Source organism: Spermophilus citellus (genome assembly GCF_964194105.1).
Source record: "Spermophilus citellus genome assembly, chromosome: 8".
Classification (NCBI taxonomy): Eukaryota; Metazoa; Chordata; class Mammalia; order Rodentia; family Sciuridae; genus Spermophilus; species Spermophilus citellus.
In genome coordinates, this window is record NC_138189.1 from 57,579,671 (window position 1) to 57,868,028 (window position 288,358).

The 288,358-nt window shown below is 34.7% G+C and overlaps 2 protein-coding genes and 1 pseudogene across 9 annotated transcripts; all 3 read right to left on the reverse strand.

Annotated features, from left to right (window-relative positions):
- Positions 1-47,830: 47,830 nt before the first annotated feature.
- Positions 47,831-49,471, reverse strand: LOC308654122 (prostaglandin E synthase 3-like; annotated as a pseudogene). Its single transcript has one exon. The product of its transcript is annotated as a prostaglandin E synthase 3-like (transcript).
- Positions 49,472-51,704: 2,233 nt separating this feature from the next.
- On the reverse strand, positions 51,705-62,020 carry COX18 (cytochrome c oxidase assembly factor COX18). Of its 2 annotated transcripts, none has more exons than XM_081304456.1 (6): positions 61,515-62,020; positions 60,164-60,264; positions 57,597-57,760; positions 57,112-57,236; positions 54,976-55,083; positions 51,705-52,204 (listed from the first exon to the last, which is right to left on the reverse strand). In XM_081304456.1, the coding sequence occupies exons 1-6, from the start codon at positions 61,854-61,856 to the stop codon at positions 52,031-52,033; spliced, it is 1,014 nt and encodes a 337-aa protein (XP_081160582.1). In that variant the 5' UTR covers positions 61,857-62,020; the 3' UTR covers positions 51,705-52,030. The 2 variants fall into 2 exon arrangements, with proteins under 2 accessions (XP_081160582.1, XP_081160583.1); XM_081304457.1 differs by having other exon boundaries at positions 57,112-57,233; positions 61,515-62,016.
- A 3,284-nt stretch (positions 62,021-65,304) lies between these two features.
- ANKRD17 (ankyrin repeat domain 17) lies at positions 65,305-216,064 on the reverse strand. Of its 6 annotated transcripts, none has more exons than XM_081304252.1 (34): positions 184,211-184,327; positions 150,175-150,328; positions 143,578-143,734; positions 138,734-138,881; positions 138,268-138,415; positions 136,923-137,156; positions 134,732-134,826; positions 132,759-132,996; positions 131,227-131,418; positions 130,636-130,745; positions 128,128-128,215; positions 126,020-126,147; positions 125,640-125,783; positions 125,040-125,142; positions 122,768-123,520; positions 118,503-118,651; positions 109,531-109,642; positions 109,223-109,368; positions 105,333-105,475; positions 104,491-104,704; positions 103,430-103,605; positions 102,227-102,389; positions 99,368-99,463; positions 97,606-97,722; positions 87,994-88,165; positions 85,560-86,007; positions 84,961-85,116; positions 83,482-83,631; positions 79,953-81,586; positions 75,224-75,421; positions 69,797-70,045; positions 69,112-69,290; positions 68,545-68,709; positions 65,305-67,570 (listed from the first exon to the last, which is right to left on the reverse strand). In XM_081304252.1, exons 1-34 carry the CDS (start codon positions 184,262-184,264, stop codon positions 67,511-67,513), a joined length of 7,473 nt encoding a protein of 2,490 aa, XP_081160378.1. In that variant the 5' UTR covers positions 184,265-184,327; the 3' UTR covers positions 65,305-67,510. The 6 variants fall into 6 exon arrangements, with proteins under 6 accessions (XP_081160378.1, XP_081160381.1, XP_081160377.1 ...); XM_081304251.1 differs by lacking the exon at positions 184,211-184,327 and adding an exon at positions 215,524-216,064 and having other exon boundaries at positions 65,335-67,570; positions 118,503-118,648; XM_081304250.1 differs by lacking the exon at positions 184,211-184,327 and adding an exon at positions 215,524-216,064 and having other exon boundaries at positions 65,338-67,570.
- Positions 216,065-288,358: the final 72,294 nt, after the last annotated feature.

The following is a 288,358-nucleotide window of genomic DNA, read 5'->3' on the forward strand; positions in this document are numbered from 1 at the left end:
ATACAATAGCCTACCATCCTGTGTGTGTGTGTGTGTGTGTGTGTGTGTCTGTGTGTGTACAATACACACTCATGCATATACAGTTCTAAAAAATATTTTTAAAAAGTTCTGCATATCACAGAGGATATTTAGGATTGTGAAACTATTAAATAGAACACTATTATGGCACATACATACATGGTCAAAATCCATGCCATATAAAATACCAAGTGTGAACACTAATGTAAACTCGGGACTTTGGGTGTGCTGTAGACTAAATGCTTGAGCCCTATTCTAAATCCATCTGCTGAAACCCTTATCCCCAAGTGATGGTATTAGGAAGTGGTGCCTTTGGTAGTTGACTAGGTCATGAAGGTGGACCCCTCATGATTGAGGTTAGTGCCTTTTGAAAGAAAACCCCAGAGTTTTCCCCCTTTGCCTCTTTCTCTGTAGGAGATCACAGCATCTGTAAACCAGAAAGCCAGCCCTCACCAGACACTAAATCAGCCCACACCTTGATCATGGACTGCCAAGTCTCCAGAACTGTGAGATATAAACTTCTATTGTTTATAAGCTCTTGTCTATAGTATTTTGTTACAGCAGATGCAAATAAATAGACGGGGTGATAATAATGTTTTAATGTCAAAATAAGGCTCTGCCTTCGGTGCATTCTCTTGCTTTTCTCCAGTTGGCTAAGTGCCTGCTTCCCAAATCCTTACAATCTAGGACAAACCATTATTTCTGAAAGTCTCATTTTTCACCTTTTATTTTTACAAATTACACTCTGATCAAATTCTGACAAAAATTACTCATGAAAAATAGCTCCTTTTAACATTTGATAAATTAATCAAGTGCCTATCACAATAGAATTGTTGTTGTTGTTATTGTGTAAGCAGGGAATTTTTGTGATTTTAGTAATACCCAACTTTAAGCTGAGATCACAATTAGAAATAACTTGAGAAACTGGCATTTGCAAAAGACTGAAAGTGAGTGGTTGAAAACAACCCATACTGTAGGAAATCAGATGTTCTTTAGTGCAGCCAAACTTAAAACAAGCCCTCCAAACAAGCTGAAGGCATTCTGGACAACTATAGCAATTCCAGGGTTATGATGGATTTTTCTTTAGCATAACCTCCAAAGACAGTACATCAGTGCAATCAGAGATCCAAAGACCAACATGAAGCCTGTGAATAGCCAAATGCCAGTCCTGTTTGACCCAGACAACCTTCACTGTAACTGTCACCCAGGCTTGTACAATCATCTGTTACTACATTAATGGTCAGATGCCATAACACTGTAGGCAGGTTATGAGTGATTGAACTCACCCACAGTGGGATAAATAATTGCTGCATCCATGATAACCAACCAAACTATACAAAAAAAAAAAAAAAAGTAGAACATCAGCAATGGAAGCAGCAGTCATGTCCTATTCCCCAAGCAATGCCTTCATAGCATCTCAAGCCTTCTAGAAACCTAAACATCCTTTTAGGTCAGCTCACTTCAATAGGTGCCGTCAATTGGAAGCCTAATGTCACACCAGGCCCAAGACTCCTCACATTCCCCTGGTTTCAGACAAGAAACCTATTAATCTTATTTTATTTTTTTTTATTTTGGGGGCACCAGGGATTGAACTCAGGGGCACTCAACCACTGAGTCACATCCCCAGCCCTATTTTGTATTTTATTTACTGAGTTGCTTAATACCTCGCTTTTGCTGAGGCTGGCTTTGAACTCATGATCCTCCTGCTTCAGCCTCCTGAGCCACTGGGATTACAGGTGTGTGCCACCAAACCCAGCATGATTCTTATTTTAAAGAGCCTTTTCTTATTTTCTCACACAACATCTGCACCTACACCTCTCCTTCTCATTGCATGCAATTATATTTTCTCTTTATTTATTGTCATCTTATCTATCAAGACTTTCCTAAAGTCTGCCTTTATTTTTAGCTGATTTTATGTTTTTTTGCATTTGTATAAAAAACAGGTATTATAGAATTATATGACCCTGGTTTCCTTTTCCCCATTTTTCTCACAATACCCATCACGCAATCAATCCTACAAGCCCCTGTCAGAGACATCATTTCAAAAAGCCCATATTTGATCTCGTGGCTGGCACCAGCACGCACACTAGCATGCAGATACCCTTGACCTTTCTCCTTGCCATTTTCCAATAGATCATTGTACATTCCCACTTCTACTTCCGGTCCTTGCTTCACCTCCCTCCATGACTTTTCCTCCCTTTTCCCTGGGGGAAAATATATATATATATACCATCACCTTTCAACTTGTATTCTCAGTGAAACCCTCCTTAACTCCCTTTCCCAAAATAATAAAAATTAACACAGTGCTTCTTCCAGTGTACACCACTTGCAAATGCTCATTACATTTATTATGTACTGGTTAATTATTCATTTCTTTCCACTGGACTGTAAGACACTTGGGGACACAGCTGTACTTGGTCAACTTTGCCTTTCCAATTTCCTCTTGAGGGCTGACACTGAGTAGAAGGCCAGGATTATTTGGTGAATGCATTCACATAATGAACACCCATGAGTAGTTCATCTGACCAAAAAGAGGAGCCAGATTTCTCTAATCTCACCCAGGAGAGCAGTAAAGATGACTCCTTCTTTCTGTCTGGTTTGATATACTATGTACATTTTACTTGTATTTTAATCTTTTGAGGGATATAATATTACCTTTTCTCTCCTCGTCAATTTATTTTAGAATTGCAAATTTTCCCCTTATCTATGAAGGTGTGAAGACTTGAACGTGACTTTAGAGTTACAGACTGGACTCCTCTGAAAATGGCACTATTAATCTGAGTGATGATTATTCATTACTATCTATCCATTCACTCACTCAAGTACATTTTATGTCTTCCATATGGAACCAATCAGTTCTTTATATCCATTAATTTTATATGAGAGATAGAGAACAGAATTATTTAGAGCAAGCTCACATGGAGAGTAAGAAAGGTCTCGGAAAATTCAAAGTCTTGTGAAAATATTGACATCAGCCAAATCTGACTTTCATGAGTTCCACAAGAATCAGCCCCTGCCACATTCACTAAGTAATGCTTCCCTCCAGCAGCCCAAAGCCTAAAGCAGACTAATGGCTTTCAGAAATGGGTTTCAGAAAATGGGAAAATATGATGATCCACTGTTGAAGGCTACCTACCACTGCTGCCACCACCGTCACTCACCCCTTCCCCATACCCATCCTCATGTCCCCTTCTGAGCAAGACTGCTGCCAGAGGCACTGTAGATAGATGTCACACTCATGGCAGTTTTCCAACTTTACTTGTATACTACAGACCAGGTTAAACGGGATCAGTCAGGTTCCAAAGATTTACCTTCCAAACTCTCATCTCCAAGAACTCATGTGGAAAAGATATCAAGTTGAAACTGTGTCAAAGTTCGATGGGAAACCCAGGAGGCTGCAAGTCATCAGACCTGAATTTGCATGCTGCTTCTGCATGGCTGTCTTGAGAAAATCTCTTTATAGTTCTAGACCTCAGTTCACTCAACTACCATAGAACATAATTGCTCAGATAGTGGGGGGTATTTTTTGCAGGGATGGGGCTATACCACTCTCTCAAGATATATGGATATGCACTTGGTGCTCCATAAAGGTGAATTATATACAGGGACTATCGTGCTCCATGATAAGTGATATTAAACATTACTTTTGTTAGAAAATAAGTAATGATGTAATCTGGAACTTTTAAAATTTGCACCATTTTAAAGATAAAATGGTAAACTTCAAAGCCATTATGCACATTCTGGGTGGAACTTTCTCTATGCTCCCAGACATCTGGTGAATAGTCTCTTTTTCCTCTGCTATTGGAAATCCTTCCATCAAAATCATGGCAAAATACTGATAAATGCTCCCCAGAGTCCCTCCTATATCTTTTCATCCTATGATTCTATGTGTTAAATGGCCAACAGCCATTTTTCCAATTTGGTTTAAACCCTAGTTATAGCTCATTATTTTAAAATAATGCACTGCATAGAGAGAAATTAAAATTCCAGATTAAGGTATATCACAATTCAAAGTCAAATGTCTATTTTTAATGGTAGAGGAAGGAAAAACCTAAGTTATAATAGGAGAAGACTCTTGCAAGTGTGCACATCATTCTGCACAGGGGAAGCATGAAGCAAGAGTGAAAAGGAAAAATAATATCTAGATGTAATCTGGAAATGTGGCTGGGACAAATGAAGCAGAGAAGGAGGCACCTGTCTTCCAACAGGAAAGCTCAGAAAACAGAGGATTCTATATACAGTCTAGGCAGTTCCACTAGTTTGGTTCTGGAAGTATAGTCTTTAAAGGATTAAATAAATGCTTCATGGGGAGCTTCTCCAAATTCTACCACTCTGTCCACGTTTCATGTGCACAGATTAATCACCACAAATCTTGATGTAGCCTCCCAATCTTCATTTCATTATTTCATGATGAATATGATGATTTTAGAATACTAGGTCTCATTACAACACATCCAACTGACTCTAAAGTGACCCTCAAAACCAAGAATCCCCACAGACAAATGCAGCATGTTCAGATCCTTCATGATGACATCTCCATTAGCCAAAAAGAATATGTTCCATTGTCATTAGTCAGGATATTGTGTCTTTTATAAAGTGGGAATTTGTCAGAAGGAATACGTCTAAGTCAAGATCCACCAAAAACATGTACTCTTGGGAAAGACACATCCGTGGAAAATATTTTCTACCACTTTAATTTCTACTGATATTGCAATAATGGAGTTTGTGTCATAAATACTAAAAAAGGAATCAGTTTAAAGACAATACCTGTATGAGGGGACACTACTGTAGGTCAAAACTTTAAAGGCAGGAGTGAAGTGAAATTTACCTGAATTATACTTGGCAACATAGTCATTTGTATACATTAATAAAAGTATGTGAAAAATGGTACCCTGAACAGATTACCCATGATCTATGAAAAGGAACCATTATTTGTGGCCAAGTTTACAAGCTCAGTATATTCCGTAAGCCTTGTTTCTTCACCTTTTTATTAAAACAAAGATGAGAAAGAGGAAAATGAAAGGGGACAACTTTCTTTGTGGCAGAGGTGAATTTTTTAAAGGGGCTGGTAAAATAATTAGAACAGATAAATTCACAATAAACTACAAACTTCTACTTTGTGCCCATAGTTCTTTGTGCCCATAGTGCACCTGGAGAAGAAAGCATTCCAAAACCTTGACTGTACTGTTTTCTGTGGAGTACAATAAAGTTCTAAAACCTTCACTGGGCTCTCCAAACAATTCAGAACATTGCCTTTGATCTCAAAGCCCCAATAGCATTTGGATTCAGGTTTCCATAGAAACTGCCTTTATGTACCACCATGCCTGTTGTAGCTGGCCAAAGAACACTTGCCAACAGGCCTTAGGTGTGAATACCAAGGCTGTAAGCAGCACATTTTTCCATGGAGAAATTCCATCTTTGGAATTCACTTTTTCAGTTGGTTTCACCAAGTGTAGGCTATTGGCCTTCAGGCTATAGAATAAAGCCCAATTACTTGGTACGTATGGGAATATTCTCTGGTAAAATAAACATCAAGTCACAACCTTATTAAGATGGAATAAGTAGTTTGGCTTAAATTCTCAAAATTCTCGGACTTCCTTCTGAATTGCTCTAAGGATGCCAATGTGTGTTGAAACTGTAATTAAGTCCTCCCACTTCTCCATGAAAATATTCAAGTCTGCCTAAATACAACATAACTTTGCAGATGTTGGGGAGGGTGAAACAATTTGAAATGAGTTAAAAATTAAATAAATAAAGTCTTCTGAAATAGAACATCTATTTGTGTTACACATCTGGAGAGCTCAGGTAGGGCTACAGAAATCCCATTGAATATTCTGGTTTATGAAGATCCTCAAGGAATGATGAATCCCTTTCTACAACCCATGACTCCAAGCAAAATCTACAATTCTGAGAATGTCCAACCATCTTTAGCAAACATATTTCACCATGACCAAGAAAAATATTTAGAATCTAACTTTCTAGAAGTAAGTTCTGGTGTTCTATTGCACATAGGGTGACTATAGATAATGATAATGACTATAGTTAAGTATTATATATTTCAAAAAAAGCTGGAAGAAAGAATTTTGAATGCTTTCTCCACAAAGAAATGATAAATGTTTGAGGGCCTAGATATGCTCACTCTGATTTGAACATTATACAATGTATGTGTGTGTGTGTATATATATATATGTGTGTGTGTGTGTGTGTGTGTATGTATGTATATATGTGTGTGTGTGTGTGTATTTCAAACATCTCATCATCTCCCATAAATATGTAGTGTGGGTGTGTCAATTTAAAAACGTAAGTATTTTTACATTCTGCTGTCATGTATGACTAAAAAAATAAATAAATAAAAATTTAAAAAATAAATAAAAAATAAAAACATAAGTATTTTTAAAAATCTCTTAACCAAAGTGAAAACCTCATTCTTTCTCAACAATAAGGCTTTAAAAATGTTCTGTGGTTACAACTTTGCACCTACACACATATAAGAAAATACAACCTCTTGGAAAAAAATGCAATTAAAAAAATTCATTTCTCATTGCTCAAACAGGAATATATTTAGATGTTCCTTTAGGCAGCACAATGAAATGATAAGAGAGACTGCCAGCTATTCAATTCAGCAAAAATTGGCTTAGAACCAATAAGTACTGGAGGAAAAAAATGAAATATTAATTTTACATTTCTTCAAACAATATTATTTATTCTTACCTCTCTCTGCCTAATTTTCTCTACTACTTCTACCCAAAACCTTCCTCATCTCAGGAAATAGCTCTGACATCCCTCCTGTCTCTTAGATCTAAATCCTAGGAATCATCTGATACCTTTTTAGCCTGCATCCAGTCTATCAGTAAATCCTGTCAACTCTACCTCCAAATTGTATTCTCAAACTGATAGTTTCACACCATCTCCACTCTATGACCCTGTCCAAGTGACCATCATCTGTGGTCCAAAGTACTATACAGCATCCTTCTCAGTCGTCTCCCGGTCTCAAATCTTATTCCTTGATGACCCACTTGCCGCAGTCTGGCTGGGCACAGAATCACGAGCCACTCAAGCAGGAACAAAAATTTATTTTTGAAAATGCCGCCAATACCCCATACACGTCCGGGAAGAAGCCGGTCCACCCACGTAGTTGTGTTCTACTGGAACCCCAGAACAACTTCCTTCCCTGGAATTCCCTCCTACTGTACTTCCCCAACCAATGGGAACTCTCCAGGAGTCCCGTAGCAGGCTGAGGTGAACAGCAGGAGTCCAATATCCATATGAATGCAGATCTTAACATAATCATATCATCTCAATGGCTAGCTGGCGTCACCTTACAACCAAAAGTGCCATGCATCATATCACTTGGCTGTGGCTCTTAGCACCCACTAATCTCCAATCACATTTATTTTTCTTTCAAGCCTAAACCAGATCCCAACATGTCCTACTCAAAACTCTCCATTATCTTTCCTCTACAACTGGAAAAAAAAATCCAAAACTATGTGTCATGTTTCAGGGCCCTAGGTGATCTGGACCCCTCTCTACCCTCACACCTCTAAATGCCCTTCCTGTTTCTTGAGAAAAATTGGGCACGGTCATATTCTTTTCCATAAATATACACAAATCTGTCTCAACTCAAATGTCACCTCCAGAGAAGCCTTCCATATTCACCCTTACTAAAATGTAGTACCCATCCCAAATTCCTCTCTACCACTTCTTCAGAGCAGAACAGGCAGAAGAAAGAACCAAAAACTCAAAGATAGTCTAATTGAGATTATGCAGACCAAGAAGTAGAGAGAAATACTAATAAAGAAGATGACCAGAGCTTCAGACACCTTCAGGAAACCATAAAGCTACCAGCATATACTCAATGAAAGTTCCAGAGGAGAGAAGAAAGGGAAGAGAAAATGTGAATAAAAAATGACCAGTAACAATTCAAGTTTGATTTTAAGAAAAAAAATTAATCTATACATTCAAGAAGCTGAAAGCATACCACGTAGAATAAACTCAAAGATCAGGTACTCTGTTCACAGCTGCATTTGCAGACTCTGGCCTGGTACATAGGAGCCCCTCAACAACTATTTGTTGAATCAAAAAATAACTGAATATTCATTTCACAATTGAGGAACATGAAGCCCAGAGAATAAAAATAATTTGCCTAATTCAAAGAGCTATTTAGTAATAAAGTCTGTTTTAAAACCAGGAAACTGGAGATTCCAACATGGCGGCGGGCGCAGAGAGATCAAGTCTCTGACCTCTTCAGCTGTGCAGGCATAGGGAGTCGTAAACAACCTAAATCTGTTTGCTCAGGATCACTAGGCAATGCTGAGCTGACGTGGATCTGGGGCGAACAGTCTGGGCCTCTCAGAACACACACTGAGCCCGGATCGGATGAATTCAAGCTCCCGTTCGCCTGCTTCCCGCAGACAAACAGCTTTGACTCAGCACTAATCCATCCGGCTGAAATAACTGGTCAGCCCTTCTGATCCTACGGAGGTAAATGCCTACCGAGCCTTCATAGGTAGTGGCCACAGGTTTGAAACGGGGCTTGGAAGAGACAGTAAGGACCCACCCGTTGCATTGGTCGCCCGGCAAAGGAAAACGAACTGTCGCCATTTGCAAGAGATACCACCATGGCAGAGAACTGACGTCATCACACTGCGGCAGAGGAGATAACTTCATTGAAACCTGCGGTTACAGGTGTGTAATTCCCTAGCCTTCCCTCTCCACACATCGGGGAAACCTTAAGGGACCCTCCCAGCTCTCCCGTAAGGGCCCCTCCCAGCTCTCCCGTGAGCACCATAGCCAGACAGAGGGAATCAGAGGTGGCGTGGACCTGCAGCGCAGAACTACCGCTCCCACCAGTGCTGACAGCTGAGGTCTCTTGCACCAGCTACCGGAGGCGTGGCTACCGGACGGCAAGTAAAATTCGCTGAGGATTCTCACCCCAAGTTCTACAAACTTAGGGTCTGAGGGAATGGCAAACAGGGAGAGTGTGCCCAGTCGTTCATGAAAACAGGGTTCCTGGGAGCAACAGACCTGGCGTGTAGCCAGTATTGTGGTGAGCGGCACCCGTGAGAGGGGCCTGGCTAGAGGAAAAGTGGGAAGTGACTAGACACAAGAGGAGGCCCTAGGCACTCAGGATTGGAGACTCACCCAGTCTGGGAGGAGCTGCTGCACAGAGATTGGTTCCCGCTTATTGACAGGAGAAACTTGGCCTGGTGGGCACAGCGCCACCTACTGGAAGAGAAGTTAATCAAACTCTAAGACTGCATTTATTACTTTTTTTTTCTTTTTTCTTTTTTTCTTTTCTCTTTTTTTTTGGTTTGGGTTTTTCTTTCATTTTCATTTTTCTTTCTTGTTGTTTTTTTAAAATTTTTTTTACAATTTTTTTAAATTTTTTTCTTCTAATTTTAATTTTAATTTTTTTTATTATTTCTTTTAAATTTTTTTTCATTTTTTATTTCCTATTTTTTTTCTTCTTTTGTCTTTTCATTTCTCTTCAATTATCTTATCCCCCTTCCTTGAATTCTACCTGCTTACTCTCATTCTCTTTAGTGACTTCTTCCCTTCCCTTCTAATACCTTTCCTCCCAAGCATCAAATAAATTTATAGGAGTAAACAGTAATTCATCAGTCAAACAGAACAAGAAGTAACATGAGCAGCTTCAAAAAGCAAGGAAGAAAAGGAGTACAAACAATGCAGGACAGCCTAAATATTCAGGAGGACCTAGAGTCATCAGAAAAATGGTCATATAAAGAACTCAAGGAACACCTTAGACAGATGGAATGGAACCTTAAAGAGGATACAAGACAGCAAATTCAAGCAGCGAAAGAACACATTGAGAATGAATTACATAAACAGATAAAAGAAGAAGTTAAGCATCTCTATCAGGAGATAGAGATTATAAAAATAATCAAACAATAATTCTAGAAATGAAGGAAACGATAAACCAAATTAAAAACTCAATTGAGAGTATCACTAACAGAGTGGAGCAAGTAGAAGCCAGAACATCAGATAATGAAGACAAAATACATCATCTTGAAAAGAGTCTAGCCAACTCAGAAAGGCTGGTAAAAAATCACGAGAAAAACATCCAGGAGTTATGGGATAACATAAAAAAACCAAACTTACGAGTCATCAGGATAGAAGAAGGTACAGAGATTCAAACCAAGGGAATGAGTAACCTGCTGAATGAAATAATTACAGAAAACTTTCCAGAAATAAAAAAGGAAACAGATATACAAATTGAAGATGCATACAGGACACCGAGCACACAAAATCACAGTAGACCAACGCCAAGACACATTGTTATGAAGATATCCAATATACAGAACAAACAGAAAATATTAAAAGCTACAAGAGAAAGGAGACAGATTACATTCAGGGGTAAACCAATAAGGTTAACAATGGATTTTTTATCACAGACACTGAAAGCAAGAAGGTCCTGGAACAATGTATTTCAAACACTGCAAGACAATGGATGCCAACCAAGAATTCTGTATCCAGCAAAATTAAGCTTCAGATACGACAACGAAATAAAAATCTTTCATGATAAACAAAAGTTAAAAGAATTTGCAGCTAGAAAACCAGCATTGCAAAGCATTTTGAGCAAAACACAATGAAAAACAATAACCAAAACCATCAATAGGAAGAGCCTTGGTAAAGACAGAGGGTGAGGGGAAAGATAATCATGGAGAAACAAACTAAATTTTTTAAAAAAAGGATAAATAATCAAACATGGATGGAAGTAAAAACCATATATCAATAGTAACTCTGAATGTTAATGGCTTCAACTCTCCAATGAAGCGACATAGGCTGGTATCATGGATTAAAAAAACAAATCCAACAATATGCTGCCTCCAGGAGACACATCTGATTGGAAAAGACATACACAGGCTGAAGGTGAAAGGATGGGAAAAAATATACCACGCACACGGTCCTCGTAAGCAAGCAGGGGTGGCCATCCTCATATCGAATAAAATTAACTTCAAGACTAAGTTAATCAAAAGGGATAAAGAAGGACATTATATACTGTTAACCAACAAGACATAACAATTATCAATATTTATGCACCAAATAATGGTGCTGCGACATTCATAAAACAAATTCTCCTCAAGTTCAAGAATCAAATAGACCACAACACAATAATTATGGGTGACTTCAACACACCTCTCTCACCATTGGACAGATCCTCCAAACAAAAGTTGAATAAAGAAACTATAGAACTCAATATCACAATCAATAGCCTAGACTTAACTGACATATATAGAATATATCAACCATCATCAAATGGATATACTTTTTTCTCAGCAGCACATGGATCCTTCTCAAAAATAGACCATATATTATGCCATAGGGCAACCCTCAGTAAATATAAAGGGGTGGAGATAATACCTTGCATTTTATCTGATCATAATGGAATGAAACTGGAAATCAATGATAAAAGAAGGAAGGAAAAATCCTACATCACATGGAAAATGAACAATATGTTACTGAATGATCAATGGGTTACAGAAGACATAAAGGAGGAAATCAAAAAATTCTTAGAGATAAATGAAAATACAGACACAACATATCGGAATCTATGGGACACAATGAAAGCAGTTTTAAGAGGAAAATTCATCGCCTGGTGGTCATTCCTCAAAAAAAGAAAAAACCAACAAATAAATGAGCTCACACTTCATCTCAAAGCCCTAGAAAAGGAAGAGCAAAACAACAGCAAATGTAGCAGAAGGCAAGAAATAATTAAAATCAGAGCGGAAATCAATGAAATTGAAACAAAAGAAACTATTGAAAAAATTAACAAAACTAAAAGTTGGTTCTTCGAAAAAATAAATAAGATCAACAGACCTTTAGCCATGCTAACGAAGAGAAAAAGAGAGAGAACTCAAATTACTAACATATGGGATGAAAAAGGCAATATCACAACAGATGCTACAGAAATACAGAAGACAATTAGAAATTATTTTGAAAACCTATATTCCAATAAAATAGAAGATAGTGAAGACATCGATAAATTTCTTAAGTCATATGATTTGCCCAGACTGAGTCAGGAGGATACACACAATTTGAACAGACCAATATCAATGGATGAAATTGAAGAAGCCATCAAAAGACTACCAACCAAGAAAAGCCCAGGACCGGATGGGTATACAGCGGAGTTTTACAAAACCTTCAAAGAAGAATTAATACCAATACTTTTCAAGTTATTTCAGGAAACAGAAAAAGAGGGAGCTCTTCCAAATTCATTCTATGAGGCCAACATCACCCTGATGCCTAAACCAGAAAAAGACACCTCAAAGAAAGAAAACTACAGATCAATATCTCTAATGAACCTAGATGCAAAAATCCTCAATAAAATTCTGGCGAATCGGATACAAAAACACATCAAAAAAATTGTGCACCATGATCAAGTAGGATTCATCCCTGGGATGCAAGGATGGTTCAATATACGGAAATCAATAAATGTTATTCACCACATCAATAGACTTAAAGATAAGAACCATATGATCATCTCGATAGACGCAGAGAAAGCATTCGACAAAGTACAGCATCCCTTTATGTTCAAAACATTAGAAAAACTAGGAATAACAGGAACTTACCTCAACATTGTAAAAGCTATCTATGCTAAGCCTCAGGCTAGCATCATTCTGAATGGAGAAAAATTGAAGGCATTCCCTCTAAAATCTGGAACAAGACAGGGATGCCCTCTATCACCACTTCTATTCAATATAGTTCTCGAAACACTGGCCAGAGCAATTAGACAGACGAAAGAAATTAAAGGCATAAAAATAGGAAAAGAAGAACTTAAATTATCACTATTTGCGGATGACATGATTCTATACCTAGAAGACCCAAAAGGGTCTAAAAAAAACCTATTAGAACTTACAAATGAATTCAGCAAAGTGGCAGGATATAAAATCAACACGCATAAATTAAAGGCATTTCTGTATATCAGCGACAAAACTTCTGAAACGGAAATGAGGAAAAATACCCCATTCACAATATCCTCAAAAAAATAAAAAATAAAATAAAATACTTGGGAATCAACCTAACAAAAGAGGTAAAAGATTTATACAATGAAAACTACAGAACCCTAAAGAGAGAAGTAGAAGAAGATCTTAGAAGATGGAAAAATATACCCTGTTCATGGATAGGCAGAACTAACATCATCAAAATGGCGATATTACCAAAAGTTCTCTATAGGTTTAATGCGATGCCAATCAAAATCCCAACGGCATTTCTTGTAGAAATAGATAAAGCAATCATGAAATTCATATGGAAAAATAAAAGACCCAGAATAGCAAAAGCAATTCTAAGCAGGAAGTGTGAATCAGGCGGTATAGCGATACCAGATTTCAAACTATATTACAGAGCAATAGTGACAAAAACAGCATGGTACTGGTACCAAAACAGGCGGGTGGACCAATGGTATAGAATAGAGGACACAGAGACTAATCCACAAAGTTACAACTATCTTATATTTGATAAAGGGGCTAAAAGCATGCAATGGAGGAAGGATAGCATCTTCAACAAATGGTGTTGGGAAAACTGGAAATCCATATGCAACAAAATGAAACTGAATCCCTTTCTCTCGCCATGCACAAAAGTTAACTCAAAATGGATCAAGGAGCTTGATATCAAATCAGAGACTCTGCATCTGATAGAAGAAAAAGTTGGCTCCGATCTACATATTGTGGGGTCGGGCTCCAAATTCCTTAATAGGACACCCATAGCACAAGAGTTAATAACAAGAATCAACTAATGGGACTTAATTAAACTTAAAAGTTTTTTCTCAGCAAGAGAAACAATAAGAGAGGTAAATAGGGAGCCTACATCCTGGGAACAAATTTTTACTCCTCACACTTCAGATAGAGCCCTAATATCCAGAGTATACAAAGAACTCAAAAAATTAGACAATAAGATAACAAATAACCCAATCAACAAATGGGCCAAGGACCTGAACAGACACTTCTCAGAGGAGGACATACAATCAATCAACAAGTACATGAAAAAATGCTTACCGTCTCTAGCAGTCAGAGAAATGCAAATCAAAACCACCCTAAGATACCATCTCACTCCAGTAAGATTGGCAGCCATTATGAAGTCAACCAACAACAAGTGCTGGCGAGGATGTGGGGGAAAAGGGTACTCTTGTACATTGCTGGTGGGACTGCAAATTGGTGCGGCCAATTTGGAAAGCAGTATGGAGATTCCTGGGAAAGCTGGGAATGGAACCACCATTTGACCCAGCTATTGCCCTTCTCAGACTATTCCCTGAAGACCTTAAAAGAGCATGCTATAGGGATACTGCCACATCGGTGTTCATAGCAGCACAATTCACAACAGCTAGACTGTGGAACCAACCCAGATGCCCTTCAATAGATGAATGGATAAAAAAAAATGTGGCATCTATACACAATGGAGTACTATGCAGCAATAAAAAATGACAAAATCATAGAATTTGCAGGGAAATGGATGGCACTAGAGCAGATTATGCTTAGTGAAGCTAGCCAATCCCTAAAAAACAAATACCAAATGTCTTCTTTGGTATAATGAGAGCAACTATGAACAGAGCAGGGAGGAAGAGTAGGAAGAAAAGATTAACATTAAACAGAGACATGAGATGGGAGGGAAAGGGAGAGAAAATGGAAATTGCATGGAAATGAAGGGAGACCCTCATTGCTATACAAAATTACATATAAGAGGTTGTGAGGGGAATGGGAAAATAAACAAGGAGAGAAATGAATTACAGTAGATGGGGTAGAGAGAGAAGATGGGAGGGGAGGGGAGGGGGGATAGTAGGGGATAGGAAAGGTAGCAGAATACAACAATTACTAATAGGGCATTATGTAAAATTGTGGATGTGTAACCTACGTGATTCTGCAATCTGCATTTGGGGTAAAATTGGGGGTTCATAACCCACTTCAATCTAATGTATGAAATATGATATGTCAAGAGCTTTGTAATGTTGTGAACAACCAATTAAAAAAAAATAAAACCAGGAAACTGGCTAGCAGGCAGTGGAACCCTCAATGTTAACCACAAACTAATTCACATCATGTACCAGCTCTGTGCTATTAAAGTATTCAGGTTCTACACCTTCTGTGAAAAATCCATGTTCCACAATTAAACCCCTCCTGCTGCTTCCCTCCACTTCCAACTGAAGGACTTGATGTTTCTGAAGCATCCCTCCTCAGATCTTCAAAGACAATGAGCCATAGTGGAAAGAAAATGGGCTTGGTTTAGATGCCTAATTGGGCTCTGTGTGAGACCTAAAATCCTGAATGGGAAATTTAATGTGCTTTGCTATTTCCACATCTTGGTAGGCATAAAGAACTGTATTTTTGCAGCACACATGACCAAAGTAGCATTTCGTCAAAGGTGACTAGCCTGGGAATTCAGCTGCTTCATCTGTTTCTAGGGCTGAGATCATATCTGAACATTCCCATAAGCTATTTACATCTACAACCCTTGGGAAACTCTGCTGTATCCAATTTTCTTATCATTTAAAATAGAGCACCCATTTATGAAATGGGGCAAATGATGCCTATTTCACAGACCACTGTGAAATGCTTATGAAGACCCTGTCACAACGTAGGTGCTTAGTTGACAATAGTCACCATCATGCCTAACAACTAGTGTTAATACCAGTGGTAGCATTTATTTGTTTAGTTTCTCTGGGTTTTCTATGCCTGGGTCAGATTCACCACATATGTCCATTTTTCTGCTTTTATAACATTGAAGTATTCTTGCAGATTATTTTTAATTTATCACTTTTGACTTTGTATATCAGTGAACTGTGGGAGACTCAAAGATATAATCATAGACTGTCATAATAAGAGACCACGAGCCTGTTGAATTGACTCTCTTATATAACATTTACTAAGTAAAAACGCAATCAATTTTCATATACCTTCATTTGATAGGTGGCAGGTTTTACCACTCAAAACAGCCCATTCCAGTTTGAGACAAGATTATTAAAAATTTCTCCTTCTATAGAGTCCAAATATAGCTTCCTTTAGCTTCTTCTCACTGTCCTTTTATAATTTGGAATTATATTAATGAGATCCAATTCACGTAAGGAAGATCTACTTGAAATATCACACTCTTAAGACTCAAATCCATCTCAGATTGTCAGGAGAATAGGAGACTGGAACGACCAATCAGGGTATAGGAGGGACAGAGGAGATTCCTAGTAAAATAGCTGTTCATTCTAAGGAACTAGCTATGTTACAATTAGAAGATAGGAGACAAAGTCTACCAACAAGCAAACAGCAATCAATCTACAACAAGAAAAGAAGAACAAATGAGTGGATGTCAGTCTCCCAGTCCTACCTCTATGGCCTTAAACTGAAGTCCCAGGGACAGGAAGGATTTTAGGGTGAAAAATAAGAGACAGGTGTTTTTCTGAAATTAGATAATTACTATGTACAAGTCTGGGCTGATAAATTCCAATATCTCAATGAAATAGAATATTGACAAGGAAAATATGATAAAAACTGATTTGAGAAAAATATTAAGTATGAAAAGATCAATGACCTTGAAAGTCATCAATTCATAATTTCTAATAAAAGAGATTAGGACCAGAAAGTTTTACTGGTCAACAATTCAGTTAATTTTATGAAATTAGCATAAACAAAAAATAGCAAAGGTGACCAAAAAGTCCAAAGTACAAAAACTATGAGACATGTATTTCCTCAATTCCTTCACAAATTAACTTTTAAATTTTTATATAGTCTTAATCAAAATACCTGGCTAACATCCAGTGTTTTCCAGTGCCTTCAGAGCTCAGTATCATCTGGCTCCTAATTACATCTCTGTCCTCATGGCTAATTTGTTCCCCACTCTCCAAACACACAGAAGTCCTCAATTTGTTCCTCCATGACAGGCAACCTACCACCTCAATGTCTTTGTACCTGTCTTCCCCTTCAGGTTGCTCCTCCTCCCCCCACCTTTATTTAAATATCATCTCCTCAAAGAAACAGTCAAGGGCATAACTAATACCACCCCCATCGTTCTCTGCCTTTACGTGATGGTTTTTGTTACTCGCATCACTAACTGACATTTCCTTGTACATCCATTCATGGATTTGTCTACTGTGTCTCTTCCCAAGAGAATGTGGGATTGGCTGTGGTGGTGCACATCTGTAACCCTGGCTAGTGTTAACTGCCTGGAACGATGTCTGTAAATCACCCCATAATAAGGGGAGAAAAAAAAATTCACAATGGTGCAAGCTGTAATCCCAGTGGTTTGGGAGGCTTGGGAGGAACATAAATTCAAGGCCAGCCAGGGCAACTTAACAAGACCTGTCTCAAAATAAAAAATAAAAAAATAAAAAGACCTGGGAATATTACTCATTGGTAGAATTCCCTGGGGTTCAATCCCCAATATTGGGGGAAAAAAAAAATATATATATATATATATATATATATAAATGCATATATATTTTTTGAGAAAAAAAAATATACTGAGAGAGAGAATGAATGTGAGTTTAACAAGGGCAATGACTGTCTGGTACATCATTCCATTCCCCAGCACCTAGATGGATACCTGACACAGAGAAAGACTCCACAATTACTAGCTGAGTGGGATAAAAAAAATCCAAAATGGATAAAACTATTCTCAGTTTAACCTGGAATTACAAATAGAAAAGATTATGCAATGATTTTTAATGTCATAATAAAGGAATCTCATTTTAACAAATATTAAAATTTATTATAAAATCATAGAAATTAAGTAGATTTTGTACTGACAAAGGGATAAGTAGGCTTAAAAAATTACCTCTGTGTGTGTGTGTGTGTGTGTGTGTGTGTGTGTGTGTAAAGACAATGTTCTAAAACAATGGGGAAAATATATTATTATACAACAATGTTAGACTGATAAATGTAAATTGATAAACCCATGAAGAAAAAAAAAAGGAGGCTATTGTCTATTTGTCTTTAAATGTCTTAAAGCAATCAGATAAAAAACACAAATATTTTTCTGGTATTTGAATATGAATGATACTTTTTAGGCAATCACAAAGAAAAACATGAAAAGATCTGAATACATAAAATTTTAAGCTTGTACATATCAACAGTACTATAACTAAAATTTAAAAACAATGAAAAGGGGAAAAATCTTGGCACAATCATAATAAAGGGCCATTATATTGATCATACAAAGGAAATTTATAAATCAATATGAAATGCATTAAAACTAATAGGAATACAAAATCCAACAAGTGTATAAAAATGTCTATTCTGAGTGATAATCAAAAATATATAGTAAAACAATGCAGCTATCAAAATACCAACACTGTAAATGGTAGCCAATGTTAACAATGATACCATGGGACAGCATTATGCAATGCTGGCAGAAGGGAAGTTTGGTGAATAATTTTGGAAAATTTTTTGCTGTTTAATAAAAGCCAGTAATTCTACTTCTAGAAATCTCTCATAAAGAAATAATTAATTATGGGCTGATATTTATATCTGCAATTTCTCATCGTAGCATTTTATATAACAGCAAAAATGTATAAAGCCAAACTAGCCAATAACATAATGAAATCATTTATAATATGTTCACATAATGGATAATTATGCTTTTAAGGAATATTTAATAATATCTGCTAAGATTTATCATATGTAAAGCTGGGATAGAGAAGGAACAGGAAAAAGAAGAGGAAAAAGAACTCCAAGTTACATGCATAGTGATTGCATGATATTACAGCTGAAGCAGGGCTCTGGTTTTGTAGGTTAAAGAATTACATCACCTCTCTCAACACAGCAGTTGAATTTAGAACTTAGATCTGTTTGGTGAGTTGAGTAGAGCCATTTGCTTTTAGTAAATGTATATACAGTAAATGGTGCTTCCTGGTAAAAGAAAAAAGGGGCCCCAGAGTCATACTCCTGATAATCAGAGATAGAAAAATACATTTGATGAACCAGAGTAAGAGAGGGTAGCTGTATGCAAACTAAAGGAGATGTCAACAAAGGAAGTCCTGGCCTCCAAAAAATTCCATATAAAGAAAGGTTAGGTCACTAGTGACCAGAAGTGAGACCCAGGGTCAAGTCATGGAAGGAAATGTGGGTTTGAGGATCCACATGCAGCTAGTACTGGAACCTGATCCAACATAGCAGCTTACCCACAGGCCCTGTGAAGACACCATGAAAGAAATGTCTGTCCAGTTCTTAGCATTGAGGCTGACATGAAGCTAGTACTTAATGAACATTTTTCTTGAATGAGTGAGTCAGTGAATCAATAAATGAATCAAAAATTGTCCACATGGGACCAGGCATTTTTGTTGTGGACACTCCACGTAAGCATGGTACTGAGAAGTATCTCCTTCAAACCTTCAATGCAGGTCCAAAGATGTTTGCACCAACAGCAAGGACAAAAGCAAGTTGGGTGTCAAGAATCCCTTGGCATGGTGACTGCACAGTAAGGAAAATGCCTGGTGGTAACTCAGTCCATAGGTAGGACTAACTCTGCTGGGGGTGAGAAGACACTGCCTAGGGCTCTCAGGGACAGACAGGTAAATGTCAGAAGGCAGAAAAACAAGTAATTCAAGTAGGAATGCCGGTGACCTTGGGAAGTTTCAGGGTACTTGGAACAAAGAGCCCAGGGACAGACAAGCCTAGACTGTCTGTCACTCTGTCAGGTTAGTGTCATAGCCATTATTATGTAAATTTTAACAGAAAGAGAGTTGTATTTTGTGAACAGCCTTTGTCAAAATAAATTTCTTAACACAGTAACAGCCCATTTGGTAAAAGCATAAAGTCTTAAAAATAGACATATAAACATACACAAGTACATAAATCCTCGCATCTCAATGGGAATATAGGATTCCAATTCTATGTTGCAAAATTTATTGTTAAGGATTTGGATTTAGTTTTTAAATCAGAAAAAAATAAAGATAGCTTCTCAGAAAATAAAAAGGTAAATAAAGGGTGCTAAACACTAAAATCCCTATTTCTTTAAGATTCCCAAAGGTATTATACTGCATGGAGTGATCCTTTAGAACAACACACATGAGGATGAAATTCTCCCCTTCTGGTCACCTTTGCAGGATGGAAGCCTGAGGAGTGAAGCCCAGGAGGTCACATCTCCAGGGAGGACCTCAGCTCTGATGAACAGCCCTGGGGGTTCTGGCCAAGCTGGTACAAGCCACCTGTACAGCAGGACCCAGGTGCCTCAGGCAGTTGTAGCAGCAACATCTTGCAAAAGGGTAGAAGGGCACAAATTTCTCCTGACAGCCACCAAAACTTGCTGGCTAGCAAGGGAAGGAAACTCAGAATCATAGAACTGGCTTGAAGGGATCTGGGGAAACTGGTGTTCTCACAAAACGAGTGAGGATAGACACTGCAAATATGTTTCACCATTGTCCTTGAAAACCCTGTTTCACCCAGACTATTGTGGCCTGGGGAGAAAGTTTCCCATCCATTCTCCTCCAGGAGCTGTTAGCTGTGGAGGAAATAAATCAACACTTGATAAGCTGAATTGCATTAACATTGAGGCTGACATGAAGCTAGTACTCAACCAAATGATATAAGAGTTTAAAAGAGTTCATAACCCACTTCAATCTAATGTATGAAATATGATATGTCAAGAGCTTTGTAATGTTGTGAACAACCAATAAAAAAAGAGTTTAAAAGAAAGTTATCAGGAAACCAAGAAGCCAGAGAATATCTTATTAAATGAAAAGGAATTTAATTTTGGCTGTAAAAGATGGGATAGAACTGAATATTGGAGGTGGGAGGCAGGGGGCGTTTCTCTGGCATGTGCATCTTAACAGCATCATCTTGGAGAAAAGCTCTAAGAAATCTATCCTAAAAGGCAATGGTCAAGGCAGCTAGTAAGTTTGATACTTCATTTGTAGTACATAGGCAGTCCAATCTCATAAAAGGACTATTTACTTTCCATGTTATCATATTAAAGTGTTGGGAGTCAAGACACATTAAAGAAAAAATATATGCCTAGTGGACCCATTCTAAAGAAGAAAGGAGGGACAGAAGGAAAAAACACAATTACCAGAAAAGTGGCAGCTCTATAATTTGGCAGGAGGCAGAATGACCATAATCTGACCACGTCTGCCCCCTGGTGGTCATTTTTTGTGAAGACTGGTATTTTTTGTGAAGACTCGGGGATTTCCATCCACTTTCACCAACCACCTGAGAGGAGTTGTCTGTCCTTGCTGTAGTGAACCATGTAGAGTTTTAGATAAAATTAAGTTACTAAGCAAAAATTATAAAAAATTAAGCTAAGTTACTAAATTAAAGTAGTGCCCTATAGTTTAAACCTTTCTTATCTATACGGTGTTAAAATATCTATATAAAATATCTATATAAAATATCTTTCTTATCTATACGGTGTTAAAGTACTGGTGACATGATTGATGATTTGGATTTTCAGGGTGTCTTGGATGTCTTACTCTATAAAACATTACCAGCCCTACTCTGACCCTCACACTTTTGTGTAGGAAATGACTAAAAATTCACTGAGACCTGCTGAAAGAGTAGGTAATGGTAGCAGCTGGAGTCTGGAGACCCGTTGACTTCACTTAACAGGCTCCATTCATTACAGACCTTGTGTGCTTTTCTTAGTCACTCCAAAACCAGGATGGAATGACATGCTCAGTGATAAAAAGATTACTGAACACAGAAACCAAGTGTCTGAAACTCCTGTCCTTGTTGACCTCCTGGCCCTCTCAGCTCTGCCTGCTAGCCTAATACATGTACGTGCGAGTTAGTGCACTGTGGCACTAACAGAACCTACAACCACACATGAGGTCAGTTTGGAAAATTGAGTGACCAAATTAGCTTTGACAAGACACTAGAGCATCTTAATACTCCAGAGCCAAAACATGAGGGAGAGGGACAACAGGAACAGGTGAGATAAAAGCATGCAGAGAAAGCTAACATGATTCTAATAAAATGACTTGTAAGCATGCTTAATATACAAATATCATATGCTTGTACACACATGAAACTTTCATTTCAGCACCCCTAAAAACATAAACTTCTAGTCATGAGTTTCTAAAATTCCAAATTTCTCCCTACCGTTTCATCCTCTAATTTGGGTCAACTTTATAAAATCTCTACCCAGGGAGGAGAAAACAAAAGAAACTGAAAGCATGAAAAATGAATAACTGCTAGGCCCCCTGAGCTGACTCTTTGGTCTTTAACTCTGCCTCCCCTACAGTCTGGGAAATGAAAACGCAAAAACCCAAGGTGTTCCCCACATTGTCCTGCCTTGCTTATGTGAAGCTGCTGAGGAGCTGCTGAAGCCATTCGCAGGTCACAGGCACCACCTAGAGGCATCACTGCAGAAGCTGTCAGTGAACTCTGATATGAGTTAGTTCCAAATTCACTTGTTCTTCCCCTAGTCACAGACTTCACAGTTAATCCAGTAAAGTATTCCCATCTCTAAATGCTCTCAGGGTGCCTCAGTAAGCCCAAATGAAGAGGGGACATGCAAACACACATGCCCTGTCAACTCCTTATCCTTCTCCCATTCATTCATTAACACCTTTATGGTTTCACTCATGCAGCAAGGAAGATATACAACATAAGGACCACAATGTTTTGGGCTGTCAATAGAAGATGAAAGGGGAACCACAATAGTTTCAGGCAAGGCTTAACTAAAATAAGACCTAATAATACTGTGTCTGCAGTAAGTTATATCAGATTCAGCTGGTGACTATTGCTATTGGTAGGAGACCGCAGTGCATTTCCAGAAAGTTCTGCCCTTATTTTCCAGTTTTTATCAGCAATACCAAATATCTGCATGATGTTTTAAATTAATTACATGCATATCTCATCCATGGAGCACTGACTGAAGTCAATAGCGCACTGAGTTTCAAAGACCTGTCTGTGTATACTCAAGATATTATCAATCATTATAGAAAATTAAGGGAGAGTTGAAAATAAGAAGTTAGGAGCTTCCTCTGTATAATTGAGTCTACAGCTCAGGACTATGCAGGAGAAATACCTTGTTCATTTAGGCTATGAATTACCTAGTTGGAAGGCTACTCAGCTCTGCAGAGATCATGTTGGCTAAAGACACTGGAATCCCAGGTTCTACCTCCATCTTTATCACAATTCAGGTATGGGATCTAGGGCAACATGTTTAAACTCTCATATTTTTCATCTATAAAATAATGAGGCTGTTGCATAAGAATGATAAATCCCTATAAGCATAAAAATTATAATTTAAAAGTCCAAGGTGTAATAAAAACTATAAGAAATAGCTGTTGTGATCTGGGGATGCATATTAGTGGAAGAGCATCTCCCTAGCTTGTGCGAAGCGCTGGGTTTCATCCCCAGCATCAGAAAAAAAAATGAGAGAAGGAAGGAAGAGAGGGAGGAAGAAGCAAACGGTCCTTTATTAACACCGAGACTATGTTTCTACAAACCACTAGTGGGCAGTGTCGGGCTATTTGCCTGAGACAATCTGCAGGTGAACAAAGAGATCCCCAAAGCACTAAAGAACAACCATAGCATTATTATAATTTTCTGCCATTCACTTACCATTTTCTAGAATCATTATCTCATGTGTACTATAAGTTACTTCAGCCAAGGATATCTATAGAAGTTTAAAGAATTAGAGACTCAGCATTAGATTTCTACTATCAGTTGTCCCTAGGTTCTACTCTTAGTGATCTATTTTAGTTTGACTTTTAATTAATGACTTAAATTATCATGTAAGGGGATGAAGGTGTAGCTCAGTAGTAGAAAGCTGGTCTAGCATACTCAAGGTTCTGGGTTCTATCCCAGGCCAACCAAAAATAAATAAAAAATAAAAATAAGATTCAAAATTATTCTATAAATTCTGTTAAAACTATAGTTGTTCAAGAAAAACTTAAGATTTGTGTGTGTGTGTGTTTGGTTTGGAAGATTAAATTCAAGGCCCTGTGCAAGCTAAGCAGGTGTTCAACCACTGAGCTATACCCCTAGCATGAGATTCTTTTTTAATGAAAACAATTATATAGGTATTTGTTTTATCTAAGTAGATGTGCTTTTCAAAAATATGTACAGTGACACTTTTTATAATGACAAAACAATATATTTAGCTAATCTTTTAAATTCAGAAAAATCACAAAAAGACTATAGAAATCTCCAAAATTTTAACATTTTAAAAATATCACTGGCTTATCCTTTGTGTAGGCATTTAACAGTTGCTTTTGTAGAATCGTTGCATTTTTTTGATAACCTGCTTTTCCCCACTGATTGTGTTATGAACATTTCCATGTCATTAATTCTGTTCTCCATCACGTTCACTAATATCTGCACATTATTATATTCTAGGTACAGGGAAAGTTAGGCAGTTGATGTTTTGGAAGCCTTATGTTGTTTCTAATTTCAGAACAGTGAAACAAATATTTTTTTTCCTGGGGGTCAGGAGTCCCAGGGATAGAACTCAGGAGCATTCAACCACTGAGCCACATCCCCAGCCCTATTCTGTATTTTATTTAGAGACAGGGTCTCACTGAGTTGCTTAACACCTCACCATTGCTGAGGCTGGCTTTGAATTAATGATCCTCATGTCTCAGGCTGAAACAAATATTCTTATTGCTAAGTATTTGTTCACATCTTTGATGCCCAGGTATAACCCAAGGTTTAAAAATCTGGGCAATAATTTCTATTATAAAAACCGGACTCTTTCCATAATTCTTCTATCTTTTAAATTTGGATTTGCCTGAACCTAGTCTCTTCAAGCAGAGGAACCTGAAGTTTAATCTCTATACTTTGCTCTTAGTCTTTCTTGAGTTGTGTGTGTACAATACCCAGGGCCTTACTCATGCTAGTCAAGCGCTCTACAATAAGCTACATCCCTAGTGTCCTCTCTCCCTCCCTCCCTCTCTCTCTCTCTCTCTCTCTCTCTCTCTCTCTCTCTCTCTCTCTCTCTCTCTCTTTCAGACAGGATCTCACTAAATTGTTCAAGATGATCTCAAACTTGCAATTCTTCTGCCTCAGCCTTGAAATAGCTGAGTAAAAATATGAGCCACCAAGCCTGGCTGCTCCTAGTCATTTGAAGGAATGTCCTGAAAGAGTCTGTATGTTTCAAAGTTCAGATATTTCCCCCAACATTAATAGCAGAGGCCTTTTTTCCCAGTGTGTGTGGGGGGGTGCTGGGGAACTGTATGTTGGAACAAATACCCAACTTTATTCAATGATTTTTCTTATTTCTTTCCAATGATCATCACAACCTTCCACCTCAAAGAGGAGAGTGACCAAGTTATATTTGGGGACTTCCACTTGGGATATAACCAGGGGCATCCAGTAACATCCAGTTGCACCTGAATAAAATAATAACAAAGAACTAAACTAGGATACACACCACTATGGCAGTCAAACTATTTTTTTTTAAAAAATGATACCAAGAAAAGAATCTCTAGGAGAAAGTGGTTTGGGGATTTAAAATATCCAGATAAAGGGAGAAAGAAACAGTATAGGTTATTTTGTGATCTTGTCACAAGAACCAGTGGGGGTGATATACAAATTGAGAAGACTGAAATTACACTTTCTGCAAACCCAGTAGGTCATTTCCTTTATTGAGCTTTCCTGAAATATATGGATAGGGGCATGTAGATCCACACTATCAGAAAAAGCATTTGTTTGTTTGTTTGTTTGTTTTTAAATCTGATCACATCTATGAAGGGAGGATCCAGTCACAGGTGATATGACAGAACTTGACCAGGAGCTAGAAACAAGCTATTGTATCACTGTGCGACTGCCTGTGACAATTGGGGAAAATGCCCTGTGGCCTAGGCAGGATAAAAGTAAATCAATCTGTGAAATATGGTATATTAAGAACTATGTAATGTTTTGAACAACCAACAATAAAATAATTTTTTAAAAAAAGAAATATCATACATCAAAAAAAAAAAAAGTAGATACAGAAAACAGAAGGTGGATTTCAGGAGTGCAAACCAGTTCACTGGTTAGAAGAGTTTGAACAACAGATTTTGCAAAGTAAGAGTATGGAGCAAGTATAAAATGAATCTGAAACCATAAAACAGAAGAGGGTTCTGGAGAACAGCAGCCTCTGCCTTCAAAGTGAATATGTGGGTTCAATGCCAGCCACACATTTGCTGGAGCACAAAGGACTGATGGCTTTAAAACAAGACAAGAGAATATTGAGAAATTTCAGTCCAAGTGTTGGATCACTCAGCAAGAAAAGCCAAAGAGACTTCTAATTAGTTCATGAAACTATATAAATATCCTATAAGGTGGTGGCAAAGGGAAGCATGCAAGAAGACACAAGATACCACACATTACTCACCAAGTGTTGCAAAAGCACAGATCACCCAGGGGACATCAACCAGCCTTGGGCTCCATAATGCACTGATGCAGAGTGGGTGGGAAAGAAGATAGCAGAGGCACTTTATTTATTATTTTTTTTTACATTTGTCAAGTTTTAATAAGGGGCACATTAATGTCTTCATCTATAGAACTTCTCTAAAATAAATGATAGCTAAAAACCAAAACTCAGCAATGGTAATTTCACTAAATCTCTTCAATTTTTTTTATTGGTTCTTTTTAGTTATACTTGACAAAAGGATTCATTTTGACATAATTATAAAAGCATGGAATATAATTTGGACTAATTCAATCCCCAGTACTTCCCCTTTCCCTATTCTCCCTCCCCTACTTCCCTTACCTCTACTATATTGATCTTTCCACTATTTACTGGTAGTTTTTTTTTAAATTAGTGTCTTGTGGATGTACATGATGGTGAGATTCACAGAGATTCACATATGTACATAGGAAAGTTAGGTTAGATTCATTCCACTGTCTTTCCCTATCCCATCCCTCCTCTCTTCCCTTCATTCCCCTTTGTCTTCTCCACTGATCTTTCTTCTTCTATCCTTTTTTCTTTCTTTTTATCACCCACCCCTTATTTTGGATTAGCTTCTACATATCAGGGAAGACACTATACCTTTGACTTTTGAGGACTGGCTTACTTCACTTAACATGACAGTCTCCTGTTCCATTAATTTACCAGCAAATGCCATAATGTCATTCTTCTTTATGGTTGAGTAATACTCCTTTGTGTATATATGCCACATTTTCTTTATCCACTCATCTGTTGAAGGCAACTATGTTGGCTCCATACCTTGGCTCTCATGAATTGTGCTTCAATAAACATTAATGTGGCTGCATCACTGTAATATGCTGATTTAAAATCCTTTGGATATACACTGAGAAGTGGTATAGTTGGGTCAAATGGTGGTTCCATTCCTAATTTTTTGAGGAATCTCCATACTACTTTCCAGAGGGGTTGCACTGACTGGCAGTCCCACTAGCAATGTATGAGGGTACCCTTTTTCCCACACCCTCGCCAACATTTATTACTACTTGTATTCTTGATGAATACCACTCTACCTGGAGTGAGATGAAATCTCAGTGTAGTTTTAATTTGTATTTCTCTAATTGCTAGAGATAGTGAACATTCTTTATATATTTGTTGACCATTTGTATTTCTTATTTTGAAAAGTGTCTATTAATTTCTTTGTCCATTTATTGATTATCTAGGGTTTTGGTGTTTTTTGTTTGTTTGCTTGTTTTGGTGTTAAGTGATTTGAGTTCTTTGAATATCCTAGATATTAATGCCCTGATGAATAGGTGGCAAAGATTTTCTTCCATTCTGTAGACTCTCTCTTCATCCTCTTGTTTCCTTTGCTGTGAAGAAGCTTTTCAATGGGAGGGAAAAGGAGCGAGAAGGGGATTAGCAAGGATGGTGGAATGTGATGGCCATTATTATACAAAATACATGTATGAAGATTTGAATTTGGGGCCAATATACCTTATATACAAACAGAGATATGAAAAATTGTGGCATATATGTGTATTAAGAATTGTAATGCAAAAAAAAAGAGTACATGTATAATGGCATAAGTTGGCGTGAACATACTTTATATACAGAGATACGAAAAATTGTGCTCTGTATATGTAATAAGGATTGTAATGCATTCCACTGTTGTCGTGTATTAAATAAATAAATAAATAAATAGAAGCTTTTTAATTTGATGCCATCCCACTTAGTGATTTTTTTTATTTTACTTATTACATTTTAGGAATCTTGTTTAGGAAGTCAGTTCCTGAGCTGACATGTTGGAGTGTTGGGCCTACATTTTCTTCTAGCACTTACAGGGTTTCTGGTATAATTACTTTGGTCAACTTGAGTTGATTTTTGTGTAGGGTGGAGAGATAGGGGTTAAGTTTCATTCTACTACATATGGATTCCCATTTTCCTAGCACCATTTGTTTAAAAGAGTACCTATTCTTCAACATATGCTTTTGGCACCTTTGTCTAGTATGAGATAACTGTATTTATGTGGGTCTGTCTCTGTGTCTTCTATTCTATTCCATTGGTCTTCATGCCTGTTTTGGTGCTAGTACCATGCTGTTTTTGTTACTATAGCTCTGGAGTATAATTTAAGGTCTGGTATTGTGATGCCTTCTGCTTCACTTTTCTCACAAAGAATTGCTTAGGCTATTCTGGGTCTCTTTTTTTTCCAAATAAATTTCATAACTGCTTTTTCTAGTTCTGTGAAGAACATCATTGGAATTTTGATGGCAATTATATTGAATCTGTATAGTGCTTTTGGTGTATGGCCATTTTGCCACTATTAATTCCATCCAAGAATGTGGGACTTCTTTCTATCTTCTAAGGCCTTCTTCAATTTCTTTCTTTAGTGTTCTATAGTTTTCATTGTAGTGGTCTTTCACCACTAGATTAATTCCCAAGTGGTTTTGTTTGTTGTTTGTTTGTTTTTGAGGCTACTGTGAATGGGACAGTTTTCCTAATTTTTTTTTCAGCAGATTCATCATTGGAGTATAGGAACACTCATATGACTGTTGAACTTCTATCCTGCTACTTTGCTGAATTGATTTATGATCTCTAGAAGTCTTTTGGTGGAGATTCTTGGGCCTTTTAAATACAATGAAGTTCTTTTTAAATTATCAGCATCAAGAAAAAAGCAGACAAGACTATATCCCCAACTTCAACTTAAGCCATGATGTCTGAAACACAACTAATTACCTTGAGAGAGGCTGAAGTTTTTGCAGCTGCACCAGTGTCACCCTTTCAGGGCCAGAGGCTCCTAGAGGAGTTCAGGGCTATTTTCCTCAAGATGCCACATTTTTCTGCCTCAGATATGTAAGATAGGCCTGCGATGGCAAACTCTTGGGGAATTCTTTCTGAGTGTTGGAAAATAGTCAAGAAGGCTGAAACTGATGGGGATATGGTTCAGAATTATACCTCAGATCCCTATCACCCCCAAGGGACAGTGTTGCTTGCTGATATAGCCTGGCTAACCCAGATTCCTTTCCCTGCACTGGGAGATAGAAGGCAAGTAAAAATCAAAGAAGCTTGCTAAGTAAAGTTGGAAGTGTCTGTTGTTCCCCTGTCACTATATAAGAAGTGTAGCACACTGTCACCTACAGTACCTTACATGCATGTCCTAAAGAGCTGTTTCTGCCTATGAAAGATAGCAGGACACCACCTCCAAACTATGGCACTTTAGCAGGAGGCCCAACTTGAGTTAAAGGCATTTGAAAAACAACAGGTGCAGGAAGGAGCACTCTGAGCTCCCTTTTTCTTCCTGAAAGCAGGAGATAAGCTCTCACAGCAAGAGGACCTCCCGCTATCAAGAGGAAAGAGGTGCTCCTGTCTCCACACACAGGGAGTCAAGGCCAAGAGAGCTCTGTACAAAAAGACTTTGTTAAAAATGACTCATATTTTCCTTTTGTCTCTCTATGTTTTCATTATTTTTCCACAATTACCTTTCTTTGTTCAACCGAGGATATAAGCACTTAGGTTTTGTAACTTCTTTGGACCTTCAATTTCCTGTGGGGGTTCCTATTTTACATGTAAAAACCTATATGCTTTTCTCCTGTTAACCTGATTCATTTCAATTCAATTCCCTTCCTAAGAGAGTAAAGTTTTGCCTCCCCCACACTAATAATGATAATATTGGCTCCCTTCTGGAAAACCACCTACTGCTAGGTAACCAGCCTGGCAATAAGGGGTAGATTGACTGCAGAACAGTCGCAATCCCTTGTTCCTGATGAAGAGGACCACAGGGAGGAGGTAGTAGAGAATGGGAAGATGTGCAGTGCAACAAGGCCTGTTGCTGAAGGGACAGATTTGGGACTCGCAGACATACATCAGCAAGTCCCTGGTGTTGCTTGCCAGACCACAGAATTGTGAGAAAATGAGTCTAGGAGAAGACTAGTAAGGTTTCAAAGTAAATGCATTGCCAGAGAAGCCCTCAGCCTGACTTAAAAAGGCCCGTGACTGCTTAACTCCTGAGGTACCTGCCAGGAGAGAGAACAGGTGCCAAACAATACCTGTTGGGGTAGCTACAGAAGGGAAACCCTGGCCCAGTACCCACTCATGTCCATCATCCCAACAAACTGAAAACTCATTTAAAGCTGGGTAAGAGCACCCCAGGATGTGTGTGCTAACGACCTGCAACCACAGTATGCTCTCTCCTTTTTCCTGGTCCTGGGTGATGGGAACCTTTATCGTAATTTTTCCCTCCTACTATTTATTATTAGATTCTTATATAGATTTCTTGCCAAAGATTAATTTCATCAAACTGACTCAGGAATACAGATCAAAAACCCTGAATTTATTCAATTTTACCACAATAAAACTGGGGGTGGGGACAAAAGAGAGTGCTTTTTAAAGTTTTTGATAATAATTTATTAAACAAGTATTATTATAACAATATTAATAGAAATCAAACACATTTCAAAATAATCAAATTACCTAAGAAAACCTCTCCCCAGAATTCACTCTACAAACCAATCTGTACATTTCAATTTTTCCTTAAGTTTTTGTATGTACACAACTGAGCATATTATGAGGGTGTGTATATATGCATATATAAAATAGGAGGTATGGGAGTAGGAAGGATAGTAGAATGAATCAGACATTATTTCCCTATGTACCTATATAACTATATGACCAGTGGTATTCTACATCATGTATAACCAGAAGAATGGGAAACTATACTCCATTACACATGATGCATCAAAGTTCATTCTACTGTCATGTATAAGTAATTAAAACAAATTTAACCAGGACCGCCCTGCCAACCAGCAGACCCACGCCAGAGCCAAGGCCTAGGCCCAGGACTGCCCCTGTCAATGCATGCAGGAGCCTAGGCCTAGGTTAGGCCCAGGACCACCCCACCTACTGTCAGACCCACAGCAGAGCTCAGGCCTAGCTCGCTTCCATCTTGGGACACTGCAGCCATCATCATAGCCCTCCCCACGCAACAGCAGCCTCCACTTTGGAACAATAGCACAGCCTGGAGGCAGTTGCATCTCTCCAAAAGGCAGCCATTGTAAAGCATGTCCTTTCAGCCCCATCTATGAAAGTGGTTGCATCCATCTTGGGACACCCCCACTCCTATCTTGAGTTAACTCTACCATTGCCACCACCACCTTTACTTGCAGTAGCATCCATCATGGGACACTGGCAGGGACTAGAAGCCCAACACCAATGTGAGATACAGGTAATCTGCAGGAACACTACAAGATTATAGGGTAGAAACTATAATACCTCAGAGCCGCACTGCAAGAAAGGAAGACAAATAAACAATATGAAAAAACAAGGGAAGAAAGTGCCCCAAACAAACCAAGATATACAATAATAGAATCTATGGACAGCACAGTTGATGAAATGTCAGAGAAGGAGTTCAAGTGTACATAATTAAAATGATCTGTAAATTAAAGAATAACATGAGAGCAAATACAGGCAAAAATTGCTCACTCCAACAAAGAGATAAGAGAGGAATTACAGGCAACCACTGATCACACCAACAAAGAGATAAGGGAGCAAAAAAAATCAGAAATTCTTGAAACTAAGGAAACAATAAATCAAATTTTAAAAACTCAATAGAAAGCATCACCAACAAAGTAGATCACTTGGAAGATGGAACGTCAGAAAATGAAGACGAAATATACAGTCTTGAAAATAAAGTTGACCACACAGTGAAGAATCATGGACAGAACATCCAAGAATTATGGGATAGCATAAAAAACCAAATCTAAGATTTATTGAAGCACAGAGTTTCAAAACAAAGGAATGCACAATCTCTTCAATGAAATAGTATCAGAAAAATTCCCAAACATAAAGAATGAATTGGAAAATCAAATATAAGAAGCTTACAGGACACTAAATGTACAAAATTACAACAGATATATAACAAGGCACATTATAATGAAAATGCCTACAATAGAATAAGGAGAGAATCTTAAAGGCTGCCAGATAGAGGAATCAGATCACATATAGGGGGGAGACCAATTCAGATCTCAGCAGAGTTTTCAACCCACACCTCAAAGCCAGGAGATCCTGGAACAACATATACCAAGCTCTGGAAGAAAATGAATGCCAACCAAGAATCTTATATCCAGCAAAATTAAGCTTCAGATTTGATGATGAAATAAAAATAAACAAAAATTTCAAAAATTTACAAGAAATCCTGCACTACAGAACATTCTAAGCAAAATATTCCAGGAGGAAGAAATGAAAAACAACAATGAAAATCAGCAAAGGGAGTAACTATACTAAGGGAAAGGCAAATAAAAGGAGAAACCAAGTCAAGTTAAAAACCAACAATAAACCAAAATGTCTGGGAATACAAATCATGTTTCAATAATAACCCTGAATATGAATTACCTAAATTCATCAATTAAGAGACATAGATTGACAGATTGAATTAAAAAAAAAAAGACCCAACAATATGCTGCCTTTAAGAGACTCATCTCACAGGAAAAGACATCCACAGACTGAAGGTAAAAGGGTCGGGGAAAACAAACCCCTCACATGGATCACATAAACAAGCAGGGGTTTCCATGCTCATATCAGATAAAGTGGACTTCAAACTAAAACTAGTGAAAGGGATAAAGAAGGACATTTCATACTGCTTAAGAGATTCATGCACAACAAGACATAACCATCATAAATATCTATGCCCCAAACAATGGGGTATCTATGTATATCAAACAAACCCTTCTCAACTACAGGAACAAAATAGACCACAACACAATAATACTGGGTGACTTTAATACACCTGTCTCACCACTGGATAGATCTTCCAAACAAAAACTAAACAAAGAAAATATAGAACTCAATAATACAATCAATAATTTAAACTTAACAGATACATATATATATATATATATATATATATATATATATATATATATAATATTCCATCCATCAACAAGCAAATACACTTTCTTCTCAGTAGCACATGGATACTTCTCCAAAACAGACCATATGTTATGACACAAAGCAAGTCTTAGCAAATACAAAAATACAGAGATACTACTCTGCATTTTATCTGATCACAATGGAATGAAATTAGAAATCAATGATAAAATAAAAAATAGAAGCTACTCCAATACCTGGAGACTAAACAATACACTATTGAATGATACATGGATAACAGAAGATATCAGGGAGGAGATAAAAAAGTCTTAGAGATAAATGAGAACTCCAATACAACTTATCAAAATCTATGGGACATTATGAAAGCAGTGCTAAGAGGAAAGTTCATGACATTAAGCTCATTCATTAAAAGAAAAAATGTCAAAAAAATAAATGATCTACATTATGTCTCAAAGACTTAGAAAAAGAAGAAACACCAAAAGTAGTAGAATACAGGAAATAATTAAAATCAGGGCAGAAATCAATAAAATTGAAACAAAAGAAACAATTCAAAAAATTGACAAAACAAAAAACTTGTTCTTTAAAAAAATAAATAAAATTGACAAACTCTTAGCCATGCTAATGAAAAGAAGAGAGAAAACTCAATTTACTAAAATTCATGATGAGAAAGGAAATATCATGACAGACACTGTTGAAATACAGAAGACAGTTATAATCTATTTTGAAAATTTATACTCCAGTAAAATAGAAAACCATGAAGACACTGACAAATTTCTAGAGGCATATGATCAACCCAAACTGAGTCAAACGAACATACACAATTTAAACAGATCCATTTCAAGCAAGGAAATGGAAAACACCATCAAAAGCCTACCAACCAAGAAAAGCTCCGGACCAGATGAATTCACAGATGAGTTTTACAAGACCTACAAAGAAGAATTAATACCAATACTCTTCAAATTATTCCATGAAATAGAAAAGGGGAGAACTCTCCCAAACTCATTCTATGAAGCGAGTATCATCCTGATATCAAAACCATGCAGAGAAACATAAAGAAAATTTTAGACCAATATCCCTGATGAACATTGATGCAAAAATTGTCAATAAAATTCTGGCATACAATTGCATACAAATACATATTTAAACAATAGTGCACCATGATCTAATGGGGTTTATTCAAAGGATGCAAGGTTTGTTCAACATACAGAAATTAATAAATATAATTCATGACATCAATACACTTAAATATAAGAATTATATGATTATATCAGTTGAAGTAGATAAAGCTTTTGACAAAATACAGCACCCTTTCATGTTCAAAACACTAGAAAAACTAGGAAGAGTAGGAACATACCTCAACATTGAAAAAGCTATCTGTGCTAACCCAAGCCAACATCATTCTAAATGGAGAAAAATTGGAAGCATTCCCTCTAAAAACTGGAACAATACAGGGATGCCCTTTTTCACCACTTCTATTCAACACAGTCCTTAAAACTCTAGCCAGAACAATTAGATGAAAGAAATTAAAGGGATATGAATAGGAAAAGAAGAACTCAAACTACCATTATTTGCTGACCACATGATTCTATACTTAGAGGATCCAAAAGACTCCACCAGAAACCTTCCAGAATTAATAAATGAATTCAGCAAAATAGTAGGATATAAAATCAATACCCATAAAGGAAATGCATTGCTATACATCAGTGATGAATCCTCTGAAAGAGAAATTAGGAAAACTACCTCATTCACAATAGCCTCAAAAATAAAGTACTTGGGAATCAACAAAAGAGGTAAAAGATCTCTACAATGAAAACTACAGAGCACTAAAGAAAGAAACTGAACAAGACCTTAAAAGATGAAGATCTTCCATACTCTTGGATAAACAAAATTAATATGGTCAAAATGGCCATACTACTCAAAGCGCTGTAAGATTCAATGTAATTCCAATTAAAATCCCAATGTCATTCCTTATAGAAATAAAGCAATCATGAAATTCATTTGGAAAAATAAGAGACCCAGAATAGCCAAAGCAATCCTTAGCAAGAAGAGTAGAGCAGGAGGCATCACAACAGCAGACATTAAACTACACTATAAAGCTATAGTAACAAAAATGGCATGGTAGCACCAAAATAGACATGTAGACCAATGGTACAGAATAAAAGACAGAGAGGGACAAACCCCCATTAACACAGTTATCTCGTACTAGACAAAGGCACCAAAAACATACATTGGAGAAAAGATAGATAACTTCTTCAACAAATGGTGCTGGGAGAACTGGAAATCCATATTCAGCAAAATGAAACTAAACCCCTATCTCTCACCATGCACAAAACTAACTCAAAGAGGATCAAGGACCTAGAAATTAGACCAGAGACTCTGTGCCTAATAGAGGAAAAAGTAGGCCCAAATCTTCATCATGTCAGATTAGGCCTCTACTTCCTTAACAAGACTCCTAAAGAGCAAGAAATGAAATCAAGAGTTAATAAATGGAATGAATTCAAACTAAAAAGCTTCTTCTCAGCAAAAGAAACAATCAATGAGGTGAAGAGAGAGCCTGCTTTTTGGGAGCAAATTTTTGCCACACGAATGTCAGAGCATTAATTTCCAGGATATATAAATAAATCCAAAAACTTAACACCAAAAAAAAAAAAACAATCCAATCAATAAATGGGCTAAGGAGTTGAATAGACACTTCTCAGAAGAAGATATACAATTGATCAACAAATATATAAAAAAATGTTCAATATCTCTAGTAATTAGAGAAATGCAAATCAAAACTACTCTAAGATTTCATCTCACACCAGTCAGAATGGCAGCTATCAAGAATACAAACAATTAGTGTTGGCAAGAATATGGAGGAAATATGACTGCACATATGGTGCAACACTACATATATCTTATACAACCAGGGAAATGAACTAGGCATACTCATACACTGCTGGTGGGACTGCAAATGGGTGCAACCAATCTAGAAAGCAGTTCAGATATTCCTTAGAAAACTTGGAATGGAATCACCATTTGACCCACTTATCCCACTCCTTGGTCTGTATCCAAAGGACTTAAAATCAGCAATGTAGTAATGTAGCCATATCAATGTTCATAGCAGCTCAATTCACATAGCTAAACTGTGGAACCAAACTAGATGCCCTTCAGCAGATAAATGGATAAAGAAACTGTGGTATATATACACAATGGACTATTGCTCAGCATTAAAAGAAAATAAAATTATGAAATTTGCAGGTAAATGGATGGAGTTGGAGAACATCAAGTTAAGCGAAGTAAATCTATTCCAAAACACCAAAAGCCGAATGGTCTCTCTGATAAGTGGATGCTAAACCATAATGGAGGGGGGCATGGAAAAAATGGAGGAACTTAGATTGGGCAAAAGGGTGGGAGTATGGGGGTAGGAAAGATGGTGGAATGAGGTGGACATCATCACCCTAGGTACCTGTATGACTGCACATATGGTGCAACGCTACATACATCTTGTACAACCAGGGAAATGAAAAGTTATGCTGCAATTGTGTTCAATGAAACAAAATGCATTCTGCTGTCATAAATGTCTAATTAAAATAAATAAATTAATTAAATAAAAATTTAAAGTTAAAAATATCTTGGAAGTTCAATTATTAATTCATAGAAATAAAAACCATAGAATTTACTTTAAAAAAAGAAAAAAGTCTCTATATCTAAAAGTAATGCAAACGAAAAATTTAAAAAAGAAAAAAGACTCTAAGTCTAAAATTAATTCAAAACTCTTTTAAAGGAGAATGTAGTCTATCTCCTGTTGGAGAATAGTTATATTATGTTTTAAATTTCAAATGTATATGTGTACATATGCGCGCTCGCACACACACACACACACACACACACACACACACACAGGGTGAGGGGTGTTATTGAGCAGCTAAGTGAGCCTGGTGTGGTGGCACATACCTATAATCCCAGCAATTTAGGATGCTAAGGCAGGAGGATTTAAAGTCTGAGGACAGCCTGGGAAATTTAGCAAGACCCTGTCTTAAAACAGAAAGTACAAAGGCCTGGGGATGTAGCTTAGTGGTAAAGTGCTCCTAGGTTCAATCCCCAATATCACCCAAAAATAGAAAAAAGAGTACAATGGAGAAGTCATGCATCCTTTGAACATTTCTTCTCAACACTCCATTCATGTAGTTTAGATTGGAATTACCCCAGCCCAGTCCTGAGAGTGGCACACATAACCCATATCTGGAAGTATACTGCTCCCCCCACCTCTCACCAACGTTAGAACAGTTGGTTTAGGGATGGGCAATCATCACTGGCTGTATTAATTTCCTTTTGCTGATGTAACAAATACAAACTTGGTGATTTAAAACCAATTTATCACTTCATAGTTTGGTTGTTTTAAAAGAGTCAGAAACGGCTCCTCAGGGCTGTGTTCCTCCTGGAGACTCTAGGACAGAATGTGCTTCCTGGCCTTGTTCAGCTTCTAGAGTCATAGTCCCCTTCTTCTACCCTCAAGATTACAGCACTGTGTCCTCCCTTTTCTCTGATCTCTTGCCTCTTTTTTGTGATTCTTTGGGCTCACCTGGATAATCCAGTCAAATCCCCGTATCTCAAGGTCATCATCTTAATCATATCTTCGAAGTTCCTTTTGCCATGTAAGGGGACACACTCACAGGTTCTGGGGTCTGAGACATAGACACCTTTGGTGTGTGTGTGTGTGTGTGTCCCTCAGAAGTGACATAACAGATCCTTGGCAGTTTGTTGAAGAACAAGGTAGTATTTACAATGTACTAACAATCGATTTCATAAGAAGGAAGAACTGTTACGTGGAAATATCAGAGAAGCCCCTTCTTCTCTGCCATGTTGTGATGCAGTCAGGGAGAATCTTTCCAGATAACAGTGCCAGGCTGTCTGAACATACCGAGAGTCATGAGCTAAACACACCTCTTTTCTTTATAAGTTACCCAGCCTCAGATATTTTGTTACAACAGCACAAAACAGAGGAACACACCAATGAATAGCAATTTGGGGGAAGGGGGTAACCGTAACCAGGGCCAGGGCTCCCATAACAACAGGGCTAGTCTTCCAGGAAAATTCTTATGTTTGAAAAGTCACCACCACCAGCCACCACCAATGCCAGTTCTACCATCCTCACAGTCACCACCACATGTATCACAGGTGTGGCTCAGCAGTTGAAGCACTTTGCATTCTCAATGTATAACACTGATCTATTTGAGATCACTTCCCCAATGCCATATTTTAAATATAACTTAATTTTGCTGGACTCTAAAATCCAAGTATTACAACATTAATCATTAGTATGATCTAATTAAGTCAGTAATTTTTCTCTAAGAAAACAGTTTTTCTAGAATTCTTCTTTAAAACGCTAAGCCTTTGGGGCTGGGGCTGTAGCTCAGTGGCATGTTTCTACATGATTTCAACCAATCCCAGAGCCTTCATACAACTAACCTGACTGATGAGAACCTATTTCAAATATCAATTGTGCTGAATTAAAAGCCACTAATTCTATTATTTAAAATTCATTCTATGAAGAGATTATCATTTTAAGTAATCTAATTTTTCTTACTATAGCTTTCCTGTGAGTTGGGAATATTGTGATATCTGATAATGTCATCATATATTATCTTCTTTTAGCCAAGCAATTATAATAAACAAAATGTTTCGCCATTGGATTCAGTAACAAAGTAATCCTCACTCTACTATGCCTTAAAAGCACATTTAATTCCACTTTTCTTGTTTTGATTGGACATAAACTGAATAAAGGCAAATGTCACAGTAGGGCAGTACACATAGCAATCAAATTGTGATTATTACTGCATCTGTGCAATCTGCAGTATGCTGAGCAGAATGTTAAGTGCTCTGATATTAGGTCTTTGGCACAAACACTCATTTCTGGCAGCACAGAGAACCTCCAATTTACAACAGTTTGACCACAGATAAAAGGGATTACTATATATATATATATATATATACACACAAACACACACACACACACACACACACACACATAACAGTGTCTTTAAACAGTAACACAGAGAACAAGATTCTATATTGACTCATTAACATGGAACTCGTGTCCAATAGCACTATAACCTCATACCTAAGCAGTTAATCTAACATAGGTAATTTACCTTTTCTTTTGGCACTGGAGATTGAACTCAGGGGTGTTATACCACTGAGCCATATCCCCAGAATTTTGTATTTCTTATTTTGAGACAGGCTCTTGCTAAGTTGCTGAGGCTGGTTTCCAACTTGCCATTCTACTGCCTTAGCCTCCTGCATTGCTGGGATTACAGGGCCATGCCACTGCATCTGGCAAACGTAAGTATTTTCTCTGTAAGGCACATCACTGTGTTCCTTGTGCTTAAGGTCACTAGACAGCATTTCAGCACTATGCTTAGGGGTCATTTTAGATAGCAACATCATCAACAAAAAGTTCACAAAGAGAAAAACATTTTCCTACATTGACCAGAAGGATGTTTGTTTACCACATGAGAGCTGAAAAAAGAAAGTTACAGCAAAACATCAACCCATCAGCACAGGGTGATCTTAAGTTTTTGTTGTTGTCTGGACATGGGTTTATCTGCTCATGATAACAAAACTGATACTAAGGGCTGGGGATGTGGCTCAAGCGGTAGCGCGCTCGCCTGGCATGCGTGCGGGCCGGGGTTCGATCCTCAGCACCACATACAAACAAAGATGTTGTGTCCGCCAAGAACTAAAATAAATGAATATTTAAAAAAAATTAAAAAAAAAAAAAACTGATACTAATATTGATTTGGGGGGGGGTCACAAATAAGTTTTGGTGAGTAGGTGAATTTGCAACTATGGAATTTGTGAATGATAATAAGCTGTATTTTAAGTGAAATAACACATTATCACATAGACATACAAGAATAAACCATAATAATTCATCTAAAAAGTTTAGTTCATTGGAGGAGGAGTGGTGAGAAAGATGAGGCAGAAAATATTTCATTTTGAAATCACATTTGCTTATGAGTATAATTTTAAATGGGAACACTATTTTTTATTTGGAATCCAAAATGGGACATGTATATTTGAAAATTAATATTTGTAGGCTAAACTAGAGCTTCTATAAAGCTTAACAAAAATTTCTCGCCTGTATCAACCCACGAAATAAATTTCAAACAGAGTGGAATAAGAAGCTGAAATCTCATAATACAGATTTTATATTTTTAATTCTCCCACCCTCAGAAGCATTCATCATTCACAAACATTCTAGAAGCTTGAGGTTATAATTAGAATAAATTTCTCAAATTATTAATTGTATGCAAGTTGGAAACACACAAATGCAACTGGAGACATGAACATAGGTATATTTCACATTCCATTTTCAAGTTGTCTTGCAGAGCTATGATTTTCCCATAATAAAGTGATAAAAATCAAAGCTAAATCAAATACAGTACAATCTTTCCAATTCTCAAATAGGGCAAAATAAATGTAATTGCCTTGTTAGGAATATAAAGGGAAAGAAGCACGCCTGTGAAATTTCAAAATATTTAAAAAACACAAATTGGGCATTTCCATAGCAACTTGTAACAGAGTTCTTAGACCTCTGAAGTCTGGTGAAGACCTTCAAGGATATGTCTTTTTTTTTGTTGTTGTTGCCTCATGTAGAATAATTCAATAAGAGTGACTGCTCTGTCGGAGCATTTATTTTTATTTCCAGGTCTTTCCATCAAAAATTTTAACTAAAATACCCAGAAGTCCTCATTTAACACCGCCTCCCCCCCAAAAAAAATCAGCAGTATAAGACTAGGCAATAAAAGGCAAAGATATCTTGTCAAACTTACCTAAGAAGGCAGTCAGTGGTACAACCTGAGGAAACAAGATTCTCTTTAGGACTTACTCTTTCAGTATAACTACATTAATAAGTCTTTTTGTTCAATTTACAGCAAAGCAAAAGTTAAGTGTTCTGAGAATTAGGCAAGGTCTGTGGAGGAAAGTATTCTTTAATTTAAATCTCATTGATAACACTTGGGCATTTTGCAGACATTCCTTTTGTTTTTATTTTTTATATCAGTCAGGCCTTGTGGTTCCTATGGATTTCAATCAATTACTATCAAAATACTTTCATACATCCTTCTTAATTGGGATTGTGAAAAGACAGGTAAAACAGACATGAAAGTCAGGCATTCTGAGCATGGGGGATGAAGGATCATCTTTTGTGGAAGTAATCCTTTTTTTCCAGGGGTGATCCCTATGACCAGACTGTGAGCAACTTTGGGTTGACCCTAAATTCTACAATCTTAAAAGTGTATTTTGAAAACATGAATCTTATAACATTTCCAATAAATATATTCAATAATATCTTCTTGGTGGTATGAGCAGCATAATAGAATTTGTCTTGGTAGCATAAACTAATACACCTAATGAACACAACTATTTTTCATCTGACAACAAAAATGTTCAAAACATAATAATGCAATATCAAGGAGAGAATTTTAATTATTGCATGAAGTTCACAATTTCCTAGTAATTCCTTTTGCTTTTAGACTGTATCACACTAAGGCTTTGCAATCATGGTAATTTGTTCCAGTCACCCAATGACATTGTCTCTGTGGCTGTTAGTCCTCAGCTGACATCAGTTTGGTTCAGTTGTTTTCATTTTGCTTTGTTTGCTGGCGTTCTAGCCACTAACAGTTCTAAGCTCTTAGAATGTTATGGCTTTCAGCTGCTCATGGAGACAAGGGTCTACTTGGTGATTATGGAATAATCACTTGAATAGCTCAGTCTCTGAACTGCACAACTTCACTTGCAATTATGTGACCTGTAATCCCAGTGGATCAGGAAGCTGACACAGGAAGATGGCGAGTTCAAAGCCAGCCTCAGCAATGGTGAGGCGCTAAGCACTCATTAAGACCCTGTCTCTAAATAAAATATGGGGATATGGCTCATTAGTCAAGTGACCATGAGTTCAATCCCAAGTACCCACCCCTACCAAAAAAAAAAAAAAAAAGATGGTATGACAAGGTTTCTTAGAATCAGGTCCAAATATTATCTCAAGGAAAATTTATAATCTTCTCAAATTTATCTGCCAAACTTATTCCTAAATATTCAACCATAATTAATTTTATCATGGTTCCAAATTAAGCAAAAAATTAGAGTCATAACTTCTGTTACCTGTCAAGTTTTCCTATGTTAAGTCTCTTTCACAAGCCCACTAGAATACTTTATCCTTCCAAATAAATGTTTAAAATCACCTTCATAATATGTAACAGCCCTTCTAGTTTTCTATCTTTGGCTAAATAAACTTAATGCCTAAAAATTTCTACTTTAGGCTCTAGCAGTAAATAGTGTCATATTCTGTATTCCAGAGTTCTTAAATAGAAAATGGAATGCACAGGTGTTTTTTTTTTTCCCTTTGGTGGTACATGGGATTAAACCCAGGCAGAGCCTAGCACATACAAGACAAGCAAAGTGCTCTACCACTTCCAGTTCATTCATTCGTTCATTTGTTCATTCATTCATTTATTTATTTATTCTTAATTTTTTTATTGATTGTTCAAAACATTACAGAGCTCATGATATATCATCTTTCATACATTAGACTCAATTGGGTTTTGAACTCCCATTTTTACCCCAAATACAGATTGCAGAATCACAACTGTTACATACTCACATTATTACATAATGGCATATTAGTGACTGTTCTATTCTGCTACCTTTCCTATCCCCTACTATCCCCCCTCCCTTCCCCTCCCCTCCCATCTTCCCTCTCTATCTCCTCTGCTGTTGTTCAATTCTCTCCCCTTTTTCCCCCTTCCCCCTTGCCCCTCATAACCTCTTATAATTTTGTGTATCATTGAAGGTCTCCTACCATTTCCATATGCTTTCCCTTCTCTCTCCCTTTCTCTCCCCCCATTAGTCTTTGTTTACGTTTAGTCTTTTCCTCATGCTCTTCCTTCCTGTTCTGTTCTTATTTGCTCTCTTTATATCAAAGAAGACATTTGGCATTTGTTTTTTAGGGCTTGGCTAGCTTCACTTAGCACAATCTGCTCTAATGCCATCCACTTCCCTGCAAATTCTATGATTTTGTCATTTCTTAGTGCTGCATAATATTCCATTGTGTATAGATGCCACATTTTTTTTATCCATTCATCTATTGAAGGGCATCTAGGTTGGTTCCACAGTCTAGCTATTGTGAATTGTGTCGCTATAATCATTGATGTGGCCGTATCCCTATAGGTCCTCAGGGAATAGTCCGAGAAGGGTGATAGCTGGGTCAAATGGTGGATCCATTCCCCGCTTTCCCAGGAATCTCCATACTGCTTTCCAAATTGGCCTCACCATTTTGAAGTCCCACCAGCAGTGTACAAGTGTACCCTTTTCCCCACATCCCCGCCAACACTTATTGTTGTTTGACTTCATAATGGCTGCCAATTTTACTGGAGTGAGATGGTATCTTAGGGTGGTTTTGATTTGCATTTCTCTGATTGCTAGAGATGGTGAGCATTTTTTCATGTACTTGTTGATTGATTATATGTCCTCCTCTGAGAAGTGTCTGTTCAGGTCCTTGGCCCATTTGTTGATTGGGTTATTTGCTATCTTATTGTTTAATTTTTTGAGTTCTTTGTACATTCTGGATATTAGGGCTCTATCTGAGGTGTGAGGGGTAAAAATTTGTTCCCAGGATGTAGGCTCTCTATTTACCTCTTTTATTGTTTCCCTTGCTGAGAAAAAACTTTTTAGTTTAAGTAAGTCCCATTTGTTTATTCTTGTTATTAACTCTTGGGATACGGGCGTCCTATTAAGGAATTTGGAGCCCGACCCCACAATATGTAGATCGGAGCCAATTTTTTCTTCTATCAGATGCAGCGTCTCTGATTTGATATCTAGCTCCTTGATCCATTTTGAGTTAACTTTTATGGATGGCGAGAGAAAGGGATTCAATTTCATTTTGTTGCATATGGATTTCCAATTTTCCCAGCACCATTTGTTGAAGATGCTATCCTTCCTCCATTGCATGTTTTTAGCCCCTTTATCAAATATAAGATAGTTGTAACTTTGTGGATTAGTCTCTGTGTCTTCTATTCTGTACCATTGGTCCACCTGCCTGTTTTGGTACCAGTACCATGATGTTTTTGTTACTATTGCTTTGTAGTACAGTTTGAACTCTGGTATCGCTATACCTCCAGATTCACATTTCCTTCTTAGAATTGCTTTTGCTATTCTGGTTCTTTTGTTTTTCCATATGAATTTCATGATTGCTTTATCTATTTCTACAAGAAATGCCATTGGGATTTTGATTGGCATCGCATTAAACCTGTAGAGAACTTTGGGTAATATCGCCATTTTGATGATGTTAGTTCTGCCTATCCATGAACAGGGTACATTTTTCCATCTTCTGAGATCTTCTTCTATCTCTCTCTTTAGCGTTCTGTAGTTTTCATTGTATAAATCTTTCACCTCTTTTGTTAGGTTGATTCCCAAGTATCTTATTTTCTTTGAGGATATTGTGAATGGAGTGGTTTTCCTTATTTCCATTTCAGAAGTTTTGTTGCTGATATACAGGAATGCCTTTGATTTATGCGTGTTGATTTTATAACCTGCCACTTTGCTGAATTCATTTATTAACTCTAGCAGCTTCTTTGTAGACCCTTTTGGGTCTGTTAAGTATATTATCATGTCATCCGCAAATAGCGATAATTTAATTTCTTCTTTTCCTATTTTTATGCCTTTAATTTCTTTTGTCTGTCTAATTGCTCTGGCTAGTACTTCGAGAACTAAATTGAATAGAAGTGGTGATAGAGGGCATCCCTGTCTTGTTCCAGATTTTAGAGGGAATGCCTTCAGTTTTTCTCCGTTTAGGATGATGCTAGCCTGAGGTTTAGCATATATAGCTTTTACAATGTTGAGGTAAGTTCCTGTTATCCCTAGTTTTTCTAGTGTTTTGAACATAAAGGGATGCTGTACTTTGTCAAATGCTTTTTCTGCATCTATCGAGATGATCATATGGTTCTTGTCTTTAAGTCTATTGATGTGGTGAATAGCATTTATTGATTTCCATATATTGAACCAGCCTTGCATCCCAGGGATGAATCCTACTTGATCACGGTGCACAAGTTTTTTGATATGTTTTTGTATTCGATTTGCCAGAATTTTATTGAGAATTTTTGCATCCAAGTTCATTAGAGATATTGGTCTGTAGTTTTCTTTCTTTGAAGTGTCTTTGTCTGGTTTTGGGATCAGAGTGATGTTGGCCTCATAGAATGAATTTGGGAAGAGCTCCTTCTTTTTCTATTTCTTGAAATAGCTTGAAAAGTATTGGTATTAATTCTTCTTTGAAGGTTTTGTAGAACTCCGCTGTATACCCATCCGGTCCAGGGCTTTTCTTGGTTGGTAGTCTTTTGATAGCTTCTTTTATTTCTTCCTTTGTTATTGGTCTGTTTAAATTGTGTATGTCTTCCTTTCTCAATCTAGGCAGATCATATGCCTTAAGAAATTTATCGATATCTTCATTATCTTCTATTTTATTGGAATATAGGGTTTCGAAATACTTTCTAATTATCTTCTGTATTTCTGTAGTATCTGTTGTGATATTGCCTTTTTCATCCCGTATGTTGGTAATTTGAGTTCGCGCTCTTCTTCTTTTCATTAGCATGGCTAAGGGCCTATCTTATTTATTTTTTCAAAGAACCAACTTTTAGTTTTATCAATTTTTTCAATGTTTTTTTTCGTTTCAATTTCGTTGATTTCTGCTCTAATTTTAATAATTTCTTGTCTTCTACTACATTTGCTGTTGTTTTGCTCTTCCTTTTCTAGGTTTTTGAGGTGTAGTGTGAGTTCATTTATTTGTTGTTTTTTTCTTTTTTTGAGGAAAGAACTCCAAGAAATGAATTTCCCTCTTAAAACTGCTTTCATTGTGTCCCATAGATTCCGGTATGTTGTGTCTGTATTATCATTTGTCTCTAAGAATTTTTTCATCTCCTCCTTTATGTCTTCTGTAACCCATTGATCATTCAGTAACATATTGTTCATTTTCCATGTGATGTAGGATTTTTCCTTCCTTCTTTTATCATTGATTTTCAATTTCATTCCATTGTGATCAGATATGGTGCATGGTATTATCTCCATGCCTTTATATTTACTAAGAGTTGCCTTGTGGCATAATATATGGTCTATCTTTGAGTAGGATCCATGTGCTGCTGAGAAGAATGTGTATCCTCTTGATGATGGTTGATATATTCTATATATGTCGGTTAAGTCTAGGTTATTGATTGTGCTGTTGAGTTCTATAGTTTCTTTATTCAGTTTTTGTCTAGAGGATCTGTCTAATGGCGAGAGTGGTGTGTTGAAGTCACCCATAATTATTGTGTTGTGGTCTATTTGACTCTTTTTTTTTTTTTTTTTTAGAGAGAGAGAGAGAGAGAGAGAGAGAGAGAGAAGTTTTTTTTTAATATTTATTTTTTAGTATCGGCAGACACAACATCTTTGTTTGTATGTGGTGCTGAGGATCGAACCCGGGCCGCACGCATGCCAGGCGAGCGTGCTACCGCTTGAGCCACATCTCCAGCCCCTCTATTTGACTCTTGAACTTGAGGAGAGTTTGTTTTATGAATGTTGCAGCTCCATTGTTTGGTGCATACAAATTGATAATTGTTATGTCTTGTTGGTGGATGGTTCCTTTTAACAGTATATAGTGTCCTTCTTTATCCTTCTTGATTAACTTAGGTTTAAAGTTGATTTTATTCGATATGAGTATGGCCACTCCTGCTTGCTTCCGAGGGCCATGTGAGTGGTATGATTTTTCCCAACCTTTTACCTTCAGCCTGTGTATGTCTTTTCCTATCATATGAGTCTCTTGAAGGCAGCATATTGTTGGATTTATTTTTTTGATCCAGGTTAATAGCCTATGTCTCTTGATTGGTGAGTTTAGGCCATTAACATTTAAGGTTACAATTGAGATATGATTTGTACTTCCAGTCATGTTTCTTTATTTATTTATTTTAGTTTGGCTGGTTTTACTTTTTGGTTATTTTCCTCCCCCTTTACTGAGATACCTCCTGCTGTTAGTTTTGGGCACTATTTTTCAATTCCTCTTCTTGTAGTCTTTGCTCAAAATGCTTTGCAGTGCTGGTTTTCTTGCTGCGAATTCTTTTAGCTTTTGTTTATCGTGAAAGATTTTAATTTCATTGTCAAATCTGAAGCTTAATTTTGCTGGATACAGTATTCTTGGTTGGACTCCATTATTTTTCAGCATTTGAAATACATTGTTCCAGGATCTTCTCGCTTTCAAAATCTGTGATGAGAAATCAGTCGTTAACCTAATTGGTTTACCCCTGAATGTAATCTGCCTCCTTTCTCTAGTAGCTTTTAATATTCTCTCCTTGTTCTGTACATTGGCTATCTTCATAATTATATGTCTTGGAGTTGGTCTATTATGGTTTTGAATGTTTGGGGTCCTGTAGGCTTCCAGGATTTGGCAATCCATTTCATCTTTCATCTCTGGGAAGTTTTCTAGAATTATTTCATTTAATATGCTGTCCATTCCTTTGGTTTGAATCTCTGTGCCTTCTTCTATCCCGATGACCCTCAAATTTGGTTTTTTTATGACATCCCATATCTCTTGAATAGATTGCTCGTGGGATTTAAGCATCTTTTCTGTGTTGAATATATTCTTTTTTTTTTTTAAAGGAGGACAACAGATTTAGTTTTATTTCAATCAAATCACAACACTTTCTTTTCCAGCCACTGCAAAGTTCAGCTACAATTTTGTATTACAGATTAACTTTTAAAAGGTTTCCTGTGACATTACAGCAAGCCTCTTTTTTTTTTTCCCCAAACAGAAAAACAGCCCCAAATTCTTCCTCAGAAATAAAAACTCAAATTCCAGTAAATGGTAAATACATGAACTTACAGTAAACCAGACACTTAAAAGGACAGCCAAGAAGTCTTCCAACAGTTTATTAGAAAGAATGTAGACATTTAAAAAAATCCCCACTGTCATGAACATAAATTGAGGTTTTCAGCCAGATAAGCTGAATTAAAAAAAAAAAAAAGAAATAAAAAAAATCCAATAGTGTATTAACATTTTTTCACTCATTTGCCATACTGACAGTGCAAATACAAATCTGGTCTAAATGTACAGACTCTCAAGCAACAATGTACAGCTTTCTTCGTCCTCCATGCTAAGAGATGTAAAAGCTTAAGGGCCAAACAATACCAAATGTATAGGCTTCAAAAACCATCTAAGTTAAGGGCATTCACTAGTTTTAGCTAAGATACATCTGGAACACTGACAAGTAATCACTTACATACAATCATATGCAGTAAATTTTCTGAAAAATAAACTTTAGTGTAACAATCCTGTAGGGTACACCAGAGGAAAGGCAGGTTATCAGTTTAAGATGTCAGCCAATTTGTTTCAGCCACTCTTGAGTCCATATCCTAAAACCTAAAATTTAGTTATCTTTCCCTAAGCTGAGAGCTTCCTATCATGTCAGTAATTATATTATAAAGTAAAGGAGACAGGTGAAATATTTTTACTTATCACAACTGCTGTTATCAATTGCCTAGGACCTCAACAGCTTCATGGAAGTCTGGGAAATGTTCATGCATAAGGATAGTGCCTTAGCTGACTTAAATTTGCCCCATACAATGGTACATTATCAACCCTTAGTGAAGCCTTTTAAAAAGGGGGGAAAAACAGGTTGAAAAATGGGTTAAAGGAGGCAAATACAGCATCTGCCTTTAGAGCTATAACTCAGGAATTTTCTCAATTATGAAATCTTGTGAAGAAGTAATTTTCTTTCTCAAATCCAGGCGACGACAATATTCCTTACTCCAGATCTGGCATTTTTTCATCATCACGGTCTTGTGAATCATCATCTGCTCCATCTACTTCTGGTAAATCTACATCCTCATCACCACCCATGTTGTTCATCATCTCAGAGAAACGATCAAAATTAGACATGTCTTCATCTGAATCATCTTCCCAATCTTTCCAATTATTGAAGTCCACGCTAAACCAATTAAGCTTTGCCCTTTCTTTTGTTAACCTAGGCCATGATTGGCCAGACTCTCCTTTTCGTAAACAACATAAAATTGATCTGTCCGTTCTTTTATGCTTGGAATCATTTGGATCAATACAGTGAAAAAGATCAATTTCATTTAAATGTTTAAAATTATCACTTCCTCCAAGACAACTGAAAGTAAGTTTGGATTTTTCAAAATTTACATTAACATCTTTACTGTCTTCAACACAAAATTAAATGAAGACATAGTCCCTTCGATCGTACCACTTTGCAGAAGCAGGCTGCATTGTGAACGGGGCAGGGGGACAGGCGAATGGGTGGGCGGGCCTCTCTGGCGGCGGAGGCTGGGGAATCAGCTCCTCTCCGATGGCGACTCCGGCGTTTTCTCCCCAATCGCGGCCTCTAGTCGCTCTCCTTAGGTGACGGCGGCAGCGGACTCGACCTAGATCCCCAGAATGCACCGCTCGAAGAGAGCGGCTCTTCGACCGGGGAGAAGAGGAAAGTGTAGGAAAAGGGGCGCGAGGACGGAGAATGAACGTGTGTGCGTGCGAGCGAGGGGTGGACTATATTCTTTTCAAGTTGATAAACCTTGTCTTCATTATCTGATGTTCTGACTTCTACTTGATCAAGTCTGTTTGTAATATTCTCGTTTGAGTTTTTAATTTGGTTTATATTTTCCTGCAATTCTAGGATTATTGTTTGATTTTTTTTTAAAGATCTCTATCTCCTGGTAGAGCTCGTTCTTTGCCATTTGAATTTGTTTGTTTAATTCATTTTCAAAATATACTTTTATTTCTTGGACTTGCTGTCTCATGTCTTCCCTAATATTCCTTTCCTTTCGAGTTAGGTATGCCTTGAGTTCTTTCCCTATCCCTGCTTCTGATGTTTCTATGTCCTCCTGTAGAATTAAGTTGTCCTGCATTGTTTGTACTCCTTTTTTCCCTTGTTTTCTCATGTTGTCCACATTACTTTCTAGCTCTATTTGATTGCCGTGTTTCTGCTCTCTTCTATAGATTTGTTTTGGTTCTGTATTACTCTGTTGTTTCTTCTTTGTGTTGTTAAACTGTGCCTGCTAACGTGGATTCTGCTGGGAAGGAATTCCGACGGCCGAGCTCCAGTGACGTCACTACTCTGCTATGACGGGCCCCAGGCTCCTTGCTGGGGTGTCCTAATGGGGATGTGTGACTGGACTGTCTCTGTTTGGTTTCAGCTCCCCGTCGAGGCAGGCGGGCAGTCTCCAGCCGCCCAGTATCTCAGGCAGCGGGCGGGTGATCGGTCGCGGCGGGGGAGTGGACTCTGGCCGCCCAGTCGCGCGGGCAGTGGGCCAGCTGTCGCCGGTGGGCGGGCGATCTCTAGGCACCCAGTCCAGCGGTCGGTAGTTGGCGGGCAGGCGTTCTCCTACTGCCAGTTACGCGGGCAGTGGGCTGTCGCCGGCGGGCCTGCGGTTTCCAGCCACCCAGTCACGAGGGCCTGGCCTCTAGTCCCCTAGTTTCTCCTGCTAGACCAGATTTCCCCTGAGTGATGGCTCTCGGCAGTTCAAACTGTACTCTGGACCTGCCGTTTGTTGGGTGTGGAGGTTGTCTACTGGGGACCCCGGCACTCTATTGTTTTGTTTCCGTTGTGGGGGATAGAACTGTACCGCTTCCTTCCCCCTCTGAAATCCTGCACTCAGCCCGGGGGTCAGTGCGGGCTCATCCGGCAGGATTCCACAGAATTGCAGCCACTTTTCTCCCTGCTTGCTAATTAATCACTTCTCTGCGGCGCCCCGCCTTCTGTAGCCGTGGGGCAGGCCGCGCGAATCAGTCAGCCTGGATCTCCTGGGTCGCACAATTGCCTATTGAGATCCCCGGCACTCTGTCATTTTGTTTTTTTCTGCTTGCCCCTCCCCCAGCGCTGGCTAGACAGGTTTCGTTTTGGCTGCTGATGGGAGGGGGAGTTGAAGGTCAGGTGTCTCTAGTTTTCCCCTAGTATTTATGCGGGCTCACTCTGATACTCCCTCCCCCGGAAAGCCTAGGAGAGGTTTTATGCGGATTCTCCGATGTATGGGGGATGGGCTGAGTGACACAGACCTGTTTTATTGTTGCAGTCTGTCGGAGAGTGGCGGTGGATACTTCAGCTCTCCAAGATGGTGGCCGCTGATTGCCTTGGTGGAGTTTCCGTTGTGGGGGACGGGACTGTATCGCTTCCTTCCCCGTCTGATATCCCGTACTCAGCCCGGGGGTTAGTGCGGGCTTGGCCGGCGGGGTTCCACCGAATGGCAGCCACTTTCCTCCCTGCTTGCTAATTAATCGCTTCTCTGCGGCGTCCCGCCTTCTGTAGCCTTATTCTTAATTTTGAGACAGGATCTTGCTAAGTTGCCCAGGCTGGCTACAAACTTTTGATCCTCCTGCCTCATCCTCCTGAGTAACTGGAATTACAGGTATGTGATACTGTACCCAGTAGAATGTACACTTAAACTTAAGTCTGTAATTCTGCCCCTATGCAAAATACTAAGAATCATCTCACTATATCCTTTTATTTTACAAAACTTTAATGTGTGGGACTTTTTTTTACAATTTGACATCATTCGTTATTGGATCCCATTCTCTAAACACCTCTAACAAGTTGTAATTTTATGAACTGGGACAGATTTCATTCTCATACTCTTTCACAATTAAGCATACTACATTTCTAGTACTTCAAAGATTTTAATTATTGTCAAATATATCTGGATTATAGCTTAACCCATACATTTTCAGAGAGTTCATGATTTTTATATAAAGGCAAATTAAATAATACCTAAATATTTAAACTTAATACATTAAAGTCATAATGATACAATCATTTCAAAATTATTGGAAAATATGTCATTTTCTTGAAATGAACTTGGCATAGAAGGCAGCAAAGAGGTCTTTATAAGGAGTATCTGAATTGGACTTGGTCAACGGTATTCGGCAAAATTGGCGAAATCTAGGAGAACGCAGCAGCAAGTTCTGTGAAAGGCCCATGAAGCTGGAGCACAGCCAGTAGAGAACAATTGACTAAAAAGAGAGAACATGGATATTAGTGCTTGTCCATTCTTGAAGGATACAAAGTCCAGAGACAAAAAAGCAATAAAAAAGAAAATAAATCTCTAAATGAAAGTACACTGGGACCAAGTTAATATGTGCAGTTATTATATATTGTGAGGGATCTAATAAGAAAGTAAGTTGAAAGGAAAACCAAAAGCAAAAAGAAGTATTTTTGGTATCAAGTGGATGGCGGAAAGCAGTTGTCAGGTAAGGCCCAGGAGTGATCTCACCCCTACTTTGGCAATTAAGCATATTTTTCTCCACCAAAGGTTCTGACAAACTGATTATATATTGAGGGTAGAATACGAAAAATGGGGCTCTGGCCATTTGTGATAGCAATATTAAGACTCCCTAGACCTTATTTTCCCCCATGTACTCATTTATCTTCCCAAATATTCCCCCATAACCAATGTTTCAGAGGAATCAGGAATGCATTATCTCTGCCTTCTTGAGAGAGCTTCAGCATTAGCTGCATCTTTCTTTTTTGTTATCATCCAGACTGTTTATTTAGGTCAATGACCAAGTTCTACAGCCTCTCAAAACACTCCTATACAACACAACTGTTCCAAACTTTTGTCATTGGGTCAGGCCCCACAAGCAAAACCATGTGGTTGTTCAGTACTGGTTGTAGAGACAAATGCCTTAGTTTGATCCTATTTGCTACTTATCTGACTTTTCATAAGTTATTTTCCTTTGTTTCAGTTACTTCACCTAAAATAGGCCAGAAACTAATGCACCTCAAAAGACTGCTTTGAGGAATAAATGAGATATTTCATATAGTTGGTAATAAGCACAGTATATGGCCTATGTTAAGCACTTGCATCTGTTCCAAAATAAATCTTTCAGGGCAGAATACAAGCATCAAAGGTAGATTAGCATAGCAGTTAAGAGCAACAGCCAAACAGCCTGGATGTGTGGTAAGACTCAGCATAAGTAGGTAAAAACTTGGGAGTTATTTAACCTACTTGTGCCTCAGTTTCCTCAGCACCAAAGTAGAGATTAAAAGAGTACCTACCTCATTGCACTTTTGGGAGAATTAAATGAGGTAATGTACCTAAACCATTTTACAGTGCCTGGCACAAAAGTCAACACTGAATAAACATTAGCTATCATCATCTGACTTATCCATCAACCAGAAAACCACCTAAGCCTAACCTCGTTGACTATAATTTTTCATGTAAATATCAATCCCTCTTCTTCCTGAGCAACAAAATCCAGATTTTTCAGTTGGGTACGCTGCCATCTGGAGGGGGAGAGGGTCTATACATACTTCCCAGTCTTTTCAGCAGTCAAGTGTGGCCACACAATTAAGATATAAACACAATAGTTTGGTGGGATAGCTGGCAATGCTTATTAAAAGGAGCTGATTGTATTTAAAGCAGCAAGATAGCAAGCTCTAGAAGTCATCATGATCATCCTGTAGCCTTAGGGAGAGAAATCACAGACTATGGATGTTGGAGCAGAGATAGGCAGGCACAATTGTAATCCCAGTGACTTGGGAAGCTGAGTCAGAAGGATAGCAAGTTCAAGACCAGTCTCAGCAACTTAGGAGAGTCTGTCTCAAAAAATTTTACAAAAAGGATTTAAGATTGGATGCAGTGGTAAAGCACCCCTAAGTTTAAGCTCCAGTACCACAAAAGAAAAAAAAAAAAAAAAGAAACAGAAGCAGGTGGGTCTCCACTGTCTTCAGAAGTTGGCACATCATCCCTAAACTACCTAACTCTTGGTTTCCTATGTTTGACAGAATAAGCTTTGGTACTCAAGACACTATTTTTTAGATGTGTTACTCTGAATCTGATCCTTCACTGAAACTTCACTGCTCCTATTTTATTTCATTAGGGGGAGTTTCTCTGATTGAACTGGTATTGTTTATTCCCATAAATGCAATGAAATTTGTACTATTCTTTCTACTTTTATGGGATATTTTATAATACTACCATTATATAGAAAGTACTACACTAGGTACTTGATGCTTTTTCAGTAATTCTCATAGACATTATGATGTGTATCTCAGAGATGAGGAACCTTACTTATTTTGCACAGGATTAAAGACAGAATTATATTCACGTGATAGCTTAAAAAACACATTTTGATATAAAAAACATATTACTCCTAATTTCTAAAACTACTATGAATTACTTAAATATTTGCTAATATAACCCTAACTACTAGCAACAAGTAAATTCTACTTAATGGTCTGTGTTGGCTTTGAGTAAAGATGGAGCTACCTACCACAGCTTTAAAGTATCTGTGGAAAATACACAAAGGACTGAAATAACTTAAAACAAATTTTATTTTTTATCAAAAGTTTAATTAGGTATAAATAAGGACAAATGTACTTTTCTCATAATGTTGTTAAAAGGGTAAGTAATATAACTAATTTCTTTAGTCTGTCTATACAGAAAGAAAAAGTTCAATATATTAACTAATTAAATAGGGCAAATACTATATTTGGTATGATGCAAAATACTTTGCAAGATTAAAAAAACAGAGGCAGGAAAAAGGAGTTTGATTTAGTAGGAGAGTTAAGACATATTTACATAAAGGAAGATTAACCAATCCCAAGAAATGTCCAAATTTCTTAGTGATAAAAACAGAGTAGCTTAGTTATCATACACATTACCATATCAGTAAGAGATCAAGTGGTCAGAGGAAACTCAATAAAAGAGGCAAGATCCCAGTCAGTTTAAGCTCAGGAGAAGATTTAGCACATGACACACACAATGCTGGTGCTTACTCACAGAAGGTACTGTTGCAGCAACTGGAATCATCAATACTGATAGAGCACGGACAAAGTATATAATATACGTCTGAAAACGAGATATTCCAATTTTCTGTACAGCAAAAATCTGAAGGAGGAGAATATATGTATACATACAATGATTAGTACAATGCATATTATATCAGATAAGCTTTAAAATAACTTAAGCTTTAAGATAACTTTATGTGACTGATCATCTTTCTTAAAAAAAAAATCTTAATAATTATGCAGAATTCTTCCTCTACTCTAAGTTGTTCTTTTTTTTTTTTTTTTGTGATGATGTTGGGGATTGCACCCAGAGCCTTCTGCATCTGAGGCAAGCACTCTACCCAACTGAGCTACACCCTCAGCCCCAATTATGCAGAATTCTTAAATGGAGCTTAAAGAATCCCTGAAAGACATGAACTGTGTAGAAATCATTGCCTTTATTTGTTGCCACCTAAATATAGTGACTGGTATAGAAAATACATTCAATAGATACCTCATAGATTTGCGACCTGATTACATGGAGTAAAGGGGAGAACCAAGGCTAGGAAAAGTAGTTACGATGTGTGAATTATTTAAGAGGAAGCACAGTGTAATTATCATGACTGCAGAACCAAACTAGCTAGGGTCAGACAGCAGCCCTGCAGTTTTAGTGGCTGAATAACATTGCAACACTTTAAACCTTTCTGTGCCTTTTTCCCCCAGCTCCTTAAAATGGGGTCATTATAGTCAAGGTTAACAATTAAATGAGTTAATTCATGTACATTGTGTACAAAAATGTCCAGCACATATTGTATATTAAATAAAAACAAGCTTTTATTAGTCATTAGAGGGTATGGAGGAAAAGACTAGAGCACTGATATTAATTTTAACCTTTGTTTATCACTACATTTTTTATACCAAATATTCACTATCAACCAATTCAAGGGGCTATGCTAGGTGCTCTTAGGAAATATATTTATACTACAAATGAAGTTTTTCCTCAAGAAATTTTTACCCAAGACCTTAGGCTTTATCATCTTCATTTTCCTCATTTGAAAAAATAAATAAACAGTATACAAGAAATATTTTTAAAAAGATGTTTAGATTTCCCAAGAATCAGTGGACCTGAGGTCTGTGAGATTCCAACAATGGTAAAAAAATTCTAGCCAGTAATGGTGGTACATGTCTCTAATTCCAGCAACTAGGGACCTGACGCAGGAGAACTGCAAGCTCAAGTCCAGCCTCAGTGACTTTACAAAATTAATAAAAACAGCTGCGGATATAGCTCAGTGGAAGAGTGCCCCTTGGTTCAATCCCCAGTACCAAAAAGAAAATTTAAGGTTTCTTCCAGTTCTATGTGTGGTCTATTCAGAGTCTGAGTCCAAGACTTTGTGTGTGTGCATGTGTGTATGTCTATATTTCTGTGGACAGAACCTAGGGAATTTTAACCACCGAGCTATATCCCCAGCCTTTTAAAAAATAAAATTTTTTAAAATAGCAAGAGAGGGCCTTGCTAATTTTCTTAGGCTGGCCTCGAATTTGCAATCCTCCTGCCTCAGCCTCTTGAGTTGCTGGGATTATAGCAATGTGCCAGCACACTCAACTGAGAAGAGTTCTTTATGAAATTATAAGCATGCCTTCAAACTGTTGATAAGGCAGCACATGATAATGGCTTAGAGAAGACCAAGAGGACATACTTTATATTTATGTATTTTCTCAATTCATCTTGTAAAAGAAATTCCATGACTTAGTTCTAAGATCATTTAGCAAGAAAATGGCAGTCAGGTACTGTGTTCCTGACCTACAAATTTTCATTTTATGCATACACACAAAATACTACTTATTGTGGGAATAAAATCAGATTGATCAAGAATCTTAATTAATATATGTACCAAAAGTAAATTATAAAACTGAATGTATTAAAATCAGGTATTTTGAGAGCTGAAAGAGACTTTGGAAGTGTTCTAACTCAGTGATCTTATTTTAATTATGAGAATTTTATGATGGAGAAAGGTTAAGGGACTGGCCTCAGTTAATGTCTCAATTGCAGCTCAGAACCAACTCAAACATGTATATTTGATGTCAGAAGAGCAGCAACAAAAGTTCTAATGACTTAAATGTCAAACAAATATCACTTAAAATCACTGACCTCCACTATTAATAAATTGGTGACACCGAGGGAGACAGGAAGAATCCAAGTAGAATCCAGCACAGTAAGATCAGGAAACCAGAGGATCCCACCAGTAGCTAATTGTTCCTGAACAGAAAAACCTGCTGAAACAGTTTTATAAATCAAATAATAGAATTCTTAAAAATAGCAGAGGAAAGTATACAAAACCTAAGTAGCTTGACAATTCTAATAAAGTACCCCTAACACTAGAGATTTTAAAGGTTTTAAAAGGTTATTTTTATTCACAATATGTTTTCTTCTTTTTTGTTATGTTTTACTCAATACAAAATATTTTTCTTAACAGAGCTAGCCTATTTACACTTCAGATTTTAAATTCTATACCTTGTGAGAAAGAGAGTAAATGGTAATTATAAAAACTATGATTTTTTTTTCTTTCCTAAGTACAAAAAAAAAAAAAATGTTAAAGAACTTATTTGGGGAAGCAGAACTTCTATAATAATTACCTTCTGAATGTGCTCCCCCTGTGCTAAAATTCCGGAGGGCAACAGATATGAAGATCCACATTGGAAGCTGAATCCAGACCAACACAGTGGCTTTGAAAGGGTGGCAGTTGTCCCGAACATACAGCTCTGAAACAAGCCTCCTCATATTCTTTAGATAAGTGAGCCTATTTTGAGGGAAGAGGGAAGGATAATATCATTTGACTGTTGGTAGTTCTTCATCCCCAAAGCACAAACACACACATGCTATGATTACAGTTAAAGGGGTCTTAATTATGATATGCTGTGCAGGCAAATTAAACCTTTACTGAAACTTCTATAGCAATGTACAAAATTGCCTAACAATGTGATAAATCTGACACCTTCAGACTACAGGCTTTGTCTCTGATGGTCTTTAGCCAATTCAGTATTTTTTTTCCCTTTTGTTGTAATTGTTGTTGTTGCTGTACTGGAGATTAAACGTAGGGGTGCTTTACCACAGAGTTATGTCCCCAGCCCATTTTATCTTTTATTAAAACAGCGTCTCGCTAAGCTGTTTGGGGCCTCATTGAATTGCTGAGGCTGGCATCAGACTTGGGATCCTCCTGCCTTAGCCTCTAGATTTGCTAGGATTACAGCCTGCACCACTGTGCCTGGAAGTCAATTAAATTTTAACAGAAAATTTCACTCCTGACATGGTCTAATTACAATTAATATCAGAAATATTAAAGCTGGAAGTCCATTTTACTCAAATCTGTGCATGGCTAAACCTTATTACTTGATCTCTGTATCTTTTGTAGCTATATGATTTTGTACTGTATATTCTCTTGGACTATAAAATTGATCTCCATGTTTCAGTGAACTCCTCTTGAGAAGATTCTCTCAATCTGTTTTCTGTTTACCACATTAATTACTTCTGTTCATAAGTCTAGTTTCCTTGAGGGGCAAGTGTTCGGTTTTATTCATCTTTAAATCTCTTACATTATATACATATGGCATTAGGGATTAAATCCAGGGGAGCACTATCACTGAGCTACATCCCTAGCCCTTTTTGTATTCTGACAAAGGGTCTCACTAAGTTGCTGATGCTGGTCTCCAACCTGTGATCCTCTTGCCTCAGCCTCCTGAGTCAAAGGGATTATATGTATGCACTACTACACCCAGCTTCCTATATCATACATTTTGTATAAGGCAGGCATTCAATAGTTTTGTTCAATTTAATCAAATTATAGTATTGAATTAAGATAATACATTCAGGCCTTTCTCTTTTTCTAACTTTACCTCTAGTTACTTCTCTAATGACACCTGCACATTTTGGTTCCTGAATGACTTTCAGTCATCCAACAAACCAGACTTCCACATAAGCATGGCTTTGGAAGTATTATATAACCTAACAGACTCCCAACACAACACTGCTAAAAATATAGGAAGCCCTCATCAGATAAGTCTTCCTACAAAGTCAACAGTTTGTATAAGGATGGATCAGGCCAACCATCCTGCCAGTGCGACAAAAGCAAGGTGCCACAATCTAGGCTGTGTTCATAACCCAGGTGAATAGTCATTAATCTGTTCTTTTTGCTTTTGGCAAAAATAATCAATTTTCTCTGAAAGATAAAATTTCAAAACTATAGGCTTGCCTACTTTTATCAAATAAACATTGAGCTATCACAATAATTTTTTAAAATGTCAGGTCTTTTTTGCACTAAATATAGACACAAGTTCATATTAAAGATAGCAAATATACATCTATATAAAATATATGAATAACAATATATTCAACACTTACTTATACTACAAAACCCTTATTTTTCTCATTGCTGTGAACTGGTGACTACTTTGTTACAGTCTAATAAAGACTGGAAATCAACTAGCGAGTAGCTTAGTTCCCAGTAGATGACTACAGACATCCTTGGGCACAGTAAAGCACCTTTGGACAAGGGCTTTCCAAGAGGCATAGAACCACCACAGTGGTTTGGGCAGCACCATGGCTATGTAAATGCTTCTACTATGGCATTAACATTTTCTACGTCCCCTTTCATATGGTCTATTATCTGTATCTTTTCAAAAAGGTCAAATTTGCAAATTTCTGGACCAATATTCCAACAGAATGGCAAAGTATCTTCATGTCATAAAACCTTCATCAATGCCCTATCTCTTTGCACATACTCTTTATACTCTCCTTAATTCATTGTCATCATTATTTATGATAGGCCTTTTTCAGTGGGCTTGAGTCCCTCAAGAATAGGAATAAAGCTGAATAAGGCAGTCCTAGAACTTGGGAGGCTGAGGTGAAAGGATCAAAAGAACTCAGGATTTGAAGAACTGGGCAAGTTGCTATCTCAGAAATAAAAACCATGAGTAGGCTCTTATCTTTGCTGTTCTATTTCTTTGCTTTTTATTCAATATATAAAAGTATCATGCCACATACTGATTTATTAGAATATGAAATAGGAACTACTTTCCTGACAAATTTACCCAAACCAACAATTAACATCACTTACACATTTCTTTCTCTCTCTCTCACTCTCTCTCTCTCACTCTCACACACACACACAGATAATTTGTGGTCTTATATGCATAAAATTACTTACCTGGTAACTCTCTTGGACCATCCCAACTGATTTGCATAAACTGCAACTTCATGATTAAGATGCTTGGCAATGTTTTTTATTTCTGGTTGCAAATTTTCCACCTAGCTAAAGAAAAAGTAGAACTTGTTATGAGCACATAAAGGATCTTATTCATAACCTTTCATAATTTTATTCTTCCTTCATTTTAAAATTGTGGTTTATGTCAAAAAACTTTAAATCTAAGCATAAAATGTCAATTTGCTTGGGATGTCCTTAGTCACAAATTCAAATTCCAGCTTGTATATCTAGTTGTCTAATCCTAGGTAAGGGATTTAACCCCTAAAATCCTATTCCCTCACTTTTAAAAGGTATAACAGCACAGAATTGTAAGTATTAAATGAAAACTGCATCCATGGTTTTACTGTTTCACCCCTAGATTTTCCAGTAATGTAAACAGAGAAAACAGCACACTACTAATATGCTTTTAGTATGCTCTGATAGCCACAAAACCAAAACTAAAAACTGCATTTATTCTTGCCCTGTGTTCTTTCTGTAAAGAAGCTCACTGCCTTCATGCTGCTGCCCCTACCTTTCTTGTTTTGCTTTCCAGTAACTTTTTCCTAACTATAATAATATGAAAACCATATTTATGAAATCTCACAATAATAATCCCTTTTTGTTTTCAAAGCATTTCAACTCATGTTATATGATTTCATATCATGAAATTGTTATGTAAATGAAGGTATTTTTATACTGACACCACAGAAGGGAGAAGGATGTCCTAAAAAGTCAAGTGACAGCAAAACTGTTACAGGTGGTAAGTGCCAAGATAAGATATTGTTTGCAAACTGATACCTTAGTAGTTTCTTCCTTATAAGAAATATAAGCTGGAATACTTTGGTCAAAGATGCCGCTGACATACTGCCTGATAAAACTTTTTAAGATGTTAACGTTACATAGTTTTTTCCATACAATTTCTTCTGATTTTTTTTAAGTGTAATGTTTGATGACTTTAGTTTTTGCTTGTAGTGTGAAAAAAATTATCAGAGCATAATTATACATAGTAGTAGAATTCGTTCTTAAACATTTGTACATGCAAACAATATTCTCATTTCTTTACTGGTCTCATCATGAACAAGTTGAGTAACCACTTGTGCTCTGAGCACAAACCCAGGAGGACAAACGAAAATTTCAGGTACACCTGTGACAGAATATTTACACATCCAATGCCACTTAAAATTTTTAGTAATAAAGTGGCCTTGATGACTAACAATAACACTATGGTACCATAGCGGGATCTGAGACCCAGGAAGACGTCTAACCTCCACTGCTAGGGCGACAGCAAGTATGCGCGCGGCTCGGTGCTCCTCACCTTGGCCAGGATGTAGTGCTGGTAAGCGGCCAGGGGCAGCGTGACCGCGCCGCGCAGGGCCACGGTGGTGAGCAAGATGCTGCCCCACCAGGGAAGGCCTGTGGCGGCGTGCGCGCTGAGCAGCACTTCCTCAGCGGCCCGCACCGGCGCGGACGCGGCCAGGGCCTCGTACCAGCCGCCCGCACCGTCAGGGGAAACTGCAGAAACTGACGCCACCGCCCACATTGGGAGAGCTGGGGGGTGGGCGCCGTTCCAGAGGGATGGCAGAAGAGGCAGGCCCCTAGTCCGCAGCTGTAGGGTAGGTAGCAACCGCTGCCACCGACCACCCATCCCACACATCATGCCTACGTTGGAGCGGAGCTCAGGTCGCGGGACTCCGGGACCAGCGATTTGCACCGCTCAAACCAGACCCCGCGCAGGCGCCAACTGTACTAGGCGTAGCCGTGCGCGCCGTTCCGCAGCCTTCCGATTGACCTTCCTATTCAAGTCGGTGACGTCTTGCGTCGCACTGGAGATGACGTAAGAGTTAAGGAAGTCCCACCTTTCCCACGCGGCACTAGGCAGTTCTGGAACTCACTGGAGGAGCTCCAGCGGCTGGGGTCCCGACCGGAACTGCGGACAGGGGCGGGGTGTTCTCTAGGGAGAGCTTACTTTATAGTCTAGTCTTCTGCGTTTGCCTTTCTCTTGGTTTTCACCAAGCCTAATCGTGTTATTGGTAGTGAACTCTGCTTGCTATGTGGTTTTGCGTCCAGAAATTGTTCCTCACCATTTTTCGTGCATCCAACTGCTTCCGCTAGACATTCTGTACGACAATAGTGCCCAAGAGTCAATGCTTTGCTGAAATGCCGGCTTTCCCGAAAGTGTTGTTAATCATCATTCGTTAAACATTAGGCATAATTTAGTCTTTGGTATAATATTTCGTTGGTCCATCTTTTCCGGCTAGCGTTTTAAACCCCAGCTGTAAATTGAGTTTCCTTCGATACATTATATATAGTAGCAAAAATCTTACGTATTATCTTCTGATTTAAAGAGTAAGGATCACGGGCAGTAACTCAAGTAAAAATACATCAAAAGAATGGATTATTTAACCTCTACAGTGATTAAAAAATGGATTTTTTTCCTTCGGTGTAATCATCTTGAAATAATATTCTAAAGTTTCTATTCAAAAGAAAGTTGATTTTTTTAAATATTTTTTTTTTAAGTTATAGAGGGACATAGTATCTTTATTTTTATGTGGTGCTGAGGATCGAACCCAGTGCCTCACATGTGCAAGGTGAGCGCTTTGCCACCGAGTCACAACCCCAGCCCCTCAAAAGGAAGTTTTAAAAATATAGTTCAAACGTACTGTGACGCCAGATTTATAGGAATGGGTTTTTGTTGTTGTTGCCAGATTATGGGACAGCATTTTTTTTTTTTTTTTTTTTTTTGAGCGGGAGAGGGCAGTGCTGCTGGGGTCAAACCCAAAGAAAGCCTTATGCATGTTAGGCAAGCACTGTACCACTGTCCTTAATTTTAGGGTTATGTCACAGTTAATGGTTTCCTCAGCTTTGAGTTCCTTACAGAGTAACTAAATGTATAAAGCCCTGCATGGTTCCACTTAGGATTTTCCTATTTTGTGATAGTGTGAAAGCTATATGCATTCAGTGGAAACTGTACTCCAAATTTTAAATATTTTCTTAGGCTAATAATTTATATTCTTGCTGCAGCTCCCAGCTACTCTGTCATCATAAAGATAACCTACACTAGCTGGGGGTGGGTATGATTCAGTGGTAGAGTGCCTGTGTAAAGAAGGTCCTGGGTTCAAACTCCAGCACAAAACAACTCACCCTCCAAAAGGCTACTCATACAGCATTACTGTGTTCTTATTGTTTGATAAATGTATTAAATACATTTTTATTTACAATTTTTCAATTTAGTTTTTAAAAATCTAAGAGTGATGTTATCTGGGTGTGGGTCCATGGGAAGTAATTAAGTTATAAGAATGGTCCCTCATAAGTTGAATTAGTGTCCTTATAAGAGAAAAAAAGATAACTACCCCATGTGAAGAAACAAGAAGTTCCTCCCCAGGAACAGAATAGGCCAACAGGTTTATATTGGATATCTTAGCTTTCAGAACTATGAGAAATAAAATTTATTAATGCCATGCAGTCAATAGATTGGTAATAACTGACCAAAGTTTTCAAAATGTGAATAGATTATCATGTCATTTAGATTTTTCATTTCCCATATATATTTATATATATTTCATCTGAAATGTTTCAAAAGTACCATTTTTTTCATGAGCAAGTTACTCCTTGGAATCAGATTTAGAGTTTTTACTACTTCTTCAAGGTATTACTTTTCAAAACTGAAACTACCTAATGCAATTAGTTTTCACTCTCTGCACTGAGAAATATCCCTTTTATCTTTGGTTTTCAAGGACTGAACTTGGGAAGTTGGCTTTCACTTTATAACAATGTGAATCTATTTAAACATAGAATTCTAACATGAAATCTCTTACAACAGAACTGTTAGTCCGTTACTGTGTCTCACATTATAAAGGAATTCTATCCAAATTCCAGTTTTCTCTATGTTCACCTATTCAAAATTAAAATGATAGTATTTTTTGCAATCAAGATGTCCAATATAAAGCACTAATGTTCTCATCTTAAATGCCAGTTACCGGAGTTGATCAAACGCTATGCCTTATTCAAGCAAACATTTATTCAGTGAGATGTGCATTTCCAAAGAGATCTGGGAGCATCCCAAATTTACAAAGTATAACCTATATATATGAAACATAATTCATATATCTAAAGTAAAAATAGATAAATGGTATACTGAATCTCTAGTGCTTAAAAAGTAAATTGGGGAGCTGGAGTTGTAGTTCAGTGGAAGAGCACTTGCCTGGCATGTGAGGCACTGGGTTTGATTGTCAGCACCACATATAAATAAAGGTCCAATAACAACTAAAAATATTTTTTTTAGTTTTCTTCTGATGTTTTAATTTTTCCTTGATATTTTACAATAATCCTGACATGAAAATTTCTTATTTATAAAATGTTTTGGTACACTTTGTCAGATCTGTGGGAGTGAAAAATGTTTTGGTGATTGATTGAACCCAGGGCCTTGTAAATGCTAGGAAAGCACTATACCAGTAATCTATAAGCCTAGCTTATGAGAGTGTTTTTGAAAAATATCAAAGTGAAAATAGACTGAATCAGAAGATTTGAAGAGGCTTTACGATCCTGAGTTTCCCAATTTGTAATACCTTGTACTATTTTAAAGATAAAGTGAATAATATAGTGTGCAATATTATTTTAATGAAATGTGTATTTAGGTAATTTGAGTCGAAAGACAGATGGAATACTTTTTGAAGAACAAGCAGGAATACTTAATACACTATTTACCTATTTTGTTTCCCCAGAGAACAAAAATGACTATTCATGATTTATAAAAAAAAATATTCTACTAGTAAAATAAAAATGATTTTACTTTATAATAGAAAACATAATTTTCTTTCATATAAACACTAAAATCAGTTTTGCTGGTTATGTTTATATGTTGAAAAGATGAAAGGGGGATTTTGTTGGAAATGCTAAGCAGTCATTTTTAAAATGGAATAGTTGGTATAAATAGGTTGCAGAGTAATTGAGATACTACTTGGGAAATTAAGGTGTGAAATAACCCATGGATTATTTCCAAGAATTAAATCACTTCTTAAAAAGAGTAAGAGGAAATAAACACAATGTGTTCTGCATGTATATATCTTGCATACTTTGGAAGAAAATAAGACCTTCAGGGTCTCAAAAATTGCTTTTTTATTGTTCAAATAAATATGCATTATTATTACATCTGAAATATAAAAAAATGTATTTGAAAAATGTTCCTAGTACAGACTTCTAAAATAATGTACTTCACAAGCCTGATCTCAAAATGTAAATATGGAGCATTCCAATCTATATTCACCTGCTCCAGTTTTTAAAGTCAAGAAAATAAAGGGATTTTCCCCCTGCATTTTGAATGTCACCCCATATTAAGAAATTCTGTTTAGTGAAGAAATAACCAAATTCATGTGTTGTAATAAATACTGAGTAGTATCTGCTCTCCAGGAAGATTAAGTTGAAAATAACTCTAGTTAACACAGAAAAGAAATAGGCAAAAAAATATAGAACACTGGCAAAAGTCATATATACTTTGTTAAATAACATTATACCCCCTTTTTAGTAAAGTGCTGTAGTTTATTTCATTACTATTTATTTGTAGATCTTCTATCTTTTCCTTTAAATTTGGGCATAGTCAAGTGAAAAAACAAATTTACATATTTTAACAAAATTATATATATATTTTAAGATCATATGCTAAATTAAAACATGAGGGTGTTGTTTATAGACTTCTAGATGTGTTTGAAAAATCAACTTTCTATTCTTTAGTCAGATTATCAGAGGCAAGAAATATTCATTTTCTTGAACAGCCAAGGAATCATACTTTCAACTCTGGGTAATTTATCTGAATTCTAGTTTATGTTTTACCAGTGTAGAATTTGTGTCTAACTAAAAAAAAAAAAAGACAAATTGATATATATACATTACTTCACTTTTATGCTTTCTTTTACATTTCAACCATATAATTTATTTTTCCATAGGAGACAGGGCAGGACACGTATTCTTCTCGGATACATTGCTGTTTATTGTTTCAAGTGGATGGAATATATAAATCCCACTGAATAGTTTAGTGTGGTCCTGTATCTTACATAAACAGGATAAATGGAGACTTTATGTTGTAATCTTTGTATTCATGTATCTACCATAAACTGTCTTAATGACAAACGCAAACTTTCTTTTATTACTTGAACCCAAGTTAGCTGTTGATCCTTTTCATTGATAATATACAAGTGTAGAGAGCAAGAAGCCTTTCAAACTAAAAAAGAAATACTTCTCACTAAATTAATGAAAATTGAAAATTTTTATGATGCCTTGATAAATGGAAAGCCAATGTTAAGAATCAATATTATCCAATATAAAATAGTACACTGAATTGTTTAATAATAAACAGTATATTAAGAACTTGTATATGCTGACTGTAACAGTGGTGGCTTTTTAAATTCTCAAAAAAGTCTAAACATTTTGTGGTTAGAAGAAACCATTGGCGATGATGAAGATGCTCCATCTCTGTAGCAATCATTATAGGAAAATCTTTACAGAATTTTTGCACTATTAGCAGGAGAATTTTACTGGTATTAGTGATAACAGGCAAAAAGAGAAGAAAGTGAAGAGAATATGTATGAATTCTAGGAGTGTGGAAAAGTAATAACAAGACAAGGGAAAGTTAGAAATTTTTTCTGTATGTGCCTTGCTACAAACCCAAAAGAGAGGGGCGAGTGTTTTAAAAGCCAATGTAGGGAAACATCCACTGATAATGCCCATTATTTTACTTTATACTTAAATTACACAAGTAGAAAAGTTATGCTTATTAATAGTTTAATGTATGAAGGAAACATCCAGATTTCTGAATATGAAGGTACATATCTCACATTAATTTAAGTCTACATAAAGTAGAGCCTCTATACTGACATATTGAAATTTACTTTCTGCTTAGCCTTTTTCTGTTATGTAAACAATTGTACATTTATTTGCCATTCTAAAACTTCAGGATCAAGTTTACATAATTTTGCTAAATTTCCGTGTTTGCTCAGAAGCAGTTTACAGTACTAAAACCAACCAGCCAATGAACAGCTTCAACAGAAAGTTATGTCCAAAGGGGAAGAGGAAAAGAAAAAAAGAAAAATGATAAGAAAAATGCTAACTAAGGTAAAACAGATGATGATGGGGAATGAGCAGTCACAAATGTTCACAGAAAATAGGTCAGTTAGTAAGTTCTTCTGCAAAAAGCCTACACACTTCAGTCAAGCACATCAGTAGAATGATTTGGGAGCGTAATTTTTTTTTTTTTTTTTCCAGCCACTTGTGATTTCCTCTGAATGAAAAGGAATTTGCAGGCTAACAAGCTGATCCTCATCAGCCAAGCTGGTTCATATGCACACTGTTCATGTGAGGTGCCCAGGGCCCAGTCCATACCTATGAATAGAAAATACATATTTTATCAAATATATATTTAACACATATACTTCATTAAAAACTATGTACTAAACACCTAAGTTATATCCAATTTGCAATGTACTAGAAAAAAATGGAGAAAAACACTGTTAAGATCCACTTCTTATTTTTCTGTAGTGCTAGAGATCAAACACAGGGCCATGTGCATATTAAAAAAGTGCTCTGTCACTAAGCTACAACTCCAGTCCCCGTTTGAGGACCATTATTTTCTGTAGAGCTTGAAACCATTTTTATCAGTGAGTTCCAAGAGGGATCTGCAGCATGAGGGCCATTAAATATCTACCTCTCTCATTCCTCAAACAGGATATTATTTATCAACATTTTGTTTTTCAAAATCATCATTTAAGTAGAAACAGATTAATGGTTGTTGAAGACAATGAATCATTAAACATACCAAATATGATAAATTTACAAATATATAACCATTTCTGTAAATTTTTAGAGTCAATGATAGTTTTGATATGTATATTTTTTTAAGTTATTGACAGATCTTTATTTTATTTGTTTATTTATATGTAGTGCTGTGAATCAAACCCAGTGCCTCATACATGCTAGGCAAGGACTCTACCACTGAGCTACAACCCCAGCCCCAACATCTATATACTTTTAACAAATAATCTCTAGATGGCCCCTTTCACATCACCACTAAATTTTTATGTCAACCTAAAATTATTTTACAAGACAATCGACTTGTAACTTAAAATCTTTTATCTATTATTTGCTACCCAATAGTATATATGATGGTGTTTCATAATCTTACCCCAAACAACTCCCTTTTATAGCATTTCCCACCCTTCTGCTATATTTCATCTAAATTAAATCTGTTTCCTCAACTGATCCTATAATTACATTCTTTTGTTACCATAATGTACTTGAATCCTATTTGTCCTTGCATTTCATAAATAAATGTTTGCTTGCTGAATAATCAATCTTACCGTTTGAGGACCATTATTTTCTGTAGAGCTTGAAACCATTTTTATCAGTGAGTTCCAAGAGGGATCTGCAGCATGAGGGCCATTAAATATGGGTCCTCCAGTACCATCAGGGATAGGAGCTACTGGAGGAATCATTGCATTCCCATACACAGAAAAAGGCATACCCTTATAAAAAGGAAAAAAAAAAAAAAACCCAAATTAACATTCAATACACTATTTACTTTTTGCCAATAGAGTCAGCAGCTTTAAAACTGACATTTAAAACTTTATCTCATTTTGGGAATGTGTGTGTGTTATATAGGGAAATTAAAAATTATTTTAAGATTTTTTTTTAACATTAGGTTATAAATACATCTACTATATCCAAAATATTTTGGCAAAAAACACTCCTCTAAGGTAAAAATCAAGACTTAAAGAAGTTATATTTTAGCCAGAATTTGACTAGTATTTGCAGCCCAAGCGCCAGCTTCACATTACAAGTAAATGTTAATATACTTGCAAGTAAAAGAAGGTTCATGATAAGAAATATTTTGAAATAATGAAAATGCCAGTTTAAATCACCATTACCCCAACTTTAGGAAAGTCCATGTATCCTGCAGGAACATGCTGATGGAATGTACCAGAAGGAGTTACAATTCCTGTACTATCTCGCTCCATTGCTTGATGCTGTGAAAACACTCCTGGATCAGACATTGGCCTGTGAATCATGGGATTTCCCATCCCAGGGTTACACCAGTCTACTTTGTCTGAGGGAAAAGAAACAAAAATTGGTAACATTTAAAATTGAAGAACAGCTAAACGAAGCAATTCATATTTTTCTAAGTGTTGTCACATTGGGCTGTGGATTCTTTCAGAGTAGGATATACAAACCCACATACATACACGCAGAAATACATGCACATAAACACACACATATATATTTTTATAACACTTCCATGTTTGTGGGAAGTGATATAAAAACACTTTGTGTTACAAAACATAACAAAACTAAGACCTCAAAAGAAATGGTAACATCTTAATATGATGAAATGAAAAGAATTAACATGCTTTAATTAGCCTATTTTCAGTAAGCATTGATAAATTAAAGCAAAGGAAAGATCATATGGGAACTGAACAAAAAGTGATTCACAAGTCAAAACAAAGATAGTAATAAAGATCTTTTAAAATTAAGATTATGAAAGTTAGATACTATTTAAGTAGTATAGTTAAATGCATAAATTTAATATCTAGTGAGTAGGATAGCATATCATACCTTGACTGCCACCAATCCCTTCAAAGGACCAGATGCCACTATGCCCTACTGATGTGGACAAATTACTTCCAATAACAGATGGAGTTGAAGTTCCAGTTTGCCTGATACGTGCAGAGCGTTCAGTCCCAATAGGAACTGGAACTTTCCTGTCCTGAGAGACATTGTTGGGCTTTTCTGACCCTAAAGGTACTGATGATGGGGCAGGAGATGGTGCACGAACTCCAGAGGATACTGACTGTGCAGGAGAATCTGGAGAAGAGACATTTTGAAATAGAATACAGGTCACCTACAGAATATATAATTTTGTAAAACCAAATCTTAAACTCTGAAGATATTTCAAATATGTATTCACTGGGGAAAAATTAAATATAAGAATAACGTTCAAATAATAAGTTAATGCATATTAAAATCTGGTTAAAGTTCTATGACTTTGTGGTAGAATGTAAAAATGTCAATGCCACAAGGTAGTTAACTACTTATATAATAAACCATTTAGACTAATTAACATTCAAATAAAGTAATCTTGACACTAACTAAAATATAACACCAGAGCAATGAGAACACATTGTTAAACAAAAAACAAAACACTGCCTGTACTGGCAATTCCCAAACAGTACTTTTTTGGGAACACTTACTTTTTGCTTTGTTATGATGAAAAAACAAAAGAGATTCAACTATCTACAAAATTGGGAATACCTATAGTTTAAGGGGAAAAAATGATATATGCTCATAAAATACTAATAGGAAACTGTTTCATTATCCTAGTTTATTTTATTTTCCCACGGGTAGTCTATAAAAGTTACTCTTGGTAATAACAACCTAAAACTTTACTTATCAAAATAAGGTATAGAGGGCTGGGGTCGTGGCTCAGTGGTAGAACACTCGCCTGGCTTATGTGAGGTACAGGGTTCGATTCTCGGCACCACATGTAAATAAATAAAGATTAACTGACAACTAAAAAATCTTTAAAAAAATAAAAATAAGGTATGTATTTTAATAAAGCCAGTTTGAGAATACTTATTAGGGATTCCAACTCTATATATTATTGAGACGAAAAAAAACAAAATAACCCAATTTATTGCATGTGGAAAACTAAAATATTAAAATACATTTAAACTTAAAGAAAGTAGAGAAGTTTGAAGTTAATTTTCTTGCATTAATGGAGAATGAACCCAGGGGAACTCTACCACTGAGCCACAACCCCCCAAGTCTTCTTACTTTGGAGACAAGGTCCTCGATAAGTTATCCAGACTGACCTCAAATTTCTGATCCCACGCCTCAGTTTTCCTGAGTATCTGGATTACAGATGTGACCTACCCGACCAGTATAGTTTAAAAATCAAAACTGTTAACATGCAGATCTATAATCTATTTATAACTACCTTACAGTACTGCCCAGAGACAATATTTTTCCATTTAATTATTTATACATATAAGTTTGCTATATGTGAATGTGGTAGATGATAGATGTAAATTATGAAGTCATCTATCTACACATATACACCTCTAAAATGACATAGTGCTACTATTTGCCAAGGCACTTTTGAGGGAATTGGGAAGTCAAAGAAAAATTCAGTCACTATTAAGTTTTTGTTTTGTACTGTGGTGATGATAAGAATCAAAACTAGGCCTTCATGCATGTGAAAGCACATGCTCTACCACTAAACTACACATCCCCCAGTCCTTTTAAGATTTTATATTGAGACAGGGTCTTGCTAAATTACTGAGGCTAACCTTTAACTACTTGTGATCCGTCTGCCTCAACCTTTCTAGTTGCTGGGATTATGGGTATGGTATTATGTGATACTATGCTTTTAAAAAGACTTAGAAAAAAGAGTAAGTGCTGTAGTGATCAATTTCATCTCATTAGTGCTCACTGGGATCTATTTCAGTTAAACTTACTGTACCTCTCAATGAGTTCTTGTGATCTTTTTTTTTTTTTTTGAATCCAGTAGTGGGGATTAAATCCAGGACCATGTACAATGTAGGCAAGTGGTCTATCACTGAGTAACATCCCCAGTCCTACTTATTTTTTATATTGAGACAGGGTCTGCTAAGTTGCCCAGGCTGGCTTTAAACTTGGGATCCTCCTGCCTCAGCCTCCCTATTAGCTAGGATAATAGGCAGGGACCAATGAAATTATTACTTTTTTGTAAAATTAATTTATTTTTATTATTTTTTAACTTAATATAAACTTTTTAGTTTATGTTATTTTTCCCTCCTTCATTTCTGCTTTTTAAAAAATTTACTTATTTATCTGGGCTGCTTTTATTTGTTGTTGTCCATGTTGTTTGCTTTCCTCTATGTGGTACTAAGGCCTGAAGACCTGCTTCCTGGACATTCACTCCCATAATAACAGCAAAGAGAAAAAACACAAAAGGCTGTAGACGCCTCCCCTATGAAGGGCCTCAACATAGGTTGTTTCCATAATGTATCAGATGGACACATCATTCCTGACAAGACTGGAGGAGTAACCACATAGAGTGTATACCATATATTCTGTTGTCTACATCACACCTGCTTAAACTACCAGAGGGATCCCATGCACATGAGACCTACAGAGAAAGCAGGTCCCTCAGGCTCCAACACAGCACACATTATGTTAAAACCCACGAATCACAGTAGAAGTAGTGATGGAAACCATGCTATGTTGTCGAAGTAGAATTATGCAGACATTACAAAATACACCAATGTCCCAGGGCACACTGTCAAGAGGAGGTTACTAAGAAGATCTTCACAAAAGTTAAAGGGATATCCATTCCAATAGATGTACAAACTCAACATAGAAATGCAAGAAATATGAAAATACAGGTGAATATGACACATCCTAAAGGTTGTAACTCATTAGTAACTGATTCCAAAGATTTCAAAGTAGATAAATAGCTGAGAAAAGAATTAAAAAGAATGATTTTTTTAAAAGATTAATGAATTCCAAGAGGATATAAGTAAACAACTAAATGTATTAAGGAAGACAATGCAGGGTATGAAAGAAAATTCAATAAAGAAAAATTCTGAAAAACAACCAAACATCTTGGAAATGAAAAGTTCAATAGGTCAGATAAAATGCAGTTGAAAGCCTTACAACAGACTAGATCAAGTGGAAGAAAGCATATTAGAGTTTGAAGACAAGGTTGATAAATTCTTACATTCTGACAATAATAAAGAAAAAAAGAAACAATGAATAGCACATACAAGATCTCTGAGACACCATTAAAAGACTATAACTTTGAGGGAGAAAAGCTATAGAATAAAGGCACAGAAAACCTATTTAGTGAAATTAACAGAAACCTTCCCAAATCTTTGGGAAAAACATGCACATCCAGGTTCGGGAGGCATCTAGAACCCAAAATAAACATGACTAGAAAAGAAGCTCTCCAGAAACTTCCCAAAGTAAAGAACAAAGAAAAAAAATTTTAAAAATTTCAAGAGAGAAGCTCCAAATCACATTTAAAGATAAGTCCATCAGAACAACAGCAGATTCCTCAGCATGAACTCTAAAGGATCTCAATAATTTGAAGCCCTAAAGAAAATAACTCAACCTGGATTATATATAATTATATACAATAAAAATTTCCTTCAGATATGAAGATGAAATAAAGAATTTCCAGGCTAAGCATAAGAATCTCATAACTATTAAGCCATCATTACAGAAGATACTTAAAGGAATCAATCCTACACAGGAGAATAAAGATAAACATAATCAAGACATTGGAAAGAATAAATCTCATTAGAAAAGTAAATAACCAAGAAAGAATTAGGAACTAATCAAACATAATTAATACAGTAAACAACTATATCTCTAAAATGAGTAAATGAGGAAGAAATGAACGTACAGAGTATTCAAAACTATGAGAAGAAAAAATGACAGGAACTAGGCCATATCTTTCAATAATAATCCTCAATGTATATGGCCTTAATTCTCAAAAGACAAAACTGGCTTAATAAATTGAATAACAAGACTCAGGCTGGGCATGGTGATGCACACCTGTAATCAGAAGGATCACAAGTTCAAAGCAAGCCTCAGTAACTTAGTGAGACCACGTCTCAAAATAAAAATTAAAAAAGGACCAGGAATACAGTTCGGTGGTAAAGCACCCCTGGGATCCAGTATTCCCCCACTACCCGCCATCACCACCACACACAAAAAAAGACAAACAAATGAACGAGAAACCCCCGATGGTATACTGCCTACAAGAAACTCACCTCAATGCCAAAGACATACACAGACTGCAAGCAAAAGGGTTAATATTTCAAATAGAATTCGAAAGCAAGTAGGAGTAGCCGCTATATTCACATCTAACAGAGTTCAAGCCAAAATCAGTAAAAAAAACAAAAAAAGACTCACAGGAAAAGACAATGGTAGATGGAGAGGGAGGGGATATGAACACAGCTACTTTTAAGTCCTGTATGGTTCTAAAAATGATCCCATATAGCCTTATAACATCATTTTCCTTGGGATTCCTTAGATGGACCTATATTCTTTGCTGTGAAAAGGGCCTAACTAAAATAGTTTTCTCGTCTCTCATAATTTCTTTAATATAAAAAAAGAAAAATGTAATTCTGAGTCATATTATTATAAAATAAACTGATATAGTAGAGAAAAAATAGGTTTTAGAGATTAGGGCAGATCTAGGTTTTTGTGGGGCCTTAAGCTTATACAGTTTTGGGAAACATTTTTAGGAGAAGAATGCAAATTAAAAAAATCATGCTCTGAATCTTAGATCGGGGACTATTTGAACATGGTCTGTGTATCAAGATTAATAGTGAATTAGTATTATATAATTGCATCTGAATGTTAATCTATTAATCTATTTGGTATTTGGCAATAATATTGTAGTTGTTTAAGAAAAGGTCCTAATTCTTAAGTAATGCATTGTTTTTAGGTATGAAGTATATCTACATCTTAATTGTGTTTTCAAATTAAAAAAAAATAGCAACAAAAAAGCAAACAGGGAAAATAAATGTAATGAAATCTTTAGTTCAAGTAAAGGAAATATGAGTTTCTTGAACTATTCTTTCAATTTTTCTAGAGGTTTTAATGTTTTTTGTACTAAAAAGTTCTTGGAATGTTGCAATGAAGCAATTTTAATAGCATCAAAGACAATGTATCAACAATATAGTTATATAAGGAGGCCCTGGGTTCAATCACAGCACCAAGATGAAAGAAAAAAATCTGGCATGGTGGCACATGCCTGTAATGCATGTATTTGGGGAGGCTGAGGCAGGAGGATCTCAAGTTCAAGGCCAGTCTCAGCAGCTTATGGAGACCTGTCTCAAAATAAAAAAATAAAAAGGGCTGAGGATGTGGCTCAGTGGTTATATACCCTGGGTTCAACCCCCTGTATCTCCTACCACCACCACCATCAAAAAAAAAAAAAAAAGGAACACATACAATTCTTCTTTTGGAATTATACCTATTAGTACTCACCATTTGATGCTGATGAACATGGAGTTAACAAACTAAGTGGGGAAAAATGTTGTCTGTTAAAGTTAGCAGCTGCAGGTGCTCCTCCAAGGGGTGCTCCAGGTCCATACATCTGACCTCCCGAAAGGTTTGAGGCAAAATTTCCCAAATGTGTAGAAGAAGGTGTTACAGAACCATATGGCGAGTCCATATTGACAATACCTATAAAAGAAAAGACCATCATAATTTATAACAGTTATTACCATTAGGAGAGAATTAGACAAAGTCAAAATTTTAAGAGGCTACAGATATATCTGAAACTATTTAATTATTAAAAAAAATTCTCCTTGGTTACTTCTTTCAGTCCACTGTCACTTCTTCATTTTATAAAGATAACTATAAAAAGAAAAAAAATCATTAAGGGGATGATTTCACATTTAATTTTAATATTTCATTTATTATTTGCTATTATGAAGTACTGATAATATCAACTGGTCATTTAAACAGGCTTAAAGGTTAAGGAATTAAATTTCTATCTTTAAAAATCTATAGGAAAGGGTCTGGTGATGTACTGGGAGAGCCTTAATTTGTTTTGTTCTCCAGCTACTCCCCCCATCCCTCAACCACAGAGTCACAGGTATGCTTCTACAATAAAGAAATCTGGTGTTGGCAGCTTAACCAAGTGGCTTTGGTTTCCACAGTCAGTAACACAATAATCTACCATTTAGTACTTCTAATATAATACGGAGTGAAGTTTGAAACATATCACCTATGTGATACTCCTCTTGGAAATGACTGGTCTAAATCTGATAATAAAAAAAAGATAAATTTGAAGACATTTGTGGAAAAATTGGACTCCTCAAAGGATTCAATATCACGAACTGCATGACAGCAGGATGTGGTGGTGCACACCTGTAATCTTCATAAAGAATATATTTGGGATAATGGTATTATGAGTTAGGTACTATGATTGATTCCAATTTTCTTGAAGGTAGTAATAGTGGCATAACTTGGAAGGCATAAATGCATGTTTTGGGAATATGGAATGGAAGCCAACCCACTTTGGAGTGAAGTATCATAATGTTGGGAACCTATCTTCTCATGATTTGACAAAGGTAGAAAGTAAAAGAAAACAGAGACAGGGATAAAAAGAGGGGAAAGAAGAAGGAAAGAAGAACACGGAAAGGCCTGAGAGGCAAAGCAAGAGGGGACAGAAAGGAAAGAGGCAAAAGAGGGTTTGAAAAGACATTGATAAGTAGATAATAAGTGAGGGAATATACAAGTACTCATTTCTGTGTATTTTTTTCCCTTAAAATGTACAATCCAACCGCCCCCTGCCCCCCCGCAATTTTAAAAGTTTTTCAGCCAGGTGCGGTGGTGCACGCCTGTCATCTCAGCAGCTGAGGAGGCTGAGGCTGGAGGATAGTGAGTTCAAAGCCAGCCTCAACAAAAGTGAGGAACTAACCAACTTAGTGAGACCCTGTCTCTAAATAAAATACAAAATAGGACTGAGGATATGGTTCAGTGGTCCAATGCCTCTGAGTTCAGTCCCCAATACCGTTCCCCCCTCAAAAGTTTTTCAAAATAAAAATAGATTTCAAATAGTTGAATAAAAAAAAAAAAACAGTTAAGCAAAGAAAGCATAAAAGAATGGAATGCGGGCTGGGGATGTGGCTCAACTGGTAGCACGCTCGCCTCGCGTGTGTGCGGCCCGGGTTCGATCCTCAGCACCACATACCAACAAAGATGTTGTGTCCGCCGAGAACTAAAAAATAAATATTAAAAATAAAATTCTCTCTCTCTCTCTCTCTCTTTAAAAAAAAAAAAAGAATGGAATGCAAAATAAATTAGGAAAAAGAAGGAAAAAAATTAGTATCTGGAAGAGGTTTAAAAAAACTTAAGAGGCATTTCCTGTGTAATAAAGAATAAAATTTTTAACTAATGACCTTCATCTAGCAATGTTCTCCTTTGAGAAATTCTTAAATTTCAATGCTAATTTTAACTCTAATCAACTTGTGCTCTTATAAAGCTGTTCTCCCCATCCCCGCCCCATGTCTTTTTCTTTCTTCTTCTTCTTTTTTTTTTTTTTTTTTTTGGTATCAGGGGTTGAACCCAGGGGTGCTTAGCCACTCAGCCACATCCCCAGCCCTTTTTATCTATTTATTTTGAGATAGGTCTTACCAAATTGCTTAGAGTCTTGCTAAGTTGCTTCAGCCTCCCCAGTCACTAGGATTACAAATTGTATGCCACCACACCCAGCTTTTGCATAGCTTTTTACAAAATAAAAATTGATTTCTTTGTTCTCTGAATCTTAATTCTAGCCTTTTGAAATATACCGCCTAGATTATCACAATTTTTGGAATGACAAAGTATTTTTGACAAAAAATAAATTCTGTCATAAAAATGAAATTTAAAAGCGTTCCATGCACTGGCATATCATACCCCTTTAAAATTCAATTAAAACAAGGACACTGTTTAAGTAAGCAAGAAAAATTGTGTTTTTTTTTAAGTATATACAAAATCAACCCCCAGCCCCCCCCAAAAAAAAAATTACTGATCATGTTATTTATAATTACATGTTGCAGAAATAGGTAAAAATAACAGAGTTCCTACTAAATCTGAAAATTTTTGTCCTAGAGTGTTGTATCTCTAAAAATAAAAGATGGGACATGGAAGCTTTTCTGTAAAAGACATGCCTGTAAAAGGGCTGGGGATATAGTGGCGGAGTGTGCTGGCCTGGCATGTGTGGGGCCCTGCATTGAATACCCAGTGCTGAAAAAACAAAACAAAACAAAACAAAACAAAAAGTCCAAACAAATAAACAAAAAAAATCTCACCAATTACCAAATATTTTAGGCTTGGAAGGCCACATGGTTTCCATTCCAACTATTCGATCTTGTCATAGTGTGAAATCAATCATATAATATGCAAACAAAATGGGGCATGGCTGTGTTTCAATAAAATTTTATCTATAAACACTGAAATTTGAATCACATATTATTCTTTCTAAAAACAATTTTTAGCAAGGTACGTTGTGCACCTGTAGTGCTTTTCAGAAAATGTTTCTCTGAAACTGCACACTCAATGGAAGAGGACAACCTTCCCCAATAGAGGAGGACTGTTCCTCAGTTGAGGGTATATGGAGTAGTTGTGCTTCCCTGGTAGAATCTCCACACAAGCTCTCAGGGAAAGCTGAGGTAGAAGGACCACTTTAGCCCAGGATGGACAACAAAGCATGACTCCATTTAAATAAATATAGGGATAGTAAGTAAATAAATAAATTTTAAAAATGTGAAAACAGGCAATAGGCCAAATTTGGCCCACAGGCCATTGTGTGTCAATCTCTCACATGAATTTTCTCTTGAAATGCACATAATAAAAACACAATAACTCTAAATCCAACTGGGTATCCTTGATTAGATTCTACAAAAGAAAAAAGATATTAATGGAAAAACTGGTGAAATCTGTAGTCTAGTTAGTAGTACTGTACCGATATTCTGGGAAAGGTACCATGTTTATATAAGGTGTTTACATGCCAGGAGCAATGGAGCACGCCTGTAATCCCAATGACTGAGGAGGCTAAGGCAGGATGATTACAAGTTTCAGTGTAGCCTCAGCAACTTAAGACCCTCAAAATAAAATAAAAAGGACTGGGGGTGTGGCTCAGTGGTAGTCTCTGCATTCAATTCTCAGTAAACAAGCATAAACACACGGACACACACACACTCACACAGATTCTTAGATGTTTATTTACGTACAGGAAGCTAGAGGAATTATATAAGAATTCTATTATAAATCCAAAAAAATTTGAAGTAAAAACTTTTTTAAGGGGCTGGGGATGTGGCTCAAGCGGTAGCGTGCTCGCCTGGCATGCATGCGGCCCGGGTTCGATCCTCAGCACCACATACAAACAAAGATGTTGTGTCCGCCGAGAACTAAAAAATAAATATTAAAAATTCTCTCTCTCTCTCTCTCTTTAAAAAAAAAAAAAAACTTTTTAAAAAAATAGCTTAAAATCACAGGATTTTAGATCCTCCATACATTATAAATATCAGTGTTGTCTGATAGAACTTTCTGTGACAATGGAAATGCTCTACATCTCTGCAGCAGTCCAATGTGGAAACATTGGCCACAAGTACTTATTAGGCCTTTGAAATATTACTAGCTTGACTAAGAGGATGAATTTTTAAATTTAATTTCCATTAATTTAAATTTAAATAGCACATATGGCTATTATTAGGCTACTTATTAGGCTATTATTAGACTGTTTAGCCCTACATTTTCCCATTATTTTAGAAACAAAACTGAAGGAAAAATGAAACCAAATTTTAAAAATTTCTTGTTAGCTATTTGGTTTTTGAAATAAAAGTTTTGGCAGCATTACCTTATTAATCCGAACACAAGAGACTTTTTTTTTTGAGAGAGAGAAAAACTGACCTGATAAACTTATATATGGGAAATTCAAGATAAAATCTACTATAGTTTTCAAAGGCTTAAAAAAAAAATACCAGTATGCTAGACACACACAACACAACAGCATTTGATTTAATTGAATAAAACAATCTTGTTTGATTGCAGCTCAGTGATAGAGTACTTGAGATATTGGGTTAAATCACCAGCATCCAGAAAGAAAACAAACATTAACAACTATAACCTCTATCCACATAGCCTAGCCATAGAATTAAAATATTATAAAATGATCAAGAGTTTTCTACCACCTCGGTGAGTAGAATGTCAGAAAATAGAAACTTACCTGAGGGACTTGGAGCAGGTCTCTGTAATGGTGGTCTAAAACCTGGAGCTTTGGAAGTATCAGACTGATGTAAAGGATCTGAATTTGGCAAATATGAAGACTTTCCTGATAGCATAGATTCTGGTGTTGACTGAGATGAAACAACAGATCCTCCCCAGAAGGCATGAGCAGAAGTAGGGTTGTTTTCAAACAATGTGCTAAAGGGCCCAAATGGTAAGGGGGCACTGAAATTGGGAGCAATAGGCTTATTTGCTGGATGTACTGAATTCTGACAAGCACTTTGTGTACTTAAGGTTGAAGGTAGCTGGACAGAGGAGGGAACACTGTGAGGTCTTTTGATATGATTGACACTGAGAACTGCAACAGATGAATTCTGCACTGGAGCTGGATTCTTGTGAGGAGCACTTGTGCCATGAGAGGGTGGTCTAATAGCAGGGGTTTCCATTTTAGGAGGTTGGGAGCATCCCATTTGTGTCTGAGGCATAGGGTAAGTCACTGGGGCAGTAGAAGGCACCGCCACTGGAGCAGAACTTGTTGTTGCTAAAGGAGGAACAGTCATTCTAACTTCCGGGGGAGGAACCTGAGACTGCTGAAGAGGTGGTCTTGGCTCCTGGGAAACAGATCCCGGAGGCTGTTGCTGAGTAGAATGAACTGATGAACTCCCAGAAGAACTGCTGCTGTTTGGAGGTCTATTGTTTGCTGTTTCTACTACTGGTGGACTACCTGCTTCCTGTTCGGAGGAAGATGCCCCTTTATTTGGAGATGCTGATCCACAATCCAAAGGGCTGTTTCTAGAAACCCCTCCTGGCTGGGCTGGTGGTGATGGGGAAGATGGGGATGATACTGGATAGTGTTCTTTGGCAGTAGGCATAGGATATGTGGCATTTGTGGGTGCAGTGCTGTTGTTGCTTGCTGTGGTTGTGACTGTTGTGGTGGTGGCATTAGATGTCTTCACAACTGTGACAAAAAGCTGCCTTCTGACAGAAGGTGAACTTGGACTACCATTTGTAGATGTACCAGGCACCGTTGAAGCTGATGAACTGGTTGTAGTTGTTGGACTTGAAGTTAAAGAACCTGCTGAATTCACCTGAGAACCACTGCTATTCTGATTGCTATGGCGAGGCACCATGTGAGGCTTAGGCGAGTTAGTAGCTCTGGCAGGGCTCAAAGGCCTGACAGGAAAAGGACCCCAAGTGGATTGAGCTGGTGGAAAAGTACCTCCAAAGTGGGTCATGGGCAACCGTGGTGGACGGATCTGCTGGAAAGTCTGAGCAGCAAGCAAAGCATGTGCAAACTGTGGAGGAGGATATGCTAATGGAAGAGAAACTGGAAAACCAGGCCTCACATTATTCACTGGGTTTTTAATGGTTTTGTGAGTAGATGCAGAAGAAATTGCAGGCACAGTGAGTGCTGTGGCAGTTTGAGATGTTGATGACAGAGCTACAGTCGTCATTTTAATTCCCATTAAGGAACTGTTAGCAGCAGTGGTGGTAGGTGCTGATGACCCTATTTTGGAATTTGCTGAGGAGCTTTTCAAACGATTCTTTGGAATAAGTTCATCAATTTCTTTGTCGGGATCCTTGATGAGAGCATTGATCAACTGAGTTGCCTGTCTTGTTGATTCAGTGCCACCCCTGTATGTTGACCAAAACAAAATTATTAGGTCTAATTTTTTCTATTTACTAATAATATTAAAGTCTACATGCAATTAATATACATATATACAGAGAACAGATAAAAGTTAAAAAGTAATCTTCTGACCAAAGTATTTTCCAAATAAAGCAATAAACTGTCCTGAATTAATACTATATGTATCAGAGGAATGAGTGATTTATTTATTTTTATTATTATTTTTTTAAGTTTTAAGTAGACACAATGCCTTTATTTTTATTTGGTGCTAAGGATCGAACCCAGTGCCTCACCCATGCTAGGTGAGCACTCTACCACTGAGCCACAATGCCAGCCCTGATTGAATTATTTCTAAAAATTAGTTTTAATAGTGTTTCCTTAGACTAAGAAATCATTTTCCCACTGTAAAATACATTATGGTTTGGAAAACTCGTGCATATAAAAGTCTACGTAAGCTGTATGATCAGTACTATAAATAATACAAGAGGGGCAAGGGCTGTAGATCAGGAGTAGAGTCTGCTCAGCATATGAAAAGTCCTGGGTTTGATCCCTAGCACTGCAAAAATAAATAACTAACATGGAAAACAATCCAACTAAGAATATAGGTGTTGGGGATGTACCTCGAGGTAGAGCACTTGCTTAGCACATTTTAGGCCCTGGGTTCAATTTCCAGTAATGCCCCCCCCCCCCCAACAAAAGTCTTTTAAATCCTGGTATCTGAGATGACTAAGATGACCTCATTTACTATACATTCACTAGTAGTTTCTCTGTTAGTAGGATAATTATTATAATCCCTCTGGGAAAGGATCTCAAAAACGAGTGAGGACTATAGAAATCAGTATGGATATTACTAAAAGAATAGGAATGGACACCTTATGTCCCAGTTATGCCATTTCTTGGTATTTATAGAAAAGAAATACAGTCAGCATACTCTAGTGATATAGCATATCCATATTTACAGCAGTGCAATTCACAATGCTCAAGTTAGGAACTAGCCATTACAACAATGGATTAATTTAAAAAGGCAAATTAAAAATAAATAAATAAGTATGATAGATACACAATGGAGTTTTTTCAGCTATAAAGAAAAACAAAATTATGTCACTTGCAGGAAAATGGATGGTACTTGAAAGCATTATATTAAGCTAGATATGTCAGATTCAGCAAGTCAAGGGCCATGTTTTCTCTTCTATGTGGAAACCTAAAGAAAACGGGGAAAAATATGGGGGGAACTTGTGAAATTAAAAGGAAGATCACTAGAATAGAGAATGGAGATGCGGGAGAAGAGTGGAAGGGGGATATTTAGGGAATGAAACTGAACCAAATTATATTATGTACAAATGATGACTATAATAACATCAAGCCCTAATGTTGTATGTTAAGGGAAACATTTGATTGTAATAAAAGTCTTAAACCTAAGGAAGAAGCTATCCAGAAAGAGTATCTGCTTCCCTCTTTAGTCAGGGCAAAGTTATGGCTACCCAACTATTCCAGCAGAGGGAAAACAAGAAGAAAGAAGGATGAGTAAAAAACAGAGATGGTTAACTACCTGCTTATTTTATAAGTACATTACAACTATTGGCCCTATGATACACTGCAAAAGTACATCTGCCTCCCACAAGTAAATTTGTAACAGCCATCACAAAACATGAAACTCTTTCAAAGGAACTTGGATTTACTTTAAAGTAATCTAATATAGCTTAATACATCCTATTGTTTCTTAGAATATTATTTTTTTATTTTAAAGCTATTCAGACACAGACATATTCTGAGTTATTTAAGATAAGTGTACTATTAAACACAAAGTTCCAATAAAAACTTAAATGGTTATATTTCATTAAGCTATAGTATGATAAAACAGAAAGAAAGAAAGAAAGAAAACATAAGAGATAAATTTTGCCTTATAGTTATTATTCGATCTCCTGTCTTGTCTTTCTGTTTATCAATATCTATATGTGCACCAGTGAACTCCCGAATAGCGTTGATATTACAGCCTCCTCTTCCAATCACTCTGGATATTACAGTTGATGGAACAGATACTTTCTTTGACCTGTTTACAAGTTGCAAAAGTAAATAAATTAAGATAAATCATTAATATCAGTGTCTGTAATTAAAATAAAGGGAAAGAGTATTAATAAAATGTTTTTCTGCAGAAAATAGATTACCCTTAAATAAGTCTTTTATATCTACTCTTACTCCAGATGAATATATTAAAAGGCAACTAGCAATGACAGACAGCTTTACCTAAGCTTCCCATCTTGTTATCAAAGACCTTTGGCTTTCTTGACTCTCACATAACTATGTAGACATGCATCGTGCTAATGTAAATACCAATAGTGAATATGACAGACTAGGATTCCTGTCCACATATACTGACTGTACAAACCTCAAATAAGAAAAACCCAATACCACATCATGAGTGTCCTTATAAGGCATCATAGAGATATATGAGTCTGGGCATCTAATCTCAAGAGTCAAGAAAGGCCTCTTATGGGTTCCTTTTAGTCTTTTACTCATTCTTTCTTTCACACTTTTATGACTAAAAAGAATGACATTAATTCTGTGTGTCTCTGTATTCTTCTAGATGCATTAAAACAATATCCACAAGCACAGAAACTGGAAAAGAATATTTAGTAATGTTAGGAAAAAGAAATCTATTTTTTTTTAAGAAAAGCAGTATCCATTTAACACTTGCTGACATTACATTTTAATTTTAAATAGGTTCTATAAAGGTGGATATAAATTCCTGACAAATCAATTAAAAAGTGCTTCCAAGAGAAACAGTATAATTCTCAACCAAGGGAAACAGTCAATTATATTTCAATGAACAAATAAATTATTTATAGCCTATTAAATATTAAGCTGTCATATTTTTAAAAAAATATGATCTGCTATACATACATTTGACTAAGTTCCTTGACAATTCTTTTTATTTCCCTAAAGAGCATGAAATCAGCCAGTGATCATTATTTCCTAGTCAGTTAAATATTTCTTAGTATACACAGGTATATACATAGAAACACTGAACTAAAAGTCTTCCTTTTGTATAGAGAACACTGATACTGACACTTCAGTTACTTCAGAACAGAGGGTATAATCCCAAGTCCTGGGATTATACACATGTACCACCACACCTGGCCTTCTTCAATTTTTTAAGTATCAAAGTGCAAAAAAGGCCAAAAAAAAAAAAAACCCAAAAACACAACAACACCTTTTTAAGTTTTTAAATTTTAATCTGAAAGATGGCAAGGTTTTCTTCTTGCACCATGAGTGTGTTTGCACCTTTGGGAATAGTAGGAAGAATTTAACTATAAACAACACTTCGCTGTAATTCACAGCAAATTAAATGAATGAGAAAAAAAAAAAAAGAATAACTCACCTTCTTACAACTTCTTTCCATCCTTCTTCTCTCTTTTGCCCACGTTTAGGACTTGCTACTGTTAACTTCCCATTTGGAGAGGAAAGAGGAGATGGACCAGATTTTGTGCAAGTAGACAGAGAATTACTGGTCCCTTCATTAATAGTCTCTGACAATCTTTAACAGAAGGAGGGAAAGTACAGATACAGAATTTTTAAATGATAAAGGTAGTAGTCTACTACATAATTTTATTATTTATTTTTAGATTAAATAAGGTAAACAGAACCCTTTTTCACTGCTTCTTAATGTTTTAACATACAATATGTAGAGCCAATTTTAAGATATATAGGGGACAAATTTACCAGAACTGAGTTACAATAATCCCTGTAAAAACACAATTAATACATGGGTTAAGTTTAACAACAAAAAAGATATTTCATAGTAAAAATGATCTGATCCTATTATTACAAAATCTAAAAACCAGCTTAGTTTTCAATTGAAAATGTGCCTCTATTAGCACAAGGAAAAATTCTTAGTTAACAAGTTATGAATTCACTTTTTCTACCAACACATTCAGCAGTAAAGTGTTATAAAAAATAAAAATTAAAAATGGAACTAACTTTATTGAAGTCTTGCCAGAAACAGATTTTCTTTCTTCCTTTGGAAACGTAACAAGTACAGATGGCTGCTTCTTGCTGGACACAGTGGTGGTGACCACAGCTGGTGAATGATTGTCACTCTTCCGGCTACTGTTGCTATTACTACTTTCATCACTGCAGCTAGAAATTCTCATGTTATCACTGTCTCCACTCTCACTCGTACTGCTGCTCTTGGACTCTCCATTCACCTTTTCTGGTTGACTGTATGAAATTGGTAGTGGATCATCAAATATAATTTGAACATTTTCTGGAGTAATTTTATTTTTCCTGTTTTTTCTCTTTGAACTGGTTGTAGTTATGGTATTATTTCTTTTACCATGGGAACCTGCTAAAGTTGTCCAGGTTGCAGATATACCTATGGTTGTAGTGGTTGTGGCACTTGGAGGCTCGGTCAAGACTTCAGGCTCTTCTGTGAAAGCAGCAATAGTGAATTAGCAAGTTCTATTTAGCCTTAAGCACTTTAAAAACAAAGAGTAAAAACCCAGGAGTTATTTCATTACTATTGGACATTATTCCAGAATGTGCTGGTAATGAGGAGGATATGATTGATCTACGCCCCTAATAACTACTCAAAGCATAAAAGGTAGTGCCAGATGTGGTGGAGCACATGCCTATAATGCCAGCAGCTCAAGAGTCTGAGGCAGAAGGATCAACAAATTCAAGGCCATCCTGGACACTTTAGTATAATTCTGCCCCCGACCCCCCGAAAACAAAAACAAAAAGTTGGGCATAGTTGTACAACTTTTTGGTTCAGCAACTTAGGAGGCTAAGGGAGAAGGATGACAAGTTTGAGGACAGCTTCAGTAACTTAGTGAGATATTGTCTCAAAATACATAAATTAAAAAAAGGATTGAGATGTAGTTCAATGGTAGAGAGCATCCCTGGGTTCAGTCCTCCATAGCAGAGGACAAAAAATTGTTTACAGGTAGTTATGAGGGTTACTTTTGCTTTGGGGATTATTTGGGAAATATGAATGTGTACCATGTGTACATATCACATACCTATTAAACTTTTTAGGTATAATAATGTTATTATGGCTATAAATGTTCTTTCTATGGGAAATACTCAAGTATTTAAGGATGATTTCATATAATATGTACAGCTGACATGCATATTGCTCAAAAAGAAAAAAAGATACAACGTGCCAAAATGTTTTAAGAATTCGGGTAAAATACAGGTGTGTTGATCATACTAATACTTTTTTCCCCCTTTCTTTCCTTTTTTGGTATTGGGAATTGAATCCAAGGGCACTTTACCACTAAGCTACATCCCCAGTCCTTTTTTTATTTTTTTAATTTATTTTTTATTTTGAGTCACAGTCCTCACTAAGTTGCCCTGGCTGGCCTTGAATTTACAATGATCCTCCTTGCCTCAGCCTGCCAAGTTGCTGGGATTACAGGCAAACATGTGCTATTGTGCCTGACCATCATACTAATCCTTCAAATTCTCTATAGTCTGAACATTTTTAAAATAAAAGGATGGAGGAAGGGTAAAGGCGCGCGCACATGCACACAGCATTCAAAACATTTGACTGATTTAGTGCCAAATGTTCATTCCCACAATTCTTCTATCTCAAATAATCTTTCAACTAAAATGTAGTTAAAAACAATCTTCTTGTTTGAGGAAATCTGAATATGATCTGGACTGAAGATAATATTATGGGATTTTTTAGGAATTATAAATAATATTTCATAATTATAAGTGAATATCATTTTAAAGATGTGCACTAAAATATTTTCCAGTGAAATGCCATTTGTCTTCAGTTTACTTCCAACTAGATCAAATATATGTACATATTTAGAGATGAAAGGATAAAGCAAATAAGGTAAAATGTTAACAATTCTGTAAACTCAGGTAGAGGGTCTCTAGGTGTTCATTTTATGTCATTGAATACTGCTTTATCACAAGGGACCAGAGATACCTAAAATTCAAACACAATTAGTTCAATTCATTGTTTGATTTAAGTATTTCAACCTGTGTGTAGGTTTGAAATTGATCATAATTTAAAAATTAGGTAGCTGGGTGTAGTGGTGCACAACTGTAGTCCTAACTACTAACCCTCCTAGAGGCTGAACAGGCAGATGACTTGAGTCTAGGAATTAAAGACAAGTGTGAGCAACACAGTAAAACCAAAACCAAAACCAAAACCAAGCTGGGGAGGAAGTCAATAAATGAAAAAAGCAAGCTGAGGTGCCTGTAATCCCAGCTACTCTGGAGGCTAAGGCAGGAGGTTTACCAGTTCTAGGCCAGTCTCTAGAACATAGTGAGACTCTGTCTCAAATGTAAAAAATAACACAGGCTAGAGATATAGTTCAGTGGTACAACACTCTTGGGTTCAGTCCTCAATCCTATCAAACAAAACCAAAAACCAATTAAATTTTCGTAGAGAAAATACCTTCAACTTTAAGTTTTTCTTTTTCTTGAGCAGCTTGGAGTTCAAAGTTTTCTTTATTTTTGGCTTCAATTTCTTCTAGTTTTCTTCTTTGTTCTTCCTTTTTCTTTCTTCTCTTTTCTTTTCTCTTTTCTCTTTTGGCCGCCAAAGCCAGCCTCCGACTTTCTTCCCTTAACTGTTAAAGGATCAATAAAACAGAAATACAACACAGAAATTTACTCTGAAAAAAAGTTGTCTCAGAATACTACTTTATCACAAGGGTACAGAGATACTTAAAATTCAAAGTCAACTAGTTCAATTCATTGTTTGATGTAAGTAATATTCAAACTACTCTAGAGACCATATTTTTTAAATGGTAAGGTCAAATCAAGAATGAGACACAATCTCACCTTTATTTTTTGTTTGGATTGAACTCAGGGCACTTTATCCATGAGCTAAATCCCCACAAGGCTGGCCTTGAAACTACAAGATTCTCTTTGCCTAAGCTTCCTGAGTTATCAGGATTGTAGGTGTATGCTGCTGCATCAAAGCAGATTTTTTAATAAAGTCTTGCCTTGTTGTCCAGTATGATCTCAAATTTATGGGCTCAGGGCTTCTTCTGCCTTAACAACACCCCAGGATATAGAGAAGAGTTTAAATGAGAAAATAGGATTCGATCTAAAATCAACTGGTCCAGATGTAGGTGAAAGTGGTAGGCTCTGAGTAAGTCACAATATGAATTTGTGGCTGGATCTTAGGTATACAAGTACCTTAGGGATTAAACAGTTCAGTCTGAGGGGGCAGGTCCTCTGGTCACAATAACTCCAGCCTAGATTATCGTATTTTAGAGTTTTATCATATTTTAAAAGTTTGAGGTATTTACTCTTGATTTCTAATTTTTTTTAATGTTAAGGCTCGTGTTCTGATAATCTGGTATATCTTACCCTTTGTGCTCACCAATGAGTGGGACAAAAATTCAGAGGTCTAAGAAAGACTATCTTGGAGAAGATCCCAAGCTAGGATTACAAAGGAACCCAGAACTTCCTTAAACCAAGCAAAAGTGTGGATTGAAAGATGCAGATTTAAGAGGCATTATAAGTATGCAAGTGGTAGGTGAAACTAATAAATTAAATGAGATCACTAGAGAGAAAAAGTCACAACTTTATATATGTGTGTTTATGTACCAATAGAGAATGAGTGTGTTGAGGGAGCGAGTATCCAGTATTTAAGAGAGCAAATGAGATTTATAGAAGGCATAATCAGGTGAGAGAAGGAAGGTGTGGTTAACATGGGCAAACACTGCAAAGAGGTCAGTGTGAATACAAAGTGAAAAGAAGTAATACAATTTGGCAGTTAAGATGACATTGGTGACTTCCACTTAAGCCAGTTCAGTAGAGCAGAAGACAAATAGGAACAAAACATAGTTGTTCCTCATTATCTAAAGAGGAATGACAATCCAGGATCCATGAGGATACCAAAATCTGCAGATGCTCAAAAATCATTACATAAAATGGCTTTCTTTGTTTGGTACTGAGAACTAAATGCAAAGATGATGTATCACTGAAGCACATCTCCAGACATTTTTATTTATTTATTTTTAAAAATATGTTTTAGTTGTCAATGGACCTTTATTTATTTATATGTGGTACTGAGAATCGAACCCAGTGTCTCACACTTGCTAGGCAAGTGGCCTACCACTGAGCCAAAACCCCATGTCCTTTTTTATTTTTCTGAGACAGGATCTCACTAAGTTCCTGAGGCTGGCATCCTTGGCTACAAAGTGGTCTTTGTACTATTTAAGTATTTGCATATCATCTATCCACATCTTCTCCTATAACTTAAATCATCTCTAATTACTTATAGTACCTAATACAATGTAAATGCTATGTTATTAGTTGTTTTAGGGAATAATGACAACAACATTTTAAGTAGTTGGGCCTAAGCCTATAGTCTACTCAAGAGGCTATAATAGGAGGCTACTCAGAAGGCTAAGAGAGCAGAACTATTTGGGCCCCAGGAGTTTAGGCAGGGTTAACCTAAGCAGCATAGGTAGACCTTGTCTGTTGGGGAAGGAGAAAAAAAAAAAGTGGTAGGGTTGTGTGGATTGGATGTAAAGCTCAATGGTGGAATAAATGCTTAGTATGCCTTAGGTTCAATTCCCAGCACAAAAAATAAACAACAAAAAAAGATAAAGAAATAAATGTTAAAGATTGATACAAAACCCCAAAGATATCAGCTGTAATAACTAAACAATGATAACTCAAGTCTAGAAAAACAAGAAAATGGTTAGAAATTCAGTCTTCATCCTATGTTTTCTCATAAGATATGTGCGTATATGTATATCGGTATATACACACAGAAAGACAAACCTCATTTCACTTACAGAGTAATCACTTTATATTTGTAAACACATGTAGGGGAGGGTAGGAGCTTAAGACAAGAAAAAAAAATCAAGTTGGAGAAATAACCTCACTGTGGAATAAGAAAAGGTACTAACCCAATTGGTCATTCTTAACTGAGTGTTTAGGAGATTAAATTACATACGAGAGTTAAACTTTTGAAGATGAGAATTTGAAGATTTAGGGAGCAGCAATAAAGGCTAAGGAAATACCATTCACAAATTTGGTATAAAAAAAAGTTAATGGGGAGGGGGCAGTTTAACCATGTGAGAGAAAAGACTAAGGAAAGATAAGAAAATCTGAATATTTAGAATTTCCCATGAAGTCAATGAAGAGGCACTGATGGTTTTTGAAGACAGGTAAAGCAATATGATGTACATATTTAGAATACTGTGTGGAACTGGAATTTACATTGGAGAAGGTGAACAATGTGAAAGATTGAAAAGTAAAGGTATTTACACAGAAAGATTATAAAATGTCAGATGAGAAATGATAACTCAAATAAGAAATGGAACAGAAGGCACAAAAAGAGACAGCCAAAGCTAAATAAAAGGAGATGATAATACTGATACAACTGATATGCAGAAGGTTTAATATGGCAAGCATTATTCTAGTCATTTTTTTTTTCTTTTGAAAGTTTGTTTTGTCTTTTATTTTGGGTACTTGGGACTCTTTAAGCGACTACTGAAAGAATACAGGTAAGAGACTATATATTAATGATTTGGACTAGGGAAAGAAGTGGTAAAAACTGGTTCAAGAGTTTTGTATATAAATCAAAACAGAGGAGGCAGAGGAATCAAAGATGACGTAAAGATTTTTGGTCTGTGCAATTAGAAGACAGTTATAGGTTTCTGGTAGACAAAGATCTGGAGTTCATATTTGGACATATAAATTTCAGATGTTAAATTAAGTACCAAAATGGACATAATAAGTAGCTAGCTAGATATGACATTGGAGTTTAAAGAAGAGGTAGGTCTGGGCTGAAGATAAAAATATGAAATCAGCTATTATATATTTAAAGTTAGGAAGTAGAAAAAGACAACGAATGAATAAAGATGATAAGGACATGATGAACTAAGAACCTTTTCAATTAAAAGGTAGATGACAAGAGGAATCAGTAGAAGACATACAGAAAGAATATCCATATAGGTAGGTGAAAAGCCAAGAGCAAGAAATGGCACAGAAGCCCAGAGAAGAGAGTATATCAAATTTTATTAGCATCAGTAAGATAAGGATGGAGAAGTAACTATTGAATTTTGCAACATGCAATCCAATGGAAACCATTAACACAATTTTTGTGGAGTTGTAGGAGTGAGAACCTGGCAGAACTAGGTTCAAGAGAAAGGAATAATTGGAGATGGCCAAAATAGGTCACTCTTGAGGAGAATGTACCTACAAGGGGAGACAGAGAAATAGGTCTGTAGCTTAAAGGTGAGGCAAAATATGAGAGTCAAAAGGAGGATTTTTAAAGACTTGAGAAATAAGGTGGATGTGATGTTTCATGCCTGTAACTGGGAGATTGAAAAGGGAAGATTTTAAGTTCAAGACTGGTGTGTGCAACTTGGTAAGACCCTGTCTTAAAATAGAAATAAAACAGGGTGGAGATGTAGCTCTGTAGGAGACAGCTTGTCTAGTACGCATGAGACCCTAGGTTCAATTCCAGTACTTCAAAGAAAAAAAGGAGAAATAAGCTTGTATGCTGATGGGTATGATCCAGGAAAGGGAGAAAATAATACAGAAGAAAGAAGAGAACTGCTACAACAATGTTGTTGAGTAGGAGAAACCAGATTGAATCTAGTAAACAAATAGAGGGGCTGGTTATGAAGTTTAACAAATCACTGGTAGGAAGTATATATAGTAGAAACCATAAATATTAATGGGTGGATAGAAAGGAAAGTCTTCTGAAGTTTTCTTCTGATGCTTTGATTTTTTGACTAATGTATGATACAAACTCACTTATTAAAGGCAAAGGAGGTGATGAAGTCTGAGGATAAAGGAGAAAAATTTACCCAGGTAAGTAGAGACTAAATTAAATCAAGGGGATATAGAATTCTAATTACTTGGTTAACACTGAATGGCTAGGAAAATATAGCAGTCTCCCCTGTTTTATGTGTGGGACTGGTTCTTGCAGTTTCTCAACCCTCCAGATAACAAAATCCTAGATGTTCAAGTTCTTTCTATAAAATGACAAAATATTTGTATCTAACATAATACAATGTAAATCAATTTGAACAGGTGTTTTACTGTATTTTTATTTATTTTATTCTTTTTTGCCCCCTTTTTCTCTTCACTATATTTTTTAGAGGAAATAATAAGAAAAATGTATGCACAATACAACCCAGAAGCAATTTCCAGGTATTTCTCACCACAATTGGTTGAGTCCTCAGATCCAGAACCCACAAATACAGGGGGCCAACCATATGACTACTGATCATCAGGAAAAGGTTTACTGCTACACATACAGAGTAAAAGCTGTCAAGGCCGAGTGTTTTTTCTAGATACATTTAGTTACTGGGTAGAAGTTAAACACAAGGAAAAAGGGGTAAAGGACAGTATAAGGATAATAAAGTACAAATGAATTCTACCCTTTACTGGTAGGCAGAGTGTTGGAGGCAGAAATCTAGAGTGTAAAGCTGAAAAGATAGGAGGTGATAATAAGAATCGAATGTGTAAAACTGAGATTGTGGGATGGGTTCATTTAATATATATGTTAGGTATGTAGCTACTTAAAAGTTTATGAAAATTTACAAAATAAAAAATGGAAAGGGGAAAAAAGTAAGTAATGAATTAGAAGGAGTAAGAGCAATATTAAAATGCAAATTAAAAATATCTGCTAGGGATTCTAACAGCCAAGAACATAACTTAGATGTTAATGTACTAAGAAAACAAGCAATTAATTTTAAGAGGATTTGGAATCTGAAACAGATGGAAGTACTTCAGAGAAGGAAATCTTCCACATACCAAATGTTCAATAAATAAATATTTATTGAGTAAGTATAAGGGAATCTATTAAGTATACTTAAACAGTGTTCTCAGCAACAGTTTTAAAAACCAAAAATTTCAAATTACAAATACTGATCAAATAAACTGTTTTCTTATTTTTTTGGGGGGGGGGAGAGAATTATTGAGCATTAAAATTATGGGTGCTTTATATCACTAAGCTATCACTAAGACCTAATCATTGAGTCCGCAAATACATCCATCTCCAATCCTTTTTATTTTTTATTTTGGGGCAGGGTCTCACAAAGTTGCTGAGGTTGGCCTCAAACTTGCAATTCTCCTGCCTTAGCCTCCAAGTCTCTGGAATTACAGGTGTATACCACTGTGCCTAGCTAAAGAAACATTTTTATGCATTAAGTAAATTATCAATGAGTAAACTCAACTCAGACTAGTCAAGACCAACTCCAATGTTTCTAAATCATAAATTAGCAGAACCAAAAAGGCAAAAAAAGTATTTTCACAGACATATATCATCATTTATAAAATAGTGAGCATAATCCTAAGGTCCCAGGGACTAAGAATATTTCACATAGAAATATGGGCTGCAGTTCACAAAAGAAGAGGCTTCACATTAAGGTAGGAATGAATATATATATATATATATATATATATATATATATATATATCACCATCACCTATCAAAACTGACAAGTATATAGAGTGTATGGGGAAGAACTGCTTTATATCTAATTAATTAATGAGGAAGAACTGCTTTATATCTAATTAATTTATTTTTATTATTATTTTTTTATTTTTATTGTTGGTTGTTCAAAACATTACATAGTTCTTGATATATCATATTTCACACTTTGATTCAAGTGGGTTATGAACTCCCATTTTTACCCTGTATACAGATTGCAGAATCACATCAGTTACACTTTCATTGATTTACATATTGCCATACTAGTGTCTGTTGTATTCTGCTGCCTTTCCTATCCTCTACTATCCCCCCTTCCCTCCTCTCCCCTCCCCTCTTCTCTCTCTATCCCCTCTACTGTAATTCATTTCTCCTCCTTGTATTATTTTTCCCTTTCCCCTCACTTCCTCTTGTATGTAATTTTGTATAACCCTGAGGGTCTCCTTCCATTTCCATGCAATTTCCCTTCTCTCTCCCTTTCCCTCCCACCTCTCATCCCTGTTAAATGTTAATCTTCTCATGCTCTTTGTCCCTACTCTGTTCTTAGTTACTCTCCTTATATCAAAGAAGACATTTGGCATTTGTTTTTTAGGGATTGGCTAGCTTCACTTAGCATAATCTGCTCTAATGCCATCCATTTCCCTCCAAATTCTATGATTTTGTCATTTTTTAATGCAGAGTAATACTCCATTGTGTATAAATGCCACATTTTTTTTTTATCCATTCGTCTATTGAAGGGCATCTAGGTTGGTTCCACAGTCTTGCTATTGTGAATTGTGCAGTGTCCCTGTAGCATGCTCTTTTTAGGAACCACCATTTGACCCAGCTATTCCCCTTCTCGGTCTATTCTCTAATTAATTTATGATTAAGAATTTTTTAATCCTCTTTGAGTGTTAACATTAGAGAAGAATATACAGTGACATTTGAAAGAAGCATTTCGATTTTCCTTAAATCAAGAACTCCTAAAATCATAAATATCAAGACTGAGAAATAATGACAACAATGCAAAAATCACATTCATGTATTGCTGATGGCTGTAGGAAAATATTCTGGTACTGACCCATATTAAGAAACTTAGTACCCCCCTCCCAAAAAATGATGGTCACTATGTGGTCGGTATGGATGCAGTTAAGTAATCAAGAAGAGAAGTAATAAAAAGAAATAAGGGCAAAGAGGAGTAAGAAATAGTGTGGGTGAGAAAATCATGTAGGGTCTTAAAAAGGCCCTATATTAGGTAAGTATAGTGGTGCATACTTTAGTTACCATAAGAGATCTCCAACTTTAGATAGATTACAATGATGTCATGTATTTATCTTTGTATATTACACAATTTAAACTGAGCATGCTACTATAATAAAGGTGAAAAATGTTTAATTAGAGTGGCTGAAAACAGACATCTTTAATATGATATTTCCTATGCTGCTTCCTGACTTGGTAATCCAAAGCTATGAAAATAAATGTATAAACATTAAATGTATGAAAATAAAATGTATAAACATCAAAGGCATGAAAATAAAGTATATAAATATCAAAGGCATGAAAACAATGAAGGATTGTATTCAGTATCAGATAATCTATGTCTCAGCTACAAAAAGGATACTTTCTGGATAGAACTATTATTCACAGATTTAGACATTTTCAAATAGAAAAATAATGGGGGAAAAGAATATTAAAATAATTTTGGAAGAAAAACCTAAGAGGTAGATTACATTCAATTAAGGGAGTGCAGAGAATCAGAAAATTTACATTTTAAAAATTCGGTTAAAATCCTAGTGTACTTTAGGCACATTGCTTAACTACCTCTTACTGACTGAATTTCTCCATCTGTACTAAGAGAGTATGTTTTTACTGAGAAGAATAAAGTAATAAATAGTCTGGTTCCTAACTTGGCTTGATAAAAGTGAATATGAAAATAGCTTACTGGGGATGTAGCTCAGTGGTACAGGGCTTGCCTAACATGAGGGAGGGAGGGAAGGAGGGAAGGAGGGAAGGAGGGAGGGAAGGAGGGAGGGAAGGAAGGAAGGAAGGAAGGAAGGGAGGGAGGGAGGGAGGAAGGGAGGGAGGAAGGAAGGGATGGATGAAGGGAGGGAGGGAGGAAGGGAGGAAGGGATGGATGAAGGGAGGGAGGGAGGAAGGGAGGAAGGGATGGATGAAGGGAGGGAGGGAGGAAGGGAGGGAGGGGGAGAGGGAGAGGGAGAGGGAAGGGGAGAGAGAAAGGAAGGAAAGACTGAAAAGAGAAGGAGGCAGGAAGGGAGGGAAAACAAAGGAAGGAAAGAGAAGAAGGGAGGAAGGGGAGAAGGGGGAAAGGGAGGAAAGAAGGAAGGGAAGAAGAAAGGAAATAGGTCAAGTAACAGTTATGATGTTCATTACAACATCTTTCAATGCACTCTTCTAAAGTAGCTCAAAAAGTAAATATACTTTGATCAGAATCTAAACCAATTGAGTGTGTGTGTGCATGTATGTGTGTGTATGTGTGTGTGTGTGTGGGGGGGCTGACTCTGTGTGTGTTTTTTACTAGAGAATGAAATCAGGAGTGCTTTATCACCTATCATCAAGCTACATCCTTAGTGGCTTTTATTTTGAGATAGGGTCTCACAAATTACTGAGACTGGCCTCAAACTTGCAATCCTCCTGCTTCACCCTCCTGAGTAGCTGGCATTATATAGGTTTATGCCACTGGGCCCAGCTAAACAACAAAGTTTTAAAAATGAAGACCCTCCAACGTAATTTTTTTTCCAGAAGAATATATTTTCTTATTTGAATGAAATATTTAGAATAATACATATTTTTTTCTGTAGGATAAAATAGCTCAATAAAATTAGCAAATATAGTAAAAGAATGGATTTTACTCAAAAAGGGCTTATGTATAATATTTACCAGATATCCTTTATAAATTTAAAAACTTGTTAAACTTTATAGTATTTTTTATCTTACCATTAAAAACAAGATACAGCAGATTTTGTATTCCTTAATATTAAATGTCAAACTAATTCTTTTTGCTAATGATTTCAATAAATTTTGGATCACAGAGTTAGTGGGGGAAAGTTGGCAGAAAAGGGAGTGAAGAAAAAGGAGTTATAAGGTTGTACAAACTATATGCTGTTTTGGAGAATTTTATTCTTTATAGGAACAGATGCTCTAGTCTGCCTGAAAAAGTACAAAAGAAGTTACTCATTAAAAAAAACATATTCACTAAATATAACAGATGGTTGTATTCCACTAGGTGATTACACCTTTATACTTTATGTGATACTTTTGATAAATAAAAAATAAAATAAGGTCAAGGATCAAAGAACTATAGATACGATTGGGAATCAAGAGATCATTAGTTCAGATAAGTTTAAAATCCAGAATTAGAAGGTAAGTTTCCTGACTTCCAGATCACCTTGATTCTTGCAATCAAGTTTTTAAAAAATTTGAATGAAAATGCTTTTAATGATAATGACAACTGTTTTCTCTATTTGAGATAAACTTAGGGAGAAAACCATGTACACAATTACAGCATAAAACAAAATCACAAAAGAATAAATTACAAATTAAGGGAAGAAAAACCAGAAAAAAAAAAAGTGAGTAGTTTTCATATTTAAAGATTGTCATTACCTTTTCCAAGTCTAACTCCTCTAACAAAATGCTGGCATTTTTGTTTGCTTCAGCAGCCTGTCTATCTTTGGCTTGTACTATTGACTCCATACAAAGATGACACTTCTTCAACATCTCCTGTAATGAAAAATTGAATATATTTGCAGTCTCAAAAAAAAAAAAAAATTGAGCTAATTAGATTCCTAAAAACAAAGATTTTTGAAGTACGTAAACATAAGCAATAAAGACCAGTGGCAGGAAAAAAAAGGGAGTACAAATAAAACATAATTTAAATGACATATTTTAAAATATACACAGAGTGTTCCTGTTTTTCATTATAAGAGCCATTTGACTGATATTTAGAAAATTAAAATTATTTACACATATAATTTGAATATAAAAAAATCATACAACAAACACTACAATAATTTATGACAGCTGGTTAATGAATGGGCTGAATGAAAATGGGCAATGTCAACAAAGAAAAGGAATTTACAAATTTCCCAAGTACTTATTTGGCAAGAACTGTCCTCAAATATTTAAGCATTTTTGCTACAATTTTATAGGCAAGAATTATTCACAAAAGGAATCACAGAAACATGTACCCTAACACACTTTTCCGTTTTCATTCTCAAAAGACAAAGGGATATTTCCTTATTTTTTAATATTAAAAATATTCCCATAATAGTAATTATTTTAAAAATATTTCTTATCTTAATCTCCTCTTTCTCCCCATATACCAAATCATGTGGAATCCAGGACTGCTAATTGTCATACAAAAATCTGGAGTCAGAGAATCACCTAGTTTATTTTAAATTAAACATAAGGGGGGAAAACTGCCCACTATTATATAATGTATAAACCACAAAACAAAATGGAATAGAAATTTATTTTGCCAGGAACAGTGGCACATGCCTATAATCCCAACAACTCAGGAGGCTAACTAAGGCAGGCAGGAGGATCTCAAGTTTGGGGCTAACCTCAGCAACTTAGCAAGACTCTGTAGAAATAAAAAATAAAAAGGGCTGAGCATGTAGCTCAGTGATTGAACTCCCCTCATGGGTTCAATACCTAGTACCATACCCCCAACCTTAAAAAAAAAAAAAAAGAAAGCAAGAAAGAAAAAGAATAAAGATTTTATTTATGTTCCCCACATTTCCTCCATAATTCTAGCCAATACGCTTTGGTTTTGTTTGTTTGATTTTTGTTTTGTCATTTGAGATGAAGTCTAACTATGTATGACTTGTAATGATTGTCCCTTGAACTTCTGAGCTCAAGTGATCCTCCCACCTGTGCATCCAGAGTAGCTGGGTCTACCAGCATGTGCTACCATGCCCAGCTTCCAACTCATTAATAAACTGACAGTTAAACCCTAATTTTACATCACATAACATGGCTTTAAGGTTTTCTGCCTATGACTAAACATACTATTTTTTGCTGGTAATAAAAAAACAGCAAATTCCTCTTTCAGAATATATTATCAATCTAGATATATATGTATACATCTACATAGATATGATAATACTAATGAATAATAATTTTGCTTTGAAGTGTTTAGTGTTACATTAAAAATCAGCTTAAAACTAGTTAAAAAGCAAAGTAATTCTATCACAGAGAATGTTTCATTAATCCATTAATCTGTTACAGTTCATTTATCTTCACAGAGATAAATGAAATTTTATATATTTATTGTTCAAACCAAGATTTTTCTTAGCATAGGAGCTATATCAATTAAATGGAACCTCCAACTCATATAGTGGGATGAATATGAACAACATATTACCTTATCAGTGATGGTTGCTATGTATCTCATACATTCAGAATCTGATGGAAACTGATTGACTTCTTTGACTAAGTAGCGTACCACCTTCACATGACCCTAAAAGAGATGTCAATGTCAGATCGAACACAGACTCTAACAGGATTCAATAAATCTACACAGTGTGAACTTTGACATTAATTAACATTAGAGCCACAAAGTAAACTTAATTGCATGTTTGCACTAAAAATGAAAAAAGAAAAAGGTAGGCTGTGGTTCTGAGGAATTAAATCTACAATGTTCATTCTTTTGGGAGTGGGCGGGGGAACCAGGCATTGAACTCAGGAGCACTCGGTCTCTGAGCCACATTCCCAGCTCTATTTAGTGTTTTATTTAGAGACAGGGTCTCACTGAGTTTCTTAGCACCTCGCCTTTGCTGAGGCTGGCTTTGAACTCTTGATCCTCCTGCCTTAGCCTCCCCAAGCTGCTGGGATTACAGAAATATGCCACAACAGCACCAAATAATGCAAAACCACTCTGAGGAGAAACAGTTCAGTATCTAAGAAATGTTTAAAATCTTTTTTTTGGTACCAGGGATTGAACCCAGGAGTGCTTAATCACTGAGCCACATCCCAGCCCCCTTTTATATTTTATTTTAGAGATGGGGTCTCATTGAGTACCTCACTAAGTTGCTGAGGCTGGCTTTGAACTCTTAATCCTCCTGCTTCAGCCTCCTGAGCCGCTAGGATTACAGACATGTGCCACTGTGCCCGGCTCAAAATCTTATTTAACATTCAACAGTTGCTTCACTTTCCCCAAAATGCACCACTGCTCTCTACACAATACCTATAATTCAGCCAGTCTGGATAGACAGCTGATAGTATTTAAGCTGTTAGTCTTTAAGATATGTCCTCTATTACCTCTATTTGGTCCTTTTTGTTTGTAGCTTTTATAAGGTATTCTTTAACTGCTCAAATGCCACTACCCTCATTTCCTAATGATCTCCCTAAAACTTTTAGTCTTTAGCTTTAACTATTTACAATGGGAAAACTGACAGTTATCTGACTTGGGCATGGGATCTCACCTCCCTGATTAGGTTTCATTTAAAAAAAAAAAAAGAAAGAAAGAAAAGAAAAGCCTAACTGTTGCATCCTATCTAGCATAATATTACAGTCATTACAATTTCATATAACAGATACTCAATAAATAGTAGAATGAATACAAAAGATAAGCACCGTTCATATGAAGTTAAAATGCCCTATTACAAAGATATATATGCATGCCAGACATTAAGAGTAACAACTAATAATAGAGAAATTACTAATATTTAAGGGTAATGACATATAAATATATATGTCAAACCAAATGATAAAGACAATAAAGGACTATAGAACTTCTATAACCTCTAGGAGATCAGAGATCTCAGTGTGAGCGCAAATGGAATGGAAACAGTTTATACAGGACGAGAAATTTAAAGTACCCAAAGAATGAGGAACTTTGAAGAAAAAAAAAAAGGACTTGGCATTCTTGATGAGAACAAAGGTTATATGAGATAAAGAAGAAAAAGATCAAGCAAAGAGAGAATTCATAAAGGGAGATGATACCTAAAACACTACACTGGAGTGGCTTTGAATACCAAACTGTTGGAATTTCAAAGACTTCAGACACTGTAGAGTTCTTAAAAGAGAGTAGTAATGTAGTGGAGTGGTTAGGAAGATTAACTTGATAATAATATGCTAGCTTGTTTAGATTAGAGGTGAGTAAGTTTGACTATTGAAGAAAAACACAAGACAATTAGATTTAGGTAGTCCAGAACATCTAAGGAAACAACAGAATAAAAAGAAAGGTCTGGCAATGTACTTCAGTACTATGTAGAGTGCCCTAGTTCAATATCCAGTATCACCACACACACACCCACACATCAGAGAGAATAATAGAAGAAATTACTTCTTGCAATTTATATATTAGAACTGATCAACATTTTGGAATCTACAGAGAATTTCACTTACATTTCACCAAATGACAAAATTCAAAAAGCACAGAATCCCTGAAATAGTGATCTGGTTTTCCCAATAACAAATGAAAATTACATTGGAAATCAATGAGATATTATTAACCCAATCATTTTACTTATACCAGCTTTTACTATACAAAATAACAGTTTCTTTAATTTTCATCAAATTCATATTTCTACTTCTAAAGGTAGTATACTTGAATTTTTAGAGTTTAAAGTATCAATATTTAGATTTTCATTTTTCTTTTTTTTCCCTAAAAATGATTATGCCTGCTGTGGTGGCGCACACCTATAATCCCAGTGACTAGGCAGGCTGATTGCAGGAAGATTGCAAATTTGAGGCCAGCCTTGGCAACTTAGTGAGATCCTGTCTCAAAATTAAAAAAAATAAAAAAATAAAAAAATAAAAGAGGTGGGGATGTGGCTCCATTGATAGAATACCTTTGGGTTCAATCCCCAACACTGCAAAAATAAATGCATATGTACACACACACATAAAGTAAATTTTTCTCTACAGCAACAATACACAAGAACATCTACATACAAGTAGTTCAAATTGGTTACTCTTAATTGGATTTACAGCGAAAGATTAATACCACAACTAAATTTTGAAAATACTACTTACAATAGCTTTCTAAAAGTTTACTTAGCTTTCATGTCCAATGTGGATAATATTTCTAGCTTTTCCATAATACCTGTATTTGTCCATCTTTCATTATTGCCAACAGAGTAACTATTTGCATATTCTATCACTTGCTTTCACCAAAAGTTCTAAATTACAAATTGAGAGTCTTCAGTAATCACTGGACCATACACTTCCTAGCAGAAAGGGAAAATATCCAAGTAAAAGGGAATGAAAAGACTTCTACCTTTCTAAATGCTGCCATAAGAGGAGTTATTTTGCGGTTATCTGCTGCATCTACATCTGCACCTGCTTGCACCAGTAACTGAACCACATCGAGGTGCCCACCATTTGCTGCTAGCCACAACGGAGTGTTCCCCTTCTTGTTACGTACATCAATATGAGCTCCCCTAAAAATGAATGACACAGAGAGCACTGTCTTAAATGAAATGGAATGTAATAAAAATCAATTATACCTATGTGAAAATTTCTAAACAGATGAAAATTGTTCTTAATATTCGAGGACCAAAATAGTTCTCTCTCAGAATTACATGACAATTTCCAGCCATCAAATCAAATAAATTTCATATATCCAATAACTGATTGTATTTTTAAAATAATGACTACATAATACTGAGTTTTAAAACCTAAGAATGTGAATATTTGTTTAGTGAAAAATAGAAGTATATCCTGTTAACAGCATAATCGATATACTAACACAGTATCCTAGAGACAAAAACCAGCATCCTCTGAGGCAATTATACCTGTTTCAGATTATTTTTATCCATGTACTTGGACTGTGTATGTCAGAAAAGAATGAAGTCAAAGAATAAATGTAGATTTAGCACTCAGTGGGTATCAAAGTAAAAGTAGTTAATAATCATAGTTAATAGTAGTCAGTACCAAATACTACTGTTTAGGGTACCATGCGAAGGTCTTTAAAGTAGAAAATCCAAGTAAGGAGGACAAATGTATTTAGGAAACTGGCAGGCAACTTAAAGTGAAAGTAAAAACTATCCTGGATCCTCTCTGATACCTTGAACAGTTCTACAACTGACACCTAAATTCTTAACTACTGTAAACAATAAGAAATTCAACAAGGAAGTCTTAGATCACTGCCAGAGTTTTAAGACTTGAGAGTAATACTCTGCAAAATTCAAATTGTATGGATGACAGCAACTGGATGCTTAAAGAGCTTATTATAACACTTTAAAAGTATATGCATACAAGAAAGGAAGAAAAATTATTTTAGGTTGCATTGAAATACAGACAATGTAGCATAGTCCTGGATGAATCAAAAATAACAGGTTTGAAAAAAACACTTATAGTTCATAGAAAAAGTAATCACACTTGATTTTTTAATAGTGAAATGCCGAGAGAATAATAATCACTGGTAATACTTATGCTCATAATATGAAGGATAGGAAAGATATAGTAAGTAATATCATACCTGCCAATGAGAAGCTCACAAAATTTATAATGCCCTTTATCTGCTGCTATGGTTAAAGCTGTATCTCTTGAGGAGGGCACTGGAGGGGCATTAACATCAGCACCTTTATCCAAAAGTACTCGGCCCACCTCTGCATATCCACCAGAGGCAGCTTCCATTAGTGGTGTGAGACCAGTCTAGGTTTAGTGAAAAATAAAAAAACATGGAACAGACTAGAAACAGCCAACATGGAACAGAATAACAATATGATGAAGCAATATGGAATAGCTTTTATAAAGATTCACAACTAAATTTCACCATCAACACTTATTAGTCTGAATTACAGTCTGGTCTACTAAAAGAAGATAATTACACCTAAAATCAATGATATTGTTGTAATGAGAACATGAATGAGATCCAACTATGTGACCTCTATCTGGCACTAAATAAAATTTCCTCTCTGTTCTCTTTCAAAATAGCACATCTTTTTCAGCTGATAATCCTAATAACAATAATACCTACAAAAATGTGTTGCTGAGTTATTTTCAGAGTTAATGCTTAAGTTAAACAAATGATTTCTATTATTATCATTATTTTATTATTATATTTTCGGTACTAAGGATTGAACCCAGGGGCACTTTATCACTGAGCGACATCCCCAATCCTTTTCATTTTTTATTTAGAAAGGATCTTAATAAATTGCTGATTATCTCACTAAATCATGGAAAATGGCCTTAAATATGCAATCCTCCTGCCTCAGCCCCCTGGGATAACAAGCATATGCCACTGCTTGAACTTTGATTCAATATATATGTAGGAGATAAATGTTAATAGAAAGTACTAAAAATAAGGGCTAGAATTGTGGATTAGCGGTAGAGTGCTTGCCTAGCATTGGAAGACACTGGGTTCAAAATTCTCAGCACCACATAAAAATAAATAAAATAAAGGTATTGTGTCCAACTACAACTTAAAAAAATTTTTTTAAAAAGAAAGTACTAAAAGTATAATTATCATATTGCTACCAACACACCTTACATATGAAAGCAGCAAATTTCATGGGTAAATCTCAGACTTTTTCTTACCTTAGCTCTGTGTTCAACATTTGCTTTTCTATCAAGCAGAAGACTAACCACTTCAGTTCTTCCTTGGAAGCAGGCTAATGTAAGGGCAGTGTTCCGATTGGTTTCTATTTGAGCATTTATATCAGAGCCCATGTCCAACAGGAGCTTAACAGCAGCTGTATGCCCATTCATAGCTGCTAACATCAGTGGAGAAATGCCCAATTTGCTACCAGTTCTGGGGGTGAGCATTATGGGAAGAACAGAAGGAAAAAATATATTTTACACTGAAGAACTGGATGATGATAAAGAATTTCAATAAGATTATTTATTTTGCAGGATTATTTAAAAATTTAACCATTTTTCTCAGTCCTAGTAAATCTTTCAATTTATTACCAAGCCTCCTTTAAAAATCTTTTTATTAGATATTTTGTCTTTAACTCATTCAAACATAATAACCTGGGCTAGAAAGTTATTAAGTTACTAATATGATAATAAACTTTTGTCTTTTAATTGCTGAGGCTACCTTCAAACTTGTGATCTTCCTGCCTCAGCCTCCTAAGTCACCAGGATTATAGGCATGTGCTACCACATCGAGCTGAATTTTTCATCTCTTGGCACATATTTGCTTGCTTAACAAAAATTAAGCAAACTGTGTCTAAGTTTAGTGCTATTGTATGAAATATAGTATATTTTCCAACTTATATGTTAAGTTTTAATTACTTAAATAAAATAAATCTTAAAAATCTCTTCACAATTTATATTTTAAAGGCCTAAAAGTGGCATTAAGAATAGGTGTTCTACAATTACCTGAAACATAACATTGTATCGAAATAAATGGCTTACAGTGAAAGAATAAAACTTACCTAGAATTAATCTCAGCTCCTGCATTTAGTAATATTTTGATGATGTTCACATAGCCACCAGAAGCAGCCAGGCTAAGAGGTGTGTAATCAGAAACATTCCTGTGCTCTTTATTTGCCCCTCGAGCTAACAACAGCTCCACCACCTGGAAAGAAAAAAAGAAAGCAATGTGTTTTCTTATGGTGGGTGAGTCATTTTCAAGGTGTATATTTCTAATTCCCCCCACCCCACTCACTTTTTTTGTGGTTTATCGTATAACCCAAAGAGAACTTTCCTTCATTTATCCTCTGCCCCAAACCAGCCTCAAATAATAGCAAGAGGTCTTAGCAGCAAACAAAGAGAGAGTTTGTCAAGTAAAAACCATTTAGAAATCTACTGAAAAGATATAGTATTGCCCATGGAGGACCTAGACCTCAAAATTGTTAAGAGATGCTATTCTGGAAATAAGTGTTTCTGGGTTATTCCATAATATAGTACTAAAGTAGAAGTAATATGGGACAGATTTTTTTTCCGAATTTGTATATATGAATGTATTTCAAATAATTTTAAACCTTTCAATTGGTAACTAGATTTTTAAAAACTAGAATAAGAGGTAATAATCTTTTAAAACTTTATGAAAATTTACAAATATACAAGAGTTGAGAAAACTTTATATATATGAACTATCTAGATTTTACCATTAATATTTTATTATGCTAAGTCCTATTTAGCTATAGGATTTCTGGATGTACAGTTTTACAAGAAACTGAAAGAACTTTTCCAAAAGTGGTTGTTCTATTTATACTCCTATAAACAATGCATGAGTTCTGGTTGTTCTATATCCTCAGCAACATTTTTTATTACCAGTCTAACTTTATATCCATTATAGAGGATGTATGGCAGTATCCCATTAGGTCTCAACTGCCTTTTCCTGATAACTAAAAATGTTTAGGATTTATGTAAGTGCTTATTGGCCATTCATACATCATTTGCCCCTTGCCATTTAAAGTACAAAACAATCCTTTGAAACAGGTGGTATTATTTTCATCTTCATTTTACACAGGAAAGTTAAGATTGACTCCAAACCATAGCTGGCTCCTAACTTTGCTCTTACTAATAACTACACTTATTATTTCCCAATTCATGTTTTTGCTAATATTATTATATTATCATAATAATAATTATTATTTACTATACTATATTATACCCATTCAGCACTTTTTTGGGGGGAGGGTGGTTTTACTGGGGATTGGGGTATTGAATTCAAAGAACTTGACCACTGAGCCACATCCCCAGCCATACTTTGTATTTTATTTACAGATGGTAAAAACTGGAAAATAATAAACATTATATTAGTGAAAATACTAACTGGGATATAAAAAATGCTTATAAACAGTGCTTTCTTTTGCTTATCAGCTAAAATTTTATTTATTCGAATAAAGCTATACCAAATTTAAATATGACTTTCACATTTTGCTTTCAGAGCCAGTAAGATCAGGCAGCTTGACAAGGTATAAAAACAAAACAAAAAAATGATATTAGGCTATTTTATTTTACAGAGTTTTTTAAAGTCAATATAGTATAAAACTCTAAATCTCAAATTTGTGAAGTTCTCTTGGGTTCCATTATCTAAAAATTTGTTATTTTTATAGTAAAGCTGGCTAAGTTTAACTAATTATTTCAAAACATTTAATTCTAAAGATAACAAATTAAAGCAATGAGATGTTTATAAGCTAAATTTTTATCTGAAAGACTTTCATAATAAACCTCATCTGTAGCATTTTAATAAGAATATGTAACTCAAAACCACAGTATTATATTGGCCTTATTATGATCTTCAAAAGAATATCTTGGATTCAACACTAAAATTTTATTAATATATGTAGCAAGTATGATTTCAATCTGCATAACAGAAAATTTCAGTTAAGAAAAAATTCACTTTTATTACATTTAAAAAGAGAATTAATTATTATAAGCTTTACAGTTCAATGGTATTTAACTGAAAATTTATGCCCTCATATTTGAATGTAGGATTGACAGGAATCTCTATTTTTTTCCTATGTAGTAGAAATAAAATTTATCAAATTGTTTACTTCCAATTGTCTTACCTAATATTTGGTAAAAAAAAGCTTTCACCACACCCACCACCTCCACTGAGGATTATGGAAGAATGAAATAACATGATCAGAAGAAACAACACACAATAGAAACAAGTCTTTGCTGTCTCTTGACAGATCATCTCTAGTAGCAAGTGAATCTACTATTCACCCATATTATATCTACTCCAAATCCAACAGGAAAAAATTGTAAAAACAGTCAACCAAAGCAAAAACTGTCTATTAAAAAACTGTATGTATGTATGTATGCCTGTATTATTGTTAGTCTAATTCTTTTTAATCTATAAGATAATGGATAACCATCCCCTATCTTCCTATACTTGCTCCATTTTACTAGCTTTCCCATTCTTTTGTGTAGAAATTGCTTCCCAAATATTTCTTTTGTTAGTTTATTTTAAAAACCTAGTAAGTTTAACAATGAGTTCAATATAACCTTTGCTATGACTGGTAAAGAAGGAAGGGCTAGTTTAAAATGCTCAAATAGGAGATAATAATTGGCTGGTCAGAGCACTTTTTTGATACAACATTTCAGAAATGATACTGACATAAACGGTGGAGAAACTAAGACAGTGAACAATAAGGAAAAAGTATTCTCTGGCTAACAACTGAAAGAACAGGACCCTGTTACCCACAGAATGTAGGTAACATTGATGAACAAACACTCAAACATCTGAACATAGAAGAGGGTATAAACTTTTGTTCATTTGTTCAAAGAACAGAACTAAGAACAGTGGGGAAACTTGGCAACTTGATGGGAAAGGAGAGGAGTGGAAGGGAAGGGAAAGAAGATGACTTTTCAGTAGGAAACTAATCTGGATGACATAGGATGCTTCCTATACCTAATATTCATCTTTTCCCTGATGGAAAAGTTGTGAATCTACAGAGACTGGTTTTTAAACCTTAGATCCCAGTTACATAAGAATGGATCTGGAGAATAAAAGTTAAAGTTATCCAGCTAATTTGTCCCCAGCCCACCCCCACCCCCACCCCCAGTACTGGGGATCGAACCCAGGGCCTTGATCAAGCTAGGCAAGTGCTCTACCACTGAATTCACCCCCAGTCCTTTTTATTTATGTTGGACACAGGTCTCACTAAGTTTTCCAGGTTGACCTCAAACTTGTGATCCGCCTGCCTCAGCCTCCCAAGTAGCTGGGGTTACAGGCATTCATCACCACACCTGGCTATTCAGCTAATTATTAAATGCTAGAAGACACACAAGTGTGTGTAAACCTATAATTTCTTAGACCTACTTGATTAATACCAGTTATTCTAAGACAGAAAAAGATAAGTGAAAATAAGCCCTGTTCATCAGGTGCTTTCTAATCTGATTTGGAATGTCTTAAGGCTTTCTTTTCTCTTGGTACTGGAGATTGAATCCAAGGGCACTTTACCACTGGGATCTATCTCTAGTTCTTTTTATTTTGAGATGGGGGGGGAGGGGTGTCTCACTAAGTCTTTGAGTCTAGTCTTGGACTTTCAATCGTCTTGCCTTGCCCTCCTGAGTTCCTGGGATTATAGGCGGTGTGTCATTGAAGTTGGCTTTAGTCTTTCTCTTAATCTAAGTGCAATATACAGGAATTCCTAAGACAGGTACTACTTTTAGATTTTTTTTTAGGATTCCAAAAAATATGACTTCTCTGGGAGGTAGCTTATATTAACACTGTATTTACTAATAGATAATATTTGAATTACTGTGATAAATGTAAACATCAAATCCTTGTTCCTATAGACACAAAGATCACATAAGCATTTTCTAAACAACAAAGGAAAAAATTTACACTAAGGGGAAATTTTACCTCCTGTCTGCCACCAGAGCAAGCCAAGGATAGTGGTGTGTCCTTAGTTCTTTCTGATTGGGCTTCAATGTCTGCACCATTGTCCAGCAATATTTCCACAACTCCAACATGACCAGCCGTAGCAGCCAAGATGAGTGGAGTAAAACCTGGAGAAAAATAATGATCTCACTATGTGCTCAGCCAAAGAACAATACTATTTTCCAATATACCTAAGCATCAAAAAGGGGCTCAAGAAGTAATATTTCTAAATACATAAAATTTCTTTCACAAATATTACAGAAAATAAAATTAATAAAAGTGAGGCCTACCTTTTTTGTCTCGGTGCTCAATACTAGCTCCTCGCTCTAGCAGTGTTTGTACCAGTTCCTCATGGCCACCAGCACAGGCAAGCGTTAGTGCCGTGTCATGATTACTCTCAGTCTGTAAAAAATTAATTTCTTATTAGCTTATTAATTTTAAAATGTTAACAGTAAATACACAGAGATACATGTGTACCACTATAATATCAAGTACTTGAATGTAATGTTTATTGTTTTTTTCCCCCCATTAGTGGCTAACCAGTAACTTTTCTAAAAAAACTACAAGTTAACACTTGAACTCCATGGGCAATTTTTAAAGTAAATACCAGGGAAAAAAGCATGACCTTCTACTTTTTTTCCTAGTATTTACTTTAAGAATTAACCTTCTACCATATACTGTTTTCAACTACATGATTAATGAAATAGTGTGGATTCATTTCTGCTTCAGGCCATTAATGGAATAACACAGACTAGATTTATTTTCCTATCTCAAACAACTTAAAAAAAAAAAAAAAAGACAACTATTTGAAACGACTGTTCAGACAGGTAATGCAGGACAGGGATCCCTAAAAATAGAAATGATTAACACAACTTAACTGCCTGGAGAGTTTCCAGGCGCAATGTATGGAATGGGTGCCCAGAACCTGGCAATCTCCCCTAATTGAGAAGATAGTCTGGAGAGGTCAAGTTGGCTAGAATTCATGGCGCAGATTACTGAAGAGGAGAGCACTGCAGAGAGAGAATACTCTGGAGTTCTGCAGGGGGGGTCTCCTCAAATCTTCAGCTGAATTCTGATGAGCACATGTGCATGAGGAAATTATTGGAGGCCAGAAAAAAGATCACCAGAAGGGATTAAGTTGAACACCTAAAGCTGGAACACAAGGCCAGGAATAGTTTGGTTCCTACCCACCAGAGTAGAAACACATTAAAACACACAAAGTATCAAGTAGAATCCTCAGTAGTGAGGCCAAATTAGTTGTTCTGGACCCACCTAACAATGCTGAAAAGCAAGTCTTGAAATGAAAAAATAGTTTCCAAGTAACTTAGCTATGTTTAAGACCAAAGCCCCCAGATACTTAAAGGAACAAAAAATATATAAAGTATTCTGTGTACTTTGAAACACCAAGACTATTATTATTTAGACATGACAAGTCAATATATGATTTAACATCTGCTATGATAGTGACCAATACTGGATTTACTAGTAATCATAATCTATCATAGTTCAAATATTGATGTAGTCAAGTACCTAATTTTTCATACATTTAGTACTCCAAACCGGTGTTGTCTAAAAAGATAATGACTAGTGTTATGTGCCTAACTGAACTTGAAATATGGCTCATGACTATGGCTATGACTGAGGGAATTAATTTTTATTTAATTTAATTGAATGACTGATAGTCAATGTATTAGAAAACTTTTTAGGGTGTCTGGAACAACTTAACAAATGAATATACTATTCTGACTGTACATTTAATCAAAACCAAATATGAATGAGTATTTGCAGTGCAAATTCAAATTAGATATACTTTAAAAGAATGATATCACGTGACTGGGGGCAAGGGTGGATTTCTGGAATGAGTGAGAGACTTTTGGTACTAAAAACAGGAAAGTCTCAGGATGAGTTGATCTCTCTTAACCACAGAGATATAACATTACACATATATATCTCTACCAAACTGTGTTATGTGCCCATCACCTTCAAAGCATTTAAAAGGTTTTGAATGTTTTTAAAAGGTAATGAATGTGTTTTCACTCTCCATCTGTAAGTGATGCTTTGCCCAGGAAATAATAACTGTTAATTAAGTAGAATAAATGACAACAGTTGTAAAAGGTCACAGATTCAAAGGCTATTACTAATAAAAGAAAGGAATAAATATATGAAATATGTATTATTTCTATACAATGTTTATAATATTTAATGTAATCAATACAAAAAGGCATATCCTCCCAGAATGTAAATCACTCTAAGAAACAAACTCCATTATAAAAATAAAAACGAGACAAAAGGCAAAATCGATAGAGTCAAGAAATAAGAAAAAGCCTACTAGTCAGTGATGAAGAGGGAGACCGCAAAAGCTGCTCTGCAGAAGAGGCTGGCAGAGAGCAGAGCTACTGACTGCAGAGATCAGGGATGGCCACAAGGGAGAGATGCACCAACTACAACAATGGAGAAGGACATGAAACTTACATGAGTGACAGCTCTGATTGTGTTATAGTATTTGATCTTCATTTCAGGTAATAAAAAAGAAATTATTATGTCTGATTTCAGAAAAAAAAAAGAGACAAAATGGGGAGAATAACTTTCTAATGTCCACACAGCTAATAACTGGTAGAGATAGGCTTTAAAAACCAAGAGGATTTTCTTGATAACAAAATCCTGCTCTTACCATTACATGATAAGCAGCCTAACACATTGCAGATTGAAGTGAATATAATGTTAAGCATATCTGTTTTATGTCCTCTCTGTTAGTGTATATGCAGACAAGTCAATTTCATGATGAAATTTATAAGTTTTAAAAATTCTTTCAGGGCTAAAGGAAAATTTATGAAGCTGTGCTGATTTATAAAAAGAAGACACACTCAAAATTTGAAAAAGATAAGCATGAAAAATTTTTGTGGATCAGTAACATGTATTTTCCCACGTTATTAAAAAAAAACTGAACTAACATTTATTAGGCACCTTTGATAATAAAAGAACTCTGCTGTATACTCTAAAGTCAACAAAGAAAATTTAGGTCCTGCTCACTAAGATCTTACTGATTACTGTACAGGGCAAATTTACATTCAAAGTATGAGAGAAGTATTATATATTATGAGTGCAAGGAAAAAATATTTGAAGCTGAGAAAGGAGAGCAGGTCAAATTCCCTTAGGAATAAAACTTAAAAGAACAGCTCCACTGTATTTCTACATTAAGGAGAAATTAAAGCCACTAATATTTTATGACACTTTTTTAAGAGAATAACAAATATAAGGTTCTGAAGTGAGGCATCCATATCCCAAACACGCACCTGTACAATCCCCCAATGCTATTACCCTGCTTCACAATACATCAATAAACAAATTAATTGATACAGAAGTTTGGGTTGATGGCAACATGACTGACAAGATACAGAAAAAAATCAGGTATTTTGAATATTGCCAATCAAAACAATAACAGTACAAACAATGAGTTTCTGGAAGGCAAAGTTTGCTTAATGAAAAGATCTGACTTAAAGTATGTCCCACAAAATTATGTTACTATAGAGTGGTCAAGAAGTTACATTTCTTTGTCATATATCTATGAAAAAGTTTCAAACCTGAAAAAGGAAAAAGATGCCCAGGGCTTGCTTACTGACTCTTAACAAGTTGACACTTTAAAGAAAGTATTTAGTCCATGATACTGTATAATGTATCAATTAATACCTAACAGATATTGTTCCGGTGAATTCTGCCTTAGGGAAAAATGATAAAATTGTATTCAATATACATAACATTATGTAAGTTCTCACTATAACTAAATCTGGAATAGTAATTCATAGTGAAAAAAAATCACAAGACACATGGTAAGGTTTTAACCTTCAAGAAAAGGCCACTTTTAATGAGCTGATATATAGATAAAAAACATACCTAACTTCTCAATAAGATGTACATCTATTAATTAGTCTTCAAGTAAATAAATTACTTTGGAAACTATAAGGACTTAAAGAGCTGAACTGTTAGAATTCCAAACTTCTCTTTTTTAATCCAGTCAGGTTATATGTGAGTTTAAAAAGTAAAATAGCACTTTAGGGTATCTAATAAATGAAAATAATCAGTAAAATGAATAACCTATTTGAAACTAGTTCATATGAACATGCAGAATACATGTATTCTAAAATAGAAATATTTTAATGGTAGCATATTACATATAACTGAATTAATTTTTCCCAACTTCCTTATATTACAATGAAACTCTATACTTCAAAATCAACAGGAATAGAGAAAAATATCCAAACGATGTTTAAAACATTAAAAGTAAACAATTTCACACACTTTACAACTTAAGTCTTGAAATATGGATGATTTGTGTGTGTGTGTGGTACTGGGGTTTGAACCCATAGCTTCAAGAATGATAAATAAGCCCTCTACCACTGAGCTGCATCCCCTTAGTCTTGATATATGTCAAGTTAAAGTTACTATCTACTCTCCTTAGGAGATAATAACACATGTTAATTATTAAAAACTGGGGGAAAAAAGCAAAATTGTCTAAGGAAGTATTTTTTCCATACTTAAGTACAATAAAAGCTTTTAGCACAATTCACAATAGCAAGACTGTGGAACCAACCTAGATGCCCTTCAATAGATGAATGGATAAAAAAAAAATGTGGCATCTATACACAATGGAGTATTACTCTGCATTAAAAAATGACAAAATCATAGAATTTGGAGGGAAATGGATGGCATTAGAGCAGATTATGCTAAGTGAAGCCAGCCAATCCCTAAAAAACAAATGCCAAATGTCTTCTTTGATATAAGGAGAGTAACTAAGAACAGAGTAGGGATGAAGAGCATGAGAAGAAGATTAACATTAAACAGGGATGAGGGGTGGGAGGGAAAGCGAGAGGGAAGGGAAATTGCATGGAAATGGAAGGAGACCCTCATGGTTATACAAAATTACATACAAGAGGAAGTGAGGGGAAAGGGAAAAATAATACAAGGGGGAGAAATGAATTACAGTAGAGGGGATAGAGAGAGAAGAGGGGAGGGGAGAGGAGGGGAGGGGGGATAGTAGAGGATAGGAAAGGCAGCAGAATACAACAGACACTAGTATGGCAATATGTAAATCAATGGAAGTGTAACTGATGTGATTCTGCAATCTGTATACGGGGTAAAAATGGGAGTGCATAACCCACTTGAATCAAAATGTGAAATATGATATGTCAAGAACTATGTAATGTTTTGAACAACCAACAATAAAAAAAAAAAAAGAAATATGAGTAAAACAAAGGTAAGCAGTTGAGAAACAAATAAAGGTGCTGGGTTTGATGCTGCATGCCTGTAGTTCCATCTACTCCAAAAGCTGAAGCTGGAAAATCAAAAGTTTAAGGGTAGTCTGAGCAACTTAGGAAGACTACCTGAAAATTAAAAATAAAAAGGGATGGGAATCTAGCTCAATGGTATAGATCCCAGGCTTAAAACCCTAGTACCACCAAAAAATAAATGTATACGTGTGTAAATATATATGTAGAGAGATGAGGGACATGTGACAACAAAGATGTTGGAATAACTTCTTGAAATTTTCTGCCTTTTTTTTTTTTTTAAGGTACTACAAATTAAACCCAAAGCCTCACACATGCAAGGCGAACATTCTACCACTGAGCCACTAAGCCAGACCTCTAGCCATGGAGTAAGTTTTGTATCCCATGAACCAAACAACTGGTTCTTTCTCACATTTAGTGGTAACTAGACTCAATCTAGTTTCACAAATTCACAAAATACAATAAGAAAGAAAGAAAAATTCAATTAACTCAGAGGTTTTCAATTCTAAACCTTGAAGTCAGATTTATAGTGTCATATAAAATCTGCAGCTATTGGTTTATTTATTTGGCTTTGGGGACTGAATCCATCACTTTGTACGTGCTAAGCACACACTCTACCACTGAGTCACACCCCCAGTTACAAAATCTGTGGTTTAAAAAAAAAAAAAATCCCTACTTGATTCCTTAATTTCTCTATGTTCAGTACTCAGGAATAAGTTTTGTTACATCCCTCAAAATAAAGATCAGAGCCATATTATTTAAAGTTTTGGTAAAATAGTACTCCAATAGTACTTCCTTTGAGTTATAATTTACTTATTTTTCCTAAAACACATTTTGGTAACAAAACAGTATGTACTATTAATCTTAAAATTGAAACTATCCAGACAGACCTGATTCAATAAAGCCATTATGAGAGTATACAACCCAATGGAACACTCTTGTACACAGAAAGTGATTTCTAGTTGAAAAACATGGGTTTCAGGAACATTATACAGAATGCAAACTCTTTAGCATTCTTCCAGGTACAGAAATTAAATATAAGGTTCCTGCTAATTCCTGTTAAGAACATTAATTCCTGTCTATAATTTTCAATTCAAGGAGTTTAAGAATTGACCATATTTCAGAATCATTAGCATTTTATAAAAGGAGTCATATGTTGAAGCTTTAAAAAAATAACACCTCTTTTGTTCATTTTTCAGTAAATTGGGAATAAAACAGTATCTACTTCATGAGGTTATCAAAAAGATTAAGTTAGTTTAAGTTAAAATACCAGTTGAGCATTCCTAACATGAAATTCTGAGTGCTGACATCATGCTTGAAAAGTCTCAAATTTTAGAACTTGGGATTTGATGACAGATGTTCACTGGTAAGATCTATGTAAATATTCTAAAATCTGAAATCTACAACATTTCTAAGAAGATCCCAAACATAAAGAAAAAACACTGTATTTGTAAAGTGTTAAATGAACAAAAGATCTAACTACTAGAGAAAAATTCAATTCTTAAAAAAAAGATGAATCTTGGTATTTTTTCATTGTATCATTTACCTGCTACAGCAGTCTTGTCTTATATAAACTAAAATATCCCATTACGTAAGAACTCACATAATTTTTCTTTGAAAAAAAGGTTTCAGATGGATTATGCACAAAAAAATCTGTTTTTTAAAATATATATTTTCTGGTTGTAGGTGGAAACAATATTTTATTTTTACATGGTGCTGAGGATTGAACCAAGTGCCTCATGCAGGAGAGGCAAGTGCTGTATGTACCACTGAGCTACAATCCTAGTCCACAAAAAAAATCTCTTTTTATCACTAAAAATTTCCTGCTTGATATAAAAACTAGTAAAATTTTTAAAATAAGTGAAAAAGACAAAATTTGTGAACAATTATTTCTGAATATTATTGTGGTATTTCTTCTAATACAGGAACTTTGTAACATCACAGCACTTATAGTAAACTGCACAGAAAATAATTTAACTCAGGCTGGGTATTGTGCCACACACCTATAATCCCAATGACTTCAGAGATTGAGGCAGGAGGATCACAAGTCCAAGGAAGAATGTCTCAAAATAAAAAGGGCCAACCGTATAGTTCAAAGATAAAGCACTGCTGGGTTCAACTCCCAATACCACAATAAACAAACACACAAACAAGAAGAAGAAAAAAGTAATTTAACTCAGGTTAGGCTAATTCAACAAATGAAAAACTTCAATGTAGAAATCAGATAAAAACGGATACTTTTAAGGAAGCAGTCAAATCTTTCTTTTTAAGCATTGCTACTATGCTTAAAAGGCAAAAATTTTATAAATTACCTTTCAAGGTAATAGTGGTAACTAGTTGAGTAGTAAAATCATTTCACCTTGATTACAATAATGTCCTTTGGTAAAATCACGATCACACTTAGACACACATCTTCTGTGCCTATTTCATTTGAAATATATACTAATCACTTTAAAAGAAATTAGTTTTACTTTATCAATTCTTCCTCCCATAAAAATTCAAAAAATATTTATGGCTAAATATAATAGGCTTAAAGCAAAAGAAAAAAATCTGGGGGAAGTAATGCAAATTCAACACCAAGTTTAACCCAATTATACACTGCTACCAACATTAATTGTAAGAATCTGTGGTTCAACACATGCGTGACTCAAATTGTTTTGGTTGTTTAAAAAAGAATGTACAACATGGTACTTAAGAATGATGTCTACACACACACACACACACACACAACTGGGGATAACTGGGGAATGAATATACTAGGCCAAGTGCTCTACCACTGAGCTATACCCCCAGCCCAAGAGTTGTATTTCTGAAGTCAAACACACAATCTGGGTCCAAGCCTCACAACTTCTTAGTCAAATGAAGTGACTGTAAACAAAATGCTTGATCTCCTTCCAGTGTAATGAAGAACAGCTACCTCATATATGTATGTCTAAGGATTAGGATGAGATAGTTCCTTAAATTTCAAGTACTCAAGAAAAAGTTATTAACATATATAAAACAACAGACATTTGAGAAACAAGAACAGAAGTAAAAATAAAACTCCCATTTCACAGTGTTATCAAGAAATATTTTAGTAAAAGAGAGATTTTATTTTTTAATAGGTTAGGAATATATACACTTCATGGTTCTCCCCCCCCCCACCCACCCCCCTGAAACTCAGGTGTTTTTTTGTTTGTTTTTGGTTTTTGGTAACAAACTCCCTCAATAATTAACCAAAATACAAAAACTATATGAACTGCAAACATTTTCTCATTCCTTAAGTCAATAAACGTTCACCTTGCTCAGCAGTCTTGTAAGTTAGGCCTCTTGGCCTTTCTTCAGTACAAAACACAATCTCACCTTACCCTGAGATTTCACAGTAAAATAATATTTAAAAGAAATTAGATAATAGTACTCAAGTTTTCTAAAGTATAACTTAAAAATGGTGACATTTTTTCACCTCCACACATTATTCTTTCAGATAATCCAAAGAGATAATAAGTACTTCTAATTCCCCTGGAATCACTTAAATGCTAAATTTTATAGGCACAGATAGAGATTCACTATATATTTCAATCAGCAATATTAGAATTTGAAAAATAATATATAAATGCAACTCAGTATGTGATATACTATCAATAAATGTTATAACATTTTTATTTTATATGAAACCCCTTACGCCTTTTAAAGTATGTATTCAAATTTAGTATTAGAAGAAAATATTAATCTTACATTTCTTTTTATATTACATCCTTTTCTAAACTATAACAAAATTTTTTGTGGTAATTAAGGAAACCAGAACATCACAAAATTATCCACAATAGTCTCTACTAGGTATTTTATTAAAAACAAACAAAAAATTCATGATTTAAAATATATAATTGTGGTTCAAGTCTTCGACAAAGCAGTCTAACGTGGCTTAAATCACTGAAGGTTAAAATACTTAATGATGATATAATTCTAATGAAAAAACATCTCTCACTTAATTTGGAGCTTACCTGTGCATCAATATCAATGGCAGGGTAGATAGGTAGCATGGCTGAAGGAGAGATGATAGGACTTGGAGTTGGAGTCTGAGGTTGGGAAATGGAAGCAGCGATACTGTGGGTAGGAGTATTTGACATTGCAGAAGCTCTTCCACTGACTGCTGTTGAACAAAATAACTGCACTTAATACGGATGAAACATTGTTAGGTAAGAGTTAAGAATTATTTATTAAAAAAAAATTAAGGACTTTTTAAAATAAAATGTTATGGGAGACTACTACAGCACTAATAACTCATGTTCCTGGTTTTAACTGGACAATATAAATATGTATAGAGAGTAATCCATTTTCTAAGTAATAATCCACTTGAAAGATAAAATTCCCCACTTACATAAAACCTTAATTCAAAACAACACCAAAAACAAAAATATTTTTATGTACTAAAATTAAATACAAATGGAAAATTGTTTAACTTCTTAATTAGAAATAAAATAAAGGTAAAATAGTCCACACCAAAAAGGGAAAATAGTTGACTCACACAAAATCTCTTTTATTTTTATTTTTTTTACTAACTACAGGTGGGGAATAATATGACTACATTCTACATCATAGCCCTATAATGTAAATGTAATTTTTCAAATATAAAAATTTGATCCTTACATAGAAATAAATTTTCTCACAAGAAGAATTATTCTGAGGGGTCTTAAAATGCCTAACAATCAATCTGGCAATCACACTGATATATGAGGACAAAATTAAAAGACTAGGGTAGAAACAAATGTATACACACAGTCATCCTTCAAATATGGATTATTAATAGTTATTCTAACTAAGATTTTGCTGTGATATTATTTTCACCCAAATAGGTAATGTAAGTAATAGCTAGTTAAGTCAGGTGCATAGGATAAAATGAAGATTCAGCTGCAGGTAATTTATTTCCTCATTGACTCAATTCTGGAGTTAATGTGAATACCATTCTTTTTCACCCCACTATTAAAAATGCCATAATATATAAGTATGGGCATTAATTTTTGAATGGTCAACAGGAGTGTGGGTGTATGTTACCAAAGTAGTTATCAACTATATCAGACAGAAAGCAATCATGATTCACAACTGGATCTGAAACCAGGGAAAAGAGGTTACGATCCTGCCAAGAATAAAACTGAAATTGATCTCATAACAATTATAAACATGATTGTTAATTGAGAAATTTACTTTACATAAAATCCTTACTTCAGGCACAAACATACACTATACATTGTAGCAACACACATTCTACAATTATACATTTTAAAGTTCACTTAAAGTCAAAGAAAAAATAAAGGAAACAAAACACTGTTTGAATCCTTAGGTTTCCAGATCAAGAGAAAAGGGCATGTAAAATTATTATCTAATGACCTTGATATAATTATTTTGTATGTTAAGAAAAAGATCAAGTAATTTAATATACATATTGTAGATATAAATTTTTAAAATTATATATAGTTCTTAAAACAGACTCCATATCTTCTTTGATTAGATATTCACAAACAGAAATGCTAAATACAAAAAGTAGCTTAAACAGTATGAACACCAGTCTGTCCAAATCACTAATTTTTATTTCATGATACTAAATGGGTTAAAAATATATCTATATAAGCTTTAGTGTTGAATGACTAAATTATAATTCACGTTTCAACTGGTATAATTTATTTTAAAGGTTCTACTACAATTACATTTTTTCAAGTTGGTTGTTCTTATCAACTCATCTAAAAGGATAGGAAAAAAAAACCCAATCCTCTTATTTGACTTTCTTTTAGTACTTATGAAACTGGTTTACTAAAACTAAATAGCTGCCTATTACAAATGTAAATATTTAAGTACCTGAAGGAACTCTGGTATAAATCTTTACATGTGGGGCTTTCATATCAGGTTAGTTTTAGAAAGAGGAAACAGCATGCTCAGGAAAATTTTAAGATAGGGACAGAAAGGAGGGAACTTAAGATCATAGCAAAGGCAAGATGTTAAGACAGATTAAATAGGAAACTAATTTTGCTTTAGCAAGTATAGAGAATAAGGAAGACTGAGATTTTGATTAGTTGAAGTTCTAGAGAAAAGGAGATCAAATATTAAAAGAGAAGTCTAACAAATGAGAACTCAGTAATAAATAACAGAATATCATAGAGGGAGAGAAATAAATCTAAAAGCCTAATGTGGCTCTAGTACATTAGAAACCCAAAGAAATAAATGAAAGTGTATATATAAAAAGGGAAATATATATATTACTTAACTGAAAGGATATATACTACTAGAGAAGTTTAAAAAATGAAGCTGCAGAAAAAGAGTGTATGAGTTTGTGTATGTGTGTAAATGTGCACACCTGCATATGCACCTGGGAACATGAATGGTACTAAGGATTAGCTGCACGTAGATAGTTTAATCCTGCTCTTCCTCCTGGCTGTTTCTCCTCTTTCATAAATGAGCATAAGAAAGAAAGTATTTTTATAGTATGACAAGTATTTGTCTTATATAAGTTATACCTGAAACAGACAAAAATTATGGGGGGTGGATATGAATCAACAGAAAAACTACTTTACAAACCTCTGATAATTCTCAACAGCATAAAAAAAATGTACAACTGACAAATCATTGTTGACAACTATGCCCAAGTACATTAAGTAAACTGACAGTATATAAAAATTGTAAACATTGATTGGTAAGGAATGTCCATTCTTCATTAAGTGGATAAGTAACATTTAATGCTATATATCTGGTAGTCAGACTGACAAAACAGAACACTATTATGATCTAAGTTAATGGCCATGGACACAGGACTTAAGGATTTATAGCTATTGTGCTCTAATTTTCACAGAATACTTTAAAAACTTAAAATTTTATTGCTTATTATTTTAACCAGTTTAGTGGTGACTAGCAATAACTTTCAAATCCATAGAAAAATCATAAACTTATCAATATTGGGATTTTGTACAGTTTTTACTATTAATTATTGCTAGCATTTCTTCTTATTTCAAATTAAGATTAGCAGAGATCTTAATTTGAAGCAGAAATCTTCATTTCACCTATTACATAGCTTCCACATATTACTGCTGAGTTTGAGACCAATAAAGACTGGGAAAATTTAGACCAGTTTTTAAATACAAACTTTGTCTCTTTAACTAGTTTCTTAGTTTCTGCATATTAGCAAATATCTAAACACTACAGAACTTATTTTCTTTTATTCTTTTAAAAGATGAAATTTACATAATGTATAATTTCATCATAATATGTTACTGAAAAATAGATTTAAGAGTAGACAAAGGCAGTCATCCAAGTATAAATAAATTTTAAAAAATTGGGAGAAATCAGAATAAAATTATCAAAATACAATTTATTCCCTTTGTTTTTTCTTTTCCTTTCCAAATTTTCTTCCTTTCTTCAAATTATCTTTCTCAGTATAGCATTATCGTGGCAGATAACCCTATCAAATCTCATTCACTACTTTGTTACAGAACTCACATAAAATAAGCATCCAAAAAAAATCATTAAAACAGCCTTCTAAAGAACTACGTCTTGCCAATAAAACTAAATATAATGAAATAAGGTTTCTCTGCTGCACATTTAAAAATATATCATTTATGATACTATCAGGGGACAACATCTTCCATAATACAGTGAGAAAGAGACTACACATGTACATTCACAGGGGATAAAATCACTGACATACAGTATAATCAAACCTATTTGGTTTGGTACTTTATTAATGTTGTAAAGATACTTAATTTTTTGTTGTTGTTGTTTGTTTTTAAATATCCATCAGGTTTGAAGTCTCGTGCATTAGGATATAAAGTATTTTTTTCACAGATTTAAATAAACTTTCTGATGTGTCCTACTATTTTTTACTTCAATTTCTATTAATTTTCCAGTTTATTTGTGAGAATACTGAGGCAAAAAAGCCAAAATTCAATTTTAGTGTCCTGAACTTAAAAGGGGGGGAAAAACAAAAAACAAAAAACAAAAAAAGCAAAAATCAAACATCAACCCAATTACTAAAAAACCTAGATCCCCAGGCTACTCAGCTAAGCCAGAAAGCTTCAGTCATTTGTATTGAATGAAACTAATCTTTAATTCAACCTGTATCCGTCTGAAAACTTCTGAGATTGAACTAGTATTTCTAAAGATATACATGGGTAAAGAGTCCAAAAATAGTTTTCAAGTTGGGCAATGGCAAAAAATTCTGGAACACTCTTACTCGCCTTAAGCAAATCATATTTGATACCTGCTCATAACAATATAAACCCACCTGCCATGATGTCATCCAGCGTGTCATTGAGGGTCTGAGCAGGGCTGGCTACCATTAACCCTTGTTGTGTTTCTGTCAGAATTCCTTGCCCCAGCCCTGCCAACTGTGCTTGGCCCAGTACTGGCTGTCCAACTATCACTCCTTGCAGTTCTGTAAGATTTGCGATGGACCCTGGAGGCAAGGGACCTGCCGCCAGAGGCAAAGCTTGAGGCATCGCCAGAGGCTGGATTGGTGCAAAACCCATCTGAGCAGCAGTCTGCTGGGGTTCATCTTTAAGCAAAACAGGATCCACTTGCTGTAACCGTGCATAGTCTCCCTCGGAAAGCTGTTCTCCAACCCCAACAGGAGTCAGTAGTCCCAGGTGTTGGCAAGACTGTTGCTGTTGCTGCTGAAGTTGAATTCTTTGAGCTTTAACCTCTAGATACTGCTTTTTAAGCTGCTGCTGAGTTTTGAGTTGTAACTCTCGTTCTACTTTTTGTAGTTCCTCCAAAATCTTTTGTTTCTTCTGAATCTGTTCCTCCCTCGTTTTGTTCAGTTCCTCGATCTTCTCCTTGGTAAGTTGGTCAGCATGTGCCAGTTCCAAGGACTGCAGCTGTGCATTCTTTTCTATGGCTTCTTTTATCCTCTGTTCCAGTTCTGTTAACTTTCCCTGAGCCTCTTCTACAATGCTCTCTGGAGACTGATTGGTGATGTAACCCTGTACATCCTGGCTGTTTGCTGGCAAATGGCTGCTGGACTTTTGTTTAGAAGCAGCTGTGTGAAAAAGAAACCCCCTCAGAAGTGCACATGAATGGCATCCTCATTACAGAGTTACTGTTGGGAGGTTTAGTGCCAACAGTTATGCACCAAGTTATCATATTCAGAGAAGGTGAAAATGCACTTTTAAGGAGTTAAAAACAAGTCCACCTTCTTTATCATAAATATAAAATGTATGTATTTTATGTGCATAGACTAATCTTTGAAAATTAATTTCAGAATTTTAAAACTATCACATGGCTAAAAATTAGACAATAGAGGGATGCAGGTTTGTGGTATCTAAGTGGTGCAATTAAAGAAAAATCTAATTATGTGTAGATATTTCATATGGTCATAAAGATGTAAAAACTCATCATAAGAACAGAAAAATAATGCTAAATTATTACGGTGCAGAGAAAACTTAGACCTCTACCTCAAGGTTTTTCCACATTTAATAGCCTGTGCCTTTTAAATACACACACATACACACACAGAGTGCCCAAAACCACTGAGAAGTATTAAGAAATTAAAATCCAACTAAAACATCTTTCTTTGATAGGGCCTATCATCTTCAAGACTGACAAAGGAAAGATATAAATTCAATATTCACACAGCTACCTGGCCAGTAGAGAATTGGAATTCAGTTTCTCTGGAAGAAAAGATGCTGGACTACGCCATCCACAGTTATCTTCTGACAGCCAGGTGAATAGACTGATCTGGCTACAGGTTTAGCAACCAATTGAAAAAGGTGCCAAGGCTCTAGGTTGGTAGTAGTGATTGAAAAGAGCTGGTGGAAATACTTAGCATTCTTGTTGGAAAAACAATATTGGTAGCCAAAACCAAAAAAAAAAAAAAAAAAAACAAAAACAAAAAAAAAAAACCAAAAAAACAAAAATTGCATTGGTTCTTCAGGTTAAACTTAAAAAAAAAATTTTTTTTTTTTTTTTTTTTTTTTGACTCAAACTGGTAGGTATAATGTTTGGGGACATAACTTAAGAACATGCATGGTGTAACATCCACAAGTCAAATAGGGATCTCAGAATTCTAGAGAAATTAACATGTCTATCTGAAATAACTTTGAATTATTGGTTGAGAAAAGGTATCCCAGATATAAAAATCTATATTAAACCAGTTTCTTTAAAATAAATTTTAATATTTGATCCAACTTGATTAATCTTTATACCTTATATCATTAGATATTTAAGTAATTTATAAAAATATCAACCAACTATACCCAGCTTAACATTTTACATGAATAAAAATTACTATTTATTAGAGGAAATCATGGATAATTAGAATTCCATTAAAAATGAGCATTTGAATTTCTCCTTCTAATTCTAGCATAGAGTAACTTTATTACTATCTTTTCTCCCAATAACATCTTTCTCATTGATTCAAAAAAAAAAAAAGACTCTGTATGCCAACTTAATAAAAAATTTATTTTTTTATGGAAAAATAATTTTAAATGGCTAGAATTTTTGTGATCTTATTTTCAAATAGACAACATGTAAGAACTGTCTTTAGAAGTATAACTGACCTTTATTCCTAATGGGAAGAGTGGTGGCAACATTGGCAGGTGGTTTATCAGGCTCCTGAGGTGGGACAACCATGGGCAGTGCTTGAACTGGTACACGGGGTGCCTAGGACAACAAACACTAAATTGATTATTTCACCTTTGCCTACATAATACATTGAGTAATATGCTAATGAAGAATAAGATAGAGATTTATTAAAAATATTTTTAACAAGTCATCTCGAGAACATATCTACTTAAAATATGCTAGAGTTCAATTATTTTCCTTGACTTGTTCTTTGTTGGTGGGGGTGGTACTAGGGATTGAACCCAGGGAGGGGCATGTGCATGCTAACCATACACTCTACCATTGAGCTATACCTCCCAGCCCCTTTGACATTTTTCTAATGGGCTTTGAATTTAAGTTGCTGTTGTAACCTTCAGAAGAAATCAAAGCAAAATCACATCAATCTAGAATCTGAATATAACGCCAGATGTTCATTAATCATAAAAGATATAAAGAAAATTATATATTATAATTTTAAAAATCTAGTTAAAAATGAAACAATAAGCAAAAGAAAATAAAGGAGACACAATATAAAATGCTTTAGTTTTAAATCTTACCCTATTTAGGTCATGGGATGGGGGTGTTAACTGAGTGACATCTGGTGGAGGGGCGGAAAGCAAGTTATTAGGATAGTCCAAAAGATAGCAAACAACACTTGTATGGCCACCTTTTGCAGCTTCTATCAACATAGTAGAGCCATCCTAAAAAGAATGCATATAGAGGGGAAAAAATAAGTTAGTTTACAGAATCATTTAAAAAGAAAAAGCTTACAGGTCCTGGCTACATTAAAATAATGCTTTTAGTAAGGAGCACTTCCTCTAATAAAACAAAACTAATACTCAGAATGGCATTATAAATACAACTTATATATTATAGTCTGTGGTGTTCAAGTGAAGAATTAATTCAAAATCCAACCCAAAACACTTGAGTTACATACTTTTAAACGGTGGGTAGGGTCTGCCCCATGAGCCAAAAGTAGTTCCACCACTGCCAGATGACCCCCTGCACAAGCCAGGGACAGTACAGTATGGTCATTATTAGCTGTGGTTCTATTCACATTCGCTCCTAAAACAGAGAAGACATGAAAAATCACATTGATCAGAGTGTTTTGTTTTTAAAAACATGGTAAATTTAAAACTCATTAAGAGTAGATAGAATACAATAATGAAGCCCCACATACCCATTACCTAGCTTCAACAATTATAAACACAGGGCAACCTCATTTCATATAAACCCACATCAATTCTCTGCCACACTGAATTATTCTAAAGCAAATCCCAGACAAATATAATTTCATCCATACATATTCCAGTATGAACCAGTAAAATAAAACCAAAACAAGTATTACCCTCAGGGTAATTATCACATTAAAAAAATACAAAACTGTATTTACATTTTAAGTTCTTTTTTTTTTTTTTTAGGTCTTAGCAAATTTATTTTACATAGTTAAAAATATCCAAAAAGTACAAAATTCTCCAAGCTAACTATGAAATGTTACATAGATTTCCTTTAAAGTCTGGAATGAGATACTGATCTTTATCATAATTTTTAGTCATTGTTACAATGGAGTTCCTAGGCAGCAAAATAAAAAAACAGTTCAAATATATAAACATAAGAAGAAACAAAACTGTCATTCCTAAATTACATAAATCAGTAGGATCTACAGAAAAAAATTAAATGAGCATAGCTATAGAAGAAAATCCTGATCTTTGTTTACACAAGAACATCTTAAATAAGATACCAAAAGTATGATCTTAAAGAGACAATTTTTGTTATTTGTTTCTCATCAAAATTAAAAGATTCTGTTCTTTGTACCTTGTCTATTTATTATTTTAATGTCTTTCAAACAAAATATTTGCAAAGCATGAAGGAAAGGGTGAATAATTTGGATATTATCAAAACTAAAAACACATTTTGCAAGAAAAATTATAATAATGACCAGGAAGTGGAATTCAACTAATTATTGGAAAAATACAAACTAAATATAAATCACTAGTATCTATTTGAGTTAATAGTGTAAAGATTGACAATTACAAACATTGATGAGGATGTGGAGTACTTCTAGAGAAATGAGAAATATAAAAGTTAGAAAAATTTTTGCAAAGGCCTGTAAATTTATACATATATTCTTTGGTAGAAAAGATGAGTGAAAAAAAATTAAAATAATCCACACTGCACTCTACGGGCTAAACATGTAAAGAACTAACAATAGAGTACCATCTTTTTTCTTTTTTAATTAGGAAATGTCTGAGAATAAAGACAGATATGTTTTCTAATCAAAGTCTATCTATTTATCTATCCTTGAGTTGGATTACTATAAGGAATTATGGCATATGGCAGAAACAAACTGAAATAATGTTAGTCAAACTCAACCAAAGAGGGTATAGTATTTATGTAATAATTCGAATCTTAAAAATACTGCAATAAACCTATCACAAATGTATGCTCAAAATTCGTAAAATGATTTGACCAGTCATTTATTGATTTTTTACCTATAAACTATTATAAATTTATAGTTTATTTAATATGGCCATATAAACTTTGTTATCAATATGTACTCAAAAGTGAATCTTTAATCTCTTAAACAAAAAATATGTTAAACTCTTCCTGAAAAACTAGAGCTTAGGTATAGTAAATACCTAAGAAATAATTTAAAGGAAATAATAACATGCTAATTTGGTTATTATGGTCTTTGGTATTCAAACTAGAATTACTGGCCATAAATTAAAATCTTCATGCATTTTGCCACTTTCAACCTTGAACAATTTTTCTATGCTATATTTATAACCATTTCCCTATATTTTATAAAGAAGAAAACTTAGGCCCAAGTAAATATAAAGCAGAAAAGGGATTTGCCACAAATTTCTCAGTGGCAGAAACAAAAACCCATGTTTCAAGATAATACTAAGATGAACAAAATAAGTAACTCTCCTCCATATCATTCTATACCCCGAAAATGCTCCATATCCCTCAATCTCTAAATGCCTAAGGATATAGGTAGACATCTTTGGGGGAAAAAAAAACATGTGCTTTATATAAACTTACCTTTACTAATTAAGAACTGAACAGTACAAACATGACCGGCCCTTGCAGCTTTCATTAAAGGAGTTCTTCCACCTTCAGATTCATGCTCCTGTTTTTAAACATGCACTTAATTATAAAATAAACTAATTTCAAGATAAATACATTAAATATCATGAGAAATTAATAAAATATAATTTTAAATTAAAGAAATCACATATTAGAAACATGTTGAATAGAAATAACTTAAGAACTGGAAATCTCGGGGCATGGTGGTGAGTTCCTATAATCCTAGCTATTTGGGAGAATGAAGCAGGAGGACTGAGGGTTCAATTCAGTGAGACTCATTCTCAGTTTAATTTAATTGGGGAAAAAAAAGGAAGCGCTGGAGTTACAGTCATGTGATGTTGACACCCTCATCAAAATCCATCTTGTAATTTCTGCTCTATAAAAAAAAAAAAAAAAAAAGAAACTGGAACAGTGTATGGCACTCTAGCACATAATTGGCATTATCATCATCCACTCAAGAAATATTTATTTTCTATTTTACCTTATATAAAAATTACAAAACTAATGATGATTTATTTCTAAAACCACCAATTATGTTACTAGAGCTTTCTGGAGAATACCAAAAAAGGATGAAAATCAATGGAGATCGTTGGGCAATTGAGAACAATAGTAAAGACATTTTCAGGTCTTCATTTGAAAAAAAAAAATCTTTTGACAGGATTTTATATTTGTTTATCATTTACAAAAGATGAAAAATTGATTTTTCTCCAGTCAATATGTAGTTTGTTCTCCTTACCCTTTAACTAAACAAGTATTAAACCTTACAGTGCTGTATGTTTCATAGTTACTGTGGTAAGCTCTGGAAATAGAATTTCTAAGCTTAAGTGGCTCAAAGTCTAACAAGGAAATCTTTATACAAAAGTAAAATAGAACTTACACATTAAACGCTTTGAATATATTCAGAATTAAAGAGGCCACAACAATCATCTAATTCAGCCCTTTTAGTAAATGAGGAAAGAGAAATTAAGTGTATTATTACAAGTTTTTGAAGTTAATTTCAACACGCCTGTTTCTACTTGCATATGAATTTGTCATAAACTATGAACTTCTACAGGAAATAACATTTGTCTGTTAATCTCAGAAACTCAGTCCCATGAAAATATGCTTACATTTTAACCCAATCCTACTTTTTAATGTCTTATTCATACTTCACCACAGACTACACTGGAAGACTAACTATTTTGCCCCATATTAACGAACTTTGTTTTCTACTTTTTAGGCTATAGACTATGATCTCACTGTATTTTTTTAATTTAACTGGACTATCTCTTTTGCTTCAACATTGCCACATCCTCTTTCTAAACTTTACCTAGTTCAAAATATAGGAAGTCAGATCCTCTAAGCTTAAACTTTCTGCACTTTACCTGTATGACATCTATAAAGAATCTACCTTATAATGACATTACTATTTTATCCTTTCTTACTAAATTATAAACAACTTGGGAGAAAAATTATTTATTAAATACTTCATGCTTTTAGCACTTTTATTAATTAATAATGCTCAGACCACTGTAGGCAAAATTTATTTTCTAAAGCTATAGAAATGTCGTTAAGTCATATTTGTTTACCTTTTTAAATCAAATTATAAACTTGGTGTTGTAATTACAAGCTTCTAAAAATAGAAAACACCTAAGGAAAAACTAATTTCTATTAACATTTCTAACACAAAAATTTTCTTTTTCTTTGGGGAATGAGGCATAGTGGATTGGACAGTACTATTAGCAAGAACAGAGACTGGTATAGAAAAAAGACTGCCTACATGAGAAAAGGAATGGCAAACAAACAAACAAACAAATAAAAACCTTGAAGTAAAAATATATTTTCCTGGGCTGGGGATGTGGCTCAAGCGGTAGCGCGCTCGCCTGGCATGCGTGCGGCCCGGGTTCGATCCTCAGCACCACATACCAACAAAGATGTTGTGTCCGCCGAGAACTAAAAAATAAATATTAAAAAAAAAAAATTCTCTCTCTCTCTCTCTCTCCTCTCTCACTCTCTCTTTAAAAAAAAAAATATATATATATATTTTCCTAAAATCTCCATATAGTTTTGAATTATTTTCTTTTTGTTTTGTTTTGTTTTTCTTGGTACTAGGAATTGAACTCAGGGATATGAACCACTGAGCCACACCCCTAGTCCTATTTTGTATTTTATTTAGAGACACTGTCTCACTAAACCTTGTTTTTGCTGAGGTTTGCTTCAAATTTGTGATCCTCCTGCCTCAGCCTCCCAAGCCACTAGGTTTATTATAGGTTTGTACCACCGTGCCCAGCTTGATTTCATTTTTTTTTAAAAATTTTAGTTGTAGATGGACACAATACCTTTATTTCATTTATTTATTTTTATATGCTACTGAGGATCGAACCCAGTGCATCACACATGCTAGGCAAGTGCTCTGCCACTGAGACACAACCCCAGCCCCTCTTGTCTTTTTAAATGAACATTTTAAAAAGTGTCTTAGCTTACCAGATCTGCTCCTGCTTGAAGTAAGACATCTGCTACATCAGTATGACCATTTTCACAGGCATATGTTAGTGCTGTATCTCCTGTTGCTGTCGTTGCATGAACATTAGCTCCTGCAGCAGTGTTAACAATTAATACAAAGAACCAAAAGACATAAATGAACATAGAAATTTCTTATGGGTAAGCCATATCTCCTCAAATTAGACAAAATAACCTTATCCATTTCTAGAAACCAAATGTTGGTAGAATCTTTAAAAGCAAAAAAGAAAAAAAAACAATTATAAATAAAACTGCTTGAAATTAAAACTGCAGATACTTCATAAGATAGTAAATCATACAGCCTATATGTTTCACACTGCTTAACTCTGAGGAAAAATTTTGTGAAGCACTTTATTAAAGATTAAAATAAATGATCCATCTAGAAATACTCTAAAAAAAGATAATAAGGTGAATTACTCAGAATACACATACAAGAATATTACTTTGTCTTCAACATACAGTGTATTATAAAATAAAAAAGACTGGCATTATGACATTTTTACTTAAATAAATCATGTTTAAAAAAAAGTTTTTCCAAAATGCAAAAATGCCTACCTGCAGCTAATAAGTATTTAACTAACTCCAAATGACCCTCTTGAGCAGCTTCCATTAAAGGGGTAGAACACCCTAGCTCTATATCAGCTCCTGCTTTAATGAGAAAGTCAGCCACTTCCAGAAAGCCTCCACAGCAAGCTAGAGTCAGGGCAGTTTCTTGAGTTTCTTCTGTTTGTGCATTGATATTTGCTCCTAAAATAAAAATTTTAATAAATGACATTCATAAAACGTATTCCAGACATAAGCAAAACTTGGTTGTTGCCTAATAAACAAAATCTGATAAATGAACATGTATATTACTATTCTAAATAAGTGTTTATTCTCCTATTCATGAGGCAGTTAAAAATAAAGAGAACCATTAACTGTATTCAGAAGTCCATATTTAATGTACAGAGCTACAACAGTATTTTATTCAGCCAGAAAACATAAGTCATATGAGGACTCAGAAAAATAAGCTATATCTGCTCATTATAAGGCCTCAAAAATGACTAACACTTAGTAAGCTCTTATTGTTTGCCAGGCAATATTCAAAGGATTTTATAAATTGTTTAGGTATTACCAATAGCTCTATTTTACACCTAAGAAAATTGAGGTTAATTAGCTTCCGCAACATCACAACATTACTATCATCACTATTATCATCATAACCATAGTTAATGTTTAACACGGACTACATAATGAACACTGTTCTAAGAGTATGTTATATATACACATATTCATCTATACACATAAACATATATACACTTATATATGTTTACATATTTTTCCTCTTTCTGTGTCTCACCAACCTCACAGAAGAGAAAACTGAGGCACATGAGGTTAAAAACGATCCGAAGTTACAAAATTAGCAGTGGAGTTGTGATTCAAACCTAAGAAGCCTGCTCCAAAACCTGTACTTTCAAAATTGTAGCCAGTATTGCCTCAAAATATAAACAAGTTTTTAAAAAATTACCACCACTCCTAAATTTGTCCTGAATTTAACTTTACAAGGCAAACTAAACTTTACTATTAAAAAAACAAAATCAGGGAACAACTATAGATATGGGGGATTACTTTGAAATTTAATTTTAACACAAAAAGTGTTTCAATTTTCCCAAAAAAGAAGTTCTCTATGTACTGAGGTACTTAACATCTGATGTACATTCTTTCTCTTCCTCATGGTAGTATTTCCATATTATTCTACGAAACACTAGTTCCATAACATTTATTAATAATTGTTCTGCTCCCCCCAAAATTCCCTCCATATATTAGCTTGAGTAATGTTGAATTTCATATTCCCTAACACACAAGTCTATGCAAACCCCAATTGTTTTTTTATTCACATAGTTTATGACTCTGAAAACTGTACCTCAAATTAGTCTATGTTTAACATGTACAGAAGTCATTTTTTAGACCAAATACTTTATCATAAGTTTAGGTAATAATCTCATTGTACATCTATAGAATGATAAAATATACAAGTTCAATTTTACAAAATTATAGTCATGTGTTACATATTTATGATTTATTAGTGTCTTGGCTGATATGGTTACCTTGGCCTAGAAGTAATGCCACCATTTCTTCATGTCCTTCACGAGCTGCTTCCATCAAAGGTGTATAACCTTCATCGTTGACCTCTTCCAGGCTAGCTCCTCTTTCAATAAGTAAAGCTGCAAGTTCCACATGCCCACCACATGCAGCCAAAGTCAATGGTGACTCAAATGAATCAGCAGGCATGTTCACTTGGGCACCACTGTCAAGAAGTAACCTGGCTACTTCAACATGGCCATCCTAATCATAATGCAATTAAAAAAATTTTATCAGAACCACTAAAAATCTTACAAATTTTGAAGACTTCTTAATTACTATACAATAAAGCTTAATGATCTCCATTCAAAGGAGAATACATCCACAGAAGTAGGAACAGCAGTTGAGGATATTAAAACAAGTAAACAAATGATACCTTCCATCAAAGACTTACTAACCATTAGGAAAGAAAATAGTAATTAAATCAAACAATAGACTACTGTGATACCGTAGATAATATCACCACTGGGCCAAACAAATTTAAATGCTGAAGGATAAAGTTTAGGGAAGGAAAATAGGATTTTCATTAAAAAGATAAGCAAACTTATTTAGATAGAAAAAGAAAACTGCAATACTTTTTGGAGGAATCTGGAAAGGATATATGATGTGTTAAGATGAACACAAAGTACACTTTGCTGTTCAATATTTAAACACTAGTGAAAAGAAAAAGTTATTATCTTTTGTCTTCCTTCTAGTCATTCTTTCACAGCTTATCTAATTACTGGCAACTTCAAAAATTTCCTTTTCCTTTCAATGAAAACTGCCCCCTTTTACATCATTAATATTTCATCTTCTTTTGCACTTGTCTTGCCCATTTTTGTCCATGTACTCGTCACATACAATTCTAATGTCTTATTATCATGGTTACTTTGCTATTTACTCATTTCTGAATCCTCCCTGAAAAGTTCACTTCTACATTTCTGTTCAAGTCCAATTTAAAAACCTCAACTGTCAGTAAGTCTTCCAAATATCTGGCCCCTCCAAATACCTTTCATTTATTTATAATATTTACATCCAGGGAATGTAGGTTAGTCCTATAGAATATTCCATTTTAATTTCTTAATTGATACATAAGGTTTTTTTCCCCCTAGTGTAGGGTGGCAATATGATTTAAATTTTCCTTATCAAAGGGAATTATTGTAACTTAATATTATTGGCATGTTTTATACACAAAAGCTCACTGAATCCTCTCAAAACAACCCCAGGGAAAGGTATTATCCTTGTTTTACAAATGAAGAACTCAAAATCTTCAAGGACAACTTGTTCAAAAGAATAATTCACTTAAGCAAACTCTAGAATTTGGACAAAAGGAAAAACAACAGAAAATCTGAGTCTTAAAATGATGGTACCTAATATTTTAAAAACAAGTAAATAAAATTTAACATCTTTTCAATAATCATTCTTAGATGAGAAGCTAAGATAAGAAACTTCAAATTCATTTGGGGTCTTTTTCTTTGACATGTCATCTTCAAAAATCCGTAATTTCACTCTAATCAATTTCTTTGTCTATCATAAACTAAGATACAAAAGTTTAAGGTACTATTATGACAAATTCCCAAGTACAAATGCTGAGAAGCAATTCCTAGTAAAGGATTCTATGGCTCAGGAAAAAAACATGACAAAAGAACAATTATATAACACAAATAATACTTTTATTTTTTTCTCTTTAATATCACTGACCAGCCTTTTAAAGTCACTTACGTGTCAACTATAAAACCAGATTAGAATTATGAGACAAATAAAATGCAGAAATATTGTAAAGTTTCAGAGAGTAAAAGAATAGCTATGAAAACTATTAATTCAGATGGCCAGGGTTCTACTCAATAATAAGGTTATAATAAACAGAACTTTGTACACAAGGAAAAGGGACTTATTGCACACTAGGATCTGTGTTTCCCTATCTGGTATATATTTCATGTATGTAATTCACTAGACTTACCATGCAAGCCTCCATTAGAGCAGTGTGCATTTCATCTGTTTTATGTTCTTGATCTGCACCAGCTTCCAAAAGAAATCGCACCATCTCTAGGTGTCCTAAACCAAAAGTGAATAAAATTACTTAAAAATATTTCACTTAAAAATTATCCCTCAACTTTCAAAAACAAATTATATAAGTGCCCATGCTGCTCTACTCCTCACTTAAGTCTGCTGCTTAGAATTCCTTCTATAGGTGTACAAAGATGCCATTTTCCAACATCCAGAATATCCTCTATATAACTTTTTATGAGCCCAGGCATGCTATAGTTATTTTATGTATGCCATGGAATAAATTAGCTTTCATAAACTAGTATCCTGAGATGATCATCATTCAAGCTATTTCTATGAGGAAATGTTTTAAGTTCTAATAACTCAGAAACTTTTCAGGAATAGTCTTAAACACTGGAAGAGCACGTATAAAAATATTCTTGAAAATTTCTTTTAATTTACATTTATTCACTTAGAAAATAAATATATGCACAAATATACACATATTAATATAGTTTCAAATTAACCATGATACAAACACATATACAGGAGTGGTTAAAAAATACACCACTAATGGTATTTTAGATACTACGCAAGGAAATATAGAAAAAGGTCCCCTTCCCTACTTTTATTTGCAATGATCTATAATCAATTGTAATCAACTGGACTTGGGAAAGAAGAGACAGACAGTGGAGTCATAAGCAACATTTAAAAGTTACTTCAGTAAGTATAGCATCTGCCACATCTTGTTTTTGCAAACTATCAACACATCCCTTTTCTGTCATTCTTCCCACTGTAAGACCTATATCAAAGCTCAGTGACAGCCTGAATTCTATCTCTTTCCTGTCTCCTTGTCAATCTATGTCCCAGGAAACCTCACCAGAAAAAAGAAAGGGAAGGAAGTAGTAGAGATATACTCCACCAACTCAGTTCTCTACCCAGCTTCTAATCAAAGCCTGCAAGCCCCAGGCTTTGGAAAGTAGAATGGGGATACAAGCAAAGGGGAGAGGCAAAAATGGTTGGTTACTTGCAGTCTCAGTGAAATGCACAGAGTTCTGGGTTTTAAAGTATTTGTGAAACGGGGAGAGAATAACCCAATCAGCCTGCTCCAAGGTTTAACTCTTCTACCCAGTGAAGACCAATCTTTGCCTAATTACCAAAGAGAGTTAGGGAAGTAAAGGACTTCAGCTGTGCTCCCTATCAGAAAATCTGTTAACATCAGTTATCAGAAGAACTTTAGATCAACTATATCTTTTATATTTATATTTTACTCATTTATGTATTTAAAGCATTATTTTCTTATGTTTTTAAAGTAAATTAATCCAAACTACATCACACAACCACAGCCACTCTTAAATAAAATAAAATAAAATAAAACAACATCAGGACCAAGACTAAGTTGAAGAAATTTAGAAGTAGGGTGTGAAATTTAAGAAGTCACCCACTCACAAGCTTGTGCAAGTGAAGGGTCAGCCCTTGAGACTTGAGTCCTTCCTTAAATCTTCTGCCTGATCTTCCAACAGCTTTTTCTTAATACATCAAAGCCAAAAACCAACCAATTGTTTTATGATACAAATATGGCACAGCTGCAGATGGTATGGAGCACTTAACTGAATGTCTTTACAGACACAAAATAGATGGCATCTACTTTTTTTAAAGTTCCTTTAAAATAAAAAAAACACCTTACATTATAGTTATCTGTCATATATCTGTTATACACGTGGGAATCTGAGAAATGTCTGATTCTGTGGCTGTGGCATCTTTTCAAGCAATTGGCCTACCTAAAGGAGGGTATTTTCTGTATTACCAAAATTTTTAGTTTGGTCGGCATTTGAAATATCATGTACCCATTTTTGTATCAGGCAAAATATTCCCAACATGCAAAATCCTCTTAAAAGTAAAATTCATATTAAAATCAAATAACTGTTTCTGATAAAAACAATTAAATCAATTGATACTCATTTTATTGAAAATATTTGTAATATTGAGTCTATTTTTAAGTTTACATATTAAACAAACTCTCAAATACTCTAAATACTTAACATTTAATTAGTTACTATATACTATTATCATGTTGTCCTATTATTTGAATTTTAAAAAGGTTATATAAAATAACTAGTTTCACATGTTTAAAAATTTTGGTTCAAAAAAGGTTTTTACTATACCTTTGTAACAAGCTAATGTAAGGGCACTCTCTTTAAATTCATTGGAATGCGTATTAATGCCAGCCCCATTTTCTAGCAGCAATCTGGCTACTTCCACATGTCCAGCACTTCCAGCTTCCATAAGAGGAGTATGACCATTTTCATTATGGTCCTCAATACTAGCACCGGATTCCAAGAGCACCTTTACAACATCTACATAGCCTCCAGCACAAGCATATGTAAGTGCTGTATTGCCTATTTTATTAAAGAAAAACAAAAATACGTTAACATAAAACACTAAAATAAAACATCTGAGTAAGAAGAACACAAAAAGGGAAAACTAGAATCATAATAAATATTGAATAATAGACATATATAATTCCTTTTTTTATTGAAATTTAACTTTCTCAAATTAACCCCCTATGCTACCTTTCCATGTAAAATAATGTGAGGAAAATCACATACACTCATCAAGATAGTGGAATTGTAAAATGACAGCAAATCTGCCCTGAAACTGATTATCCTTTCAAATGAGAAACATGCTTTTTAACAGTAATCAAAAAAATGTTTCATAAGCTTATTTTAATGAATTAATTATATATCTAAATTATTCATCCTAATATATCTTACACCATATTTCTTTTAAACACATAAATTTTTCACTTACAACTTCCAACACTAGTTAACCAGATTTAAAATTAAATTTAAAATTAATTCTAATTTAAAATTAAAGTGATTTCAAAAACATTCTTTCCTGATGATAAAAAACCTCCCATGTCTGAGTAAAATACAAATTCCATGTAGACCTTCAAATTTATTTAAATAATCTAATAAAACTGAAATTTTTACACAGAGGAAATAAACAAAATGTATTTTCATATAATTTTAGAACTTCATAAATCTATTTGGGAAGAAAATGAGTTTAGGCTAAAGTTATGTCCTGATGGAACACAATTTTTCATTATACACCACCACCACCACCACCACCACCACCCCCCGCCAGGCTACAGTTTAATAATAGTAGGGAATTCTTCCCAATTTCCCTTCGTGTTCTCACCAGAAATACAGCAAACCGAGGTTTGAGACATATCGCGAATACCTTTCCATTTTGCAAGATGACGGTCTTTCTAACTGAATCAGTGTTTCATCTAATCTAAAGGCCCTTTAAAAGGGTATGTAACAGCCCTCATAAAATGGAAGAAATTTCACTTAAAATATATTCTATTTAAACCTCTTAAACACTTTGAAAATATGTAACACTTCTAAGAAATACGGGAACTGTGAAAGCAACATTAATGATCACTTCCATGTGAAACATTTATTACCAAAGCATGCTACTATTTAGCGAAACTTAAAAAAATACAACCTGTTGAAGACTGTGCATTGACATCGGCTTTATGAGCTAGCAGCAACTTCACAATTTTGACATGTCCTCCATTAGCAGCAGCCATTAAAGGTGTAATGTCACCTTTGATTCCCCTATCTTCCACATTTGCATGCATTGCCAACAAAACCTTAAGAAAAACAAAGTGTAATGAATATTAAAAATTATTTTATCAAATTTTTTGTTTTTTTATTTTCGTTTTGTAGTGCCAGGGATAGAACACAGGGCATCATTAAAAAAACCTGAACACTGATATTTAACACTTATCTATTCATAAGTCGATAAACACACAAACTTTATCTAACAAAACTATACTGATATAAACTTAATGGCTGAAAGTGTGAGGCCAGTCTGGACAACTTAGTAAGACTCTATCTCAAAATATTTCTTACTAAGTAGGCCAGATTAAAAAAAAAAAAAAAAAAAGATTTATTTTGATGAGACAAACCTGTGCAAGCTCATAATAGCCAGCAGAACAAGCTAAACAAAGGAGGCTTTCCCCTTCCTCGGTGTGTTCATTTACGCTTCGCCCTTCAATGAGTAACTTCCGCACAGCATTTACATCTCCTTCTGAACAGGCTTCTGCCAAACTGCGGCTGTTAGGTGAAGAATATTGTAGGATTAGGAGATAACAATATAAAAAATTGTACAGTATAACTTGGTTTTTGATGTCACTCTTAATAACAGCTGTGTGAACAAGAATGATTATTTCAATAATCACAACAAATTTCATATCAGAAAGCTAAAAAATGGAGCTCACTGAACTTAAAATTTACACATAAAAGTCAATTATTTAAAATTAAAATTATTCTGATGGGTGTGGTGGCACACATCTGTACTCCTAGCAATTTTGGGAGGCCCAGGAAGGAGGATTCCAAGTTTGAGGCCAGCTGGGACAACTTAGCAAGACTACCTCAAAATAAAAAATAAAAAAAGGTCTAAGGATATAGTCTGGTGGTATATTTGACTGAACCTGAGTTCAATCATCAATACAAAAAGAAAAAAGCCAAAATAAATAAAGTCAAATATTCTAAAATGTTTTCAGTTATTCAACTCAAAGATAATGTCTATCTATTTTAACTTACTTTAAGTGGAAAAATAACTAAAATTTGAAGATTAAATTCTATAGAAAATCTTGTTGGGCACAGTGGCACATGCCTGTAATCCCAGTGGTGTGGGAGGCTGAGGCAGGAGGATCATGAATTCAAAACCAATCTCAGCAACTTAATGAGGCACTTAGCAACTCAGGGAGACTCTGTCTCTACATAAAATATATAAACAAAAAATTGGAGATATGGCTCAGTGGTTAAGCACCCCTGGGTTCAATCCCTATACCAAAAAACAAAGCCAAGATTCTATAGAAATCTCACACAAAGTACAAGCTATAATTATACTTCACTTTGTTCGGTCCCCATATAAATTTCATTAAACTTTATCCCCCAAAAACATAAAATGGACAAAATGTGTACTAATTATAAAGACAAGGTCCCTTGATCAGGTAAATGGAACCCAAACAAAAAAAACATGGAGGCATGTTATATTAATAAAATGATAATGAATCTTTTGGGAGTATATTTACTTATATAATCATATTTCAGGCAAAGTTTCCAAAAAATAGAGTCAAGGAAAAAACTGGATTCAAGTACAAGGAATGGAAAAATGGAACAACAGAAAATAAGACTAAGAGAAAAGTTTTTGCCCTTTAAGCCTTCTAAAAGAATTTATATTAGACATTCCTTTTACTTCTAAATGAAAATACAGGGCCCATAGTATTAACTTTATTTCAAATATAACTCAATTCATACATCATCCTCTAAAACATGGCCTTGTCACTTTAGTTCCTAAAGCCACTCATGGATAATCACTCTCTTTTCTCCACTGTTTGCTATTCAAGAACATCATTTTTAGCCCAGATTATGATAAAGCTTCTCATCTTTCACCTTTGCCCTACAGACTCTTTTTAAAAAGACAAAGGTAAAGGACAAGTACTTTAAAGGGAATTAGATCATACCACTTCTCTGCTCAGAATCCTGTAATCTCACTCACAGTAAAAACTAAAATCCTGGATCTGACCAGTGGCAGGATACCATGATCCTTCTCCCTTTTACACTGGCTCTATCTCCTCCTCTCTCACAATTTTTCTTCCCACTATAGCCACAGTGGTCTTACTATTCATCAAATGTACTAAACAAGCACCAACCTCAAAATATTTCCATTTGCTGTCCCCTCTGCCAAGACAGCTCCTCTTTCAGACACAGATGACTCCTTTACCCATTTCAGGTCTTTGCTAAAAAAGTCATGGGAGGGCTGGGGCTCCAGCTCAGTTGTAAAGCACTTGCCTAGCATGTGTGAGGCACTGGGCTTGATCCTCAGCACCACATAAAAATAAAATAAGGGCATTGTGTCAATCTACTATATTAAAAAAAAAAAAAAAAAAAAAAAAAAAAAACAGGAGTTTCCTTGACACTCTCCCCCAAATTAAAAATGCAACATGACCTCCAAACCAAATACTACTCTGGCACTTCCCCATTAGATTGTTTCTTTTTTTTTAACCCACAGTTCTTATCAATGTATGCTATACTATATTATATTACTTCATTTCTTGTCAATTGGATTTTCTCCTTACCCAAATCAAAGTTTCAAACAGTGCTCAACAAGTTTGCCTCTTAAAGTCTCTTAATTTCCCACTTCATTGGACAATGAAAGCACCCACACCTACGTTTTCACTTTTAAACAAGTTAGGACAAATCCTTCCCACAATATACTTCTTGTATAAAAACATCTTTTCTCTCTTTCAAGGTATTATCTCTCACTATTTTAATGCATATTCCTCTTCTACCATTCTGTCTTTTTATTTAATATCCACATGTATGCTAACTATTAAACAACCTTGTAGGATCTACTCTAGCAATAGGTGAACTTCAGAACTTTGAACAAGGAGCATATTAAATCTGGCACAGGGCATCATACTTAACATAAAAATTGGCACATAACATTCACTGCATTTAACTACATCATATTTCTCAAGCTTTGCTGAATAAGATTATTACAAACATGCTTTATTGTTTCAGTTTAACTAGACTTGTACACTTTCAAGGTATTTTTAATTTTCAACAGTCTCAGCAGGCATCTCATTAAAAATATTTAGACATTATCAATAATATTTTAGGCTAGTAGAACTGAATATTAACTAGCAATAGAACCCAATGTCAAGTAAAGAAAGTCTATCTAGAAAAATGGTAAATTAATAAAAAATGCAAAAATCTAGATAATGTCCAAATCTTTACTCCTCACACTTCAGATAGAGCCCTAATATCCAGAGTATACAAAGAACTCAAAAAATTAAACAATAAGTTAACAAATAACCCAATCAACAAATGGGCCAAGGACCTGAACAGACACTTCTCAGAGGAGGACATACAATCAATCAACAAGTACATGAAAAAAATGCTCACCATCTCTATCAGTCAGAGAAATGCAAATCAAAACCACCCTAAGATACCATCTCACTCCAGTAAGATTGGCAGCCATTATGAAGTCAAACAACAACAAGTGCTGGCGAGGATGTGGAGAAAAGGGTACTCTTGTACATTGCTGGTGGGACTGCAAATTGGTGCGGCCAATTTGGAAAGCAGTATGGAGATTCCTGGGAAAGCTGGGAATGGAACCACCATTTGACCCAGCTATTGCCCTTCTCAGACTATTCCCTGAAGACCTTAAAAGAGTGTACTACAGGGATACTGCCACATCGATGTTCATAGCAGCACAATTCACATTAGCTAGACTGTGGAACCAACCCAGATGCCCTTCAATAGATGAATGAATAAAAAAAAATGTGGCATTTATACACAATGGAGTATTACGCAGCACTAAAAAATGACAAAATCATGGAATTTGCAGGGAAATGGATGGCATTAGAGCAGATTATGCTAAGTGAAGCTAGCCAATCCCTAAAAAACAAATGCCAAATGTCTTCTTTGATATAATGAGAGCAACTAATAACAGAGCAGGGAGGAAGAGCAGGAGGAAAAGATTAACATTAAACAGAGACATAAGGTGGGAGGGAAAGGGATAGAAAAGGGAAATTGCATGGAAATGGAAGGAGACCCTCATTGTTATACAAAATTACATATAAGAGGTTGTGAGGGGAATGGGAAAAAAAACAAGGAGAGAAATGAATTACAGTATATGGGGTAGAGAGAGAAGATGGGAGGGGAGGGGAAGGGAGGGGGGATAGTAGAGGATAGGAAAGGTAGCAGAATACAACAGTTACTAATATGGCATTATGTAAAAATGTGGATGTGTAACCGATGTGATTCTGCAATCTGTATTTGGGGTAAAAATGGGAGTTCATAACCCACTTGAATCTAATGTATGAAATATGATATGTCAAGAGCTTTGTAATGTTTTGAACAACCAATAAAAAAATAATAATAGCAAAAAAGAAAAAGTACTACCTGTCTTAATTCAACAAGCACACTCTATAATGCTCACACAACAATAAAATAACCTACCAATACATTTCTCAGAATATATTCCCATCGTTATGTGAGGCAGGACTACAATAGAATACTCCCATTTTTTCAATTGCTAAAGTAGGCAAAATAGCATTATTTTAGAGGGGGAAAAATGTCCCTGGGGACTGAAAAAATAAAATATCAATGATTATTTTCAAAAGTCACTTCCTTAAGAGTTTATATATACATTTATACACACACAATTGTGTTTACATATGAGATGGTGTGATTTTTATGGCCTATCATCATCAAGAAATCTTAGAACACCATGTCACAAAATATTTACTGAGCCCTTCCTTACTATAAAGTACTATGTACAAAAAATCATATGAAATTTAAAAATTAGGTCCCTTGGATTCTCATTTACAATAAAACACAGTAAGACAAATGAAATCATTTCCTTCAAACTGGTTGGAACTATGCACATGAACTAAAAGATGGTATGACTAATTGGGAAGAATTTACTTCTTTTTCACATAAAAAGAAAACAAAACTTTAAGCAAAAATTTTCTTTTTAATATCATTGACTAAGAAATTGGTTTTCAGTAACACAAACACTGCTGCTCTGCCATGTGTCACCTATTTGATCTTGATCAAGTTATTCAGCTTTCTCAGCTTTTGATTTACAAAATGACAGTAAAATTTATTATAATGTATAAGGTTTTTTTGTTAAGTGATTACACAGTGTCAAATACAAAATAACTGCACAATAATTTAGTCATTTTTATTATTAAGAAAATGATTCTTATACTGATCATGGCAAGAAAGTACTTACTTGTCCGACTGCCCTGCATTTGCTGTGCTTTCAGCTCTCATACGGGTAAGTGCAGCAGCAGCTTCATCCAACGCACAACTAACAGACGACGTCAACCTCCGAAGAACTTCAGGATCTGCAAAGGCTTTACCATCAGCCGTGGATAATTTGCCTATTCCTATTATATCATTTCACACAAAAATGGATATACCCAAAAGGAGAAACAAAGCAAAGTTCATGTTACTTAAATCTATATATGTTAAAAAATAAAAATCTCCAAATGGTACAGGGGCCATATATATTATCTCACTAAAATGTGGGGAAAAACTCCTCAAATTTTCTAAACATCTTAATCTTCCCATGTGGCTTATAACTATGTGATCCTATCACTCCCTCAATGTCTGATATGGGTCATTAGCCTATGCTGGGGTAACCAGAAGTTCTCAGAAGTCTTGTCATGGCTTTGGAAAAGAAACCTATGTTCAAAGATTGCTAAATTAGAAAGGTATGAGTCAAGCACTATTTAGCTACTTTTATCACCACATACAGAAAAAAACCATCCAAAATAAAGTCAACAAAGAGGAGAGTAGAAAAACAGAAAGGAGAAACCATCCTGAAAAAGTTATTTTTGATGCACTGACGACAGTAGCACCAGTACCATCCCTTATTTTTGGTAAATGTTCACTTTTGCTCAAGTATATTTAGCTGGCCTATCACTTGTTAAAAAAAAAAAAAAAAAGTGACCCAATAATAAATACATTTTAGACTATAAGCTATATATGAGTATTTCTTATTTCAAATTATATCTACTTACTACATATACTTACTAAATATAAGTATATAAAATTACCATTCTAAAAGTCATTCAGAAAAGCAAAAAAAAAAAAAAGAAATTCAAAAGTAGAAATGGTCAGTGACCATTTAAATGAAACATCATGTATTTCTTTTCTAGATATTCCTGTAAAGCAAGCTTATCCCTAACCACTATAATTCAGTGGTTCTTAATCCAGGAACTGAATCACCTGTGGTACTTTTCAAAAATATAGGTTTTAAGCTCTCTAACATCTGCAGATCTATTTCAGTAGTAGAGGGCTGGGGATGTGGCTCAAGCGGTAATGCGCTCGCCTGGCATGCATGGGGCGCTGGGTTCGATCCTCAGCACCACATAAAAATAAAATAAAGATGTTGTGTCCACCGAAAACTGAAAAATAAATATTAAAAAATTCTCTCTCTTAGGCTGGGGATGTGGCTCAAGCGGTAGCGCGCTCGCCTGGCATGCGTGCGGCCTGGGTTCGATCCTCAGCACTACATACAAATAAAGATGTTGTGTCTGCCAAAAAAAAAAAAAAAAGTAAATATATTTTTTTAAAAAAGTAAGTAATATGATGGATATTATTGAACCCTGCTACTCAAATATGTGGTCCATTGAATAGAAGCATTGCCATCACTTGAGAGCTTGTCAAAAATTCAGAATCTCAGAACCCCAAGCTTCACTGATCTAAAACCTGTATTTTTAAAAAGATCCTCAAGTGACTCACATGCAAATCGAAGCTTAACACAGGTTTTAGAACAATGGCAGAAACAAAAAGTTCATTTGGTAATAAAAATATCTACACAAATATATTTTGTAACAGTAAAGGGGGCACAATAATTGTAAGTTTGGGTTTAAAGTTTATAGAAGAAAACTTTATTTTCTTTCTTAAAAAATCTAAGATATCAAGTATTATATCTTGTAAGATCAAAGGTAATCTGGCAAGAAGCCTCTATGATTTAGCTATAACAAGATGTTCACAGAAGTCAAATTTCATACCCGCTAATCAAGATGTGCAAAAGATAAAAACAGTCTTATGCTGGGAAGACTGATATTTTACCATATAATTTGCTGAATCTGCTACAGTTATATTTATCCAGATATCATCTTTATTTGTTAAAAGAATATTATGGCACCACTAAGTTCAAGGTCACAGATTTCCATGTGAGAGAATTAGTTTGAATTTTGCAGCCAACCCAGATCAACTATATAACAAATATTTGTCAGTGATAGCAAAAGGAACTAGGCAAGATGATAGATAAATATTTATCAAAAGACTTTATAATAAATCTTTATGAACATCATGCATTCATAAACAGATTATTCTAGTACTAAATAGGAAATAACTAAAGATATAGATGATAATAACCTTTTGAATAAGTAGTCATCAAAAATTAATCATACTAGTTATTCTGCATTATAATGATCCTTTTTTTCTAGTTATATTAATCAGCACCAATCAAAAAACAGAGGAAGAACAAGATGACCACATTTATTCTTTCTAACTTCTGACATTTAAACAAGTGAACAAAAGAATCACAAAACTTCAGAAGGCACATTAAAATATCTAGATTTCTAATTTTAACATAAGGGAGTAAAAAATAATTGTTTGCCCCTCTTAAAATAATTTTTAAAAGAGAGTGGAATGCAACAGAAACTCGATCCTTGAAAAAACTAGGGAATAGTTTTAAATCTAAAAAACATTTATTTATGAAGGCAAATTAGGAGACGTAACTGATTTAACAACAGAATAAGAAAAACTTAACAAGAGACAAACAAGGTGATCACCCTAATAAGACTCAGGAATTAAAGGTACCAGACACAGGGGTAAGGTTTTGTTTGTAAAACATTAAAAGTGGTTTAACAATTGTGCTGAGTAAATGAACACAAGTGTCCATCTCCAAACTGAACCACTAAGGTCTAGGACTAGGTCTAGAACCAGAAAGGTCTAGGACTAGAGGAAAAGGAAATAAAGTACTAAATGGAAAATGAAGAATAAGCGAACATCTATATGATGAGCAGTGAAATTCTCAGTCCTCTTACACTTTCTCAGTACCCATAATCCTAAAAATTATCACGTATGTTTTTCGAAAAACTGGACACAAAGAAAAGATCTAAAGATACCAATATTTGGTGCGCTCACAAATAAATGAAAGATCTCTGTGTAATCAGTGCTAAGTATTCATTCTCAAATGTTCCTTACATTACCTACCCCTGGAATACATAGCTTACACAATTCTTGTGATACTGAATTTGATACATTTTATTCCCATGATTAAATTATGTTATAGGGCACAGTTGATCTGAAGACAGATTGCCCTGGTGGGCCAAACCAATCATACAAGCTCATAAAAGGCAGAGATTTCTTTGGCTGGTTAGAAATATAGAAGTCAAAAATTTGGGGAATAAAAAAATTCTGCATGCTACTCTTTGCATAAAGATCATCATGTATCAAGGAATGTGGGCATGCTCAAGGGTAGTGAGAAGAGTCCCAGCTAATATAGACCATAAGAGTGGAATCTGAGTTCTACACCTGGAAAGAAGTGAATTCTGCTACTGATAACAATAAAATGGGAAGTGAACTTTCTCCCAAAGCAACAGATAACAACTCGCACGGGCAATTTCAGCCCAGTGAGACCTTAAACAAGAGAAACATGGCAGAAACTAAGAGATAATAAATAAATGCCATGTCACACAGCCATGTTTTAAATGAATTGTTATACTACAAAAGGAAACCAATACATGCATTATAGTAAAGCATGTGAATTGGGAAAACATTTGTAAAGTTTCTAATTTATCTTTTTATGTCATTGCTATTGACTAAAAATAGAATAAAGTGATCACCAGACATTTGAGAGAAATTCTGAATGTAAAAACAACCAAGAGTATTCCAAAGAAGATCAAAATTTTAAAATGACATAAATTCTCAAGCTTTGAAAAAGGAATAGGGAAAATTGGTACAGATTTGGAAAAATCATAAATAAATGTGCCATCAAACTTTTCAAAAAGCAACACCAGAAAGAAGACAATAAGGGTGTAGAAGCTTCTAAAGTCTGAAGGAAAATTATTTTTATACTGGAATTCTGTATATAATCAAACTATTAAGTATGAGATTAGTAAGAAAGACATTTTCAGACAGGTCTCAAATATTTTTACCTCCCACGCACCCTTTCTCAAATAAAGCTTTAGATACTTAAACCTTATTTAATATCAACATTACAGAAAGAGGAAAACAAGATAGTACCTGTGTGATACATAGGAAATATACAGCACCATGAAAGATTATTCGTGCCAAAAACAAAATAAACTGGAATTAATCAAATATCTGGATCTGAATTCTGATTTATGGTAACTTTAACTTAGAGGAATGACAAAATCCATATAGTGGTCCAAATAACTGCCACTTCAACAACAGAAAAAAAAAGGACAAATATAATTGAATACACTTAGAAAAAATAATACTTTAAAATAGGATAACCTTATTTGGATCCCAATTCAAACAAATCAATTGTAAAAACAAGCAAAAATGGATAAACATGAAACCATACTGCCCATATAGCTGTAGTTACTGAAAATGGATGACAATGGAGATACAGAGAGCTTATTATGTTATTCTAAGCTTTTGTTTGAAAATTTTTATTACTAGGAAGGAAAAGAAGAAAGGAGACGAGAAGTGAAAAACAAGATAAATGAGGAAGAAAGGGGGAAAAAGGAGGCTAGTTTGTTAGCGACTATAATGAAAAAATGAGAATATAAAAACAAGAATAGTGAAGCAACTACTAGCGTGCCATAAAGACGCACTCTATCTCCAAAAGTCAGCTATCAATTGTAATCTATTTTCATCTTTGAACTTGGTTCTGCCTCTAGGGTCAACAGAAAACAAACATCCCTATTCTATTAATTAGTCTTTTAAGCATTTAAAGTGTAGTTTATTCAACCTAAGGCTTTTTTTTCCTGCAGAAAAAGTTATCTCCTATTACTCATGACTATTTTCAAATAATTTCATAATTCTAATTTCTATAGTATAATTTGCACTTCTAAAGCAACAGCAAATTTCTAGCAAAAGCTAAATTATGTCTCAACCATTCTTTAAAAACAGTTTTCTATACTCAAAAAGAGCACCTTACATATGCCTTACTATGTATGGATTGCCTGTGTTTGGTGGAAATCCTTTTAATAATCCATTCTACAATTTATTTAATCATGAGTCCTTCCAACATTTAGATGCTCTGTTATAAGACATATTGAAAGAATTACTGAACACTAATAAGTCATTTTTATGCTATAATAAAATAGCAGCATGCACTTGATATACAATATATAGAGCATCAGAGATCTCAAGCCATGAAAAATTAATGTTCAGAGTATATTTATGCCTATTTTTAAAAACTTAAAAAGATATATAGGATTTTTAAAACTGATTATAGAGATTCAGAGTTATTATCACCTTACATTTAGGGCATATTTTACATATATGGTACTAAATCTTTGATTATGTACATAATCTCTAATTAAAACATCATTCTTACAGGGACACTACAATACACTCTACAAAAGTATGATGATTTACTATGCAAGGTTATAAGAGACAGCCTATACCAATGCCTAGGAGAAATTATATACAGTCACTTATTAGTTATTTATGGAAGATATGTTCTAAGAAGTTGCTGTTAACCTGAATTACTAAATTCTAAACCATTACTCCTAGGGCAAATACAAGATTAGGTTATCTCAAATATCTGGTTACAGCATTTTCAGTAACACATAACCTTGTTCACATGTGTTTCTGTTTACATTTTATCTGACACATGTGTTTCTGTTTACATCTTATCTGACATGTATTGTTGAACACTGAACTCACAATCAACAACACTATAACTCATGCCTGAACAAAGCTTACCTAACAAACACATTTTTTCCATAACACTTTCTTATACTAGGGAACATCTTCTTATGCTAAGGAACACTAGATAGCACTCAGCATTATGCTTGGGGATCATTTTAAGCAGTGAAATCACTAGTAAACACACATGTAAAAACACACACACACACACACACACACAAATGCGTCAGATTCAGTGGTGCATATTTGTATGTAATTCCAGTGACTTAGAAGGCTAAAGCACAGGAAATGCAAATCTGAGGTCAGCTTGGGCAACTTAACAAGAACTAGATTCTGTCTCATAATAAAAAGATAAAAAGGGCTGGAATGTAGCTCATTGGTAAAGCACTCCAAGGTTGAATCCCCAGTACTTAAAAAGGGGGAGCAAAAATGTGGGAGGAAAAAAGGCACTACACAAACTGCTGAAGAACAAGAGTTAAAAGCAGGAAGCATCATCTTGCTTGACCTTAGCTGGGAACATGCAGATATGGTAACTCAAAAATTCTGCTGTTCTGTGCTTATCCATGAAAGTCTGAATACTGATTTGGGGATTACAAGTACATTTTGGCATGCAGGTAGGCAAATTCACAAACATTTCACTCGAGTAATGAAAATTAAAATCTATTTTAAAATATGTTCCATGTAATTGTCTAGAGAGTAATGATTAACCTTTATGAACTGTTATCATACTAAACACACAAGACCACACATTTATAATAACAAGAGTTTTTATTAGGTTTATGTGCAACTTTGGATAATAAGGTAGATTTCTTTTCCTTTTTTTTTTTTTTTTTTTTTTTTTGTTGGTGGTGGTGGTGCTGGGGATTGAACCCAGGGCCTTGTGCATGCAAGGCAAGCACTCTACCAACTAAGCTATATCCCCAGCCCAGGTAGACTTCTTATTATGTAGAGTTAACAGACATACCTGCAGCTTCTAACAGAGCTTCCAGTCTAGCCTGTGTTTCTGGATCTACTGTCCTGAGGTCTGCACCATCAGCAGTACCTGACAAGAGCAACTTGGAAGCCGTTTCCAGCATTGGATTTTCCAAATCATCCTGATCCAAAATGAAAGACTCCACCTAGAAAACAAACACAAAAAAGAAAAAAAGAAAAAAGAGGAAGAAAGGAAGAATGGAAGGAAAAGTAGAAAGAGAAAAAAAGGAAGAAGGGAAGGACAGAGAAATATGTTAACATAATTACCAATGATAAATATAATGATAACCCTAAATAAATTTTAAAAAGATACCTAAGCTCCTTGCTTAATAGAAGATTATATTTGTGTAAGAAATTATTATTTAAGAACAGTCTCATTTTGTTTACTGAAATTGTATGTGTTCTTTTCAATTTTAATGTGGTTATGAGATATATATGAGTTTACAAAGTTAGTTATTAAGCTATAAAACTTTGACTTTAGGAGAAGACATAAATCAGCAGTTCCTCCCTCCTTCAGACCTTAAATCAGTCTTTAAATGCATTACTTTCAGGATGCTTTTATACATTTATGAACTACTATGCTTGCAAGAACTTCATCTAAGGCTTATATTTAATAATATTATTAAATATTGAGGTTAAACTATAATATAAAAAATCGTATAACCATTAACTTCATCAGAAAAATCTTTTAAGTACTGGAAATCTATCAATTATCTAGGCAAATAAATATGAATTCTAAAATTCTTATTTGTGCTTGGAAACTTTATTACTGGCAATAAATATTGTCTTAATTAAAGTAAAAGGCTCACTTCTATCATTTTTAGAATGTCTGCCAAACACTGAGTTTGTCAGTTGTACTTTTCAGTACAAATGCTATTTCATGAAAAAATATGGCTCATTCACCTTACATCCTGAAAAAAAAAAACACCACTGCCTTTCCTCCAAACATCCTATTTTTTAATGTAGCAGAAGTGCTTTATGTATACTTCCAATTTTGTCACACCCAGTCCTATTAGAAGAACATGCATTAAAAAGTGGAGCTTTTATAAAATTAATAAATTTTACTGCTTTCATTTTTAAGGTAAAATTGGCTTTTAATTTTTCTTTAACTACAAGTACATGGCAACCAAAAATACAATGAAACTAGAATAGTTTGATGCCGTGACCTTAAGAAATCAGAATGTTTACTTGCAAAGATGCTCTTGTACCACTAGTGCAATGTCAACATAGTAAAAATGACAATTTCTTAGTATTATGATGAAAATAATTTTGAATACCTTAAACACCCTGAAACGAACTTTGGGACCCTGAGAAGCCCACAGACCTATACTGAGAACCACTAACCTTAAAAAAAAAAAAAAAAAAAAGAAAAGAAAAGAAAAGAAAAATCAGATTCAATTAAAAGAAATTTAAAGAATTATAAACTCCTAAGGAATAGGGAAAATTTTCATTCTGAAAATCTCTATTGTAGTGCTACTTATAAAGAGATATTAAAGTATATTTCTTGGGCTGGGATTGTGGCTCAGGGGTAGAGTGCTCGCCTAGCATGCATGGGGTACTGGGTTTGATTCTGAGCACCACATACAAATAAATAAATAAAATTTAAAAAATACATATATTTCTTTCTGTTTATTAATAACAATGTTGATAATAATTATTATACAAAATATCACTAATATGATCCAAAGAAACTAACTTCACAAATCTAAAGTAATTTTAACACTATTAATAATTAAAATAGACATATAAAAGCAATTAACAACCTACAGCATAATCATGCTCATACCTAGTATGCACAAGTCAGGAGTAAGAAAAATACCTTAAAGAATAAATATGTTAACAAGCATATAAGAATACTAAAATGTTCCATTTTTAAATGAGGTGACAAATGGTCACCTATCAAGTAACCATGCATAGTGTAATTTTTAATCAACACAATTACTATTAAATTAGATTTCTACTATTTCAAAAGCAAACAAATACAGAATTGCCTGAAATAGTGTAAATATTTGAAAATTTCCATAAAAATTTAAAGTATACATTAACTTTAACCAATCAAAAACCACTGTTAAGGTGTTAAAGTAAAAAAAAAACCACAACAATTTTTTTATAGGTTCGGTTATTTTCAAGCGCAGAGGCAAAGGCATGGTAAAGCAAAAATCATCTTGGGTAATTAATTAAACTGTTATAGTCTGGGAAAATTGGAAACTAATATGTTATACTTTGGGAACTGGACTTTGGGCATGGTTTGGTCACAGCAAGGTATGATTCAAAACTACATAGTGGTAAAAATGCCTTCCTATCTTAAAAAATGGTTCAAAAGATGAGTCTGGATCTAAAGAAAAAGCTACTGCCCAATGAAATTTTATCTATTAAAATATCCATAATCATTTCAACTCAATGAGAAGACAAAAGAAAGGAATCAGGCACAGTGAAGACACCTCTAATTCCAGGGACCTGGGACACTGATGCAAGAGGATCACTAAGTCTGAGGCCAACCTGGACAACTTAGTATGATCCTGTCTCAAAATAATAGCAAGGGCTGGGCATGTAGCTCAGTGGCAGAATATTCTTGAGTGTTCAACCCTCACTTGGGTGAGGAGGGTGGAGAGTGGGTGGAGGGAACAAAGGAAATATAGAAACATTAATACAGGTAAGGATGAATAGATAAAAAATGTTTTAAATTATTTTAGAAAAAAAATCTGTTGTGTACTTGTATTGAAATATCACACTGGACCTCATAAATATGTACTTTGTGTCAATTTAAATTTTTTTTAATTACATTTTTTAAACTTACAATAAACACTATAAAAATTTGTAAATTGACTTTAATTTTTTTTTGTCCCAGATTGAACCTGGGGTGCTTAACCACTGATAGATCCCTAATCCTCACCTTTTTAAAAAATATTTTTGAGATAGGGTTTCACTAAATTACTTAGGACCTCACTAAGTTGTTAAGGCTGGCTTTAAATTTGTGATCCTCCTGTCTCAACCTCCTGAGTAACTGGGATGGCACATGTGCTCTATCATACCCTGCATAAGTTGATTTTTAAATCCATTACTTTTACAATATAAAAAAATTTGAGTGGCTGGGATTGTGGCTCAGTGGTAGGACAGCTTGCCTAGCTTGTGTGAGGCACTGGGTTCAATTCTCAGTACCACATATAATAAAGGTCCATCAACAACTAAAAAAATATTTTTTAAAATGATAATTTAAAAACAGTAAATTTAAATGACTATGAAATACTACATAGAGAACTTTAAAGTAGCCAGTGGAACAAAATGCTACCTTTATTTCTTTATTAAACACATATTTATTTAAAACCATTTTTTTTATGATTTGGATCTGGAATTGCCCCCAGAGGCTCAAGGATGAAGGTTTGGTTCCAAGGCAGCAATGTTCAGAGGTGAGATTCGTGGGAAGAGATTGGATCATAAGGACTCTCCTCATCAATGGATTAATCCACAGGTAGATTCATAGCTGATGACATTATTGAGAGGTGGTGGATACTGTAGGAGGTAGGGTCTAGTTGGAAGAAGTAGGTCACTATGGGATGTGCCCTGAAGGGGTATTTCTTATCCAAGGACCCTTTCCCCTCACTCAGTCTACTGCCCAGCTGCCATTGAAGTGAGCAGCTTTTGCTCAGTCATATCCCTCTGCTCACCAACAGATCCAAAACAATAAAGCCAGTCAATCATGGTCTGAAATCATAAGCCAGAATAAATCCTTCCTTTTCTCGTAAGTTGTTTTTCTTATGTATTTTGTCATAGCAATAAAAAGTTGATTAACACATTCTATGGGCAAAAGATAACGATTTACTACTAGGGGATACAAATGTTTGTAAAAACCAACCCTACTATCTAAGAAACTTATATATCTTTTAATGAAATTACATACAAATAAAAAAATACAAGATAAAAAAATAAATAAGTAATGAGATAAAAAAGAGCCATACAAATTCAGAGAAAAAGTCTAAGAGTACTTCCTCCTTTAACATCAATTTTTGTTTTTCCAATTGAAGGGCAGGGGAGTGTAGCTCACGAAAGACTCCAGGGTTGATACCTGGTGCCATACAATAATATTCAATACTCTTTCCAACTGGGAGGATCTTATGCTACATTATAGAGTAAGTGCAAAAAGAATGAAATGAAGGTACAATCTCATAAACATAAAAACTACACTTATTTTTCTCTTATTTAAATGTAAGACAGATTATGAGCATACATACACCTCTCTACTACATCCTCAGCTGAGGTAGTTCAGACTAAAAACTGATGCTTTTTCCCAAGGAAAACTCACTCATCTTTACTATATGATTCTTTTTTCTTTTTTTTAAGAGAGAGGAGAGAGAGAGAGAGAGGAGAGAGAGAGAGAGAGAGAGAGAATTTTTAATATTTATTTTTTAGTTCTCGGCGGACACAGTATCTTTGTTGGTATGTGGTGCTGAGGATCGAACCCGGGCCGCACGCATGCCAGGCGAGCGCGCTACCGCTTGAGCCACATCCCCAGCCCACTATATGATTCTTATAAAAAAATTTTATGATTCATAATCAAGTTCTGGAAAATAAATATTAAAAATGGTCTGAATTAAGAAATTTAAATAAATATTTTAAATACTTTATTACATACGGTTCTTGGGATTGAACCCGGGGCCTTGCATATGTTATGCAAGGGCTCTACCACTCAGTTACAACCTTATATTTTCTTTAGATGAAATGTATAAATAACTCTCAGGAAGACAGGAAAGAGAAAAGGAATGTCTTTTTTAAAGTTTCGATAAGAGGGGAAAAATGCTATTAAGGTTATGAATACATAAAGTATGACAACTAAAGTTAAAACTAAAGTATTCTGGTTGTGTTGTTTTAACCAGTTGGATATTTCATGAAATGATGCATGTATCAAATTTATGTATGAAGAACCATCTGGAAGAGCCAGAGAAAAGGGGGGTAAAAAACCAAAAATCAAACAAAGAAGAAGGACTTCAAGTTCAAGGCCAGCCTAGGCAACCTGGGGAGACCCTGTCTCAAAACAAAAAAAAAAACTAAGGACTTAACTCAGTGGCAAAGCACTGGCCTAGTATGCACAAGGCCCTAGGTTAATCCTGAGTACCTCAAAAAAAAAAAAAAAAAAAAAAGGGGGGGGTGGGGGAAGAGAGAGAAAACAAAGCAAGACAATGCCAAGAGCCAGAGAAATGGCAGGTTTCTAAATATCTAACACAAAGGGACCAATTATCCAATTAACTAGTTCAAGAGAACACCAGAAATTTCAAGGCTGGAGTAATAAAAAAGGTCTACTTTTGTACTGTTTTAGAAAAATGGAGTTCGAATTTTTCATTTAGGAAATCAGGCTGTTACCACCTAAGTCTACTATTTAAGTACTAAAAGTGGAATAGTCAAACATTATATGCCCCTGATTTCTGCAACATATAAAAACAAGCAGTACCTCCAATGAAGAATTCTTGCCCCTCCAAATAAACAATAACCTAATAAAGCCTTTAGAAATAACTTCCAGTTTAAAAACAAAATAAGGCATTGAGAACAAGATGAATTAGTTTTTCAAAATAGGCATTACTGATATTTTGGGTCAGATAATTATTTGTTGGGGGGCTGTCCTCTTCACTTTATGTATTTAACAGCATTCTGTGGTCCCTACTCATCAGAAACCAGTAGCAACACTACCTCATCTTGTCAATCAAAAATATTTCCAAATATTGCCAAATATCCCCTTGGAAGAGAGAAGAACCCCCTCCCCCATAAAATCCTAGGAGGAACAAGGAGGTTGAGAACCACTGAGTTAATAAACAGAAACAGACATCTAAAATGTGGAATATTTTACAATATTACCAACCACTTTAAGTAAACAGAATGGGAACAAAAAATAAAAAATAAATAAATAAAAGAACTGCTCTAAATAAAAGAGACTTGAAAAATATAACCAGCAAAATAATATAGACATTTAAATCCTGATTCAAACAAGCCAACTATAAAAAAATTGCATTTTTGAGACACGAAGAAATCTACGTAAGTACTGGCTATTAAGGAATACAAAGATATTACTTTGATTATATAAAAAATGTCCTTTATCTTTTAGACATGCACACTGTAGAATGTAAAAATAATGTTAAGACTCTGTCATAAAATGCTTGAGGAAAACAAAGCTGTTTGGAAAATTCTTACTAACACTGAACCTGAGAGATACACATATATAGAAAGAGGCTTTTTTGTATAAGTCTCTGCAATTTTGTGCACGTTAAATGCTTTTGGTTTTGAAAGATTAAAGGTGAGGCTTCATTGCAGAGGTTGCTTTTGTTTAAAGAAAAAAACTATAGCATTAAAAGAAAAACTTTGCCCACCTTCTCCCCAAGTAAACCCAGTTTAATACTCAAAACACAAAGACATGGAAATTTGGAGATGCTAGACTATCTGACTAACTGTGAATATTAGCATTACATTTAAAAGGAACTCTTCTTCAAAATAGATACATTATTTCTGACATACTACAGAAGAATAATCCAGGATAAGGAGACAGTATATTTAGATTAATCAAACATCATGCATAGAAACTCCACTCAAAAAATATCTACCACCAATTACATATTACGGGTAAAAGAGTACCCTAACTACTGTTAAAAAGAAATACAAAAACGGATTTTAATATCAATGTCTTCTACAGAAAGACAACATTAAGTGCAAACAACTCAAACAAGTTTGAAAACAGTGCTAAATAGATAATAACACATTGTGCACAGGAAGAAGAAAAAATTCTGAAAGAGTAGTAAAAGAATGATGCTTAAGGAAGATGGAGACTTTAAATTATGAGGCTAAGCTCAGCTTACAAACATTTGAGCAGTAAGGCAAACAATTTTAGTGTTTTAGAAAGATAACTAGAGGGACTAGGGTTGTGGCTCAGTGGTAGCATGCTCGACTAGCATGCATGAGGCACTGGGTTCAATCCTCAGCATCAAATAAAAACAAAATAATGTGTCCACATAAACTAAAGATACATAAATAAATAAATATTTTTTAAAAAGAAAGATAACTAGAGACCTTGTAAAAGGTGTTTTTGGACAAATCACCTTTCATATAAATGTGATATCAGAGACAAAGAAAGCAATAAGGAACTTTAACACATTAAATGTAAGATTACATGATGTGAGAATAAGGAAAAATATCTCTAAGGATAAACAAACATACTTCTATCCTGTGTACTTATTTATCACTGAATTTCAAGATAGTGATTTGAATTTTAAACTGATAATGTATCTTCCAAGAAAGGTAATCTAAATCTTTATTAAACTACAAATGTTTTTTTAGAACAACAAATAATTCCACACTTGCTCCAGGAAATAAAAATATTTTCAATCCAAAGTTCACCACTTAAAATTTTTAAATATCTTAATAAATCCAATCAATATAGAAAACCTCTCTAAAAGAATGTTTATGATAAAGTTTTTTTAAATTTTTTTCCTGGAATTTTACTTTTACTGAATGTATTTGATTTTTTTATGACCCATTTGGTCATTCCAATGATATAAATGGGTTTATAAATACACATCTATAATACTATTTTTACTTACCACAATAAACAAACAAACAAACACAAAACCCTCTTAAAACAACTTAGAACTGTCATGAACTGAATTACTTAAGATGTCACTTACTCAGTGCTATTAAAATCATAGGCTAAGTGAACGTAATGCTAGCTAAATACACTTTCCAAATCTTGGTATCATTTATTATCATGAACATATCTTTTGCATATAAAAAGATACTAAAGAGCTGTACATAAAGGAGCTGCACATAAAAGCTAAGAAATTATAACTTGAATCTATGACAATAGTAATTGAATGTATTCTTTTTTTGTGTGTGGTGATGGTGGTGATTAAGCTTACACACCCAACTCCCTGAAGAAATTCTTAATAGTTTACAATGTCTCTAAAGCCCAGAAAAAATATTATTTGCTTTTCAAAGTTCTTTTTTTTTTTAAATTTTGTTCTAATGGTTATGACAGTAGAATGCACCTTATTCTTTGAATACAGATAATCACAGATACATAGATATTCCACAGATAAGTGCTGGGATGGAATTATATATAAATGAAATAGTATAACTTATAAACTCATCATTAATTTATTCTTCTGCACATAGCCCCATATCCTAATAAAAATTCCTTTGGTTTGTGTTTCATATAGTCACAAACAAGAGTTAAACTTCAGTAAAATACTATACTTATTCATAAAGACTAAACTGTTCCAAAACTAACATAACTGAGATAGAATTTTTTTACTCTATACAGACAAAATTTGCAGCAAAGTCACTGAGAACTAATATATGTATAACATGAAAACTAAAAAGATAAAATAAAGTAAAATAGTTTTTCTTGTAAAAAGAATGTCAATGAATACTATGATTATGATAAAATTTTGAGATTAAAACTAAAGTGAACCTGATTAAATAAGTCAGCTTTCAAAAGTATATTTATAAAACGTGATTAATTCCTTCCTACATTTTTCATATTCATCTATCCATATAACAAACATCAGTTAAGCACATACTATCATCTAGAAATACGCAAAGAATCAGTGATACAATTAACATGGCTTTATTTGACACAAAACATGAACTCCGTTTTATGCTTCAAAGTGCTTATTTGCTTGGCACTCAACATAAAATTATTAATATAATCCAATATAAAATTTAATGATTATAAATTTTATCAAGTAGGCAAATTACAAATGTTTAAAGTAAGACAAAATTCGTAAATTCTCAAATCTGGATTTTAAAAGTGGATTCTTCTGTAAAAGAATTAAAGTTGAAGAGTATTTTAAAAAATTTCCACCAAACTCTTTATGAACAGTAAGATTCAGTAGAAGGATAAAATTTAGTTACAAATTTAGCTTGTTTCTGGTATTATCATTTTTTCATCAATTATCATAAAAACAGCTCCTGAATATAATGATCCCTATGAGATAGCTTTAAAAAGCCTACAGACACATATACCATAAAATCTACAGGCATAAACCTGCTGAAATTTCAGAATTCAAAAAATACAAAATGATTTTGGAGTGATGAAGGGGGAGGCTGTTAAGATGATTAAAAATCAGATTCATATTAGATTTCCTAAATCCAAGAAAGAAACACGCTTGGATTCATAAAACTAAGCATTTAGAAAAGAAACCAGTAAATACAATATATCTTCAACCTCTCAGATTAATTATCAACAAATAATTCCTTAATGCTAAAAAAGTGAAAGTATATTAAGACATAAACATATTAGTAAAATTATTTTTATAAACATAAAAGCCATAACCGATAATGAAATATGCCAAAACCTACATTCCAAAGGAAGGGAGCAATTAGTTACAAATGCTAGTTAGCTTAATTTAAGATCTACCACAGGATAAGACTAATTCCCAAATGGGGAAGAAAAAAGAAAACTCAATAAATTTAGCTACAGACAGGAAAGGGAATGGGGAGTCAAAGCAATAATAAAATACAATGTTTTCATTATAACCTTAAATGTTAGGAGAGGACCCAAAACAAAAAGGACAAGTTAATATACAATTAAGTGAAGAAAATTCTTCTATTTTTTTTTAATGACTCGCAGATTAGGCTTAAAAGAAACAATAAGAAAAAATCCAACCATATTCTACTTTGAGGGAGCTATTTTTCAATCATCATGATTGAAAATGGAATTAAAAAGCAATTTCAGTCAAGGGTGACATTATTCAATTAATACCAGCTGAAAAAAGAATTCAAAATAAAAAGCATTAAATGATAGAGATATTTTATAATAACCGTTAAAATACACTCAGAGTATATAATAGCCAACATTAATGCACCAAACAATATAATAAAGAAACAAAGTAAAAATGCTAGAAATATAAGAAACTAGAAAAATCCATATAACTTAGTGAGAAACTCTGCACATACTATTAGGAAATGAAGAGTAAGCATATGATGCAAGAATAAAGAGGATGAAGAAATAGAATTTTCTATAGTTCTGGAAAACAGAACAGAGTATACAGTTCTTAAAAATCAAACAAACAAAAAATCTGATCAACTTTAAGCAAAAAGGAAAATCTCAATTATTTTCAAAAATTTATACAATGTCACATTCTTGGTACATAAAGCTAAAAGAAACTAAAAATTAAAAAGTACCAGGGTGTCATGCTATTTGAAAATTTAAAAAGGAAATACAAAAAGTCTACTAACTCTCAGAAATCAAAAGAAATAAAAATTATTATTATTTCCTATTGGATTTGGCCATTTCTGTTTTTACAGAAAAAAATTAGCACTTTAAATGTATTCATTAGAACCAAAGCAGAATTAAAATAAGTAAGATTTAAAATCAAAATACAAATGAAAATGTATCCATGTAATTAACAATGCTAAAAACAGAGGCAAAGAAATTGAGAGGAGTCATAGAGGTTTCATTATTGAAACCTCAAATCTGTTCCTGGGTAAGACTAGCAAAAACAAACAAATCTTTGGCAAGTATGATCAAAGAAAATGAAAGAAAGTGAAAATATAAAAAGAGCTATTATATTTAGAAAATAGCACCATCAAGTCTAAACTAAATGAATGGTTTTGTAGAAAAAGGTATTATTGAAATTAAACCCTGAAGAATATGTATGCTGAAGAAATCTTAAGGGTAGTCAATGACTGACCTTCAAAATGGTACTGATCCCAAGTGGATCTGGAGGTAATTTCTACCAAATTTAAGAAACATTAGAATATTTAAGAAACTGATTATTATTTTATTTACAATACCCAGAAGAGAGATGGGAAAACTCTTTAGCTCACTATAAATAATCTCAACAAACCTAAAATGGAATGGCAAAAAACAAATAAATAAAACAAAAAACTTAAACAAATAATACTTATTAGCAAATTAAATGTAGAAGTAATATAACTACTACAAAAAAGAAACAATAAAAGGGGACACAAAGAAGGAGAATTAATTATACAAAAAGAAATAGTAATTTCCCTTGCTTAGATTTTCCTAACACTTCTTTCTTCAGGTCTTAGCTTCTATTTTTTCAAATGATATCATCAAAGGAGGCTCTCTTTACCATACCACCCATTCTGTTTATGTCCTCGAGAACACTAACAGAGCCTGAAATTACCTTGTTATTGGGTACTTCTTTATTTATCTCTGTTCACATAAAAAAGAGGAGACTTTCAGACTTTTCTGAATAATGACGTTATGGTAATAACTGCACATCACTTGTATGTGGCACAGTTCTGGGCACATTACAATAAATTAATACATCTTCACTGGATATTTTTAAAATAAAACATATTATGACCAGCATTAGTAAGTGTAATGTCTACTACATTAAAATATCAGTTCAAAAAGAACATAGATCATCTCAACAAAAGTACTTGATTAAATATAATAGCCATTACTATAAAAAATACTTGTTAAACTAAAAGTAATCTACCAAAAATATAAAGCACATACACACACATACACAGACACACACACACGTACATATAAGCAAAAAAATATATACATGGATACACATGTATATGTGCAGACTACATATACATATCCACAAACATACATAAAACTTTAAAAGTTTAAAAATTAGTAATATTAACTTAAATCAGGAACAAGATGATCAAATCAGAAATAGGAGTGAACAGTTCTAAAACACCTAACCAATGCAATAAAACCAGAACAAATGAAAAACCCTAAAAGTACAAATATTGAAAAAGAAAATAATGAATTTTCTGCAAAAGTAATCATCCTTCTAAAAACTTCAAAGTAATCAAATGAAAACTAAATAAGTTGTAAGATCTAGATTAAAAAAGAAAAACCAATAGCCTTCCTATGTATACCGGCAATAAAACCCATCAGAAAGTGTAAAACAGAAAAGATGTAACTCAAAATAGCAAAAACTAAAAAATCCTGGAATGTACCTAACAAGGAAAGTGTTAAGACCTACACACACACAAAAAAAAAAACTACAAAACTTTACTAAAGGACATAAAAGACCACCCTGAAGAAATGGAGAAGCATACCATGTTCCTGGATAGGAAGACTCAATAAAGATGTCAATTCTCCCCAAATAAATCTGTAAATTCAATGCACTTCTAATCAAAATCCCAAAGGGATTTTTAATGGAACTTGACATGTTGACTCTAAAGTTCATCTGGAAGAGAAAATACACAAAATTGCCAAAAAATTTTTTTGAAAAACAATGGGAGGGATGCCCTACCAGATGTCAAATATGGAATTGACAATAATCAAAATTGAATATTGAATCCAGAACACATATATTTGGGACATTTAACATGTGAAAAAGATGGTATCTCAAAACAGTGGGAAAAAAGATATATCACTGAATTATTTTGTAGAATAGCTATAAAGCTGAAAAAATAATTAGACTTCTACCACAGAGTACTTAAAAAATATATATGGATTAAAATCTACTTGAAACATACAAAAGCAATAGTAGAAAATGTTAAGAAACTAAATTGATAGGATAAGAAGGCTTTTCTTAGAAAAGACACAAAAGTCTAGAACCTAAGAAAACACAATTGACAGTGAAAAAATGAAAATCCAAAGATATCTTGAACACTTGATAGGCTAGGATAAATTATCACAAATTATATTGTACATATTGTTAAAAAAATTATAGAAGTTTAAAATTTCAGTAAGGATAAAAATGACAAAATATTGAAGAAATACAAAGATGCAAACTTTACTGGAATCAGGTTAAAAACAAACTAAAATAAAGTATCATTTTTCATCATTGACAAATAATACTTAAAGTTTTAGAGAAAGGTTGGTAAAAACTAAAAATCAACATTTAAAAATGCCTTGGTTTAATTTCCCTTTCTTTTATGTTTTTTGTTTGTTTGCTTGCTTTGGGAGGGTGGCTGCTGGGGCTTTAGACCAGGAGCACTTTAACACTGAGCCACAATTCCAGCCCCTTTTATTATTTATTTTGAGACCTTAAGTTGCTTAGGACCGAAATTGCAGAGGCTAGTCAAAGTTTCAATCCTTCCTCAGCCTCCTGAGTTACTAAGATTACAGGCATTTGTCACTATACCTGGCTGTGTGTTTTTTTGATTGGTTTGTGTTTGTTTTTATGTGGAAGTCTAGATAACTGATTTGAAAACTTCCTTCTTTTCTAATATAAACATCTGAGGACATAAATTTCATTCTACGCATAGCATTAGCAACATACAAAAAATTAGACCTATTTCATTCAATCCAAAATATTTTCTAATTTCCAGTGTGGCTGCCTCTTTGACCCATGTTTTACTTTTAAGTAATTTCCAAATATTTGGAGATTTCCCAGATTATCTTTCTGCTTTTTATTTCATTATGGTCAGAGAACAGAAAATCTTTTAACTAAAAGTCAATATGCCCTGGAAATTTTGTTTAGAATAAATAATTACTTTTACTGTGTGGATTTTAAATGAATTTCATGGAAAGAAATTAACAAAAAAGGCATATTGTGCTAAATTTTGTTATGTATACTGTGCTACAATAAAAAAAGCAAAAACAAGGAAAAATAATCATCCTTTGTGAGCAGAGTTTATCAAATCAGAGAAAGAGATTTAAAAGTTAATAGAAATAGTTACACTAGTATTTCTTTTAAATTCAATAGGAAAAGGGGGGGGGCATTCTAAGAATCCTAAAAATTTTAAAGGTAGAATGGCTCTTAAAGATCAAAAATATCTAGTCTCACACTTACCTCTTGAACATATGTTTGTAACTCTGAAGTGCTCCATTTTAATGTCTTATACTTCAATTCTATCATTTTGCTATATCTATTAAATCTGAACTTTGAACTACATTCTAGAACCTTAAACATTTTCCCTTTCACTCAAGTCTATCTGTTCTCTTCTGGGTGATTTCTTTCCTGTCCAGTTCACAGTTAACTGTGTCCATAATTCAAGAGTACTCTCTGGGTAGCTCCCTCAAAATACAACTTCATATGCTTCTATTCTTTGATTGATCAACTAATTTAAATACTGACATGTGCTCTGTATCACCTTGGACCCTTTTGTTTGTTAAATTATATGCCAGGGTAATTTCAACCATAAACAGAAGTTTTAACCATGATTACTTCATTGAAATAACTTGAAAAATTTATCTCTTCCCAGTTTCAGCTGAGCTTAAGTTCTGTATCACCTGAACTGCTAGTTATATTCTCCTGGATATATTATAGGTACTTCAATTAAGCATATCTTCAACTGGTATCTTTCTGTACCCTCTTCCTCATCACCAACAAAAAGAGACCTCTTATTCCTCCCATATAGTTTTCTCAGAGGAAAGAACAGAGTTTTGCCCGTATTATCTTCATTTCTTCAAAGACCCCACTGACCAGAGTTAATATTCCACAGGGGGCAGCAACAACAGGGGATTTCTAATAGGTTATCATTAGACAAATGAATTATAGAACTGTTTATTTATATATACACACAATTGCATGTACATGCATGCATACATACGTATATACATACATATATATAAACCTAAAAGTATTCCAATTCTGTTTGAAATATAAATCAGGTCTTATAATTATTATTAAGAGCTGTCCAATGGTTCCTATTTCACTTAGATAAAAAGCCAAAGTCTTAACAATGTCCCCAAATGGCAAGAATTATTATCTGTTTGGTCATTTATGTAACCTAAGCAACAAAAATAACAACTTTCAATTTTTGGATAAGATCCAACAAAAATGGATATTCTTGGCATATCAAACCATGGTGAACAAGAAGTAGCAGTGGAATACTAGTTTGTTACTAATATTCTAGTTGCTCATTTAAAATCAAACATGTATATATGTATCATATTTAATAAATTTCAGTATTTATCTAAACAGACCAGAGCTGTTATAACTAGTGTTTCTCTTATCAATTTTGCTTTATGTGAATCTAAAGGAAAAACCAATTAGAAGGTATATTTTATGTAATGCAATAAAAATAGACTAAAATTATGTTTGCTTGGATTTCCATTAAATTCTAAAATTTAAAAAAAACTGGGAAAAATAGTGAACTCCTTTTTAGGTAAGGCTTTTGAACATTTGTATTAGCATCAGTCTAGATGAAATTGAGAAAGAACTTCAAATTGAGAAAGTTTAAAATAAAATGTATATTGCATAGACATTAGTTCCTAAAAAGCTGAAAGTACAGAAAGAAACCAAATATCATAAACAACCAAATGTAAAGCAATGTTCCTCCCTTACTATCAAAAAAACTCATTAGAAAAGGGACAGTCACCTTATGTTTGCTTCTTTGTTTGGAAAACACACAGTAGCCCAAAACAATTCAAGTGTAACATACAGTTTATATTAACATCACTTGAAAGACTTTTTTAAGGGGCTGGGGTTATGGCTCAGCTGTACAGCGCTCGCCTCACATGCGCAAAGCCCTGGGTTCGATCCTCAGCACCACATAAAAATAAATTAAAAAAATAAAGGTATTACAAAAAAAAGACTTTTTTAAGGCAAAGAAATGTATCAAGACTAATATTCCTGAAGATATGGTCTCAATTCTAAGTGCTTAAACAAGCCTTTTAAAGATTACTTTAAAAACTAACCCCTAAATAATTTCATTGTGGAGATCAAAAATATTTAGCTATATAGGGGAAAAATGAAAAATAATTGTCTTAATACCACCTTCTCTAAGAGTAGGTATTTTTGACTTGATATACAAGCATTATACAGACTATGAAAGTGCTTCCTTGCAAAAAATCTTAAGTGCGTGGGAAGATGAGCTCTGGAATACTGTGCCACGTGACACAAAAAGTAACTTTGTTAAAGACATTATTGGCAAAGGTACATATAAAAATCTGGATAAAATTACTTTACAAAATGTGAGACTGGTTTAACAATTACTTTATAAAGTAAGTATACATTTAAGTAGTTCCTCTATATACTAAAATTTATATTTAAGTAGAAATTACACTGGCCTCCTCACTTAAAAGTGGCCTCATGATCAATTTCACAGTACTGAAATATTAAGATTTCCATTAAAAAAAAAGGTCTGCAAACTATTTAGACAATCCCTGGAAACTGACCTGCACTTTGCAAGGTATAACCAAGTAACTCTTATTTTGAAATAATCTTTACTATACATACATGAAATCAGAATCATAAAAGGCCATGCTCTCGAATTAGGAAAAGGAAAAAAAAAAAAAAAAAAAACCTCTTTTAAAAAAAAAACTGGCCCTGCTTTGGTTTCTCCAATGAAGTCTTATTTTCTCATCTACTACTTTTGTTGTGTGGTGTCAGACAAGCAGCAACCAGATACAAGATTTGAGTCCCATTGAGTATTTACACAAAAGTTTTGCTTTCATACTAAAAACAAGACTATTTTGCAACTGATTTAAATAAATATAACACTGAACTACCTCAACTTACAAAGATTAAAACATCATTTGCATTATTAAAAGATCTTCCCGGGTGATCAAGTAGATACTGTTTAGCTAAATAATTTGGACATACGTCTCAATGATGAGAAAATTTACTTTTGGTTGGTGAAGCCTATCTTTACTGATCTGTACTTCACACATCAAATAAAATGCTGGTTAAATTTAATGTTAAGTACCACTTTTTATTTCCATGATTTAAAATATGTGAAAAAAATTAATCTCCAATTAACTCCAATGTCCGATTTGTCAGAATAAATTGACTCATCTCAACTTACATTGGTGTTTGAGTCACAAACTCCCAATCACTCTAAACTGAAAAGCTCTAAAATTTTCTCATCTTATAGGTGCAAATACTTCTCAGTTAAGAGAAAGGTACAAGATGGAAATGCATGTTACTACACAAATACCATTCAAATTTTAGATATCACTAGCTATACAGTAAATACTGTTTACATTAAGGAAATTGAGGCTTACACGTTCTTTACAATATAAACCACTGTGATATAATGCAAAAAATATAGTCTGATTAAGCTTCACATTTTACAAAACAGCACACCAAAAATAACATGGTTAAGGGAGGAGAAAATAGGACTGAGGATATTCCACTGGAAACTTAACCAATTCTGTATTCAAACATTAAAACATATAGTAATAAAAATACTAGCACAACTGAAAAGCCATTAAATTTCCACAACTAATATACTATGTTAAGCCCAATTCTTGATTTTTAAAAGTAAAGAGAATCCTATCAAAGTACTTCACAAGAAAACAAACTGAGCAAAGGTGAAGAAATTAAGGTAAAAGACATCATATTAAATATAGTCAAGGCTTGGTATATTCAACCATGGCAGTATATTATATAAGTCAGCCACTATTATTTAATAGTATAAAATTAAAAATATTGACAACTACTGTGTACAAACTAAGGTTTCTTCAGATTTTGACCACCATCATTTCCTCTAACTTTAGGGTAACCATGCACATATAATCTAAATCAAAATACTTTTTAAATTATGCCAGAACAGTAATTATATATTAGAATTGTCCCAAGAATACTGAAATATATGGTCACTGATCTATCTACCTGCTTAATCGTATACAAAACTTACATTATAGAAACATTCAATGCAATAGAACACTCATACTAAATTGATTGTCATCCATTACCTAGAGTAACAATGACAAGATATCCAGTATTATTTAATTAGCAGTAAAAATAAATCTATATACTGAAACCCTTAAATCACCCAAACAAATTGTGTAGTTTCTTAATGCAAATAAAAATCATGTTTGGTTACACTGCAAATATATAAGAAGGAAATTACTCAACAGCCGTCAACTCAATGTTTCTTTGATAAAGAGATTATTTAAGGATAGGTCTAATTGACAAAAATCTTAAGAATCCCCAAGAAACCCCATTACCTTAGCGTTAATTTTTAGTGGTACTAATGACTATATTAAGTTGTATTATTTACTTTCTCGTCTAATTTGTTGGTCTTTTAACTAGAATGCAAACTCTGTAAAAACAGAAAATTAATCTGTTTTTTTGCTGTAATTCAAGTCAAGAGCAGTGCAGGATACAGGAAAGCAATTTCTTGAATGAACATTACACTGAAGATATTTAGCTTTGAAGTAAGGCGCAGGGGCACAGACTTGTAATCCCAGTAACTCAGGAAGCTAAGAAAAATCATAAGTTTGAGGTCAGATACATATCTTAGCAAGACCCTGTTCTCAAAATTGAAAATAAAAGGGGCTGGTGATGTTAGCTCAGTGGTAGAGCATTCTTGGGTTCGATCCCTAAGAGTTTGGGGTGGGGGGGGTATTTAACTGTGACAAATCCTTTATTTGGGGATCCTGAGACACCTCCATTCCTCCCTATTCTTTCATCACTTAAAACACTTCTAAAAAAAAGTATATCCATGAAGTACATATTCTTCATTTACAGGGTACTACTGCATTGACATTTCATATTGGTTTAGTATATGTACCTTCCAAAACTTGAAAAATGCTAAATATTAAAGTGAATTCTTTAAAGAATAAAGAGCTTTATTCTCTATTTGTACTGATTATGGAACAAACATAATTCTATTCACAAAATAAAATGATATAGGAAGAAAAATTTGTCCAAATTATTTAAACAGTGAAAAAGACTATGACAGATTATGAAAACTCCCTATTCAAATTTTTTAGAAAGCATCACCCAGTTCATGTTTGTGCTTCCATTCAGCAATTAATAAAGAAGCAACTTTATTCTCTCATAAAGTTTTTCAGGAAACTTCTTTAAATGCTCTTCACCCATAGTCTCAGTATGGTGGAGTTATACACCAGAATTATTTCTTAAATATACTGATGCCTGGTCCAAACCCTGACTTACTCAATCTGGGATATTTTGTGCTTGGGCACAAGGACAATTAAAAGCTCCCCAGGTTAAGTATCATGGTCAAGATCAAAACCACTGCTTAAAAGATCAAAATTAGCAACTCCATTATGAAAGTAGTTTATTATATGAAGATAAAAATAGCTTATATCTAATAAAAAAGCATTTAGTCATTTTAACTGTTGTTGGTTTTTGTTTACATTCAAAACTAGCATTTTATAAGCCACATAAAAGAATCTTTCTCATGCTTTCAATTATTAAGCAAATACCATTAAAATACCTGTAATATTCTCAGCACTGTGCTAGTCACTACAGAATAAAACTGGATCCCTGATATGTGAAAACTACCTCAAAACATAAAGCCACACCTCCAAATTGATTCCAATAGGAAAATTAAAAGTAATCCAAACATACAAAAACACAGATGTACAATATTACGTTCCCAAGCTATTATGTAATAATATTAGTTATAGTATGTACTTAGAGTTATGTAATAATAAAAAGTGGTACTTCCATTAGATTTAAGGGTTAGGGAAAATATAAACAATATGTGAAGGGGAAAAAGCAAAAACAAATATTTTTATATAATATGATCACAAAAGACTAAAATTGTACATATCTGCAGAGAATGGACTAAAAAAAATATCAAAATTTAATATTGTTCACCTTTCAAACTTGCAATTTTAATTGTCTTTGAATCTTTCCAGATTTTTCTATGCTTTCCATAATATTTTATAACTAATAACATTTTCCATCTCATTCATACCTAAAGAGCTAACCACAGGATTGCTATCAATAATAATAACCTCAAACAGTTTATTTTATATTAGTTGGGGCAATTTTTTTTAAAATTTTTCACTCAGTATGTTAAGCTCACCAAAGATGTGCAAAGAAACAAAAGCACCTTAGATGATGCTATACAGGCATGGTACACTATCAATAGTTAACACTGACAGATCATTATGGCAAGAGGCATCTACAATGTCACTGCACTGACATGTTTCTATTAAGTATATACTGCATGCACACAAAATTAATTGACTACAAGGAAACAAGAGATTTAGAGAGATTTAAGATGTAGCACTCAATTAGCCAAAAAAAGATATTTCATTGCAATTTTGCTACAGAAAAGTGGGTTTGTTACAGTACAAATGTCTCCACAAATCAGTAGTTTGAACACAATAACTATGCATTTATAGTCACAACAGACTAACTGGTACCCAAGTAGACAACCCATCTCTTTTAGACAATGGACAACAGGCAAAACAAGGGCATGGCCACTGACAATAACAAAGAAGTGAGATCTGCTGCTTTCCTGCTTTCTGCTGAATCCAGCAATATTTACCAAACACAGGGCAGGGAGAGGGAACCAAAGTACTACTTAGCTCAGGAGATAAACATTAGAGTTTGGAAAAGCTAAGGTAGCTATAACTTGGGGGCAGAAATTCGGGGGCAGAAATTCATGAAGAACAACAGACTGAGAAAAGAATTACTAGGGAGCTGTAAGCTAAACAAGTATGGGAGACACAGAGATCGAACCAGGCCAAAAAAAGGGAGAATTTCACTGAACACCTGAGGTATTTGGTAGAGAACCCAGAAAGGCCAAACAGAAAAGTGGGGCCACTCATAGACTTCTAGAAAAATGTTCTAAAAAAGCTTCAAAACAAGTCTCAAAAGGATGAAGCTAATTCTCAAGGAACCTAACTACCAGTCAAAAATAAATTCAATACTTCTTAAAAGGAATGAAATCCTAACACTCAACGCTGTAATATCACAATGTCCAGCATCAAATAAAAATTACTAGATTGCAAAGAAACAGGAAAATATTTCCCATAACCAGGGGGAGAAAAAGTAGAAACAGGCTCTGAAATGAGAGATGTTAAATTATAAATTAGCAAATAAAAGCTTGAGAACAGTTCTTTAGGTATGCTCGAAGATTTAAAGAAAATATGAACATAAGGTGGAGAAAAATTAAGTCTGTGAAACTGAATAATCAAACAGAATTTCTAGAGTTGAAAAACAGTATTTGAAATAAAAAATTCACTAAATAGCCTGTAACATGTGATTAGATGTTGCAAAAGAAAAGACCAGTGTAATCTTACGACAGTAACAGAAGTTATTCAAATTTAAGCACAAAGAGAAAAAGGTTAAAAAAAAAAAAAGGGCAGAGACAACATTATCTTTGGGACAATATCAAGTGATCTAACAGCATGTCACTGGAATTCTGGGATAAAAACAGGTGGAAAGACAAGAAAAACATTTGAAGAAATAGTCTGAAAACTATCTAAATTTGACAGACTATAAGCTTACAAATACATTAAGTCCAACAAACTTCAAAAAGGATAAACATAAAGAAAAATACACAAGAAAAGTATATCACACTGGAACTATAGAAAAATAATAATAAAGGGGGAAAAAGAGGAAAAATGACATTATATATAGAAGTTCTATCATCAGAAGGACTGGAAAACAGAAGACCAAAAAAAAAAAAAAAAAATTCATTTAAAGTGCTAACGGAAAAAAAAAAAACAACTTTTAAATGAAAAATCCAATATGCTATGCAAATATTCTTCAAAAGTAAGGAGATATAGAAATGTTTAGACAAAAATCTAAATTTGTTCCATCAAATATGTACTATTTAATAAAGAAACTCTGGAGCTGGGGTTGTGGTTCAGCAAAACGACTGCCTAGCACGCGGAAGGCCCAAGGTTCGATTCTCAGCACCACATAAAAACAAACAAATAAATAAAAGGTAGTGTGTCCAACTACAACTAAAAAATAATTTTTTAAAAAAGAAGAAACTTTAAAAGGAAATCTCCAAAAAGTGGATAGAAAATAATAACCAGTGAAACTGGATACAAAGTGATAAAGAGGACAGAAATGATATAAACATGAATGTCTAGCTTTTCTTCATTTAAGAAAATAAGTAACAATAATCTATTAAGGCAATTCACAACATACACAGCAATTAAATACATGATAATAACCAGATAACCAAAACAGACATATAAAAAATGAAATAAAGTGGTATCAGATTCTTAACATTATATGAGAAATGATATATTATGCAAAGGCAATGATAAATAAACTAGCACATACATGTCACAAGCACAAGAACCACCACAAATAAAACAGATAATAAGTTAATGGAGATAATAAAATGGAATATTAAAAATATCCACAAAAGACTCAGCATAATCTAACAAATCTTTAGCAGAAAAGAAAAGAATTGCAACCTCATTTCAAAATATACTACAAAGGTATAATAGTCAAAATAATATGGTATTAACATAAAAACAGGACCATACCAGCATAAAAACTCAGACCAGTGGAAGAGAATAGAGAGTCTAGCAATAAATTCACCCTTTTCCAATCAACTGATTTTCAACAAAGAAGCCAAGAACATTTAACAGTGAAAGGACAGTCACTTCAACAAATAATACTGGGAGAACTAGATAGATATTCATATTTATAAGAATGAAATTGGACCTTTGTCTCACATCACATACAAAAAAAATGACTCAAAGATTTAAATATAAGATGGATCAAAGACTTAAATAGAAGAGTAAGAATTCTTAAACTACTTGAAGAAAACACAGGAAAAATATTCTAAACACTGCTCAAGCAATGATTTACTTGATGATATCACCAAAAACCACAGGGGAAAAAAAATTAAAAAATAAACGAAAATGTTTCTGCACATGTAAACAAACCATCAATGAAGTTAGGACACAACCTACAGAATGAGAAGAAACACTTGCAACTATACATCTTTATGAGGGGCCAATATCCAAAATTAGAACATAAGAATTCAATACCAAGAAGACAATTCAATTTAAAAATGGGGAAAGGACCTGAATAAGTATTTATCCAAAGAAAGCATACAAATGGCCAACAGGTATATGAAAAAGTGTTCCAATAATATCAATTTTCAGAGAAACATGAATTAGAAACACATTCAGATATCATATCCCACAACTGCTAGGACAGCTAATATCAAAACAACAAAAGACAGCAAGTATTGGTCAAGGACGTAGAGAAAGGTATACTGTTGGTGGAAACAAATTAGTACAGCCATTAGGAAGAACAGTATGGAAGTTCTTGGAAAAAAAATGAAAGAATTAACGTATGATTCAAAAATCTCACTACTAAAATTATATATCTAAGGGAAATAATATCAGTATTTCACAAAGATAACTGCAATTGAATGCTCACTGAAACATTTTTCACAAAACCCAAGATGTAGGAATCAATCTAAGTGAATTGAATATTAATAAAAATGCCACACATCAAAATTTGTGGTATAGCCAGGTATGATGGATAAATTAACAAGAAAATATGTTACACATACAAAATGAAATACTATTTAGCCTTTAAAAAAGAAATCCTGCCATTTGAGACAACATGGATGAACCTTGAGGATATCATGCTAAGGGAAACAAGACATGCACAGACACACATATACACTTATTTGTACAACCAAAAAAGGGTCAAGTTCATTAAAGTAGAATGGGGGAGGGTATCAAAATTTCTGTTAGGAGAAATAAGTTGAGATGTATTTACAATGCCTCTATAGTTAGTAACAATGTATACTTGAAAACTCCTGAAAGTAGACTTTATGTATTCTCATCACAAATAGTTGGTATGAGAAACAATGCACCGATCAATTAGCTCAGTTTAGCCATCATGCCTTACAACATAAATATAAACAATTTTTATTTGTAAATTAAAATTATAAACACTAAATAAGGTAATATAAAAGGCATAAACAAAAGAAAAAGAATAACAATCAGGACAAATAGAAAACACTTAGTCAGCTTTGGAGGCTGAAGCAGGAGGATGGGTTCAAAGCCAGCCTCAGCAACTTAGTGAGGCCCCAATTAACTCAGCAAGACCTTGTCTCAAAACAAAAGGGCCAAGATGTGACTTGGTAGTTGAGCACCCCTGGGCTCGACCCCAAATAAATAAATAGATAGATAGATAGATAGATACAATTAGCAAGATAGTAAAAAACATAAAATACTGATAATCACATTAAGTGAAGATGGACTAAATGTAGGAAAAGACAAAAACATTAACAAAAAAAAAAAGCAGGAACTATTTGCAAGCCCTCTATAAGAAACACTATTTAAATATAGTCATTTTAAAACAATGGAGAAAGATATGCCACCCAAACATGAGTCATAGAAATGCTGGTAGAACTACTATTAACATCAAAGTGTATTTCAGACAAAATAATAAATATTAACAAAGCTAAAGATGAACATTTTATAATAAAGGATCATTATGGCACGAATATATAGTAATCCTAAATTTGAACATATTTCATTAAAAAAAGTTCCATATACAAAGCAAAAACTGACAAATCGGAAAAAAAATAAACCTCTCTATGTTATATTTGGAGATTTCAACATTTGTCCCAACATCAAGGGAAAAAAATAGAAAATCAGTAAGAACATAAAAAACTTGAACATTATTAACAAACAATCTAATTGACATTTATAGAATATTTAAAAATTACAGAGAATATACTCTTCAAGAATCCAGAGAACATTCACTCACTAAAATGGACCATACTTAGGGAAATAAAGCAACATTTAATACATTTAAAAGAAATGAAATCAGAATGTACTACATTTCCTGGCCATACAAATTAAATTGAAAGCCTATAATATCCTGTCATATTTAGAAATGAAACAATACTTTTTAAAAGATCAAAGAAATGAAATAATCAACCTTGAAATAACCCATACATCCATTCTCAGAAAGGGTTCTTCATCTAAACTACAGATCAAAAATGATTTGATCCAGGGCTGGGGTTGTAGCTTGGTGGTACAGAGCTTACCTAGCATACTAAAGTATCTCAAGAAAAACTTGCAAATGTGAATGGAATAAGACACTATTTTACAAGGAACACCATTTTTTCTTAGACTATAACAACTCCTTTATAAAACCCAAAGAGAAATTTTTTTCTTAGACCTAAGTTTTAGAAATATGAGATCTCCAAATCACTAGCATACATATCAAAGCTATGGACTACACAAACCTCAAAACTCATTAAGTTTCCCAATTTCACTTTGGTTGCCAGTTAACTAGATCCATGTACGTTATGTATGTTTTTCTGTATTCTACTCTTGCCCTGGTCTTTATTTACCTTTGTATTTTTATTTTTTATAGAATATGTATTTATGAACTACTTTAAACTCTTCTAGGGTATTAAGTATTTTATAAAAACATACAAATGATTTTTAAAATTTTTAAAGAGAATCGAGTTTTAAAAGTTTACCATTTAATCAAAGACACAATACAGACTATAAAATATTTTAAACATATGTGGTCTCATTATTTTCTCATAGGGGAAAAGGATGAGGGATAATGCACATCAAAGGGAGAGAGAATAGGGTGGGATATAAGACTTAGAAATAATAATGGTGAAGAGGTTAGCAGACAGGCAATTAGAACAGCAACAGGATATTAGATAAGAAATCCAGTTGTAAATTTAATAACTAAATGAAGTTTTAGAAAAACTAAATGGTACAAACTAATTTTAGAGATTTAAGAACACAGCAATAAAATGCTTCTTTGAAACAATAGACAAAAGCTTATAATATTTAAAATCTCAACCAACAGGATCACCTGGGTTGATTTACATTAATATTAATAACTCTTAGTTCTACTTCCTCATTTCATAAGTTCACCTAAAGTCAAGAACAATTCAAAGATACTCTCAAAGAAAAAAATATAAAAGATTATTCACTGTACAAGAATAACTTAAGATAAAATGGAAAACAAACATTCACCATGTTCAAAATACAAGCCTAGGTAACCGAAGTCATCAAGAATAAAGCTATTCACAGAAAATCAGACTATAATATTATGCACTCAACACAATGAAATAGAAAGCCCACTAAATAGTACTTAAAAATTAATACCAACATAATTCACATTCTCATTTATTCAACTTTCTAAAATATATATTCTTTAGTAATTCATAAAATATAAATTCTTCATAAAATATAAAATGATAATCTGTCAAAATTTTTTCCAATGACAAATGATGAGCTTCACACTAATATTTTGGACACTGTGTATAGTTTATAGAATAGAGTACTTTTCTATCCAATGTTATTTCCTGTTACTTTATTTCATGGAGAAAACCAAAAACACAATAGGAGAGAAACTGAGAAAAATATTTGAAAAATATAACAAAATATTGTACAGCTGTAACACAGAATCTTTCCTTTGTGAGGAATTATGGCTCAGTGGCAGAGCGCTTGCCGAGCATGTGTGAGGCACTGGGTTCAATCTCCAGCACCACATTAAAGAAAAACAAAAACCTAAATAAACAAAATAAAGGTATTTTTTTAAAAATATCTTTTATTTTTTTCTTCGTACTGGTGATTGAACCCAAGGGTGCTTGACCACATTAGCTATATCCCCAGACCTTTTTGAGCCAGGCTTTCCCTAATTTGAGACTGGTCTCAAACTTGAGATCCTCCTTACTTACTTTCCAAAGCAGCTGAGATGAAATTTTCCAAAGTGTGTGATCACTTAAATGCAGCACATATTTTGGGGAAAATCATAACTAATGTTTTCTTATGAAATACAAGAATTTACAAACTATATTTCCCAAACTTGCTTAGACAGTTCACACAAATGTTTGTCTTATGATGGAAGGTCATAATTTATAAATACAGAACATGTGACAAGGACAGAGGAAATGGCAATTGGACAAATTCAAGGTTAAGGATAAATTCCAGCTAAGGATAAATACCAGTAAGATGAAAAAAGTTAACAAATTGAAAAGGTTTGTGTGAAAATAAATTAGGATGACAGCAAAATTCAAACACCAAGTGGCAGATCAAAATCTGGACAATCTGTAGCAAGGAAAAGAGTGGGTCAAAGCTGAAAGAAAGAGAGTAAATGACAAAAAGACTACATAGCATAAAACACCAAAGCAGTTTAACAATGGTCCAACACTATTTCTTATCTAAGAGTCCTTTAGAATTTGGAGGCAGTGAGAAAAATTGGCCTTCGGAAAGTTGAAAAATGGAGATGTAGATGTTACTTACTGAGATTTCTCTTTTCTAAGCAAACATATTTATTCCAACACCAATATTCAAATTGTGATAAAATTATAGTATGCATAAACATACTATATAAACAGGAGGAAAGTATAAAGTAAATTTTAAATGACTACTTTGCTACTATACAAAAAAATTTGAAACAACTTAGTTTTTGAATAATATAAATATTATCAGAATCTTATTTTTCACTTTTATAGACAATATAATACTGAACAAGTCTCATGAGAAAAATATCTTTCTTGACTGCATGAAAACCAAAGTGACACTTGTGACTGGAATGAATAGAAAGTAAATCTATAGCCTTCAAAATGAAAAATATTCAAACTTGGCAAATACTTCATATTATTTGTTTTGCTTGCCAAGATGAGTGATTAAACAATTACAATTTATGAACTCCATTCCTAATCATTCAGTAGAATTGTAACATAAAACATTTAATAGAATTTACAAATGCATGCTAGGTTGAGTGACACACATCAATAATCCCAGAGACTTGGGACGCTGAGGCAGGAGAATAGAAAGGTATAGGTCAGCCTCACCAATTTGGCAAGAGCACTATCTCAAAAAATAAAATAAAAGGGCTAGACATACATAGCTTAGTGGTAAAATACTGGGGTTAAATCCCCTGTGCATACCTCTCCCGAAAAAATTACAAATTCTTTTAAAATTTTTCTTTATTCCACAAGCAAAACAATTTTCTAGTTATTTCCAGTTTCTCCTTCCACTATGGAATCCCCAAACTCCTTACTTTCAGAACCTCTGAAAGACTAGGATAGGACTTATAATATTAAAGCAACATTTAAATTACCACACCAAGTATTTTTCCACTTCTTAAACTTGCTACATGGTAGATATATATATATACAGCTATACAAGTGTCAGAAATAAAGTTGGAAATATTTAATAAATTTAAAACAATAAAATGGTAAAAGAATATCTTTCAATCAAGTAGACTAAGTCTAAATCTTAGCACTGTCCCCTTACAAACTATAAAATTTGGGCAATATATTAGAAATCAATAGTTATTCAAGTGTAGTCCACAGGATCTATGGCAATCCCCAAGACTCTTTCAGAGGTCAAAATTACTTTTATAATACTAAAATGGCTACTTGTGTTTTACCATGTTGACATTCCCACTGATACAAAAAGCAGTGGTGGGTAAAATTGCTTTTTAACTCACATCAAGACAAGACACAAATCTATGCTAGTTAATAATCAAATATTCTTCTGTGTCATGCACTTATAATCCTTTAAAAAGTGATGGAGATGGGGGGGGGGTTCAAGACCAGTTTCCTTTATGAAGCAGGAAAAAGTATTAATTATTAAAATGTTCAACCTTAAGTAGATGGCTTTTTTAACATTCTGTGTGACAAACCAGGAAGCACTTCTGCTACATACTAAAGTATCTCAAGAAAAACTTGCAAATGTGAATGGAATAAGACACTATTTTACAAGGAACACCATTTTTTCTTAGACTATATTTATTCAAACTTATCTGTCAGACATTTTCTCAAAAAAAAAAAAAAAGAAACAATAAGCCTATCATTTAAAAAAATTTACATTCTGTGTTTTTAAAGATTAAATTCCAGTTTTAACAAAATGAGAATTTTGGAAAACTTATATTTGATACTATGCAAGTCATAGCTTCCCAGTTTCTGAATTCTCCAAAATCAGTGATATTAGGAAATGTGATTTAAAAAAAAAATACTGTAGAATTTTAAGTATTTTCCAAATGAAGTGTATGATGTTACAAAATCATGCATTGTTTTGATACCTTCCAATTACAGAATAAACCGGTGACTTTTAATCTAACATAGTTTACAAAATTCACTGATATTTTTTCAGATTTACATTGCTACTAATCTTTAAGAAACTACCACTCCTCCCTAAGTGGTATTAAAAAATATCCACAATTATCTCAAAGGGCTTTGAACATACTTTCCCCATTTTTATCCTCATATCAGATTTTTTTTCAGAAACTTCAATCAAAATAGTGTATTGCAACAGCTTTACTCATCCCTGAGGCTCAAATTTTCATCCGTCAAAGGGGGGATGATAACAGAAGCACAGTATTGAAGTTATCATTGCTTTAAAAAAGAGCATTTATTTAAGTGTCAACTCCTAAGTGCTATACTATAAACATTTACATAAATTACTTCATTTGTTCCTTAGAAACCTTATATGAAGTAGGTACCTGACTCCTCAAAGAATCAGAGGATGAAATAAAGCAAGGATTTGTGCAACACTTGACACAGATTCATTTATAACTTAAATACCCAATATATGGTGGCTAATTTGCTAATTACTACTGCCATCACACATTTATGTGGCCATCCTACTTATGAGACAAATCCAGCTAGTTATAAGGCTGATTCCATCCAAGATCAAATTATCAACAGTCAAGAATAATCCAACTACTCACGAAAACAAAAGTTATAATCTCACAGACATTAACAGGAACACCTCATGAAAAGTCATTTGTTTTGATAAATTTGGAAGCTACATATAGTAAACCAAATCAATGGTTAAGTAGGACGTTGATACCTATTTTGTAATGATCAAGTTATTTCATGTCTGACTGAGTTCTTTTAAGTGTCAAAAAAAAAAAAAAAGCAAAAAAAAAAAAAATCCCTGAATTAAGAACCAGGAAAGTGCCAATGTTTCTGCATAGATGTACAGATAATACATAATAAATTAATTTACAAACTTCTAGTTACACTACCTTTTTTTGCAAGCCATCTGGAATCTCCATATTCCACTAAAATATGTCTTTATGGGGATATTAATTAACATAAATGTATATATTAGCTACCTTCTGCTATTCTCCCATGCATTCTCCCAAAGCTGATATATATATGAAAGCAATGTTGTAACTTCTGCCCAATCCTTCCAAGATAAACTAGACTTCCAAATAAGAGCATCCACAGTCCATAACATACTAGTAGGAGCATGCATGTTTAATACATATAAGCATGTGTATATTATATACATATATACACTGTTTTATATGATAAGGATAAAAAAATCATCAAATAAAAAGATAAAAATGAGATCCAGAGAATGTTGAGAGCCACACACTCTTAAATATATATTACAGGAGATACATAAAAAAGACAATCTAAAGATGTAGATAAAGGATACAAGATAGGATACTGGCTTTCTAAGGGCACTGCTGAAAACAGGTTTCAAACTATTCAGATAGAGCCAGTGAAGTAAAATATCAATATTCACATCTGCATGCAACCTGAATTCAACTATTTAAAATACCAATAATAAACATTTATTTTTCTGCACTTTCCTTTTGTGAAACAAAATTAGCTGGACTAACCTTATGGAATTTCTAAAGTGTCCAGCACACTGTAGGTTCTTAGTAAATGTGAGTGTAATTATGAGATTTTATGGTCCTATGTAATTGGACTTAATTCCAAAACTTTTCAATAAATGGGAAATATTCCTTATAATGACTCAAATAATTTGTATATTTTTTCCAACTTTTTAATCTCTAGACCTACTTATACTTATCTCCTAAGAGTTACTCCAACTCTTCCTAGTAAAAAATGTCACCATGGTTACACTAAATATAACTTTAGAAATCCATAAAAGATTTACTGGTACAGCATATTAACCGTGTACATTACATAAGCTAAAACATTTTATAGGATAAAAAGAAATATACCAAGAAACTGTCAAACGAGGCTATTTATTACTTGGGAGAGTTGGTATCATTACCAAAAAATAATGGTAAACAGCAAGTGGATTTTCCCTGTTTACCCACCATTTACTACTATTAGTCCATAGTCCTGACAAATGGGCAAAAGGGCGGGGAGGGGGTGGCAATAACTTCCCTGTAACTCTTTCAATCTTATTTAAAAATCAAAAACAAAACAGCCCTCTGATACCAAGATAAATAAAAGCAAGAAAAAGTTCTATAATAAACCTATTTACTTTGCTTAGATCTGACCCTTATTCAGTTCATATCTAAAGAGCTCGGTCAAATCTCCAAATCCATTGTGCCTAAGAAACAACCACAGAGTTAGGGCTTTATCTTACTAGAAATATTCTTATCTTCATAAAAATTGTTTTTTTTTTTTGGTTTCATTTTTGCAGTACCGGGGTTCAAATCCAGGGTCTACTGCAGGCCAGACAAGTACTCTATAACTGAGCCACATCCCCAGCCCAAAATTGCTATTTTTAAAAGTAAAAAAAGGTCAAATACTATATTCTGACAAAAAGCATCCTGAATTTAAAGTACCATTTAAGTATTTGTGAAGATGCCTCATTTCTAAGTCAATTTTTATAGGAATATATGGTAATCAAGTTTCTGAAATGTTTCCTTCTGTTCAGAGTGTTCATATTTTTAAAAAGTCTACTTATAAACCTCAGGTTCATATACATAGTCCTTGGTCATACAAATTTAGGATATACAAAAAAAAAAAATCAAAAATTTGGAAGACTTTTTCTTCCTATTGATTTAACTACTAAGACTCACATCAAAATGTTAAAATTATGATCATGTCTCAAGAAAAATAACAAACATTATAAGAAATAAGTATATGGGTTCTCATCCCTATTATTTTTAACTCTACCTTTATTTATTTTCCTATTAGAGTTCCTTTTACAGAAAGGGGGCAAAGGAACAGAAATAGGTTATTCTCTTTAATCCATTACCCTAAACATTTGAAAAGTAATCATATAAACTGAAAGCAACCTTTTCTAGTTTAGTTACCAATTTTAGAAACTTCCATATTTTAACTAAAAAAAAAAACAACTTAAATTCATGTGGGTATATATAATAAGCAATCAGTTTAAAAGGTAAACCACACTGTTTACTTACGACACTGTTCCCTTTTACCAAGATATTATAATAGAAGCACCTTTAAAAAAATTCATGATTCAAAGGATCAAGCTACAAAAACAGAAAAAAATAGAAGTTCAACCTTAATTTAACTTAAATAGAATCTACATAAAATTTCACATTGTGAAAATAGGAAACAACCCTCAAATAGCTCAAAATATAAAATTGTCACTTGGCAAGTGGAAAAACGTCATTATTCATTTTCAGACTTTTATACAAGGAGGTAACTTCTTAAATTCATTTTTCTGGAAAGCTTATTAAATACATATCTATTTACTTACAATATGAGGTGCTTTAGAAAATAACACATTTCACCTTAGAGTTACTAAATGTATTGTCTGCACTTTTATTTTTAGCATGAGATCATTATAAGTACTTGTCATTTTGGAAAATAATGTTATTATTATTATTATTACTTGGAAAATTTTCACATCTAGCCTACTCATTATAAACACTAATTAAATCATAATATTTAAATAGAGAATACCACTCACTTAATATGGTTTAATGCAACAGGTAAAAAGAAACCAAGTGAATTAAGACAGATAGATGGAAAATCAGGACCAACAATTAAAACTGCAGAGGTTATTTTAATAATAACAATGAATAAATTAGGTAATACAAAAACTTAACCAATTTTAATGAAAAGCTAACTGTATGATAGTATTTTAAAAAATCTGTACTTAAAAGCATAAAACTATGCCTAAGTGGATTTTTTTTCACCAAAAATAAATAAAACTTCTAGAATCTATTACATGCTGAAATTTTAAATGGCCAAGGGAAAAAAACGTTAAGATTCATCAACATCTATATTTTATTTCTGTAAAATCCAAAGCATAATTTTAAGTGCAAATTAAAATGTGTCACTATAACTTTATAATCTAATTAGAATTTTAAAAACTGAGCCACTAAAAAAGTCACATGACCACTCATAATTACTAAAGTCTCTTGATGAAAGTGTAAACAACTACTCCTAAGTAGATAATTTTACCACATTGTTTTTAAGGGAACTCACTAATAGTACCAAAGGAAAGAGAGAAAGAGGGAGGGAGGAAAGGAAAGGAAAGAAGAATGGAAACTAACCACAAAATAGTTTTTAGCAAAGGGGGGAAAAAAGAGTATGTTGGCAGGTGTCTGCAAGGAGGTAGATAATACAATGGAATCAGTTTTCATTCCGCAGAACCACCATGAGACTTGCTGCAATGTCAGCTCCAGGCACACACTGAGGGACTCCAGAAAATGCTCATTGATCATGCAGCACTTTATAATGCGCATAGGCTTTTTTCTCCTACTAACCCCGCCTAGCTTCTCTTTGCAGATTCTCCTAAGCCCTCTCCCCACAATAAAATCTTTTCCTGGAGACAGCGAAATAGTTAATAAAAATTATCCTAGCAGCCTAAGTATTAGGAATATCACTCACCATCAGAAAGCCTCTTTATCTAAATTAGGCAGGTTTTTTTTCTTAATGAGGAAAAAGAAAAACAAAACAACAACAAAAAAAACCTACTACCAAGCAGATAAGAAAATGGGATTTAAGTTCCTTTATCTATAAATACAATTTTTGGTAGTATACTATAACTAAGGATAAAATCAATTATAGTTTCACCTTAACATGTATTTCCTTGATTTATACATATTTTTATAAAACTGATGCAGTTGGAAATATACATATAATTTGAAATTCTCACAGCTTGAATTACTGGAAAATTTTATTGATAGCACTCTAGCATGCAAACTCTAAAATTTTAGTTTCTAAAATTTTAAATTTCATAATGTACTTAATAGTAATCAAAGTCACATGAGAAATCTAGGATCAGAGTGTACCACCTAAATTAAGCAATTAGCTTTATATACTTAGTTTTAAGATAAAATAACCAGCCATTTTTAAAGAGTTAATTGGAAGCACAGCTTTAGGCTTAGATATGTAAATGAATTCTAAGACATAAAATACTAAACCTACTCAAAGCTGCTTTGCAGACCCCACCTTCTAATGAGTTAATCTAAAGGTCACCACCACACGTCTTTTTATTAAGTCCAAACCCCCTCTCCGTTTTTTATTTCCCTACTGAACACATATCTGCAATTTATGAAACATGAAGTTTAAATAAAATAATTCTAGACTTATATGGTAATAGTGTGAACCAGACTAACAACATTCTCACACGGAATAAGGTCTGACCGTGTCCTGCTTTTATGCTCTTCCTCTCTTTTGCTCTCTCCTCTAATCTACTCATCTGTAAAATAATTCCAGCAGATAAGATTTCTTTGTTAAGATTTCAACTTTCATTTCATTTACAAACCTAACCCTACCTCAAGAATGTCTTCTAGAACATATGCTTCCATTTCAGCCGCTGTCTCCACCATGTTTTATCAAACTGCCATGTTTCTTACTGCACTATGATTAGATCATTGCCAGCAGGAACACTCCTCTGTGTCAGCAAGGGAACAGGAAATGGAATGTTCTATTACATGCCTAAAGCAGCTTAGCTGTTCACTAGCCAGGCATCTACCAAAAGAGCAGGGGGTGACTCACTGTGTATTTTTTAAAGACACAGAAGCTCTATTCCAAAGCAAACTTATGTCAAGTAATTTCAAAAGACAAAATAGATGAAGTCTCTTAGTTTGCCAGTTCAAACTTCAAAATACTAAGATTTCCAATAAGAATTATATGTGTGCATGTGTATTTTTTCTTTTTTTTTTTTTTTAAAGTCATTTAACACGTCTGGCTTCCTGGTTGAACAAAAGAGGTTGAAGTGGGTTACACAGCGATTTATCTTTGGTGAAACCTTGTACTGAGATTAATGGCTGTATTAAAGATGCAAAGAAGTAGGGAAGATAATGTTAAGTTAGGAATCTGCAACATTAGCAAGTGGATTATATAATACTTGAGAGGGTAAGAAATAATTATCTTAGATTTTTTTTCTTTTAGTGGTAAATTGGCTTTCAATACACAAGTTTATAAATACCTATGCGAATGAGATTAACATTCAACTGATTTTTGTTCACTAAATCAAGGAATTATACACCATGGGTACATTTACTTTCTGGTAGTACCTTTAACTTAATTTACTAACCAAATAAATGATCTGTTTTTCCCTTAGTAGACTTTCATAAGTAGCATAAGAAATTTGGCATATGTACTCTATCAACAAGATAGGTACAATCAACAAGAGAGGCACGATTTCTTCTAAAAAGGTTTATATGAGGGACTGGGGTTGTGGCTCCGTGGTAAAGCGCTTGCCTAGCATGTGTGAGGCACTGGGTTCGATTCTCAGCACTACATATAAATAAATAAAATAAAAGTTCATTGACAACTAAAAATATATTTTTTAAAAAGTTTATATGAGATGAAATTGGATAAATTATCTACTACTTAAGTTTTTGGTATTTAGGAAGAATTAGTAGTATGCTAGGCAATGTGTAGGTATTTTTTTAATACCTACACTTTTTTAATACATGTTATCAAGCCCTAACAACCCATCTATGTATAATGATTTAAAATAATAAATGTATTATTGTGCCTTTTTAAATGCTTTGTGAATACCAACTGACTTAATTCTCACATTAATCATAAAAGGTGCTATTATTATCACCATTTACACATGTGGAAACTAGGGCACAGACAGGCTAAGCAACTTGCCCAATTATTCCCAGCTAAACTAATTTAGGTGAGAAGCTAAGACTTGAATGTAGGCAGTTGGCTCCAATTTCTATCTTCACAATCACCAACTATATTGTCTTCAGGTGGAATTATTCTCATTTTATATATAAGGAAACCAAGACTCAGGGTACACAGTTATATAGGAGAGTCAAACTCAGATTCAAATCCAGAATAGTGTGACTCAAAAGGATAAGTGGAATTAATGGTAAAGATATAACTGTTTTCCTTCAGACCATACTTATTGTTTTCATTTATGTATATGTATGCGTGGTACTTGGTGGCTTCTCAAACAAAGTAATTTCTATTGCTGCAACTTGGCTTAAAAAGGAACCAGTGAACTGCCTTTTATTATTTCCTACCCTCCAGGTCAATTATTTCTATGCTTCAAAGAGATTTAGGAAGCATTAACTTCCATCTTTTGACTAAGTAATCAATAGCTTCCATCTTTTGACTAAGTAAACAACAGTCGCTCTTCCTCAAATGTAAGCAACCTGACTCAGGATTAAGAATCTCATAATACAGCACTCATTTTCCCCAGAAGCCAAGAACAGACTTCCCAAAGTCTTTGAAAAGAAATGAGGACTCCTAAGACTCAAGTCAACCAAACCATTTACTTTGCCCCTTCTTTCTGTTCTGTTTATGGGGTACTGCTCTTGTAAAAGTTTTCTGTTACATTTTTATTTATTTTTGTTTGGTTGGTAGTACTGGGGATTGAGCACACTCTTCAACTGAATTTACATCCCCAATTCCAAGATTTTATTAATACGTGATTATGGTTTTCCTGTTTTATAATGGGTATCAACTGTCCCCCATATAGACTAGAAGATTGATGAAAGCAGAAAACACTTCATTTGCCAATCTGCCAATGCATACCCAGGATCAAAAGTTTTACAGAGCAGGCACTCATGTATCTGTTGATTGAGTAAACAAATGAAAGAATAAAGGAACTGTCAAATGTCCAATAATGAATTCTAATCCCTTTTAAATTATCACCACCACCACCAGTAATGATTAGGGTGATAATGATAAATGTAAAAGGAAATAAAGCCCAGGGCCTTGTGTATGCTAAGCACACAGGCTACCTACCACTGAGCATACCCTAACTCTTACTAAAAATAATTTTTGATAATGAAAACATTTATTCTTTGACTATATTTTGTGCTTTCTAAAAGCACAATTATGGGGCTGAGGCTGTAGCTTAGTGGCAGAGCACTTGCCTAGCATGTGGGAGGCACTGGGTTTGATCCATAGCACCACATTAAAAAAAAAAAAAAGTTATTCTCTCAATCTATAACTACAAAAAATTTTTTTGAAAATGTTATTAAAAAATAAAAGCACTATTATTAATATCATGGCCTGTTTTGTTAATAACGATGACCTGTGCCATAGTACAAGGCAAAAGGAGATTCATATCCCTGTGTCTTAACATCCATCATCATAAAAGTGAGCCAACTTCAGTTCAACCTCACTTGACAGACAAAACAAAAATTGTCTTCCCATTTGTCTAGAATGGATATCAATGGCAAAACACCTTTCAAGTTTTGCCAGTGACAAAGACGTTAAAGTGTAAATAATAGTTATTGCTAAGTACAAAATACAAATAATATAAAAACAAATATGTGAACCACCACATAAAAATAATGTAAACTCACAAAAGAAAATATTGACTAAAATAAGATTCAAATGTCCACAGTGAAGTCTCACATTAAAAAGGAGGAAAAGGATAGAAGTTTAATAAATGTCTAGGACCAGGGCTACTCTCACTAAATAGAGAAAAAGAAACCAAAATTAAAAACATGTAGAAATGTGCTGACAGGCACCTATTTTGTATGACTTAACACCTTGTTGATGTTTATTGTTCTACATAAAAACTTTCTTTTTTTTTTTTTTGGTGCCAGAGATTAAACCCAGAGGCACTTAATCACTGAGCCACATCCCCAGCTCCTTTTTATATTTTATTTAAGGATCTCACTAAGTTATTGAGGCTGACATTGAATTGCAATCCTCCTGCCTCAGTGTCTGGAGGCCCTGGGATTATAGGCATACACCACCAAATAGAAAACTTCTTAGAATCAACAATTCCTTATACATAAGTTCTGTTTCCACCCATCAAATATATATTTTTTTCTATTTAAGAAATGCCTGGACTCCAAAATCCACTTCTTTTCCTACTAGAGATTAACGTAGGGGTGCTTTACCATTGAGCTGAATCTGCCCACTGTTTTTTTTTTTTTTTTTTAAATACTGAGACAGGGTCTCCTACCTAAATTGCCCAGGCTGGCCTCAAACTTAAGTAATTGGGATTACAGATACCTACTACCTCTGGCTCAAAATCCACACTTTCAAACAGAATGGATAGATAACTGGTAGTAAGACAAAATGACTTCATTCACCCAACACAAAAACAAGCTACTAGAGAGTAGTAAACTACTAGAGAGTTGTAAACTAGTAGAGAGAGGCTCATTTCTCATACCACCAAAAAAGGTAAATAAATAAATAAATAAATAAATAAATAAATAAATAAATAAATAGAGACAGGAAAAAATAAGAATCAAGTTTTTCTTTAAAGTATATAAATTTGGGGCTGGGGTTGGGGCCCAGAAGTACAGCGCTCACCTAGAATGTGTGAGGAACTGGTTTTGACCCTCAGCACCACATAAAAATAAAATAAAGGTACTGGATACACCTACAACTAAAAAATAAAATCATCATCATCATCATCATCATCATCATCATCATCCAATCAATAAATGGGCCAAGGATGTGAGCAGACACCTCTCAGAAGATAACATATAATCAATCAACAAATGTATGAAAAACTGCTCATCATCTCTAGCAATTAGAGAAATGCAAATCAAAACTACTCTAAGATTTCATCTCACTCCACTCAGAATGGCAGCTATTACTATTATGAATACAAACAACAATACGTGTTGGCAAAGATGTAGGGAAAAAGGTACACTCATACATTGCTGGTGAGACTACAAATTGGTGCAGGCAATATGGAAAGCAGTTTGGAGATTCCTTAGAAAACTGGGAATGAACCATTTGACCCAGCTATCCCTCTCCTTGGTCTATACCTCAAGGACTTAAAAACAGCATGCTACAGGGACACAGCTACAACAATGTTTACAGCAGCACAATTCACAGTAGCTAAACTGTGGAGCCAACCTAGATGCCCTTCAGTAGATGAATGAATTTTAAAAAATGTGGCATTTATACACAATGCAATATTACTCACCAGTAAGAGAATAAAATCATGGCATTTGCAGTTAAATGGAATTGGAAAAGATAATGATAAATGAAGTTAGCCAATCCCAAAAAAACAAATGATCTCTGATATAAAGAGACTGATTCACAATGGGGTAAGGAGGGGGAACAAGAGAAAAATAGATGATCTCTAGATAGGGCAAAGGGGTGGGAGGGAAAAGGAGGGGGCATGGGGTTAGAAATGATGAAGGAATGAGATGATTATCCAAAGTCCATGTAAGAAGACACAAATTGGTATGAATATACTTTGTGTACAACCAGAAATATGAACAATTGTGCTCTATGTGTGTAATATGAATTGTAATGCATTCTGCTGTCATATGTAAATATAAATAAATAAAAATAAAAAGTAAAATGTATAAATTTTGTCATCATAACTTTGATTTTTCTCTTTCCTACACTGTAAGACTGATCAGAAATATGAAACTGAAGGTATGCAACAGCCTAGACCAAGCAAAAACAAAAGAATTAAACAGAATTTAAATTAAAAAGCTAATAAAATTTGATAAGACTTTTGAATGTCCATATATTTAATTAAAACAACAATGTATCCCCATGATATTAACTTTTATCTCTCCTAAACCAGTTATGCTATAATTGATGAAAGGTTCCAGACATATATAGAGAGCAGTAGAGTAATATTGTTTATATTACCACTATAGTTTTTTTAATTAACTATAGTTTTACCTCTAAAATTAAATACATATACAAAGAAAACATTCACAGCATAAAAGAAAAATACATACAGGGAAAAATAAGCCTTTCACCAAACCCTGAGACACAACTAACTAGTGTAATAACGTACAAATTTCAAGCACTTCTTAGTGAAGATCAAGTTTTCACAGGTTAACATCCATGGAATTCTACCCATCACAAATAAAGAATATTCAATAACAAAAAAAATTGCATCTGTACTGCACATGTACAAATTATTTTAGGGGGAGGGCAGGGTCTCAACTAAATTGTGTAGGCCTCTCTAAATTGCTGAGGCTGACCTTGAACTTGTGATTTTCCTACTCCTCACAAATTGTAGGGATTATAGGTATGTGCTACCTTGTAAAGCACTCAGTAAATATTTGTACAAATGAATGATCTGGCCTTGAAAAAATTCATTTCAGCAATATTTTAAAATACTTAAAATTATACTATTCCTTATTTGTACAATATACTACTAATGGACGATGGCTACTTTTTAAAAAAATAAGTCGCAATTTTATATATCCTCAATTTAAGGCTTGTTACTTAAGCTTTTTAAATACTGTCCACATTATCTAGAGGTATGTTTGTCATTATTCTGGAGATTCTGGTGACAATTATTCTTATTTTTAAATATCTATATAAACTTGATCATGAATTTTGACAAAGTTTACCATTAAAATCTTCAATTTTTTTTCCTCTTCTTTGATCAATTATGGTCTGTCCATTTTTCCCATAATCTAATAAATAAAACTTAAAATGCAAAGTTATCCTACATACAGATCCTACATATAAGCCCAGTTTTGTCCAAATATGAATAAGATACTGACCAAAGTAAGAAATAAAGCAGTTAGTTCCTTTTTTCACATCTCTAATAACAATTTTTCTCTGTTGGACATTTGCACTGGTTACCTATGAGGGATCACACCATAAATTCAATGCTTTTCCACTATTTCACAACAGGTTCTATGTATATAAAACTGATAAAATATTCACCCCAAAATTTATCCATATGGTACATTTTTTCCAAGTTTGACTTGTTTTTTAACAATATTTATACATAACATACGGCCTCTAATAGTGATAAGGAAGATTGCTACCATCAATTTTTTTAATAAAATATAACAAAAGAGGTAATATCCTTCTCCCTTCCACCCCTCTCCAGCCTACTTCACCAGATCTACTTAGGGGGTGATGGGATGAAGGTAAGAGAGTAAAGGATACATAATCAAGTGCAAAACACTGTGGAAAGTACAGAGAATGAATGAGATAAAGTGAAAAGTGTGGAATGGTTAGGGGATCTAAAGACTTCCCAGAAAAATAGGATCCTGGGTTGCTCAGGGAGGAAAAAAAAAAAAGACAATGAAACTGTCATAGACTTTAAAAAACAAAGGAAAAAACCTAAACCCAAGAGGGAGTAACATTTCTACCCTTCACCCAGGCACTGTGGTATTGAACAGCCAATTGTTCCTCATACCATCTCCACATAGGAAACAAAAGAGATTTAAAGAAAAAGAAGCCACATTCTCTAACTCTAAATCAGTTAACAAAACATCCCTACTATCCCCCTCAAAAAAAACTTCAGGAAGAAGCCATTTTTGCTAAGTCCTTAACACCTCTTCACAGAACCCCACTCCTAGGTGCTCTCTGTTGGTTCAATGTCCTCTGATCTGTTGTCCTCCCGAGATGTATTTATATAAACAAAAAGTTTGAAGTGTGTTTCTGCTGGTTCTAAGGGTATGGGACAAGAAAAGAGGTACCCAGGCAGGATCAGGATGGGAGCCCCAGCCCACCCCTCATAGGTATGAGGCGGATGGCATGCACACACCTATAAGGGCCCTCCTCTTAGTACTCTGTGTCTGAGGAGCTCAGAGATTCTTCAGATTCCAAGTCTATGGCTCCAATCCCAGGTGCTGGTGATGGTGTCTCTGACTCAGGTGATATATAAGGAACCAGAACTTGTGGCTATCAAACAGGACAGTGTGTTGTAAGCTATCTTCATCCCACTCTTGCTTGTTCTTCTTAATCAGATCTTTTAACCCTTGTCAGCTCAGTGGAAGCTTCAGCTGTGGGTGTGCCCATATCTTCATGATGTAGGCAGGCCCCTGGTTGCCAGCAATGGCAACCAAGACACACACCTCCCTTTTCCCCTTCTGTGAACTGAATGATCTGGCAGGATGATTTCTTGCAGAGGAAGATGTGCCCACTCACCACAAACTCACTCTTGGGGCTATAGAAACTGACACCTTTCACCACAGCATTATTTCTGTGGCCCTTACATCTCTTCACACACTGGGCTCCATCAATCTGAGAGGAGTTGGAAAAGAAAAACATCTTCATTATTATAAAGAGCTCCTGGACAAGAGTTCTGTGCCATGGTGGCTATACACAGACAGGTGATGTTTGCTTTGGACTGTTTACCAGTGAGTAAATTCTAATGAGGACAGAATTTCTTGAGTATTCCATTGTTCTCATTCTCATCAATTTTCCTCTGGTCATGAATCCTTAAAACTGGTCTTGTCCACCTACTGCAAACCAGCAGGTACTGGCATGATTTATGGAGTTTGTATAATGCTCCACTTTCTTCTCTTTCTCTTTTGTCACCACCAGCTTCAAAACTTGCCAGTCTTTGTCTCAGGTCAATGGTGAAAATAATTGCATCTTCAAATGCATATGGAAACATACAGGGTACACACAGGGAGAATCTGGTTCCAGGGCCAACTTGTAGGATGCTCCCTTGTGCTGGGCCATACACTTTGTATGCCTGTAGCACTGGGCAGACAGTTCTGCTATCAGAACCTGCCCATCCCCAGCATAAATGGCTAGGGTGGAATCAACACTGTTGGGAAGGAATTTGGCCTAAAAGATATTACCTTTGTGGCCACTCTTGAGTATTGGCTACTGCCATACCTAATCCCAAACCACCACCTTCAGGTCATCATCACTGCCACTGGCCAGTCAGGTGCCATGCTGGTACTGACACAACCAGTATGACCCTCAAGTCCATTCTTTAGGTGGAAATTCTGAACAGACTCCTTCTTACCCCACAGGCCTCACATACAAAGTGGGCACTTGAAACCAGCTCCTACTCTGGAAGGCTGGAGTAGAGCTGTTGTCTCCTGTTCTTCATGGACCCCATGGTCATGGTTAGCTTGCTTGTGCTAAACACAGTGCCATGATTGCTTTTATTCTTTTTCTTCTTCCTCTGAGCAGTTACGGACTCAGTTATCATCACTGATAGAGTGATGGTCAGTGTCCAACATGCTATCCATTTCTTTACCTGCGCTCTCTATGCCTTGACTTTCTCTACTGGTAAAATTGGGGCCACCATCACACCTAGTCAAGCTCAAACTCTGGTCTAAGGCCTCTACTTTAAAGCCTGAGAATGTCTCCCTTTCCTCCTTAACTCCAGATATCTCCTCTGGCTTGTTAGATGGGCTTCCATTAGCTAAGTATGTTTTCCCATCTATGTTGCTCCCTTTGCTGGACATCACTAAAGTAAGGTCAGGCTAAGCTCCTTCCTAAGAAAATAGGTCTATAGATTCACTGAAGGACAGGTAGCTCAAGGGCGTGGTGTTTAGCTGGGGCAGTTACAAGCACAGGCGCTGACGAGGCTTTGCAGCCCACTACCACTCAAGTGATCCTTCCGCCAGTGGCTGCTCCAACTATTCCAGGCCCAACCACTGCTGCCACCAATGCCACCCTAATCTTACATGGTATACTGTACATTTTCAAATAAAGATAAAAACTAGTACATGCATAATTTACTTCAAAATTTTTTTTGTTTTGTTTTTAAATAGGCTAAATCTACAGATGGTATAGAACTTTCAATCTGGTTAGCAACATATTAACTGTCCTCTGCTCCAAAGCTATAGGTAATAGTTATCTACTAACAGATATGCACACCACACAAAAATCTCTCTCCCTCTCCCTCTCTCTCTCACTCACACACACACACACACGAAAAGATCAGGGAATAGCAATTATAAGGAAAATTTGAAACCCAAGCCAAAGACACAGAGAATAATTCAGTTGTAAAAACTACCCAAGTTTTGATGCATCCCACTGTTCTCACTGTCTTTCCTCCTCTCGTCCTTAGTGGTCTGAGGTCCCTGGTATCAAATTCCAATTAGTATGGTCTCGAGATATCTGTTACTACTTTATTTCTAGCCTAATTTATTCCTAACAAATCTTGAATGGTTTGCAAGGAATTATTTCAATTACCAAACACTACCCTTTCAAACTCAATTCCATCTATTAAGAAATGTATTAAATTGTCTCTATTCATCATGGGCTAGGCTAGAAATTGCAAACTGGGACACCATTCCTTTTCCATTAACCTGATCCCGACCACTCACAATCATTAGGGGTTGTCACATAAAGAGAATCTCAGAACATGACTGTAACATTCAAAAGTTCCCCAGGTGGATATATACACAGGATTCTATCACTATCCTCAGGCATATTTATATAAATAAATACTGATCTCATCCGGGCACCTATAATTTTAGCAGGTCAGAGGGCTGAGGCAGGAGGATTGCATGTTCAAAGCCAGCCTCAGCAACTTGGCAAAAGCCTCCTCAAAACAAAAATATAAAAAGGGCTAGGCTCTGTGATTAAGCACACCTGAGCTAAATCCCGCAGTACAAAAAGAAAAAAGAAAGAAAGAAAGAAAGAAAAGAGAGGCTGGGGTTGTGGCTCAGTGGTAGAGCACTTGCCTTGCATGAGTGGGGCATTGGGTTTGATCCTCAGCACCACATAAATAAATAAAATAAAGGTATTGTGTCCTATAACTAAAAAAAAAAAAAAAAAAAAAAAAGAAATGAAATGAAATACTGATCTCAGCTAGGGCAAGATGGCTGCATCTGAATTCCCAACCGTTCAGGAGGCTGAGGTAGGAGGACTACTTGAGCCCAGGAGTTCCAGACCAGCCTAGGTAACATAGCAAGACTTCATTTCAAAACTAAAATAAAGTACACGATCTCATTTGATGTAACTCTGTACTACCTCTTAGATCATCATGTGGATATCTCAGATCACACTATCTTAGAACTAATGTTACAATTACTTTCAACTTCCCTCATAAATTTCAGATACCTAATTATTATGAAATCTCCCACAAAAAGCAATGCCATATAACAAAACAGCAATTTTTAAGCTTTCAGAAGACAAATATTGATTCCCAATAGCTGTGGTTATCCCTGACCACATGACTTCTACTTTAAGGACAAACCAGGTTTCTAATCCTGGTCTATAATACTTGAGACAAAAAGTTATCTCATCTGAGGCACTAGAAAGAAGATTCAGGATTTTCTCATATTTCCATATTTTTCACAATTGTATTTATGTGGTATGTCAGAGAGTAAAGGGGTAGGAGAGAGAGAGAGAGACAGGAAAAAAGGAGTTTCTTCAGACAGGAATCAACATTCAAAATTCAGAGCCAGTTAAGAAATAAATCATGTACCCTACATAAAAAGGCATACTTGTATTCTAATATAACTTGCTTATTTCCTAGAATTCACCTCTATATTTCCTATTTCCTAGAATTAACCTCTATATTTTTTCTATTTCTATCTCAGTTTATAAAAACAATCAAGCCCTAGAATGTATTTGTTCTCCAAGAGTAGTACTGATAGGTAGACAGGTAAATGCATCATATCTGCCATATCTTTAATATTATAAATGTGGTGCAAAGAACTTGGAGTTTTTAAATAATTACAAGGCTACAAAGCCACAAAATGAATAAAAGATCTTTTGCATTATCTTCCTACATCAAAATGGCGAAAACATTGTTACATTGCTATCTACTGTCAGTTTAAGAAATGAGCACTGACTGGCCTCTCCTTTGTTTTCCTCCATCTCCTAATTTTATAGATATTATTTTTATATTTTAAAGGTTTTTAAGACATGCTACTCCATTAATTAAGTCCATTTTATCATTTTTTTAGATTGATTCTAAAAACTAAAGATCAATTAAGTATATTTGTAATGAGGTAAATGCTGTCACTAAAGTCAAATAACATTTTGTCATTTATACATTACTGATTGAAGAACTTCATATATTTTAGACTAATAAAATTAGTCTAGAATTTTCTAGCTTTCTTCAGTTATTTTTGAAACCCCAAGACTGCTACTGTAGGGCACTATTTTCTACCACTCCCCACCACCTACCATATCCTCTATCTTAAAATTATCTTTTTCATTTTAATATAGTATCTCAAATACTTTCATATACAGTGAAGTGCATAGATTTTTCAAGTAGAAAAAGATGTGCTTGTCCTCATGTAACAGTGTAGTTGGGCATAAAAGCTATGAGTCCTATCTATTTTCCCTTGAACAAAGAAATCACTACTGTTTTACTATCATCAAGCATTCAATATGGCTGCTAAGAATTCAAAATACTTAACCTTGTATATTTTATTCTCTCTGGGAGTAATTTAGGAATTTTCTTTTCATCCTTATGATTCTGAAACATTACCAGATGTATCTAGAGGTGGATCTTTTCTCATTCATCTTGCTTGGTCCTAGGTAGATCTTTCAATCTAAAAACTCATTATTTTTTCTCCAACTTGGGAAATTTTCGTTTTTTTTTTTTTTTTTTTAATTCTTTTCCTTATTTCCTAGTCTCTACTTTTAAAGCTCTATATTTATGGATATGGAAACTATGTGATATGCTTTCCAAAACTCTTAAATTTTGCCTCAAATTTTTCCATATTTTTTGTTTCATATACGCACATAGTTTCTCCTCTTAATTCCAAATCACAACTCAATTTTGATTCACGCTAAATTGGTATTTAGCCCAACCATTAATTTCTTTCTTTATAATATTCAAACCTTTTCTGGTTCTTTGACCCCTCTTCAGTGCAGCTATAATTAATCATTATGTGCTTTTAAATCTTAAATTGTTTTAAATCTTGATTGTTTTTCCTTGAAGTTTTCTTCTGAATGATATCTGAGGTAAGCTGTTCTTTTATTCATCTTATCCTCTTCCATCCTCTTGATCCTCATGTGTTTGATTATCCCTGTTTACATTGGTGAATAAAAGATTTGCTTTAGAGTGTACAGTGATTGTGTGGACTTTCTCTAAGATTGTCCAGTTTTGTTTTTCCAAGTAGTCTCTCCCTTAAATGGGAAAGCACTGTTTAAGCAAGTAGAACACATGGATAGGAAATCAGCTAGCAGGGAACAGAAAAAATTGCTTTTCCCTGTTATAGTAGTAGTATGTCTACTTCTCTTTCAGGTTGCAATAATCAGTGGAAATGCAGTACGAATTTTTTAAGAGAGCAGTTCTTAAACTTGAGGCCTAAAGGCAGACATACTGCCTTGGTCTGTGTAGGCTGGAGAAAGGTCAGAAAGGAGGCTGATCCAGCACTTTGGAAAGTAATTCTTCAAAAAATTGTTGATTATTACCCAACTGTACAGTACTGTTCTTTGTATTTGTTGATTTCAAGTTTGGAGCCATTCCGAGGTTTGCCTGGGAAAACCTGAGCTTACCTTGGGGTATCTTGGATTCCAGTTTCCTCTGGATTTGTTGTCGACCAATTCCATGAACTTTCTATCTTCTTCAAAATTTCTGGTCCTCTGATGGTACCTGTAGTGGACTATGAACTGTAATTTTACTGTTCAACATGTTTTCTCCCTATTCCCTTTTCCAAATAACATAATCCCTCTTTTCTATGGGGAACATGTTTCATATGGTTTGTGTAAATGATAGCCTCATGACCCATGTCTGCCTAGAAATCCTAACCCCTTCTCCTTTGACAGATATCTTTACTAAAAATAAAGCTAATACAGAAGAAAAACAGAGAACAAAAACATTGAGAGAAACAGTACCAATGGCATTATTTAAGCCTGTATCCATTCGTACACCTAAGTTAGATCCTCTCACTTCCCCCCTCCGAAACATGTGAACACACTTAAGATTATAGTAATGAAGTCCTTCTGCTCCTCTTTAGGGTAGTGGAATTAATATAATAGTATCTGTTCCTCCTCTTCAGAATTATGGTTTAATTCAATTTTTAAACAATATCAGTGGGACATTGTGAGGAAAACAGTTGAAGGAACATGCTCAACCCACCTATTTAAAACAAAAGTCCAATAAATACCTATAATATAAATCTGAATGCATCAAGTTATAGCTTTGTAGTTTGTTAAAAATATAACAAAGAAACAGCTATACATTTAATTAAGTAGATCTTATCTTCCCATATCCACCATCTTCAAATGTCTAGGAAGAAAAAAGAAACAGATATAAAAACCAACTCTCTCTTGACTTAGTTTTTTCCTAAGTCAAGATTCCAATAGTTTCAGAAAGAAAAGAAAAAAAAAGGATGAATGGTAGTGACTTATAATTTTTTAACCAATTAATAGCAAAACAAAATTTTTAAAAACCCTCTGAAAGATTATATAGAAATAAACCCTGAAAAGAAAAATTCTGTAGCTGTTGGTGTTATTATTTGAGAGACAGGAGAAAGATTGTTTACTGTTTAATTTTAGAGGGATAAAAAGGAGGAAAGGGCAATTAACTCATTAATTGACAAAAAATGAAATCCAGTACTCCTGACCTAGAATTCATACATGGTTCACAAACCTATGCCTCAAGAACTCTATAACCTCCTGGAATAATCTGCATAATGCAGAATGATGTAAGGATGTTTTGAGGAGTCTCCAACTAAAGTCCATAACCTAAAAATAGTAAAGAAAGCTATTTCTGACTGAAAGGACAACTTCATTCCAAAATTTTGTTTAAGAATTAAATTCAGAGAAATATCAAAATAAGTTAAAGAGTACCTGTAATAAGTAAAACAGTATACCGTGCTAGCTATATAAACTACTTTTAATGGATGTGGAGTATTCCCGTATTATGACCTATTTTCCAATTTAAATAATTAAACTTTGATTGCATCTGATCTTTTGCAATTACAAACAATGCTGTAATTGACTATCTTTGTGAGATATATATATATATATATTCATCCCCCCCACTCCCACCCCGCCGTGTCCCTTTCTGGTGATTGCCTTATCCATAAAGGGGCAGTTCAAATATCACCACTTTTGCAGGTGTTTATAATACCTAACATGCTGAGTAATTATAAATAACCTCAATAGTATTTTAGTGATTGCTTACTGTTTGCTATACAGTTTTAATTGCTTTTATGCATATCACTTCATTTAACCTTCATAGCTTCATAAGTTTGACAATTTTATCCATAATTTGTAGTTGAAAAAAAATCAAAGTAAAGATGATGTTACCTGCTAAAGGTCAGTAAATTATGGAAATGGAATATGGTCTGTCTCACATCAAAGTCTGCTTTCTTAATTCCCATGCTCCAGCGCTACTTACTACCCTTTTATGGCCTCTCTAGTGTAATTACTCAAGAAATGTGTTTCCTATAAATCATAGGACTTACTTAGTCCACCTAGGACTTTACAGATCTACAAGAATGGAAAGAGTCCATGATACACTATTAATTATAAAGAAAGTTTCAGCCAGGCAAGGTGGACTACACCTCTAAGCCCAACAGGGGAGAGATTTTCAACTCTTCCTCTACTGTTAAATTTTTATAGTCTACCCTTACTATATGATTTAATACAACAAAAAAAAAAATGCTTTAAGATTTCTCCAACATAAAATAAATAAATTAAAAATAGTGTTCACAGTTTAGTATTATTGGTACAAACTTTAGAACAGGCTAGATTTATAGGATGTTATCATATTCTACAACAGAATTAAACTTATTTACATTAGATTTGGGCATTACCTGAATAACAATTATATATGTTTTAAATCATTCCCAGTTCATCTGAAATAGATATAAAATGAATAGTACAACAAACAAGAATATTAGACTGATAGTGCAAGAAAACTATACAATAGTCTGTTGGTCTGGCACTAACAGCATCGGAGGACATTCAAGCCCAAAGATAGATTAAATAAGACTAATGACATCGCACAAGTTGGTGAGAGCATTATATAGATGCTAGTGCTGCTCTTTTCTTCTTCATAAAAGCACTTACACTTTTTACTAGAAATCTGTAAGACAATAAGGAAGGAAAGGAAAGGAAAGATGCCAAGTGTATAAAGCTTAGAAATAAGAGGAAATTTTTGCTTCAAAAGACCACTGTCTGAAGATAGGCATTGTGGCAACTTGGGAGGCTGAGGTAAGAGGATCACAAGTTTGAGGCCAGATTTAGCAATTTAGCTGACGGGTTGGGGATGCAGCACAGTGGTAGAATATTCCTTGTTTTAATCCCAGTACAACAAAACAAAACCAAAGACTGCTGCCTGGATTTACTGAAAAATTATGTAAAATTAGTTTGTTAACCATAAAATCCTACATAGATGCTACCTATTTATCAAATAATAAAAGAATTTGCTTAATACAAAACAAATTTTAGTTATGTAGGCCTTCATCTTACACAAATGCAATGTGAATATACTAAGCAGATATAATTTAATCTATTACTCTTTTGTATAAATAGAAGAAATAGCATTTCAAATAGTGGGAAATGACAGACTGAAACAGCTAAGTCAACTGATTAACTATCTGGAAATATAAAATTAAGTTCCTATCTCCCTCCAAGTATCAATATAAATTTGAAATAAATTAGGTAAATGTGAAAATTAATTAGATAAATGTGATAGAAACCCAAATGTCCATTAACTGACAAACAGATAAGCAAAATGTGATATACAATGTATACAATGGAATATTATTCGGTGTTAAACAGGAAAGAAATCCTGTCACATGGTACAATGTGCATGAACCTTGAGAAAATTAAATTTTAACGACAATCACAAAAAAAAAGACAACTACTGTATGATTTCACCTATAAGAGTTACTGAAAGTAGACAAGTATATAGAAACAGAAAATAGAATGGTGGATTCTGGGGGTAGGAGGAGGGGGAAATGTGGACTTGTTACTCAATGGGCATTACTGTATAGTTTCAGTTTTTTATGAAAAGTTCTAGAGATCTGTTGCAGAAAAATATGAATACACTTACCACTACTGAACCATACAAAAACAGATTAACTTTTAAGTTTTTCACCAATGTTTAAAATTTTTTTATTATTTAAAGAGATATGCAATAAATTATGTTACATTAAAAAGTTACTAAGCTATACAGCCCAAACAAAGCACTTCACCAATCTCATTTCTTGCAATTTAGTGGCAAACATGGTTAAAAACAGCATAGGAAGACTGGGATTGTGGCTCAGTGGCAGAGCACTTCCCTAGCAAGTGTGAGGCACTGGGTTTAATCCTCAGCACTACATAAAAATAAATAAAATGAAGATATTGTGTCCAACTACAACTAAAAAAAAAAAAAAAAACAGCATATAAGATTAAAAGAAAAAGGGATACATATAAATTGCATTTGTAAAACATAAATCTTCCTAAGACTAATGAACAAAAGAAAATATTTTCTCCTAACATATCTGAAAATCTAACATGAAGCAGATAATCTTCATAAAAAAAATGAAAATGTTACTGTTATCAAATCCAATACTGACAATACCATATCATAGCAAATACTCACCATTTAGTATTTGATAATCTATGACTACAATATGAACAGATTGAGGGAACAGGGAGAGTAGATACCAAAAACGTTATCTGGTAAAATTTAGTATGGGCATTCAAAACTGATACGGTAAGAGAAGAAACACATAGGGTATCAATATCAAAAAATACAAAACAATTTACCAAAATTATATTAGTCATAAAATTCATCAGCATCAACTGCCTTAATATAAAAAAAAATCAGTTTAGTGGCTATACACAAGATCAAAATACCAAAATCAATAGAATTCTACACAAGAAACATGTAAGAAAGAAAAGATAATTCACAATAGCAATAAAATAAACTTATATAAAAGTATAAAATCTTAGTAAAGACAAGTGAAGGGCCTGAAAAAATAATAGAGGCATGCCTTACTTCTGGATGAGAATATTCAACATTATACTTCTACTTCTCCCCAAATTAATCCAAGTTGTAATTATATCTTATCAAAACGTGAATCCAAATATTTGGCAATTTACAAAGAATTATCAAAAGCACCTCTAACAAGTTAAATGCACAATATCCAAAACTCCTGACAAAGAACATAAACAAGAGAGAACTGTCAAAGATGTTAAAGTACGCTAATGTACCATGTTGAATCATAAGAAATCACAGACACTAGATGACTTCTAACTTATAAAAAAAGTAATTTCGTAAGTTTCAACTAATAGTAAGTAAAACTGATGCAGACACAGGAATAAACAAAGGTTTGTTAGGAATCTGAGTCTATTAAGCACTCAAATTTCTCCAACCCACTCGCTTCCACATTCACAAACCCCTTTCTAAGTAGTTAAGAACCAGACATGAGTCCACTAAAGTATTTAATATCAACAAAGTTTGGACAAAAATTAGCAGGTCTTCTCTTCCTCACCCCAGTTCATCTTATAATTCCAGACAAAAACTGAAAGTAAGGTAGAAGAGGAGGTGTAGAGGGGTAAGTTTCCTCCAACAATCCTAGAGAGGGAAGGATATCTGCTTTGAAGGACAAGAAAAACCAAAACGCCAGAAAAACATCCTAGAAAGTAAAAAAACACCAAGCCAGAAAGCCTTCATGCTCTTAACAGAAAGGTCAGTGTGACAAGAAGATAGTGAATAAACTGAAAGGGATACAAAAGGAGCCTAGAACAATAGGAGCAGTAATAAAAATAGAGGGCCAAGTTAGAAGTTTAGATTTTATTCTACAAGCAATGAAACGTCAAATAATAATTCACATTTCAGAAAGATTTGTCTAGTTCTGGCATGAAGAATAAAGTATGGGGAAATTAGAGAACTAGAAGACCAAATTAGGATGCTACTATGAAATCAAAGATAACAGTCTGTGCTAGGGTAATGGTAACAAATGGAGAAAAGTATAAAAATTCAGGGTATACCTTAGAGGTCTCATACACAATACTCTTTCGCTTCCTATTATCCCAACATAGCTTTTTAGCAATAGAAACCCTCTTTCTTTGGGAAACCATTCTATAAGGCTTAGATAGGAATGTCCTCTCCTAGTTCACTTCCTACCTAGGATACAAAAACATGATATAGTCTTGAACAAAATATCTTTTTCCTTAGTGATTATCTGGTTCAAGAATGTAAACATAACCAAAGTTAGGCCAACAAGATTATTTCTGGAACCAGGAATGACTTATTCTCTCATATTGTTAGCTCTAAAGACAATGTAATCCTAGAATTATATAAGACATTAATTATCCCCCAATATCCACACTACCCTTCTTCTTTTAGTAAAAGACTACTACTTCTCTACATGTTTTATCGGATTACATCCCCACGTAGCAAGAGCTAAATCCTAGGTGTGGTTGTGTAACAAAGTTCTGGCTGATGGGATACAATGGAAGTGATGTTTGCAACTCCTTAGTCAATTCCTTAAAAAGGAAACTGTGCTCACCTGTTTCTTATTTTTCATGGGCTATGTTTACTAAGGCTGTCAAAAAATACCACAGACTAGGTGTCTTAAACAACAAACTTTTATTTTCTCAGAATTCTGGAGGCTAGAAGTCCAAGATCAGGGTATTTACAGATCTGGTTTTTCCTGAAGCCTCTTTTCTTGGCTTGCAGATGGACACCTTCTTCCTGTATCCTCAAAAGGCCTGTGTATGAATCCCTGGAGTCTCCTTCTGTGTCCAAATTTCTTTTTCTTTTAAGGAAACCAGTCAAATTGGATTGGGGCCTACTCATGTGACCTGATTTTCCCTTAATTACCTTTTAAACACTTTATATCCAAATACAGTCATATTATGATGTAGTTGAGGTTTCAACTCATGAATACTGGGGTACACAATTCAGCCCACAACAAGCTAGAACATGGATGTAATGCTGGTCAACCAGGTTAGACCTTGTAGATTAAATAAAGTCAACACCCAAGGCAAAGGTATCCATAAAGCATTCTGTGATGATGGAAATGTTCTGTATCTGCACTTTCTAATATGGTGGGTGCTGGCCACACATGATTATTTAAATACTTGCCTCCTATCTGAACCACATGTGTTTTGAGTATTTTTTGCTCAAAGAATTCACCTAATACCTTAACTAATACAGTAAATTAGAAGTGAGGTATTACCAAAACAAACTCCTAAAAACTCTTGATGCAACTCATAGAACAGGTAGCAAGAAAATGAGCCTCAAGCTGGAGAGCTAGTGTTATATTGTACAGTTCCAAAGTACTTAGTAAAATTCCTGCCTACAATAAGAGGGAGGACATATCATGTATCTCGGAAGTCTACAGCTCTAAGAAAAGCCAATTAGAGAAACTGAATTATTTGTTGTGTGCTAGAATATTGGTTAAAGATCAATCCACCTACAAATAAAGTAGTTTCCAAGTAAAAACGGACATGAGAAAGCAACAATAAGAGAAGTTCAACCTACAAGAGTTCAGTTAACTTGGATCTCTTTAGGCTAGAAAAGGCAACTGCTTCTGTGCTCTAAATGCTCTGTGTGACCACAAAAGTTCTTTGCCAGATAGCAGCAAAAACAGGTTAAGAGTGTTACCTTCCCAGGCTGGGGTTGTGGCTCAGTGATAGAGCACTTACCTGGCATGTGTGAGGCCCTGGGCTCAATCCTCAGCACCACATACAAATAAATTAATTAAATAAAAGATCCTCTGACAACTTAAAAAAAAAAAAGTGTTGCCTTCACACCTGTGATGGTGTCTGATATGTCAACTTGGTTAGGCTAAACTATGAAAAAGAAAAAAGGGCAGCAGCCATTTGTAGCATCAATATCTTCCCTCAGTTATTCAATTAAAAACTAATCTAGATGCTGCTGTGAATTTTGCAGATGTAATTAAAGTCTCTAATCAGCTGACTATAATTTGGGATAATCATCACCAGTGAGCCTGACTTAGTTATCTCTTACAAGAGATCTAGTTCTTTCTGGCAAAAATGGGGAATCCAAACAATAGCTAATTCTGTACTTGTTTTCCCTTCACTTTATCTTCCCCTCTTGACTACCTGTGGAGAACATTTTACCAATGCCCATTAGTTCCAGCTTGCCCACAATCTTCCCTTTCTGCCTGCCTGCTTTATGGAATTCAGACTTGCTTAATCAGGCTTCACAATCACATAAGCCAACTCATTGTAATACATTTCTGAATGCCACCTATCAATACATAAATCTCCTTTGCATCTCTTCTAGTTTAACCTTGACAGATATATCATCCAGAACTATTAGTTTAGATATCCTCAAGTAGCCAGGAAACATGGGAGACTGGAACCAACGTAGTACAGAGCTGAGTAAGTAAATCAGCAGGTTTCAAAAACACATGACTAAAAGAGATCTTTTGCTATACAATTAATGTCATGGTCCTGATTTAAAGAAAATGGAACAACCTCATGAAGTTTTTGAGAAGAGTTTTACCATTAAAGTACAGTAATGACTTAAAGAAATATATGATTAAACTTAAATCCTGCAGGCCCTCAATCTATACCAACTGCAGGCGGTGACAAAAGTGTTACAGTTCCTAGGGGTATCATACTCTCCAATACTACTATACTTCAGACAGGGTCAAGAAATGTTAACAAACAGGTAAAAACATCTAAAGAACAAAGCCAAGACACCGAGGGCAATTAAAAGAACATTCCTTTCACAAAGCAAAATTAGTTTAAAAAGGAATTTGCTAGGGTAAAGTCATCACAACTTCTGCCCAAAAGGATTTCATTATTAACAAGAACCAATCATTGTTGCACATTTCCTATTCTCTTTTTTAAAGGAGCTTTTGTTATAGTTATCCCATTCCTACTCATCACTATACAATAGATTAAGAAAGAAGATTATAGATTAATAAACTGAATTAAGAAAAAGGTATAAGAATTAATGTACTTGACTTTCACCTTCAGTTCTACTATTAATGAAATGGAATTCTGAATTGATTCTCGATAAAAATGTTGCATAGCCAGATTTGAATCCAATGATCAAAAATAAAAGTTTAAATTGGAGATGTAAATCTGAGTCAGGGGAATAGATAACTGAACAACAGAGGACTAAATAAAATCATCCAGTGGAGACCAGAAACATGACAGGGGAAAAAAATATAGTGGGGAGATGAGGTGCTTAAAAAAAAAAAAAAAAAAAATCAAAGAATATATAGTGAAACCCTAAGAATAAGCAAGAAAATCAATAAGAGGCAGCTAGTAAAGGAAAAACAGAAGAGACAGTATTATAAAAGCAAAGTAGTAAGGATTTTTAATAAGCAAGGGTTGGTCAATTGTTACTGAAAAAGTAGATTATGAATGGACACAATAACTCAACACTACAAGCAAAAAAAGAAATCCAAGTATCTTTAAGAAACAAAATATTGAAGTTATCAAAAGAAACTTTCTAAAAATTTTTAAATACTGGGTGAACAAAGTCTCTGTAAATCATAAAACAATAAAATTTACCAAAAGAAAAATATTGCCCAAATTATGAAAGCAATATAAACCAAAAATATATGCAATGAGTAACATCATAAAGCATTAATACCCATAAATATAAACACCACCAATTAATGACTAAGAAAAAGACAGCTCCAGTAGAATAACTGGTGAAGGACAAAACAGGAAAATTTCAAAAAGAAATCCAAATGAACAATAAATATAAAAATTCACCCACTTTGACAGTAATTGTCAAAGTAAAAAGACAACAAATACAATCCTTTGTCTAAAGAATTTTTTAAAAACCAAGAAAACTGATTATATCTAGGAGCATTCTCAAACTTGTGACACAGTAACACTTGAGGTTGGTGATCAAATCTAATACGTGTATATCCTCTGGCCCAGTCCAACAATTTCATTTCCAGAGACCCATCCCAAAGAAATACTTTTGTATTCACAAACAAATGCAAAAGTATGTTTGTTTCAGCCCTATATTTGTAATAGTAGCATATAAAAACAATCTAAATGTCCACCCACACAAAAAGATATAAATTATGAATATTCATACTATAGAACATTCAGCATAAATGTGAATATCAAATTCCAAGGTACTCTCAAACAGACAGACACACACACACACACACACACACACACACTCTCTCTCTCTCTCTCTCTCACCCCCTCTCTCCACAAAAAGAAACCAGAAGATTTGATTATGAACCAAGTTGTTAATAGCATTTAATCTGAGAAAGTGGGATAAAAAACATTATTTACTACAAAAATTTAAGTATGAATGTATTCATTAGTTTCTGTAAGTAAATAATCACTATCTGAAGTCTCCAACTGATGTTTGAATAATACTCAAAGAAGCTTTCAGCAAGTTTTAAGTAACAATTCTGCTCTTAATGATAGATATATATTTGACTGATGTATATCAAGGAAAAAAATGAAAAGAAAAATTACAGAAAATGATTAATTCTAGACAGCAATATTTTGGGTGTTTTTTTTCTACTTTTTAGAGGTTTTTATCAAATTTTCTACAAATACGTGTTTTTACAAGTACATGTAATATATAACTAGTGATGTTTAATAATATGAAACACTGTATTTGAATAATCTAATTTAAAAGATTATTTTCCACCTTACACAGTCCCATAATCCTATTTCTCTTATTTTAACAGATCTCTATGTGCAGCAATCACCAAATATATTGATACATGTACCCCTTTGCTACTAGAAAATCTTCAGGGTAAAATTATACTGAATAACTCCTAAATGTATTTTACTTGTCAAGGACACTCTGGAAAAAATGGTACATATGGCTCTCATCCTAAATACCATAAATTGCTAAGTTACACTGAAAACTAACACAGACTTCCACATAAAGTGACTATACATGATCAACATCATCTACTTAGTTGATTAGTAGTTTCATCTCAATAAGAATTTAAATTTATGAATCTAGGAAAAACACCTTTTGTTCAAATCCATAAATATCCCTAGCTGATTGTGGGAGATCTCAACAATGCTTCATAAACATAGTTTAAAAAGTATGCTAATAATGGTAATTATCTCCTTGTGAGGTGAACAGGGAGCCTACAACCTGGGAACAAATTTTTATCCCTCACACATCAGATAGAGCTCTAATCTCTAGAGTATACAAAGAATTCAAAAAGTTAAACAAAAAAATAAATAACCCAATCAACAAATGGGCCAAGGACCTGAACAGACACTTCTCAGAAGAGGATATACAATCAATCAACAAATACATGAAAAAATGCTCACCATCTCTAGCAATCAGAGAAATGCAAATTAAAACTACTCTAAGATACCATCTCACTCCAATAAGAATGGCAGCCACTATGAAGTCAAACAACAATAAGTGCTGGTGAGGATACTGGTGGGACTGCAAACTGGTGCAGCCAATTTGGAAAGCAAATGGAGATTCCTTGGAAAGCTGGGAATGGAACCACCATTTGACCCAGCTATTCCCCTTCTCAGACTATACCCAAAAGACCTAAAAAGAGCATACTAGAGGGACACAGCCACATCAATGCTTATAGCAGCACAATTCACAATAGCTAGACTGTGGAACCAACCTAGATGCCATTCAATAGATGAATGGATAAAAAAAAAATGTGGCATTTATACACAATGGAATATTACTCAGCACTAAAAAATAACAAGATCATGGCATTTGCAGGGAAATGGATGGCATTAGAGCAGATTATGCTAAGTGAAGTTAGCCAATCCCTAAAAAACAAATGCCGAATGTCTTCTCTGATATAAGGGGGGTGACTCAAAATGGGATAGGGAGGAAGAGCATGAGAAGAAAATTACCACTAAATAGGGAAGAGAGGTGTGGGAGGGAAAAGGAGGGAGACGGGGAATTGCACAGAAGATGGAAGGAGACCCTCATCGTTATACAGAATACAGGTATGATGTTGTGAGGAGAAAAAAAAAAGTGTGTCACATTAGACTGGGTAGAGAGATGTGATGGGAGGGGAGGGGAGGGAAAGCGGGGATAGGAAGGGCAGCAGAATAGACATTATTATTGCTGTATGTATATAGGTGACTCTATGACCAATGTGATTCTGCAACCTGTACAATCAGAAAAATGAGAAATTAGACCCCATTTGATTCAAATGTATGAATTGCCAAGATCAGTGTACTGTCATGTGTAACTAATAAAAAAATAATAAAATAAAATAAAAAGAGGGCCAATATCTCCAAGTACAAAAAAAAAAAATCATACAGAAAACTAAATGCTATTACTGTGCAAAGTTCCCTTGGAGGTAAATTTTACTAACTACAACATGTATAAATTCATTTAACTTGTACACATTTAACACATGCAATGATTTTAAATAGAGCTAATTTTATCATATTCACTGGGAAAGAAATGGCTGAGACTATTAGATATTGAAAAAAGCCACACACATAGGAGACACTAAATAAATATCAAATAAAAGAATTAACTCCTCTATTTCATCTCACACAAATAAGACCTCTACTAGAAACTTTGCAACAGGACTATTTTCATTATTAATTCCATATAAAAGCAAGAGAAACAGAACACAGACAGAGACAATAATAGGGTCAAAGACGGAAATGGAAAGAGACCCATTAAGACATGAACAAGAAGAATTCCTTTTATTTTCAAGTTTCAAGCTTAGGGTGACAGGAAGTGGTAAAGGAGATCATATTCCCAAGTTAATGCACACGTATTCTAAATTCAAAATTAATGAAATCAATCTCTCCACAGATTCCTCTGAAATATTTTTCAATCAAATGTTTTTAAACTATTTAGGAGATGGATCCAGGAGGAACATGGGTGAAGCTTCATGATTGAGCACATGTTTAGCAGGCACAAGGCTCTTGAGTTCAACCTGCAGCAACAGCAGAGGAATTAATTTTAGGACAGGTTTTTATTTCTTCATGTTGGTTTTTACTTTTCTATTCCTCTATTTTACAGGGGTATAAAAGATTAATTTAGACCATCTATGTCTTTGGGGAAGGTGGAAGAAGGGACACAAAATTCTCTGCTGGAGATGCATAGCTATTAACTACTTCCATAAATATGCTACCCCTAGTCTGTAATTCCAAATAATCAAGAAATGAAAAATGTACTTGTTTATTTTCAAAATAACACTATCTGACACACCTCAGTATTTTTTCCATAACTCAATTTGAGTAATTTATTAACTTGAATATTAAGTAATAAGCAATAAGAAATATAATCAGGTAAAATCTGCAGTCCTCTTTAATGGTAGATTCCATCCTTAAACCCTCCAATCATTTGAATATTTTCACATTCCCTTGTTTTAGTCATCACTTTCATAGTACAATAACAAGAAACTTATATATATATATCTATTTTATGTAGATACATCATAGCATTATTTAAAATAAGAATTATGATTTTGGTTATCTCTAGTACCTTTTTTAACCTCACTCTACATCATACTAATCTTTACCCAAAAAAAAACCATGCTGTATTTCAGACCATTTACCCTAAACAGCACATTTCCTAACCCTGATTCATAAAAACTTATTTAACATTTTCAAGTTATTCTCAATAATCATGTTGTCTACTTCCACCAGCACAATTCAGTATATCTGAAAGCACTAAGATTTTACTATATCTAATTATTTACAAAGACACTCAATAATACTGATTCCAATAGGAATTCCTAAAGGACTCTGATCTTCACATTTTTCCTTCAAAACTCTGGTTTTATCTCTTAAAAGATAAAGTATAACTATATTGCTCCAAATTCCACCTCACCTCATGACTAAAAATAGTTTTAAAAAAAAAGTAGTTAAGCATCCTAAATCAGGAAGAGTATTTTGTTTCTGGGTTGCAAATGGATAGACACACCTCTACCAGACAGGTAAGGTTTAAGGGTCCACTGTAAAAAAAACTGCAACCAAATACTCTTACCTTAAGATGTAAAGTTCCAAATAATTCCCACAGTAAGTGGGTAATAAAGGAATATTTATGAAATATTCTTACTTCATACATCTGACTTCATGAAAAGCAAGACTTATGTAACAGCACTGTACAACAGGAGACATAAATATAAGGAAGACAGGTTTCTGCCTCCAGAACTGACACCTGTGGCACACTAGATATAAACTGCTTCATCAACTAAACGGCTGAAGATTTAAAAGAAGATTTAAAAGAGTAGGCTAAGGGCTGTCTTATCAGAAAGAACTGATAAATCTTCAATTTACTTCTTCACAAACAGGTCTTCTCTATTACCACATCACCTTCTTAAAAGCAGTTTCTAAACTTTAAACAATCCAAATAAATTGCTGCCAGATTCCCTACTATCTCAGCTGTGAGAATGTTTTAAAATAACAAGGTAGTAGATCTCTCTGGGTGTCTAATAAAAGATCTCCACACATACTATGGAACTGGTGGGAAAGAAAGGAAAAAAAAATCCTTATAAGCACTTCAACAAAATCTTGTTATTCATCCTAACCAGAGTTAAAATTCCTGTTTTAAAGGGGACTTTTTTTTTTTTTTAGTTTAGTAAGAAAAGATTATTTTGAGAAGTAAAAATCTTGAGAGGCAGGGAGAAGTAATAATCTCAGGGAGGGTAGCTTTCACTATAGTTTTCATTTTGTTAATAATTGTTAGCCACATGTTTTAGGAAATGGGTATATTTATCTGTACTTTTTTCTATTCCCCCCCCCCCACCTTTTTTAATGTATTTTTCAGAACAAGAAAAGGAAAGAAAGATTTGGGATAGCCAGTCTGTGTATGGTGGTTATCTTGCTGCCAAAAAAAAAAATATATTCCCCTATGTACTATCTGAACTTTTTTGAACACTATCAGAAAATGTTAATATTAGTGATGCTGCCACTCTATCAAACAGCATGCTACAGTATGTGAATAAGTGAGTGAATAAATAAATGAACAAGCATGCTTTGATTTAAAAAGATCCAGGTTAAATACTCTTCTGACACTTATTACCTTTCATGTTTTTTTAAATATTTTTTAGTTGTTGAAGGACCTTTATTTTATTTACTTATTTATATGTGGTGCTGAGAATCAAACCCAGTGCTTCACACACACGAGGCAAGTGCTCTACCACTAAGCTATGACTCCAGCCTCACCTTTCATGTTTTTAAAATCTGAATAATCTAAGGGACTTACTTATCAGGCATTCAGCAACCAATGCCTATTAGTTTGACTGATTTTCTCTTTAATATATAGGGGAAAAAAACAGAAGTATGAGAATTAAAAAATTGAAAGATGCTGAAATCCAAACCTCTGCTATTCAGAGTCCCCAGATCCAAGAAAACCAAAAGTTCTACCCCTCTCTAGGTTTCCAAAATGAATTCTGGATCTTCCCTAGGTACTAAGTATTCATTGATAATATTTTTTTTTATGAACTACTACACTGAAGCAGGATAGGAAACAAAATAATAGTTAAAACAAAAACTACTGCCTCAAAGAGCTTAACATGTGGTTTACAAATACTGCTATATTCATTAACAAATGAAACTAGGGAACATGCAAGTTTCTCTGGGATGGCTAATTTGGAGTTCTATACTTTTCTTTTTTTAATATTTATTTTTCAAATGTAGTTGGACACAATACCTTTATTTTATTTATTTATTTATTAATTACGTGGTGCTGAGAATCAAACCCAGCTCCTCGCACATGCTAGGCAAGCGCTCTACCACTGAGCCACAACCCATCCCCATTCTATGCATTTTGACTTAAAAAACAAACGGAAGACTGGGGAATAAATCGAACAGTAATTTTGAAATATTTTCTTATTTCTCCTTTATTCTCAACCCTCTCTATTATGTCTATAAACAGATTTTCCCTAGCCTTGAAAATCCTTTTAATACTAAGTCAGTACTAATTCATTTACTTGTCCCCCTTGTCTGAAATTTCTCACTAGGTTGGAATTCTGATCAAATCCTACTGTATTTACATTTTATGCATCTTTAACAAAAGTATTACTTCTGAAAATAAAGCCCTAACTTTTTAAGACCAAATTTTTCCCACTTTGAATTTTGCTTTAAAAAACACGGATGTCATTCAATCACATTAAAAAATTCACTCAGTAGAAGGTAATGTTATTTTGAAAATGAAGTATAAGCCCTTCAACATCTGCCTTGCAATATTTGAGTAAGAAATTTAATTTAGCCCACTAACTTCAAAAGAAAAGGATTATGGCTTTTATGTTGGGAAATATATTTCTCTTTTCCATACTGGTCAATCACCCACTGAAAGCCAAAAAATTATGCACTTTCAGTTTTTGATCTAAAGTCTTGTGTCAAATAGAAGGGGAACAGGAAATGGAGAGCTCTTGGCCTTATACTTTCGTTCCCAGCTCTATTTGAAATACACACATTATATAAGATGTGATTATCCTACTCTAAAATACTTAAGGAAAAATCCAATTCTCAAAAACCTACTCTAATGTTTAATAAGAATTATACTCAGGTTCTTCAACATTTAAATAAATCTCTTATTAAATTGTCTCTTCTTTCCTCCCAGTTTTCCTTTTAGCAGATAAAAAGAATACCTATCATTTTTTCATAACTAACCAGTATATTTTTGTTAAATATACTTATCCTTCACTTTTTCAGGTTAAATACTGCAAAAATATAAACTTTCATATCTAATATTTTGATGATTTTCACTAGGATTAGCTCAAAATCAAGTTATCCACATTTTTTAATTGTGTTGCCTACAACAATGAAGTAGGGGGGAAAAAAAACACATAAAACTTTTAAATACTATGATTCTAGCCACAAGACTTGCTAACTCCAGAAAGTTAAACTTCTGCTAACATGTCAGGAAATAGTAATCAAAAGAAAAACATTGCACAATTCACCCAATTAGCCTATGGTGTACAATAACCATGTGGTTTATTTCTTTGCCTTGATCAAAGAATGGAGGCAAGTGCAACAACACAAACTATATTATCTTTTGTCTGCTCCTTCCTTATCATGTGTATGTACAGATTTTTTTTTAATTGGCTGCATTTTCTTACACATTTTTCCTGACTCATCTTCATAACAAATACAAATCAATTGTTTACACCACTGGCAGAAGACAGTACAAAGCACACTGAAAACAAAGCAACACTCCCCTAGTTGGTCAAAATCAACTTATACCATTTCTATTTTTCAAGGAAAACACACCTGATCGACAAAATTAACATCTACAAACTTACAGTCGTTCATGAAAGAAGTTATTAGGACACATTCCAATGGACAAAACTATGTAGGAACGTTGAGTTTTCAGCACATTATTCCTGCAAGTATTACATTCAAGTATCATGACCTCATTCCAAACCAGAGCTTGATATTTTGTTGGAAAACTTCAAATCTTAATAAAATATCACAGCTATTTTGCTCATTGCTACTTAAATGGGTTAGCTTCTAATTCAGTGCCTATGTTTTTGAAAAGAGTCAGAAGAGAGATACAACAGAATAAAATTATTTGAAAGTGTACTAATCTGAGCCTTTAAAAAACTGATTTCCACTTACCACCCACAACCAGTTTCCTCTAAATCTTTCTGTCCTCATTTTTAAAATAAAGAGGCTGGGATAATGATTCACACCTTTCTCTTCATTACTTCAAATGCAGCGTGAACACACTATCCTGAAACATTCCATTAGGCCAATATAAAATATATAAATGCAAACCTCTCCTCAGAATCCAATAGGCCAAACAAACAATAGCAGGGAGTGTCCATCTTTTTAATATAATTTATGTATATTAAATTCCAACTCTACCTACATAACTTCATCCACTCTGAGGTTTAAAAAAAAAAAAAATCTGGTGTTAGGCTAATGAAGTCTCAAAACACTTTAAAAAGATACTTCTCTATTTGACCAGAACCTGTATGCAATAAATGCAATGTTCAGAAAACCAGCCTTCCACCAAGCTCTATGTTTGTGGAAAAGAGTGTTACTTCAAGATAATTAAGTTGTTCTCTTACAACTAAGTTTTAATCAACTTTTAAAGCTGTTTTCTTCTGCCACCTTCTTTCTCCAGATTAAGATTTCTCAAACTTCTATTTCATGGGGAGACAAAAAAGTTATAAAAGAGCTGATAACAACTAAGGCTGACTCTTAGTTGATCAGTATGGTATGTTTTACTGAGCTTTTGGTTTATAAGCCGTTCTTTGAAGAATAAGATCCTGCAACGCCGCCTGTCTGTGGACCCAAGAAAAATTATAAACAGTTATTATGAAACCAGATCACTAGGACAAATCAAGAGGCCTTTCTATTTCAACTCACTACAACCAAGCCTGGTTGCAAAACACACAGTTTGCTGCCCCTTATTATTTGAAAAATAATAGGTCCCAGCTTAATTCTTTCCACTAAGGAAGCACCTGACGATATATGTGTATGTATCGGTAAGGATCAAATACATTTTTCATCCACTGAGTTATTATAAATGTGTAAGGATATAAGATGAGTTCACCTAAAATCCTTGAGATCTAAGAAGCGAAGGTTACTTCAGCAGCCACAATGGTTATGAAAAAAAACCTGCAGCACAACAGTATGGAAAAGTACAGCCTATCACGTGTCTCCCACATCAAACACTTAACTCCAAGTCCATTTACAATCTTAGGGTCCCTCCAAAACTGCTCCCCTCCACCTCACAACTGGAAGAAATCTATCAACCTCCTCCTAGGGTTCCCAGAGAGACTCATCTACCTATTATCTTACTCCTCCCGTTTTAGCTCCGCCCCCGCCTCAGGAATAAGTGGCCCTACTGGCCCCAGGCAGACCACCCTTCTCCGGGGTGTGCAAATGGGGAGTCTAACTAATTTTCTCCATCCTTACCGTGTTAACCATCCCAGATAACAGGCTGTTCACAAACTCTGTGGTCCTCCCACCCCCACGTGTCAGCTACCCTCCCCCACGTTCCCACACCTCACAATTTAGGCCGAGGAAAGAAAGGGGGCAGTTGAAAGCCTAGACCCCAAGATAGACCAACCTAGAACAATCTGTCCCACCGCAAGTCCCCTCCCACCTTCGGCCCCAAACCTTTACAGTCCCTTCCTCCCTCCTTCCTTTGAAACCAGGCCCTTGCCTCAGAAACCTCCTCTTCCTCGTCGTCGTCGTCCTCTTCTTCCTCGCTGTTGTTGCTGCTGGTGCCGCCGCCGCCACCTCCTCCTCCACCACCGCCTCCGCCGCCGCCGCTGTTGTCGCTGTCGCTGCTGCTTTCGCTGCTGCTGGGGGGTCGGCAAGTCCGGTTACGCTTGGCCTTGTGGTGTTGCTGCTGCGGCGGCTTCTTCTTCAGGAGCAGGTCGCAGACTCGCACCATCCCACGAGGAGACGAAGCCGAGGGAGCCCCGCTGCCGCCGCCAACGCTGCCGCCGACCTCCGCCGCCGCCGCGGGGGGGCCCGCCACCGCCGCCACCGCCGGGGGGCTCCCTTCTCCCTCAGCCGCCGCCACCGCCACCGGAACCGTCGCCTTCTCCATCCCCAGGGAAAGAGGGAGGGCGCGGACGGAGGAGGGGCCTGGGGGCTACGCTCTACCGCGACTTCGGCCGCACCGGGGCCAACACAGCGTTTGGTGCCGCCTCCGCCGCCACCGCCTCGGTCACCTCTACTGCCGCCGCCGCCGCCGCCGCCGCTCCGCCAGCTCTCACCTCGTCTCGCGATACTAAGGGCGGGGAGCCTGACGATGGGAGGGAGGGAGCGTGAGGGAGCAAGGCGCGGGAGGGGGGGGTGCCGAAGCGTAGAGGGAGACGGATGTCGAGGGACCCAGAGGAGGGGAAACTAAAAAGACACAAGGGAAGTGTGCCCGGGGTGGCTTCCGATGGGAACGGCAAGGCAGAGCAGAGGTCGCGGTTTCCGCCTGAGTGCCCACGAGCGCCGGGATTTCTTCTCTTTCCCCGCTACTTCCCCCACACACAGCCCTCCCTTCTTCCTTCCTGGCTAGTGATTAGAACGCAGCCGCAGGCGGAAGCGCAATGACGCCATCAGCCGTCGCCTGAGCGGTGGCGCGCGGGTGGCCAAAAATCGAAAGGGAGATTTCGAGGGCCGGACCCGGACCGCGCGGGCGCGCAGTTGCGGGGCGTGAGGGCGGGCCTCCAGAATGCGAGCCGAGTGCGGAAGCGCGGTATTCACACTTTGTTAACAGTCAGCGGGGTCCGCCAGATCCGGGAGGTGGGGCCGCGTTCTGGACTTGTGTGGAGTTTTAGTCTGGCCATTTTTTTTCCGCCGCCAAATCCGGAATTAGGGTTCTGGATCTTGAGAGGAGGCTTTGAGTAAGAAAAAGAGTCTCTCTTGCCTAAGTTGAAGTCTTGGATCAGAGACTTCCTGGACCTGAGTATTACACATGTGTAATGTGGAAAAAAGTAGATTAGGCGATGTGTAAGATCATTACAACTCAAAGAGGAGAAAAGATGTGGGATCTGTGCCGGAGTTTCCAGACGATTGTCTCTAATCTAGCTGTTCCACTTCTAACCAGCACAACTTTTATCTGTGAAGCGAGCGTCATAAGTAATAGTGTTTGTCTCCATATATCTCTTTGAAAGAATATTACTGTCGGGATTCTGAGATCATTTTTAAGTGTCTGGAGAACTTGCAGAAGTTTTGAAATGATAGTGTAGTTTATTGAACTCAGAATTATCCATTTCTGTTCTAGTACGAGTATAGTGGCATAAGGAAAATGAAGCAAACATCAAAGACAGATGTACTGGCACAAGATAAAAAGTGTGTCTCAACTGACATAGTTGCCATTTTAAGACTGCTAAGTTTAGCCAAGCGTGCCTGAATTTTTTTTTCATAGCATTTTTCTTTTTAGCACTAGCATGCCATATGAAATGTGGGCAGTTGCCAGTACTTTACAGAGTACCACAGCAGAATTGGCGATGACTAAATCAATTCATTCAAGCAGAAATTCATCATGTGCCTACTGTGTGCGTTACTTGTGAAATCAAAGTCTCTTTCCAGGGGCTTTACAGTATAATAAGTGCTATAATAAGTATGTGTACAAAGTGCTCACCATCTGCCTATTCCTCTCTGCAGCGTTTTGTGAGTTCCAGTGTAGAACAGAAAACTACATTGTGTATTTAGGGTCTGTAATTTCAGGTTGATCCCTTCCATTTTATTTTTCCTTCAGCACCTTTGTCTCCTTTCCTCTTGAATACTTTTTTGCAGTCTTAATCCCAAACAAATTTCATTATATGACATCACACTTTACAGAAAGATTGAGGCAATTAAGCACAGATTCCTTCAATTTTCCAAATGCTCGAAATTTCCTGATCTTTTCACCAGCATCAAAGATATAAGAAACTTATTTTTCTTATGCAAGATTAACTCTCCATCCATATTCTAGTTCCAGTTCCTGTCTTTCTGATCTGTTTGTTTATGCAGTGCTGAGGATTGAATCCAGGGCATCAAGGATAGTAGGCAAGCACTCTACCACTGAGCTGCATCTCTAGTCATTTTATTGAGACAGGATCTCACTAAATTGCCCAAGCTGGCCTTGAACTTGTGATCCTCCTGCCTCAGCCTCCCAGATAGCTGAGATTACAGATGTGTGCCACCATGCCCCCAACTTCCATTTCTATTTCTGTCTTCAGTTCACCACAAATGCTGATTCCTTATCCTTATGTAATTTTCATTGTATTTCCTTCATAATAAAACTTTCTTTAAAAAGTATTCTATTTCCAGTGTCTTGTTATCTGAAATTGGCTCATCAGCCCTCTGCAGTCAAGCTTCTGTACCTACCTTCTATACTATCAAAAGTGATCTCTTCAAAGTAGTTCTTTTTTTTTCTTTCTTTTTTTTTTTTTTTTTTTGGTATCAGGAATTGAAGCAGAGGCACTTAACCACTGAGCCACATGCCCAGGCCTTTTTTATATTTTGTTTAGAGACAGGGTCTCGCTGAGTTGCTTAGAGCCTGGAAGAAAATGAATTTTTGTTCTTTGTGTAGTAGGGAAATAATGATCCTGTTGGGACTAGTAGAATAAGATCAAAATTATTACAATGGATGAGGCCCCTGGAGTGACTTTCTGTTATCTAGCAGTTTTTGTTTGTTTTCCTTTTAGAACATTGAGGAAGAAACTGACTATACATTCTTGAGACTTATTTCTTCTTCCTGGGCACACACCTAAACTAAATTTTACAGTTCCTTGTTATCATGACCATGTGGTTGATTTCTAGCTAATGAAATATGAATAGAAATGATATGTTCATTTTCAGAATTAAGTGAAGTCCCCCTGTCCTCCCTCTTTCTCCATCAGCTTCTTGTCAGTGAGCATGATGACCCTGAGGACCATATGTTGGGTATTCCAGAGTTAGAAGAGCAACCCCAATTAGAAACACCCCCTTGTGGACTAACTGTAAGAAAAAAAAATGAGATTTGAAAATGTATATGTTACAGGAGCTGAAATGACCATAACTTATCAAGAAATTGGTACCAGAATTTGAGTCCTACCAAGACAATAACATAAAATATGTTACCTTGGCTTAACAATGATACAGCAAGCAGTAGAGGAATTAATTTAGAGGCTAGAAGAAGACCCCTATTTGAAATGAAAAGTAATTGGTAAAACTGTCATGTGGAGTAATTGAAAGGCAGATTACCTATCTGTTGAGAATAAGTCTAGAGAAAATGGTTGAAAAGATTAAAAATAATAGTGTGTGTTAGATTTTACATTTTTTCTATTTAGCAAAGTTTTATTGTAAAGTGAAACTCCAAAAATAATTTGCAGAAATGAAGGTGGGTGGAAGGATTGGAAAAACTTTCTAGACCTAAACACCTAAAACAGTAAAAGAAAAGAAAAGAAAGAAATAGTACAATTCCCTTACGATTTAGTCCTGCAAGAAAGATCAGATCAAGGATTTGGTTGTCCCATCCAAACCCTTATGTCAAATGACCTCAAGGTAGCTATAGTAAAGTTCTAGAAAAAACTGGCATGATGTAAGGAAGCAAAGAAGTAAATCAGGCTTAAGAATTATATAAGAAAGAACTTTGTAGTATTTACCTAAAGAAAATAAACCAGAAGCCCCATTTAAAAAAATTTTTTTTTAGTTGTAGTTGGACACAATGCGTTTTTTAAATTTATTTTTATGTGGTGCTAAGGATCAAACCCAGCACCTCCTACATGCTAGGCGAGTGTTCTTCTCCTGAGCCACAACCCCAGCCCAAAAGCCGCATTTTTGAAAGAATTTTATTACTAAATAAACTGTGAAACTGGCTCATATATAATTGTTCAAGTGTTAACAGTGGGGCAACTGTTTAACCCCATAAGTGGGAAGTAGAATGTAAGAACTCAACAACTAGCTCCACAATACCCTAGAGGATGTGACTCTGGGGAATAATGGACAAAGAAGATATTTCAGAGGTTGGTATCAGGCCCTGCAAAATAATAGACAAGAGCATTCTTCCCCAAGAATAGAGTTGGGATCACACCAAAACTGACTCCACTCTCAGAAGACATGTATTATAAAATGCTTATTTAGTATTTCACTATTATTGTGCATCAGTATTGCACAAGGTCTCTTATGTTTCTCTTTTCCAAATGAGGGAACATATTATAATTACCCTTTCCTGATCTACCCCTGTCATTGGGTTTGCCAAAATAATTTGTATTTTTAGTTCATAGATCACATCTATGCTTAATGAATGGGGCTGCGCATTATTTGAAAATCAGACTTTGAGCCTGATCCAATGATTGGAGAGAACTTTAGGATTTTCTCTCTACAGGAATATGTCCTTTGTGTTGAAAAAAAAGGTACAATACGCATTTAGATCATAACAATTGAGTCTCACAGATACTAGATTCTTCTGAGCACATAATTATATTTCCCAGCCTCTCTTACAAGTAGCAGTATGTCTGGATTAGGTGAGCCAATTAGGTTCCAACCAGTGGAATGTAAGCAGAAGTAATAAGTTCCTATTTCAGTGCTGGCCCATGAAAACATCACATGAACAGTTTTTCAGCATCTTCCCTCACCCCTCCAATTTGAGGCAAGTGAATACATTTGCATTGGAAGCCATGTGTCAAAGATACATGATGAAAGACTGGTTTCACAAGATGAAAGACTGGTTTCCTAAAAAATAATTAATTCATTTAAAAGACTGATTTCTAGAATTTCCACATGGAGGATATCTTCTTGCTATAAGAATGCTCATTGTATATCAATTTATATATATTCCTTTGTGGCTGAACCACTAGCATTTGAGATTTTATTCTAACAGACCTGTCCCTCTTTCCCCAGGAGCATTTATCCATTGCCTAATCCTAATTTCCGTACCACATGGGTAGGCCCATAATTCAGGCTGGCCAAATACCCTATTCTTCAGTCATAGTGATTAGGCCAGGAATGGGCAGATTAATAAAACAAAGTTAATCAGTATCACCATTTTGGCTAACAACGTTGACAAAGAAGCACCTAACTAGAATAAAGTAAAAACTCAAACTGCCTCTGACTTTTGGCCATGACATAGTGTGAGCCTGTCTAAAAATTAGATCATTTCAACAAAGCAGGCAGTCTCAACAATATTACAAAAGGGACAAGAATCCAGGATCTGAGACATATTTCCTTGCTCTCAGAGTTAAAACCTCAGGATGTAAGGAATAGATACTGCCAAGAAGACTTGGAAATTCAAAAATGAAGCTCCTGGCTTGTGGAGATTATATAACATAGACACCTACCATTAAGTAGAAATGAGAGAATAATGTGTTAAAGCAGAACCACTCCCACTCCTGAATCTTCTTGGATTACAATATGTAAAAGGGGATACAAAATTCTGTAAGAGGCATGTAAATTTGGTTCATGATAAGCACCCAATTGCTTACCAATAACATGCCACAGCAGAGGATATTCACAAAATTAAGAACTCATCACTTGAGAACACATCAATATTCCCAAGTTCTGAGGTAAAAACAGAGGGAAACAATTATACTTTGAGAGAATAGTTTGAAAGTTAAGTCACAAGCACCTAGAGAGCAAGCAGACCAGGTGCCTCTTCAGCAATGCCATAAAGATGAGAAATCTCTGCAAAGGAACTCCCACTAAACCCCACCTTCTAAAGGTTTAAACCACTGCAATGAGGACCAAGCCTCTGACATATGAAACTTGGTTAGGATTCTCAGACTTTATCCTAACTGTAGCACTCCACCATGGATATCTAGTCAAATACCTTCTTTAGAGAAATTGACTTTATTAAGACAGAGTTTTGTTGATTACTTAATTGCCAGATTTATTTTTCAGCTCCTACCTTACTTGACCCTTCTAGTATTTGACATCAGTTATTGCAGTTTCCCAAGGAATCCCAATAAAATAATTCCCCTTTGTGTTGCCTAGTTTTCAAACAATTCAGGAAATAAGGGCATAAATGGGGGCCAAACCTTCATTTTATTAGTGGTAAAAATAAGTTAGCTAATGTTGTCTACTTGTACTTGTATCATTAATAAGAGTGTGAAAACCAAATAGGCCTGTCAACTATCTCCAGAATTAGTTAAATTTATGCATCAAATTTCTAGAAGTGCTTGACTGGATACCACAAAGGGATTGTATAGAGAAAGACCCGGAAGTAATTGAGGTCCCTACTCAGGAAGCAGAAACATTCAAGATGTTTTTCCTACTAGTATCACTGACTAGTTCTTACTTGAAATCCATTTTTCCTAGTTATGGTTTTATTTCTCTAATTCTTCATATTTTCTTATAGGTCTTTCTTCTACCTGGCTCTTGAACTTCAGGAGTTCCCTCCTAAGTCAGACTTTTGCATTATTTTATTTTACACTCCCAGGGTAATCTCGTTTAGTTTCAGTTTCAGTAACCATGTTTAAGTCTAATGATTCCATAACTTTTATTTCCAGCCAATATAAATCCAGAACTATCAAGGGAAATTACCACGTATCATGTTTCCTTAACCTTTTCCCTCCAACCTAATCAGACTAATATTACCAAATCCTGTTTGCTCCACATCCTAGGATTTATTTACTTTTTTCCCCATAACCACTCCTTAATTTTGCCTTTACCATCTTTCACTCATACTATTACCCTAATCTATTTCCCTGCCTCTGATCCTGTTCTTCTCCATTGTACCCTCCCATTGCCAACTGAATTACTCTTATCTCCCTTGTAAAAATCATTCATTTCTGAATACAAAAACAATATATTTTCCATTGTAAAACATTAAAAAATACAAAAAGTACACCCACAAGAACACATAATTCCATCAACCAAGGAGAACCACTATTGACATTTTAGCACAACCTTTATGCTACTTTCTCTGTATATTCTAAGCAAAATGAGAATGCCACTAGCAGACATATATATCAGTATTTTTAAATTTTCTTATGGCATTAAATGTCATTTATGATGTCATTTGTAATGAATATATCAATTTATTTCAGACAAATATTGTCCTATACCTGAATCTGGCATATACACATGCTATATTTTGTCATCATGACATTTCAAAGTTGTAAGAATTTTGAATACCTTATGCATGGCATGGCTTTCTTAAATTCCTCAATCTCTCCCACTTTCTATTATCTTATGCTTAGTCTTATTATTGTCATATGTGTTTATTTTTTTTCTTATTGTTTTTTTGTGTGTGTTTTAATTTTGGACATTTGAGTTGAAAAATTACAATTAACCCAAGAAAAAGATGAATTTTAATTCATTCATTTTGTATTTGTTACATACATGCTATGTGCCAGGTAAGAACATCTTTTTTTTAAAAAAAGAGAGAGGGAGAGAGAGAGAGAGAGAGAGAGAGAGAGAGAGAGAGAGAGAGAGAGAGAGAGAATTTTTAATGTTTATTTTTTTAGTTATTGGCGGACACAACATCTTTTTTTGTATGTGGTGCTGAGGATGGAACCCGGGCCGCACGCATGCCAGGCGAGCGTGCTACCGCTTGAGCCACATCCCCAGCCCCTAGGTAAGAACATCTTAACAAAGCATATTTCCTTGTCCTTTGAAACTAATACTAGTCTAGTGTGAGAGGCACATACATGAAATTACTGCTACAAGGGAAACTAGAACTAGGAAATTTTATTTTGGGGAGTGAGTCTTCCCTGAGGTTAAGGAAAGTGGAAAAATAATCACACTTTGAGAGAACAGATAAAGACATACCAACAATGAACCTTTCTTTAAACAGAGATCTATAGTAGGAAGTAATTAGGAGAAAAAATAAAGTAGAGAAGAATATTCCTAGCCAAGGGGTGTATATGTGCAAAAGATCTTTTTAAAGAAGGCATCAAACTATGTCAAAAGAGCTGAAACAGAAAGTGACTGAAAAAATATTTGTAGGATGGGGGTGGAAATGTAAACAGAAGACAAGATTTTTTCATGGCCTGAGGACCATGCTAAGGATTTTAGCATAGATGTTGATATGGAATTTATCTTCATCTAAATTTTAGTCCCCGACAACCCTAGTCTTTTCCCTAAAAAAAAAAAATCCTTCTCTTTTTAGTCACTCACTTTTTATATGACATGATTTTGTGATTCCCTTTACATTTTGATCACAGTTTTCTAAAATTAATTATTTTCTTAATCCACTGTTCTGCAACTTAGAGGCAACCAAGTTAACAGTGAAGTTGAGGACTAGGAAAATGACAATCTAACACAAGGTATAATTAACCGCCAGGCACTTTAAAACTGAATTGCTCCATAAAAAATTTCAAAAAAGTTAAATGTTTGGATAGTGTATTTTCATGTTAAGTTTCTTTTGCTTAAAGTTTTATTTAGGTTAAAATTAAAATCACCATTATATTTCTGCATGTACTTCTAGGTTGGGTAAAAAGGGGAATAAAGGAATGGGAAAATTGGATAGCAAAGAAAGCCAATCTGATAATAAAATAGTCCTAGGATAATCTACAATAAAATAATGTGCACTAAGTATTTGTAATTAACAAATAAGATACCTATGGTTAAGTTTGGTGTTCCAATTTTTGTTAGTTCGGCAATTGTTGCCCTTGTTGTTTAGAAGACAAAGTGGTTATTGCATAAAACTCCTATGCAGAGATCTGTAAGTTCCTGAATTTTGTAACTTTCAACTTGAACACCAAGAGAAACATTTTCAGGGTTTAGATTTACAGCAAGTTAGAATAACAATATTAAAAGTTAGAACAATTACTGGCTTGTATCTTTCCCAAGACAAATTGAGTCAATTGGAAAGTTGGTGAGTGATCTGATGACATCAGGATCAATCAAGGAGTCCCAAGGAAATCTTTCATTCATGTATTTATTGATTATTCCACAAATATTAAACACTAAACTGTATGCTCTACACTATTTAGGGCACTGGGTATACTTATTTAAAAATGCATAGTCATGAATGCATTATGTGCAAGCCATAGTTAGTATAATATACCCTGAAATACAGAAGGTCACCCAGAGACTTCCTGGAACCTACAATATGCAAATATTTTTTATCAACACTCTAGAAAACAAAGTATAAGTAAGCTTTGATATTTTCACATAAAACGATGAGTTGTAAAAAGCAGGTGGAATTTCTAGCCTGACATAGAAAGAACTTAGAGGTTGCTACTCCATCCTAATAGCAAGAAAAAGCTGACCAAGTCAATAACTCTTTTTAGAATATCAGAAGAGTGAATTCATAGGGAAATTTTTTTTACCCCAAATTGGAGAGACAGATAAGCAACCAAGTAACAGTGAAGCTGAGGGCTACATAGAACCATTATTTGACTGGAGCAGAAACCTCTGTGGGAACCAGTGCTGGGGTAGGAAAACCTGAACTATATTTGATGAACTGCTTGAGGATCAATGTGGACAAGCTGGAGAGTGGAAAACTCCAGGGCAATTCAGTTATAGGTGGGTTCTACACTTTTGTGCATTTAACTTCCCTGAGCATTATCAGGTTCTTATCATCATTAATATTAGAGAAAAATTCCTTCATGCTTCCAGCCAGGGTATGCAAGGTAGGGACCATTTTGAAATATAACAGTGCATTCTGTTTTTAACACGGTTTGCCCTCAAGAGAAACTGTCTTCCTACAGCCTAACCTGCTGAGGTTTTATCAAAGCCTAACTGACCTGGGGGATGGAAAATATCCAGGTGGTTCTGGGCTTCCATGCGCTGAAGGGAAATATTAAATTCCTAACCCCTCTACTCATCCTGTCCCAAATAATAAGGAAGCAACCTGAAAAACTGGTGACAGTCACAATGCAGATCTGCAGCATCACTGAAAAACTGAAAATTGATCATAGGACTGTAGAATGTTTCCCTTCCCCTGTCTTACCATTATATTAATGCAATTTATTTTACTCAGTGCATCATGTCCATCTTAACAACAACAACAACAACAAAAATCACAAGGCATATTAAAAGACAAAGTACCTTAAAATAACAAGATTTGGCAGAAAGTTTTCTGATTGTAGCTACCATAGTATGATTTTTTCACCTAAAAGCTCTAACAACAAAGGAGCTAGATGGTTTTGAAGCTAGATGCTTTAGCAATAAAAAAGTTAGTATCTACCTTCCTGATCTTGGCAGGAACAGCAGCTCTCCTAGTGACCATATTCTGAGATGTGACTTGGAGTAGTCTGGGAGCTCATCTAAAATCCAATTCATCTGCTCATCAAAATAATTCTGTAAACTATTCAATGTCTTATAATATACCCCTTTCTGCTTGAACAAGACTGTATTCTATTCTCTATAACCTCTCACCAATAGAGTGGTACCATATTTGCCTACAGACAATATTTTCTCAAGAAAATGGGAACTGATTATTGGTTATCTGACCTGGCTGTGCTTATAGAAGCAAAAATCTTTTTTAGCATCAGTAGGTTTAACCCAGGAAATCTATGTTATTTAAATGATCACTTTGATCACTTAGAATACAGTAACTACTGAATGGAAGGCTTGAGCAAACCACGTGGCAACAATGAGAAAGAGAAATAGGAGGTTTCTAGAATGGTCTGTTCACTTCTAACTGTACCAGAAAAAGAAAAGAAAGAGAAAGAAAGGAAAAAGCTTAAGTGAAGCTTTACCATGACAAACTCAGCATTCAAATTCCTGATTCCAGGCATGATGAGAAATTCAGGGAACTTCTGTAATTACCCTAAGTGGAGTCTTACATCTTTTCAGTCTAGAGCAACACTACTTGAAAACGAGATACAGATTCTGATCTCCAAATTATAGAATTAAAAATAGGAATTTCTAAGGGCTGGGGTCGTTGCTCAGAGGTACAGCACTCGTCTAGCATGTGCAAGGCCCTGGGTTTGATCCTCAGCACCACATAAAAATAAATAAATAAAATAAAGGTATTGTGTCCAATTATAGCTAAAAAATAATAAATAAATAAATAAATAAATAAGGAATTTCTCTTCTACTTTCAGTTTATGAGAGTTTCTATCATGTATGGTTTTTGTATTTTCAAAAATTTACCTGTATGTATTAAGATAATCAAACATTTTTCTTAGTTTGTTATTGCAGTGAATTATAGTGATTGACAGTTGAATAGTAAATCCACTTTGTATTCCTAAAATAAACCCCACTTGGTGGTGATGTATTATCCTTTTGTATATTTTTATATTTGATTTGCTAAGCTTTTGTTAGAAATTTTTCCTTGTATGTTTATGAAATATGCTGGTCTATAGTTTTTGCTTCTTATAATATCATGATTTGATTTGGGTATCAAGTAATTCTTTCTCACTGAACAAGTTAGAAAGTGTTCCCTCCTCAATTTCTGGAAGTTTGTATTGAATTGGTGTTGTTTCTTGCTTCAATGTTTGGTGGAATTTATCAGCGAATACTTATGTGACTACTGTTTACTTTGTAAGAAAGTTTTTAAATGTAATTCAATTTCTTTAATAACTAAAGAATTATTTAGGTTACCTATTTCTTTTTTAGTGAGACTTGACAGTTTGTGTTTTTCAAAGAATTTGTCCATTTTATGTCCTTTATCTCTGATAATACTATTTGAAATATGTTTTATATTATATTAATATAATCTCCCCAGTTTTTTCCCTCCAGTTTTCTTATGGTTAATATCAGTATATTATATTTTTCTGCTCCTTTCACTTTCAACATATATGTTAGGTATAGTTGAGTCTTGCTTTTTTATTTATTTGTTTTTTATTTTTGGTACTGAGGACTGAACCCAGGCACACTCTACCACTGAGCTATTGCCCCAGCCTTTCTGTTTTTTAAGACAGAGTCTCTCTAAATTGCCCGGGTTGGCCTCAAACTTGTGTACATTCTGCCTTAGCTTCCTGAGTTGCTAGGATTACAAGCACACATCACTGTGCTGGGTGTGTCTTGCTTTTTAAAATTCCATATTTTTAATCTCTAGATTTTAAAAGACAGAATTTAGACTGTTTACATTTAATGTGATTATTAATATGTTTGGGTTTAATTCTCTCTTGATATTTGTTTTCTATTTGTTCCATTTGTTCTTTGTTATCCTTTTCCTTTTTTCCCCTTTTCATTTGGAACAACTATGTAATTTTTTATTCCATTTTATTTTCTTTGTTAGATTATTAGTGATAATTCTTTATAACTCACAATAAAAGCTTATAAGAGCTAGGTTTGTGGCTCAGTGATAGAATGCTTTCCCAGCATGTGTGAGGCACTGGGTTCAATCCTTAGCATCACATAAAAATAAATAAATACATAAATAAGATAAAGGTATTTTTAAAAAGCTATAAAATTTTGTTGTTGATTTATGGTTTATCTTATACATCATTACCACTTTCTACCTTTAAGTGATATATTGCTCAATATATACCATAAGAACCATACAGCAGAATAATTCTATTTTCCCTTCCTATCTTTTGCCATATTTGTCCTACTTTTACTTTCTACATATTTTAACAACCCTATAGTGCATTATTATTACTGTATTTATTGTTTCTTTAAAAAGCCAACTATCTTTTAAAGACATTTAAATAAAAAACATTTCTCTATTTGCCCATAGTGTTACCATTTCTGTATTCTTTATTCTTTTATGTGGCTTTAGGCTTCCATTTGTTTGTTTGTTTGTTTTGGGGGGTTTTGTTTTTGTTTAGCTTGAAAGACTTCCTTTACCATTTCTTATAGTGCAGAACCACTGGTAATAAATTCTTTCAGCTTTTTTCTATGTCTGAAAAACTCCTTCCCTCTTATCTATATTTCTGAAGGGTATTTTCACTGAGCAAAATATTTTAGATTGATAGGGATTTTGTTCTTTTAGAATATTGTTCCACTACCTTCTTGTTTGCATTGCTTCTGATGAGAAATTAACTCTTTAGTTTTATTGCATCAAATATTTTTTCCTGTGGTTGATTTAATATTTGCTCTTTATCAGTAGTTCTATGAAATTTTTTTGTTAATTTATGTTACTCAACATTCATTCTAGGGTTAAATCTTTCCAGTGAGGCAAGATGTTTTAAAATATCCTGTTTCATATCTTTTAAACTGAGATTTCCTACTCTGTTGAGAACAGGTGCTATTCCTGGCCTTGTTTGTGATCCACATGTTCTATTTCTTCTAATCCTTCTTCCCCATTTCTGGATAATTTCCTCACGTGTATACTCTCATCAGTACTCAAATGACCATTCAAGAAGCACTCATATAGATTTCTGTAGTTTTTTCTCTGCAGTTTTCCTTTTTTCTGGGACTCTGCACTGCCAACTCTAGCCTCTTTAACTTCTTCAGATTCCCACCTACTTCTCCTCAACTCAAAGCTGGGTTTTCTTTTCCTACACCGTAGCCTAGAAATTTCTTCCAAACAATTTTTTGGGGTTATGATATATCTCATCTCATTTGTTTTATTCTCAACTGACAGGGACTATTGCTCTTCATTGCTGATATTCAATGTTTTGGAAGTTATTGTTTTATAAATTCATCCATTTTTTTCCTAATTGTTTCAGTCAGAAAGATAAATCCAATTTTTAGTTACTCATTTGACAAGGGACAAAAGTCCCAAGTGACTTTTTAAAGAACACAGCTCTGTTTTTTTTTTTTTTTTTTTTTTTTTTAGCTGTAGTTGGACAAATACCTTTATTTTTATTTGTTTTTACTTTTATGTGGTGCTGAGGACTGAACCCAGCTGAACACAATTCTTTTTATATAATGCTTCTCATTAAACTTGTCAATGTGTTTTCACTGTTCTTAATATAAAGTTTATAATATTTAGTAAGGTCTTCAAAACTTACTGACCACTTGTTCATCTTAATGCCATAATTCCTTTATTTTGGTTACTCAAGGCTTCCTTCAGTTGCCCAAACTCTGTAAACACTTCTCCCTGTCCTACCCTAGGTTTTATCCCATACTTTGTGCTCTCTCTTTCACATATTACTCATACCTATTGTTCAGAATTTGCCTTCAACATCATTTTCACTGGGAAAAAATCCTTGGCCTCCCTCCATAAATTGCTCTACTAGTCAGTTTTTGGTTATAATATTGAAATGCCTGAAGCAGGCTAATTTTACAAAAAAAGTAGGTTTACTTAGCTCACAGTTTTAGAAGCTGAAAGTTCAAGATCTGGCAGGTCTATCAGAGGCATTTTGGCTTCTGATGAAGGCCTCCATGGCTGCCTTACTTCATAGCAGATTGTATCACGGTAGAAGCATGTGTGGGGACAAGAGATCACATCACACACAAAACAGGAATCCAGAAAGACTCTGAGATCCTACAATTCTTGTAAGGGCAAGGCCCCAACTGACCTGTGAATGTCTCACTAGGTCCCACCTCTTAAAAGTCCTACCTCCCAATGTCATCACACTAAGAATCAGGCTTCCAACACATGAAGACTTGGGAAACAAATTCAAACCATATTGAAATCATAGAATTATATTTTTTATGATTGTATCCATAGGCTTGGAAATGAACACTAACATTAAGAGACATTCTATGCTTCAACAGGGTGTAATGTTATTTTCTGAAGATCTTTCTAATTGTAATTTTCTACGAGATGACACAATACACTCTTCAAAATGAATTAGAACATCATTTTGAAAAATGTCTTTCCTATTAAGACTATATAGCATCTTATTAAATTTTATTGTAAACTATTGAACAGGATCCCATAGCATCAAACTTTGTAGGGTCCTTGGACTTAAGATAAACATTGCCATACACACATCCCTCATCTACAATTTGTTATTATTTGCAAATTCAGTGTTGATTAGGCATTCGGTATTATAAGCATTAGAGAGGTAATATAGAATCAATACATTTATCAAGAAACTTAAGTTTTATTTAGTAAGATAAGACAAACAGAAAAACAATAAGAAACGGTCAGGTTTTTTTCTTTTCTTCTTCTTCATTTTTTTTTTTTTTTTGTACTAGCAATTGAACCCAGGGGCAGGAGCATGCTTTTGCACTGATCCACATTCCCAGCCCTTTTTATTTTTTATTTTGAGACAGGGTCTCACTACGTTGCTGAGGGCCTCACTCAATTGCTAAGGCTGCTTTTGAACTTGTGATCTTTCTGCCTCAGCTTCTGGGATTACAGGTAAGCACCACTACATCTGGTGGGATGGCCAATTTTTAAAAGATAATAACTAAATGCATTTTCAGTTGTATCTTCTATAGATCCTGTACTTGCTACTCTGAAAGTGGGAAGGTTTAGGACAGGTTGGGTAGCCACTCAAGTTCAAGGGTCCCCAGACCCCAGAGGTAACTTAACAAGTAGGTTAGTTAATTATCTGGAGCAGCTAGAAGCAAAAGAAAGAAAAAATTATGTACAAATAATTGCCCAAGGAAAAAAAACTGGAGATCAAGTGGAAGAAACTGAATTATTGTCAGATGCCAGAAGAAAAATCAGAAGTCATGAGTTGTGTCAACATAGGAATGCAATGAGAAAAAGGAGCAAGATGGCAATGAGTTTAAAGAGTTTAGCAATCTAGGTATCAACAGGATCGCCTGAACTCCCTATTATTTCATGTGGGTCATATGGTGAATATGAGAGGGATCCCAAGTCATAGAGAACTGATTAGAGCGGAGTTCCCCCAGCTTTCACACAATCATCTGAGCTTACCTTTCAACGAAGGAAAGAGTTTCCCAGGGCTTGCCCTAGACCTTATCAATTCTTTTGGATAGGAGGCTCTATTCTAACACCATTCTTTAAACTAGCCAAACCAGGCCATGGTCCCAGGCCTGCCCTGATCTGTTCATTATAATTACTGTGTACATGCCTCTTTGGTTCCAGATTTTCTCATATACTCATTTACTCCGTCTGGCTTTTGACTCTGGCTGCATTCCCAATTTATAGTTCTGCTCCTGTACTCTGTACTAAACTTTGGTATTTGGTTTTCTGTTTTTGATTCTTGATTTGCTCAAAAAAAAAAAAAAGAAAAAAGAAAAGAAACAACAACAACAACAACAACAAAAAACTGTACCAAAAAAAAAAAAAAACTACCAATGATCATTCCCACTTCACACTACTTGTATCATTCTGCAGGGATCCAACTCCCATATCTGGTCGTGAACCACTGCTTCAACCAAAACCTTACATAAGGGAGTCACATCAGTGGTTATTCATATGGTTTTTCTCCACTAATACTCACCAAATGAAGTGCCGGGACTAGCTATAACAATAGCAAAGTCTAGATCATTCCCTACTGTGTATTTTGATTCTGTGTCTCTGGCAGATAAAATAAGTTGCAAAGACATTAGAGTGATGTTCTAGGACTATGTGCCAAGGATCAGTTAAATTGAATTTGAGATGCATGGGTGGTAAACCCCAAAGTGGGAAGCCCCTACTTTATGGGTCAGGAAACTTGTTATTGTATAGGTCAAGGACTACTAATAAGTCATATATATCTATTGTGAGGTGACCCACAGAGTCTACTCTCTGTATTATTTCTTTAATGTTCAAAACTATCAAGACTATCCACTTGAAGTTTTATTTACTTAACAGATACTTATTGAACCTCTGCCATGTATATGTTAGGTACTGAATTAGAATTTGGAGACATGATGGTAAGCAAAAACAAGCATTTTCCCTACTACTATTGAGCTTACAAGCTAAGTGAGACAGAGACTTTATACATTAATGTATAATATATTCACATATTATTAATCTAAATGTTTTTAAAGGGAAATTAATGCTACAATTAATATAATAATATCTATGTCATATAACCAAATGTGAATATGCTAATATAAATATAATTAATGAAAAATTATAACTATACTGAATGCTATAAGGAAGAAGTCTATGGTTCTATAAGAGAGTATAATACTGCTTTTCTAACAGATTATAGTTAAACTAAGATCTTAAGAGAAAGTAGGAGTTAAGTAGGTAAGGAAAGGATGAAGTATAACTACTCTAAGTCCCTGTGGTTAAAGGAACTTGTGAAAGCTTCGAGGAGTTGAAAAAATACCATTGTTGCCCTTGTGTCAGAGAACTATGGAAGGTATGTTGCCAGATGAGTCTAAGAAACAGGTAATGGCTAATCCTAAAGGACCTTTGTAAGGATTTTTGTCTTTATCTAAAGAAAGATAGAAGACTATTGAAGTGTATTAAGCCAGAAAGTGCTGTGATTTGTGTTTTGAAATGATCATCCTAGTTGCTTATGTGGAATAAATCAAAAGGATGAATGGAGACCAGTCATGAGACTGATTTGATAGATCCAGGAAATATACAATATTGACTTAGATCACTCTATTAACAAAGGAGGTAACTAGAAGTGGCTAAATTCAAGATAAATTTTGAAGTCTGAGTATTCGGCTTGCTGATGAAGTAAAAATGGAAGATAACCCTTTATTCATCTCTCTAACAACCCACCTACCTGATCAGTTTAGATGATCTCCTCTCCCCTACTTTACTAACAAAATGGAATCAGACAAGAATGTCCTTCTTTGTCTGCCAACAAACATATACTTCAGAGGGGACTTAGAGGAAGTAGATTCTTCAAGGGACAGCCAGATTTAAGTTAAAGTAAGGGAGAAATTTCTGGATAAGTCTTGGTTACTGTGTTGGCTCTTCACTAAAGTTTGGAAGACAGAGGAGAGGGTCCACACCTGAAAGAAGGAAGGAAATGGAAGAGAGTGATGATAGTGAAGTAGAAGGATATATAGCCATACAAGTTGTCATACAGTGGAAGCATGGTGAAAGGCATAGTTCATTACTTTGAGAAGACAGTGGGAGGTAATGAAAGGATTTGACCAGGGAATTTATACATAAAAATTGGCAACCCATACATAGAAGGAAATTGAAGACTTATGTGCTGCAGGGCTTGGGTGAAGTGGATATGAAAATTGCAGAAGCCTTATATCAGTATAACTGATATCCATAACTCCTTTGGGTTGTTTTGGTTCTCCCAGGAATTGACCTGTGGCAAAAGTACCCATATACTAGGCATGAAGGAAAGCAATGGGAATGAATTCATATTTTCTGTAAAAGGGATATTTAAAAGTTGTTAAAGGTCAACTTCTCCGTTTTGATGAGTGACTTAGTCATTTGTTTATCTGATATGTAGTCGTGAAAATTGTCTTTCTGTATTTGGCTGATCATTCCTTTAAAAACTCATCTATTGATGGTGAGTAAGAAAGTGATGCATTCAGATATGGAAGGATTTGAGGGATGTAATCTTGAATCATAGGAATAATTAGTTGTAAGACATGGTTTCACTCTAAGTTTTCAGGTTATTTGTAGAGAAGGAAAACTTCCCTAATTAGCAAGGCAGCAGGACCTGAAAAATATGATGCAGAATAAAGGATACTTTGTGCCACATTTTGGAGAAAGCTTGAAGGATTATGCTAAATCTTTATGAAGGGGAACAAACCATGGTAAGAGCTTCTTAACAAGCACTGAGAAATCAAAGTATAATTTTTCCTAGGGCCTGCTTTGGTTCTAGATGCAAATCCTTTAAGCAATACTAGTATCATAAAAATTGTTTTGTTTGCCGGGGAGCTGGGTACTGGGATTGAACTCAGGGGCACTTGACCACTAAGCCACATTCCTTGCCCTGTTTTTGTGTTTTATTTAGAGACAAGGTCTCACTGAGTTGCTTAGTTCCTTGCTTTTTCTGAAGCAGACTTTGAACTCTGGATCCTCCAGTCGCCGGAACTGCTGGGATTACAAGTGAGTGCCATTGTGCCTGGCAGGATTATAAAGTTTTATCAGAAAAAGAATTGCCAGACATCCTTTAGGGTCATGTTCAGAGGATTGAATGAGTCTTAGTAACCAGCCAGGTCAGTGTTCTGACATGAAATACATATGTCAGGGTTTCATTTCTAGTGAAACAATACTTGGATTTTTCAGGGATCCTTCCAGTCATTCTGGAGCTCCTTCAAACGCTGCCCATTCCAGGTGTTTGCCTCTTGGTGCCCATGATGAAGTTTTTTCACTTCTACCTGTGGTTTTAAGGTCATGTCAGTCTTTGAGTACAAAGACTCTCATGCATAAAAAACCTTGCTAATTAATAAATTCATAGATTCCTCCTTCTTTGTATGTATGCCTGCTGCATACATGATGTGAAATTTACTCCTCAGAAAATATGACACACTGCATCTGAAATGTACGTAGTTCTCTTGTGATTGTGCTCTTCCTTGTCAAGAACATCAGGTCATAAGAGAGTTCTAAAGCCTCTTAAATTAATATATCCAGATTTTAAAAACAGTGTTTACAGTGAACATATTTGGTCTCATACAGTGCAATTAATTATTGCCATAGACAACTTTCTTAGAAATAAGTGTGCTGACCAAGTTTATCTTGACCTAAAGTACCCTTGTGGCAGGGATTCCTCCATACAATGATGGAGGTTTCTGTTTATCATGAGAAGAGGAGATGAATGGATGGAATATTATGATTAAAGTTGAGGTAAGAAACTCTTTCCATTGTTGAATCAGTACAATTTGTGGACCAATGATTTCTGGCTTATCTAACTTACTCACCTGAAAAAGGTATCATTCAAGAATTTATTAGGGGGCTGGGGATGTGGCTCAAGCAGTAGCGCGCTCGCCTGGCATGCGTGAGGCCCGGGTTCGATCCTCAGCACCACATACAAACAAAAATATTGTGTCCACCAAAAACTAAAAAATAAATATTTTAAAAAAAAGAATTTATCAGGATAGCAGAACCACTGTAAACATTATCAGAATAAGAGATTTACTAAATGTGAAAGCCACAGTGGAAAAGAAGGTTTAGGAGAAGAGAATCAGAGTTTCAGAAAAATCATCATCAACCATTATTCTCTAAATAACCACATGATAGACAAGACTGCTTGTAGCAGATACCAAGAAACCAAGGACTTCAGACTGCTAACATGCAACAATAGCAAAGGGGGAATGTGTGGTGAGATCTATGGAAACCTTTAGAAGGTTATTGTCTTCATATAGCTACCACCTCTGTGGGTCCACAGTTGAGTACCTGGTGAAGGGTCTGGAGTCACTCTTGTCCAGCAGGGCCAATAACTAGGAAGCTATGCTGAATATGGAGGAAGAAAGGGAGGACAAACTGAGATCTGCTAACATTCTATGCTGTTTTTCACTATGTCTGACCACATTGACTTTTTGACAGCAGCCACTTTTGTTTAACTTTTTATTTTTTTAGCACTGGGGATGCTTTACCACTAAGCTACATTCCCAGTCTGTTTTATTTTTTTAATTTTGAGACAAGGTCTCACTCAATTGCTGAGGCTGGCCTTGAACTTGTGATGATTCTCCTGCTTCAGCCTCCCAAGTCACTGGGATTACAGGTATTTGCCCCTGTGCCAGGCTTCTGCTTCACTTTTATCTTTCAAATTTTGTGTGGTTCCTCTTTTTTCCAACTCCAACCTAGTACCATAGAGGAAAGAGAATCTAGCACAGGCATTTAAACTCAAAACTCTCAAGTATACATTTATTGGAGCTTCCTAAGATGTGAAAATGCTATAGTAGTTCTAGGCTCACAAAAAGAAGGCACTCATATGAGTAAATTTTTGGTATGTCAGGATCATGAAAAATCAAAAGACCACCTAAATATTGAAAATATTTGAATTGCCCCAAGTGGGCCGGAAAGTATGGTTCCCTGGTAAGTGTTCTCTTGAATGTGTATTAGATTTTATGCTCCCTCTGACTTGATCTCAGACTTTGGGGATGAATGGTCTCACAAGAGCACAGCAATTCTGTTGTGATAGTCCTTGGTAGAGCTTGAGTTTCTCATTCTTCTCTTAAAGAGTACCAGGACCCTTGCAAAGTAGCAAAGTGGGTTAAGAGATTGCCTCAAATATTTCATCTATGTAATTTCAAAGGTATAATAAACTAAGAATAGAGTAGATTTCTTTTATTAAAGTTTGAGCCATTGATACAAAGGAGATTGTGTAGTCAACTATTGATTTATAGTTAATATCTGCTTCACATTTCAAGAACACCATTTACTGTACTTTATAGGAGCCTCAAAAAATGGAATATCAGATAAAAATGGTTGTTTTATGGTCCAGTGGAACTCTGGGCTCAAGTAAAGTTCAATATTTAAGTGTTCCAGGAATTCACAGCATCATGTAGCTGTAGTTAGTTGATGATTATAGTCCTCAGCTGCCTGTCTAAAATATATGCCTATGTATGTTCCCTTAAAATTTTCTAACTAGTTTGAACTTCTGCTTATTCTCCTTCTCCTTTTCCTTTTCTTCTTCCTCCTCCTCTACTTCCATTTCCACATCCTCTCTATCATCCTCCTTTCCCTTTGTCTGTCTATGCCGAAAATTCATCCTTATACTTGTGAGAAGGTCAGACTTCCTAGGACGTATGAGTAAACAATCATGTATAAAGTCTGCTGAGGATTTTGATGAGTTTGGTCAGGTTTCTTGGGTGAGCAATCCAAGCTATCTCACCCCAGTATGGTGGACACTGTGATAATCACCTGGATTCCTCTTCAGTGAAGAATTGGCCTCAACTACTGAAGGATCTATCAGATCACTTCTAACTGTCAGCACTTTCAGAGATTGCTCATGTTCAGACAGCCATATGGGAAGTCAATAGCTGATTAATGTGAGGTATAAAGGCCTTACCATCTTAAAGGCTATTCTAGCTCCAAAGCTTCCGTTGGGTTTGGCTGGTGATGTTGCCTAAATTATCTCCCCACTTTTATATTCTTTCTCTCCCATTGATGTCAGCCCTGTGGATATTCCTTAGTCCCATGACATACTAAACTCAACCTCAGAGTCTGATTTCTGAAAATGTCACCTGCAACACCTTTGTATCCTGTGAGACTCTTTCCTGGAGCTATGCTTGGAAAGACAGATGACTAATCCTTCTCTTTACCTTCCTTCTCTCAGGCACTAACCTGGGTTGAGGTTATAAATTAAAGGCACATTGTCAGATTTTTGGAACAGTGCTATTTGAATTTACAAGGAAGAAATGAGAACTCAAATATTTTACAAAAATTATGATATTTATCTTGTCTTTGAAGAATGGCAGAGCAGTCATGACTGTAAGACACAAAATACTCCTGTCCTTCCTTTTGTCCTCCAATCCAGTCTTACTCTGCAGCTACATATTATCAGACCTAAATCTAGAAAGATTGCCTTTCTTTTTAAAATTCCAACATTACTGTTTATTACTCTTGGTGTGAAGTTGAGAATTTCTTAAATAACCTTTTGACCCTGGATCCTATTTCACTTCTTTAGCTTCATCTCTCATTTTGCAGCTCTACTGAATTTCTTTAAATTATTTTGAAGCTACCATGCTAATGCATTCCTAGGCTTTTCCAAATGTATCTCCCCTTGCCTTGACCTTTCTTCTATCACCAAGCTGATTCCTACTTATATTTTAGGGCTCAGCTTTAATGTCTTTCTTCTAGGAAACCTTTCCTAATAATGGAGTTACCTCGTTTGTCCTTGTTATGATACCCTGTCCTTCCTCTCAAATAGGACTTCCCCAATTTTATTTTAATTTTTTGCTAATTTGTAAGCTCCCTAATAGAGTACCTAATGTTTGTTGAGGGCTTACAATGTGCAGGGAACTGTTCTGTGCACTGGGCATGTACTCTCTCTCTTAATCTTTACAATAAATATACAATATAATTCAATTCTCTTTCAACAGAGAAGGAAACAGACAAAGACTATGGACAAAGGAAAGACAGACAAAGAAAACAGACTGTGAGGTTAATAAGCCTCATAGTACATGGTAAAATCCATATTTTAACCTGGTTTATTTGATTCTGCAGTCAGTGCCATCACTTCATTGGGGTATCTTCCACAAGGTATGAAATCACCAAACATTTATTAAATGTATCAATGCTATTCAACCAGAAGAGAAAAGCATTCAAAATTATTGGGAATAAAATAGGAAAGTTAGACTCAGATATGAAAAGTCTAGGACCCTGAAAAATAATTTAGACTGGAGATGTTTAGAAATAGAGACTTACTGTTGAAAATACTTAAAAAAGGAGATTAGATTTGCAACAGTTTGCACAATTTCTAACTAGTTCCTTTATATCAACCTTCAACTGGAAGTCAGAACAAGTGAAAAGGGGTATATTAGTATGTTTTCTATTGCCAATAATAGTATCAGAGTGTAGGTGAGTTATAAAGAAAGGAGGTTAATTTTGGCTCATGGTTCTGAGGGACTACATCTGGTGATAACCTTGCTGGTAGAGTCTCAAGGCAGTCTAGGGCACTGTATGGCAAGGACAGGGAACACATGTATATACGTGTTCCATTTGGTCTCTTTTTCTCTTCTTATAAAGCCATCAGATTTCAGGACATGAGGTCTCTACCAACTCTATCCAATCCTCAACCTTCCAAAGGGCCCCATCTCTAAACACCGTGGTCAGATTGAGTTTCTGCTCTCTTAATACCTAACGATAGAGATTAAATCTCAACACTTGAATCATTGGGGATACACTCAAACTATATCCCAACCATAGCGAAGGGGCATGATTAAACACTTATGAAAAAATTCATTAATTTAATGCATAAAATTTAAAGGCTAAAAAGTTTTTTTTTAACTGAAAACCATATTTTTTAAGATTATATATTTTTAAAGAAGCAAAAAAAGTCTTTTTCAGTTAATTTTATTGTGTGACTCTTACGATTTTATGTTTAAAATAAGAATAGACATTATAAAACCATTTAGCTTTTATGAAATATTTAGGCATAAATCATGTCTTATTCAGAATTTAAGTTATACTCCTTACCAAAACACCTCATTTTTTTTTTGGCAGATTCCTCTTTGAAATTTTTTCTTTAATTTTAGTGTTTTAGGGTTCATGTCAAATCCGAAATACTAAAATCAACTGTGACAATCTATAACTTTTAATGCTCTCTATTGGTTACATGTGATATTTTTTGTTACAAACAAAGCCATCTCTTGGTTTAACTGTGTTAACTGAAAAATTGTATTATTAATCTCTAAATGTGAAATTCTAACTTGGAGTTTGCCTGTTGAGGGTAGTGGTGACTTAGCAATCATTGTCCTCCAAAGTGTTTTAACTATGTTGGGTGCATATGAGGGTGACAATGTAAAGATGATCATGATCATACTCAGGAGAAGCATAAGCATCACTTCAGTTCTTCCTTTACTTCCTAATCCCTAACCCCAATTTTTACTGATATTACTCTAAAAGGTAAGAAACTGTAACAATATCTACTTCTTGATTCCAGCTATTCTCACCCCAAGTGCTTTAATTATTTCAGAGGTTTTTTTTTTTCTGTTCTTTAGTCCCTGTCCCCTCACCCCATTTTTCTTTTCAGTGTGCACAAACTATGTCACTGATGCTTATTGTGATAACTCTCAGATAAGCATAAGAGTTTTAGTGACACAGAAGAGAGCAGACTAACAGGAAAAGACTTGCCTTTGCATAATTGAAAGAGTCTTGTTGCCCTTGGCAGCATTCAGCTAAATCTATACATTCTTGTTTTAGAATTTAGGACTATAGGACTAGAAGATATGCAAAATCATACCTTACTTTGTAGAATGTCTAAGTCTGATCAGAACCTAGCATAGAATTTAGTATTGAGAATGATAGAGAATCTTGTATCTTTAGAGTGAAAACACCAGTCATTTACCTATAAGAAATGTAGTTTATATTTTCATGTATATGCTATAAAAGTATATAAGTTCTATTCTCATTTTCTGTAGCTTCCTCTCTTTTTCCTTTCCTCCCTCCACTTCTCTATTGGTATAGTTGATACTTGATACAAATAAGAGAGAGAATTTAGCATGGTTTTTTTGTTTTTTTGTTTTTTTGTTTGGAACTGGGGATTGAACCCAGGGACACTTTACTACCGATCTATATCCCTAGCCCCTTTGATTTTTTATTTTGAGACAGGGTATTGCTAAATTTCTAAGCCTGGCCTTGAACTTGCAATCCTTCTTCTTCAGTCTCCTGAGTTGCTGGACTTAATGTGTGCACCATCAAGCTCAGCAGATAATTTAATATATTTTTAAGAATATCATCTTTAGTATATTTAAATCTGTCTAATTATTAGCTTAGGAATACTCTTAGACTATTATGATATAAAAATAAACCAATATAAAGAATAGCATATTTAGTAGTAGTAATAAAATATATATTAGTAGTAGTAATAAAATATATATTATATTATTATATAAAATATATATAAGACTAATTTTGGAAGTGTGTTATCTCTAATTGGCCCAGAAATTTGTGTACTACCAATACATGACAACCAAGAAAACCCAAGTTCAAAGTGAACGTGCAATTGTCCCATAACTATCAACCTCATACCATTTCTGTAGATATGACTTTCCAAATCTTGGAGAAGTGAAAACATTGAGCATTCAAAGTCATTTTCTAAATATATTGAAGACTTCAAATAAACTCAGAGAAATTACTTTTTACTAAATATAAACGTAGAAAAATCGGCCATTCTATGTAGTTTCTTTTCTAATAAGCAGATCTACTACTGGCTTACTAGTTTTCTGTCTCTTTTTACTAAGTTATTAAAATTACTTAAAACTATTTTGCAAGCCCTAGTAGCTATTATGGTTTCAATGTGAGGTATCCCCCAAAAGCTCATGTGTGAGACAATGCAAGAAGGGTTAGAGAAAATATTATTGGGTCATGAGAACCTTAACCCATGATGGGAATTAATCCCATTATGGGATTAACTGGACACTGAAGGTGAGTGAGGTATGGCTTGAGGAGGGTCATTGGAGGCTTGCCTTTGGGGTATATATTTGTATCTGGCAAATGGAGATTTCTCTCTCTCTCTCTCTCTCTCTCTCTCTCTCTCTCTCTCTCTCTCCTTTCGATCATCATTTGAGTTGCTTCCTTCCACCATACTCTTCCACCATGATGTTCTGCCTTACCTGAAGCCCCAAAGATTGGAGGCAGCCTTCTATGGACTGAAACTTCTGAAACTGTGAGCCCTCAAATAAACTTTTCCTCCTCTAAAATTGTTCTAGTCAGGTCTTTTAGTCACAGTAGTGAAAAAGCTGATTAAAACAGTAGCCAAATTCAAATATATTAGAAATAAATTTCTTATGGAGATATTCATAATTAAAACATAATTAAGACAATGGTGATTTCAACCTATACCTTTATCAGTCAAAGATTTTTATAGCATATCATGATCTATGACTTAAATATAAAGTGAAAGTTGTTGAGGGCCACCAGTGTTGTATTTCTGGAGCAAAATAAATTCAAATGTAAGTATTACCCCAAAGTATTCAGCTGTCCATTTCTTTGGGCAATAGATATTACTAATGGATTCAACCAACCTTCGATCAAAAATATTGGAAAAAATTGCATCTGTACTGAACGTGTACAGATTTTTCTTATCATTATTCCCTAAGCATTAAAGTTTAACAACTATTTACATAGCATTTAATTCTAGTAGGTGCTAGAAGTAATATAGAAACAAGTTAGAGTATACAGGAGGATATGCACAGATAATATACAAATATTAAACCATTTATATAAGGGACCTGAGTACCTGCAGATTTTTGGAATCCAGGAGTCCTAGAACCAACACCCCCCTCAGATACCAATGGATGATTATATAGGTTTGAGATTTAAATCTTAACCTCAGTATTTTATTTTATTCAAATAGCAATTTAATATAAACAAAAGTGTTATTACTCCAGTTCTCTTCTTCTTTTTTTTCACTCTCTCGTTTTTTTTCACCATGCTGAATCAGCTTTGTGGAAGTCTGCATCTCCCTCTAGAGTATGAAAATAGTCACTCTGCTCTCACTCGAAGCAGAAATAAGCTCCTTAGGAAGAAATTTCTTAGTGTTCCCATAGATTTGTTTTTTTTTTTTTTAAGTTCAACATCAAAGACTTTTAAAAAATATTTTAAAATATTTTTTAAAGTTATAGTTGGGCACAATACCTTTATTTTGTTTATTTATTTTTATGTGGTGCTGAGGATCGAACTCAGGGCCTCACATGTGCTAGGCGAGCACTCTACCACTGAGCCATAACCCCAGCCCTCAAAGACTTTTTATTACTAGTTCTTGATTATTCTCCTCTTGGCTGGTGTGGAGGTTAAAGGAGCCACTGGATCTATCAATCCTTGTGTACCATATTCAGAACAATTTCTCAGGGACTAAAGTAAACAATAAGGAATTGTGGCCTATAAAGTTCAAATAAGGTGAAGTATCTCTTTAGAGAAATGTGAAAAGAGTAGATTTTAATCTAATTAAAGAATAAGTGGAGATAATTATGTCTGTGTATACATGATGTCTCCAGTCTTCAAAACACCTTAAACAAAAATAAATTGTAATATATTTGTTAGTCTCTCTGCTCCTCGTTTATAACTCATAAATTCAGAGTTAGTCAAAATTATCTGCTTTTTATTTATTTCTGGATTCATTTTATTCTGCAGAGACTTTTATCTCATTAAATTCACTTCTTCATTCTAGGCAGTTTAGGCAATAGTTTGAATCTTTATTCTGTTATTGGTCACGTTATTTACTGCAGAGGTCAGCGAACTTTATCTATAAAAAGTTAGGTAGTGAAAATTTTTGTAACATGGTATTTTTTTCTTCTTTCATTAAAAAAAAGAAAATTCTTTTAAGTGTAAAAATAATTTTTAGCATTAAGACCATATAAGGACAGTCTTCAAAGAAGATCTGGCCCACAGGCCAATTTTTTTTTTTTTTTAAAGAGAGAGTGAGAGAGAGAGAGAGAGAGAGAGAGAGAGAGAGAACTTTTTAATATTTATTTTTTTAGTTTTCGGCAGACACAACATCTTTGTTTGTATGTGGTGCTGAGGATCGAACCCGGGCTGCACACATGCCAGGCGAGCATGCTACTGCTTGAGCCACATCCCCAGCCCCCACAGGCCAATTTTTGATGAATTGTATTAGTTATCTATCTCTGTGTAACAAATTACTCCATAACTTAATGGCTTAAAATAGTAAAATTATTATCTCACAGTTTCTGTGGGTCAGAAATCCAGGGCATGGCTTGTCCAGGTGCCTCTGCCTCAAGGTCCTCCACCAGGCTGTAGTGAAGGTGTTGTTTGGGGTGAGGATCTTATCTGAAGGCTAGACTGAGAGTTTCTGCTTCTAAGCATCCCATGTGGTTATTGTCAGGATTTAATTCCTCAGGGGCTGTCAGACTGAGGGCTTCAATTCCTCATGGGCTGTTGGCTAGAGTTCTACTTCAGTTTCCTGCCACATGGGACAGTTCACAACTTCATAACTGAATTCCATTACAGTGAGTCATCAAGAAAGACCAAGAAAGAATGTACAAGATGAAAACCACAGCCTTTTTCTAACCTAACATCAGAAGTGACTTCCAACACTTTTCCTGTATCAATTAGAAGTGAGTCCTAGGTCCTATTCACACAAGAAGGGAAAGGCATGAACACCAAGAGACAAAAATAGCTGGAGACATCTTAAAGTCTGCCTACAATACCTATTCACCCAGAATTTTCTGCAACTTAGCACATTTTATTTGAGATGTTAATAAAAACCTTGAAGAAGGGTGTTCATGATATTCTATAGTGTGTTCCCCATTATTGACTCTAGTACATGAATTAATACTATGATTATTGCTGCTTGCTTAGCTAAATTCTCAATTAAGATGTCATCTCATATTTTATCATCATATCCTTGCATCTTAGGAGACAAATTTGTCAAACATATTTTTAAAGTCATGCTGTTTCCATTTAACTGGACAGGTGAAATCAAGTTAAACTATGCCTCAAGCACCATCTCCAAGAATAAAATAAGTTATAGCAATACTACTGCTCAAAGTTCAACAGAAATAGAGAAGATGAATTCCATCTGTCTTCATGACTGACAGTTTTAGGGTTGATTGCCTTCTACATGAGCCTTGATTTTTTTTTTAACCAAGTGTTGAACCTCCTTCTCCTTTCTGCTCTCATAGAAAGATTTGTGTTTTCTTGTAGAATAGCTGAGAGACCAAATTAGGCATGAATTGGACTTTATAAATATTGTGACAGTAAATTACAATCATAGTTTGATTCAGGGACCTTTCAAAGTTAGAGAATACCAGTCATTAATAGCTGCTATCTAAATAGCAGCCATGTACTGATAGAAAGTTTCTAATCATTCAAGAAAACCATATAATTCTCCAACCATAACTACCAATACCTACCATCCTTTTAAGTATTGTATCACTAAAACTTCAATCTCAGTGACAGCCCAAATATTTTGCAGCTTTTTCCTTACTAAGTAATATAATTATTATTACCTACTAGGTGCATACTATGAGCCAAGTACTGTGCTAAACAACTTTATATGGATCTTTTAATTAATAAATCTTAATGACTCTGGGTGGTAGGTACTATTATAAGTAAATTTTACAGAGATACTAAACACCATTCCTTTGGTCATTCAGCTAATAAATGCTGAAACAAAACTTTAAAATCCAGGTTGCTGTCTCAAAGTAGAGACAAGTGTAATATTTGTATATTTACCAAAGAAACGTTTGCTAGGAAATATGTTTGAAGTATTTCACTTAATTTTTTAAAACATGAAGCCACTAGATGGCAACATTTTCAAGTTTTTAAAATCATTTAAAGTATAAAAGTAACTCAACTTTATTATTGATTGGTTTTCTATGAGTGATTTATTTCTTTGATTGGCTAAATTGTAATTGCTTTATTTTCAGGAAACTTTTCCAGTGGTGTAACATAATTGTGTAACAAAACAGTGGTGCAGCATTTTTAAGGACAAAAACAGGAGTGTCAAGTGCTGTTTATGTTTACTGTGTTTTACTTTAGTTTGAGGTTGAAGGTAAATTTCTATAAAACATTTTTTTTTTCTTGGAGATTTTCCTTCATGCCACAGTTCTGCCACAAAGTAATGTTTATTTAACATCAAGCATGACAAATACTTTGATAGCACTTTTCAGAAATGTTATAATAAGCTTTAGTGACTTTACAAATTAAATTCCTACTGCCTGAAATGTACCTCTCTCCTGCTTCACATCATGAGTTCTTGCTCATCTTATAATTCCAATTTACATTGGTATATTTTTCCTCTGTGAAGTCTGTCCCACTAATGCAGGCAGTTAGATTCTTCTAATTGTACCATCTTAGCACCACATACATGATCCATTTAAGCCTTTGATACAGTATATGTCCTAGTGATATGTGTCTACCCTCCTATCCATTGGGAGCACCATTTAAATTCATATATGTAGTCCTCTCCCCATCCTACCACAGTCTCGTCTACAGTGCTTATCATGATGTCTGACACAGTAGTTTCTCAATACCTGAATAAAAAACAATGATATCATACCACCATAGTACAATCTATTTATCTTATCCTCTCCAAAGGCATTTGAATTCTTTTCACATGTTTGCTATCATATATAATGATTTTAAAAATCGTAATTTCTATCTTGTGCATGTTCGAGAGTTTCTTTTGAAATTCTAGAGGTAGAACTTCTGAATCATAGTGTACATATAGCATACATAGTCTTATTCATGCATGACATTTGTCATTTTGGCTACTCATCAACTAATTTGCCTTCCTGTTTTGGGAACTCCCCATAAGTATCATCATAGTGGGAAATGACCCTACTTCTCAACACTGAAAATGTCAAATACTTGTTTTTTTGCACCTCGGGGGTGAGCACTTGAATTTTAGCTGTAGTTGGAATTGGGAGTCTATGCAGAAGAGAGGAACTATGGACAGCTGTGTAGGTAGGTGGTTGCAGCAGATTTGCAGCAGTAGTGACCACTATGATAGTGGTGGCATTTAGTATATAGAGTCAGTTCTGTTTGCATGCAGACTATTTAGTGAAGGTTATGGTGGGGTTTTCATTAGATTGTTCCTATGGGTGATTTTTGTGCATTTTTTTTCATGCAAAGCCCCCTTCCTAATTGTTTAGTCTTCCAAATAATGCTATGAACTACCTGAAAATCTTTTAAAAATAGTTTTTTTATTCTACCCAAATCAGTTGTTCTTGGTTATTTTTTATTTCTAACTAAAATTGTTGACAGATACAAATGGGTATCAGGAATGAGCTAGGAGTGTTGTTTCTAAACATGTCAAGCAGTTAAAAAAATAGGAGCAACATTCTGAGATGTCTAATTTATGGCATAGACTGAAAAACAGCTAAAAAAATTATTTCCTCTCTTTCTAGCCATAGGATTGAGCCATAGGATTGGACCAAACTCAAAGTTTAATTTTCCAGATTTCCCAATTGCAAGGTCAACTGAGTTCAGTCTTACCTAGTGTCTTTTGTGAACGGTTTTAGTTTGATAAATAATGTCTTTGCTATTCCCCAAGTTGGAGTAGGGTGCATAGAAGGACTTAATTTTATTGATTCAGAAATCTATGATGACTCCTTCACCCTGTAGAGAATCTCTTGCCTGAAGAAGGGTTTATCTTCATCTGACTGATGAAATTCTTCTTACTTTGCTTGAAGATACTGTTGTGATCTTGCCTAAGAAGTCATTTTTGAGAGAAGAAACCAATTTTTTTCTTGCACCACTCCTAACCTTTATTATCTCTAAACCAATAATGAAAGCCAGATCATTGTTTGTATTTGTGGTAGGGGTGGGACTCAAGATGATATAGCTCATAATTTATAAACATTTTAAAGAATTCTTTTAGTTTATAAAAAGACTTGGCTAATTTATAGCTATAAATCTGATCAATACATATAGAATCTGAGCATATTAAGCAAATAAAGGAAGAGTATAAATTAAGATGTAACAGAATTTACCAATATAAATAAACTTATCATAAATTTGACTTTTAATGAAACAGTTCAAATATCTGGGAGGAGGTTTATTTTCTTGTTTGCTTGACTAAAACTATGCAATAGCACATATGAACAGAAATTTACCTATAATAAAAAGAAAAAAAGAATTAAAAGACTTGGGAGGTAGAGATATTGGGTTAATTTGTTATCTGCATCCTGCTTTTCTCATTTTTAATTAAATTCCTCAATATAGCCCAGATACCTCTTGTGCAAGTCCTTTAGAAATATATTAGAGAAGAAAATGCCAATATTTGGAGGATCCCTTGATTTCAGTGAAAATGAGAAGATCCCAGCTTACAATGGTTATGTAAACCACCTAATCAATAGAGGTAACTTTAAATGATTACTATAATGATGGACAATGCATTCCTGACCATGAGACTAGATAACTATTTGATATGAGCTCATCATGAGAAACCACATGTTATCAATAAAAACAACAAAATGATAGTCCCAGAAATATTCTATCATCAAATGGACATAGTATACTATGTGGAACTGAACCTGAAAATGTCTAGAGACATAGGTCAGTCACATGTGCAGATGATTCACATTCTAAGCATGCTATTTTGCCACACTGTCTTTTTTTTTTTTTTTTTTAATGGTCTCATGATGAGTTCCTTATGACCTAAATATTTGACCCTGGTTACATGATTTTCTGGCACCAGGTGGAAATGAACTGTGCCTGTTTTACAAACCTGCTCAGAGGTTTGTCAGTAAGAATAATAATAATAAAAAAGAATACCTTCTAATTGGTAGAATTTTATATTTTAGGTAATTTTGTGGAAGGGGTAGCTGAGTCAAGAATTTGTACTCATTCATAGTTATTGGCTAATAGATCTAGGGGATTTGATAAGCCAAATACATTAATGGCTCTCTTCTGATTGACTCAGAACATGAAAATATTGTCACAAATGAAAATTCACTATGTAGGTCCTTATTACAGAGGAAGCTCTTAATAATCAAACAAGATGACAATCACTGGGCCTGTCAGCAAGACTCTTTCAATAGCTACATCATTTTTTTTCAATAATCTCATAAATAAAATGGCAGTCCTGCAGGGACGGAGGCTCTGTAAGAATTGAACAACATTAATTTTTACTCATGAAGATTGATTTATGTACCATCATTGTTGAGTGCCCAACTTGCAAACACTAAGAATTCATATCAATCTTTAATGTGCTATCTCCATTAATTTTCTATTGTCGCATTAAAAAACCCCACAAAATTGGCAGCTTATAACAAGACACATTTATTAATTTCACAGCTTCCATGGATCATGAGTCAGATCATGGTTTATTGAGTATTTTATTCAGGGTACCATAAGGCTTTTATCAAGGTGTTGGCCTAACTGCATTCCTATCTGGAGGCTCCACTAGGGAAGAATCCAATTCTAAGCTCAGTCACATTGTTATCTGTATGACTCAGGGACCTGGAATTCTGTTAGTTGACTGGAGGCTGCTCACAGTTCCTTGATATATGGTCTTCTTGAACATGGCCACATACTTCATCATACTCACAAGCAGAGCTGTCTTTATAGGCATTCTATGCTGTTAAGGGTCTCTGTGCTTAGAAGGTCCCACAGTTGGTTTAATATTCTCTTGTATCTGTTTTGAAATTCTTAATAATGTTTGAATAAAGGGCTTCATATGTTGCTTTTATACTCAGGCTCACAAATTTGATAGTTAGTTTTCCATCTGCAAGGAAAGTTTATAGCTCTAGCCCACTAAGATAGACTTTTTATAACACAATCACAAAAATTCTTCATAACCTTTCCCTTATAATATAATCAAAAGCGTGACATCTCTTCACCATGTCATAATCTATTGGTTAGAAGAAAGTCATAGATCCCACTTACACTCAAGGGAAGAAAATCATAGAGGAATATGAATACAAGAGGGTAGGGATTATGAGGGTCAGCCTTGGGTTCTTTTTCTCTCTTTCTTTCTTTCTCTCATTCATTCATTCTTTCTTTCACAGCATCATAAATTGGAGTAGAACAATCTGAGAGCAAGTAGCTACAAAGAATTTAGATTTAATTTCTCTTTCTGCCATCCTTTTGCTAGCAAAACTCTTTCTTTGAATTTCTGATTATCTCATTCACAGTCATTGTGTCCTGCACAGTATTGCCTCCAAGGAATTCGTTTAATAGTTCACAATTAATTTCTTACTACTTGGCATTATAGGTTGTCAGAATGTTCTACTGAGGACTACTTACAGGGCTAACTAGGAAAACAATATCTTGGGAGATCAGGGTGTTTTTTCTATATGATGTATTATATGGTTGAACCAGGAATGAGAAAATAGGCTGTTTGTTTCTGGTAACCAGAATGCATAATTTGGGAAGCAATGACCATAAATGGTGGTTCACACAATTGCACCAAATGTCCTACTTATCAATATTTTTTGCATCTTGTCTTCAGAACATTAATTTCTACTGATTTACAGGTGTTCATATCTCAGAGATATTACTACCTAAAAGATAACTATTTAAAAGATATTACCTATTTCCATCAGGGGACACAAAATTCAATTGTGTAGAAAATGAATACTGCCAATTGGCTATTTTGGACAATTCATGTTACTGGAAAAACAAAGCAAAAAGTGTATTCAGGTGCTGACAGACATGATTGATTTTATTTATAAAGGGTAATAAGATTGTTGCCACACAATGAGGGCAAAGAGGAATATGGATATAGTTCTTCAATTATACAATATTTACAATTATTATTTATTTTTCCTTCCTGGTTTTATTTTCTGAGAGCTTCAGCATATTGTTGCAAAGCAGAGATTATATGGCTATCTGTGCATTCTGGCTCTAAAGAAAATATTTCTAATATTTAAACATTAAGTATGATGTTTGAGGAAGGTTTTTAAAAAGAACTTTTAGTTAAGCACTTTTTTTCTGTTCATTATTTGCTATTTTTTAAAAATCATGAATGTATGTTGAATTTTACTAATGCATTTTTCATCAATCAAAATAATCATAAGATATTCCCTTAATTTATTAATGTGGTAAATGGCGTCAATTGATTTTCTGTGGTTGAGCCATTTTGGAATTCCTGAAATAAAACTGACTTGATCACCTCTATGTCCTTTCTTTAGTGCTAGAATTGATTTGTTAATATTTTATAGGATTTTAAATCTATATTTATAAATGACATTTCTATGTAATTTTCCATTCTTGTATTGTCCTTTTTCAGCTTTGGTTTTAAGGTAAATTGGGGTAGTACTGTATATTAGTCAGAGTTCAGTTTAAGACAGAATATTCCATATTAGATAAAAATTATAGATTTATCTTATAGGATTTTAAAAAATTGGGTGGGGAGGATTGCTGAGAATTGAAACCAGGGCCTTCCATATGCTAAGCATGCACTCTGCCACTGAGATATATCCCCAATCCCTCCTGTGAAATGTTAAATGGTTTATTAGAAATATGTTTCAAGAGCTATAAAAAGGGATTTTTATTTGAATTTCAGAAAATATGATCAATGCATTTGCAGAACTGAGTCAATAAGGAAGATACTGCTTGTGTTCTAATCAAGCATTTGAAAAATTATGAAGCTTCAATCTCTGCCATATTAGGAAGTCATTGAATTAGGAAGTTCCCTGCAAGGTCAGGACAAAGAAGTTTCATTGGTCAGCAGATCCAGAATTCCATAACCTCTGATAATCAAGAAGTTATCCATAGTCAGGATGCATTGCTCAGCTATAGGCTCAGGAACCACAGTAAATTTGCTTCTATCCACTACAGCAAAATGGTTACACTGTTCCCTGCTGGCTTCCCTTTGACTCACTTCAGAATTAAAGTTTCATATGAGTAAAGCTGAATAGCAGAGCCCAAATCACATCTAATATCAGAGCAAGAGAGATTATGGGAAATTCAGTTTTAAATGACTTTGCCTTCTCTAAGGAGACAGAATAGGTACTGTATGAGCTAATCCTCCTTCATTTTCTACTATCAGAAACAACTTGTAGAAGACAAGAATTATCTGTTTCACGAAGGTTTTATGAAATATGTCTGCAAATTTTGTCAGAGAGATCTTTTAAATGTACTAGTTAAATTAATTTTTTTGTGTGAGAAAAGGAGTAAGAGAAGCCCTATTTACATTAACTTGTAAATTATAAGCATCTTTGGAAGCATCACAGGTAAATGATAGGATGCCTTTGGGAGAGATACTGGGTAGCAGATGGACGTGATGTGAGAGATGCTTTTTCTTCACTGTACATTTGGAGCATTTTGAGTTTAGAACCATATAAATGTGTTATTTATTAAAATTATAAAAATGTATAATAAGTATTGGCAAAAACTTAAACTATTATTTTATGGTTTTAAGAATTTTCTCCTTATTTGTGATTAGCCTTTTCCCAATACTGCTTATTTTTCTGACTTTCATCTTTTTCCTCAATTGCTAACAGCTTATTTTAGCAGTCTTTTCAAACAATTAGTTTTTAGATATTCTATTATTCTTTATTTCTTGTTGTGGTTTGTTTTGTTTTATTTTGATATTTCTTCAGTTACTGGGTGTAGCTTTATTATTTCCTTCCTGCAACTTAGTTTTCTCTCTTTTTCCTCTAATTTGTATGCTTACTTAACAGATTTAGTTTTCCCTCACCCTTTAAACTCCCCTTAAGTACAGTTAAAGCTTTAAATTTCCCTTTAGATGCACTCTGGGACATCCCACAGGTTTTAGGATATAGTATTTTACTTTTTTGTTTTTGAAACTATCAAGGCCATTTTTATTGTTCATTTTAAGAAATTTTAAAAATTATGTTGTTTGTGTAAATTAATATTTTATATGCAATATGCTATATATCATCTTTTTCCATGTACCACATTATAAAATGAAAGTATCAATACATTATTTTTATATGGAAATAAATAAAATGAAAATCTACTCATTTCGATGCCTCAGTTAAATTCCTTGGGAATATTCTCAGCTTAGAAAATGATACAAAACAAAAAACACTTTATATAACCTAAATTATCATTGCATTTATATCACAAATATCTTAGTCTACAATTTTTTTTCTAAGTCAAAGATGTGAAGGCTTAGAGTTTTGTGTCTAGATTCCTCTTTTTGTAGTATTTTTCCTTCTTAAAAAGAAAGCATGAAGAATCTTATCTATTCATCTTATTAAAACCAGGAAAAGTCTGGGAATGTATATTCATATTTATTTGTCATTGGATTATGTTTAATCTGAAGTTAATTTGAATTTCTTTTTATTGACACATACTATTTATACATCTTTATGATAATTCAATACATGTGTATGCTGTGTAATAATCAAATCAGGGTAATAAGCATTTTCATCTCTTCAAACATTAATCATTTTTATGTGCTGGGAATTTTGCATTATTCTTTTCTTGACATTATTCTTTTCTTGAACTACATCATAGATTGTGTTAACCTATAGTTACTCTAGAATTTTAGAAAAACCAAAGTTAATTCCTTATCTCTGACTATGTGTTGGTGCCTCTACTGAACTTTCTGCTCTCTCCCCACTGCCCTCCTTAGTCTCTACTGCTCACTGTTCCATTCTATTTTACAAGATTGATTTACTAGTTTATATAAATGAGTGAGAACATGTGGTATTTGTCTTTCTGGGTTATTTCACTTAACATACTGACCTTCAGTTCCATTCATTGCTGTAAATTTTATTTTATTCTATTGTGACTAAATAATATAGCATTGTATATATGTATATGCATTTATCTTACCACTCATCTACTGAAGAGCATCTGGGTTGATTCCATATTTCTAATTTGAATTTTGACCATCTACCTGCATTTAAATCCTACTCTCTATTTGTGGGTTTAAAAAGTATGTACAGGAAGAAAGAATACATTAGGAGGACAGTCAGTGAGACCTTTGAAATTTATGAAGCATACAAAACTAACTCATAGCCCCCAAGTCTGAAATTGGACTTTCAAAATTGGAGACCAGAATAAGTTGATTTCTCTCTCTATTCCTTTAACACTGTTACTTTGAGGAGACTGTTCAAACTAAAGCCCAATTCCAAGAACTTCTGAGGATATCAAATGCCATCTGGGACTGCCACTCAGTCCTATCTCAGGTGTACCTATTAGAATGTCTCCTTTGCTCCATTTCCATTGCTACTTTCCTTCCTAATCATCAGTGGGCCTCTTCTTTGACCCAATCCTTTGCAGTATCTTCCCATACAGGTATTTATTTTCTTACTTTGTAGTAAAACTTTTCTAATGTCTAGGAATGTATGTAAATCATTTCTAATTCTAGATTGACTTTTTGACAAAAGTGTATTGACACATTGCTTAAAAAATAATGTGAAACAAAAACCCCTTTATAAAACCTAAGCTATTATTTCGGTTACATAGAAAAATATCTTAGTTTTCTACTTTTTTGGTTACTGAGACTGCCTATCTAACTATTTCCTCTGTTGGATTTTTTTAACTCCTTGAGAAGACTAAATCTTTATGTTTAACATAGTAATTAGAAACAGATCCTTACGCATTGTCTGTACTTAAATGTATACACATAAAAACATTTAATGAATATCAGAAGCTTTTTTATTCCTAGTGCTTGATAATAAATGTTTAACAACTAGTTCTCTGAAAAAGTGTGCATTTATATGTTTATAAGTTTATTGACATAAAGGACAGCAAACAACTTGTATTTGATAACAAAATACGTAGTGCTCTTTATTGTAAATTCCATATAGCCAGTTGATTCTTACAAAATTGTCTTATTGATTTTTACCAAACTTTTGTGTCCACAGCTTCCCATAGTTTATCAATTGGTTGCAGTTGATAAACAGGTATGGTTCATCTGGTTGATATATTTGTTTACATTAACAAATAAGATGGTAGTGAAAAAACAAAGACTTCACTCACTTGCAATTGTATGTGACTTCTTGGTTCAATCAGATAATAGTTTTTAGATACTGAAAGGATATTTCTCCAATTTTGATGGGCTATTTATAAGGTGATGTTACATGGCACACTTAATCTGGGACTGGAGGTATAGCTAGGTGGTAGAGTGCTTGCCTAGAATGTATATGGCCCTGGGTTCCATTCTCAGCATTACAAAAATAAAATAAAATAATAAAAAGTAAAGCATAATCTCATTATTAACATTTCTTCATAATTTTCTTAAGTCCATCATCAAAACAGCAAATCAATTCCTGATTTGTTGTGTTTCCAAACATAAATAGAAGTTCTCTTTTTATATGTAAGTATCTTGTTAAGCATACATAAAATCAGTTAGCATAAATTTGAATTTGCCAGTTGGAAATAGTGACTTTTGGCATGCTTTTTGTGTGTGTGTGTGTAAACACATAGTTAATTTGACCATATATCATCCTTTTTTCATTTATAGATTGTTCATATAAACAAAAAGGTTGGGGCTGGGGTTGTAGCTCAGTGGCAGAGGGCTTGCTTAGCACATGTGAGGTGATGAGTTTGATCCTTAGCACCAAATAAATAAATAAAGGTATTATTGTGTCCATCTACAACTAAAAAGAAATATTAAAAAAAGGTGGATTCTATTATGCAGTAGCAGGAAGGGAGAGAAGTAACTCTTTATCAGAGATTTGTCTCTAATTAGAGAACTCTAAGTAAATCATTTTTCCTTTCTCCACGATTCATGGTAATGACAGATTTTTTTTTTTTTTTTTTTTTTTTTTTTACATAGCTTCTATTTTTTTTCTGTGAAAAGCTGATCATTTCCCCTCCTGTAGTGTTAGGCTTAGCTATGTGACTAATAATGATGGCCTTCCTGATGGGAACATCATAGTTACAAGCTTAACATGGTCAGACTTTGCAAGAGGACTTGCTTTGACCAATGGAATGTAAGTAGGAGTGATGTGTACCTGCTGATTAGAGGAAGCACTACCCTTCCTATGGTCTTGTTGGCTCTCTCTTTTCCCTCTGCCCTAACAAGGAGAAAGTTCCATATAGAAACTGCTTCTTCCTGCATCATAAATGGAAGAGAGAGTGAAACACAAAGATAATCTCCAGATAACATGTAAATTAACAACATGTTTACTGTTAAAAGCCCCAGAAAGACTGGAATCTTTGTTATTACATCATAATCCACAACAGTTAATTAGTAAATGGGCTCATCAACAGTTGAATATCAGTTCACATTTACAAATTTTGAATGCAATAATCCCCAATTAGATTTGATTTTAAAACATATATGTATATGTATTTGAGTTTATATATGTATTTGAGTTTATATATTTGAGTTTATATACATGTATCATTATAGAAATGAATAATAGAGTAACTTTAAAAATAAAACATAGGTATAGAATTTATATTAAATAATTGACTTTGCAATTTCTAACTTGAATCCTTGAATGATTCTTCTGAGTAATAATAAATATTTTTGAAGAGTAGTTCTTCATTACTATTAAGATATTACAGCCTAGCCTAAATTCTGATATTTCTTAACAATTCCTGGTTTCCAAAGATTAATAATTAGAGACTAGGGATTCTCCTGCATTAATGTGATTTCCTGACTCTTTCTTGGTTATTGCTATTTCTGGTTAAAGAAGTTGAAATGTCCCTAAGCTTAATAATACTTCATTTGTAGCACAAGAACATTGACTTTTCTTTTTCTTGGCTCCCCTGACAAAGGGAACCTGAGAGTAATCTCTTTTCATCTACGGCAATGATTTATTCCCATGAACTTGCGTCTTTAGTATCATCAAGGTAAACTTTGCAGCAGTTTTATTACTTTATATTCTACCTCATTTGTTCACTAACTCCCTTGGTTTTGAAACCAATAACATCTTAAACACATTTCTGAGGGGAAGCTATGTGAGGATTAGAGACTTGGGAGTTTATACATTGGTGTCTTATTTATAACTATCTCCAAATCACCACCTGACTCTGCTTCTGTGTCAAGGAGAAATATTCCTGAATGATCATCACCTATAACTAAATTTTAATAATGATTTTATGACATGTAATTCACCTGTTTAAAATGTATAATTCAAGAGCTTTTAGTATATTCCTATTCATTAATTACCACAATTTTAGAACATTTTTTTTCTTTTACTCCAAAAAGAAGCCCTGTGTCTTTTAGCCATCATATTCCAATCTCCTTATCCTCCCCAGCCCCAGACAGCTGCTAATCTAGTTTATGTGATTTTCCCATTCTTGAAAAAAGAGTCATGAAAATATATGGTCCTTTGTGACTGTTTTTTTTTTTCTTTTTTTTCCACTTAGCACAATGTTTTCAAAGTTTATCTATGTTGTGGCATATATTGTTACTTCATTTCTTTTTATTATTGGATAATCCACTGTATCTATATAGAACATTTTATTTATTCATTCATCTATTGATGGAGTTGTTTCTACTTTGTGGCTATTATGAATAATGTTACTATGAACATTGGGGTACATGTTTTTGTGTGGATATATATTTTTTTATTTCCTTCGGGTATGTACTTAGGGGTAGAATTGATGGATCACGTGGTAACCATATTTAAACATTTGAGGAACTGCTAGCCTGTTTCCAAAGTGACTGCCACTATTTTACCCTCTCACAAGCAGTGTATGAGGGCTCTAATTTTCCATATTCTAATACTTGTTAATTGTCTTTTTTTTCTCTATCCCACTGGGTATAAAATGGCATCTCCCCAGTTTTGATTTGCATTTCACTGATGGCTTATGATGTTAAGTATCTTTCATGTGCTTATTGGCCATCTGCATATTCTTTTTAGAGAACCTTCTATTTACATTCTTTGCACATTTTTAAATTGAGTTTTTTGTCACTTCATTATTGTTGTGATCATTCTTTTATATTCTAGGCACAGGTCCCTTATTATACTTGCAAAGATTTTCTCCCATTCTGTGGATTGACTTTTCACTTTCTTGTTCTTTGGAGCACAAAAGTTTTTAATTTTGATAAAGTCTACTTTATCTATTTTTGTTGTTGCTGCTGGGCTTTTGGCATCTTATCCTAGAAACTTGCCTAATTTATGGTCACAAAGATTTATACCAATGTTTTCTTCTAAGAGATTAGTGGTGTTTGCTCTTACATTTAGATCTTTGATCCATTTTTGTGTCTGGTGAAAGTAAAAGTCCAATTTCACTATTTTTCATGTGCCTTCCAATTGTGCCAGCACAATTTGCTGATAAGACTACTGAATGGTCTTGGCACCCTTGATGAAAATCAGTTGATCATAGATATTTATTTCTGGTTCTCAATTCTATTACACTGATATATATGTCTGTCCTTATGTCAGTACCACATTGAATTAATTACTGTAGCTTTGCAATAAGTTTTGAATCATTATCTTTTTTTCTAGATGTGGAAAATGCTCATCTCTTTTTAAAATTTGAAGTGCTTAGTAAAAAGACTTTATGGGGGCGGGGGCAGCATGGCAAATTGCATTACATATTCATCATATGTACCCAATGGCAGTTTTGGATATAGAGTGGCAGAAGACTGGCTTCCACTTTGACTAAGAAAATAATCATGTATTTAGAGCTCATTTTCAACAAATATGGGGGGGGGGGAGAAATGAAGCTAGGGAGGAGAAAAGTCAAGCAAAACTGCCTGTGGAGCAGAAGGGAGGAGGCAGCAGAAAGAATCCTCACATGGTCCTTCTCCAGGAATTTAAGGAAATTTCTGTCTCCAGTAATTCTTTTAACATAGTTTAAATAGTTGCTCTGCCTGCAAAGGCTTGCAGAGTCTTTTGCAAACATCAAGGAATGTGTTTTCAAGCAACCTTTTGGAATCTTCTAAGAACTTATTAAATATGGAATACTAGGAGAAAAAGCAGGGCAGATTTATATTTAACCTACTTCAGTTTCTAGATTATAATTTTAGTTGTATTTTTTAACATAATTACAACATGACCACAAATCTGTTAAAAACAATAATAGCCAAGCATTTGCTAGCATGAAGCAACCAATCTACTAATCTCTGGCATCAGTGCTATTACTGTATTGAAAATGACCCTGGGCTCCTTTTCTGTTATATTTGGAAAAAACAAAAAAACAAAACCTTTGTTAACAAATTTTCCTTTTCATGGTACTCCTGGAGGGAAGCTTCAAAGGCCTTATCCACAAACAGCCCGTGAAAAGAAAGCACATTGAGGATTATGAATAGCCAGTGATGCAACACGAGGTGGCACTCTTGTCCTAAGGAGTGCTGCAAAGCTGCGCTGGGGCTTTATAGACAAAGGATATGAAAATTTAAAAAATGTGTTCTGTGGTGAGTTCCAATGCCTTTGAGGCCCTGCTCAAAAGACTTAACAGCCTGAGCAGGTGACTGGACCCAGAGCCGTAGGTGGCCTTTCTTAGAAAGTGGACTGATACAATAGTTCAGGGAGACAAAAATCAGCATAGTAACAATCCAAGAAAAATAAGAACTAGTGTTTGAACAGTGCTTTATAGTACACCTATTAGTCACCTGGATTAGTTAGGTTTTATAACAGTCATCTTTACACTGCTGTTCCACACACATGCCTACAAAAACACTAGATAATGACACTTCTCTTTAGAAATGATGGCTCCTTTCGGTCTTCAGGAAAAATTCCTGCTTTGTCTCCAGTCGACTTTCAGTCCTCCTGCAGTAGAAATGGCTGAAGTCCCTGGAAATGCTTCCTGCTCTCTTGTATCTGTGATTGTGTACACAGATAGTGTTCTACCTGGAATTTTCTTCTTTCATCTTCATGGATGACTCCTGCTCCTTCTTTTTGAGTAAACACAGATATCATCTCCTCCTAGCAGCCTTCCTTAATTACCTCTACTGGGCAAGAATGTGAGGCTTGGATCTGGCACACATAAAGTATCTAGCAAAGTGTACATCCCTAACAAATGGTATCTATTATTTTCATGCAAGTCCAGTAAGTTTAGTCTATGTACATACTAATCTATTCATTTTTGTTTATTTATTCATGAATACATGCTATTTTCTGGGCCCATCTTCAAGTTGGTTCTGTTTTTATTTTTATGTAATGCCTGGGATGCCACTTAATATTCCCCATGTGGAATCTTCCTCTTAATGTTAGTGCTAGATGGCATTTTCTATTTGTTTACAGTGTTCTTCCTGATTAATTCATTCAATAAACATTTTCTCAATATCTATGCAGAAGGTACAGTTCTAAGCATTGAAAGTATAAGATAAAAATGGGTAATGTAATGCAGACACATTATCTGAAGATTCTTAATATTTATGGTTCTTTAAAATTATGCGATTAAATTGCATTTTGGGGGGGATCAGGGGCAGAAGACAACAGAGAATAATAATGTGTTTTTTCCCTAGCTCGTTTTGTGCTATAAAATAACTTGTTTTCTAACCATCATTTATATTATTTTATTTTCTGAAATTATGAATCTTTGCCCACAATAAAACTCTTGGCACCTTTCTGCTTATTAACACTGCTTTGAAATATCCTCTTGGTATTTATTATAGCCTCAGATTCAAAACACCACCACTAGAAGACCCTAATATCAGCCATAAAATTGTCCCTTTTTCAAGAATTGTCCTGGTGAGAACCAGAAGATAAACTAGGGAGGTTGAGAAGAGTGTTTACAAACTTGTGGGCAAAGTTTAGAAAACCAAACAGTTCGAAACCAGCAATATGGGGAAGTAATGTTGCTACTAGGCTTGAAGTAACGAAAGAAAGAAAACAGAGAACAGAACACAGAGAGGGAAGCTGCAAGGAGATGGCTGCTCAACCAGAGCTGAAGCTGCCCACAGAAAGATGTCTAGTTCACTGCGCCTCAGCAGGCAGGGAGCAAGTGAAATGAACACCCTCACCTCATCCTCCTGGTTGCCCTGTTTGCCAGGAGGCCTCCCATGAACAGAACGTCCTGGAATCTACAGGCAAGGGTTCAGTTGATGACACAGTTCATGACAGTCATCTCCCTATGGTAGAGATCAGGGTGGAAAAAGGTATAATGTGGGTTTGGAAACTGTGAGTGAAAGCAGCTCTGCAAAGGCCTGAACTTGTCCATAGACTGGGATATCAAGCTATCCACTTTTTATATTAAAATAATATGAACTTATCCCTACATGTTTTTGTCCTGTCTATATGACAATGCAATATGTTCCCTTTTCATGAAAAAGCATTCTTCTCCCTATTTCCATTCTTGATTCACTCAAGATTTATCAAATACTTCTTTGAGTGGGTACCAGGGTCTCTCAAAGGTCACACCATCAAGTAGAAATATGAGAAATAAACCATCACCTAATAGAGTACTGTAAGCACGATGAATTAGGGGGAAAAGCATGAGTAATTGGATCTCATAGACCTGATGGCTACTCTGTAGTACAGGCTGTCTGGGAAGGCTTCCTGGAGGAGGTGATTTGGTCAGAATCCTTGCTCATATTTAATTATTTGTTCTTTATTTTCATGTTTATTGATCTCTTCTTTAACTCTTCAGATATCTAGAGTAGATTATATAGTTTTGAGTTACCTATTCTTGCTTCCTTTCCAGTTTCATCTTTTTAAACTTCTTGTGCTTTTTTAGGTTGCTTAAAATGGATTTATTAGAAGTTAGGGCTTAAGACTTTCTATATAGGCATGACTATTTACACAAGGATCTAGAAAGAAAACTATGGGCATAGGACACATTAGTGGATGTAGTTAAAATGTAATATTGTTGTGAACCTCTGTGAATATAAATTTTGTGGCTAATCTATGAATCCTGTCTTTGCATAAATTACAAAGTGTATTATCATGCCAAGTGGAATCAATATTTTTGTGATTCTTGATACATATTGACACATTGCCTTCCAAAACACACATTTTTCACTATGAGTGATATATTTTTGATATTTTAAAGTTTCTTTATGCTCCTTCCTGTAGGCTGGCTGCTTCTGTCAGTTTCACCTTAGCAATGGCCTTTCACCCTGTAGCAGCAATGGGTCCAGTGTCTGCCTTCTTTGTACATCTAGAAACAGCTTTATTGTGTCACTTCAGAAATACCATGAGCTACCATGTGACTCCTCCTCAGATGTGTAGGTCCCAGCTTGTTCAAGATTGATTATACTGTTCTTCTATTTGATATGTGTTTGAAGGTTTTGATCACATGTTCTGATAACCTGATATTTTCCCTTTGTCTCTAGTCCCATTTTCCCACGGTTGCTAGTTTTTGTTGGTTTGTAAGGTACGCCATTTCTGAAAACAGAAACCCCCATCATTTTTCATCATGTCTGCTGTAGTTCTAATTATGTATTCTTTCTTTGATTTTTTGCATGCTTTTGCTCCCTTTTTCTTGTTTAATTTTGCCAGAAGTTTTAAGAATTTATTAATGTTTTTAAAGATCCTTTTCCTGAGGTCAAGGCTGGAGGATGATAAGTTCGAGGCTAGTCTAGGCAACTTAGCAAAACTGTGTCTCAAAATAAAATGAAAAAAATCTGGAAATGTAGCTCAGTGGTAGAGCGCCCCTGGGCTCAATCCTGGCATACTCCCAACACAAACACACACACACACACACACACACACACACACACACACATGCACATCCTTTTCCTTCACTTCTCTCTTCTTCAGTTACAGCTTTGGGCACAGAGAAAATAGTTATATGTAGAAGAATTTAAAAGATTATGTTGTCCAAGTCTTTCTCAGCATGCCCCAAATTCCTGATTAAGCAATATCAGTAAAAGTCATGTGCCTGGCACATGATAAATCTTCAGTAAAAGCTATCTTATTATTATAATTACCCATATGCAACCACTATGGAGAATTTTTCTTTCTCATATAAAACGTTGTTGAAATGCCTATCATCTATTAGTTCCCTGATGTTCAAAGGTAGAAGAACCTAATGTTTCAAAATTACCATGGCCATGGAGTGAACATGATATGAAAAAGCAAACATTTGGATAAACATCAAGAAAGCCAGAGGTGATTAAAATATTGGTAGACTGGCAAAAAAAATTTAGGTTGCTTAATGTTGCACAAAGATAATTCAAAACATTCTCTGTAGATGTGTAATATGTTCATCTTTTAATTCTCCTAAGCTACCTAAGAATTAAGAAAATAAGATATTTTAATATTGTAAGTGAATGGGTATACTGACTTTGAAAGAGTTCTTATTCTTAGACGTCAAAGAAAAAAAATTTACAGTGCCATTTTCTTTTTCTTTTCTATGAATTGCATTATTTGTACATTTCTTGCCTTGTAATTTATGGGCAAGTTGAAGTGTATTAGCTACTTTAATTGTTGCAAGAAGCAGCAGCAAATTCACCTGGACTCTTGGCCCCATCAGAACTGGGCAGTTTTCCTTGCAGAAGTCTATATGCTAAATGGCAGTCAACAATCTGCATAATTGGTTCAATTCAGTCCCACAAAAATATCTGCATACCTATAACAGGATAACAGAATGTGCTTCCATGGACAAAAGACTATATGTTATGTGTATGTATTCCTGGAAACTGCTAGCACAGCACATCAATTTAAACCACTATTAGGAGAATTATTTTAGCAAGAGAGCTATAGCAGTGTGCTGCCTATCTATTTAGGCTCCCAAAGCACCGATTCCCAATCTGGTTACAATAACAACAAATTTTAACTTTTTGTGATACTCTAAGAAAAACTTTGGGGGCATTATTATTATCGTTTTTTCCAAGGATTAGCTATTTGAATACATGATTTTTTAAATTCACTTGTAAGTCCTCAGGAAGGGGTTTATCTGGGCAAGCCTATAGCTTCACACAATTTCCTAACAGATAATTAACATATACAATTTTGCTTAATTAAAGTTAATGTTTCTAAAACACTTAATATCTTTGTTTTACATAGTCTGTGGTATTTTCCAGCTTATATTCTTCTTTTTATTGCTTTATTTCTGAACTTACTCCTTTTCTCTCACTCTGATTTCCATTAAGCTTGTGGAATTGAATTAGGCCTATTTAGCATTACTACTAATAGGACACTTTTCTCAATTGCCATTTATTTATTTGTTTGTTTGTTTGTTTATTTATTTATTTATTATATTGGGGATAGAACCACTTAGCCACATCCCAGCCCTTTTCTATATTTTATTTAAAGTAAGGGTCTCTCTGAGTTGTTTAGGGCCTCACTAATTTGCTGAGGATGACTTTGAGCTCATGATCCTCCTTCATTAGCCTCCTGAGCCACTGGGATCATAGGAGTGTGCCACTGCACCTAGCTTATCATCTAATTCTTTTTGGATGAATAGATACCAAATAATGGTAAAATTACTCTTTAGTTTTGCCTAACAATACTGTCTGTGATGGGAAAGGCTGATTCTCTGTCGGTTTTGCATATGATAACAGGCTCAGGTAGGTTAGAAAACTTCTTGAATTGCAGATCAAGTTAGAACAGAAAAGAGATTAGAACTCAGGTTTTATTAGCCCCTGTTCACCCAGCTTTGTACACCCAGCAGAATTTTCTCACCATTTGAGTAGCCTTTCCACATATCCCAGAGTGCAAAAAGAGATTTATGCATCCTAAAGTGTTTGGTCTCCCTGCCAAAATATATTTGCATCATTTATCCTTTGAAATTTTTCATGGAGTGTGTTTAATAGAAACAAGATTGCTTTAAATTTGTTATGAGAAGCCATCTGGAACTTTTGTTATATAGTGTGTAATTGGATAAATATTGGAAATAATTTGTAATTTGGCAAGACTACCAGGTAAAATGAAAAACAAAGAGTTTGGAAAATTACATTAAGAAAATCCTTAGAATCTTTATTTTTTCCTATTTCTTAAAATGTTATTTTTCTATAGAAGTATTATAGTTACATAATAGAATATCTGGAAACTTTAAGTGGAAAAATTCCTATTCAATTCTACAAATGTCCTAACCACAACAATATGGTTACAGTTTATACCGCTCCTTCTGAACCCTTAAAAAAAAAAACATATTTATACTCATAGTGAATCTACAATTTCCATTCTGATTTTCTATCATTGAATATAATAAAAAATAAACATTATACTTTCAAATTAAAAAATTCAAAAAGAAAAGTGAAATTTTCAAATACTTTTTTTTATTGAGAGTAAATAACAAAGAGCCGCTGAAAGAGTGAGTATTCCAAACCTAAGAGACTTTCATGTGAATGTTGTCAAGTTAAGGTGAGAAATCTTGGCATTTACAATTCCAAATGGAAAAAGGGGCATTTTTGTGTAAACCATTTGTCTTAAATTTTTTTTTTTAGTTGTAGATGGATACAATGTCTTTGTTTAATTTATTTATTTTTATATGGTCCTGAGGTTCAAACCCAGTGCCTCACATGTGCTAGGCAAGCACTCCACCACTGAGCCACAAGCCCAGCCCAAACCACTTGTCTTTTAATTTGATATTTCCCAGGAAATTTTTTTAATGCATTTCTGTGCTCAAGATTTTCTTCCTAGTTAGTCTAAAACACCCAACTGTTATTTTCCTGGGAGTTGGTGAATTTGAACCTACTAAAAGAATACAAGGAGACAGAAAAATAATATGTATACCTGGAATTTATTTTAGAACAGAATAGCAGAAAAAGGAGGGCTACAGATGAAACAATATGGCAATGTTTATAATTTCGAATCTGTACAATACTAACATTTTATTATTTCTCTCTACCAATGTGTGATTTTCCAAATTTTAAATAAAAAGAAAAAAAGAACAAAGAGGTACACTTGTAACTACCTCCCCAATTCTTATAATAACTTTGAAATCTAGGCTTTATTGAGAAAAAGAATTTTTCAAATTATGTATCTCCCATTACTATATCAAGACATATCTGGAAGTTTAACTTATAGAGTTTCTTTCTAGCTTTGAAATAGTACTGCCTCAAACGATGATAGTTAGGCCACAAGACTTGCTATTCTAGGGTGGAAGAGGGATTGAATAAAGAAGAAAGCCTCAAAGGAGAATGAAGGAAAGAGAGGGGGATTGGGAATAGGAAAGACAGTAGAATGAATCAGAAATAAGTTTCCTATGTTCTTATATGAATATAAAATTTTTTTAAAAAAAATAAAGAAGAAAGCCTGAATCTGCCTATTATGATACTAGGAGACTGAGAAGGAGAGATAGAAAGAAAATTATATATGGATATCCTCGCCTCACCTCTCCAGACTGAAATCCTGGAGAGGAGAAGTGTTAGATCATTTGAGGGGATGGGAACAATTATTCTTGCAAGAGCACATTGAGGATAGAGCACAATTGGTCTCATTGCTGTAGTATGCTGGGTGTCCACCCTTCTATAGGGAGGTCTTGCTTGGCATGGGTTGGAATGGTGTAGCAATGTGAATGGGCAGAGACAGGATGTGTGTCAGACTCCTTCTCCAGGAGCCTCAGGAACAGATGGCAAAGTATCAGAGATGGATCCTTACTACCCACAGTGCAAGAATTGCCCAAATCTAAAGGCAAGCATTAGTGAAGACAGAGCTCTCATTTTCCCCAATGCCACGAGAACACACGAGCCCTCTCCATCACACAGCTTTGTGCCCGTTTGGAAGGATGGCAGGGAATGGGGGTGATTCGAGAGTGGATGCTTAAACAAGGCAAATCAAAACAAAAAAGACTGAGTTATCCAAATAATTCCTTAAAGTAGTTTAAAGATAACATATTTAAAAAATTAAAATTTATCTCTTAATGCTCATTGGGGGAGAAGATGTATGACCAATTATAGAAAACATCTGAGTGCACTGAGATTGCACGGAAATGAACTGAGGGCATTTCTAATGCCACTGTTGTAATATTCATACCTAGAAATTATTCCAAACAATATAAAGTGATTAACCAAATAAGTAGGCCATTTCCTAACCTAGACCTCTGTGATACTATTCTACATCCCCAGAACCTATAACTATTCTTTCAGAATTTTTCTGTTCATATTCAAGTATACTTAATTGTGAGTGAAATTGCTCTTGGTTCACTGATGTTTATTTTCCTTTCTTTTAAAATAAAAGTCTCCTAAGTTTTGACTAAGTGCCCTCAATTAATGATTGCATTTCTAGCTTATTTTGGAACTAGACTTGCTCATGTGATGTGTATTTAGATAATTCTATGAGTAAAAATGATGTGTGCCTTCTCTGTATTATGTTTTTAAAAGGATCAGGCCCATTTTTCCCTATCTCTCTCCCCCTTTTCCACTAGCTGGGGCATGGAGAGAGTGGAGCAGCCATCCTGACCCAGAAATTTGTTCTGCAGAATGCACCAATAGGTAATTTTTGTTTTGTGTAAACATCATAGGGTGTACTTACAAAAGCTTGTATAGCCCACAATGTACTTATGCTGTATGGTATATTATATGGGATAGTCTATTGCTCCTAGTGCCATGAGGAAAAAAACAACATGAGATTAAAGCAAATACAAAAGAAAATGAAGCAATCAAGGGATAGAGTTCAGCAAAGATGTATGATGCTGCTAAACAGCATAACAAGGCATTCTATTCTACAGTAAATACATTTTAATAAGTAGAAAGAATATACTCTAAAATAATGATAAAATGTATAGGATGACAAATACATAAACAAGTATCATAGCTGTTTATTGTCATTATTAAATATAATGTGGTATATCTAGCAGTATACACTATACTCCTAGATATATTCATGGCAATGCAATAAGTTTGTTTATACCAGTATCATCACAATCATGAGTGATACATTGTACTATGACTTTTTTAAAAAAACATTTTTAGGTGTTGAAGGACACCTTTATTTATTTTTATGTGGTGCTCAGGATTGAACTCAGTGCCTCACATGTGCCAGGCATGCAATCTACCTCTAAGCTACATCCCCAGATAGGTACTATAATTTGTTTTGTTGGGGGTACTGGAGATTAAACTCAGGGGCACTCAACCACTGAGCCACATCCCCAACCCTATTTTGTATTTTTTATTTAGAGACAGGGTCTCACTGAGTTACTTACTGCCTTATTAAATGTACTATGATTTTTTGATGGCTATGCATCACCATGAGTTAGGAATTTTATAGCTCTATTATAATCTTATGGGATCACTTTTATATATCATAGTCTATCATTGACAGAAATATTATGTGGTTCATGATTATATATACATATTTTTTAAAAACCCAGAAACATACTATAGCACTATTTTATATCTAACTTTTTTGTTTTTAGAGAGTCATTATTAATCATTAAAATTCCTTTCAGATTTCTTATTTTTATTTTAATTATTATCTCCAGAAAATTTTCCACATTCCATTTGTTTATTTAATAAGTGTTGGTTGAGAGATTACTATGTTCAGTGGTCTGAGTGAGGCAGGCTGGGAATTCAAGTTCCCCCAAACAATCTTCAACCAATGAGGAATAGTGTTAGTGATAATTTTTTAGTATGTTTCAGTCTCTCAGGGAATCTCCAGTAGATTGAGCCTCAGATGCCCACAGTAGTGATTTTCTCAAAAAATACTGTTCATTGACTTCTATTCCTCATTTTCCTGTCTCCTTACCCTGTTTACAGGAATTACATATTAAAATCTTTACATTTAATCTTGGTCTCAGAGTTGGCCTTGGCAGAAACCAAACTAAGACAATGATCTCAAAATTTTATTTCTTATTTGAATAGAAGCCTGCATGTTGTAAAGGTGCAAAACTCATGAATATCTGAAGAAGAGATACCAGTAAATCCAAAGGGCTTGAAGTGGGAACATGCTTGGCAATTCTGAAGACTAGCAAAGAGGCCACGTGGTTGGAATAGGGCATGCAAAGGATGAGAGGGAGGAGACACTTTGAAAGGTTAGGTTGTACTGATCCTGTGAACTATGATAGGGATTTAGGATTTTATTTATTTATTTTTTAGAGAGAGAGAGAGAGAGAGAGAGAATTTTTTAATATTTATTTTTTAATTAGTTATTGGTAGACACAACATCTTTGTTTGTATGTGGTGCTGAGGATCGAACCTGGGCCGCACGCATGCCAGGCAAGCGCGCTACCGCTTGAGCCATATCCCCAGCCCAGGATTTTATTCTTAATGTTTTGGGAAGCCATTGGATGATTGAGCTGGGTACTGAAGTAATATGACTTAAGTTTTAAAATAATTCTTATGGAGATTAAGTGTCACACGCTGAGCATACACATTTTTCTGTACTCTGCCATGACATAAATACAAAAGAATGAAGAGAACTAGAAAGTAACAACACATAAGAAATATCAAACAAAAAAAAATTTTATATATCTTTTTTATATTATTAGTTGTTCAAAACATTACAAAGCTCTTGACATATCATATTTCATACATTTGATTCAAGCAGATTATGAACTCCCATTTTTACCCCGTATACAGATTGCAGATTCACATTGGTTCCACATCCACTTTTTTACATACTGCCATACTAGTGTCTGTTGTATTCTGCTACCCTTCCTATCCTCTACTATCCTCCCTTCCCTCCTCTCCCCTCTGCTCCCATCTTCTCTCTCTACCCCATCTACTGTAATTCATTTCTCTCTCTTGTTTTTTTCCCCTTTCCCCTCACTTCCTCTTATATGTAATTTTGTATAACAATGAGGGTCTCCTTCCTTTACCATGCAATTTCCCTTCTCTCTCTCTTTCCCTCCCCTCTCTTGACCCTGTTTAATGGTGATCTTCTTCTCATGCTGTTCCTCCATATTCTGTTCTTAGTTGCTCTCCTTATATCAAAGATGACACTTGGTATTTGTTTTTTAGGGATTAGCTAGCTTCACTTAGCATAATCTGCTCTAGTGCCATCCATTTCCCTGCAAATTCCATGATTTTGTCATTTCTTAGTGCTGCGTAATACTCCATTGTGTATAAATGCCACATTTTTTTTAATCTATTCATCTATTGAAGGGCATCTAGGTTGGTTCCACAGTCTAGCTATTGTGAATTGTGCTGCTATGAACATCGATGTAGCAGTATCCCTATAGTACGCTCTTTTAAGGTCTTCAGGGAATAGTCCGAGAAGGGCAATAGCTGGGGCAAATGGTGGTTCCATTCCCAGCTTTCCCAGGAATCTCCATACTGCTTTCCAAATTGGCCTCACCAATTTGCAGTCCCACCAGCAATGTACAAGAGTACCCTTTTCCCCACATCCTCTCCAGCACTTGTTGTTGTTTGACTTCATAATGGCTGCCAATCTTACTGGAGTGAGATGGTACCTTAGGGTGGTTTTGATTTGCATTTCTCTGACTGCTAGAGATGGTGAGCATTTTTTCATGTACTTGTTAATTGATTGTATGTCCTCCTCTGAGAAGTGTCTGTTCAGGTCCTTGGCCCATTTGTTGATTGGGTTATTTGTTATCTCATTGTTTAATTTTTTGAGTTCTTTGTATACTCTGGATATTAGGGCTCTATCTGAAGTGTGAGGAGTAAAAATTTGTTCCCAGGATGTAGGCTCCCTATTTACCTCTCTTATTGTTTCTCTTGCTGAGAAAAAACTTTTTAGTTTAAGTAAGTCCCATTTGTTGATTCTTGTTATTAACTCTTGTGCTATGGGTGTCCTATTAAGGAATTTGGAGCCCGACCCCACAATATGTAGATAGGAGCCAACTTTTTCTTCTATCAGACGCAGAGTCTCTGATTTGATATCAAGCTCCTTGATCCATTTTGAGTTAACTTTTGTGCATGGCGAGAGAAGGGGATTCAGTTTCATTTTGTTGCATATGGATTTCCAGTTTTCCCAGCACCATTTGTTGAAGATGCTATTCTTCCTCCATTGCATGCCTTTAGCCCCTTTATCAAATATAAGATAGTTGTAACTTTGTGGATTAGTCTCTGTGTCCTCTATTCTGTACCATTGGTCCACCCGCCTATTTTGGTACAAGTACCATGCTGTTTTTGTTACTATTGCTCTGTAGTATAGTTTGAAATCTGGTATCGCTATGCCGCCTGATTCACACTTCCTGCATAGAGTTGCTTTTGCTATTCTGGGTCTTTTATTTTTCCATATGAATTTCATGATGGCTTTATCTATTTCTACAAGAAATGCCATTGGGATTTTGATTGGCATTGCATTAAACCTATAGAGAACTTTTGGTAATATCGCCATTTTGATGATGTTAGTTCTGCCTATCCATGAACAGGGTATATTTTTCCATCTTCTAAGATCTTCTTCTATCTCTCTCTTTAGGGTTCTGTAGTTTTCATTGTATAAATCTTTCACCTCTTTTGTTAGGTTGATTCCCAAGTATTTTATTTTTTTTTTGAGGATATTGTGAATGGGGTGTTTTTCCTCATTTCCGTTTCAGAAGTTTTGTCGCTGATATACAGAAATGCCTTTGATTTATGCGTGTTGATTTTATATCCTGCCACTTTGCTGAATTCATTTATTAGTTCTAGTAGTTTCTTTGTAGACCCTTTTGGGTCTTCTAGGTATAGAATCATGTCGACCGCAAATAGTGATAATTTAAGTTCTTCTTCTCCTATTTTTATGCCTTTAATTTCTTTTGTCTAATTGCTCTGGCCAGTGTTTCGAGAACTATATTGAATAGAAGTGGTGATAGAAGGCATCCCTGTCTTGTTCCAGATTTTAGAGGGAATGCCTTCAATTTGTCTCCATTCAGAATGATGCTAGCCTGAGGCTTAGCATAGATAGCTTTTACAATATTGAGGTAAGTTCCTGTTATTCCTAGTTTTTCTAGTGTTTTGAACATAAAGGGATGCTGTACTTTGTCGAATGCTTTTTCTGCGTCTATCGAGATGATCATATGGTTCTTATCTTTAAGTCTATTGATGTGGTGAATAACATTTATTGATTTCCGTATATTGAACCATCCTTGCATCCCAGGGATGAATCCTACTTGATCATGGTGCACAATTTTTTTGATATGTTTTTGTATCCGATTTGCCAGAATTTTATTGAGAATTTTTGCATCTAGGTTCATTAGAGATATTGGTCTGTAGTTTTCTTTCTTTGAGGTGTCTTTGTCTGGTTTCGGAATCAGGGTGATGTTGGCCTCATAGAATGAATTTGGAAGAGCTCCCTCTTTTTCTATTTCCTGAAATAACTTGAAAAGTATTGGTATTAATTCTTCTTTAAAGGTTTTGTAAAACTCAGCTGTATACCCATCTGGTCCTGGGCTTTTCTTGGTTGGTAGTCTTTTGATTGCTTCTTCTATTTCATCCATTGATATTGGTCTGTTCAAATTGTGTGTATCCTCCTGACTCAGTCTCGGCAAATCATATGACTTAAGAAATTTATCGATGTCTTCACTATCTTCTATTTTATTGGAATATAGGTTTTCAAAATAATTTCTAATTGTCTTCTGTATTTCTGTAGCATCTGTTGTGATATTGCCTTTTTCATCCCGTATGTTAGTAATTTGAGTTCTTTCTCTTCTTCTCTTTGTTAGCATGGCTAAGGGTCTGTCGATCTTATTTATTTTTTCAAAGAACCAACTTTTAGTTTTGTCAATTTTTTTAATAGTTTCTTTTGTTTCAATTTCATTGATTTCCGCTCTGATTTTAATTATTTCTTGCCTTCTGCTACATTTGCTGTTGTTTTGCTCTTCCTTTTCTAGGGCTTTGAGATGAAGTGTGAGCTCATTTATTTGTTGTTTTTTTCTTTTTTGAGGAATGACCTCCAGGCGATGAATTTCCCTCTTAAAACTGCTTTCATTGTGTCCCATAGATTCCGATATGTTGTGTCTGTATTTTCATTTATCTCTAAGAATTTTTTGATTTCCTCCTTTATGTCTTCTGTAACCCATTGATCATTCAGTAACATATTGTTCATTTTCCATGTGATGTAGGATTTTTCCTTTCTTCTTTTATCATTGATTTCCAGTTTCATTCCATTATGATCAGATAAAATGCATGGTATTATCTCCATCCCTTTATATTTACTGAGGGTTGCCCTATGGCATAATATATCTATTATTTTTGAGAAGGATCCATGTCCTACTGAGAAAAAAGTATATACACTTGATGATGGTTGATATATTCTATATATGTCAGTTAAGTCTAGGTTATTGATTGTGATATTGAGTTCTATAATTTCTTTTTTTTTAAAGAGAGAGAGAGAGACAGAAAGAGAGAGAGAATTTTAATATTTATTTTTTAGTTTTCAGCAGACACAACATCTTTGTTTGTATGTGATGCTGAGGATCGAACCTGGGCCGCACGCATGCCAGGCGAGCGCGCTACTGCTTGAGCCACATCCCCAGCCCCTATAATTTCTTTATTCAACTTTTGTTTGGAGGATCTGTCCAATGGTGAGAGAAGTGTGTTGAAGTCACCCATAATTATTGTGTTGTGGTCTATTTGATTCTTGAACTTGAGGAGAGTTTGTTTTATGAACGTCGCAGCACCCTTATTTGGTGCATAAATATTGATAATTGTTATGTCTTGTTGGTGAATGGTTCCTTTTAACAGTATATAATGTCCTTTCTTATCCCTTTTGATTAACTTAGTCTTGAAGTCGATTTTATTCGATATGAGGATGGCCACCCCTGCTTGCTTACGAGGACGGTGTGTGTGGTATATTTTTTCCCAACTTTTCACCTTCAGCCTGTGTATTTCTTTTCCAATCAGATGTGTCTCCTGGAGGCAGCATATTGTTGGATTTGTTTTTTAATCCATGTTACCAGCCTATGTAGCTTTATTGGAGAGTTTAAGCCATTAACGTTTAGATTACTATTGATATATGGTTTGTACTTCCAGCCATGTTTGATTATTTATCTTTTTTTTTTTTAATTTGGTTTGTTTCTCCATTATTAGCTTTCCCCCCGCCCTCTGGCTTTACTGAGGTACTCCCCACTGTTGGTTTTGGTTATTGTTTTTCCATTTCTTCCTCGTGTAGTGTTTTGCTCAAGATGCTTTGCAATGCTGGTTTTCTGTCTGCAAATTCTTTAAACTTTTTTTATCATGAAAGATTTTTATATTGTTATTGTTCCTGAAGCTTAATTTTGCTGGATACAAAATTCTTGGTTGGCATCCATTGTCTTTCAGTGTTTGAAATACATTGTTCCATGACCTTCTTGCTTTTAGCATCTGTGATGAAAAATCCGTTGTTAACCTTATTGGTTTACCCCTGAATGTAATCTGCCTCCTTTCTCTTGTAGCTTTTAATATTTTCTCTTTGTTCTGTATATTTGATATCTTCATAACAATGTGTCTTGGCGTTGGTCTACTATGATTTTGTATGCTCGGTGTCCTGTATGCATCTACAATTTGTACATCCATTTCCTTTTTTATTTCTGGAAAGTTTTCTATAATTATTTCATTCAACGGGTTGTTCATTCCCTTGGTTTGAACCTCTATACCTTCCTCTATCCCAATAACTCTTAAGTTTGTTTTATTTATGTTATCCCATATCTCTTGGATATTTTTCTTGTGATTTTTACCAGCCTTTATGAGTTGGCTAGACTCTTTTCAAGATGATATATTTTGTCTTCATTATCTTACATTCTGGCTTCTACTTGCTCCACTCTGTTAGTGATACTCTCATTTAAGTTTTTAATTTGGTTTATAGTTTCCTTCATTTCTAGAATTATTGTTTGATTTTTTAATAATCTCTATCTCCTGATAAAGATGCTTATTTGCTTCTTTTATCTGTTTATATAATTCATTTTCAATGTGTTCTTTCATTGTTTGAATTTGCTGTCTCATGTCCTCTTTAAGATTCCATTCCATCTATCTATGGTATTCCTTGAGTTCTTTATTTGACCATTTTTCTGATGCCTCTAGGTCCTCCTGAATATTTAGACTGTCCTGCATTGTTTGTACTCCTTTTCTTCCTTGCTTTTTCATGCTGCTCATGTTACTTCTTGTTCTGTTTGACTGCTGAGTTACTGTTTACTCCTATAAATTTATTTGATGCTTGGGAGGAAAGGTATTAGAAGGGAAAGGAAGAAGTCTCTAAAGAGAATGAGAGTAAACAGGTAGAATTCAAGGAAGGGGGAATAAGGAAATTGAAATGAAATGAAAAGATAAAAGAAAAAAAAAGAAAATAAAAAAATTAAAAAATAATCAAAAAATATAAAAATAAAAATAAAACAAATAATAAAAAATATTTAAAAACATTTAAAAAATTTTAAAAATTTAAAAAATAAAAAAATGAATATGAAAAAAACCCTAAATTAAAAAAAAATTAATAAATGCAGTCTTAGAGTTTGATTAACTTCTCTTCCAGTAGGTGGAGCTGTGCCCACCGGGCCAAGCTTCTCCTCTCAATACGCGGGAACCAATCACTGTGCAGCAGCTCCTCCTCCCAGACTGGGCGGGTATCCAATCCTGAGTGCCTAGGGCCTTTTCTTGTGTCTAGTCACTTCCCCACTTTTCCTCAAGCCAGGCCCCACTCACCGGTGACGCTCACCACAATACTGGCTACATGCCAGGTCTGCTCCCGGGAGCCCTATTTTCTTGAAGGACTGGGCACACTCTCCCTGTTTGCCATTCTCTCAGACCCTAAGTTTGTGGAGCTTGGGGCTGAGAACCCTCAGTGTATTTTGCTTGACCTCTGGTAGCCACGCCCCCGGTAGCTGGTGCAAGAGACCTCAGTTGTCAGCACTGGTGGGAGCGGTAGCCAGGGGTTCTGCGCTGCGGGTCTCGCGTCACTCCTGATTACCTCAGTCTGACTATCGTGCTCACGGGAGAGCTGGGAGGGGCCCTTAAGGTTTCCCCGCTGTGTGGAGAGGGAAGGCTAGGGTGTTACACACCTGTCGCCGCCAGTTTCAATGAAGTTATCTCCTCCGCCGCATTCTGGTGACGTCAGTTCTCTGCCATGGTGGTATCCCATGCAAATGGTGACAGTTTGTTCCCTTTGCCGGGTGACCAATGCAACGGGTGGGTCCTGACTGGCTCTCCCATGCCCCGTCTCAATCCTGTGGCCACTGCCTATGAAGGCTCGGTTGGTATTAACCTCCGCAGGTTCAGAAGGGCCGACCAGTTGTTTCAGTGGATCGTTTAGTGCTGAGTCACAGCAGTTTGTCTGCAAGATGCAGGCGAATGGGAGCTTGAATTCAGCCGATCTGGGCTCGGTGTGTGTTCTGAGAGGCCCAGACTGTTCACCCCAGATCCACATCAGCTCAGCATTGCCTAGTGATCCTGAGCAAACAGCATTTAGACGGTTTAAGACTCCCTATGCCCGCGCAGCTGAAGAGGTCAGAGACTTGATCTCTCTGCTCCCGCCGCCATGTTCAAACAAAAATTTGAGGTCTGAAAAATAGATAGAAAAGATCTAACATATTTAATAGGCTGGACAAAGCTATAATCTAAGACAAGTGGTGAGGGAGGGACTGTCCTGGGTTGAATTGTGTCCATTCAAATAAGGTATGTTGGTATGTTGTGGTTCTAACTCCACTACCTCAGAAAGTGACCTTACTGAGAAATAGGAACTTTGCATGTTTAACCAAGTTAAGATGAGGTCTTTAGGGTGGATCTTAATTCAATTTGATTGGTATCTTTATAGAAAGGGGAAATTTGGACACAGAGACAGACATGCACCAAAAGATGGTGCAATGTGATGACACATAGAAAGAATACCACGTGAAGATGGAGAGTGGAGTTAGGCACCGTACCACAAGTCAAGAGAGGCCTGGAATTGATCTTTGTTAGAAACTTCAGAGAGAACATTGTTTGCCCTGCTGAAACACTGTTTTGGATTTCTGGTCTCCAGAATCATGAGACGATCAATGTCAGTTATTTTAAGCCCTCCAGTTTTTTTACTTTGTTATGACATCCCTCACAAATGAATATGGAGGCCAATAAAAATCCAATGTACATGTGCCACACAATGTAGGGTATCATCAGTAAAAAGAGAAACCAGTAATTTTGGACATGGCCATGAAAGATGCTTGGAAAACTAAAGGATTAAGTGAATATAAAAGAGAAGTCAGCTCTTCAGATCTCCCTTCCTTTTTGTGCAAACTACCCTCCCTGTACTATAGCAGGAGATCACAGATTTATTCAATAAAATTGTTGAATCAGAAAATATCTGTATTCAGGAGAAAACAAGGATAAGATACTATACTGAAAATAAGAAAAATTTAAAAAAGTATTTTAAAAAGTGGGACTTCAGCCCACTTTTCTCTAGTGATTTTTCTCTAGTGATTTTTTAGAACACTGACTACTAGACTTAAATAATCAGGAAAATTAGGAAATATAAGGAAACTAGTAGATCCAAGTAAACAACAAAATGTCTGCATATGATCACCTTCCAGAAAAACACAGTCAATAAGTTTCACAAAGCCTCAAAATTACCCAATAACACATATTATTTATAAGTATTTATGGAAAACCAAGGATCACTAGACATTTGAGGAGTCTCTTACACTGAAAATGCAGAACAAAATAATAAATTATTATTTTTTTCATTTTTTCAAATTTTTATATATGACAGCAGAATGCATTACAATTCATATTACACATACGAAGCACAATTTTCATACCTCTGGTTGTAATAAATTATTTTTGAATAAACAATAATATTTTCTTTGAATAAACAATTCAAAGAAAAGAGGAAATGCTGGTAACAGGAGGACAAATGTCTGTCGTTAATTGTAGATAAGAGAAGATATCATAGAATCAATGACATAAGAACAGGAGGCTACAGAAACATGGATGATTACTTAAGAACCAAAAATAAACTGAAAGTATGATAGCAGACAAAAAAAAAATCAAAAGAATTTGAGTTGGAAGGCAAAGTTGAGGAAATAGCACAAGAAGTAGAACAAAAATATAAAGAAAGAAAATTGAGGGAATGGGATGTAAATGATAAGAAATCTAGAGGTTTTATACAAGATTTCAAAATTCAAGATACAGGATTTACAGAAAGAGAGTAAGGAAGGGAGAAAATTACCAATGAAGCAATCCAAAAAAGTTTCTGTTTTGGAGAGGGAATGCTTTCACTTTTCCTCCCTTTAGAATGGTATTGGCCTTGGGTTTAGCATACATAGCTTTTACAATGTTGAGTATGTTCCTACTGTTGCTAGTTTTTCTTGTGTTTTGAACATGAAGAGGTGCTGTATTTTGTCAAATGCTTTTTCTGCATAAATTGAGATAATCATATGATTCTTGTCTTAAGTCTATTAATGTGTTGAGTTATGTTTATTTATTTCCATATCTTGAACCAACCTTGCATCCCTGGGATAAACTTACTTGATCATAGTGCACTATCTTTTTAATATGTTTTTGTATGTGATTTGCCAGAATTTTATTGAGAATTTTTTGCATCTATGTTCACCAGGGATATTGGTCTGAAGTTTTCTTTCCTTGATTTATCTTTGTCTGGTTTTGGTATCAGGGTGATATTAGCCTCATAGAATGAGTTTGGAAGTGTTCCCTCCTTTTCTATTTCATAGAATAATTTGAGTTTTATTGGTGTTAATTCTTCTTTGAAGGTCTTGTAGAACTTGGCTGAGTATCTGTCTGATCCTGGTTGATAGGCTTTTGATGGCATCTTTATTTCCTTGCTTGAAATTGATCTGTATAAATTGTGTATGTCCTCCTGATTCAATTTGGGTGGATCATATTTCTCTAGAAATTTGTTGATGTCTTTGAGATTTTCTATGTTATTGGAGTATAATTTTTCAAAATAGTTTCTAATTATCTTTTGTATCTCAGTAGTGTCCATTGTGATGTTGCCTTTCTCATCATAAATTTTGGTAATTTGAATTTTCTCTCTCCTTTTGTTTGTTAGTGTGACTGAGGGTTTATCAATTTTATTTATTTTTTGTTTTGTCAATTTTTTCAATTGTTTCTTTTGTTTAATTTTCATTGATTTCAGCTTTGATTTTAATTATTTCCCATATTCTATTGCTTTTGGTGTTGATTTCTTCTTTTTTTCCTAGGGCTTTGAAATGTAATGTTAGGTAATTTATTTGTTGACTTTTTAGTCTTTTAATGTATGAGCTCAATGTAACGAACTTTCCTCTTAACACTGCCTTCATAGTGTCCCAGAGATTTTGATACATTGTATCAGTGGTCTCTAAGTTTTTAAAATTTCCTCCGTTTTCCTCTATCCATTCATTATTCAATAGCATGTTATTTAGTCTCCAGGTGTTGGAGTAGCTTCTATTTTTTATTTTACCCTTGATTTCTAGTTTCATTCCATTATTATCTGACAGAGCAAAGGAGGAATTAATAGAGGTTGGCTGTTAGCATGAGAGAAGTGAGAAAGAGAATCCAGGGAGCCAGATAAGTGAGAGAGAAAATATATACAAATTGAAAATAAATAAAAATATAAGAATACACAATCAAACTGTAATATACTATTTAGACAACCCACTCCTCAATAAATTGATTCATGAAAAATATTTGGATTCAAAGATGGTAGAGATGTGAGAGAGGGGAAAATAAAAGGTAAAGTCTATATGAAAAATTGACCAACTGCTTCTATTAGCTTTCAGAAATTTTCTCAGCTTCCTTTTAGTGCCGATAGGTGGGGTTGTCTGAAGTTTAATGGTAGCTCCAGTCCAGTGGGTGCCTGACCAGATGACTTGGTGAGCCCATACCAAGATGCCCTCATGACCTATTCCAGTCTTCCCACCATTGTAGCTGGGCCCCTTCTGTTCCCACGCACTTCAGGAGTCATTGAGCAGGAGAGAGCCCATTTTTTCCAGTTTCTCCATCCTGTGCTCCCCCAGGGAAACTGCTCCCAGTCTCCAGCTTTCCACAGGCTTGCCAGGCACAGACTGGCCCATACAGTTGCAGCTGCAATCTGACAGACGCGGGCTTCAGATTCCCCAGGCTCTGCCTTGCTTCAGTCCGAAGATCTCAATGCCATTTCAACTTGCAGAGATACCACTAGGGATATGTTCACACAAAGGAGTGGCCCTGCAAAGAGGCAGCCAGATGGCGGCCACTAGCACTCCCAACAGGAAGACCTCAGGTACAACCAGACTTGCAGGTTCCCCAACAATATATCTCCAAACCCTGGCTGGTGTCCCCACATAGAGGCAACCTTGCCCTGAGATGGCAGTGGTGGCGACAAACCTGCAGGCCCCTTGTCCCTGGACTCCCAGACCCTTGGGGTGTCCCAAGATGGGAGTGGCCATGTGTAACCAAACCTGTGGGTGCCCTGACAATGGACGTCCAGGCAGCAATGGGCAGAAGGCACAGTGCAGGTGCTCTGTGGGTGTCTGCAGGAAAAGGGTGATGCTCCTCAGGTAGACATTGGGTGGGCAGCCATGGGCAGGCTAAAGGCTGCAGATAGGAAATTGGTGGGCTGTCATTGGTAATCAGCAAGTGATCTGCATGCAAAAGGAAGGGAATATACTGGCAAAGGGCTGGTGATCACAATGGACAAATAGGGGGCAAGGAGCAGGGGGTTAGTGGGCAGCGAGGTCTGTCTCACAGAAAAACAGTATTTCCTCTGCTTGAATCCCAAGTTATGGAACAACAAGGAATACAACCTCCCTTCTAGTTCACCATCTTGGATCCCCATCTATATATACTTTTAAAGAAGTAAATCAAGTCAAATATTTGCCAATGTCTAAGGCATTCCAGGGTTCCACACATATAAGATACTATTGAAAGATACTATTTTAGGTACTGGGTGCTGCAAGGATGAGTAAGAGATGGTACCAGTCTTAGAAAATAACATGATCTTAGATGGATCAGGGTGTGGACCAAGTCCAGCAGCAACGTTTTTTCAGAATTTTTACTCTGTAAACTGTATGAGAGGGTATCTGAAATATGTGATTTCAGACATTATGTTTCCTAGGATTAGAGACACTTTCCTATGATTAATGTGATGGTAGAATAAAATTTCCCAGCAATTTGATTTATAAATGATGACTTTTGTCTTAGATAGTGGCTCATTTTGAATATTTATTATTTTTAAAAGGCTAATACATTAACATGATCCATGCTTCACAAAGGCATAAATGAGTTCAACAAAATTATATGTTCCATGCCTGTTCCATAGTCTTCCAATACTCTTCCTATAAGTTGACTTTTACACTTCATCATGCATCCTTCCAGAGATTATTTTATTATAAGTTAGTTCATATATCTATGTTCCTCCCACATGCTCTCTTTCTTCCTCATTTTCTTTTCTTTTAACCTAAGTGGTAATATATTATACTTTGTTCTGACTTTGATTTTTTTTTCTAAATAAAATATTTTGGAAACCATTGTATATGAATTTGTAAGGAGTTTTCTCTTTCTCTCTGCAAGGCATAATATTCCATTAAATTGATGCATTGTGGAGGACATTTTGATGGTTGGAAGATCATTTTAAAATCAAGATTAATTATTCACAGTGTGAAATGTTGTTGGAGGAATATGATTCACTAAGTGATGTCCTGTTACCCCACTGATGATTTTATGTGCATGAAAGATTGAAACCTACTCCTCCACAGGGATAGTAGAACCATGCATGTGTTGCTTTGGGTCGTGTTCATCATGGTGACTTCAGAATGGTCAATAATACTGGTCATTTCCCATTTACACTCTTATACACTTATACTTCTTGCATGGAAAGATAGTTTAAAGTCCCACTGAACAACAAACTTAGAATAAATAAAGGTTCAGAAGGTAGGAACTCTTCCATGCTAGTGAGAAAAGGAGTCACACAAGAAAAAAAGAATTTGAGTAACTCTTTACTTTGGAAATAAGTGCAGAGACTTGTTTGAAATACAGGAAACATGAAAATTTTATTGAGAGTGATGTGGAAATCCTGGAAATAGAAATGGAAGAAGCAGAAGGAAGGGATACTTGTCCCAGGCTTTTTTTTGGAAGCTGGTATCACTTGGAGTGGGAGTGAGCTCTTTAACTTGGTCATATGTGACCTTTAATTCCTGTGGTATTTCATGTCCAGAGCCAACAAGGTTTCATTAGGATTGATAAAGTTTTGTAGGAGAGATCAGAGCACACAAATGTGTGGATAGGCTTTCTGGGAGAAGACACATTGTGAATGTTCTAGATGTTTTTTTCATGTGATATTGGACTTAGTGATAAACTCCTGCCCAAGGGGCAGTTACCCTCTAATGACATGGGCTAGTCTGCCTGAGACCTTTCCAGAACACCATGTTCTTATCCCAAGACAATGTTTTCACAAGGACGGAATGATGGTCACTTTTCAGGACTTTATTTCTTTTCTAATCTGGAGCTCACCTAAAGGGATGATTAAGATTTACCACTATCTTATATGGTTCTACGTTTCGCTACTCTAAAGTACTTTTATCTTTTCTCACTATACTTGAATTTAATTCTCTTATTACACAGGATTCTACAGGGTTCTATCCACACAGTGAACTATCCTGGGTAGATATTTCAAACTCTGTATAGCTGAAAAAGCCAGGATTCAATATCACAACAATGAAGATTTGTGAAGACTATATGGCAGATGAATTTACTAAATACTGCTGTCCTACACCAATTTCAGACCCAAGAGCTGGTGTATGATCTTAGTGCATATGCTTCTCATCCATTCATGGGGCATGTGATTATAAATATTCAAGGCACAGTGATTAAGACCGTTTAAGAACCCTCTTGTCACTAAGTAATTGTATTTATATCCACTCTCCAAGGGCTTCCCTAGTTTGGCCCAGGCAGTTACTTTGAGAGAGAATTGTTCTGAAATTTCCAAATAAGAAGAGAAGTGGTGCAAAATTGTTTTTGGCTTTCTCCTCAACCTATCTATATTTCTCTCATCTTACTTCCCTTTAGGGGTGACATTAGGAAGTATTCTTCCTATTGTTATTCTTTTTGAGTTTCTCTTTTGCTTTACTTATTCTTCCTCTGGAAAGTCTCCTTATTTTATTTTTAGGTAGAGTGGAATGTCCCTTATTTACATTCAGAGTTTTATCCACAGCCTATAAAAGAAGAAATCATCAAAAATGACATAAAAACACAAAACCAAAAGATTGAGACCATTCAGCTTTTGCTTTTGATATGTAGATGAACAAGATTAAAGTGTAAAATCTTTCTCTTCTAGCAAAAAAAGGTCTCAAGATTATTGCATCCTGAAAACTCTATAATGACAGATGGATATTGACATTTCTTTCTCTTTTCAATCCTGCTATAACATTTTAATCTTCCCCAAAGCATATAGGGAAATAAAAAAGAAAAATATTTCAAAAAATTATCCTCATTAAATGTATGTATTCATGTTTCATTTATTCATTTTCCTCTGCCTTCTTCTTCCTGCCTTTAATAAATTAGCTTTCACCCCTAACATTTTTCAGAAATGATTGTATTCTCTCATTCAAAAGTCCTCTTCTCTCTTCCTTTAGAGAGAGATTCTAGCAGATCATTGTATCTTCACCCAATTTCTGTGGATGTACATTCATCTAGTTCATGCTATCTCATTTCGTTTAGTTTACCTGCTTTGGTCCATTAACATGATTGTATCTCCAGCCTTTTTATACCTGGCCTATTTCTTATCTCTTCTCTATACCTCCTTGCCTTGATTTTGCTTACTTTTTTGCTTGTTAATAAACATTAGGCATCAATTGTGTACAGCCTTCTTCTTTGGAGCCTTATATTTTACCCATCTATTGATCTTTCACTGCTTTAAAGAGCTTGCATTTGTCACCTATGTTGGCTGAATGATTCAGATTATGAAAGACTTTCCTTTTAGGTTGTTCTCTTTCTGTACTAAACACAGAGCCAATCACATTATTATAGTTTGGATTTTATTTTATAAGCAATGGAGAGCCATTGTAAGTTTTTGTAAGATAAGCAAATGCATATCAAATTCCAGAAAGGTATTTGTATTTGTGGGAGTAATGTGCAAGATAGCTTATGTTTGAAGTAGATCTACTCCTTAATACATCACTACAATAAAATAGAACTGAGAGAAAGAGAAAGTACAAATAGATTGAAAGAATTAAAAACTTATTGACTGTTTAAAAGGGGGCAAAGAAACACAAAAAGATAAAAGATACAAAGAGTTGTGAGCAAATAAAAAAGTGCACAAATTTTTCACAAAGAAGATGGGGAATAAGAATAATATGATTTCAATACTGGAGAATATTGGCCAAATTATATTGGTTCATTGTGTACATATATGAATATGTAAGAACAACAATCCCACCATTATGTTCAATGATGATGCACCAATAAAAATATAGGGGTAAAAAGGACATGGTTTCACTGAGATCAATGTGAAAGAGGCTAATCAAATGCTATTGACTGTGTCCTTTCATATGCATGGAACATGTAGCCAATTCTTTCTCATTGGGATTGAATAGTGACTTGAATGCAGTTTCAGAACAATGATGGAGAGTGGTATGACAGAAATGTGTGAATTAGGCCAGAGTAGAACTGTTGGGAGTGAGGTTCTGTGGTGAACTGGATGGTACATGATCTACATGCAGATTAAAATGCTTTTAAAACATTTTTTACCACCAAGTAAATAACTAGAATATCTATGTAACTGATCAATGAGTTTTAATAATGCATAAGTTAGATTGACGTGTAGAGGGAAAGACCTCTTGCATTATGGAATGGTCATACAACCTGACTTCTATCAAATGGATGTTTAGGTTAGACCTCAGATCTCAGATTTTATATCATATCTTTGCTTTTTATTGAGTTAAAAATTTAGGACATGAAAGAGTGATAATAGTTACTCACTTGAATTGTCTCTATCTCTGGCTATGATGTTACCCCAATGTTTGGAAAAGGCAATTTTTGCAGTGTTAATATTTATATTTACTCTGATCTCCCCTGCTTTCAGCCTACTCGGAAGTAGGAGAACAATATAGAACAAAAAGATGTTAAACAAAATATGTTAAAATTCTTAGTAAGGAAGGGATAAGTGGATCTTCTTAGAATTTACCTTGGTTGTTCATTTTCTCTTTAGTATTTTCACTCCAAAATAAATAGTAGTAATCACACTAATTAATATTATTAGTATTATTAACACTATTGTCAGTACTTAAAGGCAATTAATTTCATTTATTTAATTAAATGATTGAAAGTGCCTTTGGTATATAATTGTGTGGCTTTAATTGATCAAAAGGTTACTTTTTTTCCTATAAAAATAAGCCTATGATGTTTCAAGAAAATCTAATAGTACAACAGAATTACACTATTAGAAAATCTAAGAACACCTTTGCATTTCAATGCAGAATATTATAAAGCAAAGCAAATGAAGTTTATGATACCATAAGATATTTTAGCATTATTTGTAAGTAGCTATAACTCAAGATCATACAGGATCATTCTCTTGAAGAATAAAGCAGAAAGGAAGAGGTGTCTTTTTATATGAAATGTAGGTGCCAGAGACAATGGGAAATATGGGTAGTTTTTGAACATGAGGATTACAAGCTTTGGTCTGTACTCTTCCATTGCATTCCTAACCAGTGAAGTTTAGTTTCAGGGGACAAAACCCCTTAAACAGCATGTGTGTATGTCCAAGGGTTTGTTTAAGTTAAAGAGATACAATATCTACAAGTTTCCAAACAAAAATGGCCAGTTCAAAGTTCTACGAACAGTGACATATAAGCAAATCCAATCAGGGCAACTCTGGTGATGTTCTATTAAAATTTCAAAGGTCACCATGCATGGGCTTTAGAATTTGTTTAGAGAAGCTGTGATAACCTTTACGCCCTTTTAGCAGATGTACAGTTTTATTAATCTGAGACCCACCCTCTACACTTGATTTATTAACCTTTACCTTGAGTTTCAGGCAATCATATAATTCTACTTCAGATTACTTGGTTCTTAAAGCTGGGTAACTATATCTTATTTGCTTTTCTTCATGCTCCACCATTTAAATTATCTTTCTACAATTTCATATTAGTCAGAATTATTCAACTTACTGAAAGATGGCTGAATGCAGTTAATAGGGATCCTTCCTGATCTCCTTGTAAATAATAGGATTGGGCTTTTGACTTGATGCTAAATTCAAGTTTAGGAATTTATTGTTTCATAGATAAAATGGAAATACATCTTAATTATGTCTTATAAACTAGATGTTCCACTTTTAATTGGAAAGGTCTTTTGTATACCAGTCAACAAACAGTCAAAGAAAATTTTAAAGATAAATTAGTTAAGATTGAACCTCATCAAACTCATTAAATAGGGGTTTTAATGTGCAAGAACATACACTACATGAGTACCTTCAGGTTTATCATTTAGGCTTCCCCCTTTCCATTTTTCAAGTGATCAGTTCTCTGTTTTCTTTTATGGTTTCTGAAAGACAGATTTGCATTTCACTTTATAATGTGTAACAAAACCACAATTGTTATCTGCTGTTAGTTGTAATCACCTGGTTTCATCCTTTCACATGCCATAAAAAATAAAGCTTTTTTGGGGGGGTTAGATGTTACTCTCACACTCTTTTATTTGACATCTATATTTAACATACATATTTCTTGGATATTTGTGAAGTAGTTAGTAAGTCTATTATTCTATTGGGTTGCATATTTTAAATGAATATTAGGATAATGGGAGAATACTAGACTTAGAAGAACCAGGTTTTCATTCTGGCTCTATCGTTTACTAGCATTTGAACTTTGGGCAAGTTTGTTCTTCTTGTTAGGCTTTCCTCATTGCCTTCCAGTGCTGTTAGAAGAATTGTATTTAATGTTCTACAAGTAATTTGTTGCATAGATGATAGTGTAACCATTCTTGTTAGGTCTTGTAATTAAAGATAATTCCTGTTTAATTAAATTATGAGGATCATATTTTGAGCAAAAATCATTGTCGAACAAAAGATTTAATTTTTCTTTGTGAATTTAAGTGGGAAGACTTAAAATGTATAACCTAAGTTCATATTCATGTATGTTTTTATCTTTATTTTGAAAGATAATTATTCAATTATCTTTATCTGAAGATAATATTGAATATATTAGAATTACATAAAAATTTAGTTTGTTTCTGAAGATTTAGATTGTGATTTGCCATGTGTCGGAATCAAACCATTTCTGAAACCAGTAATTTGATCATTTAAAATATTTTGGGTAACATTTCTCTCTATTAAATGTATTTATTTTGTTGCAAGGAGAAGAAACAGTAGAAAATCAATAACTTTTCTAAAAAAATAATTGAAAAATTTTTGTTTTTAATTCAGAGAACACTTGTTGCATATGTGCTCACTTATTTAAGAAATACTTATTGAATGTGCAATATTTTACTCAATGGAGACAGAGTAAGAATTAAGGTGGTTAAGTCTCAATTCTCAAAGAACCTATGAGTTCTCATTTTCAGTGAGAAATGTTTTATAATAAAGAAACAAAGTCCATTGAAGGCTTTCAAGAGGAGGATGGGAATTCAGCATATAATAATAAGGATTGTCAAAAAAGATCTGAATTAATCATGAGCCTTTTATTTTCAAAATATAATAATATATATTTACTTATTTTTTGCAAAGATAGGTTACTTCTGGTTACTTTTAACCAGAGTGTCAATTAAATTTGCAGTGTCAGGAGTTCTGAGTCACATTTTCTTTTGGAACTCTGACAACACAATGTTTGTTCAGCCCTACTCTTTGCCTTTGGTTAATATTTAGAGAAACTCAAAGAGTTCTGTAGATCTCAAATGATCAGTGTTTGCCATGTGAATAAAGTATGAGGTTTCTGTGACTCTAGGCATGCTGCAGAGTGGAGTAGTTAATAGCCCTGATTTTGAAGCCAAAACCACCTGAATTTGCATCTTGACCCAATTACTTGCTAATTGTCCACTCTTGAAAAAATTATTTGGCCTAATGCTTCAGGCTCTTCATTTGTTGAATGGCATAATAATAGTACTACCTTTTTGTGCAGATTAAATATATGCATATTTTCAGGATCTGGTCCATCATTAAGTGCTATTTAGGGGTTTCTTTGGGGGAGTGAAGACTGCTTCCCCTGCCTTATGCTACTCGGCCCTGACTATAAGTAATTTCTTTTGGTTTTTAGACATGAGGGAAACATCTATCATTTATAATGGTTTCAAAGGAATCAAAATTATAGAAAAGAACCTATGAGTCATCTGGCACAATCTCTTCCTTTTATGGAGGAAGAAATCAAGATTTAAAGAAATTTAGTTATTTGTATAATATCACTTTAAATAATCTAGTAGGTAGGTCAACTTGATCTAGTTTAGTAATGTTGGTCACCATAATTCAGCAAGGATCATGAAATATCCAAATTATTTGAGCCAGTGGGTTATAGAGATCCACCAAGTTGAACTGAGATGTGAGAGCTTTGGCTTACTCAAGGCTACAAATATACTTGATTTGAATATACTATGATGTGAATAATCACATGTCCACCATAGTGGAAAAGTTGTATTGTTTTAAGGGAGAGCTACTACTTATAGGGTCAGTTCTATAAAAGTATTTTTTATTTTTTCTATAAAGATTTTCTTATGTGATAATTCTTTATTGGGGTCAACTGAAACTCTTGTTAACTCTCAGTGAGTTTACTTTTATGCCACTCTCCTATGTTCAAAGACATATCTGTGATGAAAAAGAGCGTCTTTAGAGATAAAGACAGATAAAGAAAAAGTAGTTGCAGATATAACATTCAGAGTTTTGATGTTCAAAGTCACTCTAAAGATGCTTTGCATATACAAATTTCTAATTTTTCTGAGGTATTTGTTTTAAATGAGGATGTTAGAATGTGAAGTGAGACACTAATTCTCTCATTCACTGGACAAATATTTATTATTCATGTACAATACACCAGACAATCATTTTAGCATTGTTTTATGGGTTTCTACTTTTCATGAATTTTTTTCAGTAACTCATTTCTATGTTAATTAAGAAAGTTATGGGAGCTAAGAAGACAATTTTAAGGGACTTCTGTATATTCTCTCATATATTTCAGTCTTTTAAAGGATGTATATTATAGAAGGGTTATTGCCATTAGGTCTAAGAAATGAAGTCTGTCATACTATTTCTACTTTTCCTGATTCTCTAAGTATTTTACTGTTATTAAATATCTCTTAGTTTATTTTTCCAAACTCTTAGAATATCACTTTTTGTTTAAATGTAAATTGAGTTGAATTAATTTCTGTTAAAACATGTACTGAATTCATTAGCTTTACAATTTCTTGGTTAGAATAGAAAGCTTGCTAAGGTAAACACATAATTTGCCAAAATTT

What these genes read in the sequence shown, in the direction of transcription:
- COX18 (XM_081304456.1), bottom strand. Translation starts at nt 61,856, where the DNA reads ATGATGTGTGGGATGGGTGGTCGGTGGCAGCGGTTGCTACCTACCCTA. An exon ending in AGCACTACATCCTGGCCAAG is followed by an intron (nt 60,265 to 61,514) that starts GTGAGGAGCACC and finishes TTCTTTAGCTAG; the next exon opens with GTGGAAAATTTGCAACCAGA. An exon ending in AGGGGGAGCACATTCAGAAG is followed by an intron (nt 57,237 to 57,596) that starts GTAATTATTATA and finishes AAACTGTTTCAG; the next exon opens with CAGGTTTTTCTGTTCAGGAA.
- ANKRD17 (XM_081304250.1), bottom strand. Translation starts at nt 215,916, where the DNA reads ATGGAGAAGGCGACGGTTCCGGTGGCGGTGGCGGCGGCTGAGGGAGAA. An exon ending in GGCATTACTTCTAGGCCAAG is followed by an intron (nt 131,419 to 132,758) that starts GTAACCATATCA and finishes TTTTTATTTTAG; the next exon opens with GAGCAAATATCAATGCACAA. An exon ending in GATCGAATAATAACTATAAG is followed by an intron (nt 81,587 to 83,481) that starts GCAAAATTTATC and finishes GTCAACATACAG; the next exon opens with GGGTGGCACTGAATCAACAA.